This window comes from Callionymus lyra, chromosome 1, assembly GCF_982586985.1.
Source record: "Callionymus lyra chromosome 1, fCalLyr1.hap1.1, whole genome shotgun sequence".
Classification (NCBI taxonomy): Eukaryota; Metazoa; Chordata; class Actinopteri; order Syngnathiformes; family Callionymidae; genus Callionymus; species Callionymus lyra.
This window is the reverse complement of record NC_141818.1, coordinates 43,079,048-43,367,405: the sequence shown is the minus strand read 5'-3', so window position 1 is coordinate 43,367,405 and position 288,358 is coordinate 43,079,048. Positions and strand designations below refer to the sequence as shown.

At 39.1% G+C, this 288,358-nt stretch overlaps 19 protein-coding genes and 1 long non-coding RNA gene across 32 annotated transcripts in view; 18 read left to right on the top strand and 2 right to left on the bottom strand.

The window, feature by feature from the left end:
- Nucleotides 1-7,013: 7,013 nt before the first annotated feature.
- On the top strand, nucleotides 7,014-44,439 carry gcgrb (glucagon receptor b). Its single transcript, XM_087808688.1, has 14 exons — nucleotides 7,014-7,106; nucleotides 30,919-31,063; nucleotides 31,129-31,225; nucleotides 31,285-31,392; nucleotides 34,435-34,523; nucleotides 35,364-35,470; nucleotides 35,663-35,819; nucleotides 37,717-37,876; nucleotides 38,014-38,074; nucleotides 38,465-38,534; nucleotides 39,017-39,105; nucleotides 40,034-40,178; nucleotides 40,884-40,925; nucleotides 41,592-44,439. Exons 1-14 carry the CDS (start codon nucleotides 7,099-7,101, stop codon nucleotides 41,997-41,999), a joined length of 1,686 nt encoding a protein of 561 aa, XP_087664814.1. The 5' UTR covers nucleotides 7,014-7,098; the 3' UTR covers nucleotides 42,000-44,439.
- A 10,927-nt stretch (nucleotides 44,440-55,366) lies between these two features.
- On the top strand, nucleotides 55,367-59,610 carry LOC148089617 (tubulin beta-4B chain-like). Its single transcript, XM_087808587.1, has 5 exons — nucleotides 55,367-55,537; nucleotides 57,312-57,420; nucleotides 57,506-57,616; nucleotides 57,685-57,929; nucleotides 58,502-59,610. The coding sequence occupies exons 1-5, from the start codon at nucleotides 55,481-55,483 to the stop codon at nucleotides 59,312-59,314; spliced, it is 1,335 nt and encodes a 444-aa protein (XP_087664713.1). The 5' UTR covers nucleotides 55,367-55,480; the 3' UTR covers nucleotides 59,315-59,610.
- Nucleotides 59,611-60,340: 730 nt separating this feature from the next.
- dennd1c (DENN domain containing 1C) lies at nucleotides 60,341-70,865 on the top strand. Of its 2 annotated transcripts, XM_087808568.1 has the most exons (23): nucleotides 60,341-60,467; nucleotides 60,771-60,835; nucleotides 61,049-61,092; nucleotides 61,164-61,213; nucleotides 62,353-62,472; nucleotides 62,549-62,618; nucleotides 63,176-63,256; nucleotides 63,352-63,417; nucleotides 63,807-63,860; nucleotides 64,572-64,682; nucleotides 64,975-65,075; nucleotides 66,904-66,949; nucleotides 67,020-67,121; nucleotides 67,178-67,303; nucleotides 67,387-67,488; nucleotides 68,182-68,269; nucleotides 68,370-68,410; nucleotides 68,469-68,519; nucleotides 68,582-68,629; nucleotides 68,694-68,816; nucleotides 68,904-68,983; nucleotides 69,132-69,327; nucleotides 70,227-70,865. In XM_087808568.1, the coding sequence occupies exons 1-23, from the start codon at nucleotides 60,451-60,453 to the stop codon at nucleotides 70,740-70,742; spliced, it is 2,298 nt and encodes a 765-aa protein (XP_087664694.1). In that variant the 5' UTR covers nucleotides 60,341-60,450; the 3' UTR covers nucleotides 70,743-70,865. The 2 variants fall into 2 exon arrangements, with proteins under 2 accessions (XP_087664694.1, XP_087664701.1); XM_087808575.1 differs by lacking the exon at nucleotides 63,352-63,417.
- Nucleotides 70,866-73,469: 2,604 nt separating this feature from the next.
- Nucleotides 73,470-75,021, bottom strand: LOC148089615 (uncharacterized). The gene is made up of 3 exons (XR_015710539.1): nucleotides 74,792-75,021; nucleotides 74,562-74,699; nucleotides 73,470-73,553 (listed from the first exon to the last, which is right to left on the bottom strand). It is a non-coding gene; the product is annotated as an uncharacterized LOC148089615 (long non-coding RNA).
- Nucleotides 75,022-77,574: 2,553 nt separating this feature from the next.
- LOC148089614 (complement C3-like) lies at nucleotides 77,575-101,066 on the top strand. Its single transcript, XM_087808557.1, has 43 exons — nucleotides 77,575-77,674; nucleotides 79,479-79,674; nucleotides 80,724-80,886; nucleotides 81,332-81,408; nucleotides 81,474-81,562; nucleotides 82,994-83,076; nucleotides 83,161-83,251; nucleotides 83,328-83,430; nucleotides 83,535-83,655; nucleotides 83,740-83,855; nucleotides 85,865-86,011; nucleotides 86,094-86,190; nucleotides 86,251-86,342; nucleotides 86,418-86,606; nucleotides 87,019-87,174; nucleotides 88,698-88,827; nucleotides 88,960-89,028; nucleotides 89,109-89,306; nucleotides 89,401-89,521; nucleotides 89,968-90,056; nucleotides 90,124-90,263; nucleotides 90,332-90,544; nucleotides 90,970-91,033; nucleotides 91,099-91,188; nucleotides 91,360-91,566; nucleotides 92,140-92,215; nucleotides 92,966-93,125; nucleotides 93,197-93,292; nucleotides 93,653-93,803; nucleotides 94,420-94,505; nucleotides 95,602-95,679; nucleotides 95,763-95,918; nucleotides 96,041-96,103; nucleotides 96,183-96,264; nucleotides 97,157-97,205; nucleotides 97,652-97,742; nucleotides 97,807-97,896; nucleotides 97,957-98,059; nucleotides 98,118-98,207; nucleotides 99,620-99,712; nucleotides 99,781-99,864; nucleotides 100,175-100,316; nucleotides 100,851-101,066. The coding sequence occupies exons 1-43, from the start codon at nucleotides 77,598-77,600 to the stop codon at nucleotides 100,990-100,992; spliced, it is 4,950 nt and encodes a 1,649-aa protein (XP_087664683.1). The 5' UTR covers nucleotides 77,575-77,597; the 3' UTR covers nucleotides 100,993-101,066.
- Nucleotides 101,067-101,944: 878 nt separating this feature from the next.
- On the top strand, nucleotides 101,945-105,708 carry asf1bb (anti-silencing function 1B histone chaperone b). Its single transcript, XM_087784700.1, has 4 exons — nucleotides 101,945-102,200; nucleotides 102,873-102,988; nucleotides 103,075-103,251; nucleotides 105,038-105,708. Exons 1-4 carry the CDS (start codon nucleotides 102,092-102,094, stop codon nucleotides 105,233-105,235), a joined length of 600 nt encoding a protein of 199 aa, XP_087640826.1. The 5' UTR covers nucleotides 101,945-102,091; the 3' UTR covers nucleotides 105,236-105,708.
- Nucleotides 105,709-106,357: 649 nt separating this feature from the next.
- On the top strand, nucleotides 106,358-138,924 carry LOC148089612 (cAMP-dependent protein kinase catalytic subunit alpha). 2 transcript variants are annotated; one of them, XR_015713381.1, is made up of 12 exons: nucleotides 106,358-106,786; nucleotides 107,343-107,404; nucleotides 109,335-109,463; nucleotides 109,534-109,632; nucleotides 110,320-110,402; nucleotides 126,857-126,983; nucleotides 127,504-127,599; nucleotides 127,951-128,073; nucleotides 128,132-128,191; nucleotides 134,886-134,990; nucleotides 135,062-138,253; nucleotides 138,368-138,924. XR_015713381.1 is itself a non-coding variant. In XM_087808546.1 (11 exons), exons 1-11 carry the CDS (start codon nucleotides 106,741-106,743, stop codon nucleotides 135,185-135,187), a joined length of 1,056 nt encoding a protein of 351 aa, XP_087664672.1. In that variant the 5' UTR covers nucleotides 106,358-106,740; the 3' UTR covers nucleotides 135,188-138,924. The 2 variants fall into 2 exon arrangements, 1 of the variants encoding a protein (XP_087664672.1); XM_087808546.1 differs by having other exon boundaries at nucleotides 135,062-138,924.
- A 2,558-nt stretch (nucleotides 138,925-141,482) lies between these two features.
- Nucleotides 141,483-156,960, top strand: LOC148089611 (transitional endoplasmic reticulum ATPase). The gene is made up of 18 exons (XM_087784691.1): nucleotides 141,483-141,699; nucleotides 143,231-143,342; nucleotides 143,418-143,590; nucleotides 144,481-144,623; nucleotides 144,699-144,829; nucleotides 147,253-147,381; nucleotides 147,430-147,532; nucleotides 147,589-147,722; nucleotides 150,207-150,342; nucleotides 150,603-150,715; nucleotides 151,704-151,868; nucleotides 151,937-152,059; nucleotides 152,797-153,009; nucleotides 153,070-153,248; nucleotides 154,568-154,697; nucleotides 154,772-154,933; nucleotides 156,532-156,683; nucleotides 156,820-156,960. Exons 1-18 carry the CDS (start codon nucleotides 141,677-141,679, stop codon nucleotides 156,923-156,925), a joined length of 2,427 nt encoding a protein of 808 aa, XP_087640817.1. The 5' UTR covers nucleotides 141,483-141,676; the 3' UTR covers nucleotides 156,926-156,960.
- A 1,059-nt stretch (nucleotides 156,961-158,019) lies between these two features.
- On the top strand, nucleotides 158,020-162,213 carry ndufb7 (NADH:ubiquinone oxidoreductase subunit B7). The gene is made up of 3 exons (XM_087808864.1): nucleotides 158,020-158,276; nucleotides 159,435-159,603; nucleotides 162,068-162,213. The coding sequence occupies exons 1-3, from the start codon at nucleotides 158,165-158,167 to the stop codon at nucleotides 162,147-162,149; spliced, it is 363 nt and encodes a 120-aa protein (XP_087664990.1). The 5' UTR covers nucleotides 158,020-158,164; the 3' UTR covers nucleotides 162,150-162,213.
- Nucleotides 162,214-162,390: 177 nt separating this feature from the next.
- Nucleotides 162,391-176,789, bottom strand: tecrb (trans-2,3-enoyl-CoA reductase b). 2 transcript variants are annotated; one of them, XM_087808710.1, is made up of 12 exons: nucleotides 176,775-176,789; nucleotides 172,975-173,025; nucleotides 170,583-170,634; nucleotides 168,888-168,932; nucleotides 168,722-168,825; nucleotides 168,434-168,549; nucleotides 168,226-168,331; nucleotides 168,078-168,150; nucleotides 165,921-165,964; nucleotides 165,178-165,235; nucleotides 163,452-163,540; nucleotides 162,391-162,758 (listed from the first exon to the last, which is right to left on the bottom strand). In XM_087808710.1, exons 1-12 carry the CDS (start codon nucleotides 176,787-176,789, stop codon nucleotides 162,585-162,587), a joined length of 927 nt encoding a protein of 308 aa, XP_087664836.1. In that variant the 3' UTR covers nucleotides 162,391-162,584. The 2 variants fall into 2 exon arrangements, with proteins under 2 accessions (XP_087664836.1, XP_087664827.1); XM_087808701.1 differs by lacking the exon at nucleotides 176,775-176,789 and having other exon boundaries at nucleotides 172,975-173,215.
- A 2,183-nt stretch (nucleotides 176,790-178,972) lies between these two features.
- On the top strand, nucleotides 178,973-184,918 carry dnajb1b (DnaJ heat shock protein family (Hsp40) member B1b). The gene is made up of 3 exons (XM_087808530.1): nucleotides 178,973-179,338; nucleotides 183,043-183,641; nucleotides 183,976-184,918. Exons 1-3 carry the CDS (start codon nucleotides 179,128-179,130, stop codon nucleotides 184,207-184,209), a joined length of 1,044 nt encoding a protein of 347 aa, XP_087664656.1. The 5' UTR covers nucleotides 178,973-179,127; the 3' UTR covers nucleotides 184,210-184,918.
- Nucleotides 184,919-194,316: 9,398 nt separating this feature from the next.
- LOC148089607 (uncharacterized) lies at nucleotides 194,317-206,172 on the top strand. The gene is made up of 11 exons (XM_087787194.1): nucleotides 194,317-194,370; nucleotides 194,436-194,756; nucleotides 194,824-194,955; nucleotides 195,023-195,153; nucleotides 196,649-197,016; nucleotides 201,693-201,756; nucleotides 203,402-203,456; nucleotides 203,508-203,828; nucleotides 203,896-204,027; nucleotides 204,095-204,225; nucleotides 205,671-206,172. The coding sequence occupies exons 1-11, from the start codon at nucleotides 194,334-194,336 to the stop codon at nucleotides 205,857-205,859; spliced, it is 1,881 nt and encodes a 626-aa protein (XP_087643320.1). The 5' UTR covers nucleotides 194,317-194,333; the 3' UTR covers nucleotides 205,860-206,172.
- Nucleotides 206,173-209,197: 3,025 nt separating this feature from the next.
- LOC148089606 (uncharacterized) lies at nucleotides 209,198-212,244 on the top strand. 3 transcript variants are annotated; one of them, XM_087784669.1, is made up of 5 exons: nucleotides 209,198-209,243; nucleotides 209,309-209,629; nucleotides 209,697-209,828; nucleotides 209,896-210,026; nucleotides 211,526-212,244. In XM_087784669.1, the coding sequence occupies exons 1-5, from the start codon at nucleotides 209,207-209,209 to the stop codon at nucleotides 211,898-211,900; spliced, it is 996 nt and encodes a 331-aa protein (XP_087640795.1). In that variant the 5' UTR covers nucleotides 209,198-209,206; the 3' UTR covers nucleotides 211,901-212,244. The 3 variants fall into 3 exon arrangements, with proteins under 3 accessions (XP_087640795.1, XP_087640804.1, XP_087640786.1); XM_087784678.1 differs by having other exon boundaries at nucleotides 209,309-209,635; nucleotides 211,712-212,244; XM_087784660.1 differs by having other exon boundaries at nucleotides 209,309-209,635.
- Nucleotides 212,245-219,466: 7,222 nt separating this feature from the next.
- Nucleotides 219,467-223,432, top strand: LOC148089605 (uncharacterized). 3 transcript variants are annotated; one of them, XM_087784640.1, is made up of 5 exons: nucleotides 219,467-219,615; nucleotides 220,432-220,752; nucleotides 220,820-220,951; nucleotides 221,019-221,149; nucleotides 222,644-223,432. In XM_087784640.1, the coding sequence occupies exons 2-5, from the start codon at nucleotides 220,440-220,442 to the stop codon at nucleotides 223,016-223,018; spliced, it is 951 nt and encodes a 316-aa protein (XP_087640766.1). In that variant the 5' UTR covers nucleotides 219,467-219,615; nucleotides 220,432-220,439; the 3' UTR covers nucleotides 223,019-223,432. The 3 variants fall into 3 exon arrangements, with proteins under 3 accessions (XP_087640766.1, XP_087640775.1, XP_087640757.1); XM_087784649.1 differs by lacking the exon at nucleotides 219,467-219,615 and adding an exon at nucleotides 220,331-220,366 and having other exon boundaries at nucleotides 222,830-223,432; XM_087784631.1 differs by lacking the exon at nucleotides 219,467-219,615 and adding an exon at nucleotides 220,331-220,366.
- A 6,253-nt stretch (nucleotides 223,433-229,685) lies between these two features.
- LOC148089604 (uncharacterized) lies at nucleotides 229,686-238,095 on the top strand. Its single transcript, XM_087784625.1, has 5 exons — nucleotides 229,686-229,717; nucleotides 229,783-230,103; nucleotides 235,735-235,866; nucleotides 235,934-236,064; nucleotides 237,557-238,095. Exons 2-5 carry the CDS (start codon nucleotides 229,791-229,793, stop codon nucleotides 237,929-237,931), a joined length of 951 nt encoding a protein of 316 aa, XP_087640751.1. The 5' UTR covers nucleotides 229,686-229,717; nucleotides 229,783-229,790; the 3' UTR covers nucleotides 237,932-238,095.
- A 9,564-nt stretch (nucleotides 238,096-247,659) lies between these two features.
- Nucleotides 247,660-255,216, top strand: LOC148089603 (uncharacterized). Its single transcript, XM_087787062.1, has 8 exons — nucleotides 247,660-247,701; nucleotides 247,767-248,087; nucleotides 248,155-248,286; nucleotides 253,388-253,708; nucleotides 253,776-253,916; nucleotides 253,984-253,988; nucleotides 254,501-254,563; nucleotides 255,205-255,216. Exons 1-8 carry the CDS (start codon nucleotides 247,665-247,667, stop codon nucleotides 255,214-255,216), a joined length of 1,032 nt encoding a protein of 343 aa, XP_087643188.1. The 5' UTR covers nucleotides 247,660-247,664.
- Nucleotides 255,217-263,088: 7,872 nt separating this feature from the next.
- Nucleotides 263,089-276,310, top strand: LOC148089601 (uncharacterized). The gene is made up of 12 exons (XM_087786933.1): nucleotides 263,089-263,133; nucleotides 263,199-263,525; nucleotides 263,587-263,718; nucleotides 263,786-263,916; nucleotides 264,427-264,690; nucleotides 269,850-269,956; nucleotides 270,060-270,259; nucleotides 274,502-274,630; nucleotides 274,765-275,061; nucleotides 275,137-275,172; nucleotides 275,828-275,961; nucleotides 276,031-276,310. Exons 1-12 carry the CDS (start codon nucleotides 263,097-263,099, stop codon nucleotides 276,205-276,207), a joined length of 1,971 nt encoding a protein of 656 aa, XP_087643059.1. The 5' UTR covers nucleotides 263,089-263,096; the 3' UTR covers nucleotides 276,208-276,310.
- Nucleotides 265,980-268,215, top strand: LOC148089602 (uncharacterized). Its single transcript, XM_087808518.1, has 4 exons — nucleotides 265,980-266,075; nucleotides 266,146-266,475; nucleotides 267,804-267,934; nucleotides 268,003-268,215. Exons 1-4 carry the CDS (start codon nucleotides 266,021-266,023, stop codon nucleotides 268,201-268,203), a joined length of 717 nt encoding a protein of 238 aa, XP_087664644.1. The 5' UTR covers nucleotides 265,980-266,020; the 3' UTR covers nucleotides 268,204-268,215.
- Nucleotides 276,311-278,901: 2,591 nt separating the features above from the next.
- LOC148089600 (uncharacterized) lies at nucleotides 278,902-280,973 on the top strand. Its single transcript, XM_087808505.1, has 5 exons — nucleotides 278,902-278,989; nucleotides 279,124-279,417; nucleotides 279,493-279,552; nucleotides 279,610-279,708; nucleotides 280,566-280,973. Exons 1-5 carry the CDS (start codon nucleotides 278,911-278,913, stop codon nucleotides 280,754-280,756), a joined length of 723 nt encoding a protein of 240 aa, XP_087664631.1. The 5' UTR covers nucleotides 278,902-278,910; the 3' UTR covers nucleotides 280,757-280,973.
- A 1,857-nt stretch (nucleotides 280,974-282,830) lies between these two features.
- Nucleotides 282,831-288,358, top strand: part of LOC148089599 (uncharacterized) — a 6,518-nt gene continuing 990 nt past the window's right edge. For 2 of the 6 annotated variants that reach the window (XM_087784570.1, XM_087784614.1), the window contains exons 1-8: nucleotides 282,831-282,912; nucleotides 282,967-283,017; nucleotides 283,078-283,392; nucleotides 283,767-283,841; nucleotides 283,920-284,027; nucleotides 286,674-286,781; nucleotides 287,510-287,617; nucleotides 288,346-288,358. The exon at nucleotides 288,346-288,358 is cut by the window's right edge and continues 95 nt beyond it. In XM_087784570.1, the coding sequence (XP_087640696.1) occupies nucleotides 282,879-282,912; nucleotides 282,967-283,017; nucleotides 283,078-283,392; nucleotides 283,767-283,841; nucleotides 283,920-284,027; nucleotides 286,674-286,781; nucleotides 287,510-287,617; nucleotides 288,346-288,358 (812 nt within the window). In that variant the 5' untranslated portion in view covers nucleotides 282,831-282,878. The remainder of the gene's footprint in view (nucleotides 282,913-282,966; nucleotides 283,018-283,077; nucleotides 283,393-283,766; nucleotides 283,842-283,919; nucleotides 284,028-286,673; nucleotides 286,782-287,509; nucleotides 287,618-288,345) is intronic. The other 4 variants (XM_087784596.1, XM_087784579.1, XM_087784588.1 and 1 more) reach the window with 4 other exon arrangements.

The following is a 288,358-nucleotide window of genomic DNA, read 5'->3' as shown; positions in this document are numbered from 1 at the left end:
ATTACAGCATTGTACAAATATATTGCAATAGTTATCATGTAATTCCTTACAACCCTTCACTCCCGCCTCATTTCTCTTGAGCAAATGCAGAGAAACTACAATATGTTTTTCATCCATTTATTCTATTCATGCGCATCATTAGATACACTTTCGTGTCATCATGTGATAAACATTGATGATGTCATAGAGAGGTCCAGACTCAGTGACCTCTGAGGTGAAGGATATGTTAATGTTCCACCTGATGCCCAGAGAGACAATATATGGCTCATGATGTGTGTCTGTAGGTGGAGGTGATCTGGCTTTAATCCCACGCTTACACAGAGGAACATGACTTCTCATTGATGGACCTGGAGGCTGATGTGTCTTTTTTTCTTCTGTAAAAACTACATTAAGATGTGCCTGCACTGAACACGAGGCCGGGGAAAATGGAAAAAAAAAAGATTGTATGACTGTATTCACCATTACATTATAGTAGATGTGCTTATATTACCATTTAATGTAAATTATTATGTTACTTTGGCAGATTTGGTTAAACTACTGTAAAAAAAAAAAGGTCAGATGATGTGAATATGATAAAAATATATATATATATATTTTAGATTCACTGATCACTCGAGAGCTGTGAAAAAACAGTCAAAGGTAAATCTCGTTGAAGCTAGAACTTTATTAATATCTAAACATGTACACTCAAAACGTTTTTTTCTCATCCTGAGTGTATTTAAAAATAATATAATTAAGTTTTGTAATAAATATAGTTGAAACCAGAAGTTTACATACACTGTATAAAAAGACACATACACAGTTTTTTTGTCATGGTTTGACATGAAATCAAAATAAAAGTTTCCTGTTTTAGGTCAATTAATTAACATAACCCAAATGATTTATATTTGCTAAATGCCAGAATAATGACAAAGATAATTTTTTAGACAATTTTTCATTATTTTCTTGAAAGTGATAAGTTTACATACAGCTCATTAGTATTTGGTACCAGTACCTTCTAACTGTATGTCTTCAAAGGTTTATCCTTCCACAAGCTTCTCACAGTAGTTATACCTCCTGACAGAACTGGTAGAACTGAACCAGGTCTGTAGGCCGTCTCGCTCGCACATGCCTTTTCAACTCTGCCCATACATTTTCAATAGGGTTAAGGTCTTTGTGATGTTCACTCCAAAACACTGACTTTGTTCTCCTCAAGTCACTCTGTAACCAGTTTGGCAGTAGCTTCGGGTCATTGTCCATTTAAAGACCCATTTTCGCCCAAGCTTTAACTTCCTGACTGATGTCTTGAGATGTTGCTTCAGTATTTCCACATAATGTTCCTTTTTCTTATAATGCCATCTATTTTGTGAAGTGCACCAGTCCCTCCTGCAGCAAAACAACCCAACTTGATGCTGCCAATCCGGGATTTCACAGTTCAATTCAATTTTATTTTATTTTGTTGGGAGTTGGGATGGTGTTCCCAGGCTTGCAAGCTTCCACCTTTTGCCTCCAAACCAAACGATGGTCATTAATGGCCAAACAGTCCAATTTTTGTTTCATCAGACCCAGGACATCCACTCCAAAAATCAAGATCTTTGTCCATGTGTGCATTTGCAAACTGTTATCTGTTTTTTTTTGTCTTTCTTTAGGAGTAATGGTTTCCTCCTGGCAGAGTCACACTGGTACAGTACTCACTGTGGATCATGACACACTCTTACCAGCTTCAGGGTCTTCACAAGATCTTTAGCTCTTGGCTTGATTTGCACATTTCGGACCAAAGCACGTTCGTCTCTGGGACACAGAAGGATCTCTGTTCTGAGCGACATGATGGACATTCATGGTGTTTCTACTTGCGTATAATAGTCTGCACAGATGAACGTGGCACCTTTAGACGTCTAGAAATTGCACCCAAGGATGAACCAGACTTATTCAAGTCCACAATCCTCTTCCTGAGGTCTTGGCTGATTTATTTTGACTTTCCCACGATATGTTCACAAAGAAGGTTCAGGTGTGACTCAAATCAACTCAAATGTTTTCAATAAACCTCTCAAAAGCTTCAAAAATTGTTTAAAGGCACAGTAACCGTAGTGTATGTAAACTTATGACTGTTAAGAAAATGATAAAAAATAGTCTAAAAATTATCTTTTTCATTATTCTGGCATTTAGCAAATAGAAATAATTTGAATTATCTTAAAGCTAAAACAGGAAACGTTTATTTTGCTTTCATGTCAAACAATGACAAAAAAAAGGGTTTGTGTCTTTTTATACAGTGTATATAAACTTCTGGTTTCAAATTTACATCATTTTATCATTTTTATTTTTACATGAAAGTTGGTGATCATATTTTTTCGTTAAACATTCTCGTATTGCAAATTAAGTTAAAGAAGAAAAAGGTACAAAATATATGAAAATCTTGAAAACAGGAGATGACTGGGGAATGTCCTAAAATGCCTAAAAACAAAAAAAAAAAACGGAAATTCATCAATAGCATGTTGTGAATATGAAACCTGCACCATTTGGATTCTGTTGCACAAACTCGACTAAATGTAGCGAATCAGCACCAGTTTGGTTCCAACTCATTGTGGATCAGTATTGACTGCCTTTAATTACTTCTGTGCAACAATAAAAAAAAGTAATTTACATTATTTAATCATGAGCGTCATTGATTCTCAGTCAATGAAAGCGAGTACGTTGGTCAAGGCTGTTCGTGACGCGAGAGGCGAAGACGACTCAGTTAAAGATGTTCTGAAGACAGAAGCGATGGAATCTCATGGTCGCCAAACGTCATCTGAACGCAGCACCGCGAGGCCAACTCATATTGACTCGTGTGCTGATAACACAAACATGTCGTCCTAGATGAACACAACGATTTGAAAGATGAACAATTGTGTCAGTTCCAGATGAAGAATCACTTGATTCTACATTCGTCGCTTCCACTTTGACCTTGGTGTTTTATTCTGTTGATCCAAGTACAATTACAGCGTTATGGACATGTTTGTGAAGGTACATCGGATCGGACCGGCCTCCTCCACAAGTTAGGATATGAGCCAATTTCCGATTAGAGTTGTGATTCATGACTCAATTGAGTGATTCAGTCAGTCGAGTCAAAAAGTTAATTCTTTATTTAAATCAAGACAAAAATCAAGTTAATCGTGTTCTGTTTGCTGTGGTGGAATTTGGAATATAAAAATGAAATAATCCAAATGAAATATGAAGAGATTAGTAAAATAAAACACGATAAATTAAAATAAAACAAGAGACATAAAATGGCACATAAGTTAACATTAATAATTAATAAAAACAGTTATATTGAATCAAACAATGTTGCTAATCCAGACAGAAAATAAAACACAAATAATTAAATATATTAAATATAATAAATATATATTCTTTTGTTTTCTGTTTTTGACGTGGATGGAAGATGGATTCAAAAATTTGGAAAGTATCGGTTGAAGAAATAGATGTGGCAGCATGGAGGAGGGGATGTCGGCCAACTCTGGAGCTGAGGATTGATCATCAGAGAATTGATAGTTTTACTTCATGTCGGGCTTTGTGGACTCGACAGGCAGCAGCTCGCAGGAATTCTAATTTGCTGTTTCTCGACGTCAGCAACAGTCGAGGCCAAAGGTCGAGTGAGTGAAACCAAAACGCTGTTTCTGAATTCCTGCAGGTTTGTTTTTATATCCAAAAAAATCAAATTCCAGTGCCCATAAATAAAACATCAAGCCAATTATTACCATATAGAGTTCTGGAGTGGGTTTTTGGAAGGACTGTAGCGATACACTTCAGTACGATATATTCAGCTGCACTTCAGTGACATCTTGTGATTGTTCCACTATATTCTGGTTGAATTGATTGGACTGAAAGCTGAAAAATATGTTTATATCAATTATACATGATTATATCAACTATAAAAGCTGCTGGATTTGACTGTATCCTCTCGTTCCTAGTCATCAACCCCATTGTTGTTGTTCCTTTAGCTGTGTAGTACATGATGACTGCTGCCATCTAGGCTTGAGGTTTGATTGTAACACAAAAATGAAACTTTCTTTGAATATTTGCATGTTAATAAGAAATTCAATTGAAATATATACCTTTAAGAAACTTTCTAAAATAATTAAAAAAATTCAGTTGAAAGCCCCCCCTTCCCCCCCAATAAATCCATTAATGTATCTATTCATTTTAATGGATAGAAAAATCAATACAGAGCTGTTGAATATCGATACAGTAACGGGAAAAAATATATATATATCGGTGTATCAATTTTTTCTAGTAAGTTCTAGTTTGTCTTTGCCCTCACAGAGCACCTAAAGGGACATGAAAAATACGTTTTTAGTATTATTATAGTTCTTTTTATCAAGTCCCTTCATTCCAGGATGGACAATTACATTTTATACGTGTACATTTGTAAGGATACGTCAAACCAAGCTAACAAATTGACAGTTTAACTATCTGTAGTCTGATTTTTCATATAAAAAACAAAAAAACATGTACAACAACAATCAGACTACAGATAGTTTAATACACAACTGTTTTATTTCAGCCTGAGACTAAAACTGTGGAAATAATTCAGCCCCTTGTGTGATTTAGTTTGACGGCCATGATCTGGAAGTAGACGAGGAAAGGATGTGTTTACTTACTGTGGATGGACTGAGCTTGTTCTCTGATGCAGGGGTCAGTGTCTTTCATCAAAGGATGGACATGGAGTGTGTTTCTCATAAACACTGGTCGCCGCACACGCTCCACGGTCAAACAATAACCGAGCAGAGGCAGAAAAAGATCAGAAGATTTAATTTAATGTTGTTTTAGTTGAGCGACACTTAGAGTGAAACGCGCTGCCACAGTCGACTCATGAGGCTTCATCGCACAACTATTCTGTGATCCTCTTGCACAGTTATTAATGAGGCTTCCTGTTCACTGCGTGTGTTGTGTGGGCGAGTTCTGGAACGCTACTGCCACCTGCTGATCCATTAGAGCTCATTTTAATTGGACGTGATGATAATGAACCTGAAACAAACCAACTCATGTTATTAATTCAATGAGTAAATACCAATACTTGGTAGTCAAATGTGAAGAAAAAAACACAAATTTATATATCTTTTTTTTTTTAAATTGTTTACTAATATGAAATCATATTGTTTTATTTTGAAAAATGATCTATCGCTCTTATCTGTATTCTTGGTGACTGATGTCCTGCCTGAGAAATACTGTCTACTCAACGACGCAGTTTCCTACCAGAAAGTGTAAAACATTTTTAAGGCATCCCTTTTTTCTATTTAATAAAAAAAAACAGTTCTATGTTTCCTGCAAAACTTTTTTTTCCTGAATTGTGTGAATTTGCTTTTAAACACCGGTGATGAAAACCATGATGTGGTCAAAATTGCTAAGGAATTTAAAATGACATAATATCAACCTTTTCTGAAAAACATTGAAATTGAGTCCTGACATTTTTTTAAAATTATTATTTGATTTTAGTTTGTTTTTTTAATTACTTACATTACTTCTTGTTTGTCTGTAAAGTAATCAAAAAATTGAAAACTATAGATTTGTTTTACATGATGTTTGTTTTTGTATCTCATTTATGCCAATAAGAACATAAAAACAAAATAAAAATAAAACAGTCATAAATACATAAATAAAAATCGATATTTCGATTCAATTGATAGTATTGTTTAAGTAAGTAAGTAATATTTGTAGAACACTTTTCTAGACCAGGGTCACAAAGCGCTTAAACAACCAAAACAATCCTCAATAAAATATATACTTAAAGACGCCACCGAGACAAACACAGGAGTTTCAGATAATCAAGGAAAAGCTCAAATAAAAGTGTCTTCAGATGTTTCTTGAAGGAGTCAGTAGATCATCAAACACAGAGATCGTTCCAAAGCTTAGGAGCAACAGTCTGGAAGGATTTCTCTCCTCTGGTCCGGAAGCGTGTTCAGGAACCATCAGTAGATTCTGATCCACAGACCTCAGAGCCCGAGCTGGGGTGTAAGTCTGGATCAGATCACTGATGGAAGGACTGATGGAAGAACCAGAATTGATCCTGAAAGAAACTGGCAGCCAGTGAAGAGATTTAAGGATCGGAGAAATGTGAGTTCTTCTACTAGAGCGGGTCAGAATTCTCGCTGCTGAGTTTTGTATGAACTGCAGGCGAGACAGATCCTTCTTGTTTAGACACCAAAACAAACTGTTACAATATTCTACACGACACAAACGCATGGATTATAAGCTCCAGAATTTTTCCTAAATTTAGAGATTTTTCTCAGTTTAAGGAAACAGTTTCTGGTCAGTTTTCTGCAGTGTTGCACTAGCGACATCTTTGTCAAATACAACACCCAGGTTTCTCAGGCTCAGTTTGAAACACTGACCTAAGTCACCCAAGTACTGACTCAACCCCGGAACCTTATCATCAGGAGCAATGACCAGAGTTTTAGTTTTGTCCACATTTAGCTGCAAAGTTTTCACTCATTGTTTGATTTCTAGCAAACAATTGACTAAGCTGCTGAGCATCTACAACAACAACAACAATAAATGGAATTTAAACTTCAAATAGAAAGTCTTTAAAACCATTGATGACAATGATAAAGGTTTTGCACGTCAAGTATACCTTGATTTTAAAAAGGCTGAAAGAAAAACCTTGAAATAAACTTCCATTAAAAAACAACCTTCACTCTTTCTTTTCATCGACTGCGGAACACTGAGCAGCCATAAAATAAATAACAAAGAAATCTTCAAGGTGATTTGTGAGCGTGGATATTTGAGAGGAAGCGCGTGTTTGATGGACAGAAGGCTTAGTTACCGGTTTTATTTTGAAGATTCACCGGAAGTTGTATTGCCGATATGATCAAGCTTCAATTATTGATAAAGACGCGGCATTCCGTCTCATCTCAGTTGCTCTTGACTTTTCCTGGAAAATGTGTTTTTAGAGAAAAAGTTCCGCCAGACATTTTCATTCCAAAAGAGTGAGCATGAGTGCGTTACAGAAGTCTCTGTGATCCTCCTGCTGTGTTCCCTGGTGTGTCCTCCTGCACCGGCTCATGTGTCGCTGCTGCGGTCATGATGGAGGCTCCATCCTGGGGATAAGCGTCGGTTCGCGGGACGCTTGAACGAGGCTGGATGCTCAGGTAAGAGTTTTCCATTTTTTTTAACAACTTCAACGGACGATTTTTTTTATTCCTCTTGAAATCTTGCGCTGCGTATTTTTGACGCGCGCGCAATGTTTCTTCTGTCAACCTGCTGTTCTTTTCGGGTTCATGTCGTTAAATGTTATTTACCTTCGTTTTCTTCTTTATTGGTAGCGTGAGTGAGGAAGTCTTTGACAGACTTATAAAATCATATAAAAGATACATATAAGATAAAGATTATCAGGTTGACTTCCCTCTTTGTAATATTTGGTGATTTCTCTTAAATCCTCCATGATAGGATCGTGACATGACGCAAAATCCAATCTCTATTTCTATATTTGTGGTCCTTATTTAAACTTTATAGTTCCGAACCTATCCATGAATGAACATATTTTTTCTAGCGTTAATACGTTAAAAAAAAAAAAAAAAAAAACTTCATTATGTTTCAAGCCAAGATGTAATCATTTAAAACAATTAAAAAGTGCATGAATATTTCTTTCCAATATTCTCTGTGTATATCTTATTTAATAGTGATTTTAAAATGACATTATTATTTGTTATTGTCCAATCCTAATCCTCCATTCATAAAACCTTGTGACCCTTGCACGACCCTAAAAGAGTCAGTGTTATTTTTTATATTTGTATGAAATACATTTTATTTTACGCTTTTTGTTTTGTAATTATTATTTTTAACAAGTTCCAACATGGGTGTAAGAAAATATATATACACCTAAGTATATGGATACTTCTTTCATTATACTGTGTAGATATTTTAAAGTAGTACTGAACGATAAATCGCATTTTCAATATAATCGCGATATTCAAAAATGCTATTATTATATCGCAGAGGTTGCGATTTTATTTAACCTTCATTTAATTGTCGAGTGAGTCCGTTGATCAGTGACGTCTAGAGAAGTTATATAGCAGCAGAAGAAACAAACTACAGTGTTTCCAACAACTTTACATCCTGACATCGTTCATTTGACTCTGTCTGCAGACATGGCAATCGCAATTGTATATTTTTTAATAATCGTTCAGCCCTATTTACATTCATCATGGAAATATGCAGTCATTACATCCTCGGCAGCCTAAATGAAACAAGAAATCCTGTGAGATCCCTGCGATGACTGAGGACGAGAGGATACAGTGAGTCCAGCAGCTTTTGAAGATGATGTTTGGGCATATTTTGGTTTAAAAACAAATGAAAGCAGTTACGACTTCGTCAAGAGTCATGTGGTCTGTAAATTCTATAACACCAGAGTCAAGTACTCAAAAACAATACTACACATACTGTATATCCTTGTTAATACACTATCAAGGCTGTTGCTAAGCTTTGGACTGATCTTCCTCTCTCTTTGCACTTGATAGAGTCTACTGACTCCTTTAAGAAACATCTTAAGACGTTTTTATTTGCGCTTTTCCTTGATTTTCTGAGACTCCTGTGTTGTTTTCAGTATTATCTTGATCTTATAAGTATATATTTTATTTAGTATTGTTTTGATTGTTTAAGCGCTTTGTGACCCTGGCTTAGAAAAGCTCACAAATATAAATTACTTACTTACTTATCTTTTCCATTGTTTTGTGTTATCGTCATATTACCACATTCTTGCCAATACACTGAGGGGATTAATGTATTTAATTATAATTACAAATGATTGTGATGGTCAACAGGGTCTTTTCTCTGTGGATTTAGAACAACTCATTTGGTCTGCGTTGTTATCTTCTTTCCCTCCAGCTAAGAGAAACCACCTCGATTATTTCCGTCCAGAGATTAGCCTCCTTATATATCCTGAAATCTCAAGTCCATCTATCCTGAGAGTTATTCCCTGACATGAGCGCTCTCATTTGTAATGGCATGACTGCAACAAATTTAATTTGTCGGCGGAGGACGGCGAAACACAGCCAACATTTACAAAAGACAGACACTGATTGATGTGGTTTTCAAACGTAGACGAGGTGAGCTTATAGACTCCCCCTAAAAAGACGGTTTTCAGAAGGTAAGTTAGTCTTCAGTCAATGGGCGAAACAAAGACTCGTGAGAAAGGAGCGAACAAAAGTCACTGAGCAGGAGACAGCGGTCGCAGCTTTGACTTTGTCTCCTCAGATAAACGGCCACGTTGAAGATAAAGGATAAAAATCTCCTCTCATGAACAGTTTGAGTCATGATGTGGTGGAGTTAGTATTACCGGAGTCCAAGGTCTGGGTTGAGTATGTGGGTTCGAAGCACTTTCTAGTTGGGGTGTGTATCAGCACGATACGTATCACAACACAATGGAAGCGTTACAATATGTTTCAATATATTGTGATAGTGTAGTAACAAGTATATATGTGTAGTATTGTCCAGTACTTGACTCTGGTGTTGTGATAGTGTAGTAACAAGGATATATGTGTAGTATTGTCCAGTACTTGACTCTGGTGTTGTGTTAGTGTAGTAACAAGTATATATGTGTAGTATTGTCCAGTACTTGACTCTGGTGTTGTGATAGTGTAGTAACAAGGATATATGTGTAGTATTGTCCAGTACTTGGCTTTGGTGTTGTGATAGTGTAGTAACAAGTATATATGTGTAGTATTGCCCAGTACTTGGCTTTGGTGTTGTGATAGTGTAGTAACAAGTATATATGTGTAGTATTGCCCAGTACTTGAATCTGGTGTTGTGATAGTGTAGTAACAAGGATATATGTGTAGTATTGTCCAGTACTTGACTCTGGTGTTGTGATAGTGTAGTAACAAGGATATATGTGTAGTATTGTCCAGTACTTGACTCTGGTGTTGTGATAGTGTAGTAACAAGGATATATGTGTAGTATTATCCAGTACTTGAATCAGGTGTTGTGATAGTGTAGTAACAAGGATATATGTTTAGTATTGTCCAGTACTTGAATCTGGTGTTGTGATAGTGTAGTAAAAGTATATATGTGTAGTATTGTCCAGTACTTGAATCTGGTGTTGTGATAGTGTAGTAACAAGTATATATGTGTAGTATTGTCCAGTACTTGGCTCTGGTGTTGTGATAGTGTAGTAACAAGTATATATGTGTAGTATTGTCCAGTACTTGAATCTGGTGTTGTGATAGTGTAGTAACAAGGATATATGTGTAGTATTGTCCAGTACTTGGCTCTGGTGTTGTGATAGTGTAGTAACAAGTATATATGTGTAGTATTGTCCAGTACTTGAATCTGGTGTTGTGATAGTGTAGTAACAAAGATATATGTGTAGTATTGTCCAGTACTTGACTCTGGTGTTGTGATAGTGTAGTAACAAGAATATATGTGTAGTATTGTCCAGTACTTGACTCTGGTCCAAACATCAGCTTTAAAAGCTCCTGGACTCACTGTATCCTCTCGTCCTCAGGCATCACCAGAAATGCCGCAGGATTTCATTGTTTCTTTAGTTGCGAGGACGTGATCGTAAATTTGAAAAAAATGTTACAGCATTGGGGAAATATATTGCAATATTTAAGTGTGTCAGTATTTCACTGTATCCTTTCCTCCTCTGTCTTCGATTTCATTTTTCCTTTAGTTGCAGAGGATGTAACGACCACTGTCATCTAGTGGACAGAAGTTCAATAGCAACACAATTGAAATAAATATAATTAAAACATCAACAATAAAAGTAAGATATGATTTGAGCAGAACAATAAAGTTTAAAGATCGATACAGTGCTGATGAATATTGATACATTAGGTAGAAAAAGAAGTGTGTTGACGGCTCCTCACACCTCTAGTGAGTGTGGAGGTGATGATCACTGATCATAGCTCAGAGATGTTGTTTCTTTCTTACCCAACACTGGAGATAAATCAGTGGCTGAAGCAGCAGCAGGTGATTGAAAGTGGATGGAGAAGCAGGTTCTTGATCAAAGATGAAAGCATCTACAATATTCTCCATCACTTCAACTGGATTGCATCCAAGAACCAGATCCCTGTGTTCTTCCCATCATGGCTTATATAAGAATAAAAAATGATGTTAATGTACGCATTAGGAGGTTGAAAACATTGCAGTATGGAGGTTTGTGTATTTGCAGAAATTATTTTCAAATTGTATAAGATTTCTTTTTGACTTCCTGCAATCCTGCAGAACTCTGCTGATGGAAGGTAATGCGATAAGAGATGGGAAAGTCGATGAATGTTTGTGCTTCGAGGCGACAACAACAGACACTCTTTTGTTACGAGGAGTCAATTAAATCTACCTTCACCATAGAATTGTCGTCTTATAATTGAGATATATTTTTAAACCGGTGTTGCCGAGTAATAAAAAAAATCCACTTAATAAACATACGTCAGCTTTTAACTTTAGTTCACGTGAAAAAAATATCTTCCTATCAAGACTTTTAAACGTCATTAAATACTTTTAAGCTTCAATGCAAAGTCTTGTTGAAGAATATCATCGTAACAATCTAAGAATCTGGCTTTAAATTCAAGTCACATGACATTTCGGGATGGTTTTAAAAATCCCCCGACAACGTGTGCGAAATTAAAAATTGAGTTAAAATCGTTGAACTGGTGACACTAGAATCTCTTCCCTCTGTTGGCACCGACGCATGAGGGCTCGTTGTTGAAACAGCGAACTGGATGCACGTGTGTTGAGAGACGCGGCGCTCTATAAACACGCCTGTTTATTGAATCAACACCGACCCACACCTGTTCCTCACGCGTGTGGACTCACTCCAGGGTTTTCAACTAATCCACGCTCGCAAAGTTCTCTCCTGCAAATATCCATTCTCGCCCTAATTGCACGTTTCTCTCTCTACTCTACTTTACTGAGCACAACGTTTTCCTTTTTTATTTATTCCTCCAGAGAATCCATGTGAAGATGGAGCCGCAAGACTTTGAACTGGTATCATGTTCATTACAGTAGGACCTCCCTCTGCACGCGCCTGGACAGGTTTTGTTGGTACATTGACCTCTGAATTAATGGTGAAAATCAAATTGTTTTCTTTATTTGTTTTGCATAATGGCAGTCAAGCAGCTGGGTAGATGGGTTCACTGAGAGGGAGTGAGATGTAGAGAAAGTGGTTATAAGTAATAAAGTTTATAAGTAAGATTTTTTATTATTTTTTCATTACGACTCCTCAAACTTAAAGTGGCAGCTCAATTACGTTTAAAAAAAAGTCACTATTTTTCTCTACTCACTCTCATGTTGACTAAGGGTTGGGATTATTTATTATTGTAATCTGTGTCATTTTGTTAATGTATGTTCATTTTATTTAGCGACTGGAGCTCACTTTGCTTTGTCCAAAAATATCCTCTTGGAGGGAATCCTCTAACATAAAAAGGGGGGCCATGGGGCTAAAGGCGGCTGAGGTCTATCCCAGCTTCTAAGGGCAAAAGGCGAGGGACCCCTCGCCAGTCTGTTGCAGGTCACACAGAGACACACAATTTTTCACACACACACACACACACACACACACTCAGAGATAAAGGCAAGGTAGAGTTTTCAATCAACTTCTTGATGTTTTTGGACTGTGGGAGGAAACTGGAGTACCCGAAGTAAACCCATGCAAATGTTGGGAGAACAAACTTCACAGAAAGGTCAATAGTTGCTTTAAGCCGGAAGTAAACCACTACTACACAGTAGATGATTGTATTGGCAAGAATCCGACGATATGTCATGTATCATGATACAGGGTCAATGATATGATATATTGTGATATTTAGTAATACTGTAATAAGGATATATGTGAAGTATTGTCGAGTACTTGACTCTGCTGTTGTGATAGTGTAGTAACAAGTATATATGTTTAGTATTGTCCAGTACTTGACTCTGGTGTTGTGATAGTGTAGTAACAAGTATATATGTGTAGTATTGTCGAGTATTTGACTCTGCTGTTGCGATAGTGTAGTAACAAGGATATATGTGTAGTATTGTCCAGTACTTGACTCTGGTCCAAACATCAGCTTTAAAAGCTCCTTGACTCACTGTATCCTCTCGTCCTCAGGCATCACCAGAAATGCCGCAGGATTTCAATGTTTCTTTAGTTGCGAGGACGTGATCGTAATTTGAAAAAAATGTTACAGCATTGGGGAAATATATTGCAATATTTAAGTGTGTCAGTATTTCACTGTATCCTTTCCTCCTCTGTCTTTGATTTCATTTTTCCTTTAGTTGCAGAGGATGTAACGACCACTGTCATCTAGTGGACAGAAGTTAAATAGCAACACAATTGAAATAAAAATAATTAAAACATCAACAATACTAGTAAGATATGATTTGAGCAGAAAAATAAAGTTTAAAGATCATTACAGTGCTGATGAATATTGATACATTATGGTAGAAAAGCAGTTGTGTTGTGATAGTGTAGTAACAAGGATATATGTGAAGTATTGTCGAGTACTTGACTCTGCTGTTGCGATAGTGTAGTAACAAGGATATTTGTGTAGTATTGTCCAGTACTTGACTCTGGTGTTGTGATAGTGTAGTAACAAGGTTATATGTGAAGTATTGTCGAGTACTTGACTCTGCTGTTGCGATAGTGTAGTAACAAGGATATATGTGTAGTATTGTCCAGTACTTGACTCTGGTGTTGTGATAGTGTAGTAACAAGGTTATATGTGAAGTATTGTCGAGTACTTGACTCTGCTGTTGCGATAGTGTAGTAACAAGGATATTTGTGTAGTATTGTCCAGTACTTGACTCTGGTGTTGTAGTATTTACAGACCACATGACTCTTGACGAAGTCGTAACTGCTTTCATTTGTTTCGAAACCAAAATATGTCCAAACATCTGCTTTAAAAGCTGCTTCAGTCACTGTATCCTCTCGTCCTCAGTCACCGCTGGGATTTCCAAGGATTTTTATTCTTCCTTTTGCTGCGGAGGACATAAGGACTGCTACATTAAAAATGTATTGTGTTATTTTCTACAGATGTAATTAAAATAAAAAAAAACATAAAAGAACTATGATGAAAATAAAACATGATTTAAATCCAAAACGTTAAAAAATAAAATCTAAAAATACTCAAAACATAAGAAATATTTTCTTTAAGAAAGCTTTCTCTGGCTACACACAAAGTACATCACAGCATCTCCATTAATCGAGGCACTATCTTTCATGGTTACTACGCTACATGCACAGGGACTCGACATCTTCACATGACAATAGACAACAAGTGACTCATCTTTTAAGTCACTCAAAATAAAAATCTGATTACGAAACCTTTTCAGATGAGAGCTGCACGAGCAACAGTTATTTCTGCTGGATGGACGTTGCATTCATGTGACACATGAAATAAATGAATAAAAGCTTCTTATTATCCTGAGTTGATGATTCACTGATATAGATTCACAGTAAAGACACAGTTAGTGCAGCTTGTTTTCTCTTTCCCTCCTGGAAATGTCAAATAAAATGTGTGAAACTATAGTTTTACCCTCAATTATTGAAGAATTAAAGAAGCGTATCTGCCAGTTTTAATCTTGAAAACGTGCGATCATTCTTATTAACGCGAGTCAAAAACAGCTCTTAGTGCTTCACGTCTTTCTAAGTTAACAAAAAACTGAATAAAAGTTCAAATCCTGCTTTTTGCAACGTGTGATCTGTATGGAAGTGCATCAGTACCATCAGAATATTGAACTTTAAAATTTAAAAGGTTTGAACTTTGAATCATTCAATCATCACATGATTGTCTGAAAGTTATTATAACTATTTTGGTTTTTGTCTCGTGAAACACACATTTTTTCGTCCACTTTAAGCAGCAAACGCAGCAAATTAAAAAATATACTGAATTAAGAAATTTAGTTTTTTTGAATTATTGGAATTAAAATATCAAACTCTGTGTAAAAAAAAAAGTTGATTTATTTATTCAATATTTAAAAAAAACTCTGGGCACTCTGGTTTCCTCCCAGTCCGTGACTAAGATAAGAGAATAAGCCTCAGAAAAAAATGAATGAATATAGAAATAATTACATTTGATTATTCAAAAATAAAAAGTTGAACGCTTTGAAAAAAAACAACATTTACATTAGAGACATTATTTGTTTGTAAGTTCATGCAGAAATACTCATTGTCATACATACCTTTTAAAAAAAAAAGTTTAGTGATGATATTCAACTCACTAACGCATGAGATTCTTGAGTTCAACTCTCGCATAAAAAGTTTTGTCGACTCAATGTATTTGTTTCCTCGTTCGACTCTTTACTCTGGAGTCTTTTCTTCAGACCACGACACAAACTTTCTCAGATTGAAAGAAGGCCAGTGTCACTTCAGAAGGCTCGAGCTATTTTGGTTAATCGAGTGTAATCCCGTGATCGGCTCTTCCTACTGGATTGTAAACTGTGTAGTAAGAACACACGCACCGTCAGCTAATCTGCCCTGATGTGAAATGATGTGTATCAGTTTATCTTCCTTAAAAGCCCCGTGATTCACGTTCAACCTTCAGGACTATTTTCCTATTTACTCGTAAAATGAAGGACAACACGGTAAATTATGCAGGTTTTTTCCTGATCTGGCTGAATCCTGAGTGCCTGCCACGTTTACATTTTTGATTGAGCCGTTGGATTCGTCTTCTTAAGGAAGCGTGAAAGCCTCGGACGAGAACCTGACACGTCAAGATGCCGGCGATGATCAGTCCTTCGGTTCTTTGTCACACCAAGAGCTGCGTTGATTTTCGTCTCGTGGAAATTAGAAATAATGCAAATCCATCAGATGACTGACACGAGAAGCGGTCGTTGTAGAAGGATCGTTCAGGCAGGAAACGAGTGATAAAAGTAAAGCCCCTACAGTGAATTAACAACTTAAACAACGTCAAAATCCGCTGTTTTGATTGACGGCTAGCGGATCTGATTCATTAATTAAGTGCTCACACTCAACGGGCGGAGCTTAGGACAAAGAAAGTGGTGCATTGGTTCATTTTCTTGCGTTAATAACGATGTAAATTGACTTATATTTACTCAATAAAACATAAAATTCAAAGAAGAAAAAATGGATAATTTGAAAGAATAACATGACGCCTAAGTCTCATCACTCACACGTTGTGTACTAGTTTTGCAGCCTATTATTGTGTCTCGTCTTGTGACGATTCATCCACAGATTTCGATACCAACTGTGTGAAGAGAATTTAGTTCAAAGCGTCTGCTGGTGTGCTATGGAGGCATTGATTGTTTTTGTCTGATATATCTGGTATACGTGCACTCATATGCAACCCTAGAGCCCTGACGCATTAATAATGCAACAATGTAAAGACACACACACGTAGCATCAGGCGCTACTGAACATTATTTCCTGACATCGCACACAGTCTTGCATGAAGAGTGGTCATTGTTCAGCGCACTGGTTATAGTGGATGGTATGTCTGGACACGTGTATTATCAACACACTCTGTAATAAAGTCATTTGTCAGAGTCATGTGATCCTCCGCATGCACTGCATGACTAATGTTTTCATTTTGTTTAACACAGTCGCAAATATTGGAGTCGTCGAAAGCCAAATTTAATACTTCAGATACAGGTTTTACTTTAAATTTAGAAAAGAAAATATATTTTTCTTGCGGGTTTGAACCTCCCTGTTTGAACCTGTTGGTCTTGGATGACATGAACTGCATGACTTTACTGCAGTGCCTCGTGTTACCTTCAGGTCGTATTCGCACATTTGTATTTAACGTGTTTGTAATCGACTAATGTCTATTTAAATAAACCATTTTTTGTTTTTTTTACGAGCTACAATATCTGAGTATTTATATTTACATCAGTGAGTATGATATAGTGATTGCATTCATTTCCATAATGGCAAAGTACCGAAAGGAATTTTTGAAGTGAACAGGAAGAGAAAACGAGAAACTGACCCAACAAGACGTTTCATTTAAACGGACCTTGAGTTCTCAGGACAAATACTTACACTGTTCTACTAGTTAAGAATCAGAATCAGAAAACATTTATTCCCAGTTCTTTAAACACAACACAGGAATTTGTTGTGGTGTATTTACGGGATATAAAAAGTAAATAATACGAATTAAATAAAAATAGATTAATTACATGAAATACACGTAATTTTTAAGAAAAGAGATACATTACCTTTAAATGGCATATAAATAAATAATGAATAGTCAATAAAATAAAATACACTACATTTAATTAAGCAATAATTCTTGATTCTAGTTCGTATAGATCTCAATTTTGTTCAGCCTTACGTATACATGTATTTATGAGTTTATTAACTAACATTTATTATTTTTTATCATCTTGTAGTTACTTTTGTTACAAAAGTTGTGTTACAAAAAGCTGCTCAGCTAATGCTAATGCTAGTTTACGCTTCTATGCTCAGAACTTGTCGATATCATGGAAAACACTGATAGAGTCGCTCATGTTGAGGGTTAAAAACTTATACACTTATTTTAATAAGAGAAAGAAAAAAATGCTGCAAATCAAAATATATTCAGTGTTCGACGAAGCATTCAGGGGCAATTTTCTTGTCTGATTTAATCAAGATAATCTCTTCCAAATCAGCTTGTTGGTTAAATTAGAGAGGTTTGACACAAATTGATACGAAAAACACTTACAATGATATAAAAAACAAACAAATGAATCACACTCATGCCGAGCCAGCACACACACGTCTGAGACTATTACTGAGATTGATATTCCACGTGTTTTATCAATAAAAAATAACCGTGTGGTTGTGACGGGAATATGAATGTATCATTAACAAGATTCTCTGGAGGTTTCCGAGTGTTTCTGACCCAGATAACAATATTTTCCACAATAAAAACTGACTCTCAGCACCCGTTTCTATCTGTGCTTCTCATTTATATGAAACGACGAGAGTAAAAGTAAATGTCGTAACGTATTCAAATATAATGGTAAGATATTAAAGTAGTGAAATGTAAGATTCAAAGAAAAGTAAAGTAAAGTCAAGTAAAGTGCAACTGCAAATATCCAATGCACCATTGCCAAATACTACATGTGCAGTTGTTGACAAAGCAAAATGAAGTATCTTGTTCTTTCGGTTTCATGTTTAAATAGTAACTTAGTACCTACTCGGTACTTAATTAAATTAAAACACTGTGCAGAGGTTTGACAAGCTCCGAGATTTATCGATGCATTTTTATCAAATATGGAATCAACGATTCGTTATATTTTTTATTTTTCCTGAGAACTGAGTGTCTTCCCAGAATCAGCGCATCAAATTCCTGTCTTTTCTATTTGGTCACATCAACATTTGGTCCAGTTACAAGTAGTTCTCAAATGGAATGTGAAATTCCAACCGTATTAAAATTAAAAATTTCGGCAAATACCCACCATAAACACAGAAAAATACGCTCTAAATGTTGTATGTATTTTGTTTATTTAGTTATTTAATTATTACGTTTCAGTTTACTATGTTTTTTTAATGTAATTATTAACATTTTATATATATATATCAACTTTAATGTAAAAGTCACTTGTTTTGTATTATATATTTTTGTATTTCTTTCTGTCTAAACACTACATATGAAATGACTGTGTCGATTTCACAAGACTGTCAATAAACGTTTTCTGCTCGCGATATACATCGTCAGAAAAACACTCCACAGAGGTGAACCTCTAGGGATGCAGAGTGTGTTGTAGGTAAAAGCTGTTTAGCACTAATAGAATGATCTATTTAAGTCCATTGAACATCTCAGATCCCATGAGAGACTGAACTCTCTCTCTCTCTCTCTCTCTCTCTCTTGGCCATTAAGTCGCCTCGGATTTAATGACCAAGACGTACTTTGTAAGTCACAACAGTAAAAATTACGTTTTCTAAAGATATTTAACATCCGTTATATGAGCAAAAAAAAGAAACAATATTTGGCTCAAATTCTGCTCTTCTTGTTGGAGACTCGAATCCGAACGAGTCCATGAGGATGGTTGACAGATGTCGAGACCCCTAATGGAAAAGTTAGGATGAGAGTGTAGGCAGGGTGAAGTGGGGCACTCTGGAGTTTGAGAGGCGCAGAAACGTTCCCGCTGCTTTGGATTTTTCAAGTTAGTTCGTTGAAGTCGCGCGAAGGAAGTCGATTAATTCTGAACATTGTGGTTTGAGGACAGAGTGAAGGAGATCACATGGTGTCAACAACCAATGAGGTTCATCGATGAGGTAAGATCGGGAGGTTATAGAAGCTCTGGCAACAAAACGACTTGATACTGTACGTTCACATTTATAGATTTGAAGTATGAAAACTACATCATACCAGATCTACCACCCACGGTTTTCCCTTCACAGTAATAGCATGTTTGTGAAGGTCCAGATGACTGGACCAGCCCCACCCAACAAGTTAGATATTACATTTATAGGTTGATTTCTTTCTTTTGGGCGAATTATGTATTGTTGCTAAGAACTAAAGCGAGTCACACATCACTTAAACTGGACACATCACAACACGATATATAGTGATACTGTAGTAACTAGGATATATGTGTAATATTGTCAAGTACTTGACTCTGGTGTTGTGATAGTGTAGTAACAAGGATATATGTGTAATATTGTCAAGTACTTGACTCTGGTGTTGTGATACTGTAGTAACAAGGATATATGTGTAGTATTGTCCAGTACTTGACTCTGGTGTTGTGATAGTGTAGTAACTAGGATATATGTGTAATATTGTCAAGTACTTGACTCTGGTGTTGTGATAGTGTAGTAACAAGTATATATGTGTAGTATTGTCGAGTACTTGACTCTGGTGTTGTGATAGTGTAGTAACAAGTATATATGTGTAGTATTGTCCAGTACTTGACTCTGGTGTTGTGATAGTGTAGTAACAAGTATATATGTGTAGTATTGTCGAGTATTTGACTCTGGTGTTGTGATAGTGTAGTAACAAGTATATATGTGTAGTATTGTCCAGTACTTGATTCTGGTGTTGTCATAGTGTAGTAACAAGGATATATGTGTAGTATTGTCGAGTACTTGACTCTGGTGTTGTTATAGTGTATGTTTTCAAACCAAAATATATACAAACATCAGCTTTAAAAGCTGCTGGACTTACTGTATCCTCTCGTCCTCAGTCATCACTGGTATCTCATTCTTCAGTTAGCTGTGGGGCACGTAATGGCTGCTGCCATCTAGAGCCTGGAAGTGCAATTCAACACAAAATTTAAGTGAATTTTATTTCATGTATAGATAAAACAAGTGTATTTTTTTTCTCTTTTCGAAACACTTTTTGATACAGGAAACATAAAATAACTATGAAGAAAATAATATATGACTTGAAAACAAACAGTAAAAATGTATAATTTTAAAAATACCAATGCTATATCGATACTTTAAAAAAGAAATTAAAATATTTAAGTGTATAGACTTTTCTTCCCACAACCCCTAATGGCGATTAAATTGAAGTCAATCCTATTTTAACTAGCTGAGCTCATGGGAAATGGGAACCCTGCTTTTTGTGTGAGTCATAGTCAGTAGAGTGGGAGTAATTAAAAATGTACTAAAGTCTTGCTAGATAAAAGAAATATAATCTTTAACTTCAAAATATAATCACTAACTTTCACCTAATTAATATAGTAATAATTCATAATTCATTTTATTTCAAATCACACAAGTACACCGTACAGACAGATGATAACACAACAGTATAAAGTTAATAATACAGTTTAAAAAGTGATACATCCAAACCAACATTTATTGTAACACAGTAAAGCTGATGAAAAAGGGTTGCGAAGCAGGGATGCGAGCAGGAGTGTCTTACCTCCACTGACGTCTGTGAGCAGGATGGACCTTCGCAACTCCCACAGCAAACGCACAATGAAAATCACGTGACCACAACAGCAGGATTGAGAATCTCTAGTCTGCAGGCACGAGTTCTGTGCGACTTATTTGACATTTTCTGTCTGTTTGACAACATTTGAATATTGATAATATCCAAAATCATATATTAAAATCACTCAAATGACATTTGTAAGACTCGACAAAGTCTAAACGTGATGGAGGTGGAGAAGACAGGTCTGATAGTGATGAACATCTGTCGCCTCCAAAACACTGAAATACAAATTAAAATTCTTTAAGGGTTTGCTAACGTGAAAACTCTCCTGTCATGTAGTGAATGTTCGTCAAGATGCAGTGAGTTCCTCATCATGACAACGAGTCCCTTCGAGGTGGAGATTTGAAGGATTGATGATGCGCGGTGACAAACCTCCATGTTTGACCAATCACAGCAGAGTGGGCGTGGTTATGGTCAACAAGATTTAATCTCCAGAACAACAAAGTGTTTTCAGTGGGCGGAGCTTAAGATAGTTCTAATGTCAATATTTCAATGAAAAGAGCGTTTTGTACAAACACACACTGATGATACAATAGAGTCACACATTACAACAACACACATACACTGATGATACAATAGAGTCACACATCACAACAACACACATACACTGATGATACAATAGAGTTACACATCACAACAACACACACACGCACTGATGATACAATAGAGTCACACATTACAACAACACACACACACTGATGATACAAAAGAATCACACATCACAACAACACACGCACACTGATGATACAATAGAGTCACACATCACAACAACACACACACACTGATGATACAATAGAGTCACACATCACAACAACACACATACACTGATGATACAATAGAGTCACACATCACAACAACACACACACTGATGATGCAATAGAGTCACACATCACAACAACACACACACACTGATGATACAATAGAGTCACACATCACAACAACACACATACACTGATGATACAATAGAGTCACACATCACAACAACACACACACTGATGATACAATAGAGTCACACATCACAACAACACACACACACTGATGATACAATAGAGTCACACATCACAACAACACACACACACTGATGATACAATAGAGTCAAACATCACAACAACACACACACACTGATGATACAATAGAGTTAAACATCACAACAACACACACACACTGATGATACAATAGAGTCACACATCACAACAACACACACACACTGATGATACAATAGAGTCACACACAACAACAACACACACACACTGATGATACAATAGAGTCACACATCACAACACACACACACACTGATTATACAATAGAGTCACACATCACAACAACAACACACACACTGATGATACAATAGAGTCACACATCACACAAACACACACACACACTGATGATACAATAGAGTCACACATCACAACAACACACACACACTGATGATACAATAGAGTCACACATCACAACAACACACACACACTGATGATACAATAGAGTCACACATCACAACAACACACACACTGATGATACAATAGAGTCACACATCACAACAACACACACACACTGAAGATACATTAGAGTTACACATCACAAAAACACACACACACTGATGATACAATAGAGTCACACATCACAACAACACACACACTGATGATACAATAGAGTCACACATCTCAACAACACACACACTGAAGATACAATAGAGTCACACATCACAACAACACACACACACTGATGATACAATAGAGTCACACATCACAACAACACACACACACTGATGATACAATAGAGTCACACATCACAACACACACACACACACACACTGATTATACAATAGAGTCACATATCACAACACACACACACACTGAAGATACAATAGAGTCACACATCACAACAACACACACACACTGATGATACAATAGAGTCACACATCACAACACACACACACACACACACTGAAGATACAATAGAGTCACACATCACAACAACACACACACACTGATGATACAATAGAGTCACACATCACAACAACACACACACACTGATGATACAATAGAGTCACACATCACAACACACACACACACACACACTGATTATACAATAGAGTCACACATCACAACAACGCACGTTCAATTTCAACAATATGAACAAAAACTTTCCTTCATTCATTAATTTTCATGATTTATTGAGTGTCCTGAGCAAACGCTGAATGATTGATTCCTGGGGCTGGAAGTAAAGTTCACTTGAGTTTTATGAAACGACACTGTTTGAATGATCGGGTTCGTCAGCTCAAAGGGAAGGAAACGATAGATGTCATTCAAACAAAATATAGTGAATAAATAAAAGCGATGATATCACTGGCCTTTCTTGATTTAAAAAAAAAAAACCTACATGGTCGAGAGATATTTGAAGTAGATCGCTTGTACGCAAGTTTCTGAATGAAAATAAAAAAATGAAATATAAAAGGCAATTTCAATGCCTTGGAGAAGTCGGAATAATGACGATGATTCACTGCTGCCATGGTAACAGTTGAGATGCTACGCTCTTACGCTCGTATCATATTCATGCTCACTTTTCATCGTCACCGGACTGACTCGGAACATGTTGTTTTTGTTAATTAGTACTAGATGTCATGTGGTTGATACACAGAACTGCGAGGAGGTTTGCGTCACACAGATGATTCTGAGCTCAGTAGACTCAGACTCGTGGACTCAAAACCAAGGTGACAGGATCCTATCAGTGCAGGTTTGGGCTTGTTCGCTAGTGAAAACTTTGGACAGCTCAAATAAAAAACAACATTTATTACATGTATTTCCTGTTTGCTACAATAGGGGGCGCTATATATACGTTTTGACTGGGTTGATATGGATTTCTAGAAATGCCAGAAATAGGTATTAAATAAGCGAATGGAAATAGAGGCCTAGACAGAAAAAAATGAACCATGTTTTGTTTCCCTCCTGTCAATTACACACTGGGACACGTGGGGATTGGTGGATAATAAGCTCCGCCCCCCCCATTGGAAAGCGCTAACCAATCATTTTGACGGAGGGGCGGAGCTTCTTTCAACAGCGAACGAGTTCACGGTGCAGGCGTTTGACGTTCTATTTATCTCGAAATATTTATCTATTTAAGCCAACTTTGCAAAAGTTCCACAGCAACAGGCGTCGGCGAGTGAGTGACAAAGTTAGGTCTGGACAAAATCACAAAAGTACTTAATCAAAACTGTCAATTTAAAAAACTTTCCACGGTCTCCCGTGAGGCTGCGTTGTTTGTCTTGATTCCGTGAATAAACAGATCTGAACCTCAGGAGGCGACTAAATAATCCGCGGCCTCAAAACACTGTTGCTGTGTCGCCTGTGCCCACCGTGTGAACCTGCATGTTTGCGTCTGTCACAGATGTGCTTCCAGAGAATTCTCGTCATGCTGGTTTGAAGGTTAAGCGTGAATTTAACATGAACGACGTACACAAATATGACATTTAGCGCCGCCGCAATCAGGAAGTTTGAAGGCCTCATGTAACCGTCTCATCTTTTATACATTTATATATTTAGGGATGTCAATGTTTATGATACTTTTATACACGTGTAGTCGAGGCTTGTAACGGTTGTGTAACCGGTTACACAACGTTGTGCTAAATAACCACTAGAGTGCAGGCTTCTAATTTATACTTCTTAAGGTCAAGGCAAGTATTGCCTTAAAGAAGGGAATAAATTTGATATATATATACATATATATATATATACATATATTGAAGAGGACATTATAAACTAATATATAAAACAACATGCAATTATCATTCTATCAATGTTATCATTTTCAATAGCAGCTTGTATTCAATGTTTACAAAAAGTATACAAATCCACGTATGTTACACACTTCAAAAATAAAAACACATAAACAACATCGACAGGTTCATGAACTGGTGAGTTTCGAGGGCAAACGAACCACTAAATACTTTTAACACTGATTTAAACAACGAAAAATTTTTAAAAAGTTGTGTAATATTTCCCAACAGCCTGTTATTCCTTGTCCTTCCTTTTTTTTCACCCATTCCTTGCTCGTCATTTTTTAAGTTCTCCGCCTGACCAACATTAGTATGTATTAAAAAATAAAAGCCAAGGGCGGTCACAACAAGTTGTTGCTGTAAACACGGGTACATTTTTCAGGGCATTACGGAAAATGTGGAGGACCATCACGGCAATTTCCATGGTTACCGCGGTTAAATATAAACCCTAGGAGTGTTCTGGTTCCATTCAAACCCCTTATTAATCCAATTACAACGAATCCCTTCCAATAGTTAGCAGAGTAAGAAACAATTATTCATGTAGACCCACTTCAAATATGTACTCAATTTTAGCCAACATAACAGATACATCGAGACGTGAGGAGCAGCGGTGAGAAGCCATACAAGTGAAGGACAGACCGGAACCTCAGGAGACCACTGATGGTGCGACTAAATAATGATCAAAAAGAGCTGAAATTGAAGATGTGAATACAAAGAATGAAGAAGAGAGGTAGAGAAGTAGAAGTGGCGAGTTAAATGTACAGCCGTGTCTGAGGAACACTTAGACTTGGAAATATATACATTTAAATGCAGCGACGTTACTTCAAACATGCACTTAAGAGGTTTTATCCACTTCTTGTCGTCGAAAGAAAACCTCTTACAGTAAAACGTACTTCACATAATTCCATACACACTTGTATTCTGTACATTGAAAGTTTCCGGGGTTTGGAATATGTGACATTTTTAAATCTCTACCTGGAAATAATAGAGACTCTTGAGGTTCTGGTTTATGTTTATTTTCACTTGGCAGGTAAACTATATATATGAAGATTCAGGAAAGTCAGAATTTTCAACAATAATCAAACAATTTTCAACTATAATCCAAAAAAAATTCAACTGTAATCAAACAATTTTCAACTATAATCAAACCATTTTCAACTATAATCAACTAAAATAATTGTCCCAACATGTTTAAGACATAATATTCAGAACAAACAAGATTCTGCCTCATATGTGAACATTTACTTTATACTTTATTCATTTCATTTTGTTTATTTACTGATTTGTATGTACTTTGTATCATTTACGTGTTTTATGTATTCTTATTATGTCCATCCAACCATTTTCTGCTGCCGAATCCCTTATGGTGTTCGAGGGGGGGCTTGAATCTATTCCAGTTTCCTCGGGCAAGAGGCGGAGGACACCCTGGACAGAACACTAGTTACATTGATTACATTAATACTAATTTGATGCTAAATGATATGAGTGGCATAAATAACGCTAAATTACGTAAGATTGAAAATATTGTTTCTGGCTCTCCCCAGTGTCAGAACAGTGTAACTGCAAGATCTGACGCCACCTATGCTTTGTTAAGATTAAGACTCTTTTGGTGTCAGTTTCTGGCTCTAAAACAGTTTAGTGATCATGTGACTCTGAAACTTTTTTTTTAATCAGGCAACAATAATCCTTTGTTAATCCATCTTCTTCTGCTCAAATGAAGGAAAACTTGATTCTCTTGGTGCAGCTTTTAACAAGAGTTTAAAATCCCCAAATATTGTCCAAACACCCTCAGGTTGTGCTCAGTGTGTTGTTCTTTGTGCTGCTACTGTCACGCAGACGCTAATGTGTCTGTTTAGCTGCATCATATGTTCCATCCCCACCTACACGTGTGATCACCAGCTCACCACCGAGGGAAAGTTAATTTGCTTAAACAGAAGAGCTGAGATCTGCTTTACACGCTTGATTTGATTATTCAACCACCACGTCTGAACTAATTCACTTACATTTAAAACCTTAAACCCTTTTACCCTCTTATGACCCGAGTTATTTGTTGTTTCTCTGTGAGCGTCTCTTCTGTGTCAGAGCCTCATTCCGTGGAAATAATGCTTAAACACACACATTTCAACAAAGTCTCTAAAAGCCAGAAGAAACACACACGTACAGAACACCATCGTCAGCATACAATTAAACATACGCAGATACAAACATTTTATTGTAACAACTATTTTTCATACACTTTGTAGTATTTTTGCAGGCCATGCTCTTGTATTTTTTCATTTTTTTCCATCTCTACTTCGGTCCGTGAATATAATCCTAACAGACAACCGTTCTATAGTACAAAAAAAGTTTGGGGACCCCTGATGTAGACCACAAGTATGATTGTCTGGCCGGACCGATGGTTGGTTCAAAATCAAAGAAGACAAATGTTCATGTTGATATGTTTACTTATAAGAAGGAACCGTAAGCATCAATGTTGAGATCATAAGAAGTAAATGTACATGATGTTCGGCCCTCCATTGAGACTGTTGAAAAAAATGTTGGCCCCTTGTGTGAGTGAGGTTGACACCTCGACATTTTTGCCAGCATTAGCAGGACTCCCGTACAAATTTACAAAATCTGCCCCTAACAGGAATAAAGTCTATCTAATCTAAGTATGATTCTGATTGTTATATTATTTTTTTTACTCTTGGACGCTCGATAGGCTTTAGTTCTCTCTGTGTTGTCCGTCCTGTTGAACACATTCAAGTTCCTTCAATTTTAACTGTTATTGGAAGCCTCTGTTTTATTATTGACGAAAAATGTCTCGGACATATTTAGCCTCCGGGACTTTAACAAAGATCAGGGGCCTCAAGTACAAAGTTGTTTGTGTATTTTCTACTACAAACTGTCGTAAAATCAAATCCAAAATCAAAAAATTGTTCACGTACAAACATAGCAGTAAAAAAGTAAGTCAGTAAATAAGTTAAAAAGTCTTCGGGTATTGTTAGATTAAAAATTATTATACACTATACGTATATGCCATACTTAAATTAACGCTAAAAGATCATCAAAATATAAAGTATAAATTACTCGCTTCATCTAAGAGCTTAAACGTTTGACTACACATTCACAATCAACATTTCTCTCAGACTGATTCACTGTTTCAAGACAAGCTTGGAACAGAATTAGAGATACGACACCGGTTATTTAAAACGTCTGTTTGTCTGCCCTTTCACACCTTGGGTCGTGGATCAAAGAACGAAGCGGGACACATCCGTGAGGGGGGGGTTAGGAAACAGAAACCCCCACCCAAGAACATTTGAATGATTAGAAAAGGAAACAAATTAGGAAGTACTCTCCACAGGGGATCGTGGCACAGGGAGTTTGAAGGACCCAATAGGGCGATAGGGGGAGGACCTCCCGGCCCGGAAATTTGCCTTAAATATAGCTATGTTTCTACAGTTCGAGACCTTTTCTCCCGGGGCTATTGACGTGTAACGTCGCCAGGAGGAAGTGCGACCAATCGATCGTAAAGCTTGTATTTTGTTTGACTTGAAGCGGCGAATAAACGCCCCGTGGCACACTCTCGATTGACCATCTTTCTCCACAAAGCGAAGCATTAAGACCCGGGAACAGGAAGTGACGGCGTGTTTGAGCGACCGGAACAGACTCCTGTTTTGAACGTTTTAGTATGTTTGCATCGTACCCGACGTCTTCTGTCTGTAATTATCGGGGGTTAAAGTGTGTGCGTCATAGGTGTTCTTTTGTCTTTGGTGATTAAAAAACAATGTTGTTTGTCTGCGTTTTTTCAATTTTTGTTGCAGGTTTTTTTTTATGGTAATAAAACCAAAATGTAGCAAATACATTTGTTTAGTAATGATGTCATTATGGTATTTATCCATGACCCGAACATAACTACACACACCCACATTGACACTTGGACTTCCTCTGCTATAAAAAGAAACAGAAAATGATCTAAACTAACCAAAATTCAAACTTCACTCTTTTTCTACTCACCCTCATGTCAACTAAAGGAGTTCTAGACACAAATGTTTGTTCATTTTAATGTAGCGACCGGAGCTCAGTTGTCTTCGTCTTCATCTTCGTCCGAAAAGACACTTCTCGTCTGTGACGTCCATCTTGGATTGAAGCTCCACCTTTTCTCCTCAAGAAACAACTCAAAAGTTTAAATATCTTCCCATGTTCTCCTCGAAGCTTCAGGAATGAAGGTTTGTTTCGCTCGACTCTTCGTCGGTCGATCCTGGGAGGAACTCTTCAGAACCAGAACAAAGTGGGATTTGAAACGTTTTAGCTAAAAATGTGTCCCGGTTTACGGTGTTTTTTGCAGAAACGTTTCAGATTTCGTTTTGCTCGCCGACGTCGCAACACTCGCCCCGTCGGGAGGAGAAGTTGAACGATGACACATGTTGTGTTGAGTAATTGAGCTGTTTAACACCTGCTGGTTACACACATTAGTCACACATGGATGCTCCTTTAAAGAGAAGCTGACAACACGTGCACACATGTTCTGTTCCTCGTCAAATACATAGTGTGTTTGAAAGTCAATTAGAAAAGTTTTGATTTTTTTCATCTATGCATTTCTTGTTTTCTTCAAGGTGAAGATCTTGAGTCTCTGTTGTGTTTAAATCTATATTCAGTCAGTGTTTTCCAACTTGTTTCTTTCTTGTAGATCCAATTGATTGTACTTTTCAACAGCTCGATTAGCACACATACACACAAACAGACCAACACGCACACACACACAATCAGACATTCACACACACACACACACACACACACACACAATCAGACATTCACACACAGACACACTCACACAAACAGACCAACACACACACACACACACACACACACACACACACACACACACACACACACACACACACACAATCAGACATTCACACACAGACACACTCACACAAACAGACCAACACACACACACACACACACAATCAGACATTCACACACAGACACACTCACACAAACAGACCAACACACACACACACAATCAGACATTCACACACACACAATCAGACATTCACACACACACAATCAGACATTCACACACAGATACACTCACACAAACAGACCAACACACACACAATCAGACATTCACACACACACACACACACACACACACACACACACACACACACACACACACACACACACACACACAAACAGCCCAACACACACAAACAGACATTCACACACACACAAACAGACATTCACACACACACACACACACACAAACAGACATTCACACACACACACACACACACGAACAGACCAACACACACGAACAGACATTCACACACACACTCTTAAACAAAAATACCAACACACACACAAACAGACCAACACAGACATTCACACACGCACACTTAAGTAAAAATACCAACACACACAAACAGACATTCACACACACAAACAGACCAACACACACAAAAAGACATTCACACACACACATTTAAACAAACAGACCAACACACACAAACGGACTTTCACAGACACAGACACAGACAGACCAACAGACAAACAAACAGACATTCACACACAAACGGACCAACACACCCCGACACACAAACAGACATTCACACACAGACACAGACACACACACACACACACACACACACACACACAAACACACACACACACACACACAAACAGACCAACACACACAAGCAGACATTCACACACAGACACACAAACAGACCAACACACACAAACAGACTTTCACAGACACAGAGAGACCAACAGACACACAAACAGACATTCACACACAAACGGACCAACACACCCCGACACACAAACAGACATTCACACACAGACACAGACACACACACAGACACACAAACAGACCAACACACACAAACAGACCAACACACACAAGCAGACATTCACACACAGACACACAAACAGACCAACACACACAAACAGACTTTCACAGACAAAGAGAGACCAACAGACACACAAACAGACATTCACACACAAACGGACCAACACACACAGACACACAAACAGACATTCACACACAAACAGACATTCACACACAGACACAGACACACCCCCCCACACACACACACAAACAGACCAACACACACAAGCAGACATTCACACACAGACACACAAACAGACCAACACACACAAACGACAAAGACATACAGACACATACATATACTCACGCACACACGTATACAAACACACTCTCAGACGCACACACAAAAAAAGACATACAAACACACTAATATACACAAACACACACACATATATATACTCTCACAACCATAGACACATTAACACACAGACACATGTGTCATGTTGTGTGTCCAGGCCACACGGTGACAGGATCCTGAGAGGACTTCATGTGTTGGGCCTCCTCTGCGCTCTGGTCCTGCTCCCCCATCCTGACAGCATCACTGGCATGTCCAGGGTTTGTCTTGTTCTGGCCCTGCTCTCTCTCTGCAGCTGCACAGGGGTACACACCTCACACCTCCACCTCACATGGACGCCACATCACCAGAGCCTTTGGTCTTCCTGCAGGTCTACACCACCAACACCTTGGAGCTTCTGAAGGAGCAGTGGAGCAGCTACAGGAACCAGTGTCTGGACCTCATGAACAGCACTCCTCCTGCCTCAGGTCAGACTTTGCTCCTCACTAGTTCCTGGTTCAGGTGCAAGATCCCGTTTGTCCTGCAGGGCTGGTCTGCAACAGGACGTTTGACCAGTACGCCTGCTGGCCTGATGGACCCTCAGGATCTGTTGTCAACGTGTCCTGCCCCTGGTTCCTGCCCTGGTATCACAAAGGTGTGTGTGACCTTCACCTTCTGTGTTCCTTTGTTTTTGTGTAAGAGGATGAAAGAACATGGTATCAATGGCAACATATCTGTCTCCGTCTGACTCTTGTTCAAAGTCTTTATGTTTGTCTCTCTCTTTCTGAGTGTCTCTGTGTCTCACTCGTTGTCTTTGTCTTATTCTCTGTCTCTCTCTCTCTGTCTCTCTCTCTGTGTCTCTTTCTCAGTGTATCCGTTCGTCTCGATCTATTTAGGTGTCTCTGTCTCTCTCCCTGTCTATGTCCGTCTCTGTGTCTCTGTCTGACTCTTATTCTAAGTCTCTATCTCTGTGTGTCTGTCTCTTTCTTTGTGTGTCTGTGTCTCTGTCTGTCTGTCTCTGCCTGTCTCTGCCTGTCTCTCTGTCTCTGTCTGTCTCTATCTGTCTGTGTCTCTCTCTCTCTCTGTCTTTCTCAGTGTCTCTCTCTGTCTGACTCTTATTCTAAGTCTCTATCTCTGTGTGTCTGTCTCTTTCTTTGTGTGTCTGTGTCTCTGTCTGTCTCGTTCTCTGTGTCTCTCTCTGTCTGTCTCTGCCTGTCTCTCTGTCTCTGTCTGTCTCTGCCTGTCTCTGCCTGTCTCTCTGTCTCTGTCTGTCTCTATCTGTCTGTGTCTCTCTCTCTCTCTGTCTGTCTCTGTGTGTGTGTCTCTCTCTCTGTATATCTGTCTCTTTCTTTGTGTGCCTGTGTCTCTGTCTGTCTCGTTCTCTGTGTCTCTCTCTGTCTGTCTCTGCCTGTCTCTCTGTCACTGTCTGTCTCTACCTCTCTGTGTCTCTCTCTGTCTGTCTCTGCCTGTCTCTCTGTCTCTGTCCGTCTCTATCTCTCTGTGTCTCTCTCTGTCTGTCTCTGCCTGTCTCTCTGTCACTGTCTGTCTCTACCTCTCTGTGTCTCTCTCTGCCTGTCTCTGCCTGTCTCTCTGTCACTGTCTGTCTCTATCTCTCTGTGTCTCTCTCTGTCTGTCTCTGCCTGTCTCTGCCTGTCTCTCTGTCTCTATCTGTCTGTGTGTCTCTCTCTCTCTGTCTTTCTCAGTGTCTCTCTCTGTCTGTCTCTGTGTGTGTGTCTCTCTCTCTGTATGTCTGTCTCTTTCTTTGTGTGTCTGTGTCTCTGTCTGTCTCGTTCTCTGTGTCTCTCTCTGTCTGTCTCTGCCTGTCTCTCTGTCTCTGTCTGTCTCTATCTCTCTGTGTCTCTCTCTGTCTGTCTCTGCCTGTCTCTGCCTGTCTCTGTCTGTCTCTATCTGTCTGTGTGTCTCTCTCTCTCTGTCTTTCTCAGTGTCTCTCTCTGTCTGTCTCTGTGTGTGTGTCTCTCTCTCTGTATGTCTGTCTCTTTCTTTGTGTGTCTGTGTCTCTGTCTGTCTCGTTCTCTGTGTCTCTCTCTGTCTGTCTCTGCCTGTCTCTCTGTCTCTGTCTGTCTCTATCTCTCTGTGTCTCTCTCTGTCTGTCTCTGCCTGTCTCTCTGTCTCTGTCTGTCTCTATCTGTCTGTGTCTCTCTCTCTCTCTGTCTTTCTCAGTGTCTCTCTCTGTCTGTCTCTTTGTGTGTGTGTCTCTCTCTGTATGTCTGTCTCTTTCTTTGTGTGTCTGTGTCTCTGTCTGTCTCGTTCTCTGTGTCTCTCTCTGTCTGTCTCTGTCTGTCTCTTATTCTAAGTGTCTCTCTGTGTCGATGTCACTGTGTGTATGTCTCTTTCTCTCTCTCTCTCTCTCTCTCTCTCTCTCTCTCTCTCTCTCTCTCTCTCTCAATGTCGTTCTCTTTCTTTGCATCTCTGTTTGTCTCCATCTATTTATTTGTCTCCGTCTCTCTCTTTGTGTATTTCTTTGTGCGTCTGTCTCTGCAACTCTGCGTCTGTGTGTCTCCCTGTCTATGTCCGTCTCTGTGTCTCTGTCTGACTCTTATTCTAAGTCTCTATCCCTGTGTGCGTCTCTCTCTCTGTATGTCTGTCTCTTTCTTTGCATCTCTGTTTGTCTCCATCTATTTCTTTGTCTCTGTCTCTCTCTTTGTGCGTCTGTCTCTGCAACTCTCTGCGTCTGTGTGTCTCTGTTTTTCTGTCTTTGTGTCTCTGTCTGAATCTCTCTCTGTCTGTCTCACTCGATGTGATAACAAATGTTTTAGTAGATATACCGTCCATCAAAACAATTGTGTCTTGAATTTTTTGAATGTTTAAAAATTGAGTTCAAGGACCAACAGGACCTTAAAAGACCCTCATTTCAGCAGAGAAAAGACTTGAGGTCACGACCAAGTGACAGCATTTAAACTCAATTCAAGAGAAAATGATTTTTTTTAGCGGTAATTCTTTTACAATTCATCACAGATCAACGAGGAGGAACAGAAGCGACCGAGTGTCTTTTCTTAACGTCCATTTAACTGTTGACGGCTCCTTCGGATTCAGATAAAAACCTGGAGCTTCCAAACGCTCCACATCGTTAAACACACGCTTTTTTTATGCACTTAAAGGAAATAAATGAAACGTCCTTAAATGTAATCCCGTCTCTGCTCCTTCATGCAGAAAATTATTTTTCAATAAGGCCGACTTATCAGATAAAATACCCAAAACTCTGAGCTGCCAATGCTGATGTCCAAGTTAGCTTTACCAGCGCCGCGGCTTCTCAGATGTTTCCATTAGCATTACCTTTAGAAGAACAAAAACAACTTTGATTAGAATTCTTCAAGGATATTTCTGTGATACATATTTTCATATTATTACTTTTCTGGTCGCATTAGTGCATGAAAATAGTGGTAATGCAATGTAAAATATATTGTTTTTCTCAGTGTGGAAAAGGATTGCCAGAATAAAAGTTTCTATCCCAGACACAACAAAAAACTTTCCCAACGGTATCAAAAACTACTTAACAAAACCCAATTCCTGTCAAGTTAACAATGAGAAGAAAAAAAAATTAAGACCGATTAAACAGGATTTGGGAAAATCCGGACCAACCTGGCAACATTTAAGATGGAGACACTGATGGACATGCTGGTTGATATAGAGATTTTAATGTTTAAACATTGTTGTGTATGTGTGTGTGTGTGTCTAGTCCAGCAGGGTTTGGTCTACAGACTGTGTGACGAAGATGGACAGTGGTCCCCGAAGAACACCAGTGAGTGTGAGGACGACCCTGGACAGGTGAGACACATTTTTGAGAATTTGTGTTGTTTGTCTTACTTTACCAAGTACAATCCTTTGTTTGTGTTTGCGAAGGAGGAAAAACACCCAGAATCATATTACAGTATATGAGTTAATGGACTAGTTGGACTGTCTCATGGAAAACAATGTCATAAAGCAATACACACAACCAACACGCGTACAGACACACAAACACAAATAGTATTTTTTATTATATACGTATATTTTTTTATAAGAGCGCAAAATACACACTTAAACACACAGACGCATAAACAAACATATATACATGAACACACATACACACATTTACAAACACACACACAGGTAGAAAAAAAACTAAAACAAACACAGATATATAAACACAAAGTCACACATTGACAAGCACACACAGACACACACAGGCTCACAAACTCAAAAAGATAGATACACATATGCAAATACACACAGAAAAACAAATACACACATACAAAAAAACACTACATATGTGAAACATATACACAAAACATGAAATACTAGCACAGATTCACCAAGCATATATACCCACACCTACACAAACACACAGGCGCAGGAATACACACATGTTTACAAACACATACACAAACAAACACATACATACACAAGCAAGCAACCACATACATAGATACACACAGGCGCACAACTCACAAATATACAAACACACACATTTCTGTTTAAGGATCATTAAAAGTTCTACCACTCCAGCTTAAACAAAGAAGGTACTCATTGTGAATAATAAACATGCAGGAATACAAACATGTCAAGTCGCTCAACATGTCACTGCAGCAGATTCTTTGACGTTGAAGTGCGTTTGTGTCTCCACAGCATCAGTACGGGCGCATCCTCAGCCAGTTCCGAACCATGTACACGGTGGGATACTCTCTGTCTCTAGGGGCTCTGCTGCTGGCTCTGGGGATCCTCATCACCTTCAGGTAACAGTGCATAATAAAGTGTTGAAAACAGAATGTAATGATCTCCACCGTCTTCTTTGAGGAGCCTTAAGGAGGGGAGGGTCTTGGACTGGGGGGGTTCCAGGCTTGTTTGGGTTGTTGTGAGCTTCACTTTTTTTCTGGTTGCCCCAGATACACATTGTATGGCATTTTTAAGTACATTTGTTGCAACAGGAAGCTCCACTGCATGAGGAACAACATCCACATGAACCTGTTCGCCTCCTTCATCCTGAGAGCCGTGTCGATCCTGGTGAAGGATGCCTTGTTGACGCTCACCCTTGACCCCCAGAGCAGCGGCAACAGCCAGACCCCCGTGATGGTCAACCTACCGGTGAGAGCGAAACGTCCACCTCAACTTTATCCATGACTTTCTTTTTGGCAAGATAATCAACGCAAGTCACTCTTTCTGAATATATTTCAACGTATGTTTGAGATTTAAACTCATACACGGTTGGAGATTCTGTATTCAATTGGAAAATAGTAAGTAAGTAAGTAAGTAATATTTATTTATATAGCGCTTTTCCAGACCAGGGTCACAAAGCGCTTAAACAATCAAAACAATACTCAAAAAAGTATATACACTTTAAAAATCAAGATAATACTGAGAACAACACAGGAGTTCCAGAAAATCAAGGAAAAGCCTGAACAAATAGAAACGTCTTAAGATGTTTCTTAAAGGAGTCAGTAGACTCTATCAAGCGCAAAGAGAGAGGAAGATCGTTCCAAAGCTTAGGAGCAACAGCTTGAAAAGTTTTCTCTCCTCTGGTACTGAGTGGTGTGCGTGGAACCATAAGTAGATTCTGATCCACAGACCTCAGAGCCCGAGCTGGGGTGTAAGGCTGGATCAGATCAGTGATGTAAGGAGGAGCCTGACCATGAATAGCTCTGAAAGTAAGAACCAGAATTTTAAAGTTGATCCTGAAAGAAACTGGAAGCCAGAAAAGAGTTTTAAGGACCGGAGAGATGTTAGTTCTTCTACTTGAGCGGGTCAGAATTCTCGCTGCAGAGTTCTGAATCAACTGCAAGCGAGACTCCTTCTTGTTAAGACATGAAAACAAACTGTTACAATAGTCCAGACGAGAAGAAACAAACGCATGGATTACAAGCTCCAGATCATGTTCCGACAATGAAATGAAATTACCTTGGGAAGCAGATAGTTAGAGTCGCACCTCTATAAGACAGCCAGTGTGATTTCTGACACAGGTTTGAGAGCAAAACGAAATGATAAAAGACTCAGTGTCAAGGCCAGAATACATTGTCTGCTGCTGGGACACCAAGGATGTTATCGCATACAAGTATTGATTCAGTGCCACTTGGCTATTGTGCATTCTACATCTGTTCTTCAGCCCCGGGTTTTCTCTAGCGTGCTTTGTCTTACTCCTGTAGTTCCCCTTTAGTCCCATCAAACAGCAGAGAATCTACAAGAGAACAAGCATTAGGAGTTGTTGCATACATGTCAAGGACAAGGAATAGCTCTATCAGAACCGTTCACTGCACAGTTCCAGCTCCACTCCACCGGAATCTACTCAGTTGTGTTTCCACTGGCCCTGGTACCAACACATTCCGGGCAGAACTGCCATAAAATAGTGCTTCAAAACACCACTTGCATCATTTTGTATGCAACAAAAAGGTATAGCTTTCAATGACCTGTTGCTCCGTCCAACTCCCGCTGGAATGCGTTTATCAGCCTCCAGACACAAATAGGTCTGGACTTCATCAACGGAACAGGGAACATTTTTTGGACCGAAATCCATTTTTCTTAGTATCTGCTTCAAAGAAGGGTTCTGTTAAAACCAAAAACAAACCGAGTAGAGTCTAGTGGAGCATTGAGCCGGTGTAGAAGGAGCATGTAAGTGTGAGGCAGGTGGAGAGCATAGATTATTCTCGGTGACAACCACCCATTAATAGTCCTGATCTCCTCCTGCCACTTGATGCACCTGACACCTCTACCCTATCCCTCGTCATGGCCATAAATTGCTCACCATGTGGGCACTTTCCTTAGTGTGTGTTCCCATGATGAAAATAGACTCTTCTGTGAATGTCAGTTCAACCTTGAGCAACAACGTGAGATGTGTTAAAAAAAAAAAAAAGTTGTATTTATTTCGCCGTCCTCTGATTTGCTGACATCCGGCAAGATGTGAATGATGTTTAGATGTGTATTGTGTTGCCAGGAGACAAGTGACCCCTGATGTTTGTGCTTGACCTGTTGCCCATGTGGATCACTTCAGGCTGTGACGTGGTGTCGCAGTGCCATGGTGATGATGCAGTACAGCGTGATGGCCAACAACTACTGGCTGCTGGTGGAAGGAATTTACCTGCACAGCCTCCTGGTCATCACCGTCTTCAGCGAGAGGAAGTACTTCTACTTGTACCTCGCCATCGGTTGGGGTAAGAGTCAACAACGTACTGTACAATTATCTTGGTTATTAAAGGTTTAAAGACACCATGTCAAGAAATGAAAACGTTATTGGGAGAATAACTGTCAGCAGCACGCCTCAAATGTCACGTGTCGTCCTTGATTTCAGGTGCGCCGCTCATGTTCGTGTTGCCATGGATCACAGTGAAATATCTGTATGAGAACGAAGAGTGAGTTTGTTCCTCTGTTTGAAGGACCTGTTCTCCGGTTGATAAGACATGTATGTAATTTAAAAATGAAACAGAGGGTATTTGAGTGCCTGCTTGAAGTCATAGAACCGGGGTTGTAGCGCTGTTGCACTTATATAGACACATACAAATGTGTAATTTCAACATAATTCAGAGCTGAAAAGGATCGAACTTGACGTCTAGATGCTTCTCACAGGCTGTTTCTGGACTTTTTAATAACATGCATGCATTATTTAACCAAAATAGAGGTTTTAAATTGAGCCAGAACTAATCATTCTGTCAAGAAGAAGTTATACAGAGATTACTTGATAGTTTAATGGATCCTTGATGAGTGTTTTATGAAGTAAAAGTAATAATAAATGTGTGGCGCAGGTGCTGGGAAAGAAACATCAACATGGGATACTGGTGGATCATCCGCTCTCCGATACTTTTTGCCTATATGGTAAGAGAGAAACACGAAGACACACCTGCAGGAAGTTTCCCATAGTATTCTGTTTATTTTCCTTTTTTTTCCTTCTTCAAATGTGTCCTCTTTGAGAAATCCATTGTTTGTAGATTGAAGTGTGTGTGTGACTTATCAACCTCTGGTTGTCATGACGACATGTGGCGTGCCAGGATTCATTGAAATTTCTTTTCCTGGATCTTATTTCTATGGAGACGAACATACGCACTACCTTCTGTGGAGGACACTTCAACACATGCTCAGACTTACTGATTCCATGTGAAGTCCTCTCTTTGGTTTTCTTCACATTTTACCATAATCTTGGCTCCAATAAACAACTGATCATGATTGGATTGTGTCCAGATCCATAGCACGACCCTCACACTGATGCCTCCTTGTGGGTGTAGATCTGTGGCGCTCACTGAGATCTTCGTGGAAAAGTTGCAGTGAATTAAACACTGATGTCTTCTTTCTTGATCCAGATAAACTTTTTCATATTCATCCGAATCATCAAAATCCTGATGTCCAAACTCAGAGCCCACCAGATGAGATACACCGACTACAAGTTCAGGTACAATTTCCTTGTGCTATTAGACGTTATAAGGGGCGACATAGCTCAGATGGTAGAGTGGTTGCCTGCAGTCCAAAAGGTTGCAGGTTCAATCCCAGCTCCAGACAAGCTTGTGTCGTTGTGTCCCTGAGCAAGACACTTCACCCGGATTGCTCCTGATGGTGAACTTGGCGCAAGTGTGCAGCCTACTCCCATCAGTATGTGTGAATGGTTGAATTTCCCCTCGCGGGACTAATAAGGGATTCTAAAAAAATAACTCTGGGGGCAGGAGGAGATTGAAGGGATGATGTTATTCTATTCTATTTTAATCTTTGTATCCTTTTAAGATCTTTGTGTTTTTCTCCTTTGATCTATGCTTTTTGCTCTTTGTTATCTCTTTGCACTTTGTTCTTGTTTTTGCGTTTATGTAACTTCTGTACCTTTTATTGTCTGCTGTGAAATGAAACTTATTTCCCAGAGGATTAATAATGCTAATCTAATCTAATCTTATTTAAAAAAAAAAAAAGAAAAGTTCTGGACGATCCTTTAGATGTGTGACTATCTCTAGGTTGGTCATTGCACTTCAAACCTCTTTAAAGTGCTTTACATTAAAAGCAAACAACTTCTGTTAAAATGTACACAATACATTAAAACAGCACACTAAAAAAACATGATAAAACAACACACGTTCCATTCAAGGAAAATATTGTTCGATAAATTGATAAAAACACTGAAAATAAGGGAAGTAAAATCCCATTGATGAACCCAGTTAAGGGTTGTGGTATTAAATCATATGGTAAGTCAAACTCTTGAAGTCTGATCTTCCTGTGACAAGTTTCCTTATAGACCCTCAGGTTTCCTCCCATAAAAAGGCTAGACTCTAAACTCTTCTTACGTTTTTTTGGTTAGCCTGACCCCGATGATGGACGCAGACGTTGTCTTTCAACAGGTTAGCCAAGTCCACGTTGACTCTCATTCCACTGCTGGGGATTCATGCCATCCTCTTCACCTTCGTCATCGACGAGTCCGTCCCTAAAGGCTCCATGCTGCGGATGATTCGCCTCTTTTGTGATCTTCTCTTCAACTCCTTTCAGGTCAGAGATTCGTATTTGTAGTCGGTTTCCCGCTGGCATTACCTTGAAAGCTTGATGGGGTTTTTTTCTCTCACAATGACTACTGTGTTGATTTCACAAGATGTTCTTGAGTCCTACGTGCTATTCTTGAGATCTGATCGAAGTTCGTACCTTAACGGTGGTTCATTTGTATGATTTGTAAACTGAGCTTTACTTAAGAATGATGAGCTAATAAACTTACAACAGAACCATTTTAGATGGGTGAGGTTTGATTACGGACAAGATGTAAAGTGCCCGCCTTGTCAGCGCTTAGTAAGACTTGCTTGAACACTCTGCGATTTCCTTCATGGACAATTTAATTTTCAGTTCCGTAAGCTTGCCAAAATGATCTTTCCAAATTGTTCCTCCCTGCCAGTCCTGTTTTTGCCTGTGCCCACAAAATAAAGTGTCTATTGAAGTATTGAGCAGGTGATGCTAACCTAGTAACAGGATAGTATAACGAAGTATTCATAAATACTCATCATTGATATGGAGGTTAATCCTTACCATCATTTTTGTTCAAGATCACAATTCTGTCTTGTTAGTAAATGTAAACCCAGATAAGCACTCACACCGTGCATACCTCCGCCAAGAGAACTTTATTGAAAATTCGATTGACATCTCTGTCTTCTTAAACACTGACCAAAGTCAACGGTCGGTTGAGATTTGTCTTTTTTTGTGTTTCAGGGTCTGCTCGTTGCAATTTTGTATTGTTTTGTCAACAAAGAGGTGAGGACCAGTCATATTTCGTACTTGGTAACGGTGCAGTACTTTTGAAATGGTGCTAAAATCGTTTACAAAAACAACTAAAGTACTTTTCAAAAATGTGTTGCTTTTGGGCCCCTTCACTTCAGTTTATGTGAGAACTGATTTTAATATGAGTATTGTTACCCATCCCGACTCAAGGCATGAGTTTATTTCAACTTAATTTCAAATATATTGTATGATTTTGTTGCAGTTACATGTTGAGCGACTTGACATGTTTGTATTCCTGCATTTCTTTTTGGTTTTTAAAACAAAAAAACGTCATCAATCTTTGTGCTACCATTTATAGTAGAAAGCCTTGATCATCTACACAATTTAGCATCGTTGTAAAGTTTAACGTACAGAAATTGGAGTCATGTTTTAGTGGTAACCATGGTCACTCTCGATATCCATGCATTCCCTATTTCCACTTTATTGTTTTCCTTAGTGTAATCTCAGGGTCAAGGTGACCCGATGGCCCAAAAACAAATGTGTTTGTGGTATCCCTCTGGCTCAAGGTTAACGACCTCCACCACTACAAATATGTATTTGTGGTGGTGGAGGTCGTTAACCTTGACCCAGAGACAACACAGGGGCTAATGATGAACTGTATCTTCTGTCTGTCGACTGACGCTGCGCCTCATCCTGCAGGTACAGTCCGAGATGCTGAAAAAGTGGAAGCGATGGAAGCTGGGCAAAGACATTGACGAGGAGTATCGTCACACCTACAGCCAGACGCCACACTTAAAGAGCTATAACGTCCCCGACCTACACGACGACGACCCCGGCGACCTCAATCCAGACTCACATACGCCCCCTGGTGTTAAAATCTGCAACACGGGCACCTGCCCGGCGGTGTCGACGGAGAGTCGGAGGTTAGTCGTCACCTACACCAACGGGACGGGGAAAGTACAGTCGACCAAGCGCAAACTGGCCATTCAGTTCCTGTTCATGCATCACGGCGGCGCCGTCGGTCACGCCAGCAGCTCCGTGGAGGACGTCGGCGTGGAAGAGCGGGCACAGTGTGACTCGCGAGAGGGGGAGGAGACGAAGGTCTGACATACCTGACGACGAGGCTTATTTTCTACGCACATGTGCAGGAAGTCATATTTTTACCGCTGGAATAAAACTATTGATTTTGGATGATTGCCTGAACGCCTCTCGAAGAAGTCGTTAACTTAAGCGATGAGCAATTATTCAAGAGGAATCCTGCGTCCCTGTGATGTATGTGAAGTTCAACCCTCGCTCTACACTTCAGGACTGGGCTGCAAAGATTTGCTGCTTCAGAAAAACAATCACGTCTCTGGAGTTCAATTCAATTGTCGAAGGACATTAACTACAGTAATTTCAACAGAGTCGTTGAGACATTTGTCCGATAATCCGTGTTTTGGCGCCGCCGTAGATGGACGCCGCATTTGCCAAACCCTAAAAAGAATAAAAGTCTAAAATATTGCAGAGTCCACGATGCCTGAAATATATTTAATTCTAATTATCATCGTCTCCCTGAATCTTGAAGAGAATTTCAAAGACGTTATTGTGGCTCATTCAGAATCTGAGGACAAATTGGCATAAAAAGAGTGAGTGACTTCATTCACACAAATACCTTGAATCATAAAACATCTTTACACAACATTCTAAACAGATACTATTCATTGGCATCTCAGTAACTGCTCGTGTCATTACTGAGAGCCAGTAATGTTGTCGTACAAAGACTTCCTAAGACAAATTCACTCTAAGTCCATGGTTCTCAGTCGGGGAAGAGGAGGGGAGCCTTCTCCAGGTTGGGGATGAGATCCTGTGGAGGAGTTTTTTCTGTCTTTGAGGTCGAGAAGCAACGTCGCCTGGTAGAGACTCGGAGAAGAACCGCTGCTCATCCGCATTGAGAGGAACAGGTTGAGGTGAACATCTGACGAGGATGCCTCAGGCCACAGGAAAGACCCAGGATCCGCTGGAGAGACTCATGCTGTGTCTCAAATCACATCCTTCTCTTAGTATACTAGAAGTTAGTATGCATCAGGATAGTGTGCATACTAACTAGTAACTCATTCTCCACAGATAGTATGTCTCAAATCAAACTCTGCTGCTACGCACAAACAGGAAATGACGCGACAGCTTCTTCTTCTACTACTATTTAACAATGATTTCAACCAGCTGTAGGAACACTATCACCACCTGCTGGCAGCACGTTTGGTTTCAAGAAATATGAGAAACCAAATATTTATCAGCAGACATGTCATCCTCCTACTGCTGCTGAAAATACACCTGTAAGTAACAAGATGGAGCCATTTGGGGTAGAAAGTGTCCATCGATCCATACTCGGTTTTGTGGATGTTTTAGTGACAATTAAGTGTGTATGGAGCACTATATTTGACATACTAAGAATTGAGACGCACTTATGCACTAAAAATACTACGTTTAAGTATGCTAGTATGGGATTTGGGACACAGCTTTTGTCTCTCAGCTGGTCTGGGGACGCCTTGGGGAAGAGCTGGATTTGTAGCTGTGCCAAGGTGAAGTCTGGGCCCTGAACCCGGTTAAGCGGCAGAAGACGAAACGAACCAACATAAAACGTGCGAGTGCTAAAATGATAAACTAGGAATCCTTGTTTTTTTTACAAATCAGCGCAAAAAATGAATGAAACATAACTTTCATCAAGCTGCGTTTTTCAAGCCAGTCGAAAAATATTTAAATGAATTGACAGATATTGAATGCTGAGCGAAGAATGTGTTAAATGTAAGAGTACAGATCTCTCACATTGTTTTTATTTAAGCTTTCTCCATCTTGTCGAAGATGATGAATAAGTGGCTTTTTGTATGAATAAATATCAGTATTTGATTTTTTTTTTTTTTTTGTGACACTACATTCATTTAAAAAAATGTATTGTGACCCTTTTAGCAACATAATACTTTGTGTGTTTGTTTTTTATTTTATTTTGTACGTTGACTCACACTTTCTTGTCGTGGTGTCAAAACATATGTCAGCAAAAGACATCTACAGCAGCAACCAAATGAAACATGCTCTCGGAATTTAACCTTTTTCACATGCTCAAAAAGAAATCAAGGTCATAATAGCACTAACTGTGGTCTTTTTAGCCCAAAAAACCCACAGAGAAAAAATAAAGTTAAAAAAACGCCAGAGAAAAGCTCGAAATGTGAAGATATCAGTTTGTGATTTCATTTTGATCTTCACCGCCTGTTAATTACTGCTTCATGTAAACAGTCTGTAAATACTACTGAAAATATATATAATATTCATAACTTATTGACTTTAAAACCACATCAACAAGAAAACTCTGACCATAATTGTGCCACAAATGATGTGTTTGTTTTAAAATATCTGTTGGTCTTTTCTTAACGTGAGCCCCGAGGTTAACAAGGAAACATACATCAAGTTTCAAGAGTGGGCGGAGGTTCGAGCTGTTCCTTTCTTTTTGTTGTTCAGCTTGCGGCACGGATGACTAAGAACTTTTGAGAATAAGATTTAACAAAACCAAACATGGCTCGAAGGGAGTTTTTCTAATGTGTCTTCAGAAGTTGTCAACATGTGGAAAAGAGGTTTTTGTATAATTGTCTGTTCATGTTGTGTTCATGTGCATCTATTAAAAATCTATCTTTTATTTATTTTTAATTGGTGTTTTTATGTTGATGCTTTTTTAACGTTGCAAGTCTCGCTCCTCCATCTGAACCTAAAGAACAAGAATATTCATATGTGCTCGACATCATTTCCTGCGAACACACGCCTATGTATGATTACATTTTGATTGGCATAAAACCCTGGAGGTGTGGACACTGCTCTTCTTCTAGTATATTAAAGCACGATATTCTTCTGTATATATTTGAGTTTTAATATCCTTTCTATTAAATCGGTGAAAAGAATGAATGGATCACTTGTTCATTTGAAGTTATCAAGTGAAATGTTTTTTACCCTCGCTCGATAGCGAATTATATTGAACGGTGAAGAAAAAAACAGCTTTTAATAAAAGTTCAGAATCCAAAAAAACAAAGCAGGAAATGTAAATAAATAAAATTCTATTTCTTCTATTATTCATGTAAACGATTTTTATTCATTAGCTTTGTGACCCTGGTCTAGAAAGGCGCTATATAAATAGAGATTATTATTATTATTAACGCATGATCGAGGGTCCTCGGACAATCCTTGACCTTTGAAGTTCTCATTTGTTATTTCAGGAACTGGATTCAAATATCTATGTGTGGAGATTTGACAAGATTAGTGATCAGTTTAAAGCACCAAAAAATCAAGTATGTCATGGACATTTTTCAGCCTCATAAACACTCGGCCTAGTCTGTCAAACTGAGCCTGAGGAACCTGGGTGTTGTATTTGACAAAGACATGTCTCTAGTTCAACACTTGAAAACTGATCTGGATCTTATGATCCATGTGTTTGTGTCGATCTTCCTCGCCTGCAGTTCATACAAAACTCTGCAGCCAGAATTCTGAGCTGCTCTAGTAGAAGAACTCACATTTCTCCGATCCTTAAAACACTTCACTGGCTTCCAGTTTCTTTCAGGATCATTTAAAAATTCTGTTTCGTACTTTCAGAGCTATTCATGGTCAGACCTTCCATCAGTGATCTGATCCAGACTTACACCCCAGCTCGGGCTCTGAGGTCTGTGGATCAGAATCTACTGATGGTTCCTGAACACGGTTCAGGACCAGAGAAGAGAAATCCTTCCAGACTGTTGCTCCTAAGCTTTGAAACCATCTCTGTGTTTGATGATCTACTGACTCCTTCAAGAAACATCTCAAGACACTTTTATTTGTGCTTTTTCTTAATTATCTAGTTGCCGCTGTGTTCTCTTTTTTATCTTGGCCTTTTAAATAATGTATAGTATTTTAACTGTGTATTGTTTTTTGATTGTTAAAGTGCTTTGTGACTCTCCTGTGAAGAAGGTTCTTAACAAATAATTACTGAGTTACTTACTTACAGTGAATACATTTAAAACGTCTAAACAGGAAGTCATCGAGAGGAGGCGGGACTTAAATCAGACATGTCTGCAATCTGTTGTTAAACTGACGTTGCTCCTACAGAATGTAAAACTTTCCAAAACGTCTTTACATCCTCACTGAGAATACTCCTGACTGATTGAATACCTCAAGAGACTGATAAAAGGAGAAGAAAACGAAAAGATCTGTGCTGACCTTCAATCTTCAAATAAGTCTCAATCTTTTTCCCACAACTCGTTCCTTAAATCTCTTTTCTTCCTCTCATTCAATTTGTTCAGATCTTCTCACCACCTTCATAAATAAGATTTGAAGTTCTGCTCGGACAGCTCGGAGTGATTAAGTCCGCTGACCTTGGGAAGCGCTCAACCTGGGCGCCATGTAGAGTCGCCGCTCGCTTCCCGCCTCCAACTTTTCACTTCTTATATTTGAGTGGCAGCGATCCAAAGACGTGATGTCATCCTGGACCTCAAATAATTCTTCAGAACTGCTCGACAAAATGTCCTGAAAATGATCTCAATGACTACTGACATCTCAGTGGAGGTGAAAATCGATGTATATCTCTCGTTTAAAATGAATGTATACTATATTTAATATAAATATAATAATAATAAATTCATAATTGTAGGTAATTCTGCTAATTTTAATCCCGATAATTCTCTTTTTCTTTGGTCAGTTTATTGTAAATGTATATTTTTGAAACTATACATTTATACCTTAGTAATTCAAATAAAAGTATACTTTTCTCCTCTTTTGTTAATAATTAAGGATATACCTGAGCAGGTTGTTTCAGTAGTGACGGTCTGATGAAGCTTCATGAAACAATGTCATTATCTTCAGAGTCCACTAGATGGTAGTGATGTGTCGATGAAGCTTCATGAATCAGTGTCATTATCTTCAGAGTCCACTAGATGGTAGTGATGTGTAGATGAAGCTTCATGAAACAGTGTCATTATCTTCAGAGTCCACTAGATGGTAGTGATGTGTCGATGAGGCTTCATGAAACAGTGTAATTATCTTCAGAGTCCACTAGATGGTAGTGATGTGTTGATGAAGCTACATGAAACAGTGTCATTATCTTCAGAGTCCACTAGATGGTAGTGATGTGTCGATGAGGCTTCATGAAACAGTGTCATTATCTTCAGAGTCCACTAGATGGTAGGGATGTGTTGATGAAGCTTCATGAAACAGTGTCATTATCTTCAGAGTCCACTAGATGGTAGTGATGTGTCGATGAGGCTTCATGAAACAGTGTCATTATCTTCAGAGTCCACTAGATGGTAGTGATGTGTTGATGAAGCTTAATGAAACAGTGTCATTATCTTCAGAGTCCAACAGATGGCGTCTCTGCTCTATTTTCCTTTGTCCATCAATTATTTTCAGCTAGTGGTTAATCTTTTATTTAAACATTCATCGTGTACGAATCTATTTAAATATATAATTCACTATCATGAGCATGATTTTAAGGATTTTAAACCTGCTTATGTCGACTAATGTAGGCAAATGTGTTTTATTTTTTGTTTTGTTCAAATCAAGTTTTTCATGGCGTCCTGTCCAGGGTGTCCCCTGCGTCTCCCATTAAGGATCAAGTGGAAGAAAATGAATGAATATTTAGAGAGTTCTACTGTTCAAAATAAAATCAATCATTATAGAAAATACAAAATGATTATTGTTATTGTTGCATTAAATGAGGCAGAATAATTTGAAATCCTTTTTATATATTTGTGATCATGTTTATGGAGTATAGTAAATCATCTTTTTGTGGACCTGGATATGATGGAAAGAGCTCATGAATGTTCTGTCTGTGGTGACGACGGAGCTATAGGGAGCAACCTTCCATTGGTTTTGATGAGAACGACGGCGGGGATGGAATTAAACATGAAAGCTGCGTGGAAGTGAGGAGGAGGTTGATTGAAAATAGAGAGGGAGATGGAACGATGCATTTAAATAATCTATGTGTGTGCGCGAGAGACGTTTAATGCAGCAGGGCATTGACAGGACTGATAATCAAACATGTGACTCAAGCTATAATAATAAAGCTTATTAAATGAATTATAATTATTAATAATATAAAGCAGAGCTCAGGAACAAACAGATATTTTAAATATATATGAATCTTTATTTAGAGTTGAAATAAAATGAGTTTCATTCATAATTTTCTCTTAATCACACAATATTTAACAGTGTTAAATGAAGGAAAAGTCAAGGAAAGGCAAGAAGTGAGTAAAACACAACCTCTGTGTCTTCCTGTCCCTGTGATTCTGTTTTTTGTTTTGTTTATCATTTTGTGTTAAATCATTTTTTAATCCTCATCTTAAACATGACATGATGTGTGACATCAAGCAATTAATAATATCAATAATTTAACCAAAGGATTGATGGATGTTGCAAAATAATAATATAATATTAAAATATAATAATAATAGTATACAACACAAATATTTTATATTCATTATTACTGCCTAAAAGGTGTTGCATGGAAAAAGAAAACAGATTTTATTTGAAAGAACATCGAGGTGTGACTCTTGACTAGTAAAAATGAGTAAATCAAAAACTTTAAAAAAACAACTCATTCCATATAAATATTTCTTAAACACAAACTCACACATTGGCACAAAGACTCCAAAAACTAGAAGACACACACGTACAGACTACCATCATCGGCATACAATCAAACATACGTAGATGCAAATACATAAGCTGATGAAGCTTCATGAAACAATGTCATTATCTTCAGAGTCCACTAGATGCTAGTGATGTGTTGATGAAGCTTCATGAAACAGTGTCATTATCTTCAGAGTCCACTAGATGGTAGTGATGTGTAGATGAAGCTTCATGAAACAGTGTCATTATCTTCAGAGTCCACTAGATGGTAGTGAAGTGTCGATGAGGCTTCATGAAACAGTGTCATTATCTTCAGAGTCCACTAGATGGTAGTGATGTGTAGATGAAGCTTCATGAAACAGTGTCATTATCTTCAGAGTCCACTAGATGGTAGTGAAGTGTCGATGAGGCTTCATGAAACAGTGTCATTATCTTCAGAGTCCACTAGATGGTAGTGATGTGTTGATGAAGCTTCATGAAACAGTGTCATTATCTTCAGAGTCCACTAGATGGTAGTGATGTGTTGATGAAGCTTCATGAAACAGTGTCATTATCTTCAGAGTCCACTAGATGGTAGTGATGTGTCGATGAGGCTTCATGAAACAGTGTCATTATCTTCAGAGCAAGCAATTAATAATATGAATAATTTAACCAAAGGATTGATGGATGTTGCAAAATAATAATATAATATTAAAATATAATAATAATAGTATACAACACAAATATTTTATATTCATTATTACTGCCTAAAAGGTGCTGCATGGAAAAAGAAAACAGATTTTATTTGAAAGAACATCGAGGTGTGACTCTTGACTAGTAAAAATGAGTAAATCAAAAACTTTAAAAAAAACAACTCATTCCATATAAATATTTCTTAAACACAAACTCACACATTGGCACAAACACTCCAAAAGCTAGAAGACACACACGTACAGACTACCATCATCGGCATACAATCAAACATACGTAGATGCAAATACATAAACATCTTGTTGTAACTAGTCCTCTTGCTGATTCAGCATTTTAGTGGGATTTATTGCACTTAATTGTACTTTTTATTGTATTTTCACTTTTTTTCTATCTGAATGTCGGTCCGTTAATATACAATATTAGTATTATTTTCAGAGTAATCTGTTCTTTTTTGAGTTTAAGACGTCTGGAGCCCAGTTGTCTTCGTCTTCGTCTTCATCTTGGTCCAAAAAGACACTTATACAGCATTCAAATACCTCCAAACTGCTCGACTGTAACTTCATGAAGAATTGTTGCGGGAAAAAAATAAACGAGTCTCGATTTGAAGAATAAAAATCTACTTAACGGGAAGCATTCAGGGTAAATATCACGAGTGCTTCCAGTGTAGACATTAGACTATATGCACTCCAGATAAAAGGGTTAAACAACATTTCGTGATTATATTTCCCTTCACTTAGAAATATAGGAACAAATATTCATGATTTATTAATATTTTACAAAGGGAGCAGCCAATCTCCAGGAAGCACATGGAGGTGTATGTTTTATATGAGTTAAAACGATTTATGAAACAAACTTGTATGGCTTTTCCTGCATCAAACTTTCATCTTCTGTTGATTTCCTTTTTTTACAGATTTGTGCTGCGTTCACTGATTGAAGCGAGCGCTCCAGTGTTTACCCTAATGGGATGAGGTGTCAGGAATCAGGAATAATGAGGTTTGGAAAATGGTTGAATTGGCCATGAAACAAGATTCAGAATTTTGGCTCATATAATTGACGCAGTATTACATCATAACTTCAATCAGATCAATTAAAGCAGCAATACATGAGTTCTACAATATTGTTTCTGGCTCCCCTTAGTGTAGGATTAATGTAACTACAATAGGATAGCTCCTCTATTTACAACTTCTAAAGAGTTTCAATATATATATATATATATAAGATGAAGATGAAGACGAAGACAACTGCGCTCCAGTCGCTACATTAAAATAAACAAACATTTTTGTCTAAAACTCTAAAAAAAACAGATTACTCTGAAAATAAACCCAACCCTTACTCGACATGGGGTGAGTAGAAAATGAAGTTTGAAATTAGTGTGAACTATCACTTTAATATATTATATATGTATTATATTTTAAGACCGACATTCAGATAGAAAAAAAGTGAATACAATTAAGTGCAATAAATCTCACTATGATATATATACGCTTCAATCTGCATATATAGAAGGTGGAGTTAACAGAATAAAACATTTTTGTCACAATTGATTTATGATCAAAATGTTCAATATTGCTCATTAAATGCTAAAGATAATTTAACATTGTTTTTATTTAAGTATATGCAGGTGTTCAGAACAACACAAAGTCAAACTAAAAACACACTTATGGTCTTCCATCCAATAAGAAGTCACCGTGAGATATTGGCAAATCATTAAATACGTGTAAAGTAGAAAAGAAAATACAACAATCATTTTCAACATGTCAGAAAATCCTCCCCTGTACTTGAGAATTAATTTAAAAGCTTTAAAAGTCAAAGGTCTGATCACAGAGGAGATCCGTGACAACAACAATACAAACATCTGTGAGGGTCCAACACTCCAGACACACACTCCAACATGAACCACATCTCATCATATATAGGAGGTTTTTTTCAATAGAATGTTGAAACACAAACCATAGGTAAGAAAGAGCCCCCCCCCCCCCCCCCCCCCCCCCCCCCCACACACACACACACACACACACACACACACACACACACACACACACCATCAGGACTGAATGAGCCTCCTTTATTCTCGCTGCTATCCTCATTAGCATTTCAGCTTCGCTTATAGCTCTCATGTTGGCATCTAAGAGAGTCTTCTTTCCACCTAGCATTTGCATGTTGGGGATATTTTTACCACGTTATTGAAACGTCCTTGAAAGCTCTTGCTCCTGACTTTTTTTTGTGAAAAGCAACCTTGTCCTACAGAGATTTGCATGGACTCAAAATGGACGCCACAAACTCCTCTGTGTCTCTGCGTCTTCGTTTCTGGCCTTAAAACGGACGAAAATGGTTTATAACTTGAGTCATAAGTCCAACAGCGTTTTTGACCTTCTTTGAATCCTAAGCACCCTTTTAACCCTTGTTGTCGCCTCAGGGTCAAGGTGACCCAAAGGCCCGGAAACAAATGTGTTTTTTGGATCCCTTGTCTGGGTCGAGGTGAATCACGTCCACCACCGCCTATGTATTTATGGAAGCCAGGGAGGTCGTCGACCTAGACCCAGAGACAACACAAGGGATACCACAAACACATTTGTTTTCCCCCTGACCCTGAGATATAACAAGGGTTACTCCATCCCAACATGTTAAAGGAGCAAAAACATAATTAAAACTAAATTAAATGTCCTTTATTTTTTTTTAAATCCTGGGCAACCTTCAGCTTTATATGAAGCACAAGTCGACCTCTGAGCGACCCTTCATCTCGACGAGGCAGACACATGCGTCGGGAATCATTATTTTAGTGCCGCGCTTTATAACAACACTTTGTGTTTCTCTTCGAGTTAAACACGTGATGGATTGCTTACGCTGGCCGTCGTCCAAACTCACTCGTCTTATCCTTTATCGCTAATGTAAGTGATGAGGTTTATACCCACAAATCCATTATGTTTTCACTCACTTATAAACCCTCCCATAATGCATCGCTCTAAAACTGCCAAGATAAAGATCTCTCCGCCCCTAAGGTACCGTGGCGGCACGAGTAAGTGAAGTATTCACCGATGGATAAATTCACACCGTCGTGTCTTCTTGATGGTGCATGGATGGGATCACATGAAGTGACGAATAGCTGCTCATACTTCACACTCTGGCAGTCGCTGGAGTAGAACCAGCAGCCGGTGGAGGCAAACCTGACCTCAGGCATCATGGGTTTTATTGCATCGCACGGTCAGAAAGTAAGCTGTGGACACTCACTCGTGCCCATAAAGAAGCAGCTTATTGCTCCTGTCGAGGTTCAGACTTAATAAGTCTTATTAAAGCTGCTGCTGCGTTCAAGTCGATCCATAAAGTTAGAACAACACAAACCAACACATATGAATAGATCGACATGACATGTGTAAAGTTTTTGTTTCTGTTTCTTCATTTGTCTCAATCGTTTGTTTTAATTGCTTTTTAAATGTATTTCTATAGTTTGTTTATTCGTTACAATATTTCACAATATATGTTTTAAATGCGTGTTCATTTTTTTCCATTGTTTGTATATTTTATTTCTGTTTTTTTTTTACATATATGTTTATTTCAATCGTTTGTAAATTTGTTAAAATTTAAGTTCAATAGTTTGTTCATTATTGTCAATAGTTTGTTAATTTGTTACAGTTGTTTTATTTATTTATTTGTCACATAAAAAACAAAAATTACATTTCAGTTCAATTGTATTTTAATTTACATAATTTGTTTGTTTGTTTTTCAATTATTTTAGACTTAATATAAATATTTTGTTAATTTGTTGCAACATTTATATATTTTTACATACTTCTAACATCTGTTCATTTGTTTCTATGGGTTTATTCCATATTCAATGGTTTCGATTTTTTTTCCAATTGTTGTTTATTTGTTTAAACAGTTTTTATATTTCTTTAAATTTAAAAAAGGCTTGGGTTATTAATTCGTTTTTTAAAGTAAGTTAATGTTTAATTCCAACCAAAGCTGATTCGTATTGTCTTTTTTTACGTTAATTCTTTTGAGGTTTTATATGGCGTTGAATACAATAACATAGTTTGGACAAAAATTTAAGTGATGACGTCATTCAATTGGCCCCAGTTTCCGCTTCGGCTTCGAGATGAAAATGACCTCGTCTAATGTGTTTGAATGAACAGCGCCATCTAGCGTTCATTTAACTTATTTCACTGTTTGAGCAGCATTTACACAAGTCTGTGTAGATATTTGTAAAAAAATAAATAAATAAACATAACATAAACAAATACGTTTTGATTTAAGTGGAAGTTTATCCAAAAATAAAGTAAAAGATCAACACGTGTTAAACAGCAAACTTTTGAGCCAAATGATGTGAGAGGAAAACTTTCTTATAATAATTTTTTGGCGTCGTGTCCAGACATTTTCATACCTATGCTGCCTCCCTGTGGTTGTCTGAGAAACTACATTCTTCAGTTCTAGCAAAACACTGTCTCCCCTTAAATATATCCTCCTTTAATATCAGTGCTGTTATTATTATTATTGTATTTATGTCATTGTATATTTAATATGTTTATGATCAAGGGTGAAATCTGGCCCCCAGGGTCAGCCATGCCCGCCCTGTCAGGAAGGTAGGTTTTTTTAGGTGACGTAAATGTAAAATGTTGTTGCTCAACTCTTTAGTTATTTCCATGTGAGAACACACAACAACGCTAACAACAATCCGGGATTCAAAATGTGTTTATTATCTTCTTCGATCGCTCAACACACATCCATCAATGTCAAGAGAACAGCGCACCCAAGTGGTCATTAGGTTCCACTACAGTTATTGTTATCATTTGACATGAATGGTTACAATTGCTTAGATTAAGTAATAGTTTTGGTTTTCAGTATGGACATCCGTAATACGCTGACAAGAAAAAGTAACAAGGAGAGCGAGCAGGAATCCATGTCTACTGAAAACACACTGAAGTCAACCTGAACCCTGGAGTGAACATTTAAACTGAGAGTCGCTGCAGCTAAAGCTTTACTTGAACTCACCAAGACACCTGCCTTTGACTCAGTTCAGTGATTTTATTGTACCTTTTAAAAACAAGGTTCCTGTAGAATGACTAAATAGCCTATATTGTCATGATGGTCATTTGGTGCCCTTTAAAAAAAACATATTTTTAAGCATCCGGGCTTCATCAAGTAGTCAAACAGATCACACATCACACCTAACATGATTTTGTTTAATGAGATGAAAACTTATTTGATGTTCAATCCAGTGTTCAGTTTGTTTTCAGTGCTTATGTTTTTAGTAGAAGTGAAGCTGTGGTACTTTAGTTTAATAAATGGACACAGCACTAAACTTTGTTGTTGGTTATTACTTGTTTTTATAGATTTTGTCTATCACTTTTTAGAAATGGGAGAATTATTTCTCTGTACTGTGCGAGTCAACCCAGAACCATTGTTCCATTTAGGTTGAAATGTAATGCCCCCCCTTAAATGTTTTTCTGCAGCCGGGTCGGAGCTCTGGTAGAAGAACTCACATTTCTCCGATCCTTAAAACTCTTCACTGGCTGCCAGTTTCTTTCAGGATCATTTAAAAATTCTGGTTCTTACTTTCAGATCTATTCATGGTCAGACCTTCCATCAGTGATCTGATCCAGACTTACACCCCAGCTCGGGCTCTGAGGTCTGTGGATCAGAATCTACTGATGGTTCCTGAACACCTTTCCGGACCAGAGGAGAGAAATCCTTCCAGACTGTTGCTCCTAAGCTGTGGAACCATCTAGCGCTCTATGAATATAATGTACTTACTAACTTACACGACTGTGGCGAGGGGCCCAGAGATAGACTGGGTAGAATAAATACATTTTAAAAGTATATACTTGAGTGACGAGACGGTGCACGAGTGTGTGTTCATGTTGGGCGTGTCTCTGATCGTATTCTTCCAACAACTGTCACCACATGTATGACATGAAACTGTTGTTCAACTGATCGTCTCTCGATGAGAATGATCGATACACTGATCAGCTCATCGATCACCTCCATGAACCCTTCATCAAATATCTTCTGTGTCATTCCTGGAGACACAGCCGGTTTATTCCAGACGGCCCGAATTTCCGGCTGATCCCGGTCCTGGTTGCCATGGAGATGACGTAATGCTGCAGCACTTGGACTCACTGGGCATGCGCAGATTCAGGGAGGACCCTGCAGAAACCATCTTCTCCTCCGCCATTTTCCCAGTCCGATCCAGGAGCCACAGGGACCGGTACTGCCGCAGACGAGCCGGACTCACGCCAACCTTCCACTAGTTTCTCAAAATTTCCTGAAAAAAACAAACAACCGCCAGAATGCGCGAAATCGTTCACCTGCAGGCCGGACAGTGCGGGAACCAGATCGGAGCAAAGGTGAGATTTTTGGTGCACGTTTGCACGTCACTGGCGTGCGTGTAACAATCCGAAGTGTTGTTTCAGCGTGAAGTGTGTGTGTGTGTGCGGGAGAGAAGTGGGTCAACGGAGGGAGGTTGTGTGAGCGAGACAATGGCATCATGTGTGTGAGAGAGACATCCCTGTCTGTCCGCGTCAGGCTCGCCCTGTGTGTGTGCGGGCGTGCACGGCCGTCTGAGTGCGAGAAAAGGGGTGTGGCACGAAGAGCGAGGCCCTGAAGAGGCGACGGACTGTCGTGCACATGATCAGAAAAAAACATCCCCCGGGACAGGAAAAAAAAAAAAAGGGCTATAAATAAACATCACGATGCAAAGATTATTTCACATGAAAGACAAAGTATGATCCTTTGATTCTTTCTGATCCTGGAGGCTGATCGAAGCGATCGATGGATCAATAAGCAAGTAATGACAGGATAAAACAGAAGAGTGTGACTCTCACCACACCCTCAGCTTCTTCCTAACACATGACGATGTTCAAGAATCCATCGCAGTAGAAATATGTGTTGCTATATTTCATTAACTCTTCTGGAAAATGAATCATTTAAAACATTTTTTTATAATAAATGTAATTAAAACACATCCAATTAAAAAAAAAAAAGGCTGTAAGAAGAGATGATATTCTCCAGAATCTCACCTCATTTTGACGATTTTGAATGAGAATGAAGGGCAGAAGGCCTCCAGGAAAATTCAAGTGCATCCAATTTAAATAAAAAGTAACAGATATTTCCATAGCTACAGCTCATTTCCACAATTGTATTGGGGGGGTGAAAGACCCCCGTGAAGATTCAAACGGCTAAAGGATATTTAGACAGTGTTTAATACATATTAAATAAAGATTATTTTCATAATTCCAGCTGGAAAATGTAAGACTCCCTTCTCTCCTTACCCTGCCTCATTCTTTTGTTTTATTTTTTTTACATCTTCTTTTGTCATTGTCAGCATCAGCATAAAAATATTACACAATATTTTGTTATTGGATATAGTATAAGATGGAGTCAATTAAATAGGTATAAATTAAATTAAATAAGATTGATCAATACAACGATAACATAGGTGACTTGTGCATTAAAGTGACATATAACATTGAAATAATCAAATTAAAATTACACAATATTTAGAAATTAAATAATTATTTCTTTATTTTTTATTCCTGTATTAATTAATTCATATTCAAGTAATTTATACATTTTTATTTACCCAGGCAATGCCATGTTAAACACAAATTGCACCAGTACAGAACTCTGCGTCGCAGTTTACAACATAAAGAAAATCTAAGAAAAAACGCATTTTTTTCCTGTAATTCGATATTGTTCTTTGTTCTCTCATGACAGCAATGTTTTCAGACACTATCCTGATTTAGGAAGCATTCATCTATCATAGGTCCTAATGTGATGCTACGTTACTGTGGTTAAACTGAAATGTCATCCCATCAGAGCACTTAAGTAATTCTATTTGAATAATTATTCCGTTAAGGATGTTAACTTACAAAATAAACTTACGGTTACGTCATACAGACGTGTTTGCATGCAGGCAGTGAACACAAATCTAAACTTTTGCTATGATAAGAAACCAAAAACTTCACTGGAATAATTCCACTCTACTCCGGTTGAGGTTTAAGGACCGTTGAGCAAGAAGTTTGATCCTTAATGGACACAATGTGTGGAGAGACAAACATGTGACTAACCAGGTCACTGTGCTAACCATGCTAAGCTATCGGTTTCTTTGATGCTGTGTAGTTTTGGGAGGTGATCAGCGATGAGCACGGCATCGACCCGACAGGATCCTACCACGGAGACAGTGACCTGCAGCTGGACAGAATCAATGTCTACTACAATGAAGCTTCTGGTGAGAACCCACTAAATATTATTTATCATTCATGAATATCCCAAAATGTTTATTTTTTTTAACTCAAATTGTTGAATCCCTTAAGGTGGGAAGTACGTGCCCCGGGCAATCCTGGTGGATCTGGAGCCTGGCACTATGGACTCTGTGCGCTCTGGCCCATTTGGACAGATCTTCAGGCCTGATAACTTTGTCTTTGGTCGGTGAAACTGACAGAAATAACCGATTAAGATTCCGCTGGTAGCTTGACAAGCCCTTTCATTCTAGGTCAGAGCGGGGCCGGCAACAACTGGGCTAAGGGTCACTACACAGAGGGAGCTGAGTTGGTGGACTCGGTCTTAGACGTCGTCAGGAAGGAGGCTGAGAGCTGTGACTGCCTTCAGGGATTCCAGCTCACGCACTCGCTGGGTGGAGGCACCGGTTCCGGTATGGGAACCCTGCTGATCAGCAAGATCCGTGAGGAATACCCAGACCGTATCATGAACACCTTCAGTGTGGTGCCTTCTCCCAAGGTATGGTGATCTCAATGACTACATAGAAACTAGAAGTGTAGCAGAGAAAAAACTTCCGACTTTTTCTGTTGATAAGGAGCTCTTTAAATCCTTAAATTCAAAAATCTTCTGTGCACTTTTGTATAACATATAATGTATTATTGAGCATCGCAAGTCTTCCTAGAATTACTCTGCAAGGCTTTGTAATATTACTTCAGGAGGCTCTGTAGTATAACTCCACAAGGGTACATAGAATCACTCCAAAAGGCTTTGTTATACTACTTCATGAGGCTTCTTGGTATTACTCCACAAGGGTAGGCCACACCACAAAGCTAGAGCCTCCTAGAATAATACTAAAAAGCTTCATACTTAAAGTAATACTCAGAAGCCATACTACAGCTATCAGTCATGCAGTTGAACAAAGTATGCGTAGTAATCTGTTCTAAGCCTTATAGACTGAAAAACATGCCAGTCATTACTAAGCTTCCAATGGAATGACACCTTAGGATGTCAGTCAGGTATACAGTGAGGCAGAGACTCAGGAGCATCTTGTAAAAATGTTTTTTTAAGAAGTATTATGTTCGTCCCAACAGGTCTCAGACACAGTGGTGGAACCGTACAATGCCACGCTGTCTGTCCACCAGCTTGTTGAGAACACTGACGAGACCTACTGCATTGACAATGAGGCTTTGTATGACATCTGCTTCCGCACCCTCAAACTCACCACTCCCACCTACGGAGACCTTAACCACCTGGTCTCCGCAACCATGAGCGGCGTGACTACATGCCTGCGCTTCCCCGGCCAACTCAACGCTGACCTTCGTAAACTGGCCGTCAACATGGTTCCCTTCCCACGTCTGCACTTCTTCATGCCCGGCTTCGCCCCGCTCACCAGTCGTGGCAGCCAGCAGTACCGCGCCCTCTCCGTCCCTGAGCTCACCCAACAGATGTTCGACGCCAAGAACATGATGGCCGCCTGCGACCCGCGCCACGGCCGCTACCTGACTGTGGCGGCCGTGTTCCGCGGCCGCATGTCCATGAAGGAGGTGGACGAGCAGATGCTGAACGTACAGAACAAGAACAGCAGCTACTTCGTGGAGTGGATCCCCAACAATGTGAAGACCGCCGTGTGCGACATCCCCCCACGCGGCCTCAAGATGGCCGCCACCTTCATCGGCAACAGCACGGCCATCCAGGAGCTCTTCAAGCGCATCTCCGAGCAGTTCACTGCCATGTTCCGCCGCAAGGCTTTCCTCCACTGGTACACTGGCGAGGGCATGGATGAGATGGAGTTCACCGAGGCGGAGAGCAACATGAACGACCTGGTGTCCGAGTACCAGCAGTATCAGGACGCCACCGCTGAGGAGGGCGAGTTTGAAGAGGAGGGCGATGAGGAAGGGGCCTAAGTCTCAGCTCCTCTGTCGCCACTCCATTTAAGTCCACTCACCAAACCCCCGATCTGCTCCACTCTACTTCCCACAGCACCACATCTCCCTCCTCTCACGTCTCACTCGGCTCTTCACGCCTCATCTTCCCCACCAGACCAGGTCACTTAGAGGTAGCTAAGACATCCCGTGACCCTTCCGTTCATCTTCATGTAATATTCTTACGCCAGGACCAAGTATTTTAATGTTCACGCTTTTCAATTGACATCTTTGCCTCCTGTGACTGACATAGAAATAAACGTGTTGTGAACAGACTACGAATGTCTGAACCCTCTTTTGTCTTCATGTTCAACTTTATGAAAAAGTTACTGTCACAAAACACCTCAAATAAAGGAAATTGGATTCAGACATTCTAGATATAATTCTGGTCCAACGAGGTGGAAAATCTAAAATGTAAATGGATCTTATCAAAAAATACCAAGTATTGCGAGTAAATAATGGCCCTTCTACACTATGAAGGTAGATTTATTTCTTTATTTTAAATTTGCATTTTTTTTTTTTGCGTTTATCCAAAAAATAGTAATATTATTAATAATAATAGTTGATTCAATCGTTTTTTTTTTTAAAGTTTTTGAATACTTGGAACAGTTATCTCTTATTGAAGTTAGTCTTTTTCAATCATATTTATTTATATTTGCTAAATTAAAAAAAAAAATTATTCGTAACAATGCTTTTATTTAATAACTAATGTTGTTATTTGATGTTATTAAGAATACTTTATTTATTACTATTATTGGAACGAGAATCTCAAACTCCTAAGCTGAGCTAAAAATATCAATAATTGAAAAATAAAATAAATGTATTAAATTATTTTTAAAATATATATAATAATTTTTAATTCAACGTTTAAAAGAAATCAAGTATTAACCAAAATTCTGATGCACTGATACACTTCCATATAAAATAATCTAAAAAAAACTTCAAAATTCAAAGCAGTCGTGTTAGAACCAGCGTCACGTTTACTTTGACACAAAGCAGAGCAGAAGCAGGAAGTGTCTCCACTCTGACGCTGAGTGAGCAGACTTCAGATCCTTCTGCTGCTTCTGTCCAACACCCCCAGAGACCTCCACCCCCACACATGGACACACCGGGCCATCATGGGCACTAGACTGAGGTACACTTCTATTAGTTTGATATTCTTTCCATTTTGATCACCAGCGAGCGTCATCATCTGTTCTTGTGGTGTTTGTCACTTCCTCTCGGCGCCGCACAAGTAGCTTCCTGTATCGATTGTGCAAAATGTATCTTCTTAAATGTTGTCAAAGCCAGCGGACGATGCTGCTGCAGAGCTAAACTTTTCTTAGGCATATATATATATATATATATATATATATACATAGATCTAATAATAAATGTGTGGAATTACTTTACAGGACTATATATAGAATAAAAATCTAATCTAATGTCTTCCTGTAAGAAAAAACCCAGAGCGAACATTCAACTGGTTCTTCGAAGCTTCTTCCCCACTCGCCAAAGACAGAGGTGATCGTTTCATTGTCCCTTTTCTGACCTTAAAAATCTTGTGTCAATGTGTCTTAACAATATTTATTGCGAGTTCTTCCTACTTCCTGTTGAGCTTTCTATGGTTAACTTTAACCATGGAAAGCAACCAACAACTGTGAATCGTCAGGGAAAAAAAAGGAAAAGTTTATCTTCTATCTTTAAATTCTGGCATCTATTCCTGAATGACCACAGATCCACAAGTGAAATTTCAGTTTCCGGAGGACTCCAGTGATGAGGTTTGAACTGCAACATTTCAATTCAACCCTCCTAGTAGATCTTGTTTTGAATGGAATGGCTTCTTTTCCAGGAGTCCAACCAAACAATCCCCAGTTTCTGCTTCCCTTACGACATGCAATGGTGAGTTTGTATGTGACGTGTATTAAGTACATATCAAACTTAAACTGGAAGAATACATGAGGAATTCTGGTATCCAGCTGCCTTAGAGTGAGCAGGATAAACACGTTATATTCGTATTTTTTTAGCACATGAACATGCCTAAAAACCATGCAACTGACCAAACCCTAAACAAGAATTTCAACCTGAATTTTAACCTTTTGAAGATTTTTTAAATCTCTTTTAAAGAACTATTTTATTCAATTGTTCTTTTTTAATCCGAGCCATAGCCTTTCTCTAACTCTAAAGCTAACCCTGACCGTAACCATAGTCCTAATGGTAACCTAGCCCTAACCCTACCTATACCGTAACCCTACCCCTAACTGTAACCCTAGCCCTAGCCTTAACCTTACCCATAACTGTAACCCTAACCCTAACCGTAACCCCACCCCTAACTGTAACCCTAGCCCTAATGATAACCCTAACCTTAGCCCTAACCCTAACTGCAAACCTAGCGCCAAGGATAACCCTAACCCTAACCATAACCCTAGCCGTAACTGTAACACAAGCCCTAACTCTAACCCTAGCCCTAACTGCCCTAATAATTACCCTAGCCCTAGTTGCCAATCCCATTTCTAGCTGAAAAACACGTCACAATAAAGCTCTAAGACAGGCGTGGGCAATTCAAATTCTTCGAGGGCCACATTAAAATCTGTGAATGTTGTTAAGGGCCGTCAAGCAAAAAGAAAGACGAAAAAATCCCTAAAAAGAAAGACATGCGTCATTAGGCCATGACATTTATTAAGATAAATAAGCTGCAATTTTATTCTTGTTTATTGTTGTTATTCAAAACATTTCTTCAATTAACTTGAAAAAAATGTTTTGAGGGATTAAAATATATTCGAAGAATTACACACAAAAAGGAGGTTATGTGAATATGTAAATTAATAATAAATACAAATTACATTTTTTAATACATTAGAACCATTTATACATGATTATACTTTGACATTACAAGGGCCAACAATACAGCCGCACTTTGTCCAGGTCTGCCCTGAGAGAAAGGATGATCATATTTTCTCCACTGGATTCTTTTTTATGTAAAGGAAAGTGTTGACGTGATCATCGGGGTCTGAAATCTGACGTCTTACATTATTTTCAAGTGTGAAGGATGTCGTCGCCGTGCAGCACTTTACTTTCGTCCTGACGGACCTGGAGGGTCACCAGCGCTTCGGCTTCTGCCGTCTAGCCAGCAGCACACACACTTGCTTGTGTATCGTCAGGTACTCGACCCAGACATCACAATTGAAATCTTTCTGTTTGGTAAATATCCCTGTTAATAACAATTCTGCTGAACAGCTGCCTTCCTTGGTTTGAGGTTTTTTATAAACTCCTCAACAACCTGGCGGATAACCTGACGAAAGGACAGGTACGTCTCATAAATTGAATAAATATAGGGAAGCATATAAATTGTTGAATTTTACTACTCAATCATTTGTGGGTTTTTGGTGTCTTTTAAAGGAAAAACTGATGTCTCTGAATAGATGTGTGACTCTATTGTATCATCAGTGTGTGCTTGTTCAAAACTATCTTTTCATTGAAATATTGACATTAGAAAAGGATCTTAAGCTCCGCCCACTGACATGAAAATCTTGTTTACCATGATAATAATCCCATATATAATGTAATAAAGTTAAGATAATTAAGTGATAATAATTTAATAATTTAATTCCAAAAGTTTTTTTTGTTGAATAGTTGAATTTAAAGGTTATTTAAATATTTAAATAAATATAATCATTTTGAAGCCTTTGAAATTAATTATAAAAGTGTTGCCATTTTATATTGAACTTCAAATCTATTATATTTGCATTTATAAAACATCTTTCATTTTATTTTTTTTAGGTTCAATTATTATTTAAAAAAAAAAGGAATTCTACACTTAAAAAACGTGTCAACAATGAATGATAAAACCTGTTTTCCGTCCAGACGAACGAGTTGAAACTCCTGCTGACTGCTCTGTACCAGCAGCCCGTCCCTCTGCCCGCCGGATCCGTCACTCTCAAGATGGTAAAAGTCTGCTTAACTTAACGGAGCAAAATGAATCTCTTTACTTTAACGTGGTTTTCTGTCGGTGGTAAGCTTGCTGTGGTTTTCTCTCTGAGGGAGAGCAGCTCTCGGGGATCATAGCGGGGTCCCGTCCTGCTGGACACCTGGGGGGACAGGAGGGGGTGAGTCCCGCAGGGACTAACAAAAAGAATCTGACAAAAACCTTTTCGGACGAATCAAACTTAACCTTGATGATTTCCCTTTAAGATTTCTTCATTCAAAATTGTATCAAGCGACCTGAACATTATCTTGCTTCCGCTTTTTATTCTTTCTTTGATGCTGGATCTTTGCTCTGATTGGTCGAACGGATCAGAAAGTAAGGAACTTGATATAAAGGAAGACGAGGTCGGTTGCCGGGGCTCGGACGAAAAAATAAGTCGATTTTAAGGATCGAGTAGTTGCTTTTCCCTTTCCTGCTTTGTTTGCTTTGTTTGATTAATCATCACTTTTGAAAAAAAGGAAACTTTAAATGAAAACCAATTGATTGTAACGCTGTAATTAATATTTTCAGGTTCCATACTTTATCGCTCCAGATCCCAGGAGTCTTCCTTCCATTCCTGAAAATGTAGGTCTCTATTCACAAATATCCTTGTGTCATTCATCCTTCTTTCTTTTTGCAGTAACCCCTAACCCTAACCGTAACCCTACCCCTAACTGTAACCCTAGCCCTAATGACTACCCTAACCCTATTAAAGCAACTTTAATTTAAATAAATACTATAACGTTTACTTCATGTGTAACTTTCACTATTCAAGTCCTGTTGCTATAAATGTGTTTTTTTATGTTCAGCAAAACTAAAATCCCTCTTTGCATAAATTTGTATTGATTTAATGAATTGAAAAATAGAATACATTTTACATAAATGTGTGCGTGGTCTATATGGACCACGCCCCTTTCCCCAGGTAGCTGGGATACCACCTCATTTAAGAGTATTAGCAAAAGGCAATGAATACAAGTATTGTATTTGCTTCTTTGTTTCTAGAATAATAATAATAAAGTTTCAGATAAAGTTTGAGCAAACATATAAGGGTTTTGTCTCGAAAAACCATCTGGATCCCAAAGTTATTTGAAGATTGGTCCCTCTGATTGGTGCACAATGAACTTTTCTGGCTTCTTGTGTGTTGTGCGAGTTCTGGAACACTAGTGCCACTAAAGAACTGTATTAAGTTGTTTATTTAAGTTAAATTTCATCGAGAATATTTGGTATCAAGCTGTGTAGTCCGAAAGGATTGGAGTGTGTGTTTGGAGTGATTGTGCGATGATTTCATTCGCTCAGAGGAACTTGACGGAGCTGATCGTAGCGGTGGACGTTGGGAATCTGCTCCGGCTCTACGCCAGTATGTTGTTTGAGAGACGGATCCTTTTATTTGCCAGTAAACTGAGCGCCGTAAGTACTTTTTTATGTACTGAAACATTTACACAAAAAGTGTGTGTTAAAAAGTTTGTTGTTTTTTGGCTTACTCTCTCCTTTTTCATCTGAGAAATCCCTGAACTGTGCATGTGGCGTACAAACAGGAAGTGTGTGTTTTGTCGTGCAAACATTCAGTGTTTGAACTAAATAACTGCCAGTTCTGCTATTTTATTCACTGATACTGGCAGACGAGTTCATTGGCAACTTAAGAACTCACCTGTCAATCAAGAGGCTTTGTTTGGTCATTAGCATTATGATGTTTTTCAAGCTCACGTCTTGTGTGCACGGACTCAGTGCACTGCTCTACCCCATGTGCTGGCAACACATCTTCATCCCCGTCCTTCCTCCTCACCTTGTGGACTACTGCTGGTGAGAACTACATGTGCTGACCTTTATCACTATAACCTTTATTTTATATACATAATTCACATACAATATTAGAATTATGTGTGTCATGTGAACAATATTTGTGTCATGTGAACATTATGTTTGTCATGTGAACAGTGTTTGTGTCATGTGAACATTATGTGTGTCATGTTAACAGTGTTTGTGTCATGTGAACATTATGTTTGTCATGTGAACAATATTTGTGTCATGTGAACATTATGTTTGTCATGTGAACACTATGTGTGTCATGTGAACATTATGTGTGTCATGTTAACAGTGTTTGTGTCATGTGAACATTATGTTTTTTTCATGTGAACATTATGTTTGTCATGTGAACATTATGTATGTCATGTGAACATTATTTGTATCATGTGAACATTATTTGTTTCATGTGAACATTATGTGTGTCATGTGAACATTATGTTTGTCATGTGAACAGTGTTTGTGTCATGTGAACATTATTTGTGTCATGTGAACATTATGTTTGTCATGTGAACAGTGTTTGTGTCATGTGAACATTATTTGTGTCATGTGAACATTATGTTTGTCATGTGAACAGTGTTTGTATCATGTGAACATTATTTGTGTCATGTGAACATTATGTTTGTCATGTGAACAGTGTTTGTGTCATGTGAACATTATGTGTGTCATGTTAACATTATGTGTGTCATGTGAACATTATGTTTGTCATGTGAACATTATGTGTGTCATGTGAACATTATGTGTGTCATGTGAACAATATTTGTGTCATGTGAACATTATGTTTGTCATGTGAACAGTGTTTGTGTCATGTGAACATTATGTGTGTCATGTTAACAGTGTTTGTGTCATGTGAACATTATGTTTGTCATGTGAACATTATGTGTGTCATGTGAACATTATGTGTGTCATGTGAACAATATTTGTGTCATGTGAACATTATGTTTGTCATGTGAACACTATTTGTGTCATGTGAACATTATGTGTGTCATGTTAACAGTGTTTGTGTCATGTGAACATTATGTTTGTCATGTGAACAATATTTGTGTCATGTGAACATTATGTTTGTCATGTGAACAATATTTGTGTCATGTGAACATTATGTTTGTCATGTGAACAATATTTGTGTCATGTGAACATTATGTGTGTCATGTTAACAGTGTTTGTGTCATGTGAACATTATGTATTTTTCATGTGAACATTATGTTTGTCATGTGAACATTATGTATGTCATGTGAACATTATTTGTATCATGTGAACATAATTTGTTTCATGTGAACATTATGTTTGTCGTGTGAACAATATTTGTGTCATGTGAACATTATGTGTGTCATGTTAACACTGTTTGTGTCATGTGAACATTATGTTTTTTTCATGTGAACATTATGTTTGTCATGTGAACATTATGTATGTCATGTGAACATTATTTGTATCATGTGAACATAATTTGTTTCATATGAACATTATGTGTGTCATGTGAACATTATGTTTGTCATGTGAACATTATGTTTGTCATGTGAACAGTGTTTGTGTCATGTGAACATTATTTGTGTCATGTGAACATTATGTTTGTCATGTGAACAGTGTTTGTGTCATGTGAACATTATTTGTGTCATGTGAACATTATGTTTGTCATGTGAACAGTGTTTGTGTCATGTGAACATTATTTGTGTCATGTGAACATTATGTTTGTCATGTGAACATTATGTTTGTCATGTTAATAAAGAATTGTGATTTATTTATACCATGTAAATGTCATGTTTGGTGTATGAAATAGTGACTAGTCTCTAATTTGAACTCCTGTACCTTTGTTCACGCTCCTCTCTCACAGTGCACCTATGCCTTATTTAATCGGGGTCCACACCAGTCTGTCGGAGGTGATTTACAAACAAATACGAGGAAGAAAGAAAACTCAGCGTAACACCTTTGACGTCTGCCTTCTTACAGAGGGTGCTCAGTCGTGGTCTGGAGGAAGTCGTCACTTTTAATGTGGACACTAATACATTGGAGACGCCTTTTCATGACCTCAGGAATATCCCTCCAGAAGTGGTATTTGACAGCATTATTCGACTTCCTTCCACTCGTCTTCACACACCTGTGTCCAGGTGACAGTGCTCAAGGCGCACCTGAAGCGTCAGGCCGTGTCTCCGGGCTGTGGTGTGTCGCGGGCCTTCTTGAGAGCTCAGACCATGCTGTTCGGAAGCTACAGAGAAGCACTCCAGGCTCCCATGGTCTGTGAGCTGTCGTCTCATATCATCACAAGATCTGTTGATACACTGAATTATATGACCTGTGGATATTTTATATGTCTCAGGACGGTGAACTTCGGTTCAATAAAGACCTTTTTCTGAGCAGCAAGTCACCGAGCACCAGACAGTTTCTGCAGAGCGCCGTTCATCTTCAGTTTTTCAAACAGGTAGACGCTTTACAAATAGAAATGACTTACAAGCTTATGATCATCCATGAGCGCCCCCTGCTGGACTTGTTGTATGCAGAAATGCTATGTTTATTATTTCACCAGGCATTTATGTAAGTACCTTTCCCAAACATTTCATTTTTATTTTGTTATTGAAAAGTTGTTGTTGTTTCGTAAGCATTGCATTTTCTTTTTTTGGACTAGTTGAATTCAATAATGTATTTATTCATACATCATATTATATTTGATATATTTGATAAATCACATGGTTTGAAAAGGATTATATATATATATATATATATATATATATATATATATATATATATATATATATATATATATAATGAAATATATATTTTTTTAAATTAAATGAAATATTTAGAAAAATTAATTCATTAATAATTAAAAATAAGCTTTCTTAACTACATATTGATGTATAATATATATGTGTATATATAATATATATATACTAAAATTATATATATGTTTATATATAATTTATATTTAAAAATATATATTTATTCCATAAATTATTTAATTTAATTGTAAAAGAAAAAACCTTAAAATATAAATTTCAAATATTTAATTACATTTTTTAACGATTTAAAACAACATTAAAAAATAATACTGAGATCCATAATTCGACATTTCAATTTTCTGATTTACTTCCATATTTCTCTCTACTCTCTTCAGTTCATCGATGATCGTCTGGATCTTCTAAACTCAGGGAGGGAACCAGACGACCTGTTTGAGGAGGACATTCATAGTCGTGAGACAGCAGGTGTGTGTCCATCAGTGTGTATTTTATGTGATAGGAAAGTTGACAAAATTGTGGTGCAGGCGAAAGTCTCACTGTTTTCTTTCCTGCTTTTGTGTTGCAGAAAAGAACAAATCCTATCAGCAGATTGTCGGGAACCTGAAAGTGAGTTTCCGACGTGTTTCATAAATGTGTTTTATTTTGTGTTTTTTTTCAATGACAGAAAGGGGGCGGAGCTCTTATCCACAACATGAGATCGAAAGCCAACACGAAGGTGAGAGCTTTTCACTTGTGTTGCTTCTCATAACAAAGTCTTCACGTGTGTGTTTGTTGCAGGCCAGAGAACTCAGAAAGTCTGGTTTGAAAAATCTGATCCCACACAAGGTGAGACAGTATTTTCTGACTAACATTCTGCACAAACCTCACGCTCATCACATGACTTTGGCAGGATCCATCCACACTGAAGCATCAAGAGAAACACAAGCTGCACCGCCGAGGCTCCGTGTCCAACCACCTGTCCCAGTCCGACTGTCTGCAGGAGCGCATGCCCATCAAGCAACACTTTGGGATGGTGAGGAAAAAACACACAAAAGTGAGGATGGTAAAAATAAATCACATGGTTTGAAAATCGAATCTTTGTTTTCATCACTCACGACAGTCACGTCCTCCCCGGCCAGCTCACAAGTCCCTCGGCTCTCGAGACAACAACAGCTCAGACTCTGAGGTCTCATGGATCGGGTATGTTTAGTTGAAGATAACCTTGTTTGTTGGATGGATTCATGGATAAAAGGATAAATCAATGAATGGATAAATAAATGGATGGATTCATGATTGATAAACGAATTGATTGACTGATTCATGATCATAATGTCCTTGAATTTTCCAGTGCTGTGTCTTCTCCTGTGAATGAGTCCAGTCCCACAGATGAAGAAGACTCGCGGCTCTCTGACCCTGAAGAGATGGATCTACTCGGGGAGATCTTCGAGACGTTGAGCAGCAGAACCACCCATGACCGCGGGCGTCTGTACGGCACACGGAGCCTGGACCTGTTTGGACCTGACAGCTGCGACTACATCAGCAAGGTATGAAGATGAAGATGATGAAGATGAAGATGAAGATGAAGATGAAGATGAAGATGAAGATGAAGAGGATGAGGATGAGGATGAAGATGAAGATGAAGATGAAGATGAAGATGAAGATGAGGATGAGGATGAGGATGAGGATGAGGATGAAGATAAAGATGAAGATGAAGATGAAGATAAAGATAAAGATAAAGATAAAGATGATGAGGATGACGATGAAGATGAAGATGAGGATGAGGATGAAGATGAAGATGAAGATGAAGATGAAGATGAGGATGAAGATGAAGATGAAGATGAAGATGAAGAGGATGAAGAGGATGAGGATGAAGATGAAGATGAAGAGGATGAGGATGAGGATGAGAATGAAGATGAAGATGAAGATGAAGATGAAGATGAAGAGGATGAGGATGAGGATGATGATGAAGACGAAGATGAAGATGAAGATCAAGATGAAGATGACGAGGAAGATGAAGATGAAGATAAAGATGAAGATGAAGAGGATGAGGATGAGGATGAGGATGAAGAGGATGAGGATGAGGATGAAGATGAAGATGAAGATGAAGATGAGGATGATGATGAAGAGGATGAGGATGAGGATGAGGATGAAGATGATGAAGATGAAGATGATGATGATGATGATGATGATGATGAAGATGATGATGAAGATGAAGATGAAGATGAAGATGAAGATGAGGATGATGATGATGATGATGATGATGAGGATGCGGATGAGGATGATAATGATGATGAAGATGAAGCTGAAGATGAAGATGAAGATGAGGATGATGATGATGATGATGATGACGATGATGATGATGATGAAGATGATGATGATACAACTAATAGTACTAATGCATTATTGCTGCACGTGTTCATCTGTGTGTCCTGGTGTCTTGAAGAACGGTTCCATCAACCCGAGTCACGAGAGCTTGACAGCTTCTCTCAGCAGCAGCGACTTGATGGACAGCTGGAACGCTGATGCGGAAGATCTGCTGGTGGACCTGGACAGCTCCAGAGCGCAGGAAGAGGTGGAGTTTAAACCGGAAGAACAGAAACCGGAGACCAGATGGACAGAGGACAACAGCGAATTGGATGAAGACAACGTAAACACCTTGGAGGACGTGGAGCAAGGAGAGCCAGTGGAGAGAGCACATGAAGAAGAAGAGGACGACACAGGTGTCAATCAAGGTCCACCCACCACAGCTCCAGCTTCTCCAGCAGATCATGGAATCAAGAAGGTGCATCAGGAGGCCAGAATCGCTCCTGGAGTCCTGGAGAGCTTCAGTCCTCCAGAGTTCCCTCTCAAGTCGAGGTCTAGAAGCTCGACTGAGAGCGACACGAGGATCTGTGCTGAAGAGAAGGAGCTTCTTCCACTCACAGTGTCTGAACTGAAGAAGAGGTTTGAGGTCAAATGACTCTTCTTTTAGGATAACATTCATGACCTTTGACCTTTCAGGTCAACTCTTTCTTATGTGGAGAGAACTCCAGTGGTCTCAAAAGACAGTGAAGAAGAAGAACATTTCAAATGTTGAATTATTTGATTTCAAGCATTGAAATGGAATTATTTCTATATTTAATGTTGAATTTGTTGTTTTTTTACTCTAAAAAATAATTTCAAAAATGTTTTACATATATTTTAATATTGTCATTTCAATTATTAAAATGTTTTTTTCCAAATAATTTTTTTTTTCATTAGTAGATATTAATGTAAAGTTGATCGTTTTCGAATTATGACATATTTCAGCTCTGACTCCATTAGACCAACATGTTTATATTGAATTTAAAAGACTAATCATTTAAACACATTAACTTCAGAGCATTTATTTTTTAATTATTCAAATTCAAATCTCAAAGACTACATTTCATTGGAAAATATACTTTTCAAATATAATTATTCCAAAAAAATAAATAAACCACACTTAACATTTTAACATATGAATAATTGAATTTAATTATTTTTTAAAAAGTTTATTTTATTTCAAATGTTCAATTCAATCCTTCAATATCTGATAGCGATGAATACAGCAGCATATTTTGATTCCATAAATATTTTAAATCACTTTTACAAGAGCGAAAAGTCCTTTTTTCTTAAACCCACGTGACGTTTATATCACGATTCCAGCAAAATGTCATTGGTTGCACCGTGCTACCTCGAACAGCAGGTGGCGGTAATGTTGCGGAACTCCGTGAAGAAGACTTTATTATAACTTCTTTTCCAGCCAGTGATGACAGTAAATAATGTCCTGATATTCCCACGTTTATTTACACGTACTTTATTACATTTTATTTTTTAATACAAAACATTTTCCAAAAGTAGTTATAAATACAAACAAAGCCTTCATTCGAGAGAGTTTAAAATACATGTTAGAGCGGAGAGATGGATAATACTTCATTCGTGTCATCAGTCGTTAAAAGTGTGCCGAGTAAAAAAAAGGAAAAAGAGAGACGTCATATCAGACGCTCTTCTTTGGGTAAAGGAAGCGGAAGACTCGGCTTTTCCATTCCTGCTGCCACCACCTGCTTCTTCTCCTCCGCGCTGGGCCGGTACATTCCCTCCATCCTCCTCTTCTTCTTGATCACGCACAGCAGCAGCAGCAGCAGCAGGTTGAGCAGCGACAGCGACGCGACCGCGAGCGTCGTCAGTGGACGCTCCACCAGAGCCTGCGTCGTCATGGCGATGGATGGCAAAAGCTGCAAATAGAAAACGGTTCAAAAAAAAACATGATCAGTTTCACAAAGTGCTTTTAGAAAGAAGATGCTTCATTTAATCTGACAATAAACCAAACCTGCTGATGCATTTTTCTTCTAAATTGAAAGGTTTGTTTTGTTTGGAAATATAATAATAGAAATTGAAATATTTGTAATATATATATTTACACATAGAGTTAGATACTTTTTACCTTTTTTTCTGAATACAATGGTTTTTTTTAGTATTTTGAAATAATTGCAATCAGAAATCGAAATATTTGTATTTTACATCCAATACAACGATTTCGGTACGATGTATATGAATTAGAAAAATCAAACTAAATCGATCAAACATAAATAAAATATTTTTGAAATATTCAAAAATGTAAAAGAATGACATTAAATGATGATGAAGATTAAAAAAAGTGTTTTCTAAACTGCAACCTTTCAATATTATGATGATACTGATCATGTTTTGTGTTTTTCAAAGATTATTTAAACATTTAATTGACTCAACGCTTTTATTCTGAAGGTATAAAGAAAACCTGCTGATGCACTTCCTTTTTTTTTTTATTTCTAAATTGAAAGGTTTGTTTTATTTTGAAATAATTGCAATCAGAAAACATTCTGAAAATGTAAAAAAAAAAAAAATCTAAATACAATGTTTTATTTAGTATTTTACATTCAATATAAACTCTGTGGTACGATATAAATGAATTATAGGAAACAGAAAATCAAACTCAATCGATCAAAAATAAATAAAACATTTTGGAAATATTCAAAAATGTAAAAGAATGACATTAAATGATGATGATGATGATGAAGATAAAAAAAGTGTTTTCTAAACTTCAACCTTTCAATATTATAATGATACTGATCATGTTGTGTTTTTCAAAGATTATTTAAACATTTAATTGACTCAACGCTTTTATTCTGAAGGTATAAAGAAAACCTGCTGATGCACTTCCTTTTTTTTTTATTTCTAAATTGAAAGGTTTGTTTTATTTTGAAATAATTGCAATCAGAAAACATTCTGAAAATGTAAAAAAAAAAAAAATCTAAATACAATGTTTTATTTAGTATTTTACATTCAATATAAACTTTGTGGTACGATATAAATGAATTATAGGAAACAGAAAATCAAACCCAATCGATCAAAAATAAATAAAACATTTTGGAAATATTCAAAAATGTAAAAGAATGACATTAAATGATGATGATGATGATGATGAAGATAAAAAAAAGTGTTTTCTAAACTTCAACCTTTCAATATTATAATGATACTGATCATGTTGTGTTTTTCAAAGATTATTTAAACATTTAATTGACTCAACGCTTTTATTCTGAAGGTATAAAGAAAACCTGCTGATGCACTTCCTTTCAAACAGGAGGCAGGTCGACTTCAACCAACTAAATCCAACTTAAAGACACAAAAAGAGAACATTTGGATTGACCTGAACTCAGCCCGATGCTGACGATTCACCGTTGGAGCTCCTTCACGTTCAGATCATCTCCTCGCTTCAAAACATGGTGAACATCTGGCGGCGACATCAGACAAACACAAATGAAAACAGACAGAAAAAGGACCTTCAACGCCTGATTCAATCCAGTGATCCGCTGGAGAAAATTCCAGCGATAAGTGAGCACTGGACACCCTGGAAAGGTTGTCAAGACACAAGATAGTTGCACCAAAGTGAGGCTTTTAGATTGAAACAGACATTGTCAGTGTTCGCTTCTGTCAGTTTAATTTGGGGGCCAACTTGAGTGTGTAACGCACGAGAAGAAATGTTGACTTTTTATTTGATTTTATTGACATGTTTTTCAAGCGTTGAATTATCTTTTTAATAATCCAAACATTCAGCCACACGAGGCCCCGACCAGTAGCTCAGTTAGTGTTATTACACAAGAGTATTATTATAAATTCAAATGAATTTAGATAAAAATGTTTTATCGTTTTCAGTAAAACAAAATCCAACTATATGTGAAGAAAAATGAATCTTGAAAACATATAAATAATTCAATCAAATTCTTTCCAAATTGAAATGATTAAATAGTATATTGAAACTAAAAAGATTAATAATGATATACTTCTATATTTGAGTCCGTCAAGGAAAGGGCCTTCACTGTTGCAGTGCATTATGGGGCCCATACTGTATTTTACCAGCAGAACTTACAGCCTGGATCAGTTTCTCAACAAATGGTTTGTAAATGTTTATTTTTTTATTTTGAAAATACGTCTGGTACCGTCTTTTTGATGTGAATGGGGAAGTTGCAGTCAGTGGTTCCTGGCGCTAATGAAGTCTTTCTAAAGTTCCTCAAACCTCGACCAATACATATAGAAACTGTCACCTGAGATAAAGTTCTTTTATCTGTGGTCGAGAGAGACGCGTAAATGACGACATATCCGGGCAAACACGCAGGAGTGACATCTTTGCTGAGTTTATCCATAATGTGTTAAAGTTCTTTAATCGACGCACGTGGGGGGGGGGGGGGGGTGAAAAAAAACAACCAAATCTTTCGGGTTAGAAAAATGAACGAGAACTCACCGTGATGCGTTCAATTCCCACGAGTGTCACGTAAAACATCTCTGATCCTGGACCAAGTGATCGCTCTCGAGTGTTCCGCCCCCGGGTGTTGGCGCAGGAATGCCGCAGGTCCTGCTGGACCAGTTCCTGCTCGGAGTCCTGACAGGTGAAACCACAGGTGCGGGAAAACGTGACGTGTGCAGAGACGTTTGTGCTGATGCACGCAATATACCTGTGTGTTCGTGTGTTACCTGAGGTGAGGTGAGGAGGCGTTTGAGTGTCCCGAGCGAGAGGAGAATTCGCATCGACTTTAAGACGAGTCGAAACTATTTTTCTCCCCACACCTGCTGCTACACCTGCCTGTGCTGAGAAATCACGTGGTTTACCAGCGCCAATTAAAAGCCGCGGTTGTCATCCGGTGAAACCAACATTTCTATCAACTATTTAGTAAATTAACTGTAGTGTTTGTATTCATATCTAAACTGCGAATATTTTAATAAATATTATTGTGCAAATGTATACTTAACCAAGTCACGTGATGTGTTCAAACTCAATCAGACGCTGCGTTGCTCTGTTCAGTTTATTTTGTTATTATTATTGGAATCAGAATTAGTTAAAATAATCGACAGTTTTTACAAAAGTTTTATTTTAAATTGGAAGGGTTCGAATTTAAAAAAAAAATATATATTTTTTTTTTCTTTTCTTTTTTTGAAATTATTATATACATACGACGGATTATTTTTAAAATTTTTACTACGAGATTAAAGTTGTGTAAAATACTTTATTACGAGATTAAAGTCGTAGAAAAATATTCATTACGAGATCAAATTCCTGTAAGGCGACCGCGGATATGACGTCACCAACTCGTTTCGTGTCACTGTTTATAAGACGCTCAACGTTGCTCACGTTGACGGATGTGCTCACATTAATCTCATAATAAATTACTTTCCTCGACTTTAATCTCGTGATGAATTGTTTTCCTTCAATTTTATCTCATAATAAAGTATTTTGTACGACTTTAATCTCGTATTAAAAATAATAAATAAAAAATATCTATCTACGTATCTATCTATCTATCTATCTATCTATCTATCTATCTATCTATCTATCTATCTATCTATCTATCTACATATCTATCTATCTACATATCTATCTATCTATCTATCTATCTATCTATCTATCTATCTATCTATCTATCTATCTATCTATCTATCTATCTATCTATCTATCTATCTATCTATCTATCTATCTATCTATCTATCTATCTACCTCTCTACCTATCTATCTATCTATCTATCTATCTATCTATCTATCTATCTATCTATCTATCTATCTATCTATCTATCTATCTACGTATCTATCTACGTATCTATCTACATATCTATCTATCTATCTATCTATCTATCTATCTATCTATCTATCTATCTATCTATCTATCTATCTATCTATCTATCTATCTATCTATCTATCTATCTATCTATCTATCTATCTATCTATCTATCTATCTATCTATCTACGTATCTATCTACATATCTATCTACATATCTATCTACATATCTATCTATCTATCCGCAAATTGATCCCCACAAACAATCTTTGAACCGTTTACAAAATAATATTTTTATAATCTTTAATAGTATTTAATAAAAAATCAAATGTCATCCACATTATTTTATCAATTTAAAACTCAACGTATAATTTTTGTTCTTTTAAAAGCTTTTAACGCGTTTTCTCTCTATTAATTACTTGATGACTCAATATCCTCAGATATTTCTTATCACATTTTTGCTGATGACATCCAGCTCTACTGCTCTTTTGACCCAACTGAGCCCCAAAGGCTGAACAGCTTAGTCAATTGTTTGCTAGAAATCAAACAATGGCTGAGTGAAAACACTTTACAGCTTAATGTGGACAAAACTGAAACTCTGGTGATTGCTCCTGATGATAAGATTCCAGGGTTGAGTCAGTACTTGGGTGACTTAGGTCAGTCTGTCAAACTGAGCCTGAGAAACCTGGGTGTTGTATTTGATAAAGACATGTCTCTTGTTCAACACTGCAGAAAACTGACCAGGAACTGTTTCCTTCAACTGAGAAAAATCTCTAAACTTAGGAAAATGTTGTCACAACATGATCTGGAGCTTGTAATCCATGCGTTTGTTTCTTCTCGTCTGGACTATTGTAACAGTTTGTTTTCATGTCTTAACAAGAAGGATCTGTCTCGCCTGCAGTTGATTCAGAACTCTGCAGCGAGAATTCTGAGCCGCTCAAGTAGGAGAACCCACATTTCTCCGGTCCTTAAAACTCTTCACTGGCTTCCAGTTTCTTTCAGGATCAACTTTAAAATTCTGGTTCTTACTTTCAGAGCTATTCATGGTCAGGCTCCTCCTTACATCACTGATCTGATCCAGCCTTACATCCCAGCTCGGGCTCTGAGGTCTGTGGATCAGAATCTACTGATGGTTCCACGCACACGGCTCAGGACCAGAGGAGAGAAATCTTTTCAGGCTGTTGCTCCTAAGCTTTGGAACGATCTTCCTCTCTCTTTGCGCTTGATGGAGTCTACTGACTCCTTTAAGAAACATCTTAAGACGTTTCTATTTGTTCAGGCTTTTCCTTGAATTTCTCGAACTCCTGTGTTGTTCTCGGTGTTGTCTTGATCTTTGAAGTATGTACTGTTTTGAGTATTGTTTTGATTGTTAAAGCGCTTTGTGACCCTGGTCTCGAAAAGCGCTATATAAATAAATATTACTTACTTACTTACTTACTATTTAATAAATGAATTTAAAAAAAACAACAATATTAATAATAACAGTAATTATTTGAGCACATTTCATCATAATGGAACATTTTGGTTTACTGGAAACATCAGTTTTATCAAGAAAAATTGATTTTATTTTTGTTTATTCTGTCCTTATCCGATAAGTTATTTCTCAACTGCTGCTGGGAAGTCATGTGTGTTTGTGTTGGTACACAAGTAGGAGGACGGACGGCATCACAGTATAAAAACATGATGACTAGAGTTGCTAACACAACAGACTGCAGCTGGACATCAGCAAGATGGTTGGAAGTGGACCGTGGCTGCTGGTCACTCTGGCCTTCGCCGGCTTCTCTGCCTGGGCCGAGGCGGCTCCGATGTAAGTGAAATTTCTTCCTCTTTATCTGGGGTCGGGTCGCGGGAGCAGCAGCCTCGACGGGGAGGCCCTGACTTTTACCCAGCATCATGGTCTAGCTCTTCCATGAGGACCCCAAAGGACTGTAAAGACCTGGAACGCTTTCTCTCTCTGGCATTAGAATCAAACTATAATCAAACAGATGATGCATGCCATCAGTGTGTGAACACTGGGACTGGCTGCCAACATGTTCTGTATCAGGTTCACAAATTAGTTACACATTGTTTGACTAGTCGCTGCTGCTGCAGAGTTGGTCAAACTCTTTGTTTGCTCGTCGCTGTTTCCTAGACGGTGGAAAGTCCAGGTGAGGTCAAACAAACAGGGGGAGGCAGATCAGAGGTAAACATAGATAAACAAAAAGATGTCCCTTTAACTCAGGGGTCGGGAACCTTTTTGACTCAGAGAGCCATGAAAGCAAAATATTTGGAAATTTATTTCAGTGAGAGCCATATAAATAATATTCAGATGTAAGAATCTGTGCTTGACACGAATTCAAGCCCTTTTCCTTTGTTCATCAAAATCAACAAAGAATTCAGACGGGTTCATCCCTTTCCATGCCTCCATTTCAATATGTCCATCATATTTAAATCAAGCACAAGACTAAAATTTCTCCATTTCTGTGATCATGAAAAAACAAAAACAAATGAAAACATGAATTCAAACTAACAGTTTATATTTGTTAATTTTAAACATGTCTGATATGAATCACACAAGTGGATTAATTAAAACTTCAGATGAAGTTTAACGAGAATAAAAGTGTTCATCAGTAACTTCACATCATCATCGCTTTGTCTGATCGTCTCTGACGTCATTAGAATGTGTGTCTCACCTGCACCTGTTTAACGTGTTTGTGTTTCTGCGTATTCTTATTACATTCGTGAGATAAAGGTAATTTACAAATAGTCATCATGTGATGGTGTATTAATACAAGTGTGTTTTAAGGACCGCGATCACAAAAGGAAAACCAGCATTTGTTGCGCTTCCATTGAAACCTGCAGCTTAACTTTGATGGACCTGACGTCATGTTTCTGTGACTCTCGTAGAGAAGAACCTGAAGCGATCAAACGCGCATTATTTTGTTCGATATATTATTTAAAAAAAACAAGCTTATAATTCTATATCGTTTTCTGAATTGCGTAAAATGACTGTCGCACGTTTTGCTCTTTTTATTCTCGATTCATATGATCTTTTCCGTGCATTCAGTGGAAGAGGCGGGAGCTCTGATTGGCTGCTGTGCATGTCAATCAAATTTTCAACCAATCGGCGCAATAACCATTTGATTAATATGCACAGCAGCCAATCAGAGCTCTCTTTACTATTTTATCTATACAGATACTGTATAGATATATATATATATATTATATATAATGATTTCAGAATTATGTTGGTTCTTTCACATTTACATTCACAAAACCATGTGATTGTTGTTAGTTTAAAAAAAACGTGGAAAATAGAAGATCAAGAGTAATAAAGGAAAAGATTTTGAATTTGTTTAACAATAAAATTACAACAACATTTTGAATAGATAAATGATTAATTTAAGTTTACATAATTTACTCAGAAAAAAAGGAAAGAAAAATATTTTAGTTTTAGTTTGCAATAAGAAAACCATTTAAGATATATAATAATAATAATCCTCAATAAATTTGAAGGGTGGGGGAAAAAAACTCTGATCCAGTCTGGGCTGTCACAGCAGATACCAACATATCTCGCCTTGAGATGTTCGTTTTACAAAATGATGTGTAACATGGATTGTTGGTCTCTGCAGGACACTGATGTCAGCTCCCAGCGTACTGCGAGTAGGAGGAGCTGAAAAGATCTTCGTGGAGTGTCAAGACTGCTCCGGTGGAGAGATCGTGGCCCACGTCTACATCAAGAGTTACCCGACTAAAAACCCCACTCTGGTCAACACAATGGTGCCCCTGAACCAAGGAAATATGTTTCAAGGATTCGCGGAAATCACGGTAACGATACACGTCCACTGAAAACATCAGCTTGAGGATTATGGGATGTCGCTCCTTTTGGTTTGATCTCACCAAAATGTGTTTTTGTTAGAGCCGTTTTAACGCTTAAAACAACGATGAGAAATCTGATCTTGGTTCAAGGACACAGTTTAGTGTTCATCAGAGGCGACGAGGTGGAGATAGTTGACGACTATAAGTACCTCGGTGTGTGGCTGGACTGTAAACTGGTCCTGCAACACAGACCAGGTGTATTAGAAAGGACAGAGTAGACTGTACTTTCTGAGGAGGATCATTGAACATCTGCAGGAAACTCCTCTGCATGTTCTACCAGTCTGTGGTGGTTTGATGCTGTGGTGTGTTGGGGTGGGAATGTGTCCACAGTTTGATCATCTGTGGTTGAAGCTGGACTCACAGGTGACAAGAGAGGAGATCACTGGACAAACTACTGTCCATCATGGATCATCATCCTCTGAAAACTGTCATCAGTGAACAGAGAAGCAGATGCAGCACGAATGCTCCTCCCATGATGCAACACTAATAGACTCAGGGACTCATTTGTTCCTCTTGTTATTAGATTGTTTAATACTGAGTCTGGGAGCAGGAGTGAAAAGATGGTTCTATTCCATGTTAATCTTTGTATCCTTTGTCTTTGTTAGATTCCATACAATAACACACTTACAATAACACACAACATACTTTGAGTCATCATCTTTCCATCAGGTCCTTAGAACTGATATTCATCACAGAACCGTCCAATTGGACCTACACCCAGAGGCATCTAAAAAAGGTCCACCTCTACTTCCGGATTCCAGATGTTTTTCCAATAACAATGAGAACTGTTCTTCAATTTGATATTGAAAGTTAGATGAAAAACATGCATTATTAATAAAACAAATGATGTGACTTTTTGCACGAATGAAACAAACACCAAATGCTGTTGTTGGTAAAAAGACGCCTCCAGAAAACATGGACAGATGAACCTACTCCGGATCAGTCTTTACTGTAACAACCACACACTGATGACGATGTCTATTGTCTGCTGTCTCTAGATTCCTGCAGAAACCTTCAGCAAGGACCCTAATGCCAATCAGTTTGTGTACCTTCAAGTCCAGTTCCCAGACCGACTGCTGCAGAAGGTGGTGATGGTCACCTTCCAGCCCGGGTACATGTTTATTCAGACGGACAAGACCCTCTACACGCCCAACACCAAAGGTAGGAGCGGCTCAGGGAGCAGCCGTAGACCCGCCTTTATGTTTTTGTTATAACGTAAGACATGAATTAAAACAAGGCAAAATAAATAAATGTAAATAAAGCTTTAAATAGTGCAGAAAATATAACTTTTAACTTCTAAAATATTACTTATAACTTTATGTTGGAAAAAATTCCAACATAAAACCACAGTCTAACAATAAAAACAAGGCGGAAATAAAAATATGACTTAGAAATCTTTTATTTTTGTAAAGGTGACTGCAATACATTTCATTACATTTCCGTACAATCTTGCTCAGTTAACAACAAAAAAATATATATTGAAGAATCAAAATGTATTTCCTCACTTCCTGGTCATGGAGTATCTACCGTGGTCTGCTAGCTAGCTGTGGGGCTAGCTGGTTTGTATTTTGTGATTAAATATTTGTTTGTTATTTCTTTGTAACAGTTCTCTACAGGGTGTTTGGATTGACGCCTCAAATGAAAGCTTTAGGAACCAATGCATCCGTCGCCATTGAGATAATGGTATTTAATATTAAACTGTAGCTGAGTGTTGTGACGTCATTTCTGCCTCATCTTTGTTTGCTAAGACACCAGAAGGAAACATCGTGCATGACGACCAACTGGCTCTGAACTCGGGGTTACTCAACGATGAATATCAACTCGGAGAATTAGTCAGGTAGGTGTTTATGTTGATTTGAATCACCTTAAACGTGTGTTACTTGGAGCCTTCATGACGTCAGAATAAAACAAAATGGAAGCTTGCACTAGGGGTCGATTAAGGTCGTTGCATAGACTGCACCTGTGGGCCTGTGTCAACTGCTGGTTGGTTAGAGTCGTCCTTACTTTGTGTAGCAATTGTGTTGTTGGGAAATAAGGAATCTCCCCTGTATGGAACACAACTAATTTCTTTCTTTCCAAAAGCTGTACCTGTACCCACAACCTTTCACCACCTAGCTTGGACCCACCCAATCCCATTCAGTCAGTCCCACTTAGGGCATCGTCCCCTCTTCCTACAGGGGCGGTAAACCTAGACTAACTCCTCTGTAATGAAATGTCTTCCCTTAGCCCTCAGATCCTAGTTCCGCTTCTGTCCCATGCCAGCTTTTTTTAATAGGCTAATGCATGAGCAGTCTCCAGGCGATCTTGTAGCCTCCTTGCATACTCTCGACCTGGAGGAACTGTTGGCGTGTCAGGGGGGCCTTCCAAAAGCAACTTCTGCTGAGGTCCATAATTCTCCTGCTGGCATGAGCAGCATAGGGGTGCAGGATGTGGACTCCCGGACAGCATCTCGCGGGTGCTATTGTCAAGATAGCCAGCTGCTTTGCCAAGGTCCGTTGCTTTGGGGATGTAGAGCTGCTTTCCGGGTATTATGCATTCCCATGCAGTCAGACATATAATTAAAGACCGGCAACCAGTACGTCTACCATGATCTCTGCCCCCTGATCAGGGCTTGCATACACCTTGGGCCACTTTGTAAAATAGTCCATGGCTACCATGACCTAGTGGTTCCCTTAAACCACATGTGTCAAACCAGTCCAGTATATATATACACCACCCTGGCCCTTTACTGGACCGGTTTGACACCCCTGCGCTTAAACAGTACAGGAAAATGGCCGTTTGCAATCAGCGTTAAAAAGTAGTAAAGAAAGGAGCTGTCGAGTCACTTTCGGTAAGTGTGTAGCGGCAGTGTTTGATTTAGGACAGTACTACCCTGTCGAGATTTTCGCACTGCTCAAGTAAGTGCACTGTCCTAGAGTGTACTGTAAAGCAGTGAACTTAGAGAAGTGCGCGAATTTGACACACAGCATTCGACTTCCGTTCCTGCTCCGGCTCCGTCTTCCATTGATCCTCTTTGTCATAACCGTCACTCACTGGCTCCTCCTTCACTTTGGGAGCTGCTCTGCTTCCGCTCAACATCATTGAAGAGTTTCACTCAGTGCAGACAGTTGGTCACACTGATGAGTAATACTGTCGCCACTTGCAGAATTAATCAAAAACAGTCTTAATAGTAAAGCTATGTAAATATTTCATTATTTTAGTCATAGTTTTATAAAGGAAAAACTCTGTTCTGGATGACTTTAATGTTTCCTTTTATCTTCTTCCTCAGCTTTGGAGTATGGAAAATCATCGCTAGGTTCCAGGACATCCCACAAAGACCGTTCTTTTCTGAGTTTGAGGTTAAAGAATATGGTGAGATCTTCACTCATCTTCCTCACAACTCCCTCAGTTTTCACTACGTAACCAAACTAACTAACCTAAATACTTCCACTGCAGTGTTGCCCAGTTTTGAGGTTAAACTGACGAGCGGTGAGCAAAGATTTTTTTTCATCGATGATAAAAAACTCACTATTGACATCGAAGCTAGGTATGTTAATTACTTTTTCTCCACTTTTGTTCGTGTGGCTATTTTGTTGTTATTATTATCATTATGTTTTGTTTAGGTACCTGTTTGGAAAAGAAGTGGAAGGAGTGGCTTATGTGCTGTTTGAGATCGATGATGGGGAAAAGAGAAATGGTTTGCCAAGCTCACTGAAAAAAGTGACTGTAAGTTGTTTTACTCTAATGCAACAAAATGTTGCGAAAGACTTAAAACAAAAGGTTTGACCAAAATGTGATTTACACCAAATGGTCTGAAATTGTCTCATTAGATCGAGAAGGGCAAAGGACATGCGACGTTGACTAAACAGAACATTACAGACACTTATCCAGACATTAATGCTTTGGTGGGAAAATCAATCGTCGTTGCCGTCAGAGTGCTAACCGCTACCGGTAAGACACTGAGGAAGGTTCAGGCCAGGAAGTAAAGCCAAACTGAGGCAGATATCTTATTATCTCTCATCTCTTCCGCATCAGGCAGTGACATGGTGGAACAGGAGTTGAAAGGGATCATGATTGTGTCATCGCCTTACAAAATCAACTTCAGAAGGACTCCCAAATACTTCCAACCATCCCTGACCATGGATCTTATGGTAGGTATCAATCCATCTGGTCTGAACAGCAGTTGTTAATTTGAAATGAATGTTCAATGAATAACATCATTGAGTGGTCACTTCTCACCAATCATTTGAACTTTTACATACTGGCTTTACAAACATTTCAGCTCAGTCTTTGATTATTTTGAACTTAGAAGAACGTAGAAGTGGAAGCACAGAGGCCAATCTGTCTGTTATGGTTCTCATTCATCCAGGCCATGGTTATCCAAGTGTAGCGTTCTATGAAGACCTTTCACCTTTCATCCCAGATATTTCTTCAGTTCCAAATGAGCTGGGGATAGGAGTCAGTATGTATCCTGCTAGGAGCAGGAACAGAGAACAATTGAAAGGGGGTGTGAATCAATGTATGGGCTGAAACCCACTAGGAGGAGTTCGCCTTGAGAGGGTAGTAAAAAGCCATCAGTGTGCTGAGGTCTGGTGCAGGTCACCTGGAAGGGGGTCATGACGCTCACTGTCCAGCAAAGTCTGACCATCACATTCCTTTCCTTTTCTGGAACTCCTGTTGTGTTATCAGTTTTATCTTGATCTTTAAAATATATACTTTATTGAATATTGTTTTGATTGTTTAAGCGCTTTGTGACCCTGGTCTGGAAAAGCGCTATACAAATAAAAATGACTTGCTTACTTACTTACATAGTCCCTGTTGGGGTTGGTGGAGGCTTTCCTAGGGAGAAAGCTCAGCACTGCATTGTAAGTGGCCTCACAAAGCCAATCACCCCAATGGGTTTAAAACGATCAAAACATGGAGTCCGTTCCGTCGCTCCAACATGACGTCACTTCTGTCCCGGGTCTTATACTTCGCTTCGTGGATGAACAATCCAGAGTGTGTAACGGGTCGTTTATTCGCCGCTTCAAGTCAAACAAAATACAAGCTTTCAATTACGATCGCGACCGGACGCACTTTTTCCCGGCAACTGTACAGGCCAATAGCCCCGGGAGAAAAGGTCCCGAGCTGTAGAAACATCGCTATATTTAAGGCAAATTTCCCGTTCGGGAGGTCGTCTCTTTACGGCCAAATGGTCCTTTCAAGTTTCCTGTGTCCCGATCACCGGCAGAGAACTTCCTAATTTGTTTTCTTGTAATCTAATCATTCAAATGTTCTTGGACGGGGCTTTTCTTCTCTTCCGTCTTTTAACCCCCCTTTTGTGTGTCTTGCTTCGTTCTTTGATCTACGATTTTAAGGTGTGATTTGCAGAAAAACAGATGTTTTAAATTACTGGTGTCGTATCTCTAATTCTGATCCGAGCTTGCCTCGAACCAGTGTGAATCAGTCTGAGTGGAATGTTGATTGTGAATGTGTAGTCAAACATTCGCGCTCTTAGATCAAGCGAGTAACTTATACTTTATATTTTAGCGTTAATTTAAGTATAGCGTATACGTATAGTGTATAATATTTTTTATCTAACAGGTTTTAGCCCATACAGTGTTTCCACACCCTCCCTAATTTTCTAGCTGGACATATACTGGCTCCTGACCCCAGCTTATTTGGAATTAAAGAAACCTCTGGGAAAGAGGTGAAACATCTCCCCTAGAATTCTACACAGTCCAGTTGACGATTTCAAACCACAGAAGTCTTACCGCCACTCAAAAAGCTAATAATGCTCTTTAAGGGAATCTTTGCTGTGTCATGGGTTAAAATGGATAGATATGTTGTTTTTCTTTGGAAATGTAAATATATAAAGAGTATTCTCTTTGGACTTTACCAAATCTCTACCATTCTTATGAGAACTAGAGCCATTATTGTACAGAGTCTACAAAAATAGAAAATAGAAAGATCTATAAATGTATGAATGGATTAATCCACTGTTCGGCCAAATGTCTTAACATTGACATGCTTTTGAGTCTGAGTCTTTGCGACATCAAGTAAGAACTATTGTAAACTCCAGTCTCTGAATCTCACTTGCGATTGACAGATTCCCCCTTTTTAAATAGAAGAGATAAAAACTATGTTTATTGTTTTTATTTGATTGTTTTTATTTGGCCAGGTTGAAGTTCTCAATCCCGACGGAAGTCCTGCTGTAAATATTCCCATTTCAGTGGATCCTGGTAATATAGTGGGCGTCACCAACACCGACGGTGTGGCCAAGCTTCCATACGATACAGCTCCCAGTGACAAAAAACTGACCATTACTGTGAGTCTGGACATCCAAAATCTTTGTGATCTAATGATGCTCAAGAGTGAAGTTCAGTCTTGATTCGTGACTTTGTCTGCAGGCAACAACAGACGTACAAAACATTCGAGGACATCAAGCATCAGCAATCATGACAGCTTTGGCCTATCAAACAAAGACAAACAACTACATCCACATCGGTAAGAAAAGATAAACACTAGCGTAACAAGCAAGCACACTTAAAATATGCTAATTTGTAGGAGTGGAAAAAACTAAGTTTAAACTTAAGGACAACATGAAAGTCACTCTGAACATGCAGTCCAACCAAGAAAACATTGACATCACGGTCTTGGTGAGCAGCTTAACGTTGTTTTGTGTGAAGATTCCATGACCTTTTAATTCACTAAACACATGGATCTCTGCACAGCTGATGAGCAAGGGGCAGCTTGTGAAGTCCTTCCGTCAGAAAAAAATAGGCTCAATGAGAAACATCCTCATCCCCATCACCAAAGAGCTGGTGCCATCGTTCCGAATCGTGGCTTACTACCATGCGTCTGAAAACGACGTTGTTTCAGACTCTGTGTTTGTGGATGTCGAGGACACCTGTATGGGATCGGTAAGCATAGTGTAAACCTGTGACATTTGTGTACCTGGACCGTTTTATCTGAGCTAAGACAAAAGGGTCAACAAACCCGTTCCATTTCATGAACTCTTAAACCAAACAAAACAAAAAAATACCATTTTACAAAGTTACTGTTCCTTCAACCTCCATGCTTGATCAATCACAGCAGAGTGGGTGTGGTTATGATAAACAAGCAGACAAACAGACACATACTGATGAGTACAATAGAGTCAGAGCTCGTATATTTTTGAACACTAGAATCTTCATTTGCTAATCTCTGTTTAAACAACCAACCTATCGGTATTTGTAATGCACTGGTTTCTTGGAAAGACCACAAACCACTCTTAGTTGAGCAGCAAATGTTGTCACAGAATTGGACGATGCCTAATCTCTCTCCCTCATGCAGCTGAAGCTGGAACTCCTAGATAAGCATACAACATTCAAACCCAGTAGAGTGATGGGTATGAAGTTGACCGGAGATCCTGGTGCAGCCGTGGGAATGGTGGCTGTGGACAAAGGAGTCTATGTTCTCAACAACAAACATCGGCTCACTCAACAAAAGGTAACATCTTCTCTGTCGCAAGTTATTAAAGCCACAATATTATAGGTTTTAAAAATATAATTTTCTGGCGACCCCACGTGTCAGAAAAGTGTAACTGCAATTGTGCAAGTAGAACAAAGGCTATTCAACAAATATTTCCCAACATTTTAATGTTTCAAATAATGTACAACATATAAATTGAAATAGCAACGGCTAGGTGTTTTCGCATTACATATCCCTTGTTGCCAGTAAAGACATCTTAATGCAAGAGGCCGACAGCCAGGTGTGGCTCTTTTGATGATTGCATCTGGCTCGCAGATTTCGGCTTTTCAGATAAAACATAAAATATTATCACTTGTTTCAGGGGTGGGCAATACGTCGATTGCGAGTAGATCGTGTGATTTAATAAAATATGATATAAGAAAATAGTAAAGAGAGCTCTGATTGGCTGCTGTGCATATTAATCAAATGGTTATTGCGCCGATTGGTTGAAAATTTGATTGACATGCACAGCAGCCAATCAGAGCTCCCGCCTCTTCCACTGAATGCACGGAAAAGATCATATGAATCGAGAATAAAAAGAGCAAAACGTGCGACAGTCATTTTACGCAATTCAGAAAACGATATAGAATTATAAGCTTGTTTTTTTTAAATAATATATCGAACAAAATAATGAGCGTTTGATCGCTTCAGGTTCTTCTCTACGAGAGTCACAGAAACATGACGTCAGGTCCATCAAAGTTAAGCTGCAGGTTTCAATGGAAGCGCAACAAATGCTGGTTTTCCTTTTGTGATCGAGTCCTTAAAACACACTTGTATTAATACACCATCACATGATGACTATTTGTAAATTACCTTTATCTCACGAATATAATAAGAATACGCAGAAACACAAACACGTTAAACAGGTGCAGGTGAGACACATTCTAATGACGTCAGAGACGATCAGACAAAGCGATGATGATGTGAAGTTACTGATGAACAGTTTTATTCTCGTTAAACTTCATCTGAAATTTAATTAATCCACTTGTGTGATTCATATCAGACATGTTTAAAATTAACAAATATAAACTGTTAGTTTGAATTCATGTTTTCATTTGTTTTTGTTTTTTCATGATCACAGAAATGGGGAAATTTTAGTCTTGTGCTTCATTTAAATATGATGGACATATTGAAATGGAGGCATGGAAAGGGATGAACCCGTCTGAATTCTTTGTTGATTTTGATGAACAAAGGAAAAGGGCTTGAATTCGTGTCAAGCACAGATTCTTACATCTGAATATTATTTATATGGCTCTCACTGAAATAAATTTCCAAATATTTTGCTTTCATGGCTTTCTGAGTCAAAAAGGTTCCCGACCCCTGCTCTAGAGTGTTTGCTTTGTCTAGATATTTTTCAGTTTAATGTTTTCCACGTCAACTTTACGTTGCTTTGAGAGGACCATGTTGCATGATCTAAACTGGAGCTAAAGTCCGGCAGATGTTAAGGCAAAGTTGTGATTCGAGAGACATTTGACAACAGTGTAACCTTTGGTAACAATCAGATTTGGGACTTGGTGGAGAAGCATGACACTGGCTGCACACCAGGTGGAGGAAGGGACGCCATGAATGTCTTCTATGATGCAGGACTGCTACTGGATACCAACACTGCTTCTGGAACCGAACACAGAAAAGGTAACCAGATGCTTAAAAAAAACATCATATTATTTGACTTAAGTTTTTAAGTAAATTGATTGTTTTATTTTCAGCAATGTGCTTAAAGCAGTAGCTAGGTTCTTTTTAAGACTCTTTCTGTACCCTCTTTAGTTTTGAAATGTCCAACAACAAGCAGAAGAAAACGAGCCTTGACTCTGAGAGAAATTACAGAAGGTTTAGGTACGATCTACTTTCTTATCAATTACCACCAATTGACAAAATGGTCAATGATTAATTGCATTTTCATGCTTTGTGTTTAGCAAGTAATTTTACCGTAAAGTTGGAGAAGGAATGTTGTCGTGAGGGAATGAAGGAAACATTGTTGTCCTACTCCTGCAAGACACGGAGCGAGTACATTGTGGACGGAGCCAGTTGTGTCCGAGCCTTCCTGCACTGCTGCACAGAACTAGAGAATCAACGGCCAGAAGAGAAGTTCAAGAATCTCCAGCTGTCTCGTGGTATGAAGAGACGAAAACAGGGATTAGCTATGATGGATTTCTTACAATCATCAGCACTTACTATCATTTGTTATTCCTTTATTTTGGATTTCAGTCGTGGAGGTTGACGATGATTATGTTGTCAGCGGTGACATTTTGACTCGCTCCAAGTTCCCTGAAAGTTGGCTGTGGACATACATGGATCTTCCAGAATGTACAGAAGGAGCATACATATGGTGAGAAATCATATATTAACTATATATTTACACATTTGTCATTTATATTGTTTATGATTATATTTTCTTTATGAGTAAATATATATACTGTATATACAAAAAGATATAGATAGATACATTGGATGGATGAATTGATGGATGGATGGACGGATGGATGGATGGATGGACGGATGGATGGACGGACGGACGGATATATATGGAGATAATTGAGCTGTAAATCCCAATGTGATATTTGAATAAAATAAAAAATGCAAATAAATTAAAATTAGAATGAAATAGAGAAATTTGTACAGTAAAGGATTGTACTGCAAAAACAACTAGAAGATGTATTTAAAGCGTATCAAAAGCATGGAAGCATTACTGAAATTAAGTAACTAGTAATTGTGAGAAAGAATCGATGAACATTGTGTTTGAATGAGCGACTGATGATCAGTTTTTTCTTTCAGTGATACTACGTCTATTACTAAATATATTCCACTGCAAGACTCGATCACAACTTGGCAGCTAACCGGTATAAGTCTTACAAAAGACCTCGGTGAGCACAAGTTCAAATGGTGTTTGGTGTATTTGCTTGTCTTCATACCAGTCTTCTGATCTTGAAGGGATATGTGTGAGCGAGCCATTGGAGGTGATTGTCAAGAAGAATTTTTTTATTGAACTCAAGATTCCGTATTCGGCCGTCATTGGAGAACAAGTTGAAATCAAAGCAATCATCCATAACTACCAGACCGAGGGTGCCGAGGTAAGAAAATGATCAATAAAAAGTGTAGTCGTCGTCTCATGACTTCCTCTCTACCCACTGTTTTCAAGGTGAAAGTGGAATTCATAGAACAGCCGGACATTTGCAGTTCAGCTTCCAAACGTGGATCGTATATCGAGAAAGTTGTTATTGGACCAGAAACCACACGAGCTGTACCGTTTGTTATCATCCCCATGAAACAAGGAGACCATCAGATCCACGTCAAAGCTGCTGTGCGTTACTCTGAGCTCTCTGATGGAATCCAAAAGACGCTTCGTGTGGTGGTGAGTTGGGCTGTGTATTTGGAAGACTCTGGTGATATTTTTTGTGATACTGTAGGAACAAGGATACATTTGTAGTATTGTTGAGTACTTGACTCTGGTGTTGCAGAATTTACAATCCCATGACCGAAATCCAAACATCAGCTTGAAAAGCTTCTGGAGGCTACTGTATCCTCTAGTCCTCAGTTATCACCGGGATCTTCGTCAGAAGAAGTAATGACTGCTGCCATCAAGAGGCCAGAAGTTAAAAACATATACAATGAATTAAAAACTAAATTGATACAGTGGTGTTGAATATCGATACAGTATAGTGGGGAAAAAACTGCAATATTTTAGTATATTGATATTCTAGTGGCGAGTAAGAAAAACGTTGTTTCTCCTCTTCATATGATGATGACTATTGATGAGCTCTTGTTAACCTTTTCCAGCCCAGGGGCGTCCTGGTAAAAACTATTAAACATGAACATCTGGATCCAGTGAAGCAAGGTATAGGTGAGTGAACTGCTGCAGGACAATCTTCCATCGTTGAGGTTGTCACTGACTGGACCCTTCTTTAGATGGCAAACAAACTGTATCTCTGAACAGCGGAATTCCCAGGCACGACATAGTTCCCGGCTCACCAGCCAACACCATAATCTCAGTGACAGGTGAGGAAAACTTTAGTTGCCCTAAGCAGCGCGGATTGTGGACTTGTCTGCCGCCGTTGCTCCCCCAACCTCTGTAAAGAAGAAACAAAAACAAGGAGCGAAAAAGGAGCCACAAAATAAAATGTTAGAACTTATTAAGAGAAATTAAGAGAAATAACCTCTGATTAACAGGCAGAGAAGATTTAAGTGTGGTGCTCGAAAATGCTATGAGTGGAACCGGAATGGATGCCTTGATCTACCAACCACACGGCTGTGGAGAGCAGACCATGATCCACATGACCCTGCCTGTCATCGCCACTATTTACTTGGACAAAACCAATCAGTGGGAGGAAGTTGGCCTCAACAAACGTGATGAAGCAATTCAACACATCGAAACAGGTATGTAAACATGCATCACAATATATTCTGTAAAAACACAACAACTTTTTTTCCCTTTTAATCCCTATTAATATTTCCCTCTTCTTTTCAATTAGTAGCCATTGTGTGTGAATGTATTGTTTTTCTGTTTTTCTAAATAATGTATTTAATTCAATTTAAGAAATCATTGACTGAAGACTTTTAAGAGTGTAGATGATTGTTTTCAAGGTATAAATTCAACAGTGTTACGGGGTGTAATCACCCAGCTTTCTTTTATACAACGAGTCCCTTTGAGGTGGAGACTTTCCTGGATTGATGCTGTGAGGTGACAAACCTCCATGCTTGTCCAAACACAAATCGATTTAGACATGAAGAATAGATTTAAATAACTGGTCAAATGAATCTCCCGACGTGTAGAAAGTGTCCATGCTCTTGTTTAAATAAACCGTGTGAATATGAATGCATTGAAACATTTATCTTATTTACACAATTTCAAGATGAGAATATTCACATAGATGTAATTGGTATATCAGCAGATCATGGTTGTTGTTTGTCTTTTTTAATACTTTCAAAATGTTGCTTTATATTTCTTAGGTTACAAACACCAGCAAAAGTATCTCAAATCCGATGGTTCCTTTGCTGTGTGGGCAAACAAACCAAGCAGCACCTGGTAAGACATAGAACATGACTCACGGTTTGATTCCACTGGATGTCAGAGTTTATTTCGTTCGCTTGCATGTTTAACCTCAGTTAAAAAAACCTCTTGGAAACATTTGAAACATATGCTATTTGAGGAGGCAAAGCATATAGAAATATCTACTTTACCACTTGCAAATGAAAAAAAATCTCTCAGGACATTTGTAACACATTACTTGCATCAAAAACACTTGAAACTGTTCGTAGATAAGGAGGCAAGACATATAGAAATCTCTTTTGCATGTGAGGGTTTACCACTTGCAAATGAGAAAACCTCTCTTCACACTTGTAACACATTCCATGCACTAAAAAATCTCCTAGAAACATTTGAAATTTATTGCTTATGAGGAGACAAAAAAAAGAATCTCTCTTGCGTGTGAGGGTTTACCACTTGCAAATGAAAAAAATATCTTGGGAAAACCTCCGTTCACATTTGTAACAAATTTCTTGCATTAGAAACATTGGAACCGTATGGTAGACGAGAAGGCAGAACATCCATGTATCTGGTAACATTTTTTTTTTGCAAACAGGGAAACCTCTCAGGACTCATGGGAGAACCTTGGTTCGGGATTTAACTCTTAAAATGATTGGTTATGTTTTGAGTCGTTGAGAAGGCAAAACATAAAAATCTCTCTAGCATGTTCCTGTTCACCACTTGCAAATAAGAAGATCTCTCAGGATCTACTTGAAATCCTCTGTCAATCCATTTTGTCTCATTTTGAAGGTTGACAGCATATGTGCTCAAAGTGTTCTCATTGGCTGAACGACTTATCAACGTGAAGAAAAAAGTCCTTTGCGACGCTGTCAAGTTTCTGATCCTGAATGCTCAACAGCCTGATGGAATGTTTAAAGAAGTTGGAACTGTATACCACGGGGAGATGATTGTATGTATTCTGTATAGTTTATAAACCTCCATTCTTCAACCTCTTTTCTTGAAAACCTTTTCTTTTTCCAGGGAGATGTGAAGGGCATAGATGGGGACGCCTCCATGACAGCTTTCGTCCTCATTGCGTTGCAGGAGTCTCATGCACACTGTGATGCTACAATTGGTGTAAGTTTTTATTTGTACTGTTTTACTCAAAGTCAAACTAGAAAATGTTCTTGAACCCTGGAATAATAATCCAAACGAAAATGTACACATATTTGAGTTTGACTAATATCAATGAGAAATCATCTTGTTTTACACTTAATTTGGCTCCATAAAGTTAAAGGTAAAACTATTTAGTTTCACTATTTAAAATACATCATAAACAATACGGATTATATGAACGTTATAAGGAAGAACAGTCAGATAAAAAATATTCAAATCCTCTTTCAAATACCTGATGACAGAAGTCTCAAGATGATAAACATTTCCATCCACTAAATTTGAGAAGTCTTGTATTCATTCCAAGTTGTTTCTCGTCTGCAGAGTCTTTCTGGAAGTATAGAGAAAGCAGTCGCCTACCTGGAGAAACGCCTGCCGTCCATCAAAAATCCCTATGCAGTAGCAATGACATCCTATGCTCTGGCCAATGAAGGGAAATTACAAAAGGACGTACTCTTCAAGTTTGCAGCACCAGGTAGTTTGGTTTTATAGTGCACGTCTAAGACCACATAGCCTCTGTCAGGTTAGGAAAGTGACTTAGAGCTGAACCTCAAAGAAAAGGTTTAGTTTTACTTCAAAGTCTGTCAGATTTCTTTCTGAATCTGAGAGCTGTTAGTTCACTGTTATATCTTCATCGCAGTTCCACAAGCCGTTAATTATATCCAAAAGTTTTCACCGAACAGAAAAAACGGAATGAGTTATGATCCTCAAGGTCGGGGAGATGTTTAGTCCCCCAGAGCCCTGGCTTGAAGCACCCCCACATTCTTTTCTCACACAAGCAGTAATAAGAGATGCAAGTGAGAGTACATTAGTATTTCTGGTGAATTTGATAAACATCCTGCCTCATCACAATCATTTAAAGTGTAGTGGTTGGTACAAGCTGTATTTAGTTGGTGACATTACTTTGAGTTCATGATCAGGTTTCTTGGACACTGTAACAAGTACTGGTGGGAACCCAAACTCATACCACACGGATGCCTGTTCTAACTCTAGCAGCCATGTTACCCCGACAATAATACTGAGAGGCCAAATTCAGCATCAACTGTGGCAGAAAAATGATGTTTGAATTAACATGTATTTGTCTTGATCAGCGAGAACTCACTGGACCGTGCCTAGGGGCCACATCTACACTCTAGAGGGCACAGCTTATGCTCTTCTGGCCTTGGTCAAGGTTAAGGTAGGTGGACAATAGTGTATTTCCACTAAAGCTAAGATTTGAATACACGCAACGAATATATTTGTGTAATTTGTTAAAAAGCAGCAGCAGAATTACACATTATCATTCCATATTTTATAAGATGAACTCAAAGATCTACAACATATCAAGATGCTGATTAGACAGGAGTGCCTTGGACTGGTCACAATAAAAGGCCACTCTGAAATGTTCAGTTGTATCACAGCACAATGCCACAGATGTTTGAGTAGGCGTGTAATAGGCGTGTTGACAGCAATGTCCACCAGAGCTGTTGCTCGTGAATTGAATGTTAAATTCTCTACCAAAAGTCGTCTCAAAAGGTGTTTGAGAAGTTGGCAGTACATCCAACCAGCCTGACAAGCGCAGACCACGTGTCGCTGCACCAGCCCAGGACCTCCACATCCAGCATGTTCCCCTCTAAGATCGCCTGAGATCAGCCACTCGGACAGTCAATCGGTTTGCACAAGCTGTCAGAAAACTGTCTCAGGGAAGCTCATCCGAATGCGAGTGGTTTTCTGAAGGTTATGTTGTGGATCGAGTGGCCTGTGGTGGCGGGTTATGGTGCATTTTATTGATGGCACCGTGAAATGCACAGAGATACCGTGACAAGATCCTGAGGCCCATTGTTGTGCCATACATCCAAGAACATCACCTCATGTTGCAGCACGATAATGCACGGTCTCCATGTTGCAAGCATCTGTGCACAATTCTTGGAAAACTGAAGACATCCAAGATCTTGCATGGCCTTCGGCAAACTCACCGATTTAGACTGATTTGTGAAGAATACTTGAGAGAAATGGTTATGTTGTGTATGGAGAAAATATTTTAGATCTTTGAGTTCATCTTATAATTTTTCAGTACATATGATCTTCGGCTTGAAACGATATATATCAGAATATTCACAATATGAGTTAATACAATAAGATACATATTGATCATTGTCATGGATTGTTGTGGTTTTGATTTTGGGATTTTTTTGTTGACCTGGATTAATCTATACTTCCTGTTAAATGGATACTTTGTGGGGACACAAAATATATTTGGCCAGACTTGGTATCCATTAATCTTTTCAATTTAGGCATTTGAGGAAGCCAAACCAATCGTGAGATGGTTCAGCAAACAGAAGAAGGTGGGCGGAGGTTTTGGTTCAACCCAGGTAAATTTTTCAAACGAAAAATATCGATAAATCTATTTTTTGTGTGTTTAACTTATTTACATGTCGGACCTGCTTCTCAACAGGCGACTATCATGGTCTATCAGGCATTGTCTGAATACTGGGCCAACGCAAGAGAACCACAATATGATCTGAACGTGGACCTCATACTGCCAGGAAAGTCCTTGCCTGACAAATTCAGATTTAATACCAGAAACCATTATGCAACCAGAACATCCAAGGTAAGAACACAGACTGGAAATGACCAAATACTGGCGCGTCAGGAAGTTTGCTACCAAACCTTTGATTCAGAAAAACAACAGTAATCAACGAGTAAATGATTCTAAAATATGTTCGGCTACAGCTCGACGAGATCAACCAAGATGTGGAAGTCGTCGCGTCTGGCACTGGAGAAGCAACTCTGACGGTGAGTGGAGCTCAAAGTAGACATTGTGGTCGTCATACGTGTCCGAAGACATGGACAAATAATTCAAATGTTTGTGTAGATGGTGTCACTGTATTACGCAATACCTCAAGAAAAAAAGAGCGACTGTGGGAAGTTCAACTTGTCAGTGCAGCTGATCCCAGGTAACATTCTTTCCTTTAAACAAGGCGATTATTAACGTACTATCACCAAGAAACAATAACGTAATAACAAAGGTCTGAAGAGTAGGATTAAAGTATGATGAAAAATATTGTTTGCATCTTCAACATTTTGCAGTTAGGACTTCGTCAAGAGTCATGTGGTCTGTAAATTCTACAACACCAGAGTCAAGTACTGGACAATACTACACATATATCCTTGTTACTACACTATCACAACACCAGAGTCAAGTACTGGACAATACTACACATATATCCTAGTTACTACACTATCACAACACCAGAGTCAAGTACTGGACAATACTACACATATATCCTTGTTACTACACTATCACAACACCAGAGTCAAGTACTGGACAATACTACGCATATATCCTTGTTACTACACTATCACAACACCAGAGTCAAGTAATGGACAATACTACACATATATACTTGTTGCTACATTATCACAACACCAGAGTCAAGTACTCGACAATACTACACATATATACTTGTTGCTACACTATCACAACACCAGAGTCAAGTACTCAACAATACTACACATATATCCTTGTTACTACACAGTATATATTGCAAACACACAAATATATCGCAATATGCTGTTGTCCATGAATTGGATACGTATCGTATCGTCAGATTCTTGCCAAGACACACCTCATATGTTTAAGTAGGCGGTTAGGTAAATCTAGAACAATTTCACAATAGTATAGTTAAAGTTATATTGTTAAACCAAAACACAGTTTCTTCCACTAATTGGTATCTTGTAAGATTCATATACAAAGGAATTTCTACGGCAGATTGGTTTGCCTATTCAAAGTAAAGTTGTATCGATTTTAGCCAAACAAGTGTTGAAAATGTTCTGCTCTTCCACCAGTTGGATCGGAAAACTACGAAGATATCTTCAAGCTGAGGATTGATGTTTTGTAAGTGCAGACGTCAACGTTCATGTTTAATCTGGAATCTTTCATTTTATTTCTAGACGGGAACATGTGACTGTCATGTAAAATGATCTTGCTGATAGAAAACCCTTTTTCTTTCCTGATAATTTACAACACAATATTTTATCGCAAAAAGCCGTCACAGGCACTTGGAGAAATAAACGCCAAGAACAACAAAAATACAAGAAGAAAAGAATAGAGGCGTACTATCACAATCTGGCGCCTGTTGCTGGGGCAGAGGTCGCTTTTCAGTTTATTAGCACCTCCTGCTGAGGCAAAGCCTCAATAATTATAATGATCCTAATAATGGCATCATTTGGAGCCCCTCATTTTAACCAACAGTTTTTCGAGATGTACCTCTAGGCAAAAGAGTTTTTGCATCTCTGAAATTGATAATAAATAATATATGGTTCTCTCACCGTCTTGCACAGTTACAAAGACACAACAAGGGACGCAACAATGACCATTTTGGACATAGGCCTGTTGACTGGCTTTGTTGTTGAAACAAAGGACCTGGACGCGGTAAGAGCCGGGGGTGAGGGGCACATATATGTTCATGACGGTGGAAACATTTTTTCATCTCCAGTTGCTCAAAGGAAAAGCCGCAACCATTTCAAAGTATGAGATGAACAAGGCTCTGTCCGAGAGAGGATCACTGATCATTTACCTGGACAAGGTATGAGATCCTGCCTCCGTGCCCTCATCCCGTCTGGATCTCATCATGTACCGTCCACAGGTGTCTCACCGTCGTCCAGAAGAAATAACCTTCAGGATGCGTCGCACGATGCCGGCCAGCGTTCTACAACCAGCAGCTGTGTCCGTCTACGAGTACTATGATCGTGAGTCTCTCGACATGTGCGGCTAATTTACAGGTGAAGTTAAAAAAAAATGTTGCAGAGACGCGGTGTGTGAAATTCTACCATCCGAAAAGAGAAGGCGGAAAACTACTCCGTCTCTGTACCAAAGATGGATGCAAATGTGCTGAAGGTGAGTTTAAATCTTCTATGGTACTAAATCAGCAGGGTGAGAAATATGGATACTTCTTTGATATTTCTTGTGACGATACTGTAGCAACTTAAATGTTGTTGTTGTTTTTTTTGGTTTGTTTTGGCTTTCAAATCATGTTTTATGATTAAACATGTTTATAAACAGATTAAACATGATTATAAAGTATGTACTTTTTTGAGTATTGTTTTGATTGTCTAAGCGCTTTGTGACCCTGGTCTCGAAAAGCGCTATATAAATAAATATTACTTACTTACTTACTTACTTATTATATATGGTTGTTCATAAGGTTTATATATCATCAAAGTGTGTATGAAATAAAATAATGTTTTAGTTTTTTTAAATAACATACAAATATTCAAAGAATTTGTTCATTTTTGTGTTGCAATCAATCTTCTGTCAACTACATGGCAGCAGCCATTAAGTGGCTCCATGGTTAAAGACAACAATAAAATCCTGACCTGAGGACAAGAGGATACAGTGACTCCGGCAGCTTTTAAAGCTGCAGTTGGACATATTTTGGTTTGAAAACAAATGAAAGCAGTTACGACTTATTCATGTGGTCTGTAAATTTCGCAACACCAGAGTCAAGTACTCAACAATACTACGCATATATATCTTATATCTCAAAATATCGCAATGTGTATAATTGTTGTCTTGTATCTCAAAATATCGCAATATGTCTAATTGTTGTCTGTGTATTATTAAACGTCAGTGGCGGGCCGTGCATTACACACAGCCCTTCAGTGGAGCTCGTCGGATTGAATCCACGTCGCATTAACTAATGTTATCTTTACACCATGTAGAGCCGACTGTGTACTGTTATAGGTCAATAAGACGCTTATAATATTATATAATATAAATGAGCACAACATTAGCGCATCTTGAAAATATCACACACTTTGAGTTTGTGTAGTTTCCATGGCAACAATACCCGCTTCACGCATTGAAAGTTGAGAGTTGCGATTATTGAATGATCAACACACAACAATGCAGCCCGGACCACCAGCCTCTTGACTCCCAGGAATGTGAACCGTGTGGAGTCAATCATTCCTCCAGAGTTACATACTGAGGATTTAATGAAACTATTATGCAGGAATGCGGTACAAAGCGCGTTCGCATCACAAACACTCATGTGGAATTTTAATATCAGAAAATAACTCAGAAAATCATTCATTTTAAAATATTCCACTTTTACATTGAAATGAATAAAAGAAAAATGAAAGATGAACCATTCAGTATTCTGATGAAACTGATATCCTTTCTCAATGGTTGAAGCTCCTATACCTGTATAAATCGAATCCAGATTATAAATAAGGGATTCCAGTCCAGGTCAGCCAAAACGGAACAACATCGTATAATAAATTCTCACTTTCTCAACTGTCTTCTTCCAGAGAACTGCAGCATGCAGAAAAAAGGTGAAATTAACAACAACCAGAGAACAGCAAAGCTTTGTGAGAGCACAAAGGACAACAACATAGATTTTGGTAAGTGTGAGCGACATGTTTGTGTCACCTCTGACACATGCTACGATCTAAGACTTCTTCTGTTCCAGTCTACAAAGTTTCTGTGGAGCAATTCAAAGATCATATGGCGACCGACATTTACACCATGACAATCCTAAGAGTCATCAAAGAAGGTGAGTGACACGTCTCGCTAACCACGAGTCCGAGTAAAGTCTTAAATAAAATGTCACAAGTCAAGTCGGAAGTATTTAGTCGAAATTCCAAGTGAAGTCTTAAGTCACAAGTTCGGGTCAAGTCTTGAGTCCAAGTCAAGGCTTATGTCAGAAGTTCAAGTCTCAAGTCATAGGTCACAAGTTCAAGTTACGTGTAAAAGTGCATAAGATTGCAGATGATCTTTTAATATATTTATTTTAACTAGGTCTTTAAGAAAGGGGTTCATGGTTACAAGAATCACTTATTTTCCATAACTCTGTCCCATTTCAGGAAGTCTGGACGTTGCCCCTGAAGGACAACTGAGAACGTTCCTGACTTATCCACACTGCAGGGAGGATCTGGGTTTAACACCTGGGAAGACCTTCCTCATCATGGGCTCGTCGAGGGACACCTACGAAGACACAGATGGAAAGTAAGTACAATCCAGTGAGAAAAATGTTGCGAGAATCAAAAGACACTCCGGAATACGTACTTAAACACACCTAAACTCTTACTGCATTCAAAGCCTAACCCTAATATTTGAGTGTTTTATTCCAGTTCTTGGTAATAATAAGATTTGAAATGTAAAATCCATCCATTCAATAATCTTATGACACTGATACACTTCCACACAATAGTCTTTTTTGTCATGATTCAGCATTTTGGAATGTACATTACGGAATTTTGTTAAGACTCGGGCATCAAAACAAGACCTAAAACAGAAAAAAAAAGAGTATTTATCGACTACTTACTTACTTGAAAGTATAATTGTTGACATCCATCTCCTCTAGAGGTCTCAATATCAACACGAACAATCATCTAGTTTGACATGAGTTTGACATTGTATAATACTATTTATTATATTACACGCCGCACTTTCTTTTGCTACTTCCCTGTAAATGTGTTTTAAGCTACAGATTCAGTGTCGTTCTTGTTTTCTAAAAAAAAAACAAATGAATCTCCTCAGGTACCAGTACGTGCTCGGCGAGAACACCTGGGTCGAGTACTGGCCCACAACTGAAGAGTGTCAAGAGGATGAACACACGCTGGTGTGTCGCGGTATCAAGCAGATGATCAACAAATTTGAAGTCATGGGATGTGAAGGTTGATATTGTTGTTATGATTCGTTGTTTCTCTAACTTTGTAAAAATACAAATAAAATGTAATCTTTATCTAGATTCAATTTTGTGTGTTTTTTTGACCTAATTATAACAGCCTTTATATGTTTATTTTTCTTTCAAGGCTTAATCAACACAAACAAATATTAATAAACAAGTGAATTCATCAACCGTTGAAATATATTTTGAAATAATTTATTCAAATAATTTTTAAATTCAAAGGTATATTATTTGTAGTTATATTTTAATATTATATAACATGTATAATTATATATCTTTTACACATAAGAGTTTGAAATTCAAATTACAATAATGAATTAATAAAAAAATATATTTATATTATTAATTTCTGTATAGAAATGTATAAGTGTTCCACCATGATTGGGCTTAATCATTTGATCAAGGAGCTCGGTACTCTGTTGGTTTTGTCTGGTGACACTGTTATAGCAACAATTTAAATATTGAATTAAAAAAAAAAAGGAAAAAAAATCATTCATTTTGAAAATATTAAATAAAGAAATATATATATATATTCTCAAAATAAATAAAAAATGTTACTTTTCTGGGACGCCTGTGTTTGTTTTATGTTGTCTTGGCCTTTAAGAGTTTTTTCATTGTATGTATTTTTAAATGTGTAAAGCACTTTGTGACCCTGTGTCTACAAATAACTATTACTTACTTATAAATGTTAAAATCAACCATTAAATATTCTGATGACACTGATATGTACTTCCATTAAATTGCTATTATTACTAGTCTTTCTAAGTTATCCAACTTTAACAAGATAATCATGTCAGGTTTCAAATCAATTAATTTTCATATATAACAAAATCTACAAGTCTGGCTTGTCATAGAAGTTCCTTTGCTAGACGATAGGTGGCAGCACCGACGCACAATCACCATAAAGACGCCAAAGAAGAGGAGCGTGACGCACGTCCGGCAGCAGATACCGGCTAAGGCAACTGTTGTCGATCATTTCAATCTCATTCACAACCGTCCAGTCACAGAGAACCCGGGAACACGGCAGCAGCGGCGAGTGGAGATTCAAACTACAGACCTTTGGGGAAATTATCCACTTTGAAGACCCGCCATGGCTAAAGTTCAGGTGTTGAACGTCGCTGTTCTGGACAATCCGAGCCTGTTTGGAAACCCTTTCCAGTTCGAAATAACGTTTGAATGTATGGAGGACCTGCCTGAAGGTAAACGCCTTATTCTTTTGTGTGTTAATGGTGACATATTTTGACGTTATAAGAACAAAAGCTGTATGTTTGTTCCTTTTTTTGTCAAAACAAACGTTCGAGTTACACCTAACATAACATAAAAGAACGTGCAAGTTCCTGAGCTGAACTTTAAAGACACTTTTCGCTTTCTTTTTTTTTTTCACCGCCCCATATTTTCTGTTTTGTGTGTTGAAGCTACTAAAGTAGCGAGAATTGGCGCTGGCGCGTTTATGGTCGGAGTCCCGCCTCCTCTTCGCTTCTATTGGCTAGCAACTCCTCGGGCTGCCCTTTCTAGATCACTGATTGGCTCAAGAGAATAATTCTGTGACGACACGGGCTGTGGATTTTGCCGCGAAGATCGACGAGTAAACCGACGTTTTGATCTCAACTTCCTTTAAAATGTAAACGTTTTGAACGTAGTTTTGCCATCCGCTATACGGAACTATTCATTGACAACTGTTGTGTACGGACTGTTTATATGTATTTGTACAAACAAAACATAATACTAGTATTACACACGTTGCCATCCAAATATTTAAAAATGTATATACATTTTTTCTACAGTTTCCACAAGAAAAAAACAAACTAGTAATGAGCTATTGTGTGTAATATATATGATTTATTATGCATTCTTTATCTCATTTGTGTCAGATCTCGAGTGGAAGATCATCTACGTTGGTTCGGCTGAGAGTGAGGAGTATGACCAGGTTCTTGACTCGGTTCTAGTTGGCCCGGTACCAGCTGGCAGACACATGTTTGTTTTTCAGGTGAGTTTGATCTATTTTAAAAATGCAATTTAATTCAAGGAAATAATCTTCATTTATTTCTAATTGTATATATTTATCCCTCCCAGGCAAACGCTCCAAACACTGGCCTGATCCCGGAAACCGACGCCGTGGGGGTGACGGTGGCGCTAATAACTTGCACGTATCGCGGACAAGAATTCATCCGTATTGGTTACTACGTCAATAACGAATACACGGACCCTGAGCTGAGAGAAAATCCGCCCCTGAAACCAGACTACACTCAGGTAATGTTTGCCGAAATGACTTATTGGTTGTTAACATTTAGAGTTTATACTCTGAATATATATTTTTTTCATCACTATAGCCATTCCTTTTCTTTTTTTTTTGTTATTTTTGAGTTTATTTAGTGTGTATTAAAATAAGTTGATCCTTTTATATACAAAATTGTGTGTGTGTATATAGATATATACATACAAACACACACTTCCGGCCGATAGATGGCAGCAGTCATTACATCCTCCTCAGCCTAAATGAACAAATGCATCCTGTGAAATCCTGGCGCTGACTGAGGACCAGGGGATACAGTGAGTCCAGCACCTATTTAAGGTGATGTTTGGACATATTTTGGTTTGAAAAAGCAGTTACGACTTCGTCAAGAGTCATGTGGTCTGTAAATTCTACAACACCATAGTCAAGTACTGAACAATACTACACATGTATACTTGTTACTACACTATCACAACACCAGAGTCAAGTACACGACAGTACTAAAAATATATACTTGTTACTACACTATCACAACACCAGAGCTAAGTACTCAATAATACTACAAATGTATACTTGTTACTAAACTATCACAACACCAGAGTCAAGTAATGGACAATACTACAGCTTTGTGACCCTGGTCTGGAAAAGCGCTATACAAATAAAAACGACTTACTTACATAGATCCTTGTTACTATACTATCACAACACCAGAGTCAAGTACTGGACAATACTATAAATAATTCCTAGTTACTACACTATCACAACACCAGAGTCAAGTACTTGACAGTACTACAAATATATACTTGTTACTAAACTATCACAACACCAGAGTCAAGTACTCGACAATACTATAAATAATTCCTAGTTACTACACTATCACAACACCAGAGTCATGTACTCGACAATACTATAAATAATTCCTAGTTACTACACTATCACAACACCAGAGTCAAGTACTCGACCATTCTATAAATAATTCCTAGTTACTACACTATCACAACACCAGAGTCATGTACTCGACAATACTATAAATAATTCCTAGTTACCACACTATCACCAGATAGCGCATCTTTGACCCGGAAGTGTGATACACATGGTAGCGCTAATACTCACCACTACTCAATTGTGTACAAACCTGGTAACACAGACATGAGCAAAGAGCTGAACGTTGACAAAAACTAAGGATATTTTTTATTTATATAATTCTCTTGAGTCTTTTTATATCATAATATCATGTTAATATTTAAACGTGTATTAGGGTTTATGTTTGAACAAACCACAGCATGCTATGTGGCCCCTTGGGAAATTTAATTGCCCACCTGTAAGCTAAACTCGCATGAAGTCAACTTCTCACAGACACACTATAAACGTACGTGGAAAGAATGTTGTGAGTGAAATGAGTCTCTTGACATCTTATGCCTTCAACTTGGATCAAAAACGCCTATAAATGGATTATTTCAACCCATAAAAACAACTTGAACGATTAAAAGTATTCTACAGCACTCGGACATTTGGAAATGTATATATATAATTATACATTAAATTTGAAAGAAGAAAATAAGATTCTCATTGCAAGATCCTGGAGTTTTATTGTTCCTTTATCGTCAGAGGACGTAATGGCTGGGAATATAATTGCAACACAAAAATGAACACAAACCATTAAATTACTAAATACTAAAAATAAAAATCAGTACCGTTAGTTTTGTGTATCGAAATACAAATGAATTGTGTGAATATTTTCCTACATTTTAGAGCAAACCCTCTCGTGCTTCCCTTCTGTAATCTTGACTTTTGCTTTCACAGCTCCAGAGGAATATTTTGGCATCCAACCCCCGAGTCACCCGCTTCCACATCAACTGGGACGGCGTCGCTGACAAAATGGAGGACGGCGAGAACGTGGATCCGTCCCCAAATGTCAACGGCATGCTCCCGCCTTCCTGTTTACAAGGAAAGATGCCGCCAACGGGACTAATGCCGGACAATTCCATGGACTGCATGTAAGAAACTGAGGTGCTTCAAACGTGGACCAGACTTAAACACACAGACTCCTGGGATGACAGTGAGGATGTTAGCACTTGGTCGGGATTCTTTTGGTATTTCTCTACTTATTGCGCGCTCAAGATGATGATGATGATGATGATGATGACGGTCCGAGGATGACCACCCTAATCCTGGAGTGGACACGCGCCTTCAGAATGAAAGCTTTGATCAGTAACATATCGGCGGCCATAGTGAAGACTCCTCAAATGTTATGAAACATGGTGGATTCTCACTTCCAGGTCGGTGATGCTATTCATTGTCGCATTGCCTTGGAGAACAGTCGTGTCACCGATCCAAGAGTCTTCCTCAGTGACTACACAATGGGTCAATATAATAATGTAAATAATAACTATTCAGCACTTGTTTTTTCTCCCCATCTCCTCTGCTTATGTTTGTCACAATGATGAGATCAATAAAGTACTTTTTTTTTTCTACATTATTGGCCCATATGGTTCAGAACAACAAGATCTCGTGTGAGCGTGTGCGCATCCTCTCAATCTCCTCTTGTTCTCTCTCTCTATATATATATATATATATATATATATATATTTGTACTTTCATTCATAAAACGCAGTCGCAGCTCAACCATTTTTCCACTCCAGCCTGAAGTTGCTTGGCAACTGCAGCAGAGAAATGGAGGGAAGGGAGGGAGGCGGGCAGTCTGCCTTTTATTTTCCTCTCACTTGAATAAACTGTCACATCAATATATTTGGCGCAATTCCGAGAAACATTTGCTGGTGAAAAAAAAACGACATTTTTTAACAGCAGATGTCGACGCTAAGAGGGGATTTAAGCGGTAAACGTCTGAATTAAATGCTTTGAAATCACATTTGAAATACACCACGACTAACAGTTTTTTTTTGGGTTGTTTTTAATTCAAGATTTCCTTTATTTTTGACTCGGTCAGGGCTCGAGCCTGCGACCAACATTCTAAAAATAGACCCCCCTGCTGACGTCACTACCGTGTCTCAGGCGTGAGGGGCGGGGCCGCTCACTCGGAAGCAGACGCGACGACCAATCAGCGGGCGGCGCGTCCGCGTCAATCACGCCGGGCTCGCTCGAGTGGGCGGCGATGCTCGCTCGGCTGTAGTTCCGTCATTCCGCTCGTCTCCGGGGCTACGGGGGTCGGGGGGGCTCCGCGTTAATTCGGGCGATCTCTTCGTCGAGTGTCCGTTTGTTTTGCATCGACACCCCGGATTCCCGGGCAGGATTTCCCGCGCTGGTTCCGCGGGACGAGACGCCAGAATCCCACCTGGAGGAGAGAGAGAGAAAAAAAAGAAGACCCCCCTCCTGTGTCTTCTCGGTCGCCCCCATCACCGATGAATGCCTCCAGCCGGGCTCGTCTCGTCAGCTGTCAGCCCACTGAAGACCCACCCCTCGGACGAGTGCTTCACCTCGGCGAGCCTGGTCCCGCTTGAGAAGGGGGGGCGAGGAGCCGCGGACACGCTCGTTGTCAAGGAGCCATCATGGGCAACGCGCCCACGGCCAGGAAGGGCAACGAGATGGAGAGCGGTGGGTGCTTCTCTAGAGACCCTTGTGGTGGCGAGTCTGGACCTCGAGTCTCGGGCCTGTTGTGTGGCTTCATGGTTTAGATCTGTCGAACATCCAGAGACGCCTTTTTTTTTTTTTTTTTTACTTCTGCTCGGAAGTCTGTCGGTGCCATAATAATGTTTAACATTTCAATTGTTCAAACTTTCAGTACATGTATGTTAAAGATAAGAAAATATACATTTTGAATAATTTAACTCAGCAATTTCAATACTGAAAGCCTGAATGTTTTTTTTTTTTTAATATATATATATATATAATTAATAATAAAAAATAATTGTAATTCCAATAATTATAATAATAAAATCCAAATTTTCTCTTGTTATCTATTCAATTCAATATAAAAATGTTGGTACAATAGTGACACCAGACAATACTAGAAGAGTACAGAGCTACTCGGTCGAACATGTGATCGTCTGTGCGGCGCATGATTGGCTGAAAGTAAAAAAAAAACTCTGAAGCAGCTCATCCAATTGAAAAGCTTCCAGGTTTACAATTAACACCATTTTTTCTTCTACAGTTAAAGAGTTTCTTGCCAAAGCCAAGGAGGACTTCCTCAGGAAGTGGGAGAGTCCTGCACAGGTGTGTTCACGATCTGACGCAGTAATCATACGTAGAGTATTTCTTTTCACCATGTTTTTAATGTATTACTTTATAAAGTTGCTCTGAAATCTGGGCGAACGAGAGGTTACGAGAGTCCACTATGACGTTATAATGGCTTCACTCCTCCAGCTGTAATCACGCCCGCTTTGTTTATACAATGAGTCCCCTGGAGGTGGAGACTTCCGAGATTGATGACACTCGATGACGAACCTCCATGCTCGACCAATCACAGCAGAGTGCGTGGGGTTATGGTTCAACAAGATTTAATCTCCAGAAAAACAAGTGTTTTCAGTGGGCGGAGCTTAAGATCATCTTCTAATGTCAATATTTAAACGAAAATACTTTTGTACAAACACACACTGATGATACAATAGAGTCACACATCACAACACACACACTGATGATACAATAGAGTCACACATCACAACAACACACACACTCACACACTGATGATACAATATAGTCACATATCACAACAACCCACACACACTGATGATACAATAGAGTCACACATCACAACAACACACACACACTGATGATTCAATACAGTCACACATCACAACAATACACACACACTGATGATACAATAGAGTCACACAACACACACACGCTGTTGATACAATAGAGTCACCCATCACAACAACACACACACACACTGATCATACAATAGAGTCACACATCACAACACACACACACACACCCACTGATGATACAATAGAGTCACACATCACAACAACACACACACACTGATGATACAATATAGTCACACATCACAACAACACACACACTGTTAATAAAATAGAGTCACACATCACAACAACACACACACACACTGTTAATACAATAGAGTCACACATCACAACAACACACACACTGTTAATAAAATAGAGTCACACATCACAACAACACACACACACACTGTTGATACAATAGAGTCACACATCATAACAACACACACTGATCATACAATAGAGTCACACATCACAACACACACACACACACACACTGATGATACAATAGAGTCACACATCACAACAACACACACACACACACACACTGATGATACAATATAGTCACACATCACAACAACACACACACTGTTGATACAATAGAGTCACACATCATAACAACACACACACACTAATGATACAATAGAGTCACACATCACAACAACACAAACGCACACTGTTGATACAATCGAGTCACACATCACAACAACACACACACTGTTGATACAATAGAGTCACACATCACAACAACACACACACTGATGATACAATAGAGTCACACATCACAACAACACACACACACTGATGATACAATAGAGTCACACATCACAACAACACACACACACACTGTTGATACAATATAGTGACACATCACAACAGCACACACACACTGTTGATACAATAGAGTCACACATCACAACAACACACACACACTGTTGATACAATATAGTCACACATCACAACAACACACACACACTGTTGATACAATAGAGTCACACATCACAACAACACACACACACTGTTGATACAATATAGTCACACATCACAACAACACACACACTGATGATACAATAGAGTCACACATCACAACAACACACACACACTGATGATACAATAGAGTCACACATCACAACAACACACACACACTGATGATACAATAGAGTCACACATCACAACAACACACACACACTGATGATACAATAGAGTCACACATCACAACAACACACACACACTGATGATACAATAGAGTCACACATCACAACAACACACACACTGTTAATAAAATATAGTCACACATCACAACAACACACACACACTGATGATACAATAGAGTCACACATCACAACAACACACTTTAGTTATTATGCTATAAACGCGACTAAAACATGTTCTCTGGGTAGAACACGGCCTGCTTGGATCAGTTCGAAAGGTTGAAAACTCTGGGAACAGGATCTTTCGGTCGAGTGATGCTCGTGCAGCACAAAGAAACGGGGCAACACTATGCCATGAAGATCCTCAACAAGCAGAAGGTCAGATCTTCTCACTACAACTGTGCAGATTATAGTTGATCTACTTCTGAACACAGTTTGTTTGTAACAGGTGGTGAAGCTCAAGCAGATCGAACACACGCTCAACGAGAAGAGGATCCTTCAGGCCGTCAGCTTCCCTTTCCTGGTGCGGCTGGAGGATTCTTTCAAGGTACGGTCACATGATCATCCGGGAGTCACGTGGTTGGATGAAAGTCTGATCAAGTAGCTTTTTAAATTCAATATTTGAACCATCAGCCAATCACACGATCCATCACCTGGATGTTCGATCAATTAGCTCGGTGCTCGTTTGTTATTGTCTGGTTACACAATCATACAGTTTTATGTTGGACATATTGAATTTAGGAGTGTTATTATTATTTTCTTTTAATATTGGAAGGTCTCCTAAATTAGAACTCTGTAGCTCAAATATTCATCTCAAGTCAAACCTTTTTTGTCGTTAGTTCTTATCAACTTCAAAGTCAGTTTTCGGAATGTTTCGCGATCGGTAGCATCTTTTAAAGCAACAGTTCACGCACAATTCAAACTGCACACATTTTCTACTCGCCCTCATGTCGACTAATGTTCATCATTTTCAGAGTAATCGGTTCTTTTTAGAGTTCTGGACTAAAATGTTTGTTCATTTTAATGTAGCGACTGGAGCTCAGTGGTCTTCATCTTCGTCCAAAAAGACACTTTGAAAACATCCAAACACGTTCATACTGCTCGTCTGTGACGTCCATCTTGTCCACCGAGCTCCGGTCGCTACATGAAAATGAACAAACAATTTTCTTTAACAGGCTAACTTCCTTAGCATTTGTCGCTACTTCCTGCTGTGAACTCGTTCTTCTTTGTACAGGACAACACCAACCTCTACATGGTGATGGAATACGTGCCAGGAGGAGAAATGTTCTCGCATCTACGAAGAATCGGCAGATTTAGGTTCGTTTTTTTTTTTTTCCCACGGTCGGTTTCGCTCACGTGTCGCTCTGCCCTCACTGGCGTGTTCAGTGAACCACACGCTCGCTTCTACGCCGCTCAGATCACACACTGATGATACAATAGAGTCACACATCACAACAACACAAACACTGTTGATACAATAGAGTCACACATCACAACAGCACACACACACTGATGATACAATAGAGTCACACATCACAACAACACACACACACTGATGATACAATAGAGTCACACATCATAACAACACACACACACTGATGATACAATAGAGTCACACATCACAACAACACAAACACACACTGTTGATACAATCGAGTCACACATCACAACAACATACACACTGTTGATACAATAGAGTCACACATCACAACAACACACACACACACTGTTGATACAATAGAGTCACACATCATAACAACACACACACACTGATGATACAATAGAGTCACACATCACAACAACACACACACTGTTGATACAATAGAGTCACACATCACAACAACACACACACTGATGATACAATAGAGTCACACATCACAACAACACACACACACTGTTGATACAATAGAGTCACACATCATAACAACACACACACACTGATGATACAATAGAGTCACACATCACAACAACACAAACACACACTGTTGATACAATAGAGTCACACATCACAACAACACACACACACTGTTGATACAATAGAGTCACACATCACAACAACACACACTGATGATACAATAGAGTCACACATCACAACAACACACACACACTGTTGATACAATAGAGTCACACATCACAACAACACAAACACACACTGTTGATACAATAGAGTCACACATCATAACAACACACACACACTGATGATACAATAGAGTCACACATCATAACAACACACACACACTGATGATACAATAGAGTCACACATCACAACAACACAAACACACACTGTTGATACAATCGAGTCACACATCACAACAACACACACACTGTTGATACAATAGAGTCACACATCACAACAACACACACACTGATGATACAATAGAGTCACACATCACAACAACACACACACACTGTTGATACAATAGAGTCACACATCACAACAACACAAACCCACACTGTTGATACAATAGAGTCACACATCACAACAACACACACACACTGTTGATACAATAGAGTCACACATCACAACAACACAAACACACACTGTTGATACAATAGAGTCACACATCACAACAACACACACACACTGTTGATACAATAGAGTCACACATCACAACAAAACAAACACACACTGTTGATACAATAGAGTCACACATCACAACAACACACACACACTGTTGATACAATAGAGTCACACATCACAACAGCACACACACACTGATGATACAATAGAGTCACACATCACAACAACACACACACACTGTTGATACAATAGAGTCACACATCACAACAACACACACACACTGATGATACAATAGAGTCACACATCATAACAACACACACACACTGATGATACAATAGAGTCACACATCACAACAACACACACACTGTTGATACAATAGAGTCACACATCACAACAACACACACACTGATGATACAATAGAGTCACACATCACAACAACACACACACACTGTTGATACAATAGAGTCACACATCATAACAACACACACACACTGATGATACAATAGAGTCACACATCACAACAACACACACACACTGTTGATACAATAGAGTCACACATCACAACAACACACACACTGATGATACAATAGAGTCACACATCACAACAACACACACACACTGTTGATACAATAGAGTCACACATCACAACAACACACACACACTGTTGATACAATAGAGTCACACATCACAACAACACACACACACTGTTGATACAATAGAGTCACACATCACAACAACACAAACACACACTGTTGATACAATAGAGTCACACATCATAACAACACACACACACTGATGATACAATAGAGTCACACATCATAACAACACACACACTGATGATACAATAGAGTCACACATCACAACAACACAAACACACACTGTTGATACAATCGAGTCACACATCACAACAACACACACACTGTTGATACAATAGAGTCACACATCACAACAACACACACACTGATGATACAATAGAGTCACACATCACAACAACACACACACACTGTTGATACAATAGAGTCACACATCACAACAACACAAACCCACACTGTTGATACAATAGAGTCACACATCACAACAACACACACACACTGTTGATACAATAGAGTCACACATCACAACAACACAAACACACACTGTTGATACAATAGAGTCACACATCACAACAACACACACACACTGTTGATACAATAGAGTCACACATCACAACAACACACACACACTGTTGATACAATAGAGTCACACATCACAACAACACACACACACTGTTGATACAATAGAGTCACACATCACAACAACACACACACACTGTTGATACAATAGAGTCACACATCACAACAACACAAACACACACTGTTGATACAATAGAGTCACACATCATAACAACACACACACACACACTGATGATACAATAGAGTCACACATCATAACAACACACACACACTGATGATACAATAGAGTCACACATCACAACAACACAAACACACACTGTTGATACAATCGAGTCACACATCACAACAACACACACACTGTTGATACAATAGAGTCACACATCACAACAACACACACACTGATGATACAATAGAGTCACACATCACAACAACACACACACACTGTTGATACAATAGAGTCACACATCACAACAACACAAACCCACACTGTTGATACAATAGAGTCACACATCACAACAACACACACACACTGTTGATACAATAGAGTCACACATCACAACAACACAAACACACACTGTTGATACAATAGAGTCACACATCACAACAACACACACACACTGTTGATACAATAGAGTCACACATCACAACAACACACACACACTGTTGATACAATAGAGTCACACATCACAACAACACACACACACTGTTGATACAATAGAGTCACACATCACAACAACACACACACACTGTTGATACAATAGAGTCACACATCACAACAACACAAACACACACTGTTGATACAATAGAGTCACACATCATAACAACACACACACACACTGATGATACAATAGAGTCACACATCATAACAACACACACACACTGATGATACAATAGAGTCACACATCACAACAACACAAACACACACTGTTGATACAATAGAGTCACACATCACAACAACACACACACTGTTGATACAATAGAGTCACACATCACAACAACACACACACTGATGATACAATAGAGTCACACATCACAACAACACACACACACTGTTGATACAATAGAGTCACACATCACAACAACACACACACACTGTTGATACAATAGAGTCACACATCACAACAACACAAACACACACTGTTGATACAATAGAGTCACACATCATAACAACACACACACACACTGATGATACAATAGAGTCACACATCATAACAACACACACACACTGATGATACAATAGAGTCACACATCACAACAACACAAACACACACTGTTGATACAATCGAGTCACACATCACAACAACACACACACTGTTGATACAATAGAGTCACACATCACAACAACACACACACTGATGATACAATAGAGTCACACATCACAACAACACACACACACTGTTGATACAATAGAGTCACACATCACAACAACACAAACCCACACTGTTGATACAATAGAGTCACACATCACAACAACACACACACACTGTTGATACAATAGAGTCACACATCACAACAACACAAACACACACTGTTGATACAATAGAGTCACACATCACAACAACACACACACACTGTTGATACAATAGAGTCACACATCACAACAAAACAAACACACACTGTTGATACAATAGAGTCACACATCACAACAGCACACACACACTGATGATACAATAGAGTCACACATCACAACAACACACACACACTGATGATACAATAGAGTCACACATCACAACAACACACACACTGTTGATACAATAGAGTCACACATCACAACAACACACACACTGATGATACAATAGAGTCACACATCACAACAACACACACACACTGTTGATACAATAGAGTCACACATCATAACAACACACACACACTGATGATACAATAGAGTCACACATCACAACAACACAAACACACACTGTTGATACAATAGAGTCACACATCACAACAACACACACACACTGTTGATACAATAGAGTCACACATCACAACAACACACACTGATGATACAATAGAGTCACACATCACAACAACACAAACACACACTGTTGATACAATAGAGTCACACATCATAACAACACACACACACTGATGATACAATAGAGTCACACATCATAACAACACACACACTGATGATACAATAGAGTCACACATCACAACAACACAAACACACACTGTTGATACAATAGAGTCACACATCACAACAACACACACACTGTTGATACAATAGAGTCACACATCACAACAACACACACACTGATGATACAATAGAGTCACACATCACAACAACACACACACACTGTTGATACAATAGAGTCACACATCACAACAACACAAACCCACACTGTTGATACAATAGAGTCACACATCACAACAACACACACACACTGATGATACAATAGAGTCACACATCACAACAACACAAACACACACTGTTGATATAATAGAGTCACACATCACAACAACACACACACACTGTTGATACAATAGAGTCACACATCACAACAACACACACACACTGTTGATACAATAGAGTCACACATCATAACAACACACACACACTGATGATACAATAGAGTCACACATCATAACAACACACACACACTGATGATACAATAGAGTCACACATCACAACAACACACACACACTGTTGATACAATAGAGTCACACATCATAACAACACACACACACTGATGATACAATAGAGTCACACATCACAACAACACAAACACACACTGTTGATACAATAGAGTCACACATCACAACAACACACACACACTGTTGATACAATAGAGTCACACATCACAACAACACACACTGATGATACAATAGAGTCACACATCAAAACAACACACACACACTGTTGATACAATAGAGTCACACATCACAACAACACAAACACACACTGTGGATACAATAGAGTCACACATCACAACAACACACACACACTGATGATACAATAGAGTCACACATCACAACAACACAAACACACACTGTTGATATAATAGAGTCACACATCACAACAACACACACACACTGTTGATACAATAGAGTCACACATCACAACAACACACACACACTGTTGATACAATAGAGTCACACATCACAACAACACACACACACTGATGATACAATAGAGTCACACATCACAACAACACAAACACACACTGTTGATATAATAGAGTCACACATCACAACAACACACACACACTGTTGATACCACAGAGTCACACATCACAACAACACACACACACTGTTGATACAATAGAGTCACACATCATAACAACACACACACACTGATGATACAATAGAGTCACACATCATAACAACACACACACACTGATGATACAATAGAGTCACACATCACAACAACACACACACACTGTTGATACAATAGAGTCACACATCATAACAACACACACACACTGATGATACAATAGAGTCACACATCACAACAACACAAACACACACTGTTGATACAATCGAGTCACACATCACAACAACACACACACTGTTGATACAATAGAGTCACACATCACAACAACACACACACTGATGATACAATAGAGTCACACATCACAACAACACACACACACTGTTGATACAATAGAGTCACACATCACAACAACACAAACCCACACTGTTGATACAATAGAGTCACACATCACAACAACACACACACACTGTTGATACAATAGAGTCACACATCACAACAACACAAACACACACTGTTGATACAATAGAGTCACACATCACAACAACACACACACACTGTTGATACAATAGAGTCACACATCACAACAAAACAAACACACACTGTTGATACAATAGAGTCACACATCACAACAGCACACACACACTGATGATACAATAGAGTCACACATCACAACAACACACACACACTGATGATACAATAGAGTCACACATCACAACAACACACACACTGTTGATACAATAGAGTCACACATCACAACAACACACACACTGATGATACAATAGAGTCACACATCACAACAACACACACACACTGTTGATACAATAGAGTCACACATCATAACAACACACACACACTGATGATACAATAGAGTCACACATCACAACAACACAAACACACACTGTTGATACAATAGAGTCACACATCACAACAACACACACACACTGTTGATACAATAGAGTCACACATCACAACAACACACACTGATGATACAATAGAGTCACACATCACAACAACACAAACACACACTGTTGATACAATAGAGTCACACATCATAACAACACACACACACTGATGATACAATAGAGTCACACATCATAACAACACACACACTGATGATACAATAGAGTCACACATCACAACAACACAAACACACACTGTTGATACAATAGAGTCACACATCACAACAACACACACACTGTTGATACAATAGAGTCACACATCACAACAACACACACACTGATGATACAATAGAGTCACACATCACAACAACACACACACACTGTTGATACAATAGAGTCACACATCACAACAACACAAACCCACACTGTTGATACAATAGAGTCACACATCACAACAACACACACACACTGATGATACAATAGAGTCACACATCACAACAACACAAACACACACTGTTGATATAATAGAGTCACACATCACAACAACACACACACACTGTTGATACAATAGAGTCACACATCACAACAACACACACACACTGTTGATACAATAGAGTCACACATCATAACAACACACACACACTGATGATACAATAGAGTCACACATCATAACAACACACACACACTGATGATACAATAGAGTCACACATCACAACAACACACACACACTGTTGATACAATAGAGTCACACATCATAACAACACACACACACTGATGATACAATAGAGTCACACATCACAACAACACAAACACACACTGTTGATACAATAGAGTCACACATCACAACAACACACACACACTGTTGATACAATAGAGTCACACATCACAACAACACACACTGATGATACAATAGAGTCACACATCAAAACAACACACACACACTGTTGATACAATAGAGTCACACATCACAACAACACAAACACACACTGTGGATATAATAGAGTCACACATCACAACAACACACACACACTGATGATACAATAGAGTCACACATCACAACAACACAAACACACACTGTTGATATAATAGAGTCACACATCACAACAACACACACACACTGTTGATACAATAGAGTCACACATCACAACAACACACACACACTGTTGATACAATAGAGTCACACATCACAACAACACACACACACTGATGATACAATAGAGTCACACATCACAACAACACAAACACACACTGTTGATATAATAGAGTCACACATCACAACAACACACACACACTGTTGATACCACAGAGTCACACATCACAACAACACACACACACTGTTGATACAATAGAGTCACACATCATAACAACACACACACACTGATGATACAATAGAGTCACACATCATAACAACACACACACACTGATGATACAATAGAGTCACACATCACAACAACACACACACACTGTTGATACAATAGAGTCACACATCATAACAACACACACACACTGATGATACAATAGAGTCACACATCACAACAACACAAACACACACTGTTGATACAATCGAGTCACACATCACAACAACACACACACTGATGATACAATAGAGTCACACAACACACACACACTGTTGATACAATAGAGTCACACATCACAACAACACAAACACACTGTTGATACAATAGAGTCACACATCACAACAACACACACACACTGTTGATACAATAGAGTCACACATCACAACAACACAAACACACACTGTTGATACAATAGAGTCACACATAACAACAACACACACACACTGTTGATACAATAGAGTCACACATCACAACAACACAAACACACACTGTTGATACAATAGAGTCACACATCACAACAACACACACACACTGTTGATACAATAGAGTCACACATCACAACAACACACACACACTGTTGATACAATCGAGTCACACATCACAACAACACACACACTGTTGATACAATAGAGTCACACATCACAACAACACACACACACTGTTGATACAATCGAGTCACACATCACAACAACACACACACTGTTGATACAATAGAGTCACACATCACAACAACACACACACTGATGATACAATAGAGTCACACATCACAACAACACACACACACTGATGATACAATAGAGTCACACATCACAACAACACACACACACTGATGATACAATAGAGTCACACATCACAACAACACACACACACTGTTGATATAATAGAGTCACACATCACAACAACACACACACACTGTTGATACAATAGAGTCACACATCACAACAACACACACACACTGTTGATACAATAGAGTCACACATCACAACAACACACACACACTGTTGATACAATAGAGTCACACATCATAACAACACACACACACTGATGATACAATAGAGTCACACATCATAACAACACACACACACTGATGATACAATAGAGTCACACATCACAACAACACAAACACACACTGTTGATACAATCGAGTCACACATCACAACAACACACACACTGTTGATACAATAGAGTCACACATCACAACAACACACACACTGATGATACAATAGAGTCACACATCACAACAGCACACACACACTGATGATACAATAGAGTCACACATCACAACAACACACACACACTGATGATACAATAGAGTCACACATCACAACAACACACACACTGATGATACAATAGAGTCACACATCACAACACACACACACTGATGATACAATAGAGTCACACATCATAACAACACACACACACTGATGATACAATAGAGTCACACATCACAACAACACAAACACACACTGTTGATACAATCGAGTCACACATCACAACACACACACTGTTGATACAATAGAGTCACACATCACAACAACACACACACTGATGATACAATAGAGTCACACATCACAACAGCACACACACACTGATGATACAATAGAGTCACACATCACAACAACACACACACACTGATGATACAATAGAGTCACACATCACAACAACACACACACTGATGATACAATAGAGTCACACATCACAACAACACACACACACTGTTGATACAATAGAGTCACACATCACAACAGCACACACACACTGATGATACAATAGAGTCACACATCACAACAACACACATACACTGTTGATACAATAGAGTCACACATCACAACAGCACACACACACTGATGATACAATAGAGTCACACATCACAACAACACACACACACTGTTGATACAATAGAGTCACACATCACAACAACACACACACACTGATGATACAATAGAGTCACACATCACAACAACACACACACACACTGTTGATACAATAGAGTCACACATCACAACAACACACACACACTGATGATACAATAGAGTCACACATCACAACAGCACACACACACTGATGATACAATAGAGTCACACATCACAACAACACACACACACACTGTTGATACAATCGAGTCACACATCACAACAACACAGACACTGTTGATACAATAGAGTCACACATCACAACAACACACACACACTGATGATACAATAGAGTCACACATCACAACAACACACACACTGATGATACAATAGAGTCACACATCACAACAACACACACACACTGATGATACAATAGAGTCACACATCACAACAGCACACACACACTGTTGATACAATAGAGTCACACATCACAACAACACACACACTGATGATACAATAGAGTCACACATCACAACAACACACACACACTGATGATACAATAGAGTCACACATCACAAAAACACAAACACACACTGTTGATACAATAGAGTCACACATCACAACAACACACACACACTGTTGATACAATAGAGTCACACATCACAACAACACAAACACACACTGTTGATACAATAGAGTCACACATCATAACAACACACACACACTGATGATACAATAGAGTCACACATCATAACAACACACACGCACTGATGATACAATAGAGTCACACATCACAACAACACAAACACACACTGTTGATACAATCGAGTCACACATCACAACAACACACACACTGATGATACAATAGAGTCACACATCACAACAACACACACACACTGATGATACAATAGAGTCACACATCACAACAACAAACACACACTGTTGATACAATCGAGTCACACATCACAACAACACAAACACACACTGTTGATACAATAGAGTCACACATCATAACAACACACACACACTGATGATACAATAGAGTCACACATCATAACAACACACACACTGATGATACAATAGAGTCACACATCACAACAACACAAACACACACTGTTGATACAATAGAGTCACACATCATAACAACACACACACACTGATGATACAATAGAGTCACACATCATAACAACACACACACTGATGATACAATAGAGTCACACATCACAACAACACAAACACACACTGTTGATACAATCGAGTCACACATCACAACAACACACACACTGTTGATACAATAGAGTCACACATCACAACAACACACACACTGATGATACAATAGAGTCACACATCACAACAACACACACACACTGTTGATACAATAGAGTCACACATCACAACAACACAAACCCACACTGTTGATACAATAGAGTCACACATCACAACAACACACACACACTGTTGATACAATAGAGTCACACATCACAACAACACAAACACACACTGTTGATACAATAGAGTCACACATCACAACAACACACACACACTGTTGATACAATAGAGTCACACATCACAACAACACACACACACTGTTGATACAATAGAGTCACACATCACAACAACACACACACACTGTTGATACAATAGAGTCACACATCACAACAACACAAACACACACTGTTGATACAATAGAGTCACACATCATAACAACACACACACACTGATGATACAATAGAGTCACACATCATAACAACACACACACACTGATGATACAATAGAGTCACACATCACAACAACACAAACACACACTGTTGATACAATCGAGTCACACATCACAACAACACACACACTGTTGATACAATAGAGTCACACATCACAACAACACACACACTGATGATACAATAGAGTCACACATCACAACAACACACACACACTGTTGATACAATAGAGTCACACATCACAACAACACAAACCCACACTGTTGATACAATAGAGTCACACATCACAACAACACACACACACTGTTGATACAATAGAGTCACACATCACAACAACACAAACACACACTGTTGATACAATAGAGTCACACATCACAACAACACACACACTGTTGATACAATAGAGTCACACATCACAACAAAACAAACACACACTGTTGATACAATAGAGTCACACATTACAACAACACACACACACTGTTGATACAATAGAGTCACACATCACAACAGCACACACACACTGATGATACAATAGAGTCACACATCACAACAACACACACACACTGATGATACAATAGAGTCACACATCACAACAACACACACACTGTTGATACAATAGAGTCACACATCACAACAACACACACACTGATGATACAATAGAGTCACACATCACAACAACACACACACACTGTTGATACAATAGAGTCACACATCATAACAACACACACACACTGATGATACAATAGAGTCACACATCACAACAACACAAACACACACTGTTGATACAATAGAGTCACACATCACAACAACACACACACACTGTTGATACAATAGAGTCACACATCACAACAACACACACTGATGATACAATAGAGTCACACATCACAACAACACACACACACTGTTGATACAATAGAGTCACACATCACAACAACACAAACACACACTGTTGATACAATAGAGTCACACATCATAACAACACACACACACTGATGATACAATAGAGTCACACATCATAACAACACACACACTGATGATACAATAGAGTCACACATCACAACAACACAAACACACACTGTTGATACAATAGAGTCACACATCACAACAACACACACACTGTTGATACAATAGAGTCACACATCACAACAACACACACACTGATGATACAATAGAGTCACACATCACAACAACACACACACACTGTTGATACAATAGAGTCACACATCACAACAACACAAACCCACACTGTTGATACAATAGAGTCACACATCACAACAACACACACACACTGATGATACAATAGAGTCACACATCACAACAACACAAACACACACTGTTGATATAATAGAGTCACACATCACAACAACACACACACACTGTTGATACAATAGAGTCACACATCACAACAACACACACACACTGTTGATACAATAGAGTCACACATCATAACAACACACACACACTGATGATACAATAGAGTCACACATCATAACAACACACACACACTGATGATACAATAGAGTCACACATCACAACAACACACACACACTGTTGATACAATAGAGTCACACATCATAACAACACACACACACTGATGATACAATAGAGTCACACATCACAACAACACAAACACACACTGTTGATACAATAGAGTCACACATCACAACAACACACACACACTGTTGATACAATAGAGTCACACATCACAACAACACACACTGATGATACAATAGAGTCACACATCAAAACAACACACACACACACTGTTGATACAATAGAGTCACACATCACAACAACACACACACACTGATGATACAATAGAGTCACACATCACAACAACACAAACACACACTGTTGATATAATAGAGTCACACATCACAACAACACACACACACTGTTGATACAACAGAGTCACACATCACAACAACACACACACACTGTTGATACAATAGAGTCACACATCATAACAACACACACACACTGATGATACAATAGAGTCACACATCATAACAACACACACACACTGATGATACAATAGAGTCACACATCACAACAACACACACACACTGTTGATACAATAGAGTCACACATCATAACAACACACACACACTGATGATACAATAGAGTCACACATCACAACAACACAAACACACACTGTTGATACAATCGAGTCACACATCACAACAACACACACACTGATGATACAATAGAGTCACACAACACACACACACTGTTGATACAATCGAGTCACACATCACAACAACACACACACTGTTGATACAATAGAGTCACACATCACAACAACACACACACACTGTTGATACAATCGAGTCACACATCACAACAACACACACACTGTTGATACAATAGAGTCACACATCACAACAACACACACACTGATGATACAATAGAGTCACACATCACAACAACACACACACACTGATGATACAATAGAGTCACACATCACAACAACACACACACACTGATGATACAATAGAGTCACACATCACAACAACACACACACACTGTTGATACAATCGAGTCACACATCACAACAACACACACACTGTTGATACAATAGAGTCACACATCACAACAACACACACACACTGTTGATACAATCGAGTCACACATCACAACAACACACACACTGTTGATACAATAGAGTCACACATCACAACAACACACACACTGATGATACAATAGAGTCACACATCACAACAACACACACACACTGATGATACAATAGAGTCACACATCACAACAACACACACACACTGATGATACAATAGAGTCACACATCACAACAACACACACACACTGTTGATATAATAGAGTCACACATCACAACAACACACACACACTGTTGATACAATAGAGTCACACATCACAACAACACACACACACTGTTGATACAATAGAGTCACACATCACAACAACACACACACACTGTTGATACAATAGAGTCACACATCATAACAACACACACACACTGACGATACAATAGAGTCACACATCATAACAACACACACACACTGATGATACAATAGAGTCACACATCACAACAACACAAACACACACTGTTGATACAATCGAGTCACACATCACAACAACACACACACTGTTGATACAATAGAGTCACACATCACAACAACACACACACTGATGATACAATAGAGTCACACATCACAACAACACACACACACTGATGATACAATAGAGTCACACATCACAACAACACACACACTGATGATACAATAGAGTCACACATCACAACAACACACACACACTGTTGATACAATAGAGTCACACATCACAACACACACACACTGATGATACAATAGAGTCACACATCATAACAACACACACACACTGATGATACAATAGAGTCACACATCACAACAACACAAACACACACTGTTGATACAATCGAGTCACACATCACAACAACACACACTGTTGATACAATAGAGTCACACATCACAACAACACACACACTGATGATACAATAGAGTCACACATCACAACAGCACACACACACTGATGATACAATAGAGTCACACATCACAACAACACACACACACTGATGATACAATAGAGTCACACATCACAACAACACACACACTGATGATACAATAGAGTCACACATCACAACAACACACACACACTGTTGATACAATAGAGTCACACATCACAACAGCACACACACACTGATGATACAATAGAGTCACACATCACAACAACACACATACACTGTTGATACAATAGAGTCACACATCACAACAGCACACACACACTGATGATACAATAGAGTCACACATCACAACAACACACACACACTGTTGATACAATAGAGTCACACATCACAACAACACACACACACTGATGATACAATAGAGTCACACATCACAACAACACACACACACACTGTTGATACAATAGAGTCACACATCACAACAACACACACACACTGATGATACAATAGAGTCACACATCACAACAGCACACACACACTGATGATACAATAGAGTCACACATCACAACAACACACACACACACTGTTGATACAATCGAGTCACACATCACAACAACACAGACACTGTTGATACAATAGAGTCACACATCACAACAACACACACACACTGATGATACAATAGAGTCACACATCACAACAACACACACACTGATGATACAATAGAGTCACACATCACAACAACACACACACACTGATGATACAATAGAGTCACACATCACAACAGCACACACACACTGTTGATACAATAGAGTCACACATCACAACAACACACACACTGATGATACAATAGAGTCACACATCACAACAACACACACACACTGATGATACAATAGAGTCACACATCACAAAAACACAAACACACACTGTTGATACAATAGAGTCACACATCACAACAACACACACACACTGTTGATACAATAGAGTCACACATCACAACAACACAAACACACACTGATGATACAATAGAGTCACACATCACAACAACACACACACACTGATGATACAATAGAGTCACACATCACAACAACAAACACACACTGTTGATACAATCGAGTCACACATCACAACAACACACACACTGTTGATACAATAGAGTCACACATCACAACAACACACACACTGTTGATACAATATAGTCACACATCACAACAACACACACACACTGTTGATACAATAGAGTCACACATCACAACAACACACACACACTGTTGATACAATATAGTCACACATCACAACAACACACACACACTGTTGATACAATAGAGTCACACATCACAACAGCACACACACACTGATGATACAATAGAGTCACACATCACAACAACACACACACTGATGATACAATAGAGTCACACATCACAACAGCACACACACACTGATGATACAATAGAGTCACACATCACAACAACACACTTTAGTTATTATGCTATAACGGTGGGTCTCGCTCACGTGTCGCTCTGCCCTCACTGGCGTGTTCCTCTCTCTCCCGTCACGGCGTGTTCAGTGAACCACACGCTCGCTTCTACGCCGCTCAGATCGTCCTGACCTTCGAGTACCTGCACGCTCTGGACCTGATCTACAGAGACCTGAAGCCCGAGAACCTGCTCATAGACCAACAGGGCTACATCCAGGTACAAGTTCTACCTCCGAGGAGTTGCTTATTTCCAAAAGTATGTGGACAACACGTGAAAGTATTAGTGCAACAGAATGTTGAATTGAACTATTAGCAGTACAACTACTAGTACAATTGAAAAAGATTGAATCTTTTCAAATGAATTGTGTTCAATTGTGTGACCGGACCATATTGACGAGTCTGTCCATCAAACAGGTGAATAATGTTTCATTCAGAAAGTTTATTTTTGAATTACTGGAATTATAATGTTTAAGAAATTCAACATTTGAAATGTACATATTTCTCAAATATCCAAAAATAACAGGAAATACTTGAAAAAATCCAATAAATGTTGAATTCAAAAGCGTATATTATTCTGATGACAACGATACGGTTCTGAATGTTAGACGAGAATGTAAATACTTTCAAGAAACTTCACATTCGATCCAGTTTTATTTCCCATAATAAGTCAACACATGTACTAAAACCCCACACGAGTATTTGTTCATGCATTAACAAAAACATTTTCCCGTTCTAAGGTGACAGACTTTGGTTTTGCCAAACGTGTTAAGGGCAGAACCTGGACACTGTGTGGAACCCCGGAATATCTGGCCCCAGAGATCATCCTCAGCAAGGTACTGCGCCCACCTTACTCATGGGGCCAGTTAAACACTAAACTCCCATAATGCCTTTCCAAACACCCCTCTGTTCAGTGACAGCGAATTGGTCTTTATAACATTTACTATGTTCCTATATTCAAAATTCATCGACAGCTGTGATTGGTTGGCTGGGCGGCAAAGCATTGTGGGACCTTCAATCTGTAAGAACAAATATATGAATGCAACATATTTCAAAGTTGTATATTTTCGGGGGTTTTTGAATCACAGGACATTTTTTTTCTAAACTAAAAACCTGCCCTGAAGTTAGTGATGCGTCAGTAGATGGCGCTCTCGGATAAAAGGTGACTCATTTTCATGGTAACCCAGGGATACAACAAGGCGGTGGACTGGTGGGCCCTCGGTGTGCTGGTCTACGAGATGGCTGCAGGGTACCCACCTTTCTTCGCAGACCAGCCCATTCAGATCTATGAGAAGATCGTGTCGGGGAAGGTAAGCGACGCACAACTCATCTCAACCATCGCCGTGAACACATGTGTGTCGTCCACAGGTGCGTTTTCCATCTCACTTCAGCTCAGACTTGAAGGACCTTCTGAGGAACCTGCTGCAGGTCAAACACACACACACACACACACACACACAAACACACACACCTTCATACATACACCTACACAAACAAACCTGCATATGTACACACACAAACCTGCAAACATACACACACCTGCAGACATTTACACACACCTGCAACCATACACACACCTGCACACATATACACACACACGTCTGCATACACACATATATACACTCACACACACAGACATACACATATCCACACACACCTAAACAAAAGTACAGACACGCCTACACTCACACACATTTGAACACACGCACACATTTGAATAAATACAATGACACACACCTGTACACACACCCACACATACGCCTGCACACAGACACACACAAATGCACCTACGTACATATACACATCCACACACATATGCACACACACCTGCCCACATATACACAAGTACACACAAACCCACACACACACCTACATGCTACCTACAAACAACTGCTTACATGCAAAACACACACACAAGCACACACACGCCTACACTTACAAGCAAACACACCTCCACACGTACACATTAAAACACACATGCATACTATCACATACACATTACTACACATACACATATACACTTACACACGAATACATACTTACACACAAATACACACTTACATTCAAATACACACTTGCATACAAATACACACTTGCAGACAAATACACACTAACATACAAATACACACTTGCATACAAATACACACTTCCATACAAATACACACTTGCATACAAATACAAACTTACATACAAATACACACTTGCATACAAATACACACTTGCATACAAATACACACTTTCATACAAATACACACTTGCATACAAATACACACTTGCATACAAATACACACTTGCATACACATACACACTTGCATAAAAATACAAACTTACATACAAATACACACTTGCATACAAATACACACTTGCATACAAATACACACTTGCATACAAATACACACTTGCATACACATACACACTTGCATACAAATACAAACTTACATACAAATACACACTTGCATACAAATACACACTTGTATACAAATACAAACTTACATACAAATACACACTTGCATACAAAAACACACTTTCATACAAATACACACTTGCATACAAATACACACTTGCATACAAATACACACTTGCATACAAATACACACTTGCATACAAATACACACTTACATACAAATACACACTTTCATACAAATACACACTTTCATACAAATACACACTTTCATACAAATACACACTTTCATACAAATACACACTTGCATACAAATACACACTTGCATACAAATACACACTTGCATACAAATACACACTTGCATACAAATACACACTTACATACAAATACACACTTGCATACAAATACACACTTGCATACAAATACACACTTGCATACAAATACACACTTGCATACAAATACACATTTACATACAAATACACACTTGCATACAAATACACACTTGCATACAAATACACACTTGCATACAAATACACACTTACATACAAATACACACTTGCATACAAATACACACTTGCATACAAATACACACTTGCAGACAAATACAAACTTACATACAAATACACACTTGCATACAAATACACACTTTCATACAAATACACACTTGCATACAAATACACACTTGCATACAAATACACACTTACACACAAATACACACTTGCATACAAATACACACTTGCATACAAATATACACTTGCATACAAATACACACTTGCATACAAATACACACTTACATACAAATACACACTTGCATACAAATGCACACTTACATACAAATACACACTTTCATACAAATACACACTTGCATACAAATACACACTTGCATACAAATACAAACTTACATACAAATACACAATTGCATACAAATACACACTTCCATACAAATACACACTTTCATACAAATACACACTTGCATACAAATACACACTTGCATACAAATACACACTTGCATACAAATACACACTTGCAGACAAATACACACTAGCATACAAATACACACTTGCATACAAATACACACTTACACACAAATACACACTTGCATACAAATACACACTTGCATACAAATACACACTTGCATACAAATACACACTAACATACAAATACACACTTGCATACAAATACACACTTGCATACAAATACACACTTGCATACAAATACACACTTACATACAAATACACACTTTCATACAAATACACACTTTCATACAAATACACACTTGCATACAAATACACACTTTCATACAAATACACACTTTCATACAAATACACACTTGCATACAAATACACACTTGCATACAAATACACACTTGCATACAAATACACACTTACATACACATACACACTTGCATACAAATACACACTTTCATACAAATACACACTTGCATACAAATACACACTTACATACAAATACACACTTGCATACAAATACACACTTACTGTACATACAAATACACACTTGCATACAAATACACACTTGCATACAAATACACACTTGCATACACATACACACTTGCATACAAATACACACTTTCATACAAATACACACTTGCATACAAATACACACTTTCATACAAATACACACTTGCAGACAAATACAAACTTACATACAAATACACACTTGCATACAAATACACACTTCCATACAAATACACACTTTCATACAAATACACACTTTCATACAAATACACACTTGCATACAAATACACACTTGCATACAAACACACACTTTCATACAAGTACACACTTGCATACAAATACACACTTTCATACAAATACACACTTTCATACAAATACACACTTGCATACAAATACACACTTGCATACAAATACACACTTTCATAAAAATACACACTTGCATACAAATACACACTTACATACACATACACACTTGCATACAAATACACACTTTCATACAAATACACACTTGCATACAAATACACACTTGCATACAAATACACACTTGCACACAAATACACACTTGCATACACATACACACTTGCATACAAATACACACTTGCATACAAATACACACTTGCATACAAATACACACTTGCATACAAATACACACTTGCACACAAATACACACTTGCATACAAATGCACACTTACATACAAATACACACTTTCATACAAATACACACTTGCATACAAATACACACTTGCATACAAATACAAACTTACATACAAATACACACTTGCATACAAATACACACTTCCATACAAATACACACTTTCATACAAATACACACTTGCATACAAATACACACTTGCATACAAATACACACTTGCATACAAATACACACTTGCAGACAAATACACACTAGCATACAAATACACACTTGCATACAAATACACACTTACACACAAATACACACTTGCATACAAATACACACTTGCATACAAATACACACTTGCATACAAATACACACTAACATACAAATACACACTTGCATACAAATACACACTTGCATACAAATACACACTTGCATACAAATACACACTTACATACAAATACACACTTTCATACAAATACACACTTTCATACAAATACACACTTGCATACAAATACACACTTTCATACAAATACACACTTTCATACAAATACACACTTGCATACAAATACACACTTGCATACAAATACACACTTGCATACAAATACACACTTACATACACATACACACTTGCATACAAATACACACTTTCATACAAATACACACTTGCATACAAATACACACTTACATACAAATACACACTTGCATACAAATACACACTTACTGTACATACAAATACACACTTGCATACAAATACACACTTGCATACAAATACACACTTGCATACACATACACACTTGCATACAAATACACACTTTCATACAAATACACACTTGCATACAAATACACACTTTCATACAAATACACACTTGCAGACAAATACAAACTTACATACAAATACACACTTGCATACAAATACACACTTCCATACAAATACACACTTTCATACAAATACACACTTTCATACAAATACACACTTGCATACAAATACACACTTGCATACAAACACACACTTTCATACAAGTACACACTTGCATACAAATACACACTTTCATACAAATACACACTTTCATACAAATACACACTTGCATACAAATACACACTTGCATACAAATACACACTTTCATAAAAATACACACTTGCATACAAATACACACTTACATACACATACACACTTGCATACAAATACACACTTTCATACAAATACACACTTGCATACAAATACACACTTGCATACAAATACACACTTGCACACAAATACACACTTGCATACACATACACACTTGCATACAAATACACACTTGCATACAAATACACACTTGCAGACAAATACAAACTTACATACAAATACACACTTGCATACAAATACACACTTGCACACAAATACACACTTGCATACACATACACACTTGCATACAAATACACACTTGCATACAAATACACACTTGCAGACAAATACAAACTTACATACAAATAGACACTTGCATACAAATACACACTTTCATACAAATACACACTTTCATACAAATACACACTTGCATACAAATACACACTTGCATACAAATACACACTTGCATACAAATACACACTTGCATACAAATACACACTTGCATACAAATACACACTTACATACAAATACACACTTGCATACAAATACACACTTGCATACAAATACACACTTGCATACAAATACACACTTGCATACAAATACACATTTACATACAAATACACACTTGCATACAAATACACACTTGCATACAAATACACACTTGCATACAAATACACACTTACATACAAATACACACTTGCATACAAATACACACTTGCATACAAATACACACTTGCAGACAAATACAAACTTACATACAAATACACACTTGCATACAAATACACACTTTCATACAAATACACACTTGCATACAAATACACACTTGCATACAAATACACACTTACACACAAATACACACTTGCATACAAATACACACTTGCATACAAATATACACTTGCATACAAATACACACTTGCATACAAATACACACTTACATACAAATACACACTTGCATACAAATGCACACTTACATACAAATACACACTTTCATACAAATACACACTTGCATACAAATACACACTTGCATACAAATACAAACTTACATACAAATACACACTTGCATACAAATACACACTTCCATACAAATACACACTTTCATACAAATACACACTTGCATACAAATACACACTTGCATACAAATACACACTTGCATACAAATACACACTTGCAGACAAATACACACTAACATACAAATACACACTTGCATACAAATACACACTTACACACAAATACACACTTGCATACAAATACACACTTGCATACAAATACACACTTGCATACAAATACACACTAACATACAAATACACACTTGCATACAAATACACACTTGCATACAAATACACACTTGCATACAAATACACACTTACATACAAATACACACTTTCATACAAATACACACTTTCATACAAATACACACTTGCATACAAATACACACTTTCATACAAATACACACTTTCATACAAATACACACTTGCATACAAATACACACTTGCATACAAATACACACTTGCATACAAATACACACTTACATACACATACACACTTGCATACAAATACACACTTTCATACAAATACACACTTGCATACAAATACACACTTACATACAAATACACACTTGCATACAAATACACACTTACTGTACATACAAATACACACTTGCATACAAATACACACTTGCATACAAATACACACTTGCATACACATACACACTTGCATACAAATACACACTTTCATACAAATACACACTTGCATACAAATACACACTTTCATACAAATACACACTTGCAGACAAATACAAACTTACATACAAATACACACTTGCATACAAATACACACTTCCATACAAATACACACTTTCATACAAATACACACTTTCATACAAATACACACTTGCATACAAATACACACTTGCATACAAATACACACTTTCATACAAGTACACACTTGCATACAAATACACACTTTCATACAAATACACACTTTCATACAAATACACACTTGCATACAAATACACACTTGCATACAAATACACACTTTCATACAAATACACACTTGCATACAAATACACACTTACATACACATACACACTTGCATACAAATACACACTTTCATACAAATACACACTTGCATACAAATACACACTTGCATACAAATACACACTTGCACACAAATACACACTTGCATACACATACACACTTGCATACAAATACACACTTGCATACAAATACACACTTGCAGACAAATACAAACTTACATACAAATACACACTTGCATACAAATACACACTTGCACACAAATACACACTTGCATACACATACACACTTGCATACAAATACACACTTGCATACAAATACACACTTGCAGACAAATACAAACTTACATACAAATACACACTTGCATACAAATACACACTTGCATACAAATACACACTTGCATACTAACACGTGCACATTAACACACACACACACATAGACGCACTCATATTGTGTAGCTCTCGCACACAGGTGGATCTCACAAAGCGCTTCGGGAACCTCAAGAACGGCGTCAACGACATCAAAGGACACAAATGGTTTTCCACGACAGACTGGATCGCCGTCTATCAGAAGAAGGCGAGTCACTGGGTTCAGACCCAGCAGTTGTTCTGTCTCCGCGTCTCGTAAACCCAACGCTGCGTCTGCAGGTGGAGGCGCCGTTCATCCCCAAGTTCAAAGGACCGGGCGACACCAGCAACTTCGACGACTACGAGGAGGAGGAAGTCCGCGTGTCGATCACGGAGAAATGTGGCAAAGAGTTCACCGAGTTCTGAGGCGCGAGCGGGAGAGGAAGGTGGGGTCGCAGGTAGGGCCGGTCCCGAGTCAAACATTCGGGGAATCAAAACGTCTCCCATCGTGGTCGAGCCGCCGCCGCGACGACGACGACGGGCGGGGAAGTCGCAGGAGAAACATGGTGGACTGAAAACCAGCAGTGTCGCTTTCTTTGTTTCCTCATCGTTCAGGCTTCACGCTCCAGTTCGTGTTGAAACCAAGGTTTTGTTCCGTGTACAATCAACTCTTTATTTTGTCATTTCTCCTGAGTTACACAGAAACACAGTTGGTCCCTCAGTGCAGACTTCCCCGGCCTTTTTTTGCACCACGGACCGATTTACATTCGTTAAAAATTAATCGAGTTTGTTTTCACTCGTTTACAGGTGATTTTTTTTAGTTAATTGATTGATATGAGCAAGAGTCACATGATAATATATAAAAAAAAAGTCTTTTTTTTTTAGAGTCAATATCCACACCCTTTCAAGCTTGTTTTTTAGCTAATGCTAGCTAGCGCTTTTTAGCTGTAGCCGCATGGGGGATGAAAAACTGTCAGATGAACAGAACCCGGTCTGTTATTGCGCCAAAATAAAATCTCGCGTTGGCTAATAAGTTGCAATGAAAGCTACACTAAAGTAAAAGAAGTCCAGCTGCGGCTAACATGCTAGCATCAGCTAACAAAAGTTGCTCTTTTGAACTTTCAATAAGGAAAATGAAGATATTTGGCTTGACGTCATCTTCACGCACTTTTTAAATCTGGGACCAGAAGTGAACGGGTTAGCTTAGCAAGCTAACGTTAGTGAACACCCATAAAAATATACCCATAACAAACTAGCAAACAAACTGTCATTTTTTAAAGTGAACAGAGAAAGACGAACCTGATTTAAAAGCTTTACGAGCAAAACTTTCTTCCTTAAATATCCACACCTTTTCAAGCTTGTTCTTTAGCTAATGCTAACTAGCGCTATTTAGCTGCAGCTACATTTTTAATGGCCGGTTATTCAGAGGGATGAAAAACTGCTGAGTCAGACGAACAGAACCCGGTCTGTTATTGCGCCAAAATAAAATCTCGCGTTGGCTAATAAGTTGCAATGAAAGCTACACTAAAGTAAAATAAGTCCAGCTGCGGCTAACATGCTAGCATCAGCTAACAAACGTTGCTCTTTTGAACTTTCAATAAGGAAAATGAAGATATTTGGCTTGACGTCATCTTCCTCCGTTTGAGTTTTGACATTTTGTTCTTGGAAGAAAACTTTTCAGCCCCTTCACGCACTTTTTAAATCTGGGACCAGAAGTGAACGGGTTAGCTTAGCAAGCTAACGTTAGTGAACACCCATAAAAATATACCCATAACAAACTAGCAAAAAAAATTGTAATTTTTTTAGAGTCAACAGAGAAAGATGAACCTGATTTAAAAGCTTTACGAGCAAAACTTTCTTCCTTAAATATCCACACATTTTCAAGCTTGTTCTTTAGCTAATGCTAACTAGCGCTTTTTAGCTGCAGCCGCATTTTTAATGGCCGGTTATTCAGCGGGATGAAAAACTGCTGAGTCAGACAAACAGAACCCGGTCGGTTCTTTGCGCCAAAATAAAATCTCGCGTTGGCTAATAAGTTGCAATGAAAGCTACATTAAAGTAAAAGAAGTCCAGCTGCGGCTAACATGCTAGCATCAGCTAACAAACGTTGCTCTTTTGAACTTCGTTTTTCAACAAGGAAAATGAAGATATTTGGCTTGACGTCATCTTCCTCTGTTTGAGTTTTGACATTTTGTTCTTGGAAGAAAACTTTTCAGCCCCTTCACGCACTTTTTAAATCTGGGACCAGAAGTGAACGGGTTAGCTTAGCAAGCTAACGTTAGTGAACACCCATAAAAATATACCCATAACAAACTAGCAAACAAATTGTAATTTTTTAGAGTCAACAGAGAAAGATGAACCTGATTTAAAAGCTTTACGAGCAAAACCTTAAATATACACACCTTTTCAAGCTTGTTCTTTAGCTAATGCTAACTAGCGCTATTTAGCTGCAGCCACATTTTTAATGGCCGGTTATTCGGAGGGATGAACAGAACCCGGTCGGTTCTTTGCGCCAAAATAAAATCTCGCGTTGGCTAATAAGTTGCAATGAAAGCTACACTAAAGTAAAAGAAGTCCAGCTGCGGCTAACATGCTAGCATCAGCTAACAAAAGTTGCTCTTTTGAACTTCATTTTTCAATAAGGAAAATGAAGATATTTGGCTTGACGTCATCTTCACACACTTTTAAAATCTGGGACCAGAAGTGAACGGGTTAGCTTAGCAAGCTAACGTTAGTGAACACCCATAAAAATACACCCATAACAAACTAGCTAACAAACTAAATGAAAAAAAAACGTTTTTTTATGTTGTATCTTCATCAGAACATGTTTTTATCGAATCAAATGCGTGTCTTGGGTGGATTTACTGACAGAATGTAAAAGGAACTTTCATCCATTTTAGGCAAGAAATGTTTTCATTCATGAATAGTTTTTATTTATTTATTGCAACAAAAAAAAAGAATTTTTGGTGTAACGACATGTTGACAAAAATGCCCCTTTGTTGTGTTGATGATGTGAAGAAAATTGTCGCTGAACTGGAATGTGTGAAGAAGTAACTTCCTCTTTTTGAAGGTGAAAATAAATCCTACGTCTGACCTGGTTATCGATACAAAATAACAAAAAAACAATCATTTCAAATTCTTGATCATTTCTGTCTCGTGGTGTTTTTAATTTTGACTCGTGTTAAGCTTCGTCGGAAAGTCGTCGTGTTGATCTTTCAAGTTACTGGGAAAATAATGCAAAATTGTTCGAGGCATCGAAATATAGTTAAAATATGGAAGTATATCAGTGCCATCTGAAAATTTAACCGTTCAAATTTTCAAAGTTTTTTTAGCCATTAAATTTTTTTTCTACTTTGAAAGGTTCCATTTTTAATAATTTGAATGAAATGACTTAATTTTCAAAAATTTAAATAGTAGTAATTTTATTCAACCTCCAAAAGCTTCTACATTGAAAGGTTACTCTTTTTTAATTGTATTCAATTGAAAAAAAATGTTTGTTTTTTTTACCTACATATTCTGGTATTATATTTCAAATAATAAACAAATAAATTCATATTTTTTAATTCGTAGCCTTTTAAATTCAATGTAAAAATGTTGCAATAAAAGTGTCTCCAGACAATACTGCGATTCCATCATAAGACTTAAAAGACTATGAATATAAAATATTGAATTTATTAAATGTATTTTTGAATTACTGGAAAAGAAAAGTTGCAGAAAATTCTTTAATTTTGAAAATATTCCAGTTTTTCTTTCTTATTAAATTTTGAAAACAACATCAAACGGAAATTAAATTAATTCAATTCAATTATTAAGAAAATGTAAAATCCATAAATTATTATTATTATTATAAGTGTATACATTTAACATGTTAAATCCAACAATTTAATATTCTGATGACACTGATGTACTTTAATTTTAAAACACTCTATCAGAGAGAAAGTTAAAGATAAACAATTGAAACATCCAAAGATTATTGATTGAATCCTTAAGTTCAACTAAAGTGTTGATTGAAGTGTTCAATAGATGTGTGACTCTATTGTATCATCAGTGTGTGTTTGTACAAAACTCTCTTTTCATTGAAATATTGACATTAGGAAATGATCTTAAGCTCCGCCCACTGTTAGCACTTTGTTGTTCTGGAGATTAAATCTTGTTGACCATAACCACGCCCACTCTGCTGTGATTGGTCAAGCATGGACGTTTGTCACCGCGCGTCATCAATCCCTGAAGTCTCCACCTACAAAGGACTCGTCGTATAAACAAAGCCTGATTACAGCTGGAGGAGGACTCATAATGGACTCTCGTAACCTCTCGTTCGCCCAGATTTCAGAGCAACTTTATAAAGTAATGAGTGTAAAACATGGTCATGATGAGGAACTTACTGCGTCTTGAAGAACATTCACTACATGACACCAGAGTCGATGATTAGTTTAACTTTTATTTAAGTCACTAGCATCACATCATCGTCAATAAATGTTTACTCGAGCCAGAAGTGCTGAAGACAGAAATACCTGATAATGTACCTTTATTTTGTCAACATTATTTTTCAGTTGCTTGGTTATTTTCACACTGTGTAGACGGACACACAACATAGACAATGCTGGCAAAGAATCAAACACACACACACACACACACACAGAACAAACATATAGTGAAAATTTGTTGTGAAAATAACATGAAGATCGATATTTTGCAACATGAGTATCATTCCAATAAAATTTTACTGTTGAAATTCTCTTCAGCCTTTTGTGTGTGTGTGTGTGTGGGCGTGTGTGTGTAGGTGTGTGTGTGTCGACACCTTCTTCGTTCTCGTCCCTTCATATGAGCATCAGAAATATTGATGCTACGGTGGCTCAGAAGTTCAAGACAATGGAACAAACTCTGAAACTAATTGTCACGCTCTTACATTTTTTTTTTTACAATTTTATGTAATTTATAGAATATTGTATATTGTTTCAGGAAATTGTAGTTTGGTTTTGCACCTCCGTACTTTACTATCACCATATTTGTTTCTGTTGATATTCAACCGCACTGTTTAGTTTCAAAATAAATTGATTGATCTTAATCATAGTTTTATTAAGATTTACACTTCAATCAAGTGTGTATAAAATAATAAACATTTTCTTTTTTTTAATTACATTTACAATTGAAGTTAAAATAGTCAGTGGTTTGTTAATTTTTGTGTCTTGCTATTACACTTCTGGCCGCTAGATGGCAGCAGTCGTTGTGTTCTAGGCCGCTGAAGGAACATTGCATTTCCCAGGGATGACTGAGGACGAGAGGATACAGCAATGACCGAGGATGAGAGGATACAGCGATGACTGAGGACGAGAGGATACAGTGATGACTGAGGACGATAGGATACAGTGATGACTGAGGACGATAGGATACAGTGATGACTGAGGACGAGAGGATACAGGGATGACTGAGGATCAGAGGATACAGCAAGGACAAGAGGAGTCAAGTACTCAACAATACTACAAATATATACTTGTTACTACACTATCACAACACCAGAGTGAAGTACTCCACAATACTACATATATATCCTTGTTACTACACTATCACAACACCAGGGTCAAGTACTCGACAATACTACACATATATCCTTGATACTACACTATCACAACACCAGAGTCAATTACTTGACAATACTACACATATATACATGTTACTACACTATCACAACATAAGAGTCAAGTCCTCGACAATACTACAGATATATCCTTGTTACTATACTATCACAACACCAGAATCAAGTAATGGACAATACTACACATATATACTTGTTACTACACTATCACAACACCAGAGTCAAGTCCTCGACAATACTACACATATGTCTTTGTTACTACACTATCACAACACCAGAGTCAAGTACTCGACAATACTACACATATATCCTTGTTACTACACTATCACAACACCAGAGTCAAGTACTCAACAATACTACACATATATCCTTGTTACTACACTATCACAACACCAGAGTCAAGTACTCAACAATACTACACATATATACTTGTTACTACACTATCACAACACCAGAGTCAAGTACTGGACAATACTACACATATATCCTTGTTACTACACTATCACAACACCAGAGTCAAGTACTCAACAATACTACACATATATACTTGTTACTACACCATCACAACACCAGAGTCAAGTACTGGACAATACTACAGATATATCCTTGTTACTGCACTATCACAACACCAGAGTCAAGTACTCAACAATACTACACATATATCCTTGTTACTACACTATCACAACACCAGAGTCAAGTACTCAACAATACTACACATATATCCTTGTTACTACACTATCACAACACCAGAGTCAAGTACTCAACAATACTACACATATATACTTGTTACTACACCATCACAACACCAGAGTCAAGTACTGGACAATACTACAGCTATATCCTTGGTACTAAATTATCACGATATATCATGATGTTAACCCTGTATCATGATACATATCATATCGCCAGATTCTTGAAAATACACACTCATAAAAGTAATTTAGAAGTATAAATATAAGTGTAAGCAAGAGTTTTTCAGCAAAGAAATGGGAAAATAAGTTTCGTCTCTTGGTCACACGTTGAGTGTTCTGGTTCACCGCTCAGACATATTTATTTTCAGGGCAGAGACTCTGCTATATCTGTCTCTGGTGGACGTCCAAGTCATTGCTGCCCGTGTCATGAAGACGCCACAGATGGATGTGTTTACCTCGTTCACGACCTGAATCACAAACACAATTCATGCAGAGAAATCATTGAGATGATGAGATTTTCCTGAATCTTTTTTCGAGAGGAAACATTCTGGACCTGAGACGTGGAGAGTTGAGAGCGGCTTCTGCATGTTCCCGAGCTGAGAACGCCTTTTCAACATTCAACCAGCAATCATGCCATTGGCCAGAGGAACAGAGTAAGTACATGTTCATATTTGATCAGATTTTGCGGCAACTTCTAAATGTTACCAAAGTCCAGACTGATTCTAAATACAGCTTAGAGTCAGCTGTAGAAATCAGACCCGCGAGTGTGTACAGGTGTTTTGGTTTTAATGACTATGTGGGGACCGTGTTTACTTTATGTGTTCACAGAGAATGATGATGATGAAAATGTATATTTATGGAGTGTTCTCTCGTTTATTGCGGGGGTTACGTTCTGAACTGAATTAAATAATAATTTGAAAAATGTAATTTAGTCTAAAAAGGCCCAAACAGGATCTTTGGTCAATGGTCGGCACACCTATGACCTTTGAAAATTTGAAAATGTAGCAAAAGTAAAATATATACAATACATAATGTATTGTTTTATTGCTTCCTAAACGTCCACATTAAATGAGTAACAACCTGAAATGATACTAGACGTATATACGGTCATAGTCACAGAATGATTATAGTTGATATGGGCGCGTATACGCCTGCATACCAGGGGTGGTCCGATGCAATGAAACGCCCCAGAATTAAAATTCTAAATTATTATAATTCAATCACTGCTAGTGTTTCTATCACCGTTTGTGTGAGAAAGGAACTTGAAGAGGTCAACGCTATGTTGAGCAACAGTAACTCGTTCAAGTTTGTATTTGGTCGGAACCTTTTTCGAGTAAGATAATCAAGAAAATATAACGGGTAACTAACAGCTTCAGATGCTTGTAAGTAAAGTAGTAAGTCATTTTTATTTGTATAGCACTTTTATAGACCAGGGTCACAAAGCACTTAAACAATAAAAAGAATATTCAATAAAGTATATACTTTAAAGGTCAAGATAAAACTAAAAACACAACAGGAGTTTCAGAAAATCAAGGAAAAGCCTGAACAAAAAAAAACGTCTTAAGATGTTTCTTAAAGGAGTCAGTAGATCCATCAAGCGCAAAGAGAGAGGAAGATCCTTCCAAAGCTTAGGAGCAACAGTCTGGAAGGATTTCTCTCCTCTGGTCCTGAGCCGTGTTCAGGAACCATCAGTAGATTCTGATCCACAGACCTCAGAGCCCGAGCTGGGGTGTAAGGCTGGATCAGATCACCAATGGAAGGTCTGACCATGAATAGATCTGAAGGTAAGAACCAGAATTTTAAAGTTGATCCTGAAAGAAACTGGAAGCCAGAGAAGAGTTTTAAGGATCGGAGAAATGTGAGTTCTTCTACTAGAGCGGCTCAGAATTCTCTCTGCAGAGTTATAAATACATGCAAATGATGTGTTCTTCTCACTTGTACAAGTAAAACGTGCCACTTTAAACCACATCTGATTTCAATTCTTTGTTTAAGTAAAAGCCTTTAGTCACAGATTCCTGAGCTGATTTCAGGGACAAATCAACCGTCACTAAATACAGCAGTTTGTTGAAGGTCACTGTTCAAGTCAGGTGTCACCTTGAAACGCCAAAACCCAGGGAAGGTGAAGCGCAGCACGGCGAGGGGACCAGTGTATTAGGATGACAATATATGACATTATTTGTTCAGTCCGAAGGCGGAAGACTTCTCCACGGCCATCCTGAGGCAGAAACACAGACCCAACAGGCTCATCGTAGACGAGGCTCTGAACGAAGACAGCAGCGTCGTCAGTCTGTCGCAGGTGCGTCGGCGACCACGCGTGTTTTGGTGTCACTCCGTGTTTTAACCGTGTTTTTCGCCGCGTTTCACCGTCCAGAACAAGACGGAGGAGCTTCAGCTGTTCCGGGGGGACACCGTGGTGCTGAGGGGCCACAAGCGGCGTCAGACCGCCTGCATCGTTTTAACGGACGAAACATGCGGCGACGAGCGAATCCGCATGAACCGCGTCACTCGCAATAACCTGCGCGTGCGGCTCGGTGATGTCATCAGGTAAGAAACGATGAGGGTTGTTTTCTTGACGTTTAATTGGAGGAACCATCTCACATGATGTCGGAGTCAAAGCTTCTTCCTTGAGTGACGGATGGATTTAAAACAACGCAAAAAACTCCAGATATTTCTCTAGATCAAGTGAACATCAGCAACATCAACATATGGAACGGTTGGATTTAACATTTCAAACTTCATAAGATCTTTTTTAAGATTTTACTTTGAGTTATTTCTGGGGAGACGGTTATACATTTTTTTATGCGATTTTAAAGACTACAAATTAAAATAATATTCACTTTAGGAAAATAAATGTTTTATTTATTTTTAAACAATGGAATTAAAGAAATTGAATATTTTCCATACAATTTTCATATAGAATTTATTTAAATACTTTTTATTCACTTTAAGTTATTATTTCCACTTTATTTAAATATTTGAATTAAAAAATATTTATATTTTACAGTTTGATATTCTTACTCAAATAATAATTTGTCTTTTAAATTCAATATAAAAATGTTGGTATCGTCGTGGCACCAGACATTATCAACAGAGCACCGAGCTACTTGATCCAACTTTCAGCCAATCACGGTTGGCCAAATAATTTATTTTATTTTACTTCGTTATTGGTTTGAGAAATATAAAAACCGTATCTGTAAAGAAGAAGAAAAAAATATTGAAAAGAAAAGAATAAAAAAAGAAATGGATTATTTAATCAAACAATTCTTAAAATGTTCATGTAATTAAATAAAAATCCAAATTTCAACATTTAAAATGTTCAATATTCTGATGACATGGATGTATTTCCATAATTATTGTTGAATATTCTGTTTTTTTGTTTTTTTTTTACGAAAAAAGGCGACTAAATATCTCACAGTCTTTACATTTGGGAACAGCATCCACGCCTGCCCTGACATCAGGTACGGGAAGCGGATCCACGTCCTCCCGATCGACGACACCATCGAGGGTCTGGCCGGAAACCTCTTCGATGTTTTCCTAAAACCCTATTTTCTGGAGGCGTACCGGCCGGTCTATAAAGGTCAGCGGGTCAGAGTGGTGACCCCACGTGGTCACCAGGTTGAATTCCAGGGTTTGGTTTTTTTTTTGCTCGTAGGCGATGTCTTTCTGGTGAGGGGGAGCATGCGAGCGGTGGAGTTCAAGGTCGTGGAGACCGACCCCAGTCCTCACTGCATCGTGGCCCCCGATACTGTCATCTACTGCGAAGGAGATCCAATCAAAAGAGAGGTGACCTCGTGACTGACTGATCACTTGGGACATAATGTGTTTTAGAATATTTAGAGTTTCCATCGTACATCATGTAATTATTTAATTTTCATGTATTATTAACTTCAAGTAAAATATTTTATTTTGTTTTTATTAAATTTAAAAAAAATGAGAATCTTATTCATGTTCATAATTCAATTGAATTGAAAATGAATTCAAACTTTGAAAATAAACATTTTTGAATTCAATTAACATTTGTTAAACGTTTAATTCAACTATTGAATATTTTGAATATTCTAATGTCATTGATATACTTCCATAATGTTCTTACTAAAGGAAACTTGAAATGTTTGGTTTGAAATGTACATTGTGTAATAGTTATTGACCAAAAATCATAATACAAATACCACAAACACATTTGTTTCCTGGCCGTTGAGTCATCTTTACCCAGAGACAACACAAGGGATACCGCAAACACATTTGTTTCCTGGCCTTTGGGTCACGTTGATCCAGAAACAACACAAGGGATACCACAAACACATTTGGGTCATCTTAACCCAGAGATAACACAAGGGATATCACAAACACATTTGTTTCCTGACCTTTGGGTCACTTTGACCCAGAGACAACACAAGGGATATCACAAACACATTTGTTTCCTGACCTTTGGGTCACCTTGATCCAGAGACAACACAAGGGATATTACAAACATATTTATTTCCTGACCTTCGGGTCACCTTGACCCAGAGACAACAGGAGATACCGCAAACATATTTGTTTCCTGACCTTCGAGTCACCTTGACCCAGAGACAACAGGAGATACCGCAGACACATTTGTTTCCTGACCATTGGATCATATTGACCCAGAGACAACACAAGGGATATCACAAACACATTTGTTACCTGACCTTCGGGTCATCTTGACCCAGAGAAAACACAAGGGATATCACAAACACATTTGTTTCCTGGCCTTTGGGTCACGTTGATACAGAAACAACACAAGGGATACCACAAACACTTTTGTTTCCTGACCTTTGGGTCATCTTGTAGATATAAAAATTGACATTTGATCATGAAACGTGGCAGGACGAGGAAGACAAGGGATATCACAAACACATTTGTTTCCTGGCCTTTGGTTCACGTTGATACAGAAACAACACAAGGGATATCACAAACACATTTGTTTCCTGACCTTCGGGTCACTTTGTAGATATAAAAATTGACATTTGATCATGAAACGTTGCAGGACGAGGAAGACAAGGGATATGACAAACACATTTGTTTCCTGGCCTTTGGGTCACGTTGATACAGAAACAACACAAGGGATACCACAAACACATTTGTTTCCTGACCTTTGGGTCATCTTGTAGATATAAAAATTGACATTTGATCACGAAACGTGGCAGGACGAGGAAGACAAGGGATATCACAAACACATTTGTTTCCTGGCCTTTGGGTCACGTTGATACAGCAACAACACAAGGGATATCACAAACACATTTGTTTCCTGACCTTCGGGTCACTTTGTAGATATAAAAATTGACATTTGATCATGAAATGTTGCAGGACGAGGAAGACAAGGGATATCACAAACACATTTGTATCCTGGCCTTTGGGTCACGTTGATACAGAAACAACACAAGGGATATCACAAACACATTTGTTTCCTGACCTTCGGGTCACATTGTAGATATAAAAATTGACATTTGATCATGAAACGTGGCAGGACGAGGAAGACAAGGGATATCACAAACACATTTGTTTCCTGGCCTTTGGGTCACGTTGATACAGAAACAACACAAGGGATACCACAAACACTTTTGTTTCCTGACCTTCACAAACACATTTGTTTCCTGGCCTTTGGGTCACGTTGATACAGAAACAACACAAGGGATACCACAAACACTTTTGTTTCCTGACCTTTGGGTCATCTTGTAGATATAAAAATTGACATTTGATCACGAAACGTGGCAGGACGAGGAAGACAAGGGATATCACAAACACATTTGTATCCTGGCCTTTGGGTCACGTTGATACAGAAACAACACAAGGGATATCACAAACACATTTGTTTCCTGGCCTTTGGGTCACGTTGATACAGAAACAACACAAGGGATACCACAAACACTTTTGTTTCCTGACCTTCACAAACACATTTGTTTCCTGGCCTTTGGGTCACGTTGATACAGAAACAACACAAGGGATACCACAAACACTTTTGTTTCCTGACCTTTGGGTCATCTTGTAGATATAAAAATTGACATTTGATCACGAAACTTGGCAGGACGAGGAAGACAAGGGATATCACAAACACATTTGTATCCTGGCCTTTGGGTCACGTTGATACAGAAACAACACAAGGGATATCACAAACACATTTGTTTCCTGACCTTCGGGTCACTTTGTAGATATAAAAATTGACATTTGATCACGAAACGTTGCAGGACGAGGAAGATCTGAACGACGTCGGCTACGAAGACATCGGCGGCTGTCGGAAGCAGCTGGCTCAGATCAAAGAGATGGTGGAACTTCCTCTGAGGCACCCGGGTCTGTTCAAGGCCATCGGAGTGAAGGTGAGACCCTCGCTCTCGCCAGACCCTCCGTGACTCTGCTCTCCACAGCCTCCCCGGGGGATCCTGCTCTACGGACCCGCCGGGACGGGAAAGACTCTGGTGGCTCGAGCCGTCGCCAACGAAACCGGAGCGTTCTTCTTCCTCATCAACGGTCGGTGTCGTTTCCTTGCGCCGCCGCCGCCGCTGATCCCTCGTTTCTCCGAGCAGGTCCTGAGATCATGAGCAAGCTGGCCGGGGAATCCGAGAGCAACCTGAGGAAAGCGTTCGAGGAAGCGGAGAAAAACTCACCGGCCGTGATTTTCATCGACGAACTTGACGCCATCGCGCCCAAGAGAGAGAAGGTAACCATGTGACCATGTGACCACGTGACCATGTGACCACGTGACCATGTGACCACGTGACCATGTGACCATGTGACCACGTGACCACGTGACCATGTGACCACGTGACCACGTGACCATGTGACCACGTGACCACGTGACCATGTGACCATGTGACCATGTGACCATGTGACCATGTGACCACGTGACCATGTGACCATGTGACCACGTGACCATGTGACCACGTGACCACGTGACCATGTGACCATGTGACCACGTGACCACGTGACCATGTGACCACGTGACCACGTGACCATGTGACCACGTGACCACGTGACCATGTGACCATGTGACCACGTGACCACGTGACCATGTGACCATGTGACCACGTGACCATGTGACCATGTGACCACGTGACCATGTGACCATGTGACCACGTGACCACGTGACCATGTGACCACGTGACCATGTGACCACGTGACCACGTGACCATGTGACCATGTGACCATGTGACCACGTGACCATGTGACCATGTGACCACGTGACCATTTGACCACGTGACCATGTGACCACGTGACCACGTGACCACGTGACCACGTGACCATGTGACCACGTGACCACGTGACCACGTGACCATGTGACCATGTGACCATGTGACCACGTGACCATGTGACCACGTGACCACGTGACCATGTGACCATGTGACCATGTGACCACGTGACCATGTGACCACGTGACCATGTGACCATGTGACCACGTGACCATGTGACCATGTGACCATGTGACCACGTGACCATGTTACCACGTGACCACGTGACCACGTGACCATGTGACCACGTGACCATGTGACCATGTGACCATGTGACCACGTGACCATGTGACCATGTGACCACGTGACCATGTGACCATGTGACCACGTGACCACGTGACCACGTGACCATGTGACCACGTGACCATGTGACCATGTGACCATGTGACCACGTGACCATGTTACCACGTGACCACGTGACCACGTGACCATGTGACCACGTGACCATGTGACCATGTGACCATGTGACCACGTGACCATGTGACCACGTGACCATGTGACCATGTGACCACGTGACCATGTGACCATGTGACCATGTGACCATGTGACCATGTGACCATGTGACCACGTGACCATGTGACCACGTGACCATGTGACCATGTGACCATGTGACCACATGACCATGTGACCATGTGACCATGTGACCACGTGACCATGTGACCATGTGACCATGTGACCATGTGACCATGTGACCACGTGACCATGTGACCACGTGACCATGTGACCATGTGACCATGTGACCACGTGACCATGTGACCATGTGACCATGTGACCACGTGACCATGTGACCATGTGACCACGTGACCATGTGACCATGTGACCATGTGACCATGTGACCAAGTGTGTCGACATATGGAAGACATATGACTTTATAACACTGACATTTCTTCACGTAACATTTTTATTTAATTTTGATTTTAATTCAGATTTTTTTTTACAGTCATTCCTTATATTTACATATAATTATTATTTTATTTTATTTTATTTATTAAAAACTAAATATTTTATTTTCATTATTACTTTATTATTACACTTATTTATTCAATAATTCAGTTTATACATTGAATTATTTGACATTTATTTATTTAACACTTTTTCCATTTGTTATTATTACTATTATTCATTTATTATTAAAACGGACTATTTTCATGTTACATTTTTTAAAGTGAATTCTTTGACATGTATCACTTTGCAATGACTTTTTATTATATATAATTTATTATATTATCTTTCTTTACACCGAATATTTCCTTACAACGTATTTTAAACTGAATATTTTTTACATTGATTCTCTTTATATTACACAAGAGCAATATACCAAAAAAAATAAAACACCCAGAAATATAATATTAAAAAGAAAAGAAAAAATCTAAATAGAATAGAAAATAAATCTGCACTATATTATATACACAATCATATTTACAAAAATAACAAGAAAGGTGCAGTTAAATAGTTATCTTGGTGTGTTCTTGTTGTGGAGTCTGATGGCAGCAGGAGGAAGGACCTGCGGTACCTCTCCCTCACACACCTGGGATGGAGCATCCTATCACTGATGGAGCTCCTCAATGCCCTCAGTGTGTGCTGGAGAGGGTGAGACAAGTTCCTCCTCATGGAGGCCAGCTTGCTCCGTATCCTCCTCCCAGTCACTTCCTCCACAGGATCCAGGGGGCGCCCTAGGACGTAGCCGGCCTTCTTAATAAGGCTGTCCAGTTTAGCCCTATCCTTTGCTGTCATAATGATCCTGAAAGAAGAGATTTAAGGATCAAAGAAATGTGAGTTCTTCTACTAGAGCGGGATTTGAAATCCACATTCTAAGTGTTTGATGAAACACGTTTATTTCAGCAGAAACTAAATGTTTTGAGACTTTTATGTGTAAACTTTAACCAAATTTAACCACGAACTGGATCGTTTGTCAGACCCACGGGGAGGTGGAGCGACGCATCGTCTCTCAGCTGCTGACCCTGATGGACGGCCTCAACCAGCGCTCTCACGTGGTCGTCATGGCGGCGACCAACAGACCCAACAGCATCGATCACGCGCTGCGACGCTTTGGTGAGCAGGTCCTAGGATGTTACTCCATCAAAGGAGGGGTAGGTGATCCTGCTTAAAGGATTGCTTTTCAAAAGAAAACTACAATCCCTTTTCTTCAGGCTCTCCCCGGGCAGTCGAGTTGTGTTGTGGGGATCTTAGGGCACCCAGTTGAAAAAAAAAGCTCACCTACCCCTCCTTTTGAACCCTCCATTTGAACCCTCCATTTGAACCCTCCATTTGAACCCTCCATTTGAAGTGTCACGCTAACCCTCTATATACAGGCAGGTTCGATCGGGAGATCGACATCGGGATTCCGGATCCGACCGGACGACTGGAGATCCTGCAGATCCACACCAAGAACATGAAACTGTCGGACGACGTTGACCTTGAGCGGGTGAGCGACGCCAACGTCCGATCACGTGACCTTTCAACTCAAAGTGCCCTGATATGAATTTGTGGACGACGTTAGATGTGTTTCTACGTTGTTCAAATCAAAACAAACAAAATTTTTATCATCAATGAAACCTTTTTTTGACTTCAATTTTTTTTTAAAGTCTTAAAAACGTTTTTCACTCAAATAAAAAAATAAATAATTTAAAATGTCCAAAAAACTGAACTTCAAAACATTTTTATACTTGAAAAGAAACCGACTATTTTTTATTGAAGCAAATTTCTCTCAGATTGAAAAAAAATGCTTTTGATTAAATATAATTTCGATTGAAAATATTTAGGATAACAATGTTTTGTTCGAATAAAACAACTTTTTTTTCTTTGATTAAAAATGTATTTTTTTTTATTGAAGCAACTCTTTTATTGATTTATTATTATTATTATTATTATTGTTCAAGCAACTATTTTTTAATTGAAATTTTTTTCCTTTCAACCTTGTGCGATCCGTGTTTTTACGCAATTTGTTTTAGTTGAAGCAACTTTTACATGTACAACTTTTTTTTTTCATTGAAGCCACTTTTTACTCATTTTAAGCAACTTTTTTTTTAAATTGATTGATATTTTTAACTAAGATGTTCGATTATTTTCTCTATTCTTAAAGCAACTAACTTTCTTATTAACCCTAGTGTTATCTCAGGGTCACGCAAAGCCCCCCCCCCCCCAAAATAAAAAAAATGTAGCACAAGGGATGAAACAATTACATTTGTTTTCGGGTCACATTGACCCCTGAGATAACACAAGGGTTAAAATTGAAAATCCTTTTTTTCAGTCACTTTTGTCTTTGATTTAAGCAACTTTTAATTGATTTTCATTATTATTCAAGCAATTGTTTCTTGTTCAAAATCCTTGGACCTGGACCACGTGTGGTTCCGAGGACCACGAGGTCCACCATTTTGAACACGCGTGTGAAACATGACCTTGTTTGGCGTCAGATCGGCTCGGAGACTCACGGCCACGTCGGTGCGGATCTGGCGGCTCTGTGTTCGGAAGCGGCTCTCCAAGCCATCCGGAAGAAGATGACCCTGATCGACCTTGAGGACGAGTCCATCGACGCGGACCTGCTGGACTCTCTGGCCGTCACCATGGACGACTTCAATGTAGCGACGCGCACTTGCTTTTTAGGAACGAAGGCGTGTGAGTTAATCCGGAGTGTTTGCCGTGACAGTGGGCGTTGAGTCAGAGCAACCCATCGGCTCTGAGGGAGACGGTGGCCGAGGTCCCTCAGGTCAGCTGGGAGGACATCGGGGGCCTGGACCAGGTCAAGAGAGAACTGCAGGAGCTGGTGCAGGTGAAGACCAGCAGGTCACGTGTCTTCAGTGTCATCAGAATACGTGAATTTATCATTTCTGATGTTCAAACTTGGAATTTTTGATTGGCTGTAAGTTGGATCCAGTAGCTCGGTGCTCCACTGGTTCTGTCTGGCGTCGCTATTATACACACTTTTTTTATATTGAATTTAAAAGGCTACCAATTGAAAAATATTGCATTTAGGAAATCTATTTTTAAATGATTGGCTTCAGAATATCAAACTCTATGTTTAAAAAAAACCAAAAACATTCATTTTAAACATTTTGATGGCAACTTTTTTTAGTTGAAGCAACTTTTTCATGTTGATTTAAAGAAAAATGTAAATATATATATTTGTTTATTGAGTTTTTCTTATTATTCAAGAAACTATTTTTTCCTTTTTGAAATGTTTTTTTTAAACCTTTTTCCATTGAAGCCACTTTTTGCTCGTTTTAAGCCACTTTTTTTAATTGATTAATATTTTTAACTGAAGAAAAATAATTAAAAAAAAACTTTTATTATACGAATAAAAGAATTCCATTATTCCAAAAACAATCTCAAGGTCAAGGTACCTCAAACACATCTGTTTTTCGGCCTCCGGGTCACCTTGACCCTGATGTAACACAAGGGTTAAAAAACGACATTTCTTTTTCTAATTTTCAACATCGGAAACATCAAAATCCAACCGTCAACATTACAGTGTCTCTTGATATACTTCCATGAACTCTCATGTTCCAGTACCCGGTGGAGTACCCGGACAAGTTCCTCAAGTTCGGGATGACCCCGTCCAGGGGCGTGCTCTTCTACGGCCCGCCAGGCTGTGGGAAAACTCTTCTGGCCAAAGCCATCGCCAACGAGTGCCAGGCCAACTTCGTGTCCATCAAAGGGCCGGAGATGCTCACCATGTGGTTCGGAGAATCCGAGGCCAACGTCAGGGACGTCTTCGATAAGGTAACGACGGACGTCCAGGATCCTGAATCGAAAACCCCCTGACCCGGTGAGGATCCGCAGGCCAGACAAGCCGCTCCCTGCATCCTGTTCTTCGACGAGTTGGACTCCATCGCCAAATCCCGAGGAGGCGGGGCCTCGGACGCCGGCGGAGCCGCCGACCGCGTCATCAACCAGATCCTGACGGAGATGGACGGCATGTCGGACAAAAAGAACGTTTTCATCATCGGAGCCACAAACAGGTTTGGATGGAATTCAATCATTTCCATGTTTAAGTTTGACGGGGGGTTTTATTTTAAGATTTTTTTTTTTTTTTTAATCTTTACACATTTGATGAAACAAATCTATTCGTTCAAAACAATGTTTTCAATATTTTTTATTTCGTAGCCGTTTGAATTCCAACTAATATTGTCTGGTGGAACTACTGTAATATTTTAATTTGGAATTTAAAAGGCTAAGAAATAAAAAAAAAACATTACATTTAGAATAAGGAAACCAATCTCTATGAGTCAATTTAGTTTTATTCAATTATTCAAAAGAATGATTCAATTCTTTAAAAAATAACATTTTAATTAATGTGAATCATAATACTGACTACTTTGTGAAGAAAACTAATGATTTTAATAAACATTTTACATTTGAATAAATAACAATTAATGCCTAAAAATAACGTCAAACATTTGAGACGTTAAATTCACATTTGTTTTCAGGCCTTTGGGTCACCTTGACCCAGAGACAACACAGGGAATACCAGAAACACATTTGTTTCCTGACCTTTGGGTCACCTTGACCCAGAGACAACACAAGGGATACTACAAACACATTTGTTTCCTGACCTTTGGGTCGCCTTGACCCAGAGATAACCCAAGGGATACCACAAACCAAATTTGTTTCCTGACCTTTAGGTCACCTTGACCCAGAGACGACACAAGGGATACCAAAAACACATTTGTTTCCTGACCTTTGGGTCACCTTGACCCAGAGACAACACAAGGGATACTACAAACACATTTGTTTCCTGACCTTTGGGTCACCTTGACCCAGAGATAACCCAAGGGATACCACAAACCAAATTTGTTTCCTGACCTTAAGGTCACCTTGACCCAGAGACAACATAAGGGATACCACAAACACATTTGTTTCCTGACCTTTGGGTCACCTTGACCCAGAGACACCATAAGGGATACCAAAAACACATTTGTTTCCTGACCTTTGGGTCACCTTGACCCAGAGATAACCCAAGGGATACCACAAACCAAATGTATTTTCTGACCTTAAGGTCACCTTGACCCAGAGACAACATAAGGGATACCACAAACACATTTGTTTCCTGACCTTTGGGTCACCTTGACCCTGAGATAACCCAAGGGATACCACAAACCAAATTTGTTTCCTGAACTTTAGGTCAACTTGACCCAGAGACAACACAAGGGATACCACAAACACTTTTGTTTCCTGACCTTTGGGTCACCTTGACCCAGAGACACCATAAGGGGTACCACAAACACATTTGTTTTGGGGCGCCTGGAACTCACGCTCAGTTTCTTGTCGCTGGTGTCAGACCGGACATCATCGACTCGGCCATCCTCCGTCCGGGTCGGTTGGATCAGCTCATCTACATCCCGCTTCCGGACAAAGGCTCTCGTACATCCATCCTTGGAGCAAACCTACGCAAGTCGCCCGTGGCACGAGTGGGTAAACGCACACTATCACACACACTATCACACACACCAACACACACTTCCCCCCCACGTGTCTCTCCCAGGACGTCGACCTGGAATACCTCTCGGAGATAACGGAGGGATTTTCCGGAGCCGACCTGACGGAGATCTGCCAGCGTTCTTGCAAACTGGCCATTCGTGAAGCCATCCAGGCCGAGATGAAGGCCGAGCGTCAGAGACAGAGCGGAGCTGCTGGAGTTCCAATGGTCAGAGGTTTTCTTGAATCTTTCTTTGAAAGGAATACAAACAAGTTCGTCCACTTCTCGATAGTTACACCGTCCATGTGCTGCGAACGTTCAGAGGATTGGAAATAAATAGTTCCCTAAAGGGCGACTTAAAGTTTGGAATGGAGGAAAAAATTAATTTTTTAATTTTTTAATTTTTTAATTTATTTCTTTACACTGGCAATAAAAGCACACTTATATAAATATAATGTATTTTTATTTATTTTTTCATTTATTTTTTTACACTGGCAATAAAAGCACACTTATATAAATATAATGTATTTTTAGTTATTTTTTCATTTATTTTTTTTACACTGGCAATAAAAGCACACTTATCTATATATAATGTATTTTTATTTATTTTATTTATTTTTTCATTTATTTCTTTACACTGGCAATACAAGCACACTTATATAAATATAATGTATTTTTATTTATTTTATTTTATTTCATTTTTTTTTTTAATCTGGCAATAAAAGCACACTTATATAAATATAATGTATTTTTATTTATTTTATTTTATTTTATTTTATTTTTTTACACTGGCAATAAAAGCACACTTATATAAATATAATGTATTTTTAGTTATTTTATTTTATTTTATTTATTTTTTTACACTGGCAATAAAAGCACACTTATATAAATATAATGTATTTTTAGTTATTTTATTTTATTTTATTTATTTTTTTACACTGGCAATAAAAGCACACTTATATAAATATAATGTATTTTTAGTTATTTTATTTTATTTATTTATATACATTGGCAATAAAAGACAGTTATTTCTACTGTATTATTAAGACATATATATATATTTTTTTCAGTTGAACGAATATTTCAAAATTCCAATTCCATTCATTTTCGTTGTCTTTCTGGACGAAGAAAAGTGAAACTTGACAACATGTCTGCCTATAACCACCAAAAGAAACAGATACCAAAATAATCCCACAACTATAGCAACATTTTGACATTGAATTGAAAGGAGCATGATGTTAAAAAAGAAAATAATTAATAAATAAATAAATAAAAATAAATATATATATATATAAATTAGAATGTCCCTTTTTTTTATCAACTCATTTTGAAATGATGTGATGTTTTTAATTAAATTTAAAAACATTTCAAATTTCAATGCAGAAATGATTTAATTACATATCATTTAAGTAAAAATCCAAAAAATAACGAAATAATGAATAAACATTTGAAATGTTGAACTCAACATTCCAATGATCTTGAGCTGTGTCTCAAATCGCATACTTGTGTACTTAAACGTAGTATTCTTGGTGCATAAGTGCGTCTCAATTCTTAGTATGTGAAATGTAGTGTTCCATGCACACTAAATTGTCACTAAAATATATACATATATATATTCTCTTGATTTGAGACATACTATCTGTGGAGAATTAGTTACTAGTTAGTACGCACACTAACCTGATGCATACTAACCAGTGCACTAAGAGAAGTATGTGGTTTGAGACACAGCACTGGTATCCTTCCATACTTTTGTGGCTTAACAGAAGTTTGGGCTCAATGTTCACTTCACTTTCACGCGCTAAATGAAAAAGTTCTTGTCCGTGCAGGACGAGGACTACGATCCGGTCCCGGAGATCCGGAGGGATCACTTCGAAGAGGCCATGCGATTTGCTCGGCGCTCCGTGAGCGACAACGACATTCGCAAATATGAGATGTTTTCCCAAACCCTACAGCAGAGCAGAGGGTTCGGCAACTTTAGGTACGATCAACTTTATAGCATGTTGAAGTAGACACAATACATACCACTGCCAAGGAGCTCATTTCAAAAAGCTCACCTTAAACCCCCCGCGGGGTACATGAACATCTTGAATAAGACGATGTTTTTCTCCACTCAGGTTTCCCTCGACTTCTGGCTCACAGAACGAGGATCGCAGGTCAGAGTCTGGGCCAAGACGCTCCGGCCAGTACGCTGACGAGGGAGACGAGGATCTCTATCAGTGATCCATCACTCTATCTATAGGCAACCTGAGGAGGAATAAAGGATTATTTTGTGTTGAATGAATACATATCATCCGAGTTATTTGTACAATTCTCATATCCTGTTGCAAACTTTACAATACTCGGCTCAAGTTCCTGGCAAAGGAGTTGCACGTCAGCCGGGTGAACAGGAGGGGGCTCAGCACCGAGCCCAAGAAGAGAGATGTTGCAGATCCTGACATGTTTTTTGTTGGTTAGAAAGTTTAGCACCGAGTTCCAGGGAAACCTAGGAAAAGAGTGAAGAGGATGAGAACAAATCGGTTTCCTGTGTTTTGTATCTGAGGATATGACGGCAAACATGAGATAAGATACTCCTTAATCTTCCCACTTAGGGGAAACAGTCCACAAAAATAGATTAAAAAACATACATCAATAATATATTAGGAAACAAAGTACACATATTTAAAATAATAAAAACAATTAATTAATAATGATGATACAATAAAAACGATAAAATGAACGCATTAATAAATTGAATAATGATACAAATATCAACAAAAATAAAGTAAACACATGAGAAAAGTCTAGTAAGTAAGTAAGTAAGTAATATTTATTTATATAGCGCTTTTCCAGACCAGGGTCACAAAGCGCTTAGACAATCAAAACAATATTCAAAAAAGTACATACTTTAAAGATCAAGATAATACTGAGAACAACACTATTGTTGGAAGGTAGTTATAAACTCGATGAACCTACAGTCAACTTTGTTTTTGCAATACAACTCAGATGTAAAGAGGCGAAAGTGACTGAATACACATTGTTTTCAAGCTAAAAAAATAATACTCTTTAAAAAACTGTAAATCGACTTAAATGTAAAGTAATTTAATGCGGGGATTTTCATTTTATTTAAAAATATGTTTCGATGTATTAAAATGACGGATAATAGATGAGGGTTATATATTTTATCCAACCTACACAAAAACACACTGAAATAAAATAAAAAGAAGAACCATATTCCTAAACTGCATTATTACAAATAACATATTTAACAAGTGGGAACCTTTCTGTCGTTAGACGAACTCTAATCTCCGGCGCACCTCCTCGTACTGTGTTTATTTCCGTTTTGCGGCGGAAGTGTCCATCAGGTCCTGTGGAGGTGACCGAATGGCGGAGACGATCAAGGAATAATAAACTCGCTTTATCTTTGAACGCGGGTTGGAGATATTTAAACACAAACAAGAGAGCGTTGACCTCGCAGGCAACATGGGAGCTCACCTCGTCAGGCGTTATATCACCGAGACCGACACCGAACCGGACCCGGATAGAAAATACGAGTTTGACCCCAACTATGGTTTTGCAGAGAGAAAAGAAAGAGGTTTGTGCTTCCATTTAAGCCTCGTTTGTAGCATAGAAGCTAACATTCTAGTCGTTTTTCTTGTTTAAACGCGACTCAATTCGTGTTAGTGGTTAGCATTAGCACGATTAGCTTAGCATCTAGCGACCCTGTGCAACATTTCACAGTAAATAATGCTCACACAAATGACAAAAGCGGACAAAATCCCCCAAACAAAAATGTAATCCAAGTCTATGGTCATATTTACATACAACTAATGAATAATATTAATAAATAATCGTCAAAATAATTGTTATTTTCCATTTGATTTCCGACCTCATAAGGGGCCGCATAAATAAAGGAGCTCCACTTGAGTTATTATTGGAAAAAATAGGTAGGAAGGTAGAACTTTATTGATCCCTCAGGAGGTCTCCTTCGGGAAATTGTTTTTTTTTCCAAATGATCCACAGCAAATACAGCAATTTTTCATAAAGAATCAAAATAAAATAAGAACAAAGAGAAATAAAGAGAAATAACAGGATGATACAATCTAAGTCTAAGATTAAAATAGAACAGAACATCATGTTACTTTTACTCCACTCCTGCCCCTGAACTCATAGAGATTGTGATATCTTTATGTTGGTAAGTATTACTAAGTAGGTAAGTCATGGTTATATGACACTTGCACTCTAATGCAATATTCGACAAAGACCAAACTATATAATTATATTTATTATTATTATAAGTATTTTTTTTAATTTAATTCAACTTAAAATATCAAGAAGTATTGAGTTGAACGTAAAGAATTAAAATGTATTTATTTCCCAACTGTCTCTCTCTCTCTGTGTGCAACACATGTGTCCCCGTTATTTAAAACCGGGGGGAAATTACATTACCTTAGGGGCCACATTTTATACTCTATATTATATTGTCAAAGTGTAGGTATACAAAAAATAGTTTTCTTTAGAAGATCTCATTTTATTTTAAATTAATTTCCCTTAAATGAACTCAAAGCTACATAAACAATTTCAATTGACTTTTAAATTAAAATGTTACCCAAAAGGTAAACCTAAACAGGAAGTTAAAAGAGAAAATAAAGTCTAATTTAATGAAGGTTGAATACGATCAAATTCATTAACAAAAATATTCTCACTTCGCTCGAGTCCCATTTAGAGGCGTCGCTTGTTTTTCCTTTTGCAGTGATGGTCGCGACTCAGGAGCAGATGAACATGGCCCAGTTGCCGGTGGAGCAGAGAGACTACTGCGCTCATTACCTGATGAAGCTCTTGAAGTGCAAGCGGGACTACTGGCCCAACTTCATGGCCTGCAATCACGAGAAGCACGACTGGGACTACTGCGAGATGGAGGAGTGAGTGGGACTTGTACTTTTGGAAACTAGAAATGTAACACGTTTTATTCCCAACGTTGTCACCTCCTATAACAGGGCTGTCAATCACACTAAAATCTTTTTAACAATCAAGGTCACCTGCAGTGGCGGATGGCCCATAGGGGGCGCTGGAGCGCCGCCCGCTCCCACTGATTTGTCTGTTTTTTTCTTCACTTTATTTATCGTTTTATCTTCTGATTTTAGTTTTAAATTGACATAGTTTTAATCAACAACATTGTTAATTTGGTATATTTATAGAACTCTTTACATTGATAAACTTTATTTCGTTGATTCAGACGCGCCAGTTCTTACTGGACTTTGAGGCTGGAGAAAGTGAACATCATGATTTTAATACTTAAGAGTAAACGTACACATTAATTATCAGGTTTGTTAACTGAGCGCTGCTTATTTTTGGAAGTTCGAGGACGTGAAATTTCACCGGTTCGAGTCCCGCTCCCGACAATTTAATTTGACTTTTTTTGTTAATATTAATATTTATCAATTACTTAGTTTATTAGTTTAGTAATACGATTTTTATATATATTCTTCTTTGCAGTATATTTGTTTGTGTTTATAGAAAGTATCTGTATTGTTCTGGCACAGACGACAGCTTGGTTTTTAGTTTTTAGATAATTGAAATTATAAGTAAGTTATAGTATAATTCAAATATGTTTTCATTTGGAATGAAACAAGGAGCATAATAAACATTGTTATGCATCATTAACTTAAAGTGATGAGATTACATTTTTTACTGGTCACAGGACAAACAAAACATATTTTCCATGATTCTACTTTGTTTTTGATCAAACCATCCGTTCTCTCGAGTTTGACACATGTGTCTGTGATTGTTTCTGCTTAAAGGTTCTGTGTACTGTTCAGGATCTAGTGATATCATTTGTATATATATAGATATATATCTATATATATATCTATATATATATATATAATACATATTGAGAAAGAAGAGCAATTATACAGTGATAGTGTAGCAACAAGGATATATGTGTAGTATTGTCGAGTACTTGAATCTGGTGTTGTGATTGTGTAGTAACAAGTATATATGTGTAGTATTGTCCAGTACTTGACTCTGGTGTTGTGATTGTGTAGTAACAAGTATATATGTGTAGTATTGTCCAGTACTTGAATCTGGTGTTGTGATTGTGTAGTAACAAGTATATATGTGTAGTATTGTCAAGTAATGGAATCTGGTGTTGTGATTGTGTAGTAACAAGTATATATGTGTAGTATTGTCCAGTACTTGAATCTGGTGTTGTGATTGTGTAGTAACAAGTATATATGTGTAGTATTGTTCAGTACTTGACTCTGGTGTTGTGATAGTGTAGTATCAAGGATATATGTGTAGTATTGTCCAGTACTTGACTCTGGTGTTGTGATAGTGTAGTAACAAGTATATATGTGTAGTATTGTCCAGTACTTGACTCTGGTGTTGTGATAGTGTAGTAACAAGTATATATGTGTAGTATTGTCCAGTACTTGACTCTGGTGTTGTGATTGTGTATATATAGCGCAATATTTAAGTATCGATATATATTTACGAATTTTATTGAGTGATTAGTTCCACAGATACTGTCTCACTCGTGCTTTAGTTAAAGATACTGGGAATCGTGTTATGCACCTTAAAATATATATATTTTTAAAACTTTGCTTTATACAACTCAAAGGAAAATCATATTGGAAAAAAATGTTGTTGCTACAAGATGATGATCGAAGGAAGAAAACAGTTACATTTTTTTTACTAGTTGAACTCTTTCCTGGCTGTGACTCTTAAAGGAACAGTAACACGGACAGTTAGAGGTTGTTTTGTCTTGAGCGTCTAAAGCACACCTGGGCAAACTGCGGCCCTTGTAATGTAATTGTAATGTAAGTATGAACATGTATAAATGGTTCTAATGCATTAACAAATGTATTTTGTATTATTAATTTACATTTTCACATAACACTTCCCTCCTTTTTGTGTGTAATTTTTTGTGTATATATTAATCCCTCAAAACATTTTTTTTTTTTAAGTTAATTGAAGAAATGTTTTGAAAAAAACTTGTATACAAGAATAAATTGCAGTTTATTTAGCTTAATAAATATGGCCCATGTCATATTTTGAGGGATTTTTTCATCTTTCTTTTTGCTTGACGGCCCCTAACAACATTCACAGAATTTAATGTGGCCCTTCAAGAATTTTAATTGCCCAGCAGGTGGCGATAGCGTTCAAACAGCTGCTTGAAACATCGTTAAATAGAAGTAGAAGAAGAAGCTGTCATGTGATTTCCGGTTAGTGTGTAGCTTCAGGGTTTGATTTGAGACATACTATCTGCGGAGAATTTGCGTACTAGTTAGTATGCATACTAACTTCTAGCATACTAAGATTAGTATGCGATTTGAGACACAGCACTGGTCTAAAGACTCTGAACTTCTGCTTTTCTCTGTCCAGTTATGTGATGAGGATGAAGGAGTACGAGCGGGAGAGGAGGCTCCAGCTGAGGAAGAAGAGGGTGGAGGCTCAGGCCGCCTGATCTGCCGACGCTCTTCTCTGTACATAAACCACCAGAATCATTAAACAATCTTGTTTAAGCTCTACGTTCGTCTCCGTTCCTTCTTTGACACCTGGACACCTTTGAACTCCATCACAAACAAACGGGGGGCGAAAAAGAAGAAAATCGGTTTGAGTCAAAGGTTTTATTTCGCCGTCTATGGTTGAGACCGAGAGCCACACGTTGACCACAAACATGCTTGAAATAAAAAAACGTGTCCAGATGGTTTCAGAAGCTTTTTTTAATAAATTATTCGAGTCAGAAAAAAAAACAACCTGAACATGGATCGAAAGGATTTAAAGTCCCGCATGCAGTTGAACACACGAGCGAAGCGGCGGCGGGCGTTGGTTTAGTCGGGTGTTTACGGGGGGGGGGGTTATTCCTGGGGTCTAGGGGCGGCCGGAGCGGAGGACGCTTCTACAAGACGAAGGGCAGGATGGGGGAGCGGAGGGGGGGGTAGTCGCGGAACTCCTTCAGGTAGCTGCGGTGCTTCCCCTTCGCCCACACCGTCATCTGGAGGAAGCCCACCACGGTGAAGAACGCCACGGGCAGACACTGGGTCATCAGCGTGAAGCCGAGCCAGGAGCCCAACTGAGGAAAAGATCCACAAGTCATTAGGTGTATCGTCGTGGAGACGCGGTACTGTGGTATCTAAGTATATATGTGTAGTATTGTCCAGTACTTGACTCTGGTGTTGTAGTATTCACAGACCACATGACTCTTGACGAAGTTGTAACTGCTTTTGTTTGTTTTCAAACCAAAAACTTGTCCAAACATCAGCTTTAAAAGCTGCTGGAGTCACTGTATCCTCTCGTCCTCAGTTGTAACTGCTTTCATTTGTTTTCAAACCAAAAACTTGTCCAAACATCAGCTTTAAAAGCTGCTGGAGTCACTGTATCCTCTCGTCCTCAGTCGTCAATTGTCACTTAAGCTCCGGAGGACATAATGACTGCTGCCATCTAGCGGCCAGAAGTTCAATTGCAACACAAAGAATGAACAAACTTAGCAAATATTCAAACAAATAAAACCATAAAAGTGATCTAAAAACTTGAAATTATCAATGACATTGAAAAAAAATATAAAAATCTCATCATACAACACTATAAACATTTTCTTCCACACGTACACGATACAGTTAACGTTGAAAGGCCACCAGATGGCAGTGTGAGTATCTTTGAACAACGCATCAGAGCCAAAGACCATAAAGACGACAGTGCCATCTAGTGGCCTTTCACAGATGAAGCCAGTACGATGATACAGCCGGCACGAGTACACAACAAGTACCTCGTAGGTGTAGTTGGGGCAGGAGACCAGCAAGAAGATCCAGGTGAAGGGGTTCTTGGTTGGGTACGGGATCTTCCTGGTTTTAGAGCCTGAGGGACAGACACACACTCGTCATCAGGGTTGAGTGTGTGAGAGTGTGTGAGAGTGTGTGAGAGTGTGTGAGAGTGTGTGCGAGTGTGTGCGAGTGTGTGAGAGTGTGTGAGAGTGTGTGAGAGTGTGTGAGAGTGTGTGAGAGTGTGTGAGAGTGTGTGAGAGTGTTTGAGAGTGTGTGAGAGTGTGTGAGAGTGTGTTAGAGTGTGTGAGAGTGTGTGCGAGTGTGTGCGAGTGTGTGAGAGTGTGTGAGAGTGTGTGCGAGTGTGTGCGAGTGTGTGAGAGTGTGTGAGAGTGTGTGAGAGTGTGAGAGTGTGTGAGAGTGTGTGAGAGTGTGTGAGAGTGTGTGAGAGTGTGTGAGAGTGTGTGCGAGTGTGTGAGAGTGTGTGAGAGTGTGTGAGAGTGTGTGAGAGTGTGTGAGAGTGTGTGAGAGTGTGTGAGAGTGTGTGAGAGTGTGTGAGAGTGTGTGCGAGTGTGTGCGAGTGTGTGAGAGTGTGTGCGAGTGTGTGCGAGTGTGTGCGAGTGTGTGCGAGTGTGTGCGAGTGTGTGAGAGTGTGTGAGAGTGTGTGAGAGTGTGTGAGAGTGTGTGAGAGTGTGTGCGAGTGTGTGAGAGTGTGTGAGAGTGTGTGAGAGTGTGAGAGTGTGTGAGAGTGTGTGCGAGTGTGTGAGAGTGTGTGCGAGTGTGTGCGAGTGTGTGAGAGTGTGTGCGAGTGTGTGCGAGTGTGTGCGAGTGTGTGAGAGTGTGTGCGAGTGTGTGCGAGTGTGTGAGAGTGTGTGAGAGTGTGTGAGAGTGTGTGCGAGTGTGTTAGAGTGTGTGAGAGTGTGTGAGAGTGTGTGAGAGTGTGTGAGAGTGTGTGAGAGTGTGTGAGAGTGTTTGAGAGTGTGTGAGAGTGTGTTAGAGTGTGTTAGAGTGTGTGAGAGTGTGTGCGAGTGTGTGCGAGTGTGTGAGAGTGTGTGAGAGTGTGTGCGAGTGTGTGCGAGTGTGTGAGAGTGTGTGAGAGTGTGTGAGAGTGTGTGAGAGTGTGTGAGAGTGTGTGAGAGTGTGTGAGAGTGTGTGAGAGTGTGTGAGAGTGTGTGCGAGTGTGTGCGAGAGTGTGCGAGAGTGTGCGAGAGTGTGCGCGAGTGTGCGCGAGTGTGCGCGAGTGTGCGCGAGTGTGCGCGAGTGTGCGCGAGTGTGCGAGAGTGTGCGAGAGTGTGCGAGAGTGTGCGAGAGTGTGCGAGAGTGTGTGAGAGTGTGTGAGAGTGTGTGCCCATGCGTCTGCGAGTGTGTGAGAGTGTGTGCCCATGCGTCTGCGAGTGTGTCTGCGAGTGTGTGTGCGAGTGTGTGTGCGAGTGTGTGTGCGAGTGTGTGCGCGTGAGTGTGTGCGCGAGTGTGTGCGAGTGTGTGCGAGAGTGTGCAAGAGTGTGTGCGAGTGTGTGCGAGTGTGTGAGAGTGTGTGAGAGTGTGTGAGAGTGTGTGCGAGTGTGTGCGAGTGTGTGAGAGTGTGTGAGAGTGTGTGCGAGTGTGTTAGAGTGTGTGAGAGTGTGTGAGAGTGTGTGAGAGTGTGTGAGAGTGTGTGCGAGTGTGTGAGAGTGTGTGAGAGTGTGTGCCCATGCGTCTGCGAGTGTGTGTGTGGCTCTTTCGCGTTGACCTCACCTGGTGGACGCAGGTTCCTCAGAGCCACATGGATGGAGAAGTTTCCGATTTGACAGAACTGAGGAGAAGAACATGTGGTCACGGTTTGAAGGGGGAGGAGAAGAAAAAGAAGAAGGAGAAGAAGAAGAAGGAGGGGCGGGAGGAGGAGGAGAAGAAGAAGAAGGAGAAGAAGAAGGAGGGCAGAAGGAGGGGGACGAGGAGGAGAAGAAGGAGGGGCAGGAGGAGGAGGTGAAGAAGAAGGAGGGGGAAGAGGAGGAGAAGGAGGAGGAGAAGAAGAAGGAGGAGGGGCAGGAGGAGGGGGACGAGGAGGAGAAGAAGGAGGGGCAGGAGGAGGAGGTGAAGAAGAAGGAGGGGGAAGAGGAGGAGAAGGAGGAGGAGAAGAAGAAGGAGGAGGGGCAGGAGGAGGAGGAGAAGAAGAAGGAGGGGGAAGAGGAGGAGGAGAAGAAGAAGGAGGGGGAAGAGGAGGAGAAGTAGAAGGAGGGGCAGGAGGAGGAGGAGAAGAAGAAGGAGGAGGAGAAGAAGAAGGAGGGGCAGGAGGAGGAGAAGAAGAAGGAGGAGGAAGAGGAGGAGAAGAAGGAGGGGGAGGAGGAGGAGAAGAAGAAGAAGGAGAAGAAGAAGGAGGGGGAAGAGGAGGAGAAGAAGGAGGGGGAAGAGGAGGAGAAGAAGGAGGAGAAGAAGAAGAAGGAGAAGAAGGAGGGGGAGGAGGAGAAGTAATGGGAAGAGGAGGAGAAGAAGAAACTCACCAGGAACATGATGAGAGCCAGTCGTATCTGCTGCTCCCCGTAAACTGAGGGAGACACCAGTTACATTGTGAGCAGATGAACAGACACACAGACACACAGACACACAGACACACAGACACACAGACACACAGACACACAGACACACAGACACACAGACACACAGACACACAGACGAACAGACACACAGACGAACAGACACACAGACACACAGACACACAGACACACAGACGAACAGACACACAGACGAACAGACACACAGACACACAGATGAACAGACACACAGACACACAGACACACAGACGAACAGACACACAGACACACAGACACACAGATGAACAGACACACAGACACACAGACACACAGACGAACAGACACACGGACACACAGATGAACAGACACACAGACACACAGACACACAGACACACAGACACACAGACGAACAGACACACAGACACACAGATGCACAGACACACAGACACACAGACACACAGACGAACAGACACACAGACGAACAGACACACAGACACACAGATGGACACACAGACACACAGACACACAGACGCACAGACACACAGACACACAGACGAACAGACACACAGACACACAGATGAACAGACACACAGACACACAGACGAACAGACACACAGACACACAGACACACAGACGCACAGACACACAGACACACAGACGAACAGACACACAGACACACAGACGCACAGACACACAGACACACAGACACACAGATGAACAGACACACAGACACACAGACGAACAGACGAACAGACACACAGACACACAGACGCACAGACGCACAGACGAACAGACACACAGACGAACAGACGAACAGACACACAGACACACAGACGCACAGACACACAGACACACAGATGAACAGACACACAGACACACAGACGAACAGACACACAGACACACAGACACACAGACACACAGACGAACAGACACACAGACGAACAGACACACAGACGAACAGACACACAGACACACAGACACACAGACACACAGATGAACAGACACACAGACACACAGACGAACAGACACACAGACACACAGACACACAGACACACAGACGAACAGACACACAGACGAACAGACACACAGACACACAGACACACAGACGCACAGACACACAGACACACAGACACACAGATGAACAGACACACAGACACACAGACGAACAGACACACAGACACACAGACACACAGACACACAGACGAACAGACACACAGACGAACAGACACACAGACACACAGACACACAGACACACAGACGAACAGACACACAGACGAACAGACACACAGACACACAGACGAACAGACACACAGACGAACAGACGCACAGACACACAGACGAACAGACGAACAGACACACAGACGAACAGACACACAGACGAACAGACACACAGACAACATTGAACATTTTACTAAAAAAGTTTGAATATGTTCAAGGTTTTTTTTTATGATTTTGTTATTTTTTCGGAAAAATAATTTAATAATTCCTAAAGTTAAAGGTATCTCTTTTTTAAGATAATAATGTGTGTGTGTGTGTGCGTGTGTGTACGTGTGTGTCTGTGTACGTGTGTGTACGTGTGTGTGCGTTTACGTGTTTGTGTACATGTGCGTGTGTACGTGTGTGTGTGTGTTAACGTGTGTGTGTGTGTACGTGTGTGTGTGTGTGTGTGTGTACGTGTGTGTGCGTGTAGGTGTGTGTTAACGTGTGCGTGTGTGTGTGTGCATGTGAACGTGTGTGTACGTCTGTGTGTGTGTGTGTGTGTGTGTGTGTGTACATGTGTGTGTGTACGTGTGTGTGTACGTGTGTGTGTGTGTGTGAATGTGTGTGAATGTGTGTGTGTGTGTGTACATGTGTGCGCGTGTGTGTGAACACGTGTGTGTGTACGTGTGTGTACGTGTGTGTACGTGTGTGTGTATATGTGTGCGCGTGTGTGTACGTGTGTGTATACGTGTGCGCGTGTGTGTGTAAGTGTGTGTGTGTGTGTGTACGTGTGTGTGTGTACGTGTGTGTACGTGTGTGTATATGTGTGCACGTGTGTGTGTACGTGTGTGTGTGTACGTGTGTGTGTACGTGTGTATACGTGTGTGTACATGTGTGCGCGTGTGTGTGTGTGTGTGTGCGACTCACTGGGTGGTGTGTAGAGCGGGTGGTTGATGTAATACGCCATCCACGCAGCAAAGCCCCAGTAATACGTGCAGTTCTGGAAGTTTGAAAAATGGAATATTTTCAAAAACAACCGACTGAAAAAACCTCCACAGACTGGATCGTGGCCGACCTTGAAGATGTTGCGCAGCGGCATGGTGCCGTGAGAGAAGCGGTGGACGAACACCGTCTCCAGGAGCCTCTTCACGTAGTGGAAGGAGTGACACATGCAGGCCAGGCTGGAGGAAACCACGACAACAACAACAACAACAACAGGTCAACGCAAACACACACAGATCCTGGTTCACACACACGCGTGTGTGTGTGCGTCACACACTCACTGCACGACCCAGTGTTTGCTGGTGGTGAAGTCGTATTTGGTGGCGTAGATCAGAGGAACCCTGAAGTAGAACATCAGGTAGATGACCAGAGGACCCGTGTACTCCGTCATGAAGACCTGCAACACTTCTCTAGTCAACAATCCACTCAACAAAAGTGAGTTTATGGACTTTTCATAGATTTATTTCAATGAACACTAACACGTTCAGTTATGAAAATGAAAAAATACTTTCATATATTCCGCTAAAAGAACCTCTTTCATGTCACGACTCGTTATCAAAAGGACTCACGGTGACCCAGCTGATCTGAGATCCCAGGTCCCTGAAGTAGAAGGTCGCCGTCGTTCCCACCGGGAGGTTCTGCAGAACATCCTCGTCCTTCAGCGATTTCCCCTCTGGACAAACAAAGCCGTGTTCACCGACAGGCGGTCGAGGAACGTCTCGCACAAACACTCACTTGCGTCGAGGCGGATGGACTGTCGGGCAGGATACCACTGAGGATCTGCAGCGACACACGAGGACAACCGTTCAGAGCGAGGTCATCAGGACATGGATGGTTGAAGTCAACATTTTTTAATGTAAGTATAGTGTTTGTTTATTTATTTTGTTAAAACAATTGAGTTTTGGTTGAGTTTAGCTTTTTTAATAATTGAAATAGAAGATTTGAATATATATATATATATATATATATATATATACACACATACTGTATATATATATATATAAAAACGTTTTTTTTTTTAAACATAGGGTTCAATAGAAATGAACATAGAGTTCAATACGATAAATGATGGAATGTTCCATCAGGTTCCTCCGTACTCTGTTGGTATGGTCTGGTCTCACTATTATAACATTTGTATATTGAATTTAAAAGACTGTTAATTAAAGTGTATTGAATTAAGAACATTTATTTTTTAATTATTGGGAATACCAAAATATATATTCGTATATATATATATATATATATATATATATATATATATTCGATATATCGTATCATCAGTGTGTGTGTTGTTGTGATGTGTGACTCTATTGTATCATCAGTGTGTGTGTGTGTGTTGTGACTCTATTGTATCATCAGTGTGTGTGTTGTTGTGATGTGTGACTCTATTGTATCATCAGTGTGTGTGTGTGTGTGTGTGTTGTGACTCTATTGTATCATCAGTGTGTGTGTTGTTGTGATGTGTGACTATATTGTATCAACAGTGTGTGTGTGTGTTGTTGTGATGTGTGACTCTATTGTATCATCAGTGTGTGTGTGTGTGTTGTGACTCTATTGTATCATCAGTATGTGTGTTGTTGTGATGTGTGACTCTATTGTATCATCAGTGTGTGTGTTGTTATGATGTGTGACTCTATTGTATCATCAGTGTGTGTGTTGTTGTGATGTGTGACTCTATTGTATCATCAGTGTGTGTGTGTGTTGTTGTGATGTGTGACTTTATTGTATCATCAGTGTGTGTGTTGTTGTGTGACTCTATTGCATCATCAGTGTGTGTGTGTTGTTGTTGTGATGTGTGACTCTATTGTATCATCATTGTGTGTGTTGTTGTGATGTGTGACTCTATTGTATCATCAGTGTGTGTGTGTGTGCTGTGTGACTCTATTGCATCATCAGTGTGTGTGTTGTTGTGATGTGTGACTATTGTATCATAAGTGTCTGTGTGTTGTTGTGATGTTTGACTCTATTGTATCATCAGTGTGTGTGTGTTGTTGTGATGTGTGACTCTATTGTATCATCAGTGTGTGTTTGTACAAAACTCTCCTCTCATTTAAATATTGTCATCAATCCTGGAAGTCCCCACCTCATTGTATAAACAAAGCGGGGCATGATTACAGCTGGAGGAGTGAAGCCATTATTACGTCGTAATGGACTCTCGTAACCTCTCGTTCGCCCAGATTTCAGAGCAACTTTCTAAAGTAATGAGTGTAAAACACGGTGATGACGAGGAACTCACTGCATCATGGAAGACTTTGTTTACTGCATGCGAGTCAGTGACCTTTAATGCATGTGTGTAAATCAAACTAGCTTGATGAGAGATTTGATTTAAAATGTTGATTATAAATATGCAGATTCGTTATAAATAACTATATTATCGAGTCGTCTCCGACTATTGAAGCAAATCATCCGTAGAGTGATGGGGTTTCTTACGGCTCTTGTGGAACATGGACTTGATCTCCCCGATGGTGGCATTGGGCTCGACCTGGAATCACAAACCAACGCAAGTGAACAATCGCACAAGTCACCGGTCAACACGTTTCCATTCATGACACTTATACGCGATAAATTTAGCTCCGGCTGAACCCAAACAGCTCATGGATGTGAACTATTCAAGAGGCAGTATTACGGAGCACACACACACACACACAAACGACACACACACACACACACAGGATAACCTTGTGCCAGTCTGCCAGCAACGGCACAATCCAAATATAAACACAATGGCGGGGAAATTGGGAAACAAGTGTTGTTCCTGGCAACAATCAAAGCAGCTAATCCCACAGAGAGCCGACATTTGTCTTAAAACATGAGCCGCGCTCACGGAAAAAGATCATTAGAGCCGTGTTTTCTTCATGGGTTTCGTGTGTTTCAAGCGTGATCTTTTAAAACTTCTCTCAAGATATGCAGCGTCATAATATTTAGACAAAAGATCAGTTTCTGTTTGTTTTAATTGACATCATTTCTATTTTAGGCATTTCATTAAAAAAAATTGAATTCATTCAATTATTTCTGTATTAAAAGATTACGTTTTGATTATTCAATAATTTAATTGAAAAGATTCAATTTCTTTTAACACAGTTTGACGATCTTAATCCAATAATACAAAAAAAACTTTTTGACTTCAATATTAAAATGTTGGCATCACGGTGCCGCCAGACCATACCAAGCGAGCACCGAGCTCCTTCAGACGATCATGTGACTGATTGAAAGTCAACGATTCAATATTCTGATGGCAGTGATACGCTTCCAAAGAGAAATGAGTTCACTGAGAGGGAGTGAGACATAGAAGAGCTAGCTTTGATTGTTTTTTTAAAGAAAAAAAAAAAGTGGTTTTAATTCACTTTTAAAAGCGAGTTAAAGTGTTTTTTTTTTTCTCCAGTCGCACATAAAACCAGAAAATGGCGTGTTAGCTCAGACCTAACACACCCTTTCTCACACACACACACACACACACCACACACACAGGTCTGAGCTAACACCATTTTAGTTTTATATATAGATATATATCTATATATATCATGTTTTTTCATTTAAACTCCGTTTCTAAATAAGAAATTACAAAAAATTGTAAATTTTAAATTCAATTTTAAATGTATATAAATCTAAAGACAACCAGTTCAGGACTGGACTAGCGAGCGAGTATTTGGAGACTCTGGCCCAGCTCTCCGGGGACTGCTTGACCCCGCAACAGTAAAGGTTTGCGACTCTGATCATCTTACTTCTGTTCATGTCTCGAAGACAACGCACCATTTTCAGCGCGATGACTTCAGTGGCGCAGCCTCCGAGTGAACCCTCAACCCCCTCAAGTGCCAGACGGCGCTCGGATGCTTAATTCTGTATTTAAATATGACATTTGAGATTTGACTTCATGGAGTTTCTTCCATCTCCCAGAGTGATTCCAAATGTTCACGGCACTACGACGTGTGCTGGATGAACCCTAACATTTTTTAATTAACAAATGAAAAACGTCAGTAAAACGTTGCACCAAATGTTCGTTTATGTTGATATCGTAGAAATGGAATCAGCGCAAAACTATGAGAATGAACCTCATGTTTTCAGGGGTTTATGAACCTGTGACAGGGCAACAAAAAAGTTAAGAAAATACATTTTAGTTATTTACAGAAAAAAAGTTTTGCATTTAGTGTTATTGTCTTATTCCTAAAAATGAGTCTTAAATATTTGACATTTGAGGTCGGGAGCCAAAAAAAAAAAAAAAGTATATTTAGAAAACTGGGTTATAATTAATTTACATTGTAATATTGTCTTGATCCATCTTAATAATCTCAGTGTTTGGTCTGCGTCATACTTATCTTATCCTCTTTGTCCCTTATCTTAAAAAGCATCTTTACATTGACATAAACATTGATCCATTTGTTTTCATGATTTGGATCATGGTTTGTCGTCACGGGTAGATGTTCAATAACAAGTAGCAGTTGGCAACATCTTCTTAAAAGTTAAAGCATGTAGATGATGAGAGCCAGGTTGTTGTTGTTGTTGTTGTCGTCGTTTTGGACTCAAAAATAATCCATATTTCCTCTAAGCGACGACTGCAGCTGCTGCTCTACAGTGAGTCGGATATTTAGTACCTGGCATTCAAATCATTCTGGGCACGGCAACGCCAAGTATTGCACGTAAATGAGTGTTTATTTGAGAACACGGATTGGTTGGCGCCGTCGTTAGCAGAACATGCTATCATTCAGTCACGCAAGCAGATACGGCAGGAAGTTGATGTCCTGGAAAAGTTGAACTTTTAACTCGTTGGAAACAAACTACTTAGCGGCAGATAAAGCATCCAAATAATAGGAAATTAAACTCTTACCTTGTCTAGGAAACAGAGCTTGTCCTTGGTCTTCGCATCCAGAATCTCCACCTCAAAGAAAACAACAGCTTTCTTAGTTTTCTTGGCGGCTTTTCGCTTCACAGGTGTTGGCGCCAACGCAGGTGCAGCGAGTGCCGCCGCCGTTCCGTTGGGTGCCTTTTTACTACTCGTAGCCTCTAGCGCGAGGGCATCCATGTCCACAGAACCTCCTCCAGGTCCTCGTCTAGTCCTCCCTCACGTTCAGAAGGTCTACCTTCATTTGGTATCGAGCGAGCGAGCGCCGAGCCGAGTCTACCGCCCCTCCCTCTTCCTTCTCCCTCCCTCTGGTTCATTCCTTCACTCGTGGTCCACGGCTTTATTTAACGGAGAGGGACCCCCGGAGAACAGATCCATGCCACATGTGTGTACACAGTTGCATACAGTGGAATGTCCAGCATGCCGATCTGCAAACTTCACCAGCAGATCATCTGCATAGCCAGGGAAAGCCTTCAAAGCTACTTTTGCCGTGTCGCCGCTTCCTAATGGAGAACCCGACGACCTCCGGCACCACTAAGTGGGCAAAAGCAGGGAAGTTTTAATGACGAACAACACCCCCCTCTCCCAGTTTGACCCCCATCGCTTCCTTAGCTAGCGGCTAAATATAAATCTCCGGCTGCAAACTCTGCATAACTAACCATTTTAGCCACAGACTGCCCACCCCGGTCATCCTATTTAGTGATGTCATGGGATCCCGATTAATTTTCAGCTATCCCGTCTGTGAACATGCCTTTGGGCCACGCCAGCATCAGGTGCTGGTCCATGTCCATCACCGGCTGTTTCCGTGTTCAGATTTAGCTCCGGCGCGCTCTCGGCTGATGGCTAGAGCATCACACCGTTGCTTGGACACGATCACCCCCCAACACGTACGAAGATGCCTTTTCCCGGGTGATAATAGTCCAGACGCTGAAAGCTTAGTCGGGAAATTCCAGGCCTCGGCAACACTGCCCCACGACTCACTTAACCAACACCAGTCCGGAAATATGTTCTCATGAGGTCCGGAAGAAATGTGGGAACAACCGTTTAATTTTTAAAGCTCGGGTCGTTTTTCAAGAGGTTGGAAAACGGTTTGAGCAAAATACACATTGAACAACCTTTCTTCAGACTCTCCCCCAAAGACAAGCCATTATCACGGAACAGTCAGTCGTCGCGGTTAGAAAGCACAGAAGGAAGTGGGCGGGGCAAAAAGGCAGTAAAGTTTGATGGACATTTCACCGTCCAATCATACCGATGGATCGGTAAACAGGATTGGACGGTGTTTTAGTATCTATGGGCGACCAAGTCTAAAGGGGGATTTTAACTTTTCAATTTCAAAACACTTGACTTTTGGACTTGCTTTGATTGTCCGTCACATTAAGTTATGATGCTTCCCTTACGAATGCATAAGGTAAGAAGTTGCATGGATACAAAAATATCAAGAATTAACTTAACTCTTTTTACTTACGAAAACTAACTTTCACAATCAACTGCACTTCCCTCTCAATTCCTCAAACGTTTAGTTTGATGTTGAGCATGTTTAGATTCACAATATTAAGGACACATTAGCGTCAGCCAGTGCGGTCGGACATGTGACACCGCTGTCAAGAGTTTGTGGAAATTAAATCCATCATGATTTGCCAACATACCTCCCCCACCTGCTCTATATAAAGCTCCCACTGGCAGCTTCACCCTGTGCTGCTAATGTACGCCGCGAGACCAAGGGTGAGACGTGGAGAAATTTCAAGTTTAAAACGTGGACTTTCACTGTGGTAAGAATAGCAACGCCTTCCTTGCATGTGTTCTGCATCTTAAAGTTGGATAAACTTGTATTACTCCCAATGTTGCACGATCATACTTTTGTGAGTCAAAGTTAAGTTAAGTGAAGGTATTATACAAACTATTTAATAAGTGGTTCCATTAACTTTAGTTTTGTTTTTGTTTTGTTTTAAAGGATGTTATACAGATTTATCGCAATCTCTGTGGAAAATCGTTTCCTAACATGAAATTAGACATAATATTATAGTTTGTGTCAATAGCATTATCGTATGATGCAAGGCCAAGAGATATATTTAGCAATAAATTACGAAATGAAGGGGCCCTCAAAATGCTTAGTCATAAACATGGAACTTTGCACAGACATTACACAACCTCCCAAGTGTTGAAACTGTGAAAATACACAAAATACCAAAATTAAAATCAATCAATGGACTTTTAAAAATCCCACAACTGAGACCTTAACAAATAAACATGAATTAAGAATCCCCTTAAAAATGATATCTATTGGATCATTTACATAACAAAACCGATATAAAAACAATGGTTGGGATCTTTCTTTTTTTCTAGAATAATCTATTACTTTTTCAGAGGCAGAAATGCATCCACATGATGGTAGCGACCAGGCCATACCCTTCTTGGTCTGAAAAGACACACTTAAAAACATCCAAATACCTTTACACTGCTCTCTGTAATGTCTAGAACTGGGAATCGCACTTTGCTTCTTACCTCTGTGTGATCAAAACTTGATATTGTGTGTATTTTTCTAGAGAAAAACTAATGGGTGATGAAGCCACTAAACACAATAATTTGTCACTTGTTAGCAAGTTTTCTTTTGCACTGAAAGTTATGTTATTTAGCTGGGAACGGAAAGCTACCAAAACTGAAAAATGTAACTGAAGATTTGTAAATGCAAAAATGTTGTTTTGGTAAAATTGATCTCATAAAATTGGTATCGAAAAAAGAAACTCAAGTGAAGGCAACGGTGTGATGAAAAATGTTCTATTCATACCCAGTCCTATTAATGTCCATCATGTATTGAAATGATTTTTCTATATTTTGTGCTTGTTTGTAGTGGTGGCTCCAGTGTCTTGGGTAAATCTAGTAATGCATGTCAGTGGGAAGACACTGGCTAAAATCAAGATCAAAATATAGCCTTCAGAATGATTACTCTTTCTCAGACTTAATACAATGGGACATTACAGACGACCATTATGGAGGGATTTTGAGGTTTTTAAGTGTTCCGACTAAATAAAACGGGCACAAATGAAAATAATCCCTGGGTGAGTTTAAAATAAATTCAATTTGAATTTCTGTCTTCTTCTTCTATCACTTTAACCTCAATGATTAACGTGTTGCTTCACTTCTTTCAGGTTGCAAAATTCCACATGAAGATGCGGGGGCTTCACAGCTCAGATCTAGTTTCTGTCAAGCGGCTTCAAATCCTGTTGGGTTGGTTTTGTTGCGGATATTACTTGTCAGTCGCGCATAACAAAAATGTATTCACATAACCCGTAAAACAACACTGCCTTGGTACAAAACACCACTAAGAAAAATCAATGAGAAAAACATGCTCGGTGGTTTTATTTACTATATTATTGAGTAATGACGGGAGTTGTCATAACTCAGGTTGACCGGAGACGGCGCTGTTGCAGCGACTTAATTGCGAATAAAGTCGTTTATATTACGAGTTCACAATTAACATTGGATTAGATAAGTGCAAGTGGTGGGACCAAGATAACAACGAGGAGCATTTATAACCGTATTAAACGGTCATTCGTGTGCAACTGAGGACGACATTGTAGCTCAGACAGCAGCATGTTAACACTAGCTTCTCTGTATTAGCTTCTCTGTATTAGCATCTCTGGATTAGCTTCTCCATAGAAACATTCACAACACTGCGCAACTGCAAACTGTGCTTTATAGTAATGCATACAAACGTAATGATGGTCTCGGAGAAATAATACCTCTGTGTTCCATTCATGGTTTAGAGTTTCATAAACACTACTTACCTCGTAGTGCTTCATCTTGACAGTTGCAAGTCTTTCCTCGTTGATACGATGAGTGACAGGCCGACATCCAATCATCGAGGTGATAAATTCCTGGCGAGACTGAGTAGGCGGGACTTACTTTTCTCCACAGCCAATCGCAACCGTGAACACTCGGGCACGCCAGGGTATCAGCGATCCAGCCAATGAGCGAAGAGCAAACTGAGAGGTTGACCTAATTGGATTTGCTAAGTTTGAGCTGAGTTTAACTAGTATTACTTCACCAGCATGTCTACTTCTGTAATGTTTTATTTATGCATTTATTCGATGATAAAATGTAAACGTTGTCATTATTGTATCTGTATCATCTCTTTTTTTTAAATATATGTTTTTAAAATTGGTAAATATGTAAGTATTAACATTTTAAATAAATATTTTAGTTGATCAAACAGTGTTATGATGTATTGTAAGGTTGTATTATTTTTTTAAAAAAAACAGCATTTAATGAATAAGAAATTATCAATAATTGACATTAATGATATATGATTTCAACTAAACTGTGTTTGTTTCTTTTGACTGCGATATAAATATTATGTTAACATTGCATAATATCTCATTTAAATTAGCTTGTTTTGAGTTCCTTAGTATTTCTCAGTGCTTAGCTTTGAATTTAGGACTTTTTATCATTTATCAACTTTTAAGTATATATTTTATTGGGTATTGTTTTGATTGTGTAAGCGCTTTGTGACCCTGGTCTAGTAAAGTGCTCTACAAATATTACCTACTTACTACTTCTTTTATCTTCACTTATTTGTATGGTTCATTCTAGTCCTCCCTTCGCCGCTCCTTTTTCCTTTTCTTCAACTCCCTCACATGAACCTCATTCTGTTAATAGAATACTTCCCTCCACGCCTCATCAGATTATCTAGTTATTGCTTGGTTTGCCAGCATGTTATCACCTGTTTATCTTTTCTGGACCCTGAAGAAAACCTTTGCTTTGTAAAGGAACTGATTATCTGTCTCTTTAAATCACACTCTTCTTTCCTGGAGCCACGGTCGTTGAAATTAAGCAAAAACAATGTCAAATTAATAGAACAATTGATTAGATATTAACGACAAAACATATTCGTCATGTTTTAGAATTGATATTAAAAATCAAGATGAAGATTCATATAAAACAATAAGTGGTTAATCCTATTATTATTTTTATTTTTATTGTTTTTGAGAAGAAGATAACGTATCACGACAAATGGCTTTATATATATTATATACATGCATTCATTTATTGACAACCGCCTTATCCCGGAGTTGGGGTCCAGGGGGAGACTGGAGCCTATCCCAGAGTCATGGGGCGAGAGGGAGGGGACACCCTGGAAAGGATGCCAGTTTGTCGCAGGGCTCACACAAAGACAGACAACCATTCACACATGCACTCATACCTATGGACAAAGTTCTCAATTAACCTCTGTATGTTTTTGGACTGTGGGAGGAAACCGGAGTAAACCCACGCAACACGGGGTGACATACAAACTCAACACAGAAAGGTTGCCTCGGCCTGCAATTGAACCATACCAAGGATTTATATATATATATATATATATATATATATATATATATATATATATATATATATATATATCCTATTTTATGGTAACGTTTTACTTTTATATATATATAATAAAATAGCTCTTGATGATGACGTAAAGTGGGCGTGGCTTTATATATATATATATATATATATATATATATATATATATATATATTAAGGATTCTTTCACACCACTCAAGGAAATGTTAAGACAGATTAAAAGCAACAGTGAAAACACTAAAAAAAGAAAAAAAATTTCTAAAAGAGAAAAACTACAAAATGTGAATTACAGTGAATTAACTAGTTTAAAAATGTGAGTTTATTTAAGTAAATCCAAAGACGTACTGACTGTTTCTAAAACAAGTATATGATTATATCATAATTTCATTAGAAAAAAGAATGATTCATGTAAAAAAATAAATAATTATATATCAATAATTTTCCACTATGTTTATTTATTAATTTCATGTATTAATCAATATACACACTGTCATGTCTATATAATCTATATACATCCTACCGTTTTACTTTTATATGTATAATAAAAACAAGTATTATAAAATAACTTTTCAAACGTAAGCTGGCCTCGAGGGTCGGGTCGGGGGATGACGTAAAGTGGGCGTGACTGTGTGACGTCAGAGGCAGCCTGCTCGAGCTGGTTGTAGAAAACTCTGGAAGTTTCCACAACTAATATAAAAATCCCAGGGTGAGTCGAGACCGTCATTACAGCCAGAGCCAGAGGTCCGAGCAGGAGTTTTTTGGGACACCTTCGGGGTCAGAACCGTCGTCATGGGGAAAGACTACTACGACGCTCTGGGGATTAAGAAAGGCGCATCCGAGGACGACATCAAGAAAGCTTATCGCAAACAAGCGCTGCGGTATCATCCGGACAAGAACAAGTCTCCGGGGGCCGAAGATAAATTCAAAGAAATCGCGGAGGCGTACGACGTCTTGAGCGACCCAAAGAAAAAAGACATTTACGACCGATACGGCGAAGAAGGTACGTGACGTCTGCCTGTCGTGGTGCGTTCAAAGGCTGACGATGAGTGTGTCGTGGTGCGTTTAAAGACTGATAACCAGGATCGTAGTTGTGTGTCATGGCGGAGGGTTTTTGCGAGTCACAACCTGCTAAATATGTCCGTGTTTATACAAGTACCGGAGGTAATATTTGAACAGATGACAGCCAGGAGGGGGCGTGGATGTCCCAGGGATGCTGTCATGGCTGTTTATAGAGCCTGTGTGGGGACTCGGGGTCAAAACATGTCTGGGGCATCATGACAATCGCTATAAAGGTCAACCCCTTCTTTTTTGTACAGTAGCAAAAACTGCAACAAAAATGTGATTATTATTGGGGTTAAATGTTACGTAACCCGCTTGCGTCCACTAGATGGCGCCATGGTCTCGGTAAAGGTTTAATTCAGCAGGAAAAAAGTCTAGATTTAATAGAAAAAACTTTTGTGGGTTCAGCGTAAAAACAAACCACACCGGAGTAACCCCCCCCCGGTTTTAATAAAATAATAAATCACTCGCTTTTATCCACTTTAAACTTCAAATTTGAGGTTAAACAATAAGTACCACATAGTGGTAAGTACTGTATGAACAAATAATGCAAGAACAGAATGAAGAATACAAAAACTGAAAGATGTTGAGGATGAGCAGGTCTATATTCAATGTTTTCAAAATGATACACACATGATTATTAAAGGCGTGACTCAAAACCGAAAAGAAAAAAAAAGAAAAGTATATCTAGTCAAAATATTTTTATTTTATCATATTAAATGAATTCCTTAAATTAAGGTTCACTTTAACTTACTGCCACTGAAATCGCATTTTACTACTGAGTCCTATGGATTATCTAAAAAAAAGAGTATATTTCAACGTTTGATTCATTTATCAAATAATGTTTTTAAAGGGTGTGAAATGGGGCTAAGTGAGTAAATAATCCTTTATTGCTATTATTTTTTTTAAATGCATAATTAGTAAGACACATAAAAAAAGTCATTATTATTACTCTTGTGGATTGTGACTGTGAAACTAGAGGAATAACTCCCCAGACTTTCTTTCCTGGTCTGCAGTGGCCAGTTCCTACCATAAACAGTAACTAGGTGTAATATTACCCAATTAAAATGTTTCTGAAACAAACCAGGTAAATGTGACTGCAGAGAGAAGTTCCTTTCTTTCCAAACCACCATCATATAGATAATCATTTCAGTCTCTCTCTACTTTTGAGGTAAAAACACCAAAAGTCATGATGCCTGTAAATCTCATTAAATATTTGAGAACTTGCTTTTTAAGAGAGTCATGAAACCACATGAAAGAAAATGTAGCTAATGATGTTTTTTATATAAGAATACAGTTTTTTTGTCTATCTTAGGCGTAACATTTGTGGGTAAATATTAACAATATTGTTGACATTGACATTTAAAAAGGCCAGAAAACAGTCAAGCATAATATATGTGAGAAAAAATCTAAAAACACATTGATAAAGTGTTTTATTATCATATATTATTATTTTATTTTTATATTCTCTGAACAGGCTATATTAACCACAATTTTTCTGAATGTAATATATTATCTAGTTAGTCAAACATTGATATTATTTTTGTGTTTATTGTTGGAAAAACTGTATTTCATAAACTGTTTAATTGTTTAATTGTGTCAACTTGTGTAAATTCTTGCTTTTGAGAGAATCTTTTTTTTTCTCTTACCTTATTTTAATGGACTTGATTGAAAATCTTACCTTAGTTTGAACTTTCTAAAAGCACATATAAGTAAATTGGCAGAACTTGGATGTGATTTTTTTTTTCTTTCATCACCAGTTTATTTATAGCATATAGATGTTTTTTACACTGTGTCTGAAGTGTCTGAAGTTTGTTATTTAAAGATAGTTTTGAACAAAGACGTCGTGTTATGTTGTACCCCCCTGAGAAAATTCAATAACAATCCATCTATTTGTAATATTTACGATTTTGTTTTGGAGTTTGAATGAAGACGCTTGAAGGCGCCAGAGTTTATTATTAAAACAGTTTCGTGTGAAGTGAGACAACGCGTTGTTTCTCTTCTGAAGCTATTGAAAGAAGGACAGTGGTTGAGTTTGGCTTCGTGTCGTGATATAATGTTACTTTCAGAATCTGTTATTATATCTCATCTATCGATGACACTGATGTGGTTGACCGGACAAAAATCTGATTTAACGCACGTTTACACTAATGTATTTGAAAGCAAAAGATTCCATGTCAAAGTCAATGCAGAGGTTCTACCTCTGAGGGAACTCATGCTTCCTTAGCTTCCAAACATTTTCTTTTCCCCTTCTCCCAATGCTGCCTCTTTGATCCACCATTTTGACTTCACAATAACTTTAGACCCACCCCCAGCAGATTGACCTTCTTTAGATGCGACTTTAGAATAAACAGGAAGTTGTTTTTTTTGCCAGGAAGAAACCATCATGTTGGTTTCAACAGAGCAATAGTTTGGTGTGAGAATGGACTCCAAGATTACGTTTGTTCTGTGTACCTATGTACAGTTTTACTGGTCGAACCCATCAATGGATATTTCTACCAATAAAATCCGAGCAGATCTGGCAAAATAATCTGACTATAATGTAATCCCCTTTCATTTAACAGACACGTTTACCTACCTGGGTTTAAAGATTACACATTTTTATCAAGATCTTTCCTATCATCACTTTAAAACTCTGTTTGAACAGACATAAAATTACCTTTCAAGATGGAGTCACTTACCAATCTAGTTAGCAGGAAGGGTGAAACTATAAAGATGACAGTTCTTCCCCCGTTTCTTATATTTCTTTCAAATGATTCCTTATTATCTACCCAAATCTGTCTTTAAGTGTGAAACTGCGGTCACTGAGCCTGTCTCCACATTGTGGTCCTCCTTTAACATTGTAACTCTGGCTGATATTTCGGCACTGGTGAGCAAGATGAAACCCTCCTCTTGCTCTTACGACGTCCTTCGACGACGTACTTACTTACTCTCCGGAACTTGACAGTTTCATTTCTGCATTTATATGGAACCAATCAGTGCTAAGGATAAAACAATGTTTTTGGGAAATTCCAAGGTTGGAACGAGTACTTGGTCTACCTAACTTTATGTTCTACTACAGGCAGCAATTTGCATTCTGGGATGGTGCCTGGCGGGAAAAAAGGGGCCACTTTGGGCTAATATGAAAATAAATAATAATAATGCCATTTCTCTGCTAAGGGCTACACTGTAGGCCAGCACCAGATTTCCAACCCTAGGGTGATTTTTGTTTTTTAAAGATCGGATTCAATTTGAGAAACATTTCAATTCAAACGATCTAAACATGTTCTTACCCTTAATGAATAATCATCTTTGTCCGCCACCTGAGATGGACACTGGTTTTCAGTTCTGGCGCAGAAGTGGACTGGTATTTTTTAAAAAGATTTGATTCGAAACAGCCATTTTCAAACATTTGAATATCTGCAACATAAACACAATCTTCATAAAAGTAATTTCTTCAGATATCTCGAAGCTATCTCTCTTTTTTGTTGTTCTGTTGTGTAATAGTTTCTTAATGTCTGTCTTAATGCCTGAAAATCAATTAAAAGATGTTTAAAAAAACAAAAACAGAGCAATTAGTAAGAATGTTTTTGGATTGTGTAATTTCATTGTCAATAACCTTCTGATTTTCACATTATTTTTAACTACTACTTCTTTCCACTCAAGGTCTAAAAGGTGGAGGTCCCTCAGCAGGTGGTTCAGGTGGTCCAGGGAACTTCAGTTATTCCTTCCAAGGAGACCCACATGTCATCTTCTCACAATTCTTTGGCGGACAAAATCCTTTCGACCAGTTCTTCGGTGGCCGCAACGGTGGCAACTATGAAGAGATGGATACCGATGATCCTTTTGCTAGTTTTGGTATGGGAGGGAATAAGATGGGAGGTTTCCCCCATTCCTTCAGTTCCGGTATGGGCGGGATGGGGGGTCACACCAGCATCGTCAAGAAGGAACAAGACCCTCCTGTTGTCCACGACCTCAACGTCTCCCTGGAAGAGGTTCTTTCCGGCTGCACAAAGAAAATGAAGATCTCCCGTAAAAGGTTGAACCCAGACGGGCAGTCCCTTAGGCGGGAAGAAAAGATCCTGGAAGTGCAGATCAAGAAGGGTTGGAAAGAGGGCACAAAGATCACCTTCCCGAAAGAGGGGGATGAAACCCCTAGGAACATTCCAGCTGACATTGTCTTTGTTTTGAAAGACAAACCTCATCCTGTTTTCAAGCGCGACAGCTCGGACATCATCTACACGGCCAAGATCTCTCTGCGAGACGTAAGTTGACAGACAGTTGCTTAGATTCTACGCCGATGACTAGTTATTGTATTTCCCAAAATCTTCTTTTTACTTGGGTTTGCGCTACAGTTTTTCCCATTAGCTAAAAGCCTCACAACGTTACCATCTGATAGGACAGAAGTGTTTTTCTTGAGTATGATGCCGAGAAAGCTTTGGTGTCTTCTTTTGTCCACACTTTCCTCGGAGTTCCATGACTAGGTGTCGGTCTTAGGGATAGTTGGGAGTTATTTTTCTAAATGAAATGTTCTTTTTTTGCACATAAGCCAGGGATCACGATGGTAAAATTCTTGGTTTTCCTCTGTTCTCTCCGCAGGCCTTGTGCGGCTGCACGGTCAGCGCTCCCACGCTGGACGGCCGGACCGTGTCCGTGTCCAACACGGACGTCGTTCAGCCGGGAATGAGGCGCTACATCAACGGCGAGGGGCTTCCGTACCCAAAGCGACCCGACCGTCGAGGTGACCTCATCGTGGAGTTTGACGTGAAGTTTCCGGAGAGGTTGAGCCAGAGTGCTCGTGACACCATCGCCCAGGTCCTCCCACGGACTTGAAATCCAATCAAATGGACTCCCGGAGCAGTTGTGGCTCAATACTGTCAAACTCTTATTTGGTGCAAGATTCATTCAGAGGACCTTAAATGATACACGCTTCACTGTGTTTCAAAACACATTAAAGGTGCTTGATTGACTATATTTTTGCATTACATAAGCTTCTATCAGACATTTCTATTTCTAAAAATCTAGTTTTCCCAAGACCCTGTGATGTCACCACTACTGTGGCTAAGCTAAAAGCTAATAGCAATTCACGCTATAATAAAGGTAGAATAGTCAATCATTCCTTTGTAGAGTTGCCATAAATCCTAAGTTTGTAAACGTAGAGAATTCTCCTTTTGCTTTTTAAAAAAAAAACGTCGGGTCAGCCATTTTATTTTAGCACTAGCAATGTGCATGACTTCTTTTTTTACACCTAAAACATTCAAAAAGATGAAAGAAAATGATGTTTTTTCATCCTCAAAGGCCTTCTTCTCTAATTTAATTGTTTTTAAATGTTGGGGTTTTTTTGTGTCACGCTGTTGGAGAGGTTCTCACCTTCACTGTCTTTTGAGATTCCTGTTTAAGAGAGAAAATATTTTCAATATTTTGTTGTGGGATGCGTAAGTTATATTTGTATTGAAGACAAATGGGTAAAGATCCCGAAATGTGTTTTGGTTTGTGAATAAAAAGTGATGAAAATGGCTTTATTAAAGTATATTCCAAGTTGTGATGTTTTTTTTTTTTTAACAGATATGGATGGACAGATTGATAGATTGACTTTTATTAATCCCACTGGAGCTCTCCTTCGGGAAATTTGGGTTTCCAATTTGAGAAAAACATGACCAAGAACAAAGTTCAAACAAAAGAACAAAGTCTTAATAAAATAAAGGTTAATCAAAATAAAAGGGGAAATATGAAGAAATAATGAATTTAATAAAAGTGCAAGCTACAAGGAAATAAAATGTTTTTCAAATTGTTGAGTCTTCATAAAACTAAAGCTCTTATCTCGACCACTTGAGATGGACGTTGGAAGCGATCCGTGCAGATCAGATTACATGTTTAACCTCAGAGGCAAAACAAATGTCACGTAACTCGAGGCACTTTTTACAATGAAAAACGTCCTTGTTGTCACTTTAGAGAGACTTTCAAGCAGAAGTGTTGCACTACCTTAATGAGCATCTAGACAAGTCTGATCTAATGACACGTTCTGTAAGTTGTTGAAGGGTTTTGGTTCCACAGTTTGAAGGTTAATTCCAAGTGAAGCTTGTATCACGTGGTTACGTCGAGTATCTTGCGGCATGAAGTCAGCTGATAACATGAACTCGAGATGCTCTTCTTCAGAAAATCCTTCCGCGGGCAAAGCGTCGCTTCTGATATTGATATTTTTATAATAATTTGTTTGTTAAATCCTAATTTATTTTTTTATAACAGTTTTTTTATGGTTTGTATTTCCATAAATGTGTGAATAAGAGATTTACAATTAACATCCATCCATCCATCCATCCATCCATCCATCCATCCATCCATCCATCCATCCAACCAGTACCTTTAGATTTATAGTTTTGTTGAACAAATCTCACATTAAGGCCTGTGGATTTATATGAGATGAATCTAAGCGATTAGTTTGTTCACATTCCTGTTTTTATTACCAAGAAAAATCTTCATGAGTTCCCTTTCAGACTGAAAACTTTCACTTCATTTCTGAAGCCTGTTTCCATTAGTAAACACATTTCAACAGTTAGAACACACTTTACTTCATTCATATTAAAGGAAGGACTTTCCATTAGCAGGAGAGTAACTTAAAAATGTAGCACAGCATATTTGTGGAAGTGTTTACTGTAACACACAACATCTTGATCCTCTGGATAACCCCACCTGCAGCAGACGTCGAGATCTTCTCTTCACCCACAGGCTCCTGCACATTCACCCGAGAGGTTCAAACTTGTAAAAAAAAAACATGTGAGCAGGTTTTTACAATAGTTATGGTAGTGAGGTGACGGACAGGCGAGCGACTACTGAGCGGCCTTTGTCTTCCTGCACAGACTTGTGTTGATGTCTAAGTCCAAGGAGATGACTTCCAGCTCACTCTGATATTTGCGTCACAATCCCTCGCTGTGTCCTTCAGGGGTTCTTAAGCCTTCACTTCAGCACAAGGACTCACAACTGCCCGGAATTTTGATTAAGGATGATTTTCTTTCACTCGCTCGTCGTTTACAATCTCTTGGGTAAGTCTGAAGCAACAATGTTCCACAATTATTTTCAATTGGTTATTATTAAAACAGGCATTTATTGACTTTATTTAAACAAATTCATTGACTGTTTTTAATCACATTTATTGACTGATTTTAAAAACATTTATTCACTGATTTTAAACACATTTATTGACTGATTTTAAACACATTTATTGATTGTTCTTAAACACATTTATTGAGTGATGTTAAACACATTTATTGACTGATTTTAAAAACATTTATTGTCTGATTTTAAACACATTTATCCTCTGATTTCAAACACATTTATTGACTCATTCTTATCACATTTCTTTGGCTGTTTTTAAACACATGTATTGACTGATTTTAAAAACATTGATTCATTGTTTTTAAACACATTTATTGAGTGATTTTAAACACATTTATTGACTGATTTTAAAAACATTTATTGACTGATTTTTAACGCATTTATTGACTGTTTTTAAACACATTTATTGAGTGATTTTAAACACATGTATTGACTGATTTTAAAAACATTTATAGACTGATTTTAAAAACATTTATTGAGTGATTTTAAAAACATTTATTGACTGATTTTTAACGCATTTATTGACTGTTTTTAAACACATTTATTGACTGATTTTAACCACATTTATTGATTGATTCTAAACATATTTATTGACTGATTTTACACACTTTGATTGATTGTTTTTAAAAACATTTATTGACTGATTTTTAACACATTTATTGACTGATTTTAAACACATTCTTGACTCATTCTTAACACATTTCTTTGGCTGTTTTTAAACACATGTATTGACTGATTTTAAAAACATTTATTGACGGATTTTTAACACGTTGATTGATTGTTTTTAAACACATTTAATGAATGATTTTAAACACATTTATTGACTGATTTTAAACACATTGATTGATTGTTTTAAACACATTTATTGAGTGATTTTAAACACATTTATTGACTGATTTTTAAACACGTTTATTGACTGATTTTAAAAACATTTATTGACTGATTTTTAACACATTGATTGATTGTTTTTAAAAACATTTATTGATTGTTTTTAAACACATTTATAGACTGATTTTAAAAACATTTATTGACTGATTTTAAACACATTTATTGACTGATTTTAAACACATTGATTGATTGTTTTTAAACACATTGATTGATTGTTTTTAAACACATTGATTGACTGATTTTAAAAACATTTATTGATTGTTTTTAAACACATTGATTGACTGATTTTAAAAACATTTATTGATTGTTTTTAAACACATTTATTGACTGATTTAAAAAAAATGTATTGACTGATTTAAAAAAAATGTATTGACTGATTTTAAACACATTTATTGACTGATTTTAAACACATTGATTTTTTTTTTTTTTAACACATCGATTGATCGTCTTTAAACACATTGATTGACTGATATTTAACACATTGATTGATTGTTTTTAAACACATTCATCGACTGTATATTGAGTGGGTTTCGTCACATTTGGACTTTTATCAACGACTCACATAATTGATTTTCAAAAACCCAGTGTCGACGACACGAGCGGCGGTGACTACAGCGCTGGATGTGAGCGCTCAGGTCGGCGGCGAGGTGGTGATCCGATGCGTCGGCCAGCGGCCCTCAGGCTCCAGGCTGGTCTTCTGCCGAGGAACCTGCTCCGAGGGAAACATCCTGGTCCAGGCGGACCAGGGGGACGTGGTCACGCGCCGCGGGCGATACAGCTTGAAGGGCGGGGATGTGCTCATAAAGAAGTTGAGGCGAGTGGACGAGGGAAGCTACGTCTGCGAGGGACACAATGAGACTTTGAAGGTCACTCTGAAGGTCACCAATGGTAACTTCTACCATCGTTTCTTTCTACATCCAAACCAACAACATCCTGTCAGATGACCAGCCTGTAAAAGTTATTACGATGCTGGTTCATGACTTATCTTGTCTTGTGATGCTTTTGTCCTCAAGCTAAGCTTTCCCATGAGCGAACAGACATTGACGAGTAACCCCGATCTGTCCTCTCAAAGCCTCCACTGTTCCCGCTGGATCCTCTTTTTCCACGAGCCGGCAGATCCAAGATGAGCCCTTCCCCGAGGCCAGCTCTCATTCCAGCACCGGAGCCGCCGACAACACGTCCATGACGGCCCCGAGGGACCAGAGGAGAAAACAGAAGGAAGGGTCCGGCCTGCCTGGTACCCTTGCTCTCATCTCTCTCGTTTTATTAACGTGTTATGGAAGTTTATCAGTGTCGTCAAATAGAATATAAGAACAGTTTTATTGAACTATCTCATTCATTTTATATAATAATTTGTTTATTTAAGGTTGAATTAGTTTGTTTTTTATTGATTAAAATCTTATATTTTCCAATAAAGCTCATTTTTAATAAATATAGTTTGATCATTTAATTCCAAAAATTAATTTTCTGAATGTTATATTTGATTTATTTGTTTAAATTCAACATACAAATGTTGGTATAAAAGTGCCACCAGACAATACCAACAGAGTACCGAGCTACCGTTCGCTTCTATGTCGTCATGTGATCGCCATGTTTGTCACATGATTGGCTGGGGGCACTATTACACAACTTTTCACTGAATTTAAAAGGTCACAATTTAGAAAATTCGTTTTTTAAATATATTAATTAGAATATAAAACTCTGTGTGTAATTTATATATTATTATTTAGTTTTTAACATATTGGAATTACTATGACAACTAACAAAAAAAAATTAAATCTTTTAAAATACCAAATACTTTGAGAATTGGCAACATTTAAACCAAATGATATTCTGACCACAATAATGAATCCATATATTTATGAAAATATAATTTGATATACTATTATGATCTATTAAAAAAAACGTAATTTTCTACTATAGACGCAACAGTGGTCCTCGTCGTCTCGGTGACTTTGGCTCTGATGGTGTGCGCAATAATCCCGCTCATCTTCTACACCAACTGGCGCAGTAATGCACGTGAGTGTGGTGACAGCGACTGGTCATAAAGTTTTTCATTTGGTTCATTCATCATTGTTTTACATCTGTTGCAGGAGATCCTCCAGCAGCAAGCAAGAGTAACGTAATTGACCTTCTTTTTATTTTTCAACCAGAAGTCCACGTCCAGAAGTGTTGTTTTTATCTTTCCATACATCTTGTTTATTGTTGCACAAGCAAAAGACTAAGTTTATCAGCGGGTTACCTTCCAAGGGACCTGAACTTCTCTTCTATTGATTACTACTGTGTGAAAGAATGTTTGGTTTTCAAAGAGATATTTTTTTCTAGTAAATAACATTAGTCGGTTATTCTTGACATTTCAAGACGTTCGTTTCAATTAAGTCTACTAAAAAAATGAATCTGTAAACTAGTAAAAACACAAATTTTACATGATTTAGTTTGACTGAAACTCTGTGTATATAAAAAATAATCATATTTTATTATATTTTATTATCATCATAGATCTTTTTTTGTTTTTAATTTTTGTCTTTCAATTAAACTTCTGGAGGCTTGATGGCAGCAGTCATTACGTTCTCCGCAGCTAAATGAAAAATGAAATCCTGCAAGGTCCCTGCAATGACTGAGGACGAGAGGATACAGTGATGACTGAGGACAAGAAGATGCAGTGATGACTGAGGCCGAGAGGATACAATAACGACTGAGGACTAGAGAATAAAGTGGTGAATGAGGACGAGAGGACACAGTGATGACTGAGGACGAGAGGATACAGCGATGACTGAGGACAAAGGATACAGCGATGACTGAGGTAGAGAGGATACAGTGATGCCTGAGGACGAGAGGATACAGCGATGACTGAGGACAAAGGATACAGCGATGACTGAGGTAGAGAGGATACAGTGATGCCTGAGGACGAGAGGATACAGTGATGCCTGAGGACGAGAGGATACAGTGATGACTGAGGACGAGAGGATACAGTGATGACTGAGGACAAGAAGATACAGTGATGACTGACGACGAGAGGATACAATAACGACTGAGGACTAGAGTATAAAGTGGTGAATGAGGACGAGAGGACACAGTGATGACTGAGGACAAGAAGATGCAGTGATGACTGAGGCCGAGAGGATACAATAACGACTGAGGACTAGAGAATAAAGTGGTGAATGAGGACGAGAGGACACAGTGATGACTGAGGACGAGAGGATACAGCGATGACTGAGGACGAGAGGATACAATAACGACTGAGGACTAGAGAATAAAGTGGTGAATGAGGACGAGAGGACACAGTGATGACTGAGGACGAGAGGATACAGCGATGACTGAGGACGAGAGGATACAATAACGACTGAGGACTAGAGAATAAAGTGGTGAATGAGGACGAGAGGACACAGTGATGACTGAGGACGAGAGGATACAGCGATGACTGAGGACAAAGGATACAGCGATGACTGAGGTAGAGAGGATACAGTGATGCCTGAGGACGAGAGGATACAGTGATGCCTGAGGACGAGAGGATACAGTGATGACTGAGGACGAGAGGATACAGTGATGACTGAGGACAAGAAGATACAATGATGACTGACGACGAGAGGATACAATAACGACTGAGGACTAGAGTATAAAGTGGTGAATGAGGAAGAGAGGACACAGTGATGACTGAGGACAAGAGGATACAGTAATGACTCCAGCAGCTTTTAAAGCTGACGTTTGGAAATATTTAGTTTTTCAGTTATAACATTCAGTGTCCCCTAAAATGGTTAGGAACATTATGCAAGTGTACTTATATATATCAAATCTAATAGTGGTATTTATGTATTGCTAAAGCCCTAGACCCCCTGGTGTAACTAACTAAGTATTTTTCCACGGTACCCAGAAACATGTTCGCCTTACACGGACCATGACAACGACACACAAATTCGTCATACAAATGACTATGTCAGATAATACTACCATGTTAACACTAGAAGTCCCACCAGTTTGCTGTTCTACCTATAAAACCCAAACGGCAGCTGATTGGCTGAAAACTAAAATGTTTCCAAGGAGACCCCTTAGTTACGAACCAATTTAACATCGACATAATATTAATGGACGACTTTCAGATAAGGGGTGGGACCAGCAAAAAAATATTTTTAAGTCTATTAAAATACATCTCTGCAACAACGGTTAAAAAAAACCCCACATTTCAGACAGTAGTAATCAATGGAATAGATATACTTTTATATCAGTATCAAATCTGAGGTGAAAACATTAAAGTCTGCGTAGATCCTGATTTTGTCTTCTCCACCAACAGGCCGAGGAGTCGTCGTCAGTGAGGCTTCAGTCCCTGGACTTGTCCCGGTCTCAGGACCCGCCTCAGGACTCGGCAGAACTGACGCTCATGACACAGTCCACTGATGGAACCTTGTTCCCCAAATGAAACATTTTTGTTTTCATTGAAAAATGAAATTCCTAAAAGGTTTTTTTATCAACATAGAGTTTGATATTGTAATTCTAATAATTGAAGAAAAACAGACTAAATTATTTATTTATTTTATTCGTAGAATTTATAATTCAATATGAAAATGAGCAATAAGTCAAGTTATTGCCAACATGTCGCAAGATTGACTGAACGTTGATTCAAATATCTCGGTACTATTTTGGTATTTTCTGGTGACACCTTTATACCAAAAATATTTAATTTAGAACCTTAAGTTTTGGATGATTGAAATTACAATATTAAACTCTATGATTAAATAAAACCATTCATTTTGAAAACATTTTTTAATTTCTTTTGAAAAAAAAAATACAAATATATAAATATGAATTTATTTGACCAAATAAGTTAATTAATGTTGTTGGTCGAAGGTTTAGCCACTTGTTACAGCGTGAAAAAATATATATATATACAAGTATTTGTCTGGATTGTTTTGTAAACTACGCGGTGACACAAAAGTTTAGGAAACATGTTCAGGAACTGATGGTGAAAACCTTGTGCCCTTGTGCACAGCACTATTCAGATTGATTTCATTAGCTTTTTTCAATTTGCCTATATCTATGAATTTTAATTAAGTGTAAAATTGTGTGTATTGGTGGCAAAATTTGAACGTATTTATCATTATAAAGTACTTCTTGGTCATCTTTCTACCCAAAATTATTTCCGATTAACCAGGACAGGATTCTTTGAGGGGTGGTAGCAAGAGTAAGTAATTAAGTTAGTAAGTTAGTAAGTAAGTAAGTAAGTGTAGTAATGTTTGATGCCTTATAAAAAGGTTTATTTTCTGAATATCTAAGTTCTGGTTCGATTTAACTTTAAAATTGCCTCCAGGTAAAATTACCTGAAGTTGGAGCACCACATTTGTATTCTAGTACAAAGGAAACTATTACATTTACCTGGATGATAATTAATTATGAAACACTAGTTTTAATCAATCTCATTAACTGAAGTTACTACTTGTTGTCGTAATTAATGTTTTAAAAAATATGAAAAATTGTAAAGGCAACTGAGTTAAGAAAAATATAATGGAATGATGATGCTTGCTTTGATATCATGGAAGGAACAATATTAATTACTCAGGAAGTAACAGATTAAAGGCTTTGATAAATGTCAACTTCTGGGAAAGCTTTACGACTTATCTTAAGCTAATCTTGCGACCTCGGATCAGTTTGGACAATCCCAACACAACAATCAATGCAAGAGTGACAATGTTACAGTTTCTTACGTCGTTGAGAGGAGAGAGGAAGGAGTGATGATGACGAGGAGGTTGAGGTGAGGAGGAGGAGCAGGAGAAGCACGACTGAAGGCCCTGGATCCAGCGATGTCGGGCGTGACTTCGCAGGGACCACGGTGAAGAAGACATCCACTCGTGCTCCTGATTGATGGGTGACATCTGATTCCTCAACCACACATTGGCTGGAGATGGTCCACCCCTCTGTTCTTTGGATTTCACTCCGCCTTTGAATCGACTTTGAAACTTATTTTATTTGATGTATAGAACGATCTGAGGCTCACATAAAATGCTAAATTATCATAACTTTCACAGCTCTTTAGCTCCAGCCATGTGTCCAACTGAGGGGTTAATATGGGTTCAATAATCCCACGTTTATATCAATTGAAGCCAAGTCGATGTAAATAGTTTGTTAAAATATAGTCTATCAAATTGGAGAAAGTTCACGTATAAATGTCCAGGGTGTCTCGCGCTTCTCACCCCAAAATTCTTCTCTGAGCCCCAATATAAATGGAAGGAACACTTGTCCTTTGCCGTATCTCTTTTTACCGTCTGTGCTTTTGCTTTTTCAACAATTTCTTTGAATTGCACATGTTGCTAAATAGGTCAATATTTCTTTCTTCACAACTGAGATCTATTTGAACTGCAGCTTAACTTCAACACAACCACAGAATTCAGTGGGAGGCACCGCCCCACCTTACTTAAGGTGCCGAGAAAACAATGAACTCCCATGATGCCTTTCTGCTCAAGTGACGGCTGATTGGTCGCTACAGTACTGTATTTAAATTTTCCGTCAATGTTGATACATCAAAAGTGACCTTGAGCTGTCATTGGTTGACTGGGCGGCAAATTAAGTGCTCAAATTAAAATATATTTTTTCAAATGAAACAAGTGAAAAATTACATGATTAATATTTCGCAGATTTCATTTACAGGTGTGTTTTTTTCCAGAACATCATCCCGTGTGAAACGATGGAACAAATGGGGTTTCCCTTTTTTAAAATAATAATTGAATCATGAAGGGAAACTGAAAACACAAGCAACTATTGAATACAAACAGAAATTGTAGTAAAATAAAAGTAAATAGTAAAATATTTAATAGCATGTCAACCATCTTCTTCCTCTAAGTGATTTTTTTTAAGTTCAGCCTCTTTCATAAACAAAACTGTGCGGAAGACTTTCGCTGTGGTTTCAATTACATTCATTACCCTCGCGGTGCTTCCTGTTGTGTAGTTAGTGTCGTCAGATCTTCAAGATGAACAGGATAACTGTCTTCTATTGTCTGCTCTGTGGTAAATGTTTATCTAATCCTTTTAAAAGTACACTTTTAAAAATGTATCTTTTCTGGTTTTGGCAGCTTCATGGATGAAATGTTTTTGCATCACTGTCGTTGGAAGAGAGAGAGAGAGTATATCCATCAACTGCTCTCACAGCTATGCTAAAGGTAACAGCAAATACATCTGCTGGAAGACGTGCAAAGGAAAAGACATACTGGGAACAGTAAAAGCCGACAGTTCCAACTGGTCGAGAGATAGAAGAATTGACTTGTGGGAATCATCTGGATTTTTGAAAGTGACTTTCTTGAATCTTCGGCTGTTGGACGCTGGGAAGTACTGGTGCGGAGTGGATAGGCCTGGTTTGGATACATACATATATGTGAATCTGGTCGTAGAAGAAGGTACAAGTACGCTTCACTCATGAGGCGGATCTGGGATCAGATGATTAATCAAGTGTTGCCTCTCTAGCAGCTCTTCAGACCACTGTTGCTCCCACAACAACAACCGTTCTTCTACCTGTAGCTTCGACCACCTGGACTCATGACGACACCACCAACACCACCAACACCACCGAGGTGATGGTACCGACAGAACCAGCCGGTAAAAACTCTTGTGACTCAAAAGAAGTTTTGTGCTCGACTCCAGATGTGTTTCTGTTTCCGCTCAGGGACCGTGATACATGTCGCGTCAGGGGTCGTTGCAGTCGTGGTCTTGGTGCTGCTGCTCGCCTTCTGTGTCCGGAAACAAAGAACCAAACCACAGCCTGTTGATCCGGGCAGAGCAGAGTCAGCAAGCGAGGTAACATGAACACTTCAGAAAGTTCCACTGTATATGAAAAATAAATCGAAATGCATCTTTGGTATAGTTTCAAATTTCCAACACTTTCTTTTTTCTAGCATTTTTTTCAAATAACAAATAAATTCACTGTAAAATTCAACTTGAAATTTAAAAAAAGTTTACACAGTTAAATGTTAAAAAAAAGAATGTTAACAAAAACTTTTATTAGAATATATTCAGTGTAGAAAAAAAAAGGTATAAACTGTCTGTGTTAACATCCGGTCAACCAAGAAGAAGCCATCTTTCCTTGTCTTCAGGCTACGCTGAAATGCAAAGGTCACAGGAAGTAGAAGTAGGTCTTAGCACGACACAAATAAAGTCAACAGACTCACCGACTACTTACTGTGACCTTCAAATGACGTCAAAGAATAATCCGACGGCAGTAAACGACTGCTTCTCCATTAACATCTAATTTATTTTTCAACCTAATTCTATTACCACCCTAATCTTACACTGAATTTATTTTCCATCAATTTCATCGTCAACACCGAATATTTTTTTAACATGTTCATTTTGACACTGAATTCAATCATGCATTGAAACCATAAAGTTATGGAAATGTGATGTTTTTTCAAATTAAAAGTCTGCTTTGGATTTTGTTAGAACTCAGTGTTAGAAGTTCATGTTTGAAGTCAGACGACACAATTTCACTGCCGTAGCTTCGAGTCTCAACGTATTCTTTTCACTTCATAACAGACGTTTTGTCATCGTCTGTATGTTTGTCTCCTTAGTCAAAATATTTAAAGTTGAAAAACATGTTTGGATTTCATTTCCAGGAAGTTTAGTCTCATTGATGCAGAAGTGAAGAAGGAGGCGTCATAAACAATGAATAAAGTTCTATCTATCTATATAAGCCTAAGTGTCAGGATGTCTTGCAGACAGGGTAGTGTGTCCAGCGAAATAACCACAAGAGAACTGAAGTTGATCTTTTTATGGTCGCGTTGATTTTCCTCAACTACGGATGGACAGCGATCACTCCTGTTAGCAAGTTCAACAGAGCTAACAGAATTAGCCACCGATTGGCTAAAACGGACAGTATAAAATAACACACATGAATTACACAATACACATTACAATATATTTCTCCATGTTAATTAACAGATAGTTAACCTAAAAGATAATAACATTGTTTTAATCAAATAATATATGTAACATTACAAAGCAACAGTGAACAGTTGCGTACGTGCGGATAGACAGCCATCACTGTCCGCAACACAGCGTCATCAGTGAGTGCCGTCGCTTCCAGGGTTAGCCACGCAGGACATAAAGGCCTATAGTGTCACCTAGTGGTGAAACATATTCACATATATTTGAGGATTTCTTGTGAAATAATTGTTTCAATCTATTTAAAACAGAATTGAAAATGATTGTCACCTTAAACCGAGTTCTGAATAAATTCTTGGCGCTTGTAAAACATTGTAAAAAAGTTGGTCTAATGTATTTTTTCTTCCACCAGGGGAATGATTATGACGACGTCGGAGAGATCGTGCAGGAACGTGGAAACATGCGTGAAGTCAAATCCACATATCGTTCAGCCAAACACGATCAATGCAGTTTTCAAAACACCACAAACACATCAGACAAAAACCTCTACATCGACAGTCACAACAGCACAAAGTTGGGGATTATAAAACATCATCAGGAGGTAACTTTGCCGACCATCGCGCCAAGAGTCGCCTCTGAGGGCTTTTATGGGAATATTTCACCCACAGCCACAACAAGATCAGAACAACAAAGAGGTCCAGACAAAAAGTCCAGATGTCATTCAAAGGAGCGTCATGGTGGGCAGGTCTGGTTCGGCGTGGGTCTGCCTAATTCTAGCATGCAATGAGGTGAATACCTCTGCCAAGGAGGACATGTGATGAACTGAGAAAGGAATGTTGATAATGAACGGATGATAAAGATTCAGCTGCTGTTTCCAAATTACCATCTGGATCCAAAACTAATTTAAAGGTGCATCACTTATACCTTAAATTGTTATTTGTTCAAAATGAAACTCGGGAAATAATTTTAATTCCGGAAGAAAAATCCAAATTCAGTCCATGATTTATTTCAATCTCATCTTTTAATTATTATTCTTTTTTACAGTTTATTTTTTGTGTTCATCATGCATTTAAGAATATAAGTGAAACTGTGTTCTCAGACTTTTCTTATTAAACATGAAAAGATTTTTCATTTTTATAAACTGGTGTTATTTTGTTAATTCTAGTTCATATCATTAAACAATCTCAATGAAGGTCAAGTTCCCGCTCTTTGGTTTGATGTTTCTGTCAAGTATCAATAATTATCTTCTGTCTGTCTGTGTTATGACTTTTTTTCAATTATTCTCTCTTTTGTTCTCTTACGTTAGATTAGATTATATAAGAGATTTCACACGTGCAGCAGAACAAAAACATTTTACAAGGACAAAAGACAGAACACCAAAGATAACAGACATGAACGAAAGCAAGAACAACATCAGCCACACACATCACTGAAACACAGCCCAGTAACACCATAATCAAAGTGGTACGAAGCCTGACAGTAAAAAAGTGCATTATGCTGAGAAATTATTGCACAGGAATGGACTATTCCCTGAATAGCTGAACCGGAAGAGGAGGAAGTTAAGTATTTTTGAGTTTAAGCAGGTTGTTGTAGAGTCTGACTGCGGTTGGGATGAATGACCTGCGGAAGCGTTTCTTTTTGCACGTGGGGTGCAAGAGTCTGTGACTGAAGGAGCTGCTCAAAGAATGGAGCTATTTTTCATTAAAATACACATTTTGTAATTTATACATTTTGAAATTCATACATTTATACATTTTGTCTTCTTTTTATTTAGGTATGAAGTGGGCGGGTCGAACATCAGTCTAAGGCACTGATTGGTTAAACAAACTAACAAACTAAAGCAATCGATGTCGATCTCATAACTATCACTTGTTCAGCAACTGACCTAAAGCATCGACGCTGCACGAAGAGTAGAATGTTTTCTGAAATCTTAGCAAACAAACTTGATAAGTTGTCCATGTTGTTCATGTGCATGAGATTGATTTTGTTTTTAACAACCACGACCCTAATGAATGAATTCCTTGAATCTCACAGTTAACACACAAGCTCATGTGGCTCAGTGGTACAGTACTCAACTCTGGTCCCACAAGTACGGGATTGATTCCAATTCGCTCATTTTCATTTTTTTCGGGATTTTTAATTTTATTTTCTTAACGTGATGCAGATATTTATTTATTTTGAAATAAGCAACAATTAGAGACATTGTTATGAGTAACAATTTGCCAGGGATTTTCTCCCGGACAATCGGAATGTACACAGAGACAAGTGTTAGAATAACAACAAAGTCAGAAACCTTTCAGTACCAGCAAGGAGTGGAGGCGCTTCTTACGGCTCGTCCCAAACTACTGATGTTCTCCGCTTCTTGCTGCCTTTTTATTCGAAAGCTCAGAGCATGATACACTTAAATACGAACAGTTTGTTCATTTGTTGCTAGACATGTGTTGTGTAACTTCAATAGTAGTGGTGCAAGTCACATTAACATTACCTTTGAAACAAGTGAAGTTCTGGTTTCTGTCTATGTCACAGCTAAAGATGGGTCTGCATCGCTCAAACCAAGTTACTGGAAAGAAGGGTTCCCATTTGTTCCATTCAGGCTTGGTGTTACCTTTAGTCATTACTTCTGTCATACAGTTCTGGGGAACATGTTTAAATGGCACAATTCTTAACAGGGGTCTAGGACCCATCCACACAATTCATGATTGATTCATTATTTTTTCCTGTTTCCATAGCTAACTTAACCCAATTCTTGACATTTGTAATAGAGCATTTGATTTAACCAAAGGGCCAGTTTTTCTCTCGTCTTGGTTGTTCTTGCAGGTCACGTGGGCTTGGTATGCTCTTTCTAACCAACCTTTTTACCGTCTGTGATGACCCTTGTGGCAGGTGTTTCCCACCATGCCCATGGTGCTCCAATGACGAAAGTGGTTAGGAACAGGGTGGCGAGTATGGGGTGTAGAAAAAGGTGGAAAAATCATTGTGGCAGTGCCCAGGGTAGTCAGAGGTTACTAGCACTTAAAAACCCTGTCAGAACACTGTTGTTGTCTCAGCTCAGTAGTGTGAAGTCCTGCGTCTTATTGTTACTTGGATGAGTTGTGGTCTGCAGGCTCAGGTCTCGGAGAGTCAAGATATCGAAGTTTGCATCGGGAAAGGTGAATCCACGGGATTTTTCCTTCCACGTTTAGAGCCGTAGGGGTGGTGAGGAGAACACGGAAGGACCCTTCCCAGCAATCACTGTTCCACGCCTTTGTCTTGATGACCTTGATGAAGACCTGGTCACCGATGTGCACTGTCAATCACTTCATTGACAAAATGTGATCCATTGTCACTTCTGATGATCTGATGAATGAATTATGTGTTTACAAAATGCCTTGGCTACTGTGAGTGCATCTGGTTTAGCCTTTGGAAAGATCTCATCACTTAGAGAAGGCGTCTATAAGTACTAGACAATATTCAACACCTTTCTATTTAGATAACTGAATAAAATGTAGGTTAATGGAAAAGTTGTGTCAGGGAATGAGCCACGTTTTGGTCTCAATTGTCCTTGGAAGTTATTTCTGATGCAGAATACTCCTTACAAAAATGTTGCGAGAAGGAATTAAACCTGTGCGTGTTATAAATCCCATTTATCTGGACTACAATCCCTCCTGTTGAGAGAAGGGTCAACCCATAAATCAAAACTGCAGCACATTTAAACAATGATTTTGGTAACCACGTTTTTTCTTCAGGGCCTATCTATAACTTCTTTACAAGTTTGGCTCCTTTCTTTCTTGGTTCACTGTTCTACCTTGTTTGGTTGAGGTATGTCCCAAATATCTGACTTCCAAAGTGGTAACTTGTTTTCACTTACTTTTTTACCCGTTTTATGCAAATACTCAAGGAGTTGGAGAATGTTTTTTTGCATTTGTCTTGATTTTCGTTTAATATTGACTTCCTTCCTTTGGAATAAAGTTACTGAGACACGACTGAATGTTTTGACCGAAAATGGTTGGACTTGCAGTGTACTCTTGTGGTAATCTTGTAAAAGTTTTTCTCCTTTGTAAGTAAAAGCAAACGATGCTTGACTTTCTTTTTATAAAGGAATGGACCAAAAAGCATTGCTTAAATCTATGACAGTAAAATACTGTCCTTTTTGGATTTTATCGAGTGGAGAAACGCGTGATTTGGCGCCCTCTGCTGTAATGTAGCATTTACTGCTCGCAAATCTTGTACCAGACGCCAAAATGTAGACGGACTTGCTTTCTTTAATTGAAAAATAGGAGTATTACAAGGAGATTCTGGATCTGGACCTACGTGATGATTATGATAGTCATGGGCATTTCATCTGGACTCATCGCTTCGTATGGCTCTAATGCTAACCAGGGCCGGGTCTAGGCAGGGGCAAGAGGGGGCCTGGCACAATTTTTACAATTCCATTTGCAGACATTACTCTTGTGGTTTTTTTCTCCTGCTGTAGTGTAATTGATGTTTCTGATTACTGTTCGTTCCGTTCCAGTATCTACTAAAAATAGCATGTGACGACCATTTATTAGTAGTACAATTTCTGGTTCAAGTTTGAAATCTGTTTCATTTGACAGTAAAAAAAAATGTCATGCTTCGTTTCAGTTATTGTTTTAAATTTCTGAAACATAGTAATTTATTTCTTCTGTCTCTTCTGACCTTTACTTTGTCTTTTCTATATTTACTTTCTCTAGTCATGCTTCTTCCTCATCATCATCCGGTCCTGGCTTTCTTCTGCTTTTTTGTAACATTCACGATCCATGTGACCTTTTCAGTTATTGACTGTCATTTTCTTTCTTCTTTCTTTCTTTCTTTCTTTCTGCTTCTCCTCTTTTCCTTTTTCTCTGGCCTCTTATCTTCTGCGCATTGTTCAGAGAAAACTTGCTTTTTCCTGTCTCGATTACCTAAGTTTCAGTTCCCTCTTCATTCAAATGCACTTGAAAGTAAGTAAGTAATTGATATTAATAGAGCGCTTTTTTAGACCAGGGTCACAAAGCGCTTAAACAATAAAAAAAAAAAATACTACAAAAATATATACTAAAAAGATCAAGATAACACTAAGGGCATCCTGCTTCTTCTTTTCTCTGATTAATTTGTTAGCGTGAATTGTTTAATCATGAATTCTTCTAATGACACTGTTGGCAAGTTCACATCGTTTTTTCTGATCCAATGTTTAACTGGCTCTTTTAAACCACTTAAAATGGCTGCTTTTAACTGTTGGTTGAAGGCACCGTTCACGTCATTATTTTCAGGGATCCCACTGTTGTCTTTAAAGACTTTGTACATTCTACTGCAGAATTGTACGACAGTTTCACCTTCTTTCTGGGTAGGTTTTGTTCAAAATATGATGGCTCGTCCGAAACCACTTACGTTCTCCGCTCCTTGCTGCCTTTTTATTTCATAGCTCAGATCATGACACACTTAAATATAAACAGCTTGTTCTTTTTGTTGCTTGCCAGAAACGGTTTTCTGTATGAGTCAGTGGAAGTGGTTATAACCGCTTGCATGGGAGACAAGCTTTATGTGAGCTGCAGTAGTCATGATTATATATTTATTGTGATAAGACTATAAAAGCAACATAAATTCTTTAACACTAAACGCCAACACAACCACAGAATTCAGTGGGAGGCACCGCCCCACCTTACTTAAGGTGCCAAGAAAACAATTAACTACCATGATGCCATTCTGCTCCACAAGTGACCGCTGATTGGTCGCTACAGTACTGTAATTAAATTCTACTTCAATGTTGATACATTAAAAGTGACCTTGAGCTGTCATTGGTTGACTGGGCGGCAAAGCATGTTGTTGAGAGGGATGGCAGCTCAAAAGCAATGTTAGGTTTTAAAGTTAAAATAAATATTGTTAAATGAAAGTGAAAAATTACATGGTAACTACTTTGCAGATTTCATTTAAAGGTGGGTTTTTTTCCAGAACATCACCCCCGCGATAAACGAGGGAACAAATGGAGTTTTTCTTTTTTTAAATAATAGATGAATCATGAAGGGAAACTGAAAGAAAATACAAGCAACCATTGAATACAAACAGAAATTGTAGTAAAATAAAAGTAAATAGTAAAATATTAAAAGGGCACCCAACTCTCCCGACTTATTCACATGTTGTAAATGTTGAAGTCGGTCATTCTTCTTGATGTTGCTCCATTTTGGAGTTATTTCTTGATAAAGTTCTCCCACGTCTGAAATCTCGCAGAAAGAGAATATCATTTGCGAGCCTATTCTGACGTCAGAATAGGGGATAATCCGCCTCCAAAAAGCTCTGATCTGTACCATGTATTATGGTTGTGCCGCCTCGGCTGCTAACAGTTAGCCGCTAACACAAGAGGCTGGTCAGACTCTCCTGCAGGATGGATGACAAAGCCTGTCTTCTGTGTTGCAAGAATGCTCGTCTCTTCTCAGACTCAACCAAAGAAGATGGATTAATGCACCTATGGGATGATTTTTGTTTTCAAACGATACTTTGAGGACTGATGTTTAATCAAAAAGACTGGATTCACCACCGCATGTGAAACAATGTCTTTTCGGAGACTCTACATCAAAATAACACCGAAAGTAAGTGCAATGTAGTCATGTCGGCAAAGTTTGGCCTAGAATTCATATTTAATAACAACAACAATATTTACTAAGCGTTTAACACGACCTGCATGTTCAGCGTGACACAAATCCTCTTTATTTAAACATAGTGAGACTTGTTTCTGCTCTTTTTTGATTTTGTGTATACGCCAGCAAAGTGCTTTATACGATGGAGTTTTACAGGTGAGTTTGAGATTTCCTGTGGTATAGTTACTTCCACCTTTGACCCCTGAACAATGAGAGCAGAGTGGGTTGGGTTGCTTGGAAGAAGTTTCGTCTGAGCCAAAACAGACGTTTTAAGTGGTTAGGCGCATTTTCCAATGTAAATATATTTTTTAAATGACAGTTTTACGCAAAAAGAAACATACTGATGATTATAATAGAGGTCGTAGAACAATTTAAGAGACACTTAAATCAACACATTAGTTGTCCTTTAATAGCATGTCAACCATCTTCTTCTTTTAAGTGAAGTTTTTATAAGTTCAGCCTCTTTCATAAACGAAACTGTGCGGAAGCCATGACTTTGACTGTAGTTTCAACCACATTCATTACCCTCTACGTTCCTCCTGTTGTGTAGTTAGTGTCGTCAGATCTTCAAGATGAACAGGATAACTGTCTTCTATTGTCTGCTCTGTGGTAAATGTTTATCTCATCTTTTTAAAAATGTATCTTTTCTGGTTTTGGCAGCTTCATGGATGAAATGTTTTTGCAACACTGTCGTTGGAAGAGAGAGAGAGAGTATATCCATCAACTGCTCTCACAGCATTGCTAAAGGTAACAGCAAATACATCTGCTGGAAGACGTGCGAAGGAAAAGACATACTGGGAAAAGTAAAAGCCGACAGTTCCAACTGGTCGACAGACAGAAGAATTTACTTGTGGGAATCATCTGGATTTTTGAATGTGACTATCAAGAATCTCCGGCTGTCGGACGCTGGGAAGTACTGGTGCGGAGTGGAAAGGACTGGTTTGGATACATACAGGGAGTTGAATCTGGTCGTAGAAAAAGGTACAAGTACGCATCACTCATGAGGCGGATCTGGAATGGGATAATTAATCAAGTGTTGTCTCTCTAGCACCTCTTCAGACCACTGTTGCTCCCACAACAACAACCGTTCTTCTACCTGTAGCTTCGACCACCTGGACTCATGACGACACCACCAACACCACCAACACCACCGAGGTGATGGTACCGACAGAACCAGCAGGTAAAAACTCTTTGGACTCAAAAGAAGTTTTGTGCTCGACTCCAGATGTGTTTCTGTTTCCGCTCAGGGACCGTGATACATGTCGCGTCAGGGGTCGTTGCAGTCGTGGTCTTGGTGCTGCTGCTCGCCTTCTGTGTCCGGAAACAAAGAACCAAACCACAGCCTGTTGATCCGGGCAGAGCAGAGTCAGCAAGCGAGGTAACATGAACACTTCAGAAAGTTCCACTGTATATGAAAAATAAATCGAAATGCATCTTTGGTATAGTTTCAAATTTCCAACACTTTCTTTTTTCTAGCATTTTTTTCAATTAACAAATAAATTCACTGTAACATTCAACTTGAAATTTAAAAAAAGTTTACACAGTTAAATGTTAAAAAAAAGAATGTTAACAAAAACTTTTATTAGAATATATTCAGTGTAAAAAAAAAAAGGTATAAACTGTCTGTGTTAACATCTGGTCAACCAAGAAGAAGCCAACTTTCCTTGTCTTCAGGCTACGCTGCAATGCAAAGGTTACAGGAAGTAGAATTAAGTCTTGACGTCAAAGAATAATCCGACGGCAGTAAACGACTGCTTCTCCATTAACATCTAATTTATTTTTCAACCTAATTCTATTACCACCCTAATCTTACACTGAATTTATTTTCCATCAATTTCATCGTCAACACCGAATATTTTTTTAACATGTTCATTTTGACACTGAATTCAATCATGCATTGAAACCATAAAGTTATGGAAATGTGATGTTTTTTCAAATTAAAAGTCTGCTTTGGATTTTGTTAGAACTCAGTGTTAGAAGTTCATGTTTGAAGTCAGACGACAAAATTTCACTGCCGTAGCTTCGAGTCTCAACGTATTCTTTTCACTTCATAACAGACGTTTTGTCATCGTCTGTATGTTTGTCTCCTTAGTCAAAATATTTAAAGTTGAAAAACATGTTTGGATTTCATTTCCAGGAAGTTTAGTCTTATTGATGCAGAAGTGAAGAAGGAGGCGTCATAAACAATGAATAAAGTTCTATCTATCTATATAAGCCTAAGTGTCAGGATGTCTTGCAGACAGGGTAGTGTGTCCAGCGAAATAACCACAAGAGAACTGAAGTTGATCTTTTTATGGTCGCGTTGATTTTCCTCAACTACGGATGGACAGCGATCACTCCTGTTAGCAAGTTCAACAGAGCTAACACAATTAGCCACCGATTGGCTAAAACGGACAGTATAAAATAACACACATGAATTACACAATACACATTACAATATATTTCTCCATGTTAATTAACAGATAGTTAACCTAAAAGATAATAACATTGTTTTAATCAAATAATATATGTAACATTACAAAGCAACAGTGAACAGTTGCGTACGTGCGGATAGACAGCCATCACTGTCCGCAACACAGCGTCATCAGTGAGTGCCGTCGCTTCCAGGGTTAGCCACGCAGGACATAAAGGCCTATAGTGTCACCTAGTGGTGAAACATATTCACATATATTTGAGGATTTCTTGTGAAATAATTGTTTCAATCTATTTAAAACAGAATTGAAAATGATTGTCACCTTAAACCGAGTTCTGAATAAATTCTTGGCGCTTGTAAAACATTGTAAAAAAGTTGGTCTAATGTATTTTTTCTTCCACCATCATCAGGAGGTAACTTTGCCGACCATCGCGCCAAGAGTCGCCTCTGAGGGCTTTTATGGGAATATTCCAGCCACAGCCACAACAAGACCAGAACAACAAAGAGGTCCAGACAAAAAGTCCAGATGTCATTCAAAGGAGCGTCATGGTGGGCAGGTCTGGTTCGGCGTGGGTCTGCCTAATTCTAGCATGAAATGAGGTGAATACCTCTGCCAAGGAGGACATGTGATGAACTGAGAAAGGAATGTTGATAATGAACGGATGATAAAGATTCAGCTGCTGTTTCCAAATTACCATCTGGATCCAAAACTAATTTAAAGGTGCATCACTTATACCTTAAATTGTTATTTGTTCAAAATGAAACTCGGGAAATAATTTTAATTCCGGAAGAAAAATCCAAATTCAGTCCATGATTTATTTCAATCTCATCTTTTAATTATTATTATATTATTCTTTTTTACAGTTTATTTTTTGTGTTCATCATGCATTTAAGAATTTAAGTGTAACTGTGTTCTCAGACTTTTCTTATTAAACATGTAAAGATTTTTCGTTTTTATAAACTGGTGTTTTTTGTTAATTCTAGTTCATATCATTAAACAATCTCAATGAAGGTCAAGTTCCCGCTCTTTGGTTTGATGTTTCTGTCAAGTATCAATAATTATCTTCCGTCTGTCTGTGTTATGACTTTTTTTCAATTATTCTCTCTTTTGTTCTCTTCCGTTAGATTAGATTATATTAGAGATTTCACACGTGCAGCAGAACAAAAACATTTTACAAGGACAAAAGACAGAACACCAAAGATAACAGACATGAACGAAAGCAAGAACAACATCAGCCACACACATCACTGAAACACAGCCCAGTAACACCATAATCAAAGTGGTACGAAGCCTGACAGTAAAAAAGTGCATTATGCTAAGAAATTATTGCACAGGAATGAACTATTCCCTTAATAGCTGAACCGGAAGAGGAGGAAGTTAAGTATTTTTGAGTTTAAGCAGGTTGTTGTAGAGTCTGACTGCGGTTGGGATGAATGACCTGCGGAAGCGTTTCTTTTTGCACGTGGGGTGCAAGAGTCTGTGACTGAAGGAGCTGCTCAAAGAATGGAGCTATTTTACATTTAAATACACATTTTGTAATTTATAAATGTTGACATTTATTTATACATTTATACAATTTGTCTTCTATTTATATAGGTATTTATACATTTTGACATTTTCTTGTCCGTATGTAAATTAAGTTGGCGGGTCGAACATCAGTCTAAGGCACTGATTGGTTAAACAGGCGAAACAAACTAAAGCAATCGATGTCGATCTCATAACTATCACTTGTTCAGCAACTGACCTAAAGCATCGATGCTGCACGAAGAGAGAAAGAATGTTTTCTGAAATCTTAGCAAACAAACTTGATAAGTTGTGTCCCGGACAATCGGAATGTACACAGAGACAAGTGCTAGAATAACAATATAGTCAGAAACCTTTCAGTACCAGCAAGGAGTGGAGGCGCTTCTTACAGTTCGTCCCAAACTACTGATGTTCTCCGCTTCTTGCTGCCTTTTTATTCGAAAGCTCAGAGCATGATACACTTAAATACGAACAGTTTGCTCATTTGTTGCTGGACATGTGTTGTGTAACTTCAATAGTAAGGTAAGGTAAGGTAGAACTTTATTGATCCCTCAGGAGGTCTCCTTCGGGAAAATGTTTTTATCCAATAGCCACAACAAATACAGCAATTTTTAATTAAAAAAAAAATCAAAATAAAATAAGAACAAGAACAAAGAGAAATAAAGAGAAAGAACAAGATGATACAATCTAAGTCCAAAGATAAAGATAAAGAACATAGATTGAAGAAAAATAAAAAAGACAAAGACTAACATTGAACAGAACATCCAGATACTTTCATTCCACTCCTGCCCCCAAACTCAGAATTGTACAATTTAATAGCCTGAGGAATGAATGAGTCCTTGAGTCTATTTGTTTTGCACCTGTTAAGAGGATGACTGTCATCATCCATGATGGACAGTAGTTTGTTCAATGATCTCCTCTCAGCAACTGTCACCAGTGAGTCCAGCTTCATTCCAACCACAGAACCAGCCTTTCTGATCAACCTGTCCAACCTGTTGACACTCCTCTTGGACACATTTCCACCCCAACACACCACAACATAAAACAGGACACTGGCCACAACAGACTGGTAGAACATGCAGAGGAGCTTCTTGCAGACGTTAGAAGATCGAAGCCTCCTCAGAAAGTACAGTCTACTCTGAACTTTCTTATACACATGGTCTGTGTTGCAGGACCAGTTTACTGTCCAGCCACACACCGAGGTACTTATAGTTATCAACTATCTCCACCTCGTCGCCTCTGATGGACACTGGTCGTGGCTTTGTCCTGGACCTCCCGAGGTCCAAGACCAGCTCCTTGGTCTTTGGGTGATGTTCAGCTGCAAGTGGTTCCTCTCACTCCAGTCCATAAAGTCACGTATCAGACTCCTATACTCGTCTTCTCTGTTGTCCCTGATGCAACCAACAATGGCAGTGTCGTCAGCATACTTCTGGACAAGACTCAGCTCTGAGTTGTAGCAGAAGTCTGCAGTGTAGATGGTGAAGAGGAGAGGGGCCAGTATCCAGGAGACCAGACCAGGATCCACATGCATCTGTGTCAATTTGCCCTGCAGCAGAGTGGGCTGGATGGTGTTGAAGGCACTAGAAAAGTTCAGGAACAGGATCCTCACTGAACCAATTCCTTTATCCAGGTGGGAGTAGGTCCGATGCAGGAGGTGAAGGATGGCATCTTCCACACCAACTGCTGGCCGGTATGCAAACTGCAGGGGGTCTTGCGCATGCTGGACTTGTGGCCTGAGATGTTTGAGGACCAGCCGCTCCAGTGTCTTCATCAGCTGTGAAGTCAGTGCCACCGGTCTGTAATCGTTCAGTTCACTCGGTCGGATCTTTTTCGGGACTGGAACGATACAGGAAGTCTTCCACACAGTTGATACTTTCCCCAGCCGTAGACTGAGGTTGAAGACATGCTGGAGTGGCTCAGCTAGTTCAGCAGCGTAAATTCTATTTAAATTCTACGTCAATGTTGCGGCAAAGCATGATGTTGAGGGGGATGGCAGCTCAAAAGTAATGTTAGTAGCTCAAATTAAAATACATATTTTTAAATGACACAAGTAAAAAATTACATGATTACTATTTCGCAGATTTATTTTTAAAGGTGGGTTTTTTTCCAACAACATCATCCCGTGTGAAACGATGGAACAAATGGAGTTTCTCTCTTTTAAAATAATGGATAAATCATGAAGGGAAACTGAAAATACAAGAAACCATGGAACACAAACAGAAATTGTAGTAAAATAAAAGTAAAAAGTAAAATATTAAATAGCATGTCAACCATCTTCTTCTTCTAAGTGAAGTTTTTATAAGTTCAGCCTCTTTCATAAACAACACTGTGCGGAAGCCATGACTTTGACTGTGGTTTCAATTACATTCATTACCCTCTACGTTCTTCCTGTTGTGTAGTTAGTGTCGTCAGATCTTCAAGATGAACAGGATAACTGTCTTCTATTGTCTGCTCTGTGGTAAATGTTTATCTCATCCTTTTAAAAGTACACTTTTAAAAATGTATCTTTTCTGGTTTTGGCAGCTTCATGGATGAAATGTTTTTGCAACACTGTCGTTGGAAGAGAGAGAGAGAGTATATCCATCAACTGCTCTCACAGCATTGCTAAAGGTAACAGCAAATACATCTGCTGGAAGACGTGCGAAGGAAAAGACATACTGGGAAAAGTAGAAGCCGACAGTTCCAACTGGTCGACAGACAGAAGAATTTACTTGTGGGAATCATCTGGATTTTTGAAAGTGACTTTCTTGAATCTCCGGCTGTCGGACGCTGGGAAGTACTGGTGCGGAGTGGATAGGCCTGGTTTGGATACATACAGGGAGTTGAATCTGGTCGTAGAAGAAGGTACAAGTACGCATCACTCATGAGGCGGATCTGGAATGGGATAATTAATCAAGTGTTGCCTCTCTAGCACCTCTTCAGACCACTGTTGCTCCCACAACAACAACCGTTCTTCTACCTGTAGCTTCGACCACCTGGACTCATGACGACACCACCAACACCACCAACACCACCGAGGTGATGGTACCGACAGAACCAGCAGGTAAAAACTCTTTGGACTCAAAAGAAGTTTTGTGCTCGACTCCAGATGTGTTTCTGTTTCCGCTCAGGGACCGTGATACATGTCGCGTCAGGGGTCGTTGCAGTCGTGGTCTTGGTGCTGCTGCTCGCCTTCTGTGTCCGGAAACAAAGAACCAAACCACAGCCTGTTGATCCGGGCAGAGCAGAGTCAGCAAGCGAGGTAACATGAACACTTCAGAAAGTTCCACTGTATATGAAAAATAAATCGAAATGCATCTTTGGTATAGTTTCAAATTTCCAACACTTTCTTTTTTCTAGCATTTTTGTTCAATTAACAAATAAATTCACTGTAAAATTCAACGTGAAATTAAAAAAAAAGTTTACACAGTTAAATGTTAAAAAAAAAGAATGTTAACAAAAACTTTTATTAGAATATATTCAGTGTAAAAAAAAAAAGGTATAAACTGTCTGTGTTAACATCTGGTCAACCAAGAAGAAGCCATCTTTCCTTGTCTTCAGGCTACGCTGCAATGCAAAGGTCACAGGAAGTAGAAGTAGGTCTTAGCACGACACAAATAAAGTCAACAGACTCACCGACTACTTACTGTGACCTTCAAATAACGTCAAAGAATAATCAGACGGCAGTAAACGACTGCTTCTCCATTAACATCTAATTTATTTTACAACCTAATTCTATTACCACCCTAATCTTACACTGAATTTATTTTCCATCAATTTCATCATCAACACCGAATATTTTTTTAACATGTTCATTTTGACACTGAATTCCCTTCATGCATTGAAAACATAAAGTTATGGAAATGTGATGTTTTTTCAAATTAAAAGTCTGCTTTGGATTTTGTTAGAACTCAGTGTTAGAAGTTCATGTTTGAAGTCAGACGACACAATTTCACTGCCGTAGCTTCGAGTCTCAACGTATTCTTTTCACTTCATAACAGACGTTTTGTCATCGTCTGTATGTTTGTCTCCTTAGTCAAAATATTTAAAGTTGAAAAACATGTTTGGATTTCATTTCCAGGAAGTTTAGTCTCATTGATGCAGAAGTGAAGAAGGAGGCGTCATAAACAATGAATAAAGTTCTATCTATCTATATAAGCCTAAGTGTCAGGATGTCTTGCAGACAGGGTAGTGTGTCCAGCGAAATAACCACAAGAGAACTGAAGTTGATCTTTTTATGGTCGCGTTGATTTTCCTCAACTACGGATGGACAGCGATCACTCCTGTTAGCAAGTTCAACAGAGCTAACACAATTAGCCACCGATTGGCTAAAACGGACAGTATAAAATAACACACATGAATTACACAATACACATTACAATATATTTCTCCATGTTAATTAACAGATAGTTAACCTAAAAGATAATAACATTGTTTTAATCAAATAATATATGTAACATTACAAAGCAACAGTGAACAGTTGCGTACGTGCGGATAGACAGCCATCACTGTCCGCAACACAGCGTCATCAGTGAGTGCCGTCGCTTCCAGGGTTAGCCACGCAGGACATAAAGGCCTATAGTGTCACCTAGTGGTGAAACATATTCACGTATATTTGAGGATTTCTTGTGAAATAATTGTTTCAATCTATTTAAAACAGAATGGAAAATGATTGTCACCTTAAACCGAGTTCTGAATAAATTCTTGGCGCTTGTAAAACATTGTAAAAAAGTTGGTCTAATGTATTTTTTCTTCCACCAGGGGAATGATTATGACGACGTCGGAGAGATCGTGCAGGAACGTGGAAACATGCGTGAAGTCAACTCCACATATCGTTCAGCCAAACACGATCAATGCAGTTTTCAAAACACCACAAACACATCAGACAAAAACCTCTACATCAACAGTCACAACAGCACAAAGTTGGGGATTATAAAACATCATCAGGAGGTAACTTTGCCGACCATCGCGCCAAGAGTCGCCTCTGAGGGCTTTTATGGGAATATTCCAGCCACAGCCACAACAAGACCAGAACAACAAAGAGGTCCAGACAAAAAGTCCAGATGTCATTCAAAGGAGCGTCATGGTGGGCAGGTCTGGTTCGGCGTGGGTCTGCCTAATTCTAGCATGCAATGAGGTGAATACCTCTGCCAAGGAGGACATGTGATGAACTGAGAAAGGAATGTTGATAATGAACGGATGATAAAGATTCAGCTGCTGTTTCCAAATTACCATCTGGATCCAAAACTTATTTAAAGGTGCATCACTTATACCTTAAATTGTTATTTGTTTAAAATGAAACTGGGGAAATAATATTAATTACGGAAGAAAAATCCAAATTCAGTCCATGATTTATTTCAATCTCATCTTTTAATTATTGTTATATTATTCTTTTTTACAGTTTATTTTTTGTGTTCATCATGCATTTAAGAATTTAAGTGTAACTGTGTTCTCAGACTTTTCTTATTAAACATGTAAAGATTTTTCATTTTTATAAACTTGTGTTATTTTGTTAATTCTAGTTCATATCATTAAACAATCTCAATGAAGGTCAAGTTCCCGCTCTTTGGTTTGATGTTTCTGTCAAGTATCAATAATTATCTTCTGTCTGTCTGTGTTATGACTTTTTTTCAATTATTCTCTCTTTTGTTCTCTTACGTTAGATTCGATTATATTAGAGATTTCACACGTGCAGCAGAACAAAAACATTTAACAAGGACAAAAGACAGAACACCAAAGATAACAGACATGAACGAAAGCAAGAACAACATCAGCCACACACATCACTGAAACACAGCCCAGTAACACCATAATCAAAGTGGTACGAAGCCTGACAGTAAAAAAAAGTGCATTATGCTGAGAAATTATTGCACAGGAATGGACTATTCCCTGAATAGCTGAACCGGAAGAGGAGGAAGTTAAGTATTTTTGAGTTTAAGCAGGTTGTTGTAGAGTCTGACTGCGGTTGGGATGAATGACCTGCGGAAGCGTTTCTTTTTGCACATGGGGTGCAAGAGTCTGTGACTGAAGGAGCTGCTCAAAGAATGGAGCTATTTTACGTTTAAATACACATTTTGTAATTTATACTGTACATTTTGACATTTATTTATACATTTATACATTTTGTCTTCTTTTTATTTAGGTATGAAGTGGGCGGGTCGAACATCAGTCTAAGGCACTGATTGGTTAAACAAACTAACAAACTAAAGCAATCGATGTCGATCTCATAACTATCACTTGTTCAGCAACTGACCTAAAGCATCGACGCTGCACGAAGAGTAGAATAATGTTTTCTGAAATCTTAGCAAACAAACTTGATAAGTTGTCCATGTTGTTCATGTGCATGAGATTGATTTTGTTTTTAACAACCACGACCCTAATGAATGAATTCCTTGAATCTCACAGTTAACACACAAGCTCATGTGGCTCAGTGGTACAGTACTCAACTCTGGTCCCACAAGTACGGGATTGATTCCAATTCGCTCATTTTCATTTTTTTCGGGATTTTTCTTTTTTTTTTCTTAACGTGATGCAGATATTTATTTATTTTGAAATAAGCAACAATTAGAGACATTGTTATGAGTAACAATTTGCCAGGGATTTTCTCCCGGACAATCGGAATGTACACAGAGACAAGTGTTAGAATAACAACAAAGTCAGAAACCTTTCAGTACCTGCAAGGAGTGGAGGCGCTTCTTACGGCTCGTCCCAAACTACTGATGTTCTCCGCTTCTTGCTGCCTTTTTATTCGAAAGCTCAGAGCATGATACACTTAAATACGAACAGTTTGTTCATTTGTTGCTAGACATGTGTTGTGTAACTTCAATAGTAGTGGTGCAAGTCACATTAATTTTACTTTTGAAACAAGTGAAGTTCTGGTTACTGTCTATGTCACAGCTAAAGATGGATCTGCATCGCTCAAACCAAGTTACTGGAAAGAAGGGTTCCCATTTGTTCCATTCAGGCTTGGTGTTACCTTTAGTCATTACTTCTGTCATACAGTTCTGGGGAACATGTTTAAATGGCACAATTCTTAACAGGGGTCTAGGATCCATCCACACAATTCATGATTGATTCATTATTTTTTTCCTGTTTCCATAGCTAACTTAACCCAATTCTTGACATTTGTAATAGAGCATTTGATTTAACCAAAGGGCCAGTTTTTCTCTCGTCTTGGTTGTTCTTGCAGGTCATGTGGGCTTGGTATGCTCTTTCTAACCAACCTTTTTACCGTCTGTGATGACCCTTGTGGCAGGTGTTTCCCACCATGCCCATGGTGCTCCAATGACGAAAGTGGTTAGGAACAGGGTGGCAAGTATGGGGTGTAGAAAAAGGTGGAAAAATCATTGTTGCAGTGCCCAGGGTAGTCAGAGGTTACTAGCACTTAAAAACCCTGTCAGAACACTGTTGTTGTCTCAGCTCAGTAGTGTGAAGTCCTGCGTCTTATTGTTACTTGGATGAGTTGTGGTCTGCAGGCTCAGGTCTCGGAGAGTCAAGATATCGAAGTTTGCATCGGGAAAGGTGAATCCACGGGATTTTTCCTTCCACGTTTAGAGCCGTAGGGGTGGTGAGGAGAACACGGAAGGACCCTTCCCAGCAATCACTGTTCCACTTCTTTGTCTTGATGACCTTGATGAAGACCTGGTCACCAATGTGCACTGTCAATCACTTCATTGACAAAATGTGATCCATTGTCACTTCTGATGATCTGATGAATGAATTATGTGTTTACAAAATGCCTTGGCTACTGTGAGTGCATCTGGTTTAGCCTTTGGAAAGATCTCATCACTTAGAGAAGGCGTCTATAAGTACTAGACAATATTCAACACCTTTCTATTTAGATAACTGAATAAAATGTAGGTTAATGGAAAAGTTGGGTCAGGGAATGAGCCACGTTTTGGTCTCAATTGTCCTTGGAAGTTATTTCTGATGCAGAATACTCCTTACAAAAATGTTGCGAGAAGGAATTAACCTTTGCGTGTTATAAATCCCATTTATCTGGACTACAATCCCTCCTGTTGAGAGAAGGGTCAACCCATAAATCAAAACTGCAGCACATTTAAACAATGATTTTGGTAACCACGTTTTTTCTTCGGGGCCTATCTATAACTTCTTTACAAGTTTGGCTCCTTTCTTTCTTGGTTCACTGTTCTACCTTGTTTGGTTGAGGTATGTCCCAAATATCTGACTTCCAAAGTGGTAACTTGTTTTCACTTACCTTTTTACCCGTTTTATGCAAATACTCAAGGAGTTGGAGAGTGTTTTTTTGCATTTGTCTTGATTTTCGTTTAATTTTGACTTCCTTCCTTTGGAATAAAGTTACTGAGACACGACTGAATGTTTTGACCGAAAATGGTTGGACTTGCAGTGTACTCTTGTGGTAATCTTGTAAAAGTTTTTCTCCTTTGTAAGTAAAAGCAAACGATTGACTTTCTTTTTATAAAGGAATGGACCAAAAAGCATTGCTTAAATCTATGACAGTAAAATACTGTCCTTTTTGGATTTTATCGAGTGGAGAAACGTGTGATTTGACGCCCTCTGCTGTAATGTAGCATTTACTGCTCGCAAATCTTGTACCAGACGCCAAAATGTAGACGGACTTGCTTTCTTTAATTGAAAAATAGGAGTATTACAAGGAGATTCTGGATCTGGACCTACGTGATGATTATGATAGTCATGGGCATTTCATCTGGACTCATCGCTTCGTATGGCTCTAATGCTAACCAGGGCCGGGTCTGGGCAGGGGCAAGAGGGGGCCTGGCCCCCTCAAATAAATGTTGTGCCCCCTCAAACCAGGGCCGGGTCTAGGCAGGGGCAAGAGGGGGCCTTGCACAATGCCCCCTCAAGATTTGTGGCTGCCCCCTCATACATGCCTGTCTAGACCCGGCCCTGATGCTAACTCCTTAGCAGTGTCCAATGTAAGTAAGTAAGTAAGTAAGTAATATTTATTTATATAGCGCTTTTCGAGACCAGGGTCACAAAGCGCTTTAACAATCAAAACAATACTCAAAACAGTACATACTTCAAAGATCAAGACAACACCGAGAACAACACAGGAGTTCGAGAAATTCAAGTAAAAGCCTGAACAAATAGAAACGTCTTAAGATGTTTCTTAAAGGAGTCAGTAGACTCCATCAAGCGCAAAGAGAGAGGAAGATTGTTCCAAAGCTTAGGAGCAACAGCCTGAAAAGATTTCTCTCCTCTGGTCCTGAGCCGTGTGCGTGGAACCATAAGTAGATTCTGATCCACAGACCTCAGAGACCGAGCTGGGGTGTAAGGCTGGATCAGTTCAGTGATGTAAGGAGGAGCCTGACCATGAATAGCTCTGAAAGTAAGAACCAGAATTTTAAAGTTGATCCTGAAAGAAACTGGAAGCCAGTGAAGAGTTTTAAGGATCGGAGAAATGTGAGTTCTTCTACTAGAGCGAGTCAGAATTCTCGCTGCAGAGTTCTGAATCAACTGCAGACGAGACAGCTCCTTCTTGTTAAGACATGAAAACAAACTGTTACAATAGTCCAGACGAGAAGAAACAAACGCATGGATTACAAGCTCCAGATCATGTTGTGACAACATTTTCCTAAGTTTAGAGATTTTTCTCAGTTGAAGGAAACAGTTTCTGGTCAGTTTTCTGCAGTGTTGAACAAGAGACATGGCTTTATCAAATACAACACCCAGGTTTCTCAGGCTCAGTTTGACAGACTGACCTAAGTCACCCAAGTACTGACTCAACCCTGGAATCTTATCATCAGGAGCAATCACCAGAGTTTCAGTTTTGTCCACATTAAGCTGTAAAGTGTTTTCACTCAGCCATTGTTTGATTTCTAGCAAACAATTGACTAAGCTGTTCAGCCTTTGGGGCTCAGTTGGGTCAAAAGAGCAGTAGAGCTGGATGTCATCAGCAAAAATGTGATAAGAAACATCTGGAAATCTCTGAATGATTTTACCGAGGGGAATCAAGTACAGCAAAAACAATAAAGGACCCAGAACAGAACCTTGAGGGACTCCACACAACAGATCTGCCGATTCAGACCTCATTTGATTGGCAGATACACTAAAACTGCGCCCAGAAAGGTAAGATGAGAACCATTCTAACACAGACCCAGACAGTCCCACTTCATCCCTTAGTCTTCTCAGCAGGATCTGGTGATCAACTGTGTCAAAGGCTGAGGACAGATCCAAGAGAACCAGAACAGTGAATTTACCAGAGTCAGCCGACATCATGATGTCACTGGACACTTTCAATAAAGCTGTCTCCGTAGAGTGATGTTTACGGAAGCCAGACTGAAACTTCTCATGGATGTCGCTCTGATCCAGGAACAAAGACAGCTGCTCGGACACCACCTTCTCCAAGATCTTGGACAAGAAAGGGAGCTTAGAAATAGGCCTGAAATTACTGAGGTCAGTTGGGTCTAAGCCTGTTTTTTTGAGCAGAGGCTCCACAATGGCATGTTTAAATGCATTGGGAAAAACCCCTGTGGAAAGGGAGAGGTTCACCATATTGGTAACCCAGGGGCCAATTACATCAAATACTTTGATAAAAAGCCTACAAGGAAGGACGTCATCTGAGCAAGAGGAGGGTTTCATCTTGTTCACTAGTGCTGAAATATCACCCAAAGATACAGCAGTGAAGGATGACCAAGAGGAGGAGATGGGCTCAGAGACAGTAGGGGTTCCCAACAAAGGGGGAGAGATTTTCTCTTTGATCAATTTAATTTTGTCAATGAAAAATCTCAACAATGCATTGCTGTCAGCTTCACAGAAGACCGGCGTGATTTGAGGAGCAGGAGACACGAGAGAATTAATCGTGTCAAACAACACTTTGGGGTTTTTCCTATTTGCTGCTACCAGTTTTCTGATGTAATCAGATCTAGCAGTTTCTACCATCTCATTGTAAGAAGTCAACAGATCCCTGAGGTGAAGTCTATGCACCTCAAGTTTAGTAGACTTCCAGAGACGCTCAGTCTTTCGACAAAGTCTCTTCAGACTCAGGAGATCTTCATTTGTCCAAGGGCACCGTTTTTTCTGAATTTTCAAGTTCGATTTAACAGGTGCCACTTGATCCAGTATTTCAACACAATGATCAGTGTAACAGTGAATCAAACTGTCCACATCTGGACAGTCATCAAAGGAAAGACGGTCAAACATAACAGAAAAACTGTCTGCAGTATCAGCTGAGATGACACGCCTCTGAGACCTAACTTTCAAAGGCATAGGTTCAGGGATGAAGTCCAGGTTGAACAAGACAAGAGAATGATCACTCAGATGGACATCATGTACAGATACATTAGAAATGTTCAGGCCAAGAGTAAAAACTAAGTCTAAAATGTGGCCTTTTTGATGAGTGGGTTCAGAAACATGTTGCTCAAAATTAAAGGCTTCAGTTAAAGTTAAAAGTTCTTTAGCAGAACAAGATGTGACGTCATCAACATGAAGATTAAAGTTTTTTCTGATCCAATGTTTAACTGGCTCTTTTAAACCACTTAAAATGGCTGCTTTTAACTGTTGGTTGAAGGCACCGTTCACGTCATTATTTTCAGGGATCCCACTGTTGTCTTTAAAGACTTTGTACATTCTACTGCAGAATTGTACGACAGTTTCACCTTCTTTCTGGGTAGGTTTTGTTCAAAATATGATGGCTCGTCCGAAACCACTTACGTTCTCCGCTCCTTGCTGCCTTTTTATTTCATAGCTCAGATCATGACACACTTAAATATAAACAGCTTGTTCTTTTTGTTGCTTGCCAGAAACGGTTTTCTGTATGAGTCAGTGGAAGTGGTTATAACCGCTTGCATGGGAGACAAGCTTTATGTGAGCTGCAGTATTCATGATTATATATTTATTGTGATAAGACTATAAAAGCAACATCAATTCTTTAACACTAAACGCCAACACAACCACAGAATTCAGTGGGAGGCACCGCCCCACCTTACTTAAGGTGCCAAGGAAACAATTAACTACCATGATGCCATTCTGCTCCACAAGTGACCGCTGATTGGTCGCTACAGTACTGTATTTAAATTCTACTTCAATGTTGATACATTAAAAGTGACCTTGAGCTGTCATTGGTTGACTGGGCGGCAAAGCATGTTGTTGAGAGGGATGGCAGCTCAAAAGCAATGTTAGGTTTTCAAGTTAAAATAAATATTGTTAAATGAAAGTGAAAAATTACATGGTAACTACTTTGCAGATTTCATTTAAAGGTGGGTTTTTTTCCAGAACATCACCCCCGCGATAAACGAGGGAACAAATGGAGTTTTTCTTTTTTTAAATAATAGATGAATCATGAAGGGAAACTGAAAGAAAATACAAGCAACCATTGAATACAAACAGAAATTGTAGTAAAATAAAAGTAAATAGTAAAATATTAAAAGGGCACCCAACTCTCCCGACTTATTCACATGTTGTAAATGTTGAAGTCGGTCATTCTTCTTGATGTTGCTCCATTTTGGAGTTATTACTTGATAAAGTTCTCCCACCTCTGAAATCTCGCAGAAAGAGAATATAATTTGCGAGCCTATTCTGACGTCAGAATAGGGGATAATCCGCCTCCAAAAAGCTCTGATCTGTACCATGTATTATGGTTGTGCCGCCTCGGCTGCTAACAGTTAGCCGCTAACACAAGAGGCTGGTCAGACTCTCCTGCAGGATGGATGACAAAGCCTGTGTTCTGTGTTGCAAGAATGCTCGTCTCTTCTCAGACTCAACCAAAGAAGATGGATTAATGCACCTATGGGATGATTTTTGTTTTCAAACGATACTTTGAGGACTGATGTTTAATCAAAAAGACTGGATTCACCACCGCATGTGAAACAATGTCTTTTCGGAGACTCTACATCAAAATAACACCGAAAGTAAGTGCAATGTAGTCATGTCGGCAAAGTTTGGCCTAGAATTCATATTTAATAACAACAACAATATTTACTAAGCGTTTAACACGACCTGCATGTTCAGCGTGACACAAATCCTCTTTATTTAAACATAGTGAGACTTGTTTCTGCTCTTCTTTGATTTTGTTGAAGCAGCAAACCTTATTTTAATTATTACTTTGTGTATACGCCAGCAAAGTGCTTTATACGATGGAGTTTTTACAGGTGAGTTTGAGATTTCCTGTGGTATAGTTACTTCCACCTTTGACCCCTGAACAATGAGAGCAGAGTGGGTTGGGTTGCTTGGAAGAAGTTTCGTCTGAGCCAAAACTGAAGTTTTAAGTGGTTAGGCGCATTTTCCAATGTAAATATATTTTTTAAATGACAGTTTTACACAAAAAGAAACATACTGATGATTATAATAGAGGTCGTAGAACAATTTAAGAGACACTTAAATCAACACATTAGTTGTCCTTTAATAGCATGTCAACCATCTTCTTCATTTCCCAAAGGAGACCTCCTGAGGGATCAATAAAGTTTTACCTTACCTTACCTTACCTTCTAAGTGAAGTTTTTATAAGTTCAGCCTCTTTCATAAACGAAACTGTGCGGAAGCCATGAATTTAACTGTGGTTTCAACCACATTCATTACCCTCTACGTTCCTCCTGTTGTGTAGTTAGTGTCGTCAGATCTTCAAGATGAACAGGATAACTGTCTTCTATTGTCTGCTCTGTGGTAAATGTTTATCTAATCCTTTTAAAAGTACACTTTTAAAAATGTATATTTTCTGGTTTTGGCAGCTTCATGGATGAAATGTTTTTGCATCACTGTCGTTGGAAGAGAGAGAGAGAGTATATCCATCAACTGCTCTCACAGCTATGCTAAAGGTAACAGCAAATACATCTGCTGGAAGACGTGCGAAGGAAAAGACATACTGGGAAAAGTAGAAGCCGACAGTTCCAACTGGTCGACAGACAGAAGAATTTACTTGAGGGAATCATCTGGATTTTTGAAAGTGACTATCAACAATCTCCGGCTGTCGGACGCTGGGAAGTACTGGTGCGGAGTGGATAGGCCTGGTTTGGATACATACAGGGAGTTGAATCTGGTCGTAGAAAAAGGTACAAGTACGCATCACTCATGAGGCGGATCTGGAATGGGATAATTAATCAAGTGTTGCCTCTCTAGCACCTCTTCAGACCACTGTTGCTCCCACAACAACAACCGTTCTTCTACCTGTAGCTTCGACCACCTGGACTCATGACGACACCACCAACACCACCAACACCACCGAGGTGATGGTACCGACAGAACCAGCAGGTAAAAACTCTTTGGACTCAAAAGAAGTTTTGTGCTCGACTCCAGATGTGTTTCTGTTTCCGCTCAGGGACCGTGATACATGTCGCGTCAGGGGTCGTTGCAGTCGTGGTCTTGGTGCTGCTGCTCGCCTTCTGTGTCCGGAAACAAAGAACCAAACCACAGCCTGTTGATCCGGGCAGAGCAGAGTCAGCAAGCGAGGTAACATGAACACTTCAGAAAGTTCCACTGTATATGAAAAATAAATCGAAATGCATCTTTGGTATAGTTTCAAATTTCCAACACTTTCTTTTTTCTAGCATTTTTTTCAATTAACAAATAAATTCACTGTAAAATTCACTGTGAAATTTAAAAAAAAGTTTACACAGTTAAATGTTAAAAAAAAGAATGTTAACAAAAACTTTTATTAGAATATATTCAGTGTACAAAAAAAAGGTATAAACTGTCTGTGTTAACATCTGGTCAACCAAGAAGAAGCCATCTTTCCTTGTCTTCAGGCTACGCTGCAATGCAAAGGTCACAGGAAGTAGAAGTAGGTCTTAGCACGACACAAATAAAGTCAACAGACTCACCGACTACTTACTGTGACCTTCAAATAACGTCAAAGAATAATCCGACGGCAGTAAACGACTGCTTCTCCATTAACATCTAATTTATTTTTCAACCTAATTCTATTACCACCCTAATCTTACACTGAATTTATTTTCCATCAATTTCATCGTCAACACCGAATATTTTTTTAACATGTTCATTTTGACACTGAATTCAATCATGCATTGAAAACATAAAGTTATGGAAATGTGATGTTTTTTCAAATTAAAAGTCTGCTTTGGATTTTTTTAGAACTCAGTGTTAGAAGTTCATGTTTGAAGTCAGACGACACAAGTCACTGCCGTAGCTTTGAGTCTCAACGTATTCTTTTCACTTCATAACAGACGTTTTGTCATCGTCTGTATGTTTGTCTCCTTAGTCAAAATATTTAAAGTTGAAAAACATGTTTGGATTTCATTTCCAGGAAGTTTAGTCTCATTGATGCAGAAGTGAAGAAGGAGGCGTCATAAACAATGAATAAAGTTCTATCTATCTATATAAGCCTAAGTGTCAGGATGTCTTGCAGACAGGGTAGTGTGTCCAGCGAAATAACCACAAGAGAACTGAAGTTGATCTTTTTATGGTCGCGTTGATTTTCCTCAACTACGGATGGACAGCGATCACTCCTGTTAGCAAGTTCAACAGAGCTAACACAATTAGCCACCGATTGGCTAAAACGGACAGTATAAAATAACACACATGAATTACACAATACACATTACAATATATTTCTCCATGTTAATTAACAGATAGTTAACCTAAAAGATAATAACATTGTTTTACTCAAATAATATATGTAACATTACAAAGCAACAGTGAACAGTTGCGTACGTGCGGATAGACAGCCATCACTGTCCGCAACACAGCGTCATCAGTGAGTGCCGTCGCTTCCAGGGTTAGCCACGCAGGACATAAAGGCCTATAGTGTCACCTAGTGGTGAAACATATTCACATATATTTGAGGATTTCTTGTGAAATAATTGTTTCAATCTATTTAAAACAGAATTGAAAATGATTGTCACCTTAAACCGAGTTCTGAATAAATTCTTGGCGCTTGTAAAACATTGTAAAAAAGTTGGTCTAATGTATTTTTTCTTCCACCAGGGGAATGATTATGACGACGTCGGAGAGATCGTGCAGGAACGTGGAAACATGCGTGAAGTCAAATCCACATATCGTTCAGCCAAACACGATCAATGCAGTTTTCAAAACACCACAAACACATCAGACAAAAACCTCTACATCAACAGTCACAACAGCACAAAGTTGGGGATTATAAAACATCATCAGGAGGTAACTTTGCCGACCATCGCGCCAAGAGTCGCCTCTGAGGGCTTTTATGGGAATATTCCAGCCACAGCCACAACAAGACCAGAACAACAAAGAGGTCCAGACAAAAAGTCCAGATGTCATTCAAAGGAGCGTCATGGTGGGCAGGTCTGGTTCGGCGTGGGTCTGCCTAATTCTAGCATGCAATGAGGTGAATACCTCTGCCAAGGAGGACATGTGATGAACTGAGAAAGGAATGTTGATAATGAACGGATGATAAAGATTCAGCTGCTGTTTCCAAATTACCATCTGGATCCAAAACTAATTTAAAGGTGCATCACTTATACCTTAAATTGTTATTTGTTCAAAATGAAACTCGGGAAATAATTTTAATTCCGGAAGAAAAATCCAAATTCAGTCCATGATTTATTTCAATCTCATCTTTTAATTATTATTATATTATTCTTTTTTACAGTTTATTTTTTGTGTTCATCATGCATTTAAGAATTTAAGTGTAACTGTGTTCTCAGACTTTTCTTATTAAACATGTAAAGATTTTTCATTTTTATAAACTGGTGTTATTTTGTTAATTCTAGTTCATATCATTAAACAATCTCAATGAAGGTCAAGTTCCCGCTCTTTGGTTTGATGTTTCTGTCAAGTATCAATAATTATCTTCCGTCTGTCTGTGTTATGACTTTTTTTCAATTATTCTCTCTTTTGTTCTCTTCCGTTAGATTAGATTATATTAGAGATTTCACACGTTCTCCCGGACAATCGGAATGTACACAGAGACAAGTGTTAGAATAACAACAAAGTCAGAAACCTTTCAGTACCTGCAAGGAGTGTAGGCGCTTCTTACGGCTCGTCCCAAACTACTGATGTTCTCCGCTTCTTGCTGCCTTTTTATTCGAAAGCTCAGAGCATGATACACTTAAATACGAACAGTTTGTTCATTTGTTGCTAGACATGTGTTGTGTAACTTCAATAGTAGTGGTGCAAGTCACATTAATTTTACTTTTGAAACAAGTGAAGTTCTGGTTTCTGTCTATGTCACAGCTAAAGATGGGTCTGCATCGCTCAAACCAAGTTACTGGAAAGAAGGGTTCCCATTTGTTCCATTCAGGCTTGGTGTTACCTTTAGTCATTACTTCTGTCATACAGTTCTGGGGAACATGTTTAAATGGCACAATTCTTAACAGGGGTCTAGGACCCATCCACACAATTCATGATTGATTCATTATTTTTTCCTGTTTCCATAGCTAACTTAACCCAATTCTTGACATTTGTAATAGAGCATTTGATTTAACCAAAGGGCCAGTTTTTCTCTCGTCTTGGTTGTTCTTGCAGGTCATGTGGGCTTGGTATGCTCTTTCTAACCGACCTTTTTACCGTCTGTGATGACCCTTGTGGCAGGTGTTTCCCACCATGCCCATGGTGCTCCAATGACGAAAGTGGTTAGGAACAGGGTGGCGAGTATGGGGTGTAGAAAAAGGTGGAAAAATCATTGTTGCAGTGCCCAGGGTAGTCAGAGGTTACTAGCACTTAAAAACCCTGTCAGAACACTGTTGTTGTCTCAGCTCAGTAGTGTGAAGTCCTGCGTCTTATTGTTACTTGGATGAGTTGTGGTCTGCAGGCTCAGGTCTCGGAGAGTCAAGATATCGAAGTTTGCATCGGGAAAGGTGACTCCACGGGATTTTTCCTTCCACGTTTAGAGCCGTAGGGGTGGTGAGGAGAACACGGAAGGACCCTTCCCAGCAATCACTGTTCCACGCCTTTGTCTTGATGACCTTGATGAAGACCTGGTCACCGATGTGCACTGTCAATCACTTCATTGACAAAATGTGATCCATTGTCACTTCTGATGATCTGATGAATGAATTATGTGTTTACAAAATGCCTTGGCTACTGTGAGTGCATCTGGTTTAGCCTTTGGAAAGATCTCATAACTTAGAGAAGGCGTCTATAAGTACTAGACAATATTCAACACCTTTCTATTTAGATAACTGAATAAAATGTAGGTTAATGGAAAAGTTGTGTCAGGGAATGAGCCACGTTTTGGTCTCAATTGTCCTTGGAAGTTATTTCTGATGCAGAATACTCCTTACAAAAATGTTGCGAGAAGGAATTAACCTTTGCGTGTTATAAATCCTATTTATCTGGACTACAATCCCTCCTGTTGAGAGAAGGGTCAACCCATAAATCAAAACTGCAGCACATTTAAACAATTTTGGAAACCACGTTTTTTCTTCGGGGCCTATCTATAACTTCTTTACAAGTTTGGCTCCTTTCTTTCTTGGTTCACTGTTCTACCTTGTTTGGTTGAGGTATGTCCCAAATATCTGACTTCCAAAGTGGTAACTTGTTTTCACTTACTTTTTTACCCATTTTATGCAAATACTCAAGGAGTTGGAGAGTGTTTTTTTGCATTTGTCTTGATTTTCATTTAATTTTGACTTCCTTCCTTTTGGAATAAAGTTACTGAGACACGACTGAATGTTTTGACCGAAAATGGTTGGACTTGCAGTGTACTCTTGTGGTAATCTTGTAAAAGTTTTTCTCCTTTGTAAGTAAAAGCAAACAATTGACTTTCTTTTTATAAAGGAATGGACCAAAATGCATTGCTTAAATCTATGACAGTAAAATACTGTCCTTTTTGGATTTTATCGAGTGGAGAAACGTGTGATTTGGCGCCCTCTGCTGTAATGTAGCATTTACTGCTCGCAAATCTTGTACCAGACACCAAAATGTAGACGGACTTGCTTTCTGTAATTGAAAAATAGGAGTATTACAAGGAGATTCTGGATCTGGACCTACGTGATGATTATGATAGTCATGGGCATTTCATCTGGACTCATCGCTTCGTATGGCTCTAATGCTAACCAGGGCCGGGTCTAGGCAGGGGCAAGAGGGGGCCTGGCCCCCTCAAATAAATGTTGTGCCCCCTCAAACCAGGGCCGGGTCTAGGCAGGGGCAAGAGGGGGCCTGGCACAATGCCCCCTCAAGATTTGTGGCTGCCCCCTCATACATGCCTGTCTAGACCCGGCCCTGATGCTAACTCCTTAGCAGTGTCCAATGTGTTCTGACACTCCTCTTGGGTTCCCATAAGGAAAATCCAGACTCCACCATTAGGTGTGGCTCTCTTCTGATTCCACAATTAAGGTATCAGAAATGGTACCTCTTTGTGGGTGATATTTCACCACTCCTAGTGTTCCTACCGTGTATAAGAAGGGCCGAAGTCGCCTCCACCTCCTGGGGAGACTGAGGTCCTTCGGAGTGTGCAGACCACTTTTAAGGACCTTTTATGACTCTGTGGTAGCCTCTGCTATCCACTACGCTGTGGTCTGCTGGGGAGCAGGCAGCACGGACCGGGACAGGAAGAGACTGAACAGGCTGGTCACGAGGGCCGGCTCTGTCCTGGGCCGCTCGCTGGACTCGGTGGAGGAGGTGGGAGAGAGGAGGACACTTTCCAGACTATCCTCCATCAGGGACAACGCTCTTCACCCACTGCACCTGACCGTGGAGGAGCTGGCCAGCTCCTTCAGTGGCTCAGGCACCCCCAGTGTAGGACGGAGCGTTATAGAAGGTCCTTCATCCCAACTTGTGTCAGGATATTTAACTCTCTACTTTAAATATCCTGATGCTAATCCGTAGTGTGTTTTTCTTCTCGTGTGCTTTTTATTTTATTTTCTTCCGTTTTTTATTTCTATTTTATTTTATTTTTATTCTATTTTATTTTGTTAATAGTGTCAAATTTCTAATTTTTTAAATAATTTGTATATTCTTAAGATCGTTTTTATTTTGTATTATCTCTTTTATTATTTCTTTTTTCTTTGCACTTTATTTTTTCAACTGCGCTGTTGTGAAAGTGTGTTTCCCCTCTGGGGATGAATAAAGCTTTTCTATCTAACAGTTAGTCCTAGCTCAAGCATCAAGTCTCTGTCCAAACGATTGTGTGGACATTCAGGAGACATAATAACTTTTGCAGTAATCAAATCAATATCTTGTTATAACTTAACAGTCAGTCTTTCACTGATTGGACTGATTTTTACAATTCCATTTGCAGACATTACTCTTGTGGTTTTTTTCTCCTGCTGTAGTGTAATTGATGTCTCTGATTACTGTTCGTTCCGTTACAGTATCTACTAAAAATAGCATGTGACGACCATTAATTAGTAGTACAATTTATGGTTACAGTTTGAAATCTGTTTCATTTGACAGTAAAAAAAAATGTCATGCTTCGTTTCAGTTATTGTTTTAAATTTCTGAAACATAGTAATTTATTTCTTCTGTCTCTTCTGACCTTTACTTTGTCTTTTCTCTATTTACTTTCTCTAGTCATGCTTCTTCCTCATCATCATCCGGTCCTGGCTTTCTTCTGCTTTTTTGTAACATTCACGATCCATGTGACCTTTTCAGTTATTGACTGTCATTTTCTTTCTTCTTTCTTTCTTTCTTTCTTACTTTCTTTCTGCTTCTCCTCTTTTCCTTTTTCTCTGGCCTCTTATCTTCTGCGCATTGTTCAGAGAAAACTTGCTTTTTCCTGTCTCAATTACCTAAGTTTCAGTTCCCTCTTCATTCAAATGCACTTGTAAATAAGTAAGTAATTGATATTAATAGAGTGCTTTTTTAGACCAGGGTCACAAAGCGCTTAAAGAATAAAAAAAAAAAATACTACAAAAATATATACTAAAAAGATCAAGATAACACTAAGGGCATCCTGCTTCTTCTTTTCTCTGATTAATTTGTTAGCGTGAATTGTTAAATCATGAATTCTTCTAATGACACTGTTGGCAAGTTCACATAGTTTTTTCTGATCCAATGTTTAACTGGCTCTTTTAAACCACTTAAAATGGCTGCTTTTAACTGTTGGTTGAAGGCACCGTTCACGTCATTATTTTCAGGGATCCCACTGTTGTCTTTAAAGACTTTGTACATTCTACTGCAGAATTGTACGACAGTTTCACCTTCTTTCTGGGTAGGTTTTGTTCAAAATATGATGGCTCGTCCGAAACCACTTACGTTCTCCGCTCCTTGCTGCCTTTTTATTTCATAGCTCAGATCATGACACACTTAAATATAAACAGCTTGTTCTTTTTGTTGCTTGCCAGAAACGGTTTTCTGTATGAGTCAGTGGAAGTGGTTATAACCGCTTGCATGGGAGACAAGCTTTATGTGAGCTGCAGTAGTCATGATTATATATTTATTGTGATAAGACTATAAAAGCAACATAAATTCTTAAACACTAAACGCCAACACAACCACAGAATTCAGTGGGAGGCACCGCCCCACCTTACTTAAGGTGCCAAGAAAACAATTAACTACCATGATGCCATTCTGCTCCACAAGTGACCGCTGATTGGTCGCTACAGTACTGTAATTAAATTCTACTTCAATGTTGATACATTAAAAGTGACCTTGAGCTGTCATTGGTTGACTGGGCGGCAAAGCATGTTGTTGAGAGGGATGGCAGCTCAAAAGCAATGTTTGGTTTTCAAGTTAAAATAAATATTGTTAAATGAAAGTGAAAAATTACATGGTAACTACTTTGCAGATTTCATTTAAAGGTGGTTTTTTTCCAGAACATCACCCCCGCGATAAACGAGGGAACAAATGGAGTTTTTCTTTTTTTAAATAATAGATGAATCATGAAGGGAAACTGAAAGAAAATACAAGCAACCATTGAATACAAACAGAAATTGTAGTAAAATAAAAGTAAATAGTAAAATATTAAAAGGGCACCCAACTCTCCCGACTTATTTACATGTTGTAAATGTTGAAGTCGGTCATTCTTCTTGATGTTGCTCCATTTTGGAGTTATTACTTGATAAAGTTCTCCCACGTCTGAAATCTCGCAGAAAGAGAATATCATTTGCGAGCCTATTCTGACGTCAGAATAGGGGATAATCCGCCTCCAAAAAGCTCTGATCTGTACCATGTATTATGGTTGTGCCGCCTCGGCTGCTAACAGTTAGCCGCTAACACAAGAGGCTGGTCAGACTCTCCTGCAGGATGGATGACAAAGCCTGTGTTCTGTGTTGCAAGAATGCTCGTCTCTTCTCAGACTCAACCAAAGAAGATGGATTAATGCACCTATGGGATGATTTTTGTTTTCAAACGATACTTTGAGGACTGATGTTTAATCAAAAAGACTGGATTCACCACCGCATGTGAAACAATGTCTTTTCGGAGACTCTACATCAAAATAACACCGAAAGTAAGTGCAATGTAGTCATGTCGGCAAAGTTTGGCCTAGAATTCATATTTAATAACAACAACAATATTTACTAAGCGTTTAACACGACCTGCATGTTCAGCGTGACACAAATCCTCTTTATTTAAACATAGTGAGACTTGTTTCTGCTCTTCTTTGATTTTGTTGAAGCAGCAAACCTTATTTTAATTATTACTTTGTGTATACGCCAGCAAAGTGCTTTATACGATGGAGTTTTACAGGTGAGTTTGAGATTTCCTGTGGTATAGTTACTTCCACCTTTGACCCCTGAACAATGAGAGCAGAGTGGGTTGGGTTGTTTGGAAGAAGTTTCGTCTGAGCCAAAACAGACGTTTTAAGTGGTTAGGCGCATTTTCCAATGTAAATATATTTTTAAAATGACAGTTTTACGCAAAAAGAAACATACTGATGATTATAATAGAGGTCGTAGAACAATTTAAGAGACACTTAAATCAACACATTAGTTGTCCTTTAATAGCATGTCAACCATCTTCTTCTTCTAAGTGAAGTTTTTATAAGTTCAGCCTCTTTCATAAACGAAACTGTGCGGAAGCCATGACTTTGACTATGGTTTCAACCACATTCATTGCCCTCTACGTTCTTCCTGTTGTGTAGTTAGTGTCGTCAGATCTTCAAGATGAACAGGATAACTGTCTTCTATTGTCTGCTCTGTGGTAAATGTTTATCTAATCCTTTTAAAAGTACACTTTTAAAAATGTATCTTTTCTGGTTTTGGCAGCTTCATGGATGAAATGTTTTTGCATCACTGTCGTTGGAAGAGAGAGAGAGAGTATATCCATCAACTGCTCTCACAGCTATGCTAAAGGTTACAGCAAATACATCTGCAGGAAGACGTGCGAAGGAAAAGACATACTGGGAAAAGTAAAAGCCGACAGTTCCAACTGGTCGAGAGATGGAAGAATTTACTTGTGGGAATCATCTGGATTTTTGAATGTGACTATCAACAATCTCCGGCTGTCAGACGCTGGGAAGTACTGGTGCGGAGTGGAAAGGCCTGTTTTGGATTCATACAAGGAGGTGAATCTGGTCGTAGAAGAAGGTACAAGTACGCTTCACTCATGAGGCGGATCTGGGATCAGATGATTAATCAAGTGTTGCCTCTCTAGCAGCTCTTCAGACCACTGTTGCTCCCACAACAACAACCGTTCTTCTACCTGTAGCTTCGACCACCTGGACTCATGACGACACCACCAACACTTGTGACTCAAAAGAAGTTTTGTGCTCGACTCCGATTGTGTTTCTGTTTCCGCTCAGGGACCGTGATACATGTCGCGTCAGGGGTCGTTGCAGTCGTGGTCTTGGTGCTGCTGCTTGTGTTTATCATACATTTTTAAAATATAAGTGAAACTGTGTTTTCAGACTTTTCTAATTAAACATGTAAAGATTTTTCATTTTTATAAACTGGTGTTATATTGTTAATTTTAGTTGTTATCATTAAACAATCTCAACTCAACTCAACTTTATTTATAAAGCGCTTTAAAAACAACAACAGTCGTTACAAAGTGCTGTACAGTGACAAAAGAAAGCATAGTTAAAACACACAAAGGTAAAAACAATATCAAATAAAACAAATAAAAAGCACTTTAAGAGTCAGAGTCTCATGCTGTGTTAAAAGCCAGGGAAAAAAAGTGTGTTTTAAGACGAGATTTAAAAATGGACAGTGAGGAGGACTCACTAACACTCATGAGGAGGTTGTTCCAGAGTTGGGGCGCAGCAACAGAGAAAGCTCTGTCCCCTCTGAGCTTTCTCTTGGACCTCGGCACTGCCAGGAGCAGTCGATCAGCCGACCTGAGGCAGCGTGCAGGAGCATGATGGTGGAGCAGCTCCGAGAGGTATGACGGGGCGAGGCCATTTAAAGATTTAAAAACAAATAAAATAATCTTAAAATGAACTCTAAAGTGCACAGGCAGCCAGTGGAGGGAGGCCAGGATGGGAGTAATGTGGTCCCTCTTGCGTGTCCCAGTTAATAGCCGAGCCGTCGCATTTTGCACCAGCTGGAGACGTGCAAGGGACGACTGGCCGACTCCAAAATAAAGTGCATTACAGTAATCCAGCCGGGTTGTGACAAAGGCATGGATTACTGTCTCAAAGTGCTCTCGTGCTAAAAAGTGCTTTACCTTTGCCAGCCACCTCAGGTGAAAAAAGCTGGACTTCACAACTGCTCCTACCTGCTTGTCCAATTTAAAATCACTGTCCATCTTAAAAACCCAAGTTAGAAACAATAGGCTTCATTAAATGGGCCAAGGGGCCGTGGTCAGCTGATAGGGGGTTAACAGAGCCATGGGGCCCAAAAACCATGACTTCGGTTTTCTTCTCATTAAAATGTAAAAAGTTGAGGGCCATCCAGTCTTTAATGTCCTCAAGACACAGCAAGAGGGGTTGGAGCGAGAACGCCTGACCCTTCTTAAGAGGCACATATATTTGTGTGTCATCGGCATAGAAATGAAATGCGATTCCATGCTTTCGCAGGATGGAACCTAAGGGTAAAATGTAAAGGGAAAATTGCAGGGGCCCTAAAACTGACCCCTGAGGGACCCATGTGACAGTGGAGTGGAACAGGACTTGGCAGAACCTATGCTCACACTCATGGTTCTGTCGGTGAGATAAGACCTGAACCACTCCAATGCACTACAACAAACACCCACTGTGTCCCGGAGGCGTGCAATTAAAATATTGTGGTCCACTGTGTCAAAAGCAGCCGTTAGGTCCAACAATACAAGGATGACATGTTCCCCAGCGTCATTTGCCATAAAGATATCATTATAAACCCTTAATAATGCAGATTCAGTGCTGTGCTGCGTTTTAAAACCTGATTGGAAGACTTCCATTATGTCATTGTTCTTTAAAAACTTCTCTAGCTTTTTCTAGCACTTTAGCTAAGAAGGGAAGCTTTGAAATGGGCCTGAAATTTGCCAGTTCAGTTATATCTAGACCAGTTTTCTTCAGCAGTGGTTGGATGACAGCATGCTTTAACCTCTGCGGGACAACACTGGAACACAAACTGCTATTATTATGGCCAACACCGACTGACCTAAATTCAGCAAAATTGTCTTAAAAAAGTGAGGAGGTACAGCATCATCCAGGAACCGGAAGGCTTGCTGTGGCCAACCAGGTCATTTAAAACCTCTATAGTCACAGGTTGAAAAATGTCAGACTAGGAGAAGGGACAGAGGGGTCAGAGTCAGGTGGCGAGATAAAGGTCAAGTTCTTGCTCTTTTGTTTGATGTTTCTGTCAAGTATCAATCATTTTGTTCCGTCTGTCTGTGTTGTAACTTTTTTCAATTATTCTCTCTTTTGTTCTCTTCCGTTAGATTAGATTAGATTAGAAATTTCACACGTGCAGCAGAACAAAAACATTTTACAAGGACAAAAGACAGAACACCAAAGATAACAGACATGAACGAAAGCAAGAACAACATCAGCCACACACATCACTGAAACACAGCCCAGTAACACCATAATCAAAGTGGTACGAAGCCTGACAGTAAAAAAGTGCATTATGCTGAGAAATTATTGCACAGGAATGGACTATTCCCTGAATAGCTGAACCGGAAGAGGAGGAAGTTAAGTATTTTTGAGTTTAAGCAGGTTGTTGTAGAGTCTGACTGCGGTTGGGATGAATGACCTGCGGAAGCGTTTCTTTTTGCACGTGGGGTGCAAGAGTCTGTGACTGAAGGAGCTGCTCAAAGAATGGAGCTATTTTACGTTTAAATACACATTTTGTAATTTATACTGTACATTTTGACATTTATTTATACATTTATACAATTTGTCTTCTATTTATTTAGGTATTTATACATTTTGACATTTTCTTGTCCGTATGTAAATTAAGTGGGCGGGTCGAACATCAGTCTAAGGCACTGATTGGTTAAACAGGCGAAACAAACTAAAGCAATCGATGTCGATCTCATAACTATCACTTGTTCAGCAACTGGCCTAAAGCATCGATGCTGCACGAAGAGAGGAAGAATGTTTTCTGAAATCTTAGCAAACAAACTTGATAAGTTGTGTCCCGGACAATCGGAATGTACACAGAGACAAGTGCTAGAATAACAATATAGTCAGAAACCTTTCAGTACCAGCAAGGAGTGGAGGCGCTTCTTACGGTTCGTCCCAAACTACTGATGTTCTCCGCTTCTTGCTGCCTTTTTATTCGAAAGCTCAGACCATGATACACTTAAATACGAACAGTTTGCTAATTTGTTGCTGGACATGTGTTGTGTAACTTCAATAGTAAGGTAAGGTAAGGTAGAACTTTATTGATCCCTCAGGAGGTCTCCTTCGCGAAAATGTTTTTATCCAATAGCCACAACAAATACAGCAATTTTTAATAAAAAAAAAAATCAAAATAAAATAAGAACAAGAACAAAGAGAAATAAAGAGAAAGAACAAGATGATACAATCTAAGTCTAAAGATAAAGATAAAGAACATAGATTGAAGAAAAATAAAAAAGACAAAGACTAACATTGAACAGAACATCCAGTTACTTTCATTCCACTCCTGCCCCCAAACTCAGAATTGTACAATTTAATAGCCTGAGGAATGAATGAGTCCTTGAGTCTATTTGTTTTGCACCTGGGTAGGATCATTCGTGCTGCATCTGCTTCTCTGCTGATGACAGTGGTCAGAGGATGATGTCATCATCCATGATGGACAGTAGTTTGTTCAATGATCTCCTCTCAGCAACTGTCACCAGTGAGTCCAGCTTCATGCCAACCACAGAACCAGCCCTCCTGATCAACCTGTCCAACCTGTTGACACTCCTCTTGGACACATTCCCACCCCAACACACCACAACATAAAACAGGACACTGGCCACCACAGACTGGTAGAACATGCAGAGGAGCTTCTTGCAGATGTTAGAAGATCGACGCCTCCTCAGAAAGTACAGTCTACTCTGAATTTCTTATACACATGGTCTGTGTTGCAGGACCAGTTTACTGTCCAGCCACACACCGAGGTACCTATAGTTATCAACTATCTCCACCTCGTCGCCTCTGATGGACACTGGACGTGGCTTTGTCCTGGACCTCCCGAAGTCCAAGACCAGCTCCTTGGTCTTTGGGTGGTGTTCAGCTGCAAGTGGTTCCTCTCACTCCAGTCCACAAAGTCACGTATTAGACTCCTATACTCGTCTTCTCTGTTGTCCCTGATGCAACCAACAATGGCAGTGTCGTCAGCATACTTCTGGACAAGACTCAGCTCTGAGTTGTAGCAGAAGTCTGCAGTGTAGATGGTGAAGAGGAGAGGGGCCAGTATCCAGGAGACCAGACCAGGATCCACATGCATCTGTGTCAATTTGCCCTGCAGCAGAGTGGGCTGGATGGTGTTGAAGGCACTAGAAAAGTTCAGGAACAGGATCCTCACTGAACCAATTCCTTTATCCAGGTGGGAGTAGGTCCGATGCAGGAGGTGAAGGATGGCATCTTCCACACCAACTGCTGGCCGGTATGCAAACTGCAGGGGGTCTTGCGCATGCTGGACTTGTGGCCTGAGATGTTTGAGGACCAGCCGCTCCAGTGTCTTCATCAGCTTCGAAGTCAGTGCCAACGGTCTGTAATCGTTCAGTTCACTCGGTCGGATCTTTTTCGGGACTGGAACGATACAGGAAGTCTTCCACACAGTTGATACTTTCCCCAGCCGTAGACTGAGGTTGAAGACATGCTGGAGTGGCTCAGCTAGTTCAGCAGCGTAAATTCTATTTAAATTCTACGTCAATGTTGCGGCAAAGCATGATGTTGAGGGGGATGGCAGCTCAAAAGTAATGTTAGTAGCTCAAATTAAAATACATATTTTTAAATGACACAAGTAAAAAATTATATGATTACTATTTCGCAGATTTATTTTTAAAGGTGGGTTTTTTTCCAACAACATCATCCCGTGTGAAACGATGGAACAAATGGAGTTTCTCTCTTTTAAAATAATGGATAAATCATGAAGGGAAACTGAAAATACAAGAAACCATGGAACACAAACAGAAATTGTAGTAAAATAAAAGTAAAAAGTAAAATATTAAATAGCATGTCAACCATCTTCTTCTTCTAAGTGAAGTTTTTATAAGTTCAGCCTCTTTCATAAACAACACTGTGCGGAAGCCATGACTTTGACTGTGGTTTCAATTACATTCATTACCCTCGTGGTTATTCATGTTGTGTAGTTAGTGTCGTCAGATCTTCAAGATGAACAGGATAACTGTCTTCTATTGTCTGCTCTGTGGTAAATGTTTATCTCATCTTTTTAAAAGTACACTTTTAAAAATGTATCTTTTCTGGTTTTGGCAGCTTCATGGATGAAATGTTTTTGCATCACTGTCGTTGGAAGAGAGAGAGAGAGTATATCCATCAACTGCTCTCACAGCTATGCTAAAGGTAACAGCAAATACATCTGCAGGAAGTCGTGCACAGGAAAAGACATACTGGGAACAGTAAAAGCCAACAGATCCAACTGGTCGAGAGATAGAAGAATTTACTTGAGGGAATCATCTGGATTTTTGAAAGTGACTTTCTTGAATCTCCGGCTGTCGGACACTGGGACGTACTTGTGCGGAGTGGAAAGGACTGGTTTTGATACATACATATATGTGAATCTGGTCGTAGAAAAAGGTACAAGTACGCATCACACATGAAGCGGATCTGGAATGGGATAATTAATCAAGTGTTGCCTCTCTAGCACCTCTTCAGACCACTGTTGCTCCCACAACAACAACCGTTCTTCTACCTGTAGCTTCGACCACCTGGACTCATGACGACAACACCAACACCACCAACACCACCGAGGTGATGGTACCGACAGAACCAGCCGGTAAAAACTCTTTGGACTCAAAAGAAGTTTTGTGCTCGACTCCAGATGTGTTTCTGTTTCCGCTCAGGGACCGTGATACATGTCGCGTCAGGGGTCGTTGCAGTCGTGGTCTTGGTGCTGCTGCTCGCCTTCTGTGTCCGGAAACAAAGAACCAAACCACAGCCTGTTGATCCGGGCAGAGCAGAGTCAGCAAGCGAGGTAACATGAACACTTCAGAAAGTTCCACTGTATATGAAAAATAAATCGAAATGCATCTTTGGTATAGTTTCAAATTTCCAACACTTTCTTTCTAGCATTTTTTTCAATTAACAAATAAATTCACTGTAAAATTCAACGTGAAATTTAAAAAAAGTTTACACAGTTAAATGTTAAAAAAAAGAATGTTAACAAAAACTTTTATTAGAATATATTCAGTGTAAAAAAAAAAAGGTATAAACTGTCTGTGTTAACATCTGGTCAACCAAGAAGAAGCCATCTTTCCTTGTCTTCAGGCTACGCTGCAATGCAAAGGTCACAGGAAGTAGAAGTAGGTCTTAGCACGACACAAATAAAGTCAACAGACTCACCGACTACTTACTGTGACCTTCAAATGACGTCAAAGAATAATCCGACGGCAGTAAACGACTGCTTCTCCATTAACATCTAATTTATTTTTCAACCTAATTCTATTACCACCCTAATCTTACACTGAATTTATTTTCCATCAATTTCATCGTCAACACCGAATATTTTTTTAACATGTTCATTTTGACACTGAATTCAATCATGCATTGAAACCATAAAGTTATGGAAATGTGATGTTTTTTCAAATTAAAAGTCTGCTTTGGATTTTGTTAGAACTCAGTGTTAGAAGTTCATGTTTGAAGTCAGACGACACAATTTCACTGCCGTAGCTTCGAGTCTCAACGTATTCTTTTCACTTCATAACAGACGTTTTGTCATCGTCTGTATGTTTGTCTCCTTAGTCAAAATATTTAAAGTTGAAAAACATGTTTGGATTTCATTTCCAGGAAGTTTAGTCTCATTGATGCAGAAGTGAAGAAGGAGGCGTCATAAACAATGAATAAAGTTCTATCTATCTATATAAGCCTAAGTGTCAGGATGTCTTGCAGACAGGGTAGTGTGTCCAGCGAAATAACCACAAGAGAACTGAAGTTGATCTTTTTATGGTCGCGTTGATTTTCCTCAACTACGGATGGACAGCGATCACTCCTGTTAGCAAGTTCAACAGAGCTAACAGAATTAGCCACCGATTGGCTAAAACGGACAGTATAAAATAACACACATGAATTACACAATACACATTACAATATATTTCTCCATGTTAATTAACAGATAGTTAACCTAAAAGATAACAACATTGTTTTAATCAAATAATATATGTAACATTACAAAGCAACAGTGAACAGTTGCGTACGTGCGGATAGACAGCCATCACTGTCCGCAACACAGCGTCATCAGTGAGTGCCGTCGCTTCCAGGGTTAGCCACGCAGGACATAAAGGCCTATAGTGTCACCTAGTGGTGAAACATATTCACATATATTTGAGGATTTCTTGTGAAATAATTGTTTCAATCTATTTAAAACAGAATGGAAAATGATTGTCACCTTAAACCGAGTTCTGAATAAATTCTTGGCGCTTGTAAAACATTGTAAAAAAGTTGGTCTAATGTATTTTTTCTTCCACCAGGGGAATGATTATGACGACGTCGGAGAGATCGTGCAGGAACGTGGAAACATGCGTGAAGTCAAATCCACATATCGTTCAGCCAAACACGATCAATGCAGTTTTCAAAACACCACAAACACATCAGACAAAAACCTCTACATCAACAGTCACAACAGCACAAAGTTGGGGATTATAAAACATCATCAGGAGGTAACTTTGCCGACCATCGCGCCAAGAGTCGCCTCTGAGGGCTTTTATGGGAATATTTCACCCACAGCCACAACAAGATCAGAACAACAAAGTGGTCCAAACAAAAAGTCCAGATGTCATTCAAAGGAGCGTCATGGTGGGCAGGTCTGGTTCGGCGTGGGTCTGCCTAATTCTAGCATGCAATGAGGTGAATACCTCTGCCAAGGAGGACATGTGATGAACTGAGAAAGGAATGTTGATAATGAACGGATGATAAAGATTCAGCTGCTGTTTCCAAATTACCATCTGGATCCAAAACTAATTTAAAGGTGCATCACTTATACCTTAAATTGTTATTTGTTCAAAATGAAACTCGGGAAATAATATTAATTACGGAAGAAAAATCCAAATACAGTCCATGATTTATTTCAATCTCATCTTTTAATTATTATTCTTTTTTACAGTTTATTTTTTGTGTTTATCATACATTTTTACAATATAAGTCAAACTGTGTTTTCAGACTTTTCTAATTAAACATGTAAAGATTTTTCATTTTAATAAACTGGTGTTATTTTGTTAATTTTAGTTGTTATCATTAAACAATCTCAACTCAACTGAACTTTATTTATAAAGCGTTTTAAAAACAACAACAGTCGTTACAAAGTGCTGTACAGTGACAAAAGAAAGCATAGTTAAAACACACAAAGGTAAAAACAATATCAAATAAAACAAATAAAAAGCACTTTAAACAGCTCAGAGTCTCATGCTGTGTTAAAAGCCAGGGAATAAAAGTGTGTTTTAAGACGAGATTTAAAAATGGACAGTGAGGAGGACTCACTAACACTCATGAGGAGGTTGTTCCAGAGTTGGGGCGCAGCAACAGAGAAAGCTCTGTCCCCTCTGAGCTTTCTCTTGGACCTCGGCACTGCCAGGAGCAGTCGATCAGCCGACCTGAGGCAGCGTGCAGGAGCATGATGGTGGAGCAGCTCCGAGAGGTGTGACGGGGCGAGGCCATTTAAAGATTTAAAAACAAATAAAAGAATCTTAAAATGAACTCTAAAGTGCACAGGCAGCCAGTGGAGGGAGGCCAGGATGGGAGTAATGTGGTCCCTCTTGCGTGTCCCAGTTAATAGCCGAGCCGTCGCATTTTGCACCAGCTGGAGACGTGCAAGGGACGACTGGCCGACTCCAAAATAAAGTGCATTACAGTAATCCAGCCGGGTTGTGACAAAGGCATGGATTACTGTCTCAAAGTGCTCTCGTGCTAAAAAGTGCTTTACCTTTGCCAGCCGCCTCAGGTGAAAAAAGCTGGACTTCACAACTGCTCCTACCTGCTTGTCCAATTTAAAATCACTGTCCATCTTAAAAACCCAAGTTAGAAACAATAGGCTTATTAAAATGGGCCAAGGGGCCGTGGTCAGCCGATAGGGGGTTAACAGAGCCATGGGGCCCAAAAACCATGACTTCGGTTTTCTTCTCATTAAAATGTAAAAAGTTGAGGGCCATCCAGTCTTTAATGTCCTCAAGACACAGCAAGAGGGGTTGGAGCGAGAACGCCTGACCCTTCTTAAGAGGCACATATATTTGTGTGTCATCGGCATAGAAATGAAATGCGATTCCATGCTTTCGCAGGATGGAACCTAAGGGTAAAATGTAAAGGGAAAATTGCAGGGGCCCTAAAACTGACCCCTGAGGGACCCATCTGACAGTGGAGTGGAACAGGACTTGGCAGAACCTATGCTCACACTCATGGTTCTGTCGGTGAGATAAGACCTGAACCACTCCAATGCACTACAACAAACACCCACTGTGTCCCGGAGGCGTGCAATTAAAATATTGTGGTCCACTGTGTCAAAAGCAGCCGTTAGGTCCAACAATACAAGGATGACATGTTCCCCAGCGTCATTTGCCATAAAGATATCATTATAAACCCTTAATAATGCAGATTCAGTGCTGTGCTGCGTTTTAAAACCTGATTGGAAGACTTCCATTATGTCATTGTTCTTTAAAAACTTCTCTAGCTTTTTCTAGCACTTTAGCTAAGAAGCTTTGAAATGGGCCTGAAATTTGCCAGTTCAGTTATATCTAGACCAGTTTTCTTCAGCAGTGGTTGGATGACAGCATGCTTTAACCTCTGCGGGACAACACTGGAACACAAACTGCTATTATTATGGCCAACACCGACTGACCTAAATTCGGCAAAATTGTCTTAAAAAAGTGAGGAGGTACAGCATCATCCAGGAACCGGAAGGCTTGCTGTGGCCAACCAGGTCATTTAAAACCTCTATAGTCACAGGTTGAAAAATGTCAGACTAGGAGAAGGGACAGAGGGGTCAGAGTCAGGTGGCGAGATAAAGGTCAAGTTCTTGCTCTTTTGTTTGATGTTTCTGTCAAGTATCAATCATTTTGTTCCGTCTGTCTGTGTTGTAACTTTTTTCAATTATTCTCTCTTTTGTTCTCTTCTGTTAGATTAGATTAGATTAGAAATTTCACACGTGCAGCAGAACAAAAACATTTTACAAGGACAAAAGACAGAACACCAAAGATAACAGACATGAACGAAAGCAAGAACAACATCAGCCACACACATCACTGAAACACAGCCCAGTAACACCATAATCAAAGTGGTACGAAGCCTGACAGTAAAAAAGTGCATTATGCTGAGAAATTATTGCACAGGAATGAACTATTCCCTGAATAGCTGAACCGGAAGAGGAGGAAGTTAAGTATTTTTGAGTTTAAGCAGGTTGTTGTAGAGTCTGACTGCGGTTGGGATGAATGACCTGCAGAAGCATTTCTTTTTGCACGTGGGGTGCAAGAGTCTGTGACTGAAGGAGCTGCTCAAAGAATGGAGCTATTTTACATTAAAATACACATTTTGTAATTTATACATTTTGAAATTCATACATTTATACATTTTGTCTTCTTTTTATTTAGGTATGAAGTGGGCGGGTCGAACATCAGTCTAAGGCACTGATTGGTTAAACAAACTAACAAACTAAAGCAATCGATGTCGATCTCATAACTATCACTTGTTCAGCAACTGACCTAAAGCATCGACGCTGCACGAAGAGTAGAATAATGTTTTCTGAAATCTTAGCAAACAAACTTGATAACTTGTCCATGTTGTTCATGTGCATGAGATTGATTTTGTTTTTAACAACCACGACCCTAATGAATGAATTCCTTGAATCTCACAGTTAACACACAAGCTCATGTGGCTCAGTGGTACAGTACTCAACTCTGGTCCCACAAGTACGGGATTGATTCCAATTCGCTCATTTTCATTTTTTCGGGATTTTTAAAAAAAATTTCTTAACGTGATGCAGATATTTATTTATTTTGAAATAAGCAACAATTAGAGACATTGTTATGAGTAACAATTTGCCAGGGATTTTCTCCCGGACAATCGGAATGTACACAGAGACAAGTGTTAGAATAACAACAAAGTCAGAAACCTTTCAGTACCAGCAAGGAGTGGAGGCGCTTCGTACGGCTCGTCCCAAACTACTGATGTTCTCCGCTTCTTGCTGCCTTTTTATTCGAAAGCTCAGAGCATGATACACTTAAATACGAACAGTTTGTTCATTTGTTGCTGGACATGTGTTGTGTCACTTCAATAGTAGTGGTGCAAGTCACATTCATTTTACCCAAATCTTTATCAGTGGTATCGCTACCTTTGAAACAAGTGAAGTTCTGGTTTCTGTCTATGTCACAGCTAAAGATGGGTCTGCATCGCTCAAACCAAGTTACTGGAAAGAAGGGTTCCCATTTGTTCCATTCAGGCTTGGTGTTACCTTTAGTCATTACTTCTGTCATACAGTTCTGGGGAACATGTTTAAATGGCACAATTCTTAACAGGGGTCTAGGATCCATCCACACAATTCATGATTGATTCATTATTTTTTCCTGTTTCCATAGCTAACTTAACCCAATTCTTGACATTTGTAATAGAGCATTTGATTTAACCAAAGGGCCAGTTTTTCTCTCGTCTTGGTTGTTCTTGCAGGTCATGTGGGCTTGGTATGCTCTTTCTAACCAACCTTTTTACCGTCTGTGATGACCCTTGTGGCAGGTGTTTCCCACCATGCCCATGGTGCTCCAATGACGAAAGTGGTTAGGAACAGGGTGGCGAGTATGGGGTGTAGAAAAAGGTGGAAAAATCATTGTTGCAGTGCCCAGGGTAGTCAGAGGTTACTAGCACTTAAAAACCCTGTCAGAACACTGTTGTTGTCTCAGCTCAGTAGTGTGAAGTCCTGCGTCTTATTGTTACTTGGATGAGTTGTGGTCTGCAGGCTCAGGTCTCGGAGAGTCAAGATATCGAAGTTTGCATCGGGAAAGGTGAATCCACGGGATTTTTCCTTCCACGTTTAGAGCCGTAGGGGTGGTGAGGAGAACACGGAAGGACCCTTCCCAGCAATCACTGTTCCACGCCTTTGTCTTGATGACCTTGATGAAGACCTGGTCACCGATGTGCACTGCCAATCACTTCATTGACAAAATAAGGTAAGGTAAGGTAAGGTAAGGTAAAACTTTATTGATCCCTCAGGAGGTCTCCTTTGGGAAATTGTTTTTTACCAATAGCCAGCAATTTTTCATAAACAATAAAAAATAATACATAAAAAATAAAGTAAGAAGAACATAAAGAGGAAGAACAAGATGACACAATCTAAGTCTAAAGACAAAGACAAAGAACATAGGTCAAGGAAAAAAAACAAAAAAAAACAACAAAGACAAAGATACAAAGACTAACATGGAACAGAACATCCAGATACTTTCACTCCACTCCTGCCCCCGAACTCAGAATTGTACAATTTAATAGCCCGAGGGATGAATGAGTCCCTGAGTCTATTTGTTTTGCACCTGGGTAGGAGCATTCGTGCACTCATTCTGCTTCTCTGCTCACTGATGACAGTCACTTCTGATGATCTGATGAATGAATTATGTGTTTACAAAATGCCTTGGCTACTGTGAGTGCATCTGGTTTAGCCTTTGGAAAGATCTCATCACTTAGAGAAGGCGTCTATAAGTACTAGACAATATTCAACACCTTTCTATTTAGATAACTGAATAAAATGTAGGTTAATGGAAAAGTTGGGTCAGGGAATGAGCCACGTTTTGGTCTCAATTGTCCTTGGAAGTTATTTCTGATGCAGAATACTCCTTACAAAAATGTTGTGAGAAGGAATTAAACCTGTGCGTGTTATAAATCCCATTTATCTGGACTACAATCCCTCCTGTTGAGAGAAGGGTCAACCCATAAATCAAAACTGCAGCACATTTAAACAATGATTTTGGTAACCACGTTTTTTCTTCGGGGCCTATCAATAACTTCTTTACAAGTTTGGCTCCTTTCTTTCTTGGTTCACTGTTCTACCTTGTTTGGTTGAGGTATGTCCCAAATATCTGACTTCCAAAGTGGTTACTTGTTTTCACTTACTTTTTTACCCGTTTTATGCAAATACTCAAGGAGTTGGAGAGTGTTTTTTTGCATTTGTCTTGATTTTCGTTTAATATTGACTTCCTTCCTTTGGAATAAAGTTACTGAGACACGACTGAATGTTTTGACCGAAAATGGTTGGACTTGCAGTGTACTCTTGTGGTAATCTTGTAAAAGTTTTTCTCCTTTGTAAGTAAAAGCAAACAATGCTTGACTTTCTTTTTATAAAGGAATGGACCAAAAAGCATTGCTTAAATCTATGATAGTAAAATACCGTCCTTTTTGGATTTTATCGAGTGGAGAAACGCGTGATTTGGCGCCCTCTGCTGTAATGTAGCATTTACTGCTCGCAAATCTTGTACCAGACGCCAAAATGTAGACAGACTTGCTTTCTTTAATTGAAAAAGAGGAGTATTACAAGGAGATTCTGGATCTGGACCTACGTGATGATTATGATAGTCATGGGCATTTCATCTGGACTCATCGCTTCGTATGGCTCTAATGCTAACCAGGGCCGGGTCTAGGCAGGGGCAAGAGGGGGCCTGGCCCCCTCAAATAAATGTTGTGCCCCCTCAAACCAGGGCCGGGTCTAGGCAGGGGCAAGAGGGGGCCTGGCACAATGCCCCCTCAAGATTTGTGGCTGCCCCCTCATACATGCCTGTCTAGACCCGGCCCTGATGCTAACTCCTTAGCAGTGTCCAATGTGTTCTGACACTCCTCTTGGGTTCCCATAAGGAAAATCCAGACTCCACCATTAGGTGTGGCTCTCTTCTGATTCCACAATTAAGGTATCAGAAATGGTACCTCTTTGTGGGTGATATTTCACCACTCCTAGTGTTCCTACAGTGTATAAGAAGGGCCGAAGTCGCCTCCACCTCCTGGGGAGACTGAGGTCCTTCGGAGTGTGCAGACCACTTTTAAGGACCTTTTATGACTCTGTGGTAGCCTCTGCTATCCACTACGCTGTGGTCTGCTGGGGCGCAGGCAGCACGGACCGGGACAGGAAGAGACTGAACAGGCTGGTCACGAGGGCCGGCTCTGTCCTGGGCCGCTCGCTGGACTCGGTGGAGGAGGTGGGAGAGAGGAGGACACTTTCCAGACTATCCTCCATCAGGGACAACGCTCTTCACCCACTGCACCTGACCGTGGAGGAGCTGGCCAGCTCCTTCAGTGGCTCAGGCACCCCCAGTGTAGGACGGAGCGTTATAGAAGGTCCTTCATCCCAACTGGTGTCAGGATATTTAACTCTCTACTTTAAATATCCTGATGCTAATCCGTAGTGTGTTTTTCTTCTCGTGTGCTTTTTATTTTATTTTCTTCCGTTTTTTATTTCTATTTTATTTTATTTTTATTCTATTTTATTTTGTTAATAGTGTCAAATTTCTAATTTTGTAAATAATTTGTATATTCTTAAGATCGTTTTTATTTTGTATTATCTCTTTTATTATTTCTTTTTTCCTTGCACTTTATTTTTTCAACTGCGCTGTTGTGAAAGTGTGTTTCCCCTCTGGGGATGAATAAAGCTTTTCTATCTAACAGTTAGTCCTAGCTCAAGCATCAAGTCTCTGTCCAAACGATTGTGTGGACATTCAGGAGACATAATAACTTTTGCAGTAATCAAATCAATATCTTGTTATAACTTAACAGTCAGTCTTTCACTGATTGGACTGATTCTTACAATTCCATTTGCAGACATTACTCTTGTGGTTTTTTTCTCCTGCTGTAGTGTAATTGATGTCTCTGATTACTGTTCGTTCCGTTCCAGTATCTACTAAAAATAGCATGTGACGACCATTAATTAGTAGTACAATTTCTGGTTACAGTTTGAAATCTGTTTCATTTGACAGTAAAAAAAAATGTCATGCTTCGTTTCAGTTATTGTTTTAAATTTCTGAAACATAGTAATTTATTTCTTCTGTCTCTTCTGACCTTTACTTTGTCTTTTCTCTATTTACTTTCTCTAGTCATGCTTCTTCCTCATCATCATCCGGTCCTGGCTTTCTTCTGCTTTTTTGTAACATTCACGATCCATATGACCTTTTCAGTTATTGACTGTCATTTTCTTTCTTCTTTCTTTCTTTCTTTCTTTCTTTCTTTCTGCTTCTCCTCTTTTCCTTTTTCTCTGGCCTCTTATCTTCTGCGCATTGTTCAGAGAAAACTTGCTTTTTCCTGTCTCGATTACCTAAGTTTCAGTTCCCTCTTCATTCAAATGCACTTGTAAGTAAGTAAGTAATTGATATTAATAGAGCGCTTTTTTAGACCAGGGTCACAAAGCGCTTAAACAAAAAAAAAAAAAAAATACTACAAAAATATATACTAAAAAGATCAAGATAACACTAAGGGCATCCTGCTTCTTCTTTTCTCTGATTAATTTGTTAGCGTGAATTGTTTAATCATGAATTCTTCTAATGACACTGTTGGCAAGTTCACATAGTTTTTTCTGATCCAATGTTTAACTGGCTCTTTTAAACCACTTAAAATGGCTGCTTTTAACTGTTGGTTGAAGGCACCGTTCACGTCATTATTTTCAGGGATCCCACTGTTGTCTTTAAAGACTTTGTACATTCTACTGCAGAATTGTACGACAGTTTCACCTTCTTTCTGGGTAGGTTTTGTTCAAAATATGATGGCTCGTCCGAAACCACTTACGTTCTCCGCTCCTTGCTGCCTTTTTATTTCATAGCTCAGATCATGACACACTTAAATATAAACAGCTTGTTCTTTTTGTTGCTTGCCAGAAACGGTTTTCTGTATGAGTCAGTGGAAGTGGTTATAACCGCTTGCATGGGAGACAAGCTTTGTGTGAGCTGCAGTAGTCATGATTATATATTTATTGTGATAAGACTTTAAAAGCAACATCAATTCTTTAACACTAAACGCCAACACAACCACAGAATTCAGTGGGAGGCACCGCCCCACCTTACTTAAGGTGCCAAGAAAACAATTAACTACCATGATGCCATTCTGCTCCACAAGTGACCGCTGATTGGTCGCTACAGTACTGTAATTAAATTATACTTCAATGTTGATACATTAAAAGTGACCTTGAGCTGTCATTGGTTGACTGGGCGGCAAAGCATGTTGTTGAGAGGGATGGCAGCTCAAAAGCAATGTTTGGTTTTCAAGTTAAAATAAATATTGTTAAATGAAAGTGAAAAATTACATGGTAACTACTTTGCAGATTTCATTTAAAGGTGGTTTTTTTTCCAGAACATCACCCCCGCGATAAACGAGGGAACAAATGGAGTTTTTCTTTTTTTAAATAATAGATGAATCATGAAGGGAAACTGAAAGAAAATACAAGCAACCATTGAATACAAACAGAAATTGTAGTAAAATAAAAGTAAATAGTAAAATATTAAAAGGGCACCCAACTCTCCCGACTTATTTACATGTTGTAAATGTTGAAGTCGGTCATTCTTCTTGATGTTGCTCCATTTTGGAGTTATTACTTGATAAAGTTCTCCCACGTCTGAAATCTCGCAGAAAGAGAATATCATTTGCGAGCCTATTCTGACGTCAGAATAGGGGATAATCCGCCTCCAAAAAGCTCTGATCTGTACCATGTGTTATGGTTGTGCCGCCTCGGCTGCTAACAGTTAGCCGCTAACACAAGAGGCTGGTCAGACTCTCATGCAGGATGGATGACAAAGCCTGTGTTCTGTGTTGCAAGAATGCTCGTCTCTTCTCAGACTCAACCAAAGAAGATGGATTAATGCACCTATGGGATGATTTTTGTTTTCAAACGACACTTTGAGGACTGATGTTTAATCAAAAAGACTGGATTCACCACCGCATGTGAAACAATGTCTTTTCCGAGACTCTACATCAAAATAACACCGAAAGTAAGTGCAATGTAGTCATGTCGGCAAAGTTTGGCCTAGAATTCATATTTAATAACAACAACAATATTTACTAAGCGTTTAACACGACCTGCATGTTCAGCGTGACACAAATCCTCTTTATTTAAACATAGTGAGACTTGTTTCTGCTCTTCTTTGATTTTGTTGAAGCAGCAAACCTTATTTTAATTATTACTTTGTGTATACGCCAGCAAAGTGCTTTATACGATGGAGTTTTACAGGTGAGTTTGAGATTTCCTGTGGTATAGTTACTTCCACCTTTGACCCCTGAACAATGAGAGCAGAGTGGGTTGGGTTGTTTGGAAGAAGTTTCGTCTGAGCCAAAACAGACGTTTTAAGTGGTTAGGCGCATTTTCCAATGTAAATATATTTTTAAAATGACAGTTTTACGCAAAAAGAAACATACTGATGATTATAATAGAGGTCGTAGAACAATTTAAGAGACACTTAAATCAACACATTAGTTGTCCTTTAATAGCATGTCAACCATCTTCTTCTTCTAAGTGAAGTTTTTATAAGTTCAGCCTCTTTCATAAACGAAACTGTGCGGAAGCCATGAATTTGACTGTGGTTTCAACCACATTCATTACCCTCTACGTTCTTCCTGTTGTGTAGTTAGTGTCGTCAGATCTTCGAGATGAACAGGATAACTGTCTTCTATTGTGTGCTCTGTGGTAAATGTTTATCTAATCCTTTTAAAAGTACACTTTTAAAAATGTATCTTTTCTGGTTTTGGCAGCTTCATGGATGAAATGTTTTTGCATCACTGTCGTTGGAAGAGAGAGAGAGAGTATATCCATCAACTGCTCTCACAGGAATGCTAAAGGTAACAGCAAATACATCTGCAGGAAGTCGTGCGAAGGAAAAGACATACTGGGAACAGTAAAAGCCAACAGTTACAACTGGTCGAGAGATGGAAGAATTTACTTGTGGGAATCATCTGGATTTTTGAAAGCGACTATCAAGAATCTCCGGCTGTCGGACGCTGGGAAGTACTGGTGCGGAGTGGAAAGGCCTGTTTTGGATACATACAGGGAGTTGAATCTGGTCGTAGAAGAAGGTACAAGTACGCATCACTCATGAGGCGGATCTGGGATCAGATGATTAATCAAGTGTTGCCTCTCTAGCAGCTCTTCAGGCCACTGTTGCTCCCACAACAACAACCGTTCTTCTACCTGTAGCTTCGACCACCTGGACTCATGACGACACCACCAACACCACCAACACCACCGAGGTGATGGTACCGACAGAACCAGCAGGTAAAAACTCTTGTGACTCAAAAGAAGTTTTGTGCTCGACTCCGATTGTGTTTCTGTTTCCGCTCAGGGACCGTGATACATGTCGCGTCAAGGGTCGTTGCAGTCGTGGTCTTGGTGCTGCTGCTTGTGTTTATCATACATTTTTAAAATATAAGTGAAACTGTGTTTTCAGACTTTTCTAATTAAACATGTAAAGATTTTTCATTTTTATAAACTGGTGTTATTTTGTTAATTTTAGTTGTTATCATTAAACAATCTCAACTCAACTGAACTTTATTTATAAAGCGTTTTAAAAACAACAACAGTCGTTACAAAGTGCTGTACAGTGACAAAAGAAAGCATAGTTAAAACACACAGAGGTAAAAACAATATCAAATAAAACAAATAAAAAGCACTTTAAACAGCTCAGAGTCTCATGCTGTGTTAAAAGCCAGGGAATAAAAGTGTGTTTTAAGACGAGATTTAAAAATGGACAGTGAGGAGGACTCACTAACACTCATGAGGAGGTTGTTCCAGAGTTGGGGCGCAGCAACAGAGAAAGCTCTGTCCCCTCTGAGCTTTCTCTTGGACCTCTGCACTGCCAGGAGCAGTCGATCAGCCGACCTGAGGCAGCGTGCAGGAGCATGATGGTGGAGCAGCTCCGAGAGGTATGACGGGGCGAGGCCATTTAAAGATTTAAAAACAAATAAAATAATCTTAAAATGAACTCTAAAGTGCACAGGCAGCCAGTGGAGGGAGGCCAGGATGGGAGTAATGTGGAACCTCTTGCGTGTCCCAGTTAATAGCCGAGCCGTCGCATTTTGCACCAGCTGGAGACGTGCAAGGGACGACTGGCCGACTCCAAAATAAAGTGCATTACAGTAATCCAGCCGGGTTGTGACAAAGGCATGGATTACTGTCTCAAAGTGCTCTCGTGCTAAAAAGTGCTTTACCTTTGCCAGCCGCCTCAGGTGAAAAAAGCTGGACTTCACAACTGCTCCTACCTGCTTGTCCAATTTAAAATCACTGTCCATCTTAAAAACCCAAGTTAGAAACAATAGGCTTCATAAAATGGGCCAAGGGGCCGTGGTCAGCCGATAGGGGGTTAACAGAGCCATGGGGCCCAAAAACCATGACTTCGGTTTTCTTCTCATTAAAATGTAAAAAGTTGAGGGCCATCCAGTCTTTAATGTCCTCAAGACACAGCAAGAGGGGTTGGAGCGAGAACGCCTGACCCTTCTTAAGAGGCACATATATTTGTGTGTCATCGGCATAGAAATGAAATGCGATTGATTCCATGCTTTCGCAGGATGGAACCTAAGGGTAAAATGTAAAGGGAAAATTGCAGGGGCCCTAAAACTGACCCCTGAGGGACCCATGTGACAGTGGAGTGGAACAGGACTTGGCAGAACCTATGCTCACACTCATGGTTCTGTCGGTGAGATAAGACCTGAACCACTCCAATGCACTACAACAAACACCCACTGTGTCCCGGAGGCGTGCAATTAAAATATTGTGGTCCACTGTGTCAAAAGCAGCCGTTAGGTCCAACAATACAAGGATGACATGTTCCCCAGCGTCATTTGCCATAAAGATATCATTATAAACCCTTAATAATGCAGATTCAGTGCTGTGCTGCGTTTTAAAACCTGATTGGAAGACTTCCATTATGTCATTGTTCTTTAAAAACTTCTCTAGCTTTTTCTAGCACTTTAGCTAAGAAGGGAAGCTTTGAAATGGGCCTGAAATTTGCCAGTTCAGTTATATCTAGACCAGTTTTCTTCAGCAGTGGTTGGATGACAGCATGCTTTAACCTCTGCGGGACAACACTGGAACACAAACTGCTATTATTATGGCCAACACCGACTGACCTAAATTCAGCAAAATTGTCTTAAAAAAGTGAGGAGGTACAGCATCATCCAGGAACCGGAAGGCTTGCTGTGGCCAACCAGGTCATTTAAAACCTCTATAGTCACAGGTTGAAAAATGTCAGACTAGGAGAAGGGACAGAGGGGTCAGAGTCAGGTGGCGAGATAAAGGTCAAGTTCTTGCTCTTTTGTTTGATGTTTCTGTCAAGTATCAATCATTTTGTTCCGTCTGTCTGTGTTGTAACTTTTTTCAATTATTCTCTCTTTTGTTCTCTTCCGTTAGATTAGATTAGATTAGAAATTTCACACGTGCAGCAGAACAAAAACATTTTACAAGGACAAAAGACAGAACACCAAAGATAACAGACATGAACGAAAGCAAGAACAACATCAGCCACACACATCACTGAAACACAGCCCAGTAACACCATAATCAAAGTGGTACGAAGCCTGACAGTAAAAAAGTGCATTATGCTGAGAAATTATTGCACAGGAATGGACTATTCCCTGAATAGCTGAACCGGAAGAGGAGGAAGTTAAGTATTTTTGAGTTTAAGCAGGTTGTTGTAGAGTCTGACTGCGGTTGGGATGAATGACCTGCGGAAGCGTTTCTTTTTGCACGTGGGGTGCAAGAGTCTGTGACTGAAGGAGCTGCTCAAAGAATGGAGCTATTTTACGTTTAAATACACATTTTGTAATTTATACTGTACATTTTGACATTTATTTATACATTTATACAATTTGTCTTCTATTTATTTAGGTATTTATACATTTTGACATTTTCTTGTCCGTATGTAAATTAAGTGGGCGGGTCGAACATCAGTCTAAGGCACTGATTGGTTAAACAGGCGAAACAAACTAAAGCAATCGATGTCGATCTCATAACTATCACTTGTTCAGCAACTGGCCTAAAGCATCGATGCTGCACGAAGAGAGGAAGAATGTTTTCTGAAATCTTAGCAAACAAACTTGATAAGTTGTGTCCTGGACAATCGGAATGTACACAGAGACAAGTGCTAGAATAACAATATAGTCAGAAACCTTTCAGTACCAGCAAGGAGTGGAGGCGCTTCTTACGGTTCGTCCCAAACTACTGATGTTCTCCGCTTCTTGCTGCATTTTTATTCGAAAGCTCAGACCATGATACACTTAAATACGAACAGTTTGCTAATTTGTTGCTGGACATGTGTTGTGTAACTTCAATAGTAAGGTAAGGTAAGGTAGAACTTTATTGATCCCTCAGGAGGTCTCCTTCGCGAAAATGTTTTTATCCAATAGCCACAACAAATACAGCAATTTTTAATAAAAAAAAAAATCAAAATAAAATAAGAACAAGAACAAAGAGAAATAAAGAGAAAGAACAAGATGATACAATCTAAGTCTAAAGATAAAGATAAAGAACATAGATTGAAGAAAAATAAAAAAGACAAAGACTAACATTGAACAGAACATCCAGTTACTTTCATTCCACTCCTGCCCCCAAACTCAGAATTGTACAATTTAATAGCCTGAGGAATGAATGAGTCCTTGAGTCTATTTGTTTTGCACCTGGGTAGGATCATTCGTGCTGCATCTGCTTCTCTGCTGATGACAGTGGTCAGAGGATGATGTCATCATCCATGATGGACAGTAGTTTGTTCAATGATCTCCTCTCAGCAACTGTCACCAGTGAGTCCAGCTTCATGCCAACCACAGAACCAGCCCTTCTGATCAACCTGTCCAACCTGTTGACACTCCTCTTGGACACATTTCCACCCCAACACACCACAACATAAAACAGGACACTGGCCACCACAGACTGGTAGAACATGCAGAGGAGCTTCTTGCAGATGTTAGAAGATCGACGCCTCCTCAGAAAGTACAGTCTACTCTGAATTTCTTATACACATGGTCTGTGTTGCAGGACCAGTTTACTGTCCAGCCACACACCGAGGTACCTATAGTTATCAACTATCTCCACCTCGTCGCCTCTGATGGACACTGGACGTGGCTTTGTCCTGGACCTCCCGAAGTCCAAGACCAGCTCCTTGGTCTTTGGGTGGTGTTCAGCTGCAAGTGGTTCCTCTCACTCCAGTCCACAAAGTCACGTATTAGACTCCTATACTCGTCTTCTCTGTTGTCCCTGATGCAACCAACAATGGCAGTGTCGTCAGCATACTTCTGGACAAGACTCAGCTCTGAGTTGTAGCAGAAGTCTGCAGTGTAGATGGTGAAGAGGAGAGGGGCCAGTATCCAGGAGACCAGACCAGGATCCACATGCATCTGTGTCAATTTGCCCTGCAGCAGAGTGGGCTGGATGGTGTTGAAGGCACTAGAAAAGTTCAGGAACAGGATCCTCACTGAACCAATTCCTTTATCCAGGTGGGAGTAGGTCCGATGCAGGAGGTGAAGGATGGCATCTTCCACACCAACTGCTGGCCGGTATGCAAACTGCAGGGGGTCTTGCGCATGCTGGACTTGTGGCCTGAGATGTTTGAGGACCAGCCGCTCCAGTGTCTTCATCAGCTGCGAAGTCAGTGCCACCGGTCTGTAATCGTTCAGTTCACTCGGTCGGATCTTTTTCGGGACTGGAACGATACAGGAAGTCTTCCACACAGTTGATACTTTCCCCAGCCGTAGACTGAGGTTGAAGACATGCTGGAGTGGCTCAGCTAGTTCAGCAGCGTAAATTCTATTTAAATTCTACGTCAATGTTGCGGCAAAGCATGATGTTGAGGGTGATGGCAGCTCAAAAGTAATGTTAGTAGCTCAAATTAAAATACATATTTTTAAATGACACAAGTAAAAAATTACATGATTACTATTTCGCAGATTTATTTTTAAAGGTGGGTTTTTTTCCAACAACATCATCCCGTGTGAAACGATGGAACAAATGGAGTTTCTCTCTTTTAAAATAATGGATAAATCATGAAGGGAAACTGAAAATACAAGAAACCATGGAACACAAACAGAAATTGTAGTAAAATAAAAGTAAAAAGTAAAATATTAAATAGCATGTCAACCATCTTCTTCTTCTAAGTGAAGTTTTTATAAGTTCAGCCTCTTTCATAAACAACACTGTGCGGAAGCCATGACTTTGACTGTGGTTTCAATTACATTCATTACCCTCGTGGTTATTCATGTTGTGTAGTTAGTGTCGTCAGATCTTCAAGATGAACAGGATAACTGTCTTCTATTGTCTGCTCTGTGGTAAATGTTTATCTCATCTTTTTAAAAGTACACTTTTAAAAATGTATCTTTTCTGGTTTTGGCAGCTTCATGGATGAAATGTTTTTGCATCACTGTCGTTGGAAGAGAGAGAGAGAGTATATCCATCAACTGCTCTCACAGCTATGCTAAAGGTAACAGCAAATACATCTGCAGGAAGTCGTGCACAGGAAAAGACATACTGGGAACAGTAAAAGCCAACAGATCCAACTGGTCGAGAGATAGAAGAATTTACTTGAGGGAATCATCTGGATTTTTGAAAGTGACTTTCTTGAATCTCCGGCTGTCGGATGCTGGGACGTACTTGTGCGGAGTGGAAAGGACTGGTTTTGATACATACATATATGTGAATCTGGTCGTAGAAGAAGGTACAAGTACGCATCACTCATGAGGCGGATCTGGGATCAGATGATTAATCAAGTGTTGCCTCTCTAGCAGCTCTTCAGACCACTGTTGCTCCCACAACAACAACCGTTCTTCTACCTGTAGCTTCGACCACCTGGACTCATGACGACACCACCAACACCACCAACACCACCAACACCACCGAGGTGATGGTACCGACAGAACCAGCCGGTAAAAACTCTTGTGACTCAAAAGAAGTTTTGTGCTCGACTCCGATTGTGTTTCTGTTTCCGCTCAGGGACCGTGATACATGTCGCGTCAGGGGTCGTTGCAGTCGTGGTCTTGGTGCTGCTGCTTGTGTTTATCATAGATTTTTAAAATATAAGTGAAACTGTGTTTTCAGACTTTTCTAATTAAACATGTAAAGATTTTTCATTTTTATAAACTGGTGTTATTTTGTTAATTTTAGTTGTTATCATTAAACAATCTCAACTCAACTCAACTTTATTTATAAAGCGCTTTAAAAACAACAACAGTCGTTACAAAGTGCTGTACAGTGACAAAAGAAAACATAGTTAAAACACACAAAGGTAAAAACAATATCAAATAAAACAAATAAAAAGCACTTTAAACAGCTCAGAGTCTCATGCTGTGTTAAAAGCCAGGGAATAAAAGTGTGTTTTAAGACGAGATTTAAAAATGGACAGTGAGGAGGACTCACTAACACTCATGAGGAGGTTGTTCCAGAGTTGGGGCGCAGCAACAGAGAAAGCTCTGTCCCCTCTGAGCTTTCTCTTGGACCTCGGCACTGCCAGGAGCAGTCGATCAGCCGACCTGAGGCAGCGTGCAGGAGCATGATGGTGGAGCAGCTCCGAGAGGTATGACGGGGCGAGGCCATTTAAAGATTTAAAAACAAATAAAAGAATCTTAAAATGAACTCTAAAGTGCACAGGCAGCCAGTGGAGGGAGGCCAGGATGGGAGTAATGTGGTCCCTCTTGCGTGTCCCAGTTAATAGCCGAGCCGTCGCATTTTGCACCAGCTGGAGACGTGAAAGGGACGACTGGCCGACTCCAAAATAAAGTGCATTACAGTAATCCAGCCATGTTGTGACAAAGGCATGGATTACTGTCTCAAAGTGCTCTCGTGCTAAAAAGTGCTTTACCTTTGCCAGCCGCCTCAGGTGAAAAAAGCTGGACTTCACAACTCCTCCTACCTGCTTGTCCAATTTAAAATCACTGTCCATCTTAAAAACCCAAGTTAGAAACAATAGGCTTCATAAAATGGGCCAAGGGGCCGTGGTCAGCCGATAGGGGGTTAACAGAGCCATGGGGCCCAAAAACCATGACTTCGGTTTTCTTCTCATTAAAATGTAAAAAGTTGAGGGCCATCCAGTCTTTAATGTCCTCAAGACACAGCAAGAGGGGTTGGAGCGAGAACGCCTGACCCTTCTTAAGAGGCACATATATTTGTGTGTCATCGGCATAGAAATGAAATGCGATTGATTCCATGCTTTCGCAGGATGGAACCTAAGGGTAAAATGTAAAGGGAAAATTGCAGGGGCCCTAAAACTGACCCCTGAGGGACCCATGTGACAGTGGAGTGGAACAGGACTTGGCAGAACCTATGCTCACACTCATGGTTCTGTCGGTGAGATAAGACCTGAACCACTCCAATGCACTACAACAAACACCCACTGTGTCCCGGAGGCGTGCAATTAAAATATTGTGGTCCACTGTGTCAAAAGCAGCCGTTAGGTCCAACAATACAAGGATGACATGTTCCCCAGCGCCATTTGCCATAAAGATATCATTATAAACCCTTAATAATGCAGATTCAGTGCTGTGCTGCGTTTTAAAACCTGATTGGAAGACTTCCATTATGTCATTGTTCTTTAAAAACTTCTCTAGCTTTTTCTAGCACTTAAGCTAAGAAGGGAAGCTTTGAAATGGGCCTGAAATTTGCCAGTTCAGTTATATCTAGACCAGTTTTCTTCAGCAGTGGTTGGATGACAGCATGCTTTAACCTCTGCGGGACAACACTGGAACACAAACTGCTATTATTATGGCCAACACCGACTGACCTAAATTCGGCAAAATTGTCTTAAAAAAGTGAGGAGGTACAGCATCATCCAGGAACCGGAAGGCTTGCTGTGGCCAACCAGGTCATTTAAAACCTCTATAGTCACAAATTAAAAATGTCAGACTAGGAGAAGGGACAGAGGGGTCAGAGTCAGGTGGCGGGATAAAGGTCAAGTTCTTGCTCTTTTGTTTGATGTTTCTGTCAAGTATCAATCATTTTGTTCCGTCTGTCTGTGTTGTAACTTTTTTCAATTATTCTCTCTTTTGTTCTCTTCCGTTAGATTAGATTATATTAGAGATTTCACACGTGCAGCAGAACAAAAACATTTTACAAGGACAAAAGACAGAACACCAAAGATAACAGACATGAACGAAAGCAAGAACAACATCAGCCACACACATCACTGAAACACAGCCCAGTAACACCATAATCAAAGTGGTACGAAGCCTGACAGTAAAAAAGTGCATTATGCTAAGAAATTATTGCACAGGAATGGACTATTCCCTGAATAGCTGAACCGGAAGAGGAGGAAGTTAAGTATTTTTGAGTTTAAGCAGGTTGTTGTAGAGTCTGACTGCGGTTGGGATGAATGACCTGCAGAAACGTTTCTTTTTGCACGTGGGGTGCAAGAGTCTGTGACTGAAGGAGCTGCTCAAAGAATGGAGCTATTTTACATTTAAATACACATTTTGTAATTTATACATTTTGAAATTTATTTATACATTTATACATTTTGTCTTCTTTTTATTTAGGTATGAAGTGGGCGGGTCGAACATCAGTCTAAGGCACTGATTGGTTAAACAAACTAACAAACTAAAGCAATCGATGTCGATCTCATAACTATCACTTGTTCAGCAACTGACCTAAAGCATCGACGCTGCACGAAGAGTAGAATGTTTTCTGAAATCTTAGCAAACAAACTTGATAAGTTGTCCATGTTGTTCATGTGCATGAGATTGATTTTGTTTTTAACAACCACGACCCTAATGAATGAATTCCTTGAATCTCACAGTTAACACACAAGCTCATGTGGCTCAGTGGTACAGTACTCAACTCTGGTCCCACAAGTACGGGATTGATTCCAATTCGCTCATTTTCATTTTTTCGGGATTTAAAAAAAAAAATTCTTAACGTGATGCAGATATTTATTTATTTTGAAATAAGCAACAATTAGAGACATTGTTATGAGTAACAATTTGCCAGGGATTTTCTCCCGGACAATCGGAATGTACACAGAGACAAGTGTTAGAATAACAACAAAGTCAGAAACCTTTCAGTACCTGCAAGGAGTGGAGGCGCTTCTTACGGCTCGTCCCAAACTACTGATGTTCTACGCTTCTTGCTGCCTTTTTATTCGAAAGCTCAGAGCATGATACACTTAAATACGAACAGTTTGTTCATTTGTTGCTGGACATGTGTTGTGTAACTTCAATAGTAGTGGTGCAAGTCACATTCATTTTACCCAAATCTTTATCAGTGGTATCGCTACCTTTGAAACAAGTGAAGTTCTGGTTTCTGTCTATGTCACAGCTAAAGATGGGTTACTGGAAAGAAGGGTTCCCATTTGTTCCATTCAGGCTTGGTGTTACCTTTAGTCATTACTTCTGTCATACAGTTCTGGGGAACATGTTTAAATGGCACAATTCTTAACAGGGGTCTAGGATCCATCCACACAATTCATGATTGATTCATTATTTTTTCCTGTTTCCATAGCTAACTTAACCCAATTCTTGACATTTGTAATAGAGCATTTAATTTAACCAAAGGGCCAGTTTTTCTCTCGTCTTGGTTGTTCTTGCAGGTCACGTGGGCTTGGTATGCTCTTTCTAACCGACCTTTTTACCGTCTGTGATGACCCTTGTGGCAGGTGTTTCCCACCATGCCCATGGTGCTCCAATGACGAAAGTGGTTAGGAACAGGGTGGCAAGTATGGGGTGTAGAAAAAGGTGGAAAAATCATTGTTGCAGTGCCCAGGGTAGTCAGAGGTTACTAGCACTTAAAAACCCTGTCAGAACACTGTTGTTGTCTCAGCTCAGTAGTGTGAAGTCCTGCGTCTTATTGTTACTTGGATGAGTTGTGGTCTGCAGGCTCAGGTCTCGGAGAGTCAAGATATCGAAGTTTGCATCGGGAAAGGTGAATCCACGGGATTTTTCCTTCCACGTTTAGAGCCGTAGGGGTGGTGAGGAGAACACGGAAGGACCCTTCCCAGCAATCACTGTTCCACGCCTTTGTCTTGATGACCTTGATGAAGACCTGGTCACCGATGTGCACTGTCAATCACTTCATTGACAAAATGTGATCCATTGTCACTTCTGATGATCTGATGAATGAATTATGTGTTTACAAAATGCCTTGGCTACTGTGAGTGCATCTGGTTTAGCCTTTGGAAAGATCTCATAACTTAGAGAAGGCGTCTATAAGTACTAGACAATATTCAACACCTTTCTATTTAGATAACTGAATAAAATGTAGGTTAATGGAAAAGTTGGGTCAGGGAATGAGCCACGTTTTGGTCTCAATTGTCCTTGGAAGTTATTTCTGATGCAGAATACTCCTTACAAAAATGTTGCGAGAAGGAATTAACCTTTGCGTGTTATAAATCCCATTTATCTGGACTACAATCCCTCCTGTTGAGAGAAGGGTCAACCCATAAATCAAAACTGCAGCACATTTAAAGAATGATTTTGGTAACCACGTTTTTTCTTCGGGGCCGATCTATAACTTCTTTACAAGTTTGGCTCCTTTCTTTCTTGGTTCACTGTTCTACCTTGTTTGGTTGAGGTATGTCCCAAATATGTGACTTCCAAAGTGGTTACTTGTTTTCACTTACTTTTTTACCCGTTTTATGCAAATACTCAAGGAGTTGGAGAGTGTTTTTTTGCATTTGTCTTGATTTTCGTTTAATTTTGACTTCCTTCCTTTGGAATAAAGTTACTGAGACACGACTGAATGTTTTGACTGAAAATGGTTGGACTTGCAGTGTACTCTTGTGGTAATCTTGTAAAAGCTTTTCTCCTTTGTAAGTAAAAGCAAACGATGCTTGACTTTCTTTTTATAAAGGAATGGATCAAAAAGCATTGCTTAAATCTATGACAGTAAAATACTGTCCTTTTTGGATTTTATCGAGTGGAGAAACGTGTGATTTGGCGCCCTCTGCTGTAATGTAGCATTTACTGCTCGCAAATCTTGTACCAGACGCCAAAATGTAGACGGACTTGCTTTCTTTAATTGAAAAATAGGAGTATTACAAGGAGATTCTGGATCTGGACCTACGTGATGATTATGATAGTCATGGGCATTTCATCTGGACTCATCGCTTCGTATGGCTCTAATGCTAACCAGGGCCGGGTCTAGGCAGGGGCAAGAGGGGGCCTGGCCCCCTCAAATAAATGTTGTGCCCCCTCAAACCAGGGCCGGGTCTAGGCAGGGGCAAGAGGGGGCCTGGCACAATGCCCCCTCAAGATTTGTGGCTGCCCCCTCATACATGCCTGTCTAGACCCGGCCCTGATGCTAACTCCTTAGCAGTGTCCAATGTGTTCTGACACTCCTCTTGGGTTCCCATAAGGAAAATCCAGACTCCACCATTAGGTGTGGCTCTCTTCTGATTCCACAATTAAGGTATCAGAAATGGTACCTCTTTGTGGGTGATATTTCACCACTCCTAGTGTTCCTACAGTGTATAAGAAGGGCCGAAGTCGCCTCCACCTCCTGGGGAGACTGAGGTCCTTCGGAGTGTGCAGACCACTTTTAAGGACCTTTTATGACTCTGTGGTAGCCTCTGCTATCCACTACGCTGTGGTCTGCTGGGGAGCAGGCAGCACGGACCGGGACAGGAAGAGACTGAACAGGCTGGTCACGAGGGCCGGCTCTGTCCTGGGCCGCTCGCTGGACTCGGTGGAGGAGGTGGGAGAGAGGAGGACACTCTCCAGACTATCCTCCATCAGGGACAACGCTCTTCACCCACTGCACCTGACCGTGGAGGAGCTGGCCAGCTCCTTCAGTGGCTCAGGCACCCCCAGTGTAGGACGGAGCGTTATAGAAGGTCCTTCATCCCAACTGGTGTCAGGATATTTAACTCTCTACTTTAAATATCCTGATGCTAATCCGTAGTGTGTTTTTCTTCTCGTGTGCTTTTTATTTTATTTTCTTCCGTTTTTTATTTCTATTTTATTTTATTTTTATTCTATTTTATTTTGTTAATAGTGTCAAATTTCTAATTTTGTAAATAATTTGTATATTCTCAAGATCGTTTTTATTTTGTATTATCTCTTTTATTATTTCTTTTTTCCTTGCACTTTATTTTTTCAACTGCGCTGTTGTGAAAGTGTGTTTCCCCTCTGGGGATGAATAAAGCTTTTCTATCTAACAGTTAGTCCTAGCTCAAGTATCAAGTCTCTGTCCAAACGATTGTGTGGACATTCAGGAGACATAATAACTTTTGCAGTAATCAAATCAATATCTTGTTATAACTTAACAGTCAGTCTTTCACTGATTGGACTGATTTTTACAATTCCATTTGCAGACATTACTCTTGTGGTTTTTTTCTCCTGCTGTAGTGTAATTGATGTCTCTGATTACTGTTCGTTCCGTTCCAGTATCTACTAAAAATAGCATGTGACGACCATTAATTAGTAGTACAATTTCTGGTTACAGTTTGAAATCTGTTTCATTTGACAGTAAAAAAAAATGTCATGCTTCGTTTCAGTTATTGTTTTAAATTTCTGAAACATAGTAATTTATTTCTTCTGTCTCTTCTGACCTTTACTTTGTCTTTTCTCTATTTACTTTCTCTAGTCATGCTTCTTCCTCATCATCATCCGGTCCTGGCTTTCTTCTGCTTTTTTGTAACATTCACGATCCATTTGACCTTTTCAGTTATTGACTGTCATTTTCTTTCTTCTTTCTTTCTTTCTTTCTTTCTTTCTTTCTGCTTCTCCTCTTTTCCTTTTTCTCTGGCCTCTTATCTTCTGCGCATTGTTCAGAGAAAACTTGCTTTTTCCTGTCTCGATTACCTAAGTTTCAGTTCCCTCTTCATTCAAATGCACTTGTAAGTAAGTAAGTAATTGATATTAATAGAGCGCTTTTTTAGACCAGGGTCACAAAGCGCTTAAACAATAAAAAAAAAAAATACTACAAAAATATATACTAAAAAGATCAAGATAACACTAAGGGCATCCTGCTTCTTCTTTTCTCTGATTAATTTGTTAGCGTGAATTGTTTAATCATGAATTCTTCTAATGACACTGTTGGCAAGTTCACATCGTTTTTTCTGATCCAATGTTTAACTGGCTCTTTTAAACCACTTAAAATGGCTGCTTTTAACTGTTGGTTGAAGGCACCGTTCACGTCATTATTTTCAGGGATCCCACTGTTGTCTTTAAAGACTTTGTACATTCTACTGCAGAATTGTACGACAGTTTCACCTTCTTTCTGGGTAGGTTTTGTTCAAAATATGATGGCTCGTCCGAAACCACTTACGTTCTCCGCTCCTTGCTGCCTTTTTATTTCATAGCTCAGATCATGACACACTTAAATATAAACAGCTTGTTCTTTTTGTTGCTTGCCAGAAACGGTTTTCTGTATGAGTCAGTGGAAGTGGTTATAACCGCTTGCATGGGAGACAAGCTTTATGTGAGCTGCAGTAGTCATGATTATATATTTATTGTGATAAGACTTTAAAAGCAACATCAATTCTTTAACACTAAACGCCAACACAACCACAGAATTCAGTGGGAGGCACCGCCCCACCTTACTTAAGGTGCCAAGAAAACAATTAACTACCATGATGCCATTCTGCTCCACAAGTGACCGCTGATTGGTCGCTACAGTACTGTAATTAAATTCTACTTCAATGTTGATACATTAAAAGTGACCTTGAGCTGTCATTGGTTGACTGGGCGGCAAAGCATGTTGTTGAGAGGGATGGCAGCTCAAAAGCAATGTTTGGTTTTCAAGTTAAAATAAATATTGTTAAATGAAAGTGAAAAATTACATGGTAACTACTTTGCAGATTTCATTTAAAGGTGGGTTTTTTTCCAGAACATCACCCCCGCGATAAACGAGGGAACAAATGGAGTTTTTCTTTTTTTAAATAATAGATGAATCATGAAGGGAAACTGAAAGAAAATACAAGCAACCATTGAATACAAACAGAAATTGTAGTAAAATAAAAGTAAATAGTAAAATATTAAAAGGGCACCCAACTCTCCCGACTTATTCACATGTTGTAAATGTTGAAGTCGGTCATTCTTCTTGATGTTGCTCCATTTTGGAGTTATTACTTGATAAAGTTCTCCCACGTCTGAAATCTCGCAGAAAGAGAATATAATTTGCGAGCCTATTCTGACGTCAGAATAGGGGATAATCCGCCTCCAAAAAGCTCTGATCTGTACCATGTATTATGGTTGTGCCGCCTCGGCTGCTAACAGTTAGCCGCTAACACAAGAGGCTGGTCAGACTCTCCTGCAGGATGGATGACAAAGCCTGTGTTCTGTGTTGCAAGAATGCTCGTCTCTTCTCAGACTCAACCAAAGAAGATGGATTAATGCACCTATGGGATGATTTTTGTTTTCAAACGATACTTTGAGGACTGATGTTTAATCAAAAAGACTGGATTCACCACCGCATGTGAAACAATGTCTTTTCGGAGACTCTACATAAAAATAACACCGAAAGTAAGTGCAATGTAGTCATGTCGGCAAAGTTTGGCCTAGAATTCATATTTAATAATAAACAACAATATTTACTAAGCGTTTAACACGACTTGCATGTTCAGCGTGACACAAATCCTCTTTATTTAAACATAGTGAGACTTGTTTCTGCTCTTCTTTGATTTTGTTGAAGCAGCAAACCTTATTTTAATTATTACTTTGTGTATACGCCAGCAAAGTGCTTTATACGATGGAGTTTTTACAGGTGAGTTTGAGATTTCCTGTGGTATAGTTACTTCCACCTTTGACCCCTGAACAATGAGAGCAGAGTGGGTTGGGTTGCTTGGAAGAAGTTTCGTCTGAGCCAAAACAGACGTTTTAAGTGGTTAGGCGCATTTTCCAATGTAAATATATTTTTTAAATGACAGTTTTACGCAAAAAGAAACATACTGATGATTATAACAGAGGTCGTAGAACAATTTAAGAGACACTTAAATCAACACATTAGTTGTCCTTTAATAGCATGTCAACCATCTTCTTCTTCTAAGTGAAGTTTTTATAAGTTCAGCCTCTTTCATAAACGAAACTTTGCGGAAGCCATGAATTTGACTATGGTTTCAACCACATTCATTGCCCTCTACGTTCTTCCTGTTGTGTAGTTAGTGTCGTCAGATCTTCGAGATGAACAGGATAACTGTCTTCTATTGTCTGCTCTGTGGTAAATGTTTATCTAATCCTTTTAAAAGTACACTTTTAAAAATGTATCTTTTCTGGTTTTGGCAGCTTCATGGATGAAATGTTTTTGCATCACTGTCGTTGGAAGAGAGAGAGAGAGTATATCCATCAACTGCTCTCACAGCAATGCTAAAGGTAACAGCAAATACATCTGCTGGAAGACGTGCAAAGGAAAAGACATACTGGGAAAAGTAAAAGCCGACAGTTCCAACTGGTCGAGAGATGGAAGAATTTACTTGTGGGAATCATCTGGATTTTTGAATGTGACTATCAAGAATCTCCGGCTGTCGGACGCTGGGAAGTACTGGTGCGGAGTGGAAAGGACTGGTTTTAATACATACATGGAGGTGAATCTGGTCGTAGAAGAAGGTACAAGTACGCATCACTCATGAGGCGGATCTGGAATGGGATAATTAATCAAGTGTTGCCTCTCTAGCAGCTCTTCAGACCACTGTTGCTCCCACAACAACAACCGTTCTTCTACCTGTAGCTTCGACCACCTGGACTCATGACGACACCACCAACACCACCAACACCACCGAGGTGATGGTACCGACAGAACCAGCCGGTAAAAACTCTTGTGACTCAAAAGAAGTTTTGTGCTCGACTCCAGATGTGTTTCTGTTTCCGCTCAGGGACCGTGATACATGTCGCGTCAGGGGTCGTTGCAGTCGTGGTCTTGGTGCTGCTGCTCGCCTTCTGTGTCCGGAAACAAAGAACCAAACCACAGCCTGTTGATCCGGGCAGAGCAGAGTCAGCAAGCGAGGTAACATGAACACTTCAGAAGTTCCACTGTGAGAAAAAGTACCGTTACATACAAACAAAAACTAGAATACAAATATTTGGCAGTGTTTCTTTCTTTAAAAATTGTCAAGAAAAAAAACAAAAGAGGTATGTGAAACCATTTCACAGTTTTGTTATTAACAAAGCCATAGTCATAACATATATTGATTTATCCACAATCTGATTCATTACCTCATCGGTATCCTCCTTCATTCATCAATGGAAGTCTAGAAACAGAAAATCCGTCCAACTGCTACAAACTGGGACATGGCAACTTTTGAGACGTGTAGCAAGTGCTCATGGGAAATGTGGTCTCCCCTCAGGCTCAACACTACCACTTTAGTCCACTGGCGTCACTCGACTTCAAATCGCATAGAATCCCTTTAAAACAGAATGGAAAATGATTGTCACCTTAAACCGAGTTCTGAATAAATACTTGGCGCTTGTAAAACATTGTAAAAAAGTTGGTCTAATGTATTTTTTCTTCCACCAGGGGAATGATGATGACGACGTCGGGGAGATCGTGCAGGAACGTGGAAACATGTGTGAATTCAACTCCACATATCATTTAGCACAACACGATCAATGCAGTTTTCAAAACACCACAAACACATCAGACAAAAACCTCTACATCAACAGTCACAACAGCACAAAGTTGGGGATTATAAAACATCATCAGGAGGTAACTTTGCCGACCATCGCGCCAAGAGTCGCCTCTGAGGTTGTTTATGGGAATATTTCACCCACAGCCACAACAAGACCAGAATAACAAAGAGGTCCAAACAAAAAGTCCAGATTCGATTCAAAGGAGTGTCATGGTGGGCAGGTCTGGTTCGGCGTGGGTCTGCCTAATTCTAGCATGCAATGAGGTGAATACCTCTGCCAAGGAGGTCATGTGATCGTCGAAACCTCTCTGTCTGCTTGCAAACTGATTTAATATAAGATGAACTGAGAAAGGAATGTTGATGATCAACGGTTGATAAAGATTCAGCTGCTGTTTCCAAATTACCATCTGGATCCAAAACTTATTTAAAGATGCATCACTTATACCTTAAATTGTTATTTGTTCAAAATGAAACTGGGGAAATAATATTAATTACGGAAGAAAAATCCAAGCTCTGTCCATGATTTATTTCAATCTCATCTTGTAATTATTGTTTTTTTCTTTTTTTTTAACAGTATATATTTTATGTTTATCATACATTTTACAATATAAGTCAAACTATGTTCTCAGACTGTTCTTATTAAACATGTAAAGGTTTTTCATTTTTATAAACTGGTGTTTTATTTCGTTAATTTTAGTTTTTATCAATAAACATTTATAATTATGTTCCGTCTGTCTGTATTATAACTTTTTTGAATAATTTTCTTTTTCGTTACTTTTATCTAATGTAACGCCACCTGCTGTCAAACTGAGCTCATTGCAATAATGAAAGCTCATTAATTAAATGGAGAAAACAAGTTTAGGGAATCGATAATTAAGAGCAAAACCGAGGGTGAAAACCAGAGCATTGGCGTAGATCTTTGTGATGGCGGGGAAGTACCGAAAATATGTTTTAAAGTCAAAAAAACTCCATAAACCTTGTATATTTGTGTCATGGGTTTGAAAATGTGTGAAGCACTGTAGGTCTACACTTGTTCAACAATAAATACATTAATAATCTCCACTATTTCTCACCTTTGTCAGATTTTATTTCAGTCCTTTCCCAGATTTGAATTGCTTTGTTCACCTTGTGAATTTATATTTTTTGTACAAAACTTCATCAAAAGGAAAGTATTTAACACAAAAGTACTAAATGGTTGATGAATCATAAGCAGTTGTCATGTTTCATTAAAAAGGACGACCACTGTTTTCATTTATATTGTTGTGTATTTAAGTACAATTTGGTCGTTAAAGAAAGACCATGAATACAAAGCTTTATATTATTTCTCATGGGAACGCAGGTTCTTATTTCCTCTTTCATAAAAAAGCGTTCTTAGCCACAACAGTGCTAATGAAAGAGGAAGAGACGAGTGAGAGCAGGTACAAAAACTAGCCTCCTTCAACACAAACGTTTGGATCAGTGAAGCTGCTCACAGTTTTTATCATGTCAAGATTTTCCAAACTGATGCACATCTTTTTAAACATCCTTCAAGTCAAAGGTGAGAACAACAAATGAGAAAATACATGTTTTTTTTCCCGCTTCAACATAATGTTCCACCTTCTCTGCAGCTTTAATCAGCATCAGCCCTCAATCCGTCTCCGCCCTCCATGGAAAACCTCTCGACTTTGTGTGTCGCTACCAACTCGGCTGGGAGAAGTACCTGAAATATTTCTGCTTGGTCGGGGATTCCGTGTGCTCCAATGGAAGCATAATGGCCGACAAACACGACAAATGGGTGAGGAAAGGCCGACACTCGCTGTACGACAACACCAGCGGAGCGTTCGTGGTGGTCAGGTTCGACTGGGTGGTCGTGGAGGACAGCGGCTTGTACTGGTGTGGAGTCGACATGACTGAGCGACCAGATATTCTCACGGCAATACTGCTGATCGTCAGGCCTGGTAGAGTAGATCCTTTATTTCATCTACTAGTCTTTCATCCATCTGTCCGTCCATTGTTTCATCCATTCATTGTCCATCCATTCATCATTCTATCAGTCCATTCATTGTTTCATTCATCCATCATTTCATTAATTAATTAATTCAGTCATTCATCCATCCGTCAGTCTATCATTTCATTCATCCATTCATTGTCTATCCATTCATCATTCTATCAATCCATTCATCCATCTGTCCATCCATCGTTTCATCCAGCCATCTGTTTGTCCATCGTTTCATCCAGTCATCTGTCCGTCCATCATTTCATCCATCCATCATTTAATAAATAAATAAATTCAGTCTTTCATCCATCTGTCCGTCCATCATTTCATCCATCAATCATCTCATTAATTAATTAATTGAGTCTTTCATCCATCTTTCCGTCCATCATTTCATTCATTCATTCATTGTCCATCCATTCCTCATTTTATCAATCCATTCACCCATCTGTCCATCCATCATTTCATCCATCCATCTTCTCATTCATTGAATCATTCAGTCATTCATCCATCTGTCTGTCGATGATTTCATTAATTCATTTATCCATTCTCCGTCCGTCCATTCATCATTGTATCAATCCATTCGTCTGTCTCTCTGTCTGTCAATCTATTCTTCTTTCCATCCATCATTCAATCAAATGGTGACGGGACTAGGAAAGCTTCTTCTTTTCCTCGTTTCCCTTTTGGGACATGCATGTAATATGTGAATTACGATGAAATGTGATGTTGATGATCTAAACTGTCGTGCCCGAAATAAACAATATCCATTCATTTATTCATCCATTCATTCATTCATTCATTCTATCAATCCATCCATCTATTTATCTATCCATTATTCAATAAATGATTACATCTATCCGTTCATGCACCCATTTATCAACCATCCATCCATCATTCCAATCAACCATCAATCCATGCATCTATTCTAACTACTCATTCATCCATTCATCCGTCCGTCCATCCATCATCAAATAGATGCCATATGAAGTCAATAACATTTTTTTTTTTTTAAACATCCTGTATCCAGGCAGGGATCAAGATGCTGACATTGAAATTCCCAGAAAATCAATACACAGAAAAACAAACATACAATGCAACCAGATATTAATTGCAGTTTAAGTGAATTTGAGATTTGAAATGACAACAAACCGTGTCGCTATTTCAACACATATGTATTCAGAGACTTGTATTTCTTAGAGGAAAAGTGGTCACTGTTGAAGCATGATGTATGATTTCTTTCTATCTTACGTTGGTGAATAAACACTAAACACTGTATCCTTCTCTCTTCAGCAGAACACAACATTCCTTTGTTTCTTCTGTTACTCATGGGAATTATGGTGCTGCTGATTCTGTGTCTGTTCACATATTGTCTGTTCCTGGCTGCTGGTAGATGGCGCCGATCAGGCCCTCGTCCAGCTCCAGAGGTGTGTTGTCATGTAGTCTTTGATGTTCATATGAGAAAATACTTAATGTGTCTTTCATTATTCTTCAGATTCCACCTGATACAGTAGAGAACTGCTCCGCCTCAAACTGTGAACAAGACACGATGAACAGACTCTCTGATCCAAGGCCCGAATCGGATTACGTTCCAATGTCAAGAAACTCTGGCAAATATGAGGAGTTAGATACCAGAGAGTTAGATGATCACATCTACCACACTCTTACCCCGACATGCCCCGCTACCAGAGATTAATGGCTTGTATGATGCTACATCTAAAATGTTCATTTCTGATCAAATAAAAAAGGAAGTAAAGAAGGAAACACGTTTGTCTTTGGGCCACGACTACATTAGTCAGCGATATATAGAAAGTATGGCTAGTAAAGTATGGCTAGTAAAGTATTGCTAGTAAAGTAGGACTAGAAAAGTATGACTAGTAAAGTATTGCTTGTGAAGTATTGCTAGTAAAGTATGACTAGTAAAGTTTGGCTAGTAAAGTATGGCTAGTAAAGTATGGCTGGTAAAGCAAAAGTATGGCTAGAAAAGTATGACTAGAAAAATATAACTAGTAAAGTCTAACTACTAAAGTATGGCTAGTAAAGTATGACTAGAAAAGTATGGCTAGAAAAGTATTGCTAGTAAAGTATGGCTAGAAAAGTATGGCTAGAAAAGTATGACTAGAAAAGTATTGCTAGTAAAGAATAACTAGGAAAGTATGGCTAGTAAAGTATTGCTAGTAAAGTATTTCTAGAAAAGTATGGCTAGAAAAGTATGACTAGAAATAAATGCTGGCAAGACAGCTCCTTCTTGTTAAGACATGAAAACAAACTGTTACAATAGTCCAGGCGAGAAGACACAAACGCATGGATTACAAGCTCCAGATCATGTTGTGACAACATTTTCCTAATTTAAGAGATTTTTCTCAGTTGAAGGAAACTTTTTCTGGTCAGTTTTCTGCAGTGTTGAACTAGAGACATGTCGTTGTCCTATACAACACCCAGGTTTCTCAGGCTCAGTTTGACAGACGGACCTAAGTCACCCAAGTACTGACTCAACCCTGGCAAAGAGCGAATTGGAGACACCATTTTCATTGAGCAGTCCCTCAAAGGCATGAATCCTGATCTCCAATTCGGGATCAAGGAATGAAACTTAAAGATGAACAGAGAAGCAGCAGAATTGGCTGAATAATTCTTGGCTGCACAGCGTCCCCCAACAGAATTTACGATGACTGCTAAATTTAAGCCAAAAGTAAACCTCTCTTAGCATGTCACGCTTGTGGTCAGAAGGATCATTTTACAACTGAGTGCCCTCAAACCTTTGGTAGCAAAAATTAAATGTGTTTTGCTACGCATTCAAGTATAAAATGCGTAGAAGAGGATATTGCCTTGGGATGTCACTATAGGTTTAATTGGGGGAAAGACCATGAGTAACTCTCTTGGCCTCTTGAAGTGTTCGCACCTTTGCCAGACCACACAGTCTCCCAAGGAATGTGTTTTTTGTGGGGGAATTGTTGCTGTATTTTTTTGGTTATCCCATGGCAAAGATAACTCTCCAGGTTAATCGAAAACTGAACAGTGAGGGTATTGAAAAATCTGCCCTTTCAAATGTTTTTTTTCTGTGATCGTCCGGATCTTACAGAGTTGATAGCTAAGCAGGCACAGCTGCACCAGTGACAGTTTGCTGGTAATCACAAGATCCAAGAGTAGCCAAAAGCAAGTCAGCTAAGACTGAGAGGGGATAACAAAAAAGAGAACTCGGAACGCACTGTAACTGATGATGAAGAGCTACAGGAGCAGTATTTCACATCTACATCAGAATCTCTTGTTTTTCCAGATGCTAGTCATCTCACGCACACACCAGTAACGTCTACAATCACTGCAACCGCAACAGCAACCTTTCAGAGACACAACAACCGCATTGCAGCCAAGCTGGTTCCTGACCTGAAGCGGGAAGTGGAGGAGAGGCTGGCTAAAGGAATCATTGAGCCATCTCTTGGTGGTGCAGCAAAGTAGTGTTTGCCCCAAAGAAGAATGAGACCAAACTGAGATTTGGTGACAACTTTAAAAAACTGAATGCTGGGTCTGTCTTTGATCCCTATCTCATGCCAATAGTTACCATGCGACATCTCAACGACGTGTTCGAATGCTTCAGGAGTGCAGATGCCATGGACTTGCCAAACCTGTTGTTCAGTACCTGGGCTATCTGATTGGAGCTGGTTACGTGGCCACTTCTGGAGCCTCACCAGCGGGCCGCTGCCGCATCCACTCCTTTGTTTATGTTCTCCTTGCCTCGGGCTCCTCGATGCAGGGATGTAATCCACAGAGAGCACAGTGTCCGTGCGATGTCATACCGGAATATTGTTGACGTAGAGAAACTTGTGAGATAACCCCTGAGTTATCTATCATAATCTCTCTAATTCTACGAATCGGTGCGAAGCCCTCTAACGGCTTCGCTATTGGTTTACCCCGAGGCACCGCCTCGTCTCTGAGAAAGCTTAATGAACTCGCCACCCAGCAGGGGGCAGTCCACTTCCTATGAAGGCGGGAAACACCCGCCGCACTTCCTCCAACTGAAATCTCAGCGAGAAGGGCGGCCGCTGGGCGACCAGGTTAGAGGGCTACGCACCAATTCGTAGAACCTGAGATTATGATGGATAACTCAGGGGTTCTACTTCATATTGGTGCTCCGCCCTCTAACTGCTTCGCTATTGGTTTAAACCCAAGGCGAAGCCTGACGGGATAAATGTACCCCCAGCTGGACGCCGCTCCTGAAGCAGCATCGCTAGGGCCCCGCCGGCCCAGGATCCAAGTCTACTGGAGCCGTGGGTTTCGAGGGGGGCACTGCAGCACTCAAAAATGTATGAGCTACTGATTCCGCCGTCACGTCGAGGAGATAGGCCTTAGCAAAGTTAGACTTGGACACCCAAGAAGCAGCTGAGCAGATGTCCTCTGCTGCCACACCCCACAAAAGAGCCACTGAGGCTGCCACACCACGGGTTGAATGTGCCCTCAGTCCGCTAGGAGCAGATCCACCCGCTGCTTGGTAGGCCCGGATAATGGCCGATCTCACCCAATGAGAAAACTTCTGGGAGGAGATCGCCTCACCCCGTCGGCATCTACCGTGGCAGGTGAATAGACCATCAGAGCGCCTAAACTCAGCCACCCGCCGCAAATAACAGGCCAAAGCCCTCACTGGACACAACAGGTGAAGACGTTCCTGACCCGGGTCCGAGTGGGGCGGTGGATGAAAGGCCCACAGCGTGATGGTCGTCGCCCGGAACAAAGAACTCAGAATCTTAGGTTAGGACGCAATGACACCGAAGACTCCTCGACGCCAAAGGAAAGACACTGAGGGTTAGTGGAGAGATGAAAAAGCTCACTTGCTCTCTTCGTGGTTGTTAGTGCCAGAAGCGATACCTTGAAAGCCAAATATCCAGTGGGACTTGCTCAAGAGGCTGGAAGGTCGGGCCTGTGAGAGAGTCCAGTACCAACTGGAGATCCCACTGAGGGCTTGAAGGCCTTGCAGGAGGTCGAAGCCTGCAGGCACCCCGTAAGAAACGCACCACCAGAAGGTGGGCGCGAGCCGAAGCACCCTCAAACCCGACATGCCTCGTCACTATGGCTGATGCAAACACTCTCGGTGTCGCCACAGTCCGTCCGCTATCCAGCAAATGTTGCTGGAAAAACAGGACAGCGGAGACCAAACAGGAGCAGGGGTCCAAGGATCTGTATGCACACCAGCGGGAGAAAATCCCCAACTTTGAGGCATAAAGCCTGCGTGTCGACAGTCCAGCCAGTTTATGTGTCTGTACACCGGTTTGTCCCAGACCCCTCTGGCATAGGCCTGTCAGAGAAACGTCTGTGAACACCTGAGTATAATGAAGGATGCAACCCAATGGAACTCTCCATCTGAGGTTGGCTAGAGAGTTCCAAAACTGGATGTCCTGCAAAACCCGAGCGGGAAGGCGCAGTTTTCGACCCTGTTCCTGCTTGAGGTCTAGCTTGGGACGACCAAACCATCTCTGAAGCTCCCTCATATGCAGCAAGCCCAGCCGAACTACCCTGTGAGCTGCTGCCATGAGCCCCAGGAGGGACATAACAGTGCCGGCTGTCGTCACATGACGCTGAGCTTCCAGCAACTGTGTTGTCAGTCGGAGAATGGGCTGGATACGCACGTCCGGTAGGCGTGTTCAACAGTTCCCCCAGGTAAACTAACTGTTGAACTGGAGTCAGAGTGCTCTTGCTGAGGTTTACCGTGAACCCCAGGGTGGCAATATGGCTCAACACCTTCTGTGTGTGAGTGTCACTTTCTGCCTATGACCTGGCAAGGATCAACCAGTCGTCAAGATCCTCACCCCACTCACTCTTAATGGCTCCAGTGCCACCTCCACACACTTGGTGAAGGTCCTGGGTGCCAGAGAGTAGCCGAACGGAAGTCGAGTGTATTGAAACACACGATTCTTGAGGGCGAAACGCAAGTAATTTCGATGTCTCTTGACTATCGGTATGTGAAAATACGCGTCTGTCAGGTCGATCGATGTCATCCAATCTCCTGGACTTACACCTGTGAGCAGTTTCTTGACCGTAAACATGACGAAACGGGCGGGTAGCTATGAATTTGTTCAAATAGCTGAGGTCCAGAATGGGCCTCCAACCCCCGGTCTACTTTGGCACAAGGAAGTACCAGGGAGTAAAACCCTGTCATCATCTCTGCTGCAGGAACCAGCTCTACCACCTCCGCTTTATCTTGACCTTTAAAGTATATACTTTATTGAATATTGTTTTGATTGTTTAAGCGCTTTGTGACCCTGGTCTGGAAAACTGCTATACAAATAAAAATTACTTACTTACTTACTTACTTCTGCAGCAGAGTAGAGACCTCGTTTCTTAGACAGGATAATTTTTTCCTGCTCCGCCACGCGTGTACAGAAAATCCCTGAAAAACTCGGGGGTTGACAGGCAAATTGGAGCGCATAGCCCCGCCTGATTACTTCACTCTGCCATCTGGAATGAAGTAAAACCAGGCGACTTCAAGCTGAATAATGTTCTGTCAGAACCGCAGCCCTGACGAACTTTGGGTTGTTCTCCGGCCTGCCCCCGCGACCGTCCCAGAGCGGGCCGTTGACGAAAGGGCATCACACAAGCCGCTTCTCTATCTCTTGAATCAACACAGCATGTACTCGAGCTGAATTCACTAGAACCCCCACTCTCATACATCAAATCCGGCTCTGTGGGAGAAACGCGCAAGTGCGCGTGAGAAACCTCAGATGCGTGTTGTGCGTGTACCCTTTCCCCCCCGGAAGTCTCCCCAGCTCCCCGAACACTCCTTAGTGTCACCGGAGCTGACAAAACCCAAGATGTGGAGAAATGTGCTGGAGAATTAACCCGGAGCTGATGTGAGTTCAGAACAGGTTGCGCGCTTCGGCACCGCATCACTCACCATGTCCAGTACATTCTCAAGCTTCGCTGGCGGTCCTGACCTGCTCATCACTCGTGAGATCCGACCACCACGCACCTCTCCAGATGATCGACCAGAAGGGGAAAAAGCTCCTTGCCCTCGCCTGGTCTCAGAACAGCGAGAAAACTTGCGCGTAAAAGCGCCATACTGCGTCAGTTCCATGGTGTTTTCTTGCCCCCGTGGACATCTGCTCGTCTGGAAATAAAACACATGTGGTTGAGTCTGCCCCTCATTCGTGTGGACAGACTCTATTTTCAGTCTCGGCATGACCCGGACGAAGGGGTTTAAAACCTTCTTCGAACTGTGTTCTGAGAGGAAACTCTCGCCGTCTATGAACGTGAATGTTAGCTAAGCATTAGTGGCGAAAGTTTCTAATGGCGCCTGTGAATACGTCACACTCACAGGCGGAAACACATGCACACTACTTATATCTCTCTCAGAACGAACCACAGAAACATCATACGTTCTCTTTGTTTTATTGCCATATAAGCCCTTACATGAATAGGGGGGAGGAGGGCTCCCCCGGGAAAATGCCTCGCCGCCTCTGCGTCGTCGCCGCTGCCGGTCCCTCGGCCGCCGACTCTGTTGCGGCTGCTGGCTCCCCGGCTCCCGCTGCCGAATACAATACAACAAGTTATACTGTGTGCTGTAAAAAAAAAGCATGCAAAATTATACACTCAAAATAATCTGCGAAACGGAGAGGCCGCGATAAGTGAACCACGTTATTGCGACGGACCACTGTATTCCATGTTGAAAAGGAAGCTCTAGCTATTAAGTGGGCTTTAGCCATCCTAAAATACTATCTTATTAGCAAAAAGTTTGTTTTGGAAGAATAAATGTCCTTATTTTCACTACTTGAATGTGCCTTGTGAATCTGCCTCTTCCGCATTTGAAATGATAATTGTTACGTTTTTTTTTTTATTTGTGGTGAAGAGAGCTGAAAATAGATAGAGGTTTAGCTTTGTAGCATTCCTTGCTAACAGGTCTTTTGATCAGAGAATTAATGTGACTTGTTCATAAGGTTATTCCAAAAGTTTATTATACATTTCTAAGAATTATCTTAGTTGTGTATCATATGAACTGTTGTAATAATTAGATGTAGTCAGAGGAAGTGCATCACAAAAGAGGAACGAGGAACCCAAAGACATGACAATGATTATAAGAAAGTCAGTATTTGGAGGAAGAATGAAGATCTCTCTGTTGATTCTCACTTGTTTTCTGTTAGGTAAGTCAGAAATATCTAGTTTGTTTATGCAACTTTGTCATATATGTGAACGGTTTGGACCTTTCAGTCATGGTGCTCATTTAATATGACGTCGATTTAAAAGGACTTCCTTTGTCATTTTGTTTGTCCTGCAGGGTTGCTGAACGCAGACACTCTGACAAAGATGGAGGGAGAATCTATCCTTATTAAATGTTCTCACTCAAATGCTCAGGGAAACAGGAAGTATTTCTGCAGAGACCCTTGTGCAAACAAAGACATCCTAGTGTCCAGTGATAAGAAGAGGGGTAGGTTTAGCATCAATGGTACAGGGAATGTTTTTTATGTAACCATTTCCGAACTGGTTGAGGCCGACACTGGGACTTACTGGTGTGGGGTAGATAGAGTTGGAGTTTTGGATACATACAACAGAGTCGACCTGGTTGTTCTTAAAAGTGAGTTAACAGTTGTTGGACTCTGACAACTCTTCAACCGAAGTAACTTTGAATGGTTTCCCCATCTTTCATTAGAGAAGGAAGAGCAGGAGATTGTACCGGAAAAAAAAGGTAAACTAGTCCACCTTCATCAAGAATGTGAATTTGTAGGTCTTTTGACCCATCGGGTCGACTTGACCCTGAGATAACACAACCGATTAAAGTTGATCCTTGTTACTACACTATCACTATATACGGTATATATATTGTATATGTATATGTATCGTTGACCCTGTATCGGGATATGTATCGTTTTGCCAGATTATTGCAAACACACGCCCCTAGTCAACAGTGTGGTGTATTTAATTGAAACGACCTGTAAAATCCGCCACTATAATGAATTTCCTTTTAATTGTACAGTAAATACCAGTCAAAAAGTTTGCCAATAAAATGCTGTAAAAGTTCTGTAAAAGTATTTTTTCCATTCTTCATTAGAGAAGGAAGAGCAGAAGATCGTACCGAGAAAAAAAAGGAAACTAGTCCACCTTCATTAAGAACGTGACTTTGTACATTAGCTGTTGTTCTAACTAGATGTATGGATGGAGAAGCCATCCGTTTAACCACACATCCGTCAACTCATCCATCTCCATTGTTTACAAGGGAAACTGTTAAACCCTTTCATATTGTACAGATTCTGTATTTAACTCGTCTTTTTTTGTAACATGTTATTTCTTTCTTACGTAGGTGAATAAGCAAATCACGAAACACTGAATCTTTCTCTCTTCAGCAGAACACAAATTTCCTTTGTTTCTGCTGTTACTCATGGGAATTATGGTGCTGCTGATTCTGTGTCTGTTCACATTTTGTCTGTTCCTGGCTGCTGCTAGATGGCGCCGATCAGGCCCTCGTCCAGCTCCAGAGGTGTGTTGTCATGTAGTCTTTGATGTTCATATGAGAAAATACTAAATGTGTCTTTTTATTATTCTTCAGATTCCACCTGATACAGTAGAGAACTGCTCCGCTTCAAACTGTGAACAAGACACGATGAACAGACTCTCTGATCCGAGGCCCGAATCGGATTACGTTCCAATGTCAAGAAACTCTGACAAATATGAGGAGTTAGATACCAGAGAGTTAGATGATCACATCTACCACACTATTAGATAGATGGATGGATGGACCCCGACACGCTCCGTTACCAGAGATTAATGGCTTTAATGATGCTTCATCTAAAATGTTAATTTCTGATCAAATTAAAGAAGGAAACAAGTTTGTCTTTTGGCTTCGACTTCATTAGTTAGCGATATATGTATATATGTATATCCTTAGTTAAGTATCATTGGTAAAGTATGGGTGATAAAGTATAGCTAGTATGGTATTGCTGGTAAAGTATGGCTGGTAAGGTATGGCTGGTAAAGTATCGCTGGTAAGGTATGACCGGTTAGGTATGGCTGGTTAGGTATGGCTGGTAAGGTATGACTGGTAAGTTATCACTGGTAGCGTATGCTGCTAAAGCATGCTGGTAAGTTATGACTGGTAAGGTATGGCTGGTAAGGTATGGCTGGTAAAGTATCGCTGGTAAGGTATGACCGGTTAGGTATGGCTGGTTAGGTATGGCTGGTAAGGTATCGCTGGTAAGTTATCACTGGTAGCGTATGCTGCTAAAGCATGCTGGTAAGTTATGACTGGTAAGGTATGGCTGGTAAGGTATGACTGGTAAGGTATGGCTGGTAAGGTATGACTGGTAAGGTATGGCTGGTAAGGTATGACTGGTAATGTATGGCTGGTAAGGTATGACTGGTTAGGTATGGCTGGTAAAGTATCGCTTGTAAGGTATCGTTGGTAAGGTATCACTGGTAGCGTATGCTGCTAAAGCATGCTGGTAACTTATCGCTGGTAAGTTATGATTGGTAAGGTATGGCTGGTAAATTGTCGCTGGTAAGTTATGGCTGGTAAAGTATGGCCGGTAAAGTAAACCATCACAACACCAGAGTCAAGTACTCAACAATACTACACGTATATGATTGTTACTACACTATCACAACACCAGAGGCAATTACTGAACAATACTACACATATATCCTTGTAACTACACTATCACAACACCTGAGTCAAGTACTCGACAATACTACACATATATGCTTGTTACTACACTATCACAGCACCAGAGTCAAGTACTCAACAATACTACACATATATCCTTGTTACTACACTATCACAACATCAGAGTCAAGTACTCGACAATACTACACACATATCCTTGTTACTACACTATCACAACACCAGAGTCAAGTACTCGACAATACTACACATATATCCTTGTTACTACACTCTCACAACACCAGAGTCAAGTACTCGACAATACTTCACATATATACTTATTATTAAACTATTACAACCCTAGAGGCAAATACTGGACAATACTACACATATATCCTTGTTACTACACTATCACAACATCAGAGTCAAGTACTCGACAATACTACACATATATCCTTGTTACTACACTATCACAACATCAGAGTCAAGTACTGAACAATACTACACATATATCCTTGTTACTACAACATCACAACACCAGAGTCAAGTACTCGACAATACTACACACATATCCTTGTTACTACACTATCACAACACCAGAGTCAAGTACTCGACAATACTACACATATATCCTTGTTACTACACTCTCACAACACCAGAGTCAAGTACTCGACAATACTTCACATATATACTTATTACTACACTATTACAACCCTAGAGGCAAATACTCGACAATACTACACATATATCCTTGTTACTACACTATCACAACATCAGAGTCAAGTACTCGACAATACTACACATATATCCTTGTTACTACACTATCACAACATCAGAGTCAAGTACTGAACAATACTACACATATATCCTTGTTACTACAACATCACAACACCAGAGTCAAGTACTCGACAATACTTCACATATATGCTTGTTACTACACTATCACAACACCAGAGGCAATTACTGAACAATACTGCACATATATCCTTGTTACTACACTCTCACAACACCAGAGTCAAGTACTGAACAATACTACACGTATATGATTGTTACTAAACTATCACAACACCAGAGGCAAGTACTGAACAATACTACACATATATCCTTTTTACTACACCATCACAACACCAGAGTCAAGTACTCGACAATACTACACATAAATGCTTGTTACTACACTATCACAACACCAGAGTCAAGTACTCGACAATATATCCTTGCTACTACACTCTCACAACACCAGAGTCAAGTACTCGACAATACTTCACATATATCCTTGTTACTACACTATTACAACCCTAGAGGCAAGTACTCGACAATACTATCACAACACCAGAGTCAAGTACTGAACAATACTACAAATATATCCTTGTTACTACACCATCACAACACCAGAGTCAAGTACTCAACAATACTACACATATATCCTTGTTACTACACTATCACAACATCAGAGTCAAGTACTCGACAATACTACACATTTATCCTTGTTACTACACCATCGCAACACCAGAGTCAAGTACTCGACAATACTACACATATATACTTGTTAAGATGATTTACCAAAAGTAAATTGCATGTACAAGAACCTTACATTTAATTTTTATACAGCAAAAACTCAAATTTACTGTAGTTAATTTTTTTATTTATTTTTAAATGAACTGAACTTTATTGGCAAGTTTGTTACCTGGTATTTTCTCTGTATTCGTCTCCTTATTATATCTTACATTTGTTTGTTTGATCTGTTACTGAGAGTCAAGATGAGGGCAGGGGAACTGTTCTGAAAGCAGATGTAGTCAGAGGAAGTTCATCACAGAAGAGGAACCCAAAGACATGGCAATGATTACGAGAAAGTCAGTATTCGGAGGAAGAATGAAGATCTCTCTGTTGATTCTCACTTGTTTTCTGTTAGGTAAGTCAGAAATATCTAGTTTGTTTATGCAACTTTGTCATATATGTGAACGGTTTGGACCTTTCAGTCATGGTGCTCATTTAATATGACGTCGATTTGAAAGGACTTCCTTTGTCATTTTGTTTGTCCTGCAGGGTTGTTGAACGCAGACGCTCTGACAAAGATGGAGGGAGAATCTATCCTTATTAAATGTTCTCACTCAAATGCTCAGGGAAACAGGAAGTATTTCTGCAGAGACCCTTGTGCAAACAAAGACATCCTAGTGTCCAGTGATAAGAAGAGTGTTAGGTTTAGCATCAATGATACAGGGAATGTTTTTTATGTGACCATTTCCGAACTGGTTGAGGCCGACACTGGGACTTACTGGTGTGGGGTAGATAGAGTTGGTGTGGATACATACAACAGAGTCGACCTGGAGGTTCTTAAAAGTGAGTAAACAGTTGTTGGACTCTGACAACTCTTCAACCGAAGTAACTTTGAATTGTTTTCCCATCTTTCATTAGATGAGGACGAGCAGGGGAAGATAACTGATGTACCATCTGAGACAAGTCCATCTTCCTCAAGTACGTATTTATCCGTCCAACTGCCAGCCGTAGATTTACCAGGCATGTTTTTTCCAGAAACCGTGGTGTACATCGGAGCAGGGCTCGGGACTTGCTTCGTGGTCCTGATTTTTTGCATCTTTTTCTTCCACCTGCAACGAAGGAGAGCATCTTCTGGTAAGAACACACTCCAGACAAGTCATCTGTTCGAACCCTCTCATTCCCAAATGTACCTCTTACTCCGCGATCCCTTGCACTCCTTCCACCCTCTTCCACTCAACCTGCCTTCATGTTCCACATAGTTACTTTGAGACCTTCTCCACGTGTGGCTCTCTTTTTGAAGACCCGCCTCTTGTGTGGTCCCTGCCTGATTCCAAACGTGATGTACTTTATTTTATTCCATTTAAATCACAGTCTTGAACAGAAGAAACTCAAATAAGTCGGAATGTATATTGAGACTAAAACCTTTATTATTATTCAATTATTTAGTAAGCGTTGCATCTCGTGCCAGATAAGAAAAAAAATCTATACGTCTATTTCTTGACAAGCCATTGAGTCTGATGTAATACCAGGAGTTTCACAATTCTGAAAAAACAGACATGTCAATAAAAAAGGAACATGAAACTCACAAGGTGGTGGAAAAAAAAGGGAAACAAAATGTTAAAATACAGTATTAAAGGAGACGTTTTTAAATAAAAATGCATTTATTTATTTTGAACTTTAATTATTTTATGCTATTTGTCTACAAATGATGCCGCTCAAGGTACTCCATAAATAGTTATAGTTTAATATAAGTTGTTTTTCTGTTTTTAAGATTAAAATAATAGTTTTGAAAAATTCTCAATACAAAAAATATTCTAGATCAATTTTCTTTTCTTATACTCTTTTATTCAAGGTCATTTTACTGAATTGGTAAAGTTGAGTGTTTTTTGCAGTGTAAATAGTAAACAAACGTACCAATGACGTTGGTAGCAGTATTTAGTCGTGTCATCAGCATAGAGTTGAAATACCATGGTAACTTTGACTCTTAACAGCTGGTTCTGACGAAAAGACCAACCGTCGCTTTCTCAACTCATCCCAAGACCAAAACGCCGTCATTTACTCGGATGTCGCTCAGAAAGACACAACGTACTCCAACATCAACACACAACCGCAAAACCATGAGCTGCCGACAGAGGACCTCACTTATTGTGTCGTCAGTCATGTGGAGAACACAAGAGGCTGATGTTCATTGAGTATCAAGAAGAGTTGATTGTCTTGGTGTGTTTAAGACTAACTCTGCTTTCCTGTTAAAAAACATAAATTGTATCTGTTGAGGATGTTGTGTATTTCATTTTTGTGCAACAATATTGCAGTGTACAGATTATTTATACATGTATATATATACATACACACACACACATTTTTAAATAAAAGTTCTCAAAAAGAAAGTTAAAAACGTCCTTTGTGTTGTTTCTTGGCTGAGGTTTTCTTCAGGCACACCCGGTTCTTCCTGACATCCATTATCTCTGTTCTTTATCTTATCTTAAACCGTTGAATTTTTATACATCTCCATATCAACATGAACATTAGTTCACTTTGAGTTTTTTATTTGGGCCAAATGTTATGGTTCTTAAGGATCTTAAGCAGGGTTTGGCTAAGAAGGATCACTAAGATACGCCTTTTCCCCACACGCATTTCTAACCGCCTTCTTACGAGAATAATATCAACTTAAAGTTTCCTAGATTTGTTAAGAAGCTCTAAAGTCCCACGATCTTCTTAGTAACTAAGAGCCTTCTTACATCCTTAAGAACGATCAAATCAGGCAAACCCGGTCCTTCCAGACATCCGTTATCTGTGTTCCTTATCTTATCTTAAACACTGACATTTTAATACTTTGCCATATCAATGTTCATCTACTTTGAATTTTTTAATTGGGCTTCGTAAAGTGACCGGGTTTCTCTGAATTGATGGCCCTTAAGGACTTAAGAAGGCTCTTAAGGAAGGTTCGACTAAGACGGAGCGCTGAGATATGGGTGTTTCCCAGTTGTGTTCTTAATTGTCATTTTAGGAGAACCTTAAGATTGAACAAAAGAAGCTTCATAAGCAGCTCTTAGTGGAATTGGACAACTTCTCATTTGATGGACCCTTTCTGAGTTCGATTCCATCATGTTTTTTGTTTTTTAGTTGTTAGGAATCCCACCTTTTTCATATGTTTTTCTTGGTTTATTAGATTGAAAACATTAAGTTAAATTGTGTGTTACCCAAAAGGAAGTCTAATTTGATATTGTTTTTTTCATTATTTGAGGCTCTATTTTATCTTAAATCCCTTTAACAAACAAAATCCAGTTCTACATGTAGTGTTGACATCCATCATCTCTGTCACTTATCTTATCTTAAACACCTTATTGTCATGAGTCTTCATGTTCCTCCTTGTGTTTCCAGTTTTATTGTGAAATCCGCTCCCTTCTGTGTCTATGCTAGTCTAACTTCCCCCTGTCTGAGTAGAAAATGTTCCCAGCAGTGTCTAGTTAGTCCCGCCCCCCAGCTGCTCCCCTGTGTTCTTAAGCCCCACTCTCAGTCACGTCCATTGTCTTGTTGTCACCGTTTCCCTGTAACCAGAGCCCTGCCGTTGAGTATTCCTGCATCCCTACCCTGTCTCCTTACCTTGTCCCGACCAAGACTCCATTCCTGCCTCTTGTGGTTTTTCGATCTGTTTCTGCCCCTTGACGCCGAGTTTGCTGAGCCCCTGCTTTTGCCTTTTGATGCCGATTCCTGGACTGTCTGACTACGCCTCGGCCTTCTCCATTGAATAAAACCAATTACCTCTGCGCCTGGGTTTCTCCGTTCCCCATCGTGACACTTATACGTCCTTAATCCAAAAATCAACATTTTATCTACTTTGATTTTGAGACAGCCATCATTTGGGCAACATAAATGAGCCCCGGTCAGTGGACTGGTACCGGTCGCTGAGGCTTTTTTTTACACGAGGAAAAAATGATTGATATAATATTTGTTGTATCGCTTATTACTGAATCTGAAAAAAGGTTGTACATTATTTCGTAACTATTGACAGGTCAAGACGTTAAAAAAAGAAATCGGTAAACTTGTGAAAATAAGTGAAACACAAACGATGTCATTTAATGTTTTTAAAGCCGAACATTAAACCGATTGAAATACTAGAGAAATTGATTGTTAGTTTGATCGTAAGTTCATCAAGTCACCGCTCACTTCCCTTTTACTTATCGTCTGCCACATTGTGAGATTGAAAAAAATAAACTTCCTTCATTGGGTTGCACAACAAATTTGGTTACACCTGCCAAAAAGAAGCTGCCCTTGAAGCAGGTGCTTTCACCGACAGATGAAAGATGTCTTTCAAGGTCACCATCTGCCTCGTCACAGGTAAAAACCTTTTTCAAATGAATGTTGTTGAGTTTTTAAAGGTTCATCTTGCAGCTTGTGTGAGGTTCTTCCTCGCGACTGAAGGCCACGTTCAGGAGGACTCATGTGAGTACAGATGTTATTTTGCTGTTCTTGGGTCTCACGAAGAAGGCTCTCGCTCGTCAGGTGAACTTCAACACGTGAGAGGCTTCGTTGGACTGAGCCTCAGCATCGCCTGCAAATACGACCCGACAGCCAGTGGCGACGTGAAGGAGTTCTGCAGAGTCGCTGGAGGCCGGTGCTCCAGCGTCATCTCGAGCCAACGTTCGGACGTCACGAGGAAGGGGAGATTTGCCCTGACCAACGACAAAAGAGCAGAGATGTACACGGTGACCATTTCTGAGCTGAGCCAGAGCGACAGTGGAACGTATCGTTGCCAAGTCTACGACGTCGACTCAAACACCACCAGATGTTTGTCACGAGTCAACCTGGCAGTGCAGAGTGAGTGTCCGTGGAAGTACGTCCGTGTTATCAGAATATTCAATGATAAAAAAAACTTTTTTTAAATCATATTATTTCTATTCAATTCTTTTTATATTGAAATGTTGAATTTCTTTTAAATGAATTCCATTTATTTTTTTTATCCACAGGTTGTAATTGTTTTTTAAATAAAATAAAAAGTTATCATACGTTAAATGTTTTCAAGATAAAAAACATTTTCACACATATATTTTAACATTGTAATTTTCCTATAATTAAAAAAAAAAAATGTTCTAAATCCAGTATTTTATTAATTATTAATACAGAACATGCTTGTGATCAAGATATCACTTAAACAAACCTCTTCTTTTTTTATTAATTGTATTTATTTTCAGTCAGTTTTTCATTAGAGGAGGAAGAGCAGGAGAACGTAACTGATGTACCATCTGAGACTAGTCCATCTTCCTCAAGTACGTATTTATCCGTCCAACTGAGAAAATTACAAACACTTTTCATTCTGTTTCACGGAGTTGATGTCAATGTTTCAGCAGCTGAACCTCCAACAAGAAAGAGGAACCGAGACTCCACTGGACCTGCAGAAGGAACTGTGGCCCCGCGTACGTCGATGCAGGAACGAACACAATATGTTGACATCAGTGAGTTTGTCATGCGTTCTTATTGTAGTGTAATGGTGTATTTTTATTTATTCATTTATTTTGTATGGACACACCGGGAAACTGAGGCTGGTGGAGAGAAACTTTTTTCTGTTAAGCAGGGGCGTTGTTAGGATCATGAGACATCGGGGGCGAACATTGATTAAGGGAGGTCCGGGGGGGTTGTCCCCTCCGGAGAAAATTGTGCACGTCAGTTAGTTAAATGCATCAATCTGGTGCAGTAGAACAGTTAAAATTAAAATGTCAGTCCTCAAATGCCTGCTGATTGGATGCAGACCATTGGGTGTGGGTGAGTACATATACAGGGTACAGGCTGTGCCAACTATTCTCCCCTTATTGTGATAAACTGTGTTTAAAAATATATATATATATATATATATATATATATATTGGCAGCTTTATCGAACAGTTTGTCTTTAATAAACATCCAAGAGACAAAAGGTACATTGGAATAGAACATTAAATGCAGTCTACATATTTGTGTTATCTCGTATATGCCTATGAAAAACAATGATTCAATTAACTGATTGATTCTCAAAGTCCTGCCTGACACTCAACATCAGTAAAACAACATGCATGTACTTTTAAAATAGAACAAATGGAAATCAGCCTGATATCATTGTTAATGGAGAAAAGATCCAGACTGCTTCACATTTTAAATATTTAGGAAATAACTGTGGACTCACAGCTCTCCTTCAAGAAACGTGTGAAGCAGGTGTGTAATAGGGTCAAATTCAATTTAAGGAATTATAGGAACATTAGGAACCAGCTCCCTCTAGATGCAGCACAACTTTACATGCAATCAATCTTTTTATACATCTCATACTGCTGATCACAAACCGGAAAAACAACACTTGCTCCACTGTGAACACTTAACTAACAAACACTCATGGTACTGGACAAAAAGCCATTAAGATATCACTTGACCACTGTACAATCATTTTAAAGTAACAACCTCATGACCTTTGACAGTTTTGTGTTTCTTGCTGTTTTTGCAAATATGAAACCTACTTGTTTGCTAAGGCTAAAGCAACAGTGCAATATGTTCTATTTTCTCTGGTGAGGAAGCAGCAGGGTGTGGCGCCTTGATTTAAGTTTGGCGAATCGGTCGATCACTGTGTCATCATTGATGCCTCCCACCAACTCTCTCTCAATTGACATCACTGCCAGATCATTGAGTCTTTCCTGGCCCATGGTGCGCCGGAGCCAAGTGTGTAGCCGGCGAAGAGCACTGACTGACCTCTCACTAGCTGCTACTTAATTTTCTTAATGTTTAATTGTAGCTTAAATTCGGCGATGCTAATCGCGGCAGCATTGTACATTGAGAATGCATTGTAAGTTAGCATTGAAGCTAGCGGGACCTACAAGCCCTGTTCACAAACACACACACACACACAGCCTTTCATCACCCTCACACTCAATGAATTCCTGCTTGTCTTTGTTTTGTGTCTGTTTTCCTTTTTTTGTTGCATAAAATCTAGGCTAGCAGTAACATGTAATAGACTAGCTTTTCATGTAACTAAACCACACAACGGTGGTTGTCATGTCTCTGCTTTTTTTCTTTTAGTTAATCAGTTGCTAAAAAAGAGAGCATCAGTCCTAGCTTATCTTGCCTTACCTGGCTTGGTTTGGTATCAGATACAGTATGGTATTTCACCGAAAATTACCATACAACTTTCACAGCTTTCCTCACTTAGAGATGGTTGCTATGCCAACGCAATGTGGATATGCTGCCCGTTCTATGGCCAGGGGAGAAACTGGAGCAATTCATCTAAATTTTCTAAAACATACATGACTGCTTTGGAAAAACGTTTGCTTTATAATCAGCGAATGTTATCGCGGGGCTATCATTTTTTAACAAAAAAATAATAATAATAAAAATATATAAATAAATAAATAAATAAATAAAATCCGAAATTGATCCGGGGCTATTCCTAAAACGTCCGGGGCTTTACCCAGGGCTAACGACGCCACTGCTGTTAAGCATCTTTAAACCTTACAAAACCTATATTTATTTTATATTTTAAACTATTAAATTCAGTAAACATTAATGGTTTTAAACAAATCATGACAAGCAAAGTGAAGTCTTTACTTAATTACGTTTTTAATTCATATTTGTTTCCTCTTAATTGATCGTATGAAACCAAATTTTAAAAAAAATAATGACAATTTTAGCCAGTTTGGATGGAATTGTTCAGCAATTTTATTAAAATGTAATCCAAATATTCTCCTTAAAACAGACAAGGCACTGATGAAACATTTTTAATCTTTATTTATTGTTCACAAGCGCCATGTTTTAAAGAGCTCTACGAGCTACAGAACATGCTTGTGATCAAGATATCACTTAAACAAACCTTTTTTTTATTTTATTGTATTTATTTTCGTCTGTATCTTTTTAAAGAAAGCTGACACAGTTGAAATAGCTGTCCATGGATTATAATTTATTGGTCTGGATCTGACGCGGGGTCCAGAGCGGCCCCTGAGAAAACCACTGCCGCCCCCTAGTGTTCGTTCTTATGCGTGTTTTCTCTCGCCGTCATCGCTGTGTTCGTGTGTGTGACCTTTTTTTAGAGAGAAAATTACAAACACTTTTCATTCTGTTTCACGGAGTTGATGTCAATGTTTCAGCAGCTGAACCTCCAACAAGAAAGAGGAACCGAGACTCCACTGGACCTGCAGAAGGAACTGTGGCCCCGCGTACGTCGATGCAGGAACGAACACAACTGGTTGACATCAGTGAGTTTGTCATGCGTTCTTATTGAAGTGTAATGGTGTATTTTTACTTATTTTAGGCTGGTGGAGAGGAACTTTTTTCTGTAAAGCATCTTTAAAAATTACAAAACCTATATTTATTTTATATTTTTAACTATTAAATGCAGTAAACATTAATGGTTTTAAACAAATCATGACAAGCAAAGTGAAGTCTTTACTTAATTACGTTTTTAATTCATATTTGTTTCCTCTTAATTGATCGTATGAAACCAAATTTTAAAAAAAAAAAATGTCAATTTTAGCCAGTTTGGATGGAATTGTTCAGCAATTTTATTAAAATGTAATCCAAATATTCTCCTTAAAACAGACAAGGCACTGATGAAACATTTTAATCTTTATTTATTGTTCACAAGCGCCATGTTTTAAAGAGCTCTACGAGCTACAGAACATGCTTGTGATCAAGATATCACTTAAACAAACCTTTTTTTTATTTAATTGTATTTATTTTCGTCTGTATCTTTTAAAAAAAAGCTGACACAGTTGAAAGAGCTGTCCATGGATTATAATTTATTGGTCTGGATCTGACGCGGGGTCCTGTGCGGCCCCTGAGAAAACCACTGCCGCCCCCTAGTGTTCGTTCTTATGCGTGTTTTCTCTCGCAGTCATCGCTGTGTTCGTGTGTGACCTTTTTTTTTAGAGAAAACTACAAACACTTTTCATTCTGTTTCACGGAGTTGATGTCAATGTTTCAGCAGCTGAACCTCCAACAAGAAAGAGGAACCGAGACTCCACTGGACCTGCAGAAGGAACTGTGGCCCCGCGTACGTCGAAGCAGGAACGAACACAACTGGTTGACATCAGTGAGTTTGTCATGCGTTCTTATTGAAGTGTAATGGTGTATTTTTACTTATTTTAGGCTGGTGGAGAGGAACTTTTTTCTGTAAAGCATCTTTAAAAATTACAAAACCTATATTTATTTTATATTTTTAACTATTAAATGCAGTAAACATTAATGGTTTTAAACAAATCATGACAAGCAAAGTGAAGTCTTTACTTAATTACGTTTTTAATTCATATTTGTTTCCTCTTAATTGATCGTATGAAACCAAATTAAAAAAAAAAGAGAGAATATTAGCCAGTTTGGATGGAATTGTTCAGCAATTTTATTAAAATGTAATCCAAATATTCTCCTTAAAACAGACAAGGCACTGATGAAACATTTTTAATCTTTATTTATTGTTCACAAGCGCCATGTTTTAAAGAGCTCTACGAGCTACAGAACATGCTTGTGATCAAGATATCACTTAAACAAACCTTTTTTTTATTTTATTGTATTTATTTTCGTCTGTATCTTTTAAAGAAAGCTGACACAGTTGAAAGAGCTGTCCATGGATTATAATTTATTGGTCTGGATCTGACGCGGGGTCCTGTGCGGCCCCTGAGAAAACCACTGCCGCCCCCTAGTGTTCGTTCTTATGCGTGTTTTCTCTCGCAGTCATCGCTGTGTTCGTGTGTGTGACCTTTTTTTTTTAGAGAAAATTACAAACACTTTTCATTCTGTTTCACGGAGTTGATGTCAATGTTTCAGCAGCTGAGCCTCC

Bases quoted from the DNA above. Each gene is read 5' to 3' on its own strand.
- LOC148089606 (XM_087784660.1), top strand. From the start codon at position 209,207: ATGAACAGGATAACTGTCTTCTATTGTCTGCTCTGTG. The intron at 209,636-209,696 runs GTACGCATCACT...TTGCCTCTCTAG, and splicing joins GGTCGTAGAAGAAGGTACAA to CACCTCTTCAGACCACTGTT. The intron at 210,027-211,525 runs GTAACATGAACA...TTCTTCCACCAG, and splicing joins GAGCAGAGTCAGCAAGCGAG to GGGAATGATTATGACGACGT.
- LOC148089611 (XM_087784691.1), top strand. From the start codon at position 141,677: ATGCCATTGGCCAGAGGAACAGA. The intron at 150,343-150,602 runs GTGAGCAGGTCC...CTCTATATACAG, and splicing joins TCACGCGCTGCGACGCTTTG to GCAGGTTCGATCGGGAGATC. The intron at 151,869-151,936 runs GTAGCGACGCGC...TTGCCGTGACAG, and splicing joins TCACCATGGACGACTTCAAT to TGGGCGTTGAGTCAGAGCAA.
- LOC148089612 (XM_087808546.1), top strand. From the start codon at position 106,741: ATGGGCAACGCGCCCACGGCCAGGAAGGGCAACGAGATGGAGAGCG. The intron at 109,464-109,533 runs GTCAGATCTTCT...TGTTTGTAACAG, and splicing joins AGATCCTCAACAAGCAGAAG to GTGGTGAAGCTCAAGCAGAT. The intron at 134,991-135,061 runs GCGAGTCACTGG...CTGCGTCTGCAG, and splicing joins TCGCCGTCTATCAGAAGAAG to GTGGAGGCGCCGTTCATCCC.
- LOC148089602 (XM_087808518.1), top strand. From the start codon at position 266,021: ATGTCAAGATTTTCCAAACTGATGCACATCTTTTTAAACATCCTTCAA. The intron at 266,476-267,803 runs GTAGAGTAGATC...TCTCTTCAGCAG, and splicing joins ACTGCTGATCGTCAGGCCTG to AACACAACATTCCTTTGTTT. The intron at 267,935-268,002 runs GTGTGTTGTCAT...ATTATTCTTCAG, and splicing joins GCCCTCGTCCAGCTCCAGAG to ATTCCACCTGATACAGTAGA.
- LOC148089603 (XM_087787062.1), top strand. From the start codon at position 247,665: ATGAACAGGATAACTGTCTTCTATTGTGTGCTCTGTG. The intron at 248,088-248,154 runs GTACAAGTACGC...TTGCCTCTCTAG, and splicing joins GAATCTGGTCGTAGAAGAAG to CAGCTCTTCAGGCCACTGTT. The intron at 248,287-253,387 runs GTAAAAACTCTT...TGGTTTTGGCAG, and splicing joins GGTACCGACAGAACCAGCAG to CTTCATGGATGAAATGTTTT.
- LOC148089617 (XM_087808587.1), top strand. From the start codon at position 55,481: ATGCGCGAAATCGTTCACCTGCAGGCCGGACAGTGCGGGAACCAGATC. The intron at 57,617-57,684 runs GTCGGTGAAACT...CTTTCATTCTAG, and splicing joins GCCTGATAACTTTGTCTTTG to GTCAGAGCGGGGCCGGCAAC. The intron at 57,930-58,501 runs GTATGGTGATCT...TCGTCCCAACAG, and splicing joins GTGTGGTGCCTTCTCCCAAG to GTCTCAGACACAGTGGTGGA.
- LOC148089614 (XM_087808557.1), top strand. From the start codon at position 77,598: ATGGTTGGAAGTGGACCGTGGCTGCTGGTCACTCTGGCCTTCGCCGGC. The intron at 95,680-95,762 runs GTAAATTTTTCA...GCTTCTCAACAG, and splicing joins GAGGTTTTGGTTCAACCCAG to GCGACTATCATGGTCTATCA. The intron at 100,317-100,850 runs GTAAGTACAATC...GAATCTCCTCAG, and splicing joins TACGAAGACACAGATGGAAA to GTACCAGTACGTGCTCGGCG.
- dennd1c (XM_087808568.1), top strand. The intron at 62,473-62,548 runs GTACTCGACCCA...TCTGCTGAACAG, and splicing joins ACTTGCTTGTGTATCGTCAG to CTGCCTTCCTTGGTTTGAGG. The intron at 65,076-66,903 runs GTGAGAACTACA...CCTCTCTCACAG, and splicing joins CACCTTGTGGACTACTGCTG to TGCACCTATGCCTTATTTAA.
- dnajb1b (XM_087808530.1), top strand. From the start codon at position 179,128: ATGGGGAAAGACTACTACGACGCTCTGGGGATTAAGAAAGGCGCATCC. The intron at 179,339-183,042 runs GTACGTGACGTC...TTTCCACTCAAG, and splicing joins CGACCGATACGGCGAAGAAG to GTCTAAAAGGTGGAGGTCCC. The intron at 183,642-183,975 runs GTAAGTTGACAG...TTCTCTCCGCAG, and splicing joins CCAAGATCTCTCTGCGAGAC to GCCTTGTGCGGCTGCACGGT.
- LOC148089604 (XM_087784625.1), top strand. From the start codon at position 229,791: ATGAAATGTTTTTGCATCACTGTCGTTGGAAGAGAGAGAGAGAGTATA. The intron at 230,104-235,734 runs GTACAAGTACGC...TTGCCTCTCTAG, and splicing joins GAATCTGGTCGTAGAAGAAG to CACCTCTTCAGACCACTGTT. The intron at 236,065-237,556 runs GTAACATGAACA...TTCTTCCACCAG, and splicing joins GAGCAGAGTCAGCAAGCGAG to GGGAATGATTATGACGACGT.
- LOC148089601 (XM_087786933.1), top strand. From the start codon at position 263,097: ATGAACAGGATAACTGTCTTCTATTGTCTGCTCTGTG. The intron at 264,691-269,849 runs AGACCAGAATAA...GCAACCTTTCAG, and splicing joins TTTCACCCACAGCCACAACA to AGACACAACAACCGCATTGC. The intron at 270,260-274,501 runs GTAATCCACAGA...TGTAATAATTAG, and splicing joins GGGCTCCTCGATGCAGGGAT to ATGTAGTCAGAGGAAGTGCA.
- LOC148089605 (XM_087784640.1), top strand. From the start codon at position 220,440: ATGAAATGTTTTTGCATCACTGTCGTTGGAAGAGAGAGAGAGAGTATA. The intron at 220,753-220,819 runs GTACAAGTACGC...TTGCCTCTCTAG, and splicing joins GAATCTGGTCGTAGAAAAAG to CACCTCTTCAGACCACTGTT. The intron at 220,952-221,018 runs GTAAAAACTCTT...GTTTCCGCTCAG, and splicing joins GGTACCGACAGAACCAGCAG to GGACCGTGATACATGTCGCG.
- LOC148089607 (XM_087787194.1), top strand. From the start codon at position 194,334: ATGAACAGGATAACTGTCTTCTATTGTCTGCTCTGTG. The intron at 194,757-194,823 runs GTACAAGTACGC...TTGCCTCTCTAG, and splicing joins GAATCTGGTCGTAGAAGAAG to CAGCTCTTCAGACCACTGTT. The intron at 204,028-204,094 runs GTAAAAACTCTT...GTTTCCGCTCAG, and splicing joins GGTACCGACAGAACCAGCAG to GGACCGTGATACATGTCGCG.
- asf1bb (XM_087784700.1), top strand. From the start codon at position 102,092: ATGGCTAAAGTTCAGGTGTTGAACGTCGCTGTTCTGGACAATCCGAGC. The intron at 102,201-102,872 runs GTAAACGCCTTA...CATTTGTGTCAG, and splicing joins TATGGAGGACCTGCCTGAAG to ATCTCGAGTGGAAGATCATC. The intron at 102,989-103,074 runs GTGAGTTTGATC...TATCCCTCCCAG, and splicing joins GACACATGTTTGTTTTTCAG to GCAAACGCTCCAAACACTGG.
- gcgrb (XM_087808688.1), top strand. The intron at 31,064-31,128 runs GTACACACCTCA...GTCTTCCTGCAG, and splicing joins CTCTCTGCAGCTGCACAGGG to GTCTACACCACCAACACCTT. The intron at 31,226-31,284 runs GTCAGACTTTGC...TTTGTCCTGCAG, and splicing joins CAGCACTCCTCCTGCCTCAG to GGCTGGTCTGCAACAGGACG.
- LOC148089600 (XM_087808505.1), top strand. From the start codon at position 278,911: ATGGCAATGATTACGAGAAAGTCAGTATTCGGAGGAAGAATGAAGATC. The intron at 278,990-279,123 runs GTAAGTCAGAAA...TTTGTCCTGCAG, and splicing joins TCTCACTTGTTTTCTGTTAG to GGTTGTTGAACGCAGACGCT. The intron at 279,709-280,565 runs GTAAGAACACAC...GACTCTTAACAG, and splicing joins ACGAAGGAGAGCATCTTCTG to CTGGTTCTGACGAAAAGACC.
- ndufb7 (XM_087808864.1), top strand. From the start codon at position 158,165: ATGGGAGCTCACCTCGTCAGGCGTTATATCACCGAGACCGACACCGAA. The intron at 158,277-159,434 runs GTTTGTGCTTCC...TTCCTTTTGCAG, and splicing joins TGCAGAGAGAAAAGAAAGAG to TGATGGTCGCGACTCAGGAG. The intron at 159,604-162,067 runs GTGAGTGGGACT...TTCTCTGTCCAG, and splicing joins GACTACTGCGAGATGGAGGA to TTATGTGATGAGGATGAAGG.
- tecrb (XM_087808701.1), bottom strand. From the start codon at position 173,169: ATGGATGCCCTCGCGCTAGAGGCTACGAGTAGTAAAAAGGCACCCAAC. The intron at 168,550-168,721 runs GTGAGTCCTTTT...GAAGTGTTGCAG, and splicing joins CTCAGATCAGCTGGGTCACC to GTCTTCATGACGGAGTACAC. The intron at 165,965-168,077 runs GTGAGTCGCACA...TGTCTCCCTCAG, and splicing joins CCCGCTCTACACACCACCCA to TTTACGGGGAGCAGCAGATA.